Raw genomic sequence first — 240,974 nt, forward strand, 5'->3', positions numbered from 1 at the left:
CAAGAGAACTTACAGATGCTAAAAAAATCAGAAACATAAATAGAAATTGCTGGAAATAATCTCAGCAGGTCTGACAGCATGAATGGAGAGAAATCAGAGTTAACTCTTCGGATCCAGTGACCTTTGCCCAGAACGTTCATTTCTCAGCTCCAAACGCAGACCCAGAGGGTTCTGTAAATCAGCTCCGCCTGCTGGTTTCTGGTGGCCACTGCGCTTCCCGGTTTGTTTACCGTCACGCTCCCCCTGGTGGGGGCTGGAGGTGCTGCTGGCAGCTGGCACGGTGCCGTGGCTCAGCAGCGCTCGCACTCGTTCCCAAGTTGTTCCCTTTTCAGTTCCGATGTAGCCGGATTCTGCTGAGATCTCAGCACCATGTCCTTCCTGAGTAGCTCCCCCTCCTACAGCTCGCTCACCGGCTTCGAGGAAGAACTCCCAGCCGACAACCTTGTCCTGTTCGAGGTGGCCTGGGAGGTGGCGAATAAAGGTAAGGGCTGCAGTTCGGACTGCGGCGGCTGCAGGAAGCTCCGGGGGCGGCCGGCTCAACATACTCGGCCGGGACAGGCAAACTAACAGCAAGCCCCACTCACTGGGCGACTCTGTCACTAGCTGTGTCTCTATCGGAGCAGCTCCTCATCTACCCTTCGTGCAATGCAGCAACACGCACGCTGCGTATGGTTTTTATTTTTTTTAAAAAAACGCGTTGATCTATTTGTAAAGTGAGCTTTGCTGATCTGACATTTCAAATGTCATATTACCATAGCACCACATTTCAATATTGTTGAGGTTCGGTACAGGCGCATTATAGTTTTAAGAGAAAAAAACAACCGTTTTCAATTCTGCATATTTCCCCAAGATAAGAATGTAAAGGTCAAGGACAAGAAAAAGGTCATCCTCGCCACATCTAAACTCATCCTGCACATAATGTTGAAGGAATCCCAGGCAATGCTCAGGTTTCCTGCTTGCTTGGGTCTTGGCGTCAGATCAGCTGTGAGCAGTCTCTCGTAATATTATGTATAGTAACAATTATTTTACCTGTTTTGCTGACTCACTAACAGGACATTTGTGATGTTTTGCCTGAATACAATTGTTCTCTGAAGCTGTACCACTGTTCATCTTCAAGTAGCAGACGTTCTGCTTAAAATGTGTACTTCAATATGGATTTACTCAAGAAAGTTTCAAAACTACTGCAACCATGTATCTAGTTTTCCCATCATTACATCTTGAATATATTTTGTTTTAGCCACTATTCAAACCAGATTATTATTCTAAATGTGTTATTCTTCTGAGTTTAAAACGTGTATATGTTTTTAAACTCATTTTATGTGTCCTTGTCGTTTTTACTGGCATATTTTGAAGTAATGATCTGGGTTGCCCATATATGGACCATTTGTGATGTTGTAACCTTGATCCATGTTCACCTTGACTCTCTTTATATCTGGTAATATCAAGTATAATCTATTACTGTGAAAGATTGTATTAGGTAGTTTTTTTTTAACAAAGAAAAATATGTAGAATATCCCTACTTTCAATCTGTTGAGGCTTGGGCCTGTTTCTGAAAGGTCATGTGAATAGCCTGCTCCCAGCCACTGTTCATATTGCTAGATCTCTTCCTTGCTGGAAGGTGTCCAGTTTCCAACTTGGCGTTTTCCCATTTTGACACAATGAAACAAGAGAGAACTCTGAGTGCCACTGTACAGGCTGCTTGTATATATGATTTTGGCTTAATTGTCAAAATGAAGGTAGGTGACAACACATTTAAGACTGAAGCATGTAGTGGGTGCTAATGAACTTATTTTATCTTGTAAGGAGATCTTCCTTTTTCTTCTGCTGCCCACCAGGGATTGTTAGCCACACTGGAATTTAGTTCCATTAATGCTAACTATCTTCTAACCTCTTATCCCAATGGCTGTTCTTGATGTGTGACTTGAAACAGTGAGTGTTGGCAGATTGATTAATTAAACAGGCTGAGCAGAAATTCAGAATTCAACCTGAGGCTTCTTTGGTTTGTGGAGTCATTCCACATTGAGCATTACGTTTACCAATTAAATTTGTAATAAAATTATTTCACCACATAATAACTCTTTACGTAAAGCCAGAGCATTTAAATATGAATGGCCAGAACAATGACTCTGACTTAGTTAGGTGTACTGTTGCATATTAAACTTGTGCTGTTGCATATTAAACATGCGCTGGTGTCTGAGGTTTGTGTATTTTTGGGTTGGGAAGATGAGGGAATTGTGGGTCTGGATCTCTGGTCTGTCCATTGATGAGTTACTCACCCAATTTATAAGGCAAATGATGTTTACACAATCACTAGTTTTACAAGAATAAAGTTAGTGCCTTCAGGAGAATAGATCAAAGAAATAAAGAAGAAATATAACCAGCAAAATTAGTGAGCATGCCGACACGTATGTCTTGTTTGTACTATTGTCCATATTTGATCTAGCAAAGGGTTCAGTGTCTTGGACAATAGATCACTTGGGCATTTCTTTCAGTTTGGGGAAGTGATAGCCTAGTGGTGTTATCTTTAGACTGTTAATCCAGAAACTCAGCTAATGTTCTGGGGACCCATCTGCCATGGCAGATGGTGGAATTTGAATCTGGAATTGAGTCTAATGATGACCATGAAACCATTGTTATTTGGAAAAAACCCATCTCGTTCACTAATATCCTTTAGGGAAGGAAATCTGTCATTCTTACCTGGTCTGGCCTACATGTGACTCCAGACCAACAGCAATGTGGTTGACTCCTAACTGCCCTCTGGGCAATTAGGGATGGACAATAAATGCTGGTCTAGCAAGAGATGCCCACATCCCATGAACAAATTCAAAAAAGAACAGACCTCATTATGAAAGGAACCACCAATGAATGCCAGGTGCATTTGGGCTGAGGATTCTAGTAATATTGACTATAAATGAACACTCCTTTTTGAAGAAGAGCCTTCCATTTTCCTTTCCACCCTCTCCATTCCATAGGACTATCTCGTACATTTTAAAAATACATTCATAGGATGAGGGTATTGCTGGCTAAAACAGCATTTATTGCCCATCCCTAATTGTTAAGAGTCAACCAGACTGTTGTGGGCCTGGAGTCATGTGTAGGTCAATCCCGTTCCCTAAAGGACATTGGTGAACCAAGTGGGTTGTTCCTGACAATTGGTTCATGGTCATCACTAGAGTCTTAATTCCAGATACTTTTGTTGAAATCAGATTTCACCATCTGCTATGTTGAGATTAAAACCCAGGTTCCCAGAATGTTATCTGTGTCTCTGGATTAACAGTCCAGTGATAATACCACTAAGTCATTGACTCCCCTTAAAAATCTGTGTAGATGTTACATACAGTAAAATAGAAACTAAGATAAATTAGGAATAGTGAATGGGTGACAGCAAGTAGTAACTTTGAACATCTGTAGATTGAGGTGGGAAAGGAATGTAATAAGTTTTACAGTTTTCAGTTCCTGGAATTTGGGTAAATGATGATTCAGTGAAATGTGATTGCAAGATTGAGAGCGATAATGTTGAACATGTAATTTAGATCAATTTCATTGCAATTCACTAATTCTGAATGGGCAGCAGTGGGGAGAGTGTCAGACTTCATCCTGATCAGCATTTCTGATTAGTCATAAGACACATACATCTAATTTAGCAACAGATGATATTGCAGACCGAATACTAACTTGAAATAGGAGGAGTGTTTTGCTCCAAGCATCAGTTTATGGGTACAGATCAGCCACGAAGCTGCAGTGATAATTCTAAAACTCCTTTAAACCACATAAAGATTGATCAGATTAATAAAACCTAATTTTCATTTTGTATTTTGACTTCCAAAATGTTGCAAAATACATGTTTTGGTGTTTTGTATTTTTAAAATAAATGCAGGAGGTTAAAAAGACTTTTAGCAAGAACCAAACCGAAATCAGTGCAAAGACTGCAGTGGATCAGCAGCTGATGCATAAATGCCCCCACTGAAGTTGTTTTCCCCTCTCCCTCTCCCTGACAGTATTACTGAGAACATGGCAGTGTCACTATTGGTACATTTCAGAATAGAGTTGCCCAGACATGATGGACTCAAACTGAAAGTGATTAATCATCTCCACAAATTACAGTATTTTCAGCAACAAATTGGAACAATAAAAATAAATTGGTTGTCTTCTGTTAATAAGTATAGCAGCTATGCTACTATTTTCAACAATGTTTCACATCATTGCAAAGATATACTCTTGTATTGTACTACTTGCGTTCAAGTTTAAAATTCAATGTTAATTGTTTCTTGGAGATTGTTTTGCTGCTCTCAGCTGTGTAGGGGTTTAACAACTCTGAGATATGAATATTAGAGCAGATCTAAAGTTTGCATCTTTCGAAAGGCACAACAACACATTTGTTTGAAGAAATTGCTGGGGGAACTCAGTTGATCTAGCAGCATCTGTGGAGAAAAAGCAGAGTTAATGTTTCGAAGAAGGGTCGCTGGACTCCAAACATTAACTTTATTTGCTCTCCACAGACGCTGCCAGACCTGTTGAATTCCTTAAGCAAATTCTGTTTTTGTTTCAGATTTCCAGTATCATAGTTATTTGTTTTATTCTACTTTTGTTTAGAAATTATTTGAAGAATATCATTCCAAAATGTAGCTCAACATCAACATTTTTAAAATCTTTTGTGAATGTCCTCAACCCCGGATTCCACTAAGCGCCAAGAATTAAAACATGCTTAGAGTACAGAACCACCCTGATTATCTGAACTTCAATTATCCAAATTTCGGATTATCCGAACAAGATCTCATGGTCCTGGAACAACATTATCCAAACAAAAGACTCCTTGCCCGTGGCGTTCAGATAATCGAGGTTGTTCTGTATACCTATGATTTCACCCCATTTTGACTCACCTCTGTTTTAGGGAGAGCTTTGTTTTGAAATAATCATATTGCAAAGTCATACAGCAGATTGTTCAGTGAAGGTCTTTTAAATATATAATTTAAAAGTGTTATTTTACAGTAGATTTTGTGTTTTGTCCTAACTTTGAGGAAATAACAATATTGAACCTGAGTTCGCAAAATCTCATATAATTTATTTTGAAACCCCACAATCTATCAGAGAATAGACAAATGTATAGATACATAGCACCACTCACTACCTCAGGGCAATCCAAAGTGCCTTAGAGTCAATGCAATTTTTTTTTTGAAGAGTAGTCATTGTTGTTAGGAGTGTTACTTTGAAAGTTAAAATTCCCTGATCTTGGCTGTAGTAAAGGTTTCTGTCATCAGTTTGCTTCTGTTAGACTCTCTACTTGTTGCTGTTCCCTCTATTGAAGTCTAGTCAACTTCCTGTCTTACTTGTAAACTTCACTGTCCAAAACTCTACATACAAATAAAATGGCACTTCGCACTTGGAGTTGAACACACAACTGCTGTACTCATCCTGACACCGAGCCAAACGCCATCAAATCATTTTTGAAATGTCAGTACCATATCAGATCAACAGAAGAGCCACATGCTACTTGGCATTGCTGGGTCTGGAATATAAATGTAATATTCGTAAAGTAGGTGAATGTAAAATTAATTCACAACAAAGTTTACTCATCCTATCTTTACTGTCTCCAACAATTAATTAATTTTCACCGTCTCTAATCCTGCATGGACTATAAACAGACTTTGGGCTGAATGAGTGTAATCATGTATATGCTTGTCATTTTATTATCCTGCTATAAATGACTGTCCCATGTAACCCTGGCAACTGAAATCTGAGCTGAAAATGTGTTGCTGGAAAAGCGCAGCAGGTCAGGCAGCATCCAAGGAGCAGGAGAATCGACGTTTCAGGCATGAGCCCTTCTTCGGGAATGAGGAAAGTGTGCCAAGCAGGCTAAGATAAAAGGTAGGGAGGAGGGACTTGGGGGAGAGGTGTTGGAAATGCGATAGGTGGAAGGAGGTCAAGGTGAGGGTGTTAGGCCGGAGTGGGGGTGGGCGCGGAGTGGTCAGGATGAAGATTGCAGGTTAGGAAGGCGGTGCTGAGTTCGAGGGTTGGGACTGAGACAAGGTGGGGGGAGGGGAAATGAGGAAACTGGAGAAATCTGAGTTCATCCCTTGTGGTTGGAGGGTTCCTAGGTGGAAGATGAGGTGCTCTTCCTCCAGCTGTCGTGTTGCTGTGGTCTGGCGATGGAGGAGTCCAAGGACCTGCATGTTCTTGGTGGAGTGGGAGGGGGAGTTGAAGTGTTGAGCCATGGGGTGGTTGGGTTGGTTGGTCCGGGTGTCCCAGAGGTGTTCTCTGAAACGTTCCGCAAGTAGGCGGCCTGTCTCCCCAATATAGAGGAGGCCACATCAGGTGCAGCGGATGCAGTAAATGATGTGTGTGGAGGTGCAGGTGAACTTGTGGCGGATATGGAAGGATCCCTTGGGGCCTTGGAGGGAAGTAAGGGGGTAGGCATGGGCGCAAGTTTTACATTTCGTGCGGTTGCAGGGGAAGGTGCCGGGAGTGGAGGTTGGGTTGGTGGGGAGTGTGGACCTGACGAGGGAGTCACGGAGGGAGTTGTCTTTTTGGAACGCTGATAGGGGAGGGGAGGGAAATATATTCCGGTGGTGGGGATCGTTTGGAGGTGGCGGAAATGACGATGGATGATACGATGTATATGGAGGTTGGTGGGGTGGTAGGTGAGGACCAGTGGGGTTCTGTCCTGGTGGCGGTTGGAGGGGCAGGGCTCAAGGGCGGAGGAGCGGGAAGTGGAAGAGATACGGTGGAGGGCATCGTCGACCACATCTGGGGGGAAATTGCGGTCTTTGAAGAAGGAGGCCATCTGGGTTGTTCGGTATTGGAACTAGTCCTCATGGGAGCAGATGCGGCGGAGACGAAGGAATTGAGAATATGGGATGGCGTGTTTACAGGGGGCAGGGTGGGAGGAGGTGTAGTCTAGGTAGCTGTGGGAGTCAGTCGGTTTATAGTAAATGTCCGTGTTGATTCGGTCGCCCGAGATAGAAATGGAGTGGTCGAGGAAGGGGAGGGAGGAATCTAAGACTGTCCAGGTAAATTTGAGGTTGGGGTGGAAGGTGTTAGTAAAGTGGATGAACTGTTGAACCTCCTCGTGGGAGCACGAGGCAGCGCCGATACAGTCATTGATGTAGCGGAGGAAAAGGTGGGGGGTGGTGCCAGTGTAGCTGCGGAAGATGGACTGTTCCACATATCCTACAAAGAGGCAGGCATAGCTGGGGCCCATGTGGGTGCCCATGGCTACTCCTTTGGATTGGAGGAAGTGGGAGGATTGGAAAGAGAAGTTGTTCAAAGTGAGGACCAGTTCAGTCAGTCGAAGGAGGGTGTCAGTGGAAGGGTACTGGTTTGTACGGTGGGAAAGGAAGAAGTGGAGGGCTTGGAGGCCTTCGTGATGGGGGATAGAGATGTATAGGGACTGGATGTCCATGGTGAAGATAAGGCGTTGGGGACCGGGGAAGCGAAAATCATGGAGAAGGTGGAGGGCGTGGGTGGTGTCCCGAACGTAGGTGGGGAGTTCTTGGACTAAGGGGGACAGGACCGTGTCAAGGTATGCAGAGATGCATACTGAAACTGAAATATGAGACTGCTGCTGTCAAATGTTACTGACTACACACTGTAATCAACAAGCAATGTCTTCCTTGCTGTTGATTACAGTGATTACTAGTTTTTGATACATGCGTGGTTAATTATTGTTTGTCCAACTGACTCAATAGTTAGGGTATTTTCTGTGATGTCGCATACTTCTCAGTACAAAGCAACATATCCTCTAACTCGACATGAGCAGCACCACAGGGGCTCTGCTAGGTTTGAGAAAGAAGCTCTCGCACTTTTGAAAAAAAACGGGAGAGTTGAAAATGTTTTCAAAGGAAGTTGTAAATAATGTTAAAAAAATTAGCCCCGGAGATAAATACCTGAAATGGTAACTTATATTTTTGTGGTGTTTGGATTGAGGTGGATTTTTAGTTCAAAGAATTTAGCTTTCATGAGGACACTTCAGATCTTAACATTTTGTTTTTCAATTGAGCTTTTTCCCTTTCTTTCTCTTAAAAGCCTAATTCCTTCAGGTCAATACTTCCATTGATGATGGTTGCCTGACAACACCTCACCTTGCTGATTATTCTTCATATATGAAGTTAAGCATTGATAGTTGGTTAGATATTAACAGAAGGGGACATCAAAGCTTTACCTGATCATTTCTACCCAATTTCATTGATTGTCCATGCCTCAAGAAATGTCACTTAGTACTGAACAAGATTGGGAAACCTGACTCATTTAGCCTCTTCCTATCCCAGCAATGTTGTAATCCATTTTTGGCATCAGTCAGACTGAGACTTGCATAGGTTGGGGATAGGAGTCAGGGCTGCCAGGTCTATAAAGATTGATTTGCCTTTTTTAAGTGCTAGTTTTACTGAAATGATTCACTTAATGTAAAATAAAACTTGCTGATCTTTTTTCAAACCCAGGAGAGAGCTATATTTTTTAAAAATCTATAAAAGATACATTATCTGGTTTTAATGCTTCCGAAATCTTACAGTATGGTCCTTACAATATGAATAATTTCAACAAGTTGAATTAATGAAGTGCCTTTATTGTAGGAAGATTTACAAGGCACTTCACAGAAAGATAATTGAACAAAACTTGACATGATTCCAAAGACTTGAAGATCTCAGTGAGGATGGTTAAAAGCTTGGTCTGAAATAAAGTGGTAATAAGGAGGACATAGAGAAATGGAGAGACAGTGAAGATAATTGAAGGAACAATAGAATGCTGGGCAACCCCAATCTACCAATTACTGTCCCATCACCTTACTCACAATCATCAGTCGAATGAATGTGGAAGGGGTAATAAACAGTGCTGACTAGCAATGCTTGCTCAGCAACTGTCTGCTCACTGACACTCAGTTTGAGTTCTGCCAGTGTCACTTAGCTCCTGACGTCATTACAACCCCTTGGTCCAAGCTTGGACAAAAGATCTGCATTCGTGAGGTGAAAGTGTCTGCCGTTAACACAAAAGGCAACATTTGTCTGCCTGTGACATCAAGGATTAAAGTTGATAAGAATTAGAAGGAAAACTTTCCAGTAGTGGACACAGCCCAGCATGAAGGAAGTTTGTTATGGTTATTGGGGGCCAATTAGCTCAGTGCCAGGCCATTGTTGTAAAGGCATAGCAGTGCATTCGTGAGGCCAACCAACCGTCTGTTTCATCAGTGACCTTCCCTCCCTTATTTAGTCAGAAAGTGGGGATGTTTACTGATGGTCACTGATAATTGCACAATTTCCAGCACCCTTCATGACTCCTCAGGTTCTGAGGCAGACCATGTCCACATGTAGCAAGGCTTGGACAACATTCAGGCTTAGGCTGATGGGAAAAATGGAATTCACACCAATCAAAGGCGAGGCAATGACCATCTCTAATATCAGAGAATCTAGAATATCCTTGTAACATACAATAACATGACTGTCTCTGAATTCCCCCTTTATTAACATGCTGGTATTACCACCAACGAGAAACTGAGTAGGACCAGCATATAAACTTTTGGTTACAAGAGAAGGCTGGGAAATTTATGGTAAGAATTTTGTCACCTATCTCTCCAATGCACCATCTATAAGACAGGTGAGGAATGTGATGGAATATTCTAGACTTGCAGGTCTAAACAAAGCTAGAAGTTGATAACATCCAGGACAAAGCAGCTTCCTTGAATGGCATCTGATTTGCCACTTTAATCATTCAGTCATTCCACCACGGATGCACAATGGCAGCATGTTCATGATGCACTCTAGCAACTCATGGAGGCACTGCTGATAGTTGCCAAAATTAAGGACAGTGGCAGCAGATCAGAACACCACCATCTTCCAGATCTCCTTCAAGCCACAGTCCATCCTGACTTGGAACAATATTGCTGTTCCCTTGCTGTCGCTATGTCAAAATTTAAAAGCACCATGAGTTATACCTGCATAAGTACACTGTAGCAGTTCACCAATATAGCTCACCACCTTCCTCTCCAGGACAGTTAGAGATGGTCAACAATTGTTGGCCTTGCCATTGACAACCATATTCCGTGAAAGAATAATGAAAAGTTTGGGGACTACAGAATGGCATTAAAGTGAGGAGTAAATAATCTCTTCAGTGATCAGAGTCGGAATATCATGAAATTCAAACGTTTTTTACATCTAACTCAGGCCTATCATTGAAAGTTACTCTCAGTAGCCCACAATATGAAATATGGATCATTTCAATTGTTTATAAATTGGAAAAATATCAAAGCACAATCTGCACAGTTGGAAAAATGGGAAAATATCAAGAAATAGAAGCAAAGGTTGTAAGTTAAATATGTATTTGTTGTTAAAGTGATATTTTGCCATGACAAGGGGAAGAATTAAGTGTTGTATCATTACATAAGAAGTGTTGCAGGCTAGTGATGACATTCTGATCCATTCTCTGTGGAGATTTGCTAATCTTTTGTAGATATTTGATAAATATCAGTCCTGTAAAGAGTAACTAAATACAATTTAACTGAATCAGTTAAATTTTGAATTGTGAGACATTTGTGCCGCTGTCTATTATTTACACTGTTAAATATATTTGGAGATTTCCCTGTAGTGATTTGAATGGGTGGGGTCAGAATCCATGAGATGGTACTTGATGCCTGACCTTTGGAAGATGTAGTCAAATGAACTTATTTTTATTGCATTCGTTTGTGAGAATATATAGGTCTTGAAGTATAATTTCCCTTTGTTCAATTCTGACTTTTTTTTTTCTGTTCTAGTCGGTGGTATCTATACTGTCATCCAAACCAAAACTAAGTTGACAGTAGATCAGCTTGGAGAGAATTATATTCTGATTGGTCCCTACTTTGAGAACAGCGTCAAAACACAAGTGGAGCTGATTGAGCCACCAAACTTGGCCATTAAACGAACTATTGATTGCATGAGCTCCAGAGGCTGCAAGGTATTGTAAATTCTTCACATTCTGTTGAGTTGGGAATAACTTGGCTGTTTGACTGGTTACATGATTTGGAGATGCCGGTGTTGGACTGGGGCGTACAAAGTTAAAAATCACACAACACCAGGTTATAGTCCAACAGGTTTAGTTGGAAGCACTACCTTTTGGGGCTACCTGATGAAGGAGCAGCACTCCAAAAGCTAGTGCTTCCAATTAAACCTGTTGGGCTATAACCTGGTGTTGTGTGTTTTTTAACTTTGACTGGTTACATTGTGGCATTTTAAACAGCATAGGACGTCCCTTTATGTGGATATTATAAACAGCATATGATCTGGCTGTACTTCAATATTGTAAAGAGTTAGAAGTAGCTAAATATGACAGTCCATGACTTATCTGTATTCTTGAATGTTGAGATTTTTTAATTCTTCATTTTATTTGTACCATAGCTAAATATATTTTGGAACATACTGGTGAATTTTCCATTGAGTTGAAAGCTGTGTTTTTGAGCTTGTAAGTCTGCTAAATCTATAGATTAATCATTATTTCTGTTGTTGTATGTGAGACCTTGCCAGAAGGAAAGACTTCGAACAGGGTTGTGGATGCGCAAACCACCCTTCCAGAAAGGAAGTGAAGACAGTGAACGGAAGTGGGTTAAACTGTTAGAAAATATTCTCGAAATTATAGTGCTTGGTATCAGGGTGAGACATGCAGCAACCAGGAGACAAGCAGCAGATATTTCTGACTTGGGAAGTAATGGTTGTGGATGGCACCTTGTTATTGTAACTGTGAGATTGCCAAAAAAAAAAACAAAATATAGTTGGTTGGCTCATTATTCAGAGAAAAGTGCACCCAGATCTTCAGTGGCCCAGTATTGTTCACCGTGTCCCTTGTTGGAAAAGGAAATGGATGGTGGACATTTTTGAAGCCGGGTTACGATTATGATTGCGATTTGGTTTTTAGTTTGTCTTTAAGAGCTAATTACAGGGTGGCAATGGAATGTTCATAATGTCTATATTTTGCAGAATCCTGTAGAACTATTATCAACATATTCACAAATTGGTGCTAAGACATTCCATCCTCCCCTTTACCACAACTAGCATTTTCAATTCTACTGAATATGTTCAATTTGATGCAAAATTTTCTTTTTAAACGAAATGTAATTTGGGGACAAAATTGAAATTGAGAGAGAAAGTTTTGTCTCAAATGATTGTTCAGTAATGAAATTAGAAAAATAATTTAAATGGAAAATATTCTGGGATATATGCAAAACCATTGTCACAAAGGAACATTGATGATGACTAGATACTTAAATAAGATGAATGCAGTGTCCTTATAAGGATTTAAAGATTTAAAGTCTGGGTGGTTGAATGTACATATCCCTGGGGTCCAGTTGGCTCTGAAACAAGGAAACTCCCTTCTGGCTGTTTGCTATAATGTAAAATTAATTTGAGATATTGTCTGCTTGTACTTAACACCAAAGTCTGACACTAAATTAATAGTTTCACTCAGAGGCCACAAGATGGTTAATGTGGGAAAATGCTTAGTTTGAGGTAATTGTTTTGGCATGGAGCTGTGTAAAGGAAGTCAGGAGTAACATGATGATGCATAAAAAATAATTTAGGGAAAAAACAGAGTCCCAAGCTGATGAAAACAAATGGGCTCAAAGACTAAGGAGTTATTAGGAATGGTGAATAAATGTTTACTCAAGGAGGCTGGGGAAGGAGGGTGAGGTATGGGGGTGACTGGGAGGAGGGAGAGAATGCCAAAGGAGGTCTGATCATCAATGGAGGAGCACATTTGCTTGATGAGGGAGTGAGGATGGGTCCCCATGAGACCACAGCAGAGTTGAGGGGTCAAGTAATTTAGGAGAAGCATCCCCTGGAAACGAGTTGTTACTTAACCCCTTGGGAACAGAAAATGGATTACTGGGATGAACTGTTTGTGGAAGTAAGAGAAGTAGTGTACAATATGTCTCAAAGGAGTTTGACAGTAAAACATATTGTTTGACAATCTATATCTACATGCATTTAAACATGCAATTATTGACAAAGAACATTCAACATTAAAGTATTAGCATTAATTTTTGAATCAAGTAGGCCAATGTATAATATGCAACTCTCCAGTGTATAAAATATACATTTCACTTAACTCCGTTCTTGAATGCCTTGAATAATGCAGTAATTTGTATAACAAATAGGGTTTGGGCAAAAATATAATTCTGTTTATTGCTATTAGTTGTTGAAAATTGTGGTGATGTGAACTTTATTCCATTGTTTGTGTCATCATACCAATGTGTAATAGCAGGAAAATATTCACAAGTCTGCCAGCCATAAGACTCTAAAGAATCTCCCAAAGTGCATCATTATTCATAAATCAAGAAACCATGTAAATGTTCTGATGCATTAAGCACTCTCAGGTCAATCCATATTGATCTTGACACTGGATGTCTGAAATGGAAAATGCATTATTCCCCAACAATAATGTCAACCAAAGAGATGTGCATCAAAATCACAGAGAATCCTTCCAAAATGCTTTATGTATAATTCATTGTTTTGAAGTTTGAAAATGCAGCAGTCATTTGGTGCCCAGTTGTATCAAACAACCTGATGAAACTTTTTATTGTTTGATGCCAACAACATTGACCAGGACACCAAAAGAACTCCCTTTTCTTCATTGACATCATGTTAAGGATCCACTCAATTCACCCAAAAAGTACTAGGGATCATTCCTTCAGTACTGCATCAGAGTATCTGTCTATGCTCTGTGCTCAGAACAGAACTTGAGCCCACAATCTTAATTTTTTAGGATTGGGAATGCTACACACAGAGCCAAGCTTGGAGCCTGTATTTATTTAGTTTTGTTAACAACCTTTAACCATTAATAAGGTATAAAACAAATAGATTCCTGAACATTAAAAAGTTTTAAACCTAATTATCAAAAGAACAGTGCAATTGTTAAAATAATGTTTCTTTAGGTTGTATTCTGTCATGAAAATCTCTCCTGCATGATCAATGTGTTCTATTTTGCTAACATGTTCACAGCTGTGACATTGCCCTTTGCCTATTAATAACCTTATTCTAGCAAGTGTCGTCTGAAGAGAACTATATTTGTACATAGACATCAGAAATGTCAAGGACAAGATGAGGCCATTCAGCCAATTGAAGTTCACCTCTGTAACCCCCTTACTTTCCCATTATATACCCAGGCAGCAAACTAAATTCCCTAATGTCTTGCCCTCTACCACTTATTTTAAATATTTCACCATGTATTAAGTGAAGAATATTTTAATCTATTTCAAAGTTACCTTTTAACTTTTTACATTTTTCATGCCACCCTAGTTACATAATACTCTGGACTTATCTATACCATTTTATATTTTACATATATCATCAACAAGTACGTGCTTAACCATCATCTAAAGATACTCATTTCTTTGTCACTTGTAAATGTTTGTGTTGTTTCTCTTTATTTACATCAGTTCTGATGCACGCTTATTATGTTACTATGAGATACATCTCATGTAAAATTTCCTGTATATTCCAGCCAGTAAAAGGGATAATGTTAAATGATCCTTGTATAAAATATTGTTAGATACAACAGGTGTTCAATGAACAGACCTTTCTTTGTATTGATGTTATTGAGCACCATCAGAGAACCTGCTAGAGGGAGGTGAGCAGAAAATTGAGACCAAAAGAAAGAAAAGCGTTGGTAAGCTACAATAGATAGGAAATAGCATCAGTGGGTTGATTAGTGGGTTGATTCCTATGGGTGTAGCCTCTAAGTTCAGATACAGCACCATCTCCTAGAATGATTCATCAGAAGTGCCAGTGGACGATTTATCTCAGCCTCCTCCAGTGGTCCCCATTATCACAGATACCAGTCTTCTGCCAATTCAACACAATCCATGTGAGATCAAGAAATATTTGGAGGTATTGGATACTGAAAAGGTTATGGGCCCCGACACCATTCCAGCAATAGTACTGAAGACTTGAACTCCAGAATGTGCCAACCCCCTAGCCAAGCTGTCCCAGTACAGTTACAATACTGGCATTTACAATGTAGGAAATTGCCCAGATATGTCCTGTTCACAAAAGGCAGGACAAATTTAACCCAGTCAATTACAGCCCCATCAGTCTACTCTCGATCATTAGTAAAGTGATGGAAGGTGCCATTAACAGTGCTATCAAGCGGCACCTGCTCAGTGACGCCCAGTTTGGATTTCGCCAGGACCACTCAGCTCCTGACCTCATTACAGCCTTGGTCCAAACATGGACTAAAGCGCTGAATTGCAGAGGTCGGGTGAGAGTGACAGTCCTTGACCTTAAGGCCGCTTTTGAGTGTGGTATCATGGAGCCCTACCAAAACAGGAATCAGTGGGTATTGGAGAAAAACTCTCTGCTGGTTGGTGTCAAACCTGGCACAGAGGAAGATGGTTGTGATTGTTGGAGGTCAGTTATCTCAGCTCCAGGACATGTCTGCAGAGGTTGCTCAGGGTAGTGTCCTAGGCCCAACCATCAGCTGTTTCACTTAGTACCCTCCCTCCAATCATAAGGTTAGAAGTAGGGGTGTTTGCTGATGATTGTACAATATTCAGAACCATTTGTGACTTTTCAGATACTGAAGCAGTCCATGTCCAAATGCAACAAGATCTTGACATTATCCAGGCCTGGACTGACAAGTGGTAAATAACATTCACCACACACAAATTCCAGGCATAGACCATCTTCAATAAAAGACAATCTAATCACTGTCCTTTGACATTCAATGGTGTTACCATTATTGACTTTCCCACAATCAACATCCTGGGGGTTACCACTGACTAGAAACTTAAATGGACTTGCCACATTAACACAGTGGTTACAAGAGCAGGTTGGAGGCTAGAAATATTGTGGCACGTAACTCACTTCCTGACACCTCAAAGACTGTTCACAATATACAAGGTACAAGTCAGGAGTGAGATGAAGTACACCCCACTTGTCTTGATGGGTGCAACTCCAGCAGCCCTTAAGAAGGTTGACACCATCAAGGACAAAGTAACCAGCTTGATTGGCACCTCATTCACAAACATCCACCACTGATGCTAACTAGCAGCAATGTGCATTATCTGCAAGATGCACTGCAGGAATTCAGCAAAAATCCTTAGACAGAAGTATTTGTGGGTTTGTAAGGTACTATCTAGAAGGACAAGGGCAGCAGATACATGGGAATACTACCCCCTGCATGTTCCATTCCAAATTACTATTAAATCTGCTATTAAGTGTCAAGGGAGATACTTAGATTCTCTTCTGTTTGCATTGCTAATTATCTGGCACTTGTGTAGATAAATTTTACTTGCTGCCTGCTAGCGCAGATCTAAAGATGATGCAGATCTTGTTGCAGACAGAAATGGGCTGCTTCATTCCCTGAGGAATTATGAATGGAACTGAACACACTGATGAGAAGAAATTAGATCAACGGTAACTTTTTTTCAATCCATTGAGTTTTCCACCATTCAGTAAGATCATGGTTTATCTGATTTTGGCGTTCACACCATTTTCTTGTCTGACTCTTTCATAACCTTTGACACCTTTTGTAGATCAAAATCTATCAATCAATTAACATCCTCACTTCCAGCCTAATTTTAGCAGGCATCCAACAGCAGATAGAAATAGGTGAGGAAGAGTATACCAATTCTTTTGGGCGCCTTTCTACAGGGAAAGATGACTTTGGCAATCTGAGAGAGATGAAGACCATAGTCGTGAGCAAACGATAAAAAATGGAAGGGCAGAAAGCCTGAACTTGTGTAGGAGGCCTCATGGTGGCGAAAAAGCCAGGAAGAAGAATTGGAACAGGTACTGAAGACCAATAGACATGAATATTGAGGACTCTAGTCAATGACAGTGACTAGGAATCTGCGAAATGGCAATAAAGTGCACACAAAGTTGCAGGATGCCTACGTGGACTGCCTGAGCAAAGCCCCTTAATTTGAATAATAACAAAGAGGAAAAAGATCCCTTTTGTGTCTGGAAGGCAAGTAATTGATGTTACGTGGCCAAGGGAGGTTAGCAGGAGGAGTTTCTTGTACTTGACTCGTTACCAAGCTGACCAAGATCCGGATATAAGCTCTATGACAATATTCTGATGGTCAGCAACTTTGAGTGAATATTCAAGGTTGCTGCCTCTACATCACAGTTTGCCATTAATGTTTGTAAAAAATTGTTGCCAGTTAAGTAAAGAATCCCTCTTTTATAATACTGGTGCAGAGTATGTGTTTAAATTAGCTGTTATATAATGATATGATTAAGCAGCCAATGATTGTTGAGCCTTTGACACTACCCTGACAAGTTTCTACTGAGTCCTGGGGCTGAGATGATTGCCTTGTGCCAACCACAGTTATCTGACTTTGTGGGGGAATAATTCCAGACAGGGGACAGTTTTCTCTGTTTCGGTTGACTTCAATTTTGCCAGCCTCCATGATGCCTTGATTCCAGGGCAGTACTTTCATCTACCTCTGGAATTCAGCTCATTTGTCCATATTTGGATCATGGATGTGATGAGGTTCAAAGGCAAGAGGTCTTGGATGAAGCTAAATTGTCATGCTGAAGACCTCCTCTGAGTAGTTTATTTAGTGAATGAGTGCCACATGATCGTACAGTTAATTGTACCATCTGTACCATCTGATTTTTTGCACTGTCAGGTAGATTGCAACGAGCTAGAACAACTTGACATGATGCACGTTTTCAGCACTACAACTCAGGCAGTGTCAGTGCTGTTAGATATAGTATTGCCATTATTCACTGCTGCTGCTGTTCATTGTTAGCCACTTGTTCTGTTCCATTTGGCGGTCTTCATTGCCTGTTATTCACCAAGTTTTATACATTGCAGTGACCTACTACAGGTACTTTGAAATTCTTGATCCTTTTTTATGTAAATGGAAAAAGTGCAATAAGTGTTTCGAAGAATATACAGTTGCAAATCACAGAATAATATGGTTATATGTGTTTTAAATCAATGAACAGCCTAAGCCATTTCTTTTCAGCAACTTACCCTAACCACTCTACCAGAGCCCTTCATTACATTAAAACTCTCAATTACATTTTAATCATTCACCCTTCCTTTGGAAGTAATCCCAGCATCACAGTGTCTCTTCTCAAAATTATAGTTTATATTCTGAATATATGCTTTCCGCAGCTTTCATGTCCTTTCTATAATGGTGCACCAAAAACTGCAAACAGTATTTAACTGTGGCCTAACCAATATTTTGTACAAATTCATTGTTGTTCCTTTGGTTTAATTCACTAAAACAAGCTGTAATGTTGTTGGTGTTTTGCTAAGCAGCCCACTTTTCCAATTATTGAATTATACATTTTAAAGTTCTTGGAACTCTGTCTTCACCCACACCCTTCAATATTATTCCATTGAATCTACCCTCCCATTTCTTGTTTTTCTTCCTAAAATATATTAGTCATATCTCTCCACATTAGTGTTGTTATTGATGCATTCACACTCATCGTACTAATCCACATTTTGATGAAGTATTTCACACTCCCTTTGTTGTTTGGGTTAGGCTATGGCCATTGGCATTTCGCTGAATGCCCCGAGTGTCAGTGGAATATTCCTCTTTAGAATTAAATGCTTGAGTCTTCTCTTTTTACCTTCGTCATTATCAAGAGGGCTGCTGCAGTTGGAGTCAGTGGCAGAAAGTGAATTGTAAACACATTGCATCAGAATGAAATGACTCATGGCCCTGTATAATATGGATAATTCAATGTAATCTCTCCAATTGGCAATGAAAAAAATACCTAATTGTGTCGTCCACAATATTTGATTGATTCCATTGAATTATTTATAGTCTGTCAAGAACTTGAGAATATTTTCCTGTTTGTAGTTATGTGGCTGCCTTGTCAAATAAGTATCCATTTGTATTTGCTACTATTGTCCATGATCAGTTTGAATTTCATCACAACAGATGAAAAGTCACCAGCCTTGAAATCTTAACTCTGCTTTCTTCTCACAGATGCTGTCAGACCCAAGTTTCACCGGCAATTTCTGTTTTTGTTTCAGATCTCCAGCATCCATAGTTTTTTGTTTTACTTTAGTATTCAAATAACTGATTCACTTTCTGTTACTTTTACTGTGCTCTTTGTATTAACAGCTACAATGATGATCTGCTACTTTTGTACATGATGTGTTCACTGGTCATTTGTGACCTAAGCAAAGGTTCAAAATAACTGGGATCTAAGATGAGGATGTTTCCATTGTATATTTTCTCACGCAGTGCCACTGTTTAAGAAGGGTGATAAGGACAAGCCAGGGAACTATAGACCAGTGAGCCTGATGTTGGTGGTGGGCAAGTTGTTGGAGGGAATCCTGAGGGACAGGATGTACATGTATTTGGAAAGGCAAGGACTGATTAGGGATAGTCAACATGGCTTTATGCGTGGGAAATCATGTCTGGCAAACTTGATTGAGTTTTTTTTGAAGTAACAAAGAGGATTGATGAGGGTAGAACACTGGATGTGATCTATATGGACTTCAGTAAGGCATTCGACAAGGTTCCCCATGGGAGACTGATTAGCAAGGTTAGATCTCATGGAATACAGGGAGAACTAGCCATTTGGATACAGAACTGGCTCAAAGGTAGAAGCCAGAGGGTGGTGGTGGTGGGTTGTTTTTCAGACTGGAGGCCTGTGACCAGTGGAGTGCCACAAGGATCGGTGCTGGGTCCTCTACTTATTGTCATTTACATAAATGATTTGGATGCGAGCATAAGAGGTACAGTTAGTAAGTTTGCAGATGACACCAAAATTGGAGGGGGAGTGGACAGCAAAGAGGGTTACCTCAGATTACAACAGGATCTTGATCAGATGGGCCAATGGGCTGAGAAGTGGCAGATGGAGTTTAATTCAGATAAATGCGAGGTGCTGCATTATGGGAAAGCAAATCTTAGCAAGACTTATACACTTCTTGGTAAGGTCCTAGGGAGTGTTGCTGAACAAAGAGACCTGGGAGTGCAGGTTCATAGCTCCTTGAAAGTGGAGTTGCAGGTCGATAGAATAGTGAAGAAGGCATTTGGTATGCTTTCCTTCGTTGGTCAGAGTATTGAGTACAGGAGTTGGGAGGTCATGTTGCAGCTGTACAAGACATTGGTTAGGCCACTGTTGGAATATTGCGTGTAATTCTGGTCTCCTCGTTATCAGAAAGATGTTGTGAAACTTGAAAGGGTTCAGAAAAGATTTACAACGATGTAGCGGGGGTTGGAGGATTTGAGCTATTGGGAGAGGCTGAACAGGCTGGGGCTGTTTTCCCTGGAGCGTCAGAGGCTGAGGGGTGACCTTATAGAGGTTTACAAAATTATGAGGGGCATGTATAGGGTAAATAGGCAAAGTCTTTTCCCTGGGGTTGGGGAGTCCAGAACTAGAGGGCATAGGTTTAGGGTGATAGGGGAAAGATATAAAAGAGACCTAAGGGGCAACTTTTTCACGCAGAGGGTGGTGCGTGTATGGAATGAGCTGCCAGAGGAAATGATGGAGGCTGGTACAATTGCAACATTTAAGAGGCATTTGGATGGGTAAATGAATAGGAAAGGTTTGGAGGGATATGGGCCGGGTACTGGCAGGTGGGACTAGATTGGGTTGGGATATCTGGTTGGCATGGACGCTTGGACCAAAGGGTCTGTATCTGTGCTGTACGTATCTATGACGAGAAATAATTCAACGGGGTCGAGCAAGTATTGTGGACAGCACAATTAGGTATTTCTTTTCATTGGAGAGGTTACATTGAATTACTTGTATCATATAGGGCCAGGCATCATTTCATTCTGATGCAATGGGTTTATAATTCACATCCTGCCACTGACTCCAACTGCAGCAGCCCTCTTGATAACAATGAAAGTAAAAACAGAAGACTCAAGCATTTAATTCTAAATAGGAATATTCCTCTGACATTCTGGACACCTCCTCCACTTCCCGCACCTCCACCCTCGAACCCCACCCTTCCAATCGCAATAAAGACAGAACCCCCATGGTCCTTACCATCCACCCCATCAACCTCCAGATATAATGCATAATTTCCACCATTTCTGCCACTTACAATCAGACCCTACCAGCAGAGATATATTTCCCTCCCAATTCCTGTCTGCTTTCTGCAGAGACCATTCCCTCCGCGATTCCATCATTATATCCTCTAACTCACCCTCCACTCCCGGCACCTTCCCTTATCACTGCAGAAGTGTAAACTCTGTGCCCACACCTGCTTCCCGCCCCCCCCCCCCCCCCCCACCACCAACCTCTATTTAAGGCCCCAAAGGATCCTTCCACATCAGTCAGAGATTTGCCTGCACCCCCAACACCTCATCTACTGTGTCTGTTGCCCTCGATGTAGTTTCCTGTACATTGGGGATACATGATGCCAACTTGCAGAATGTTTCAGAAACCATCTCTAGGACACACACACAATCAACCCCACTACCCTGTGGCTGAACACTTCACCTCCCAATCCCACTATGCCAAGGACATGCAAGTCCTGGGCCTCTTCCACCACCAAATCCTAGCCACTTGACTCCTGGAGGAAGAACACCTCATCTTCTGCCTTAGGACTTTCCAACCCCACAGGATCAATGTTGACTTCACCAATTTCCCCATTTTTCCTCCCCCTGCCTTTTCCCAGATCCAACCCTCCAACTTGGCACTGCCCTCATGAACTGTCCTACCTGTCTATCTTCCTTTCCATCTATCCACTCCACCCTCCACTCTGCCCTATCACCATCTCCCCCACCTTCATCAACATGTAGCATTCCCAGATACCTTCCCTTCAGCCCCATTCTCCTCCTATTTATCTCTCAGGCTCCTTGGCCCTTTCCCACATTCCTGATGAAGGACTTATGCTCAAAACGTCAACACTCCTGCTCCTCGGATACTGCTTGACCAGCTGTGCTTTTCTAGCAGCACACATTTTGACTCTGATCTCCAGCATCTGCAGTCCTGGCTTTCTCCTATATTCTACATGCAATGATAGGTTACGTTCTGTGACTAAAGCCATGTACTGTCCACAAACTCAGATAATAATCACAAAGAAGGGTCCCATTATGTTGTATTAAGTATTTATTTATCTTCATGGAACTGAAGGTTCGAGCCGGGCTGTGGGGTCGTTCTTGCATTGGGGCTGGTCTGCTTCTTTTTGTGGGATGGTATATGGATCTTTACAAAATAACAAAGATCTTCATATCAACCTGCCTTGATCAGCTACTACCAGTCCATACCCCCTTTAAAAAGAGTGTTATGTTCCTCAGTTTATATTTCTGCTTTGCTGGGGCTAATTATCCTTCAGTTGTGATCAGTTATCTGCACCAGTTGAGCATGTTTGCTCATGTTATTGCTACACTTGGTTTGTGTGAGCAGCTGATTCAGAATGAGGGTAATCTGCAGTTGGCACTGACCTCCATCTGAATTGTATCTTCAAATACAGCAAGGACAATTGCACAGTTCAGAGGGAGCTGAGAGAGGAGTTTTACAAAGGTGAAGTCAGTTCAGCAATACTACTATCTCTAATTGAATTCCGACAGCTATCTGACATCTTACTTTTTTTTGGCTCAACTCCACTTTTATCTTTCAGACTTCCTCACTATGTAGCCTTGCACCATGATACTGGCAGAGTGTTGCAATACTGTGCTTAATGTTCACATTAACCTCTTGCTGTAACCTTGGTATCTCTTTTTTAAATATATTTGAGGATTCTTATTCTGCAGCAAAGATTTTCCATTTTCATTTAACCGTTTAATTCCCTTATTCAGTTTAGTTGTTGTATTTATTAATTTTAGGACCCGGACACTGAATTGAATCCCCTCTGTCTGGCATTAATAGGCAGGCGTGTGCTTAAAGTAGGGCAGCGCTTATAGCATTTATTATAGCATAGCTTATAGCATAGGGCCATCTATGTCTCTGCTACTCTGGTAGGAGCTTGACATGGGAAATCCTGGTTTCTGCAGGCCCAGAGCAATTTGAAGTACTGATTTGTGGATTGTATACTGTGAACAATAAGGCTATTGGTACTTGATGTTCAGTAACCTAATCAATGGCCACATAGGGACCACAGTACGCTGCTCAAAAAAGAACTTCCAAAAATAGTTTTGTAAATTCTATTGGCTCTGTAACCACCACCAGGAGTAGCATTCTACATCCTAACAACTTGTTACATGACAGCAAGTTACACATGTTACATCTGCTTCTTTTGACCCTCACCTTTAAACCTACAGCCTTTGATTACTGATTATTCAGCTATTGAAAATATTTTGTTCATCCTATCTGCAACCATTATGCTTTTAAGCACCGTTTATCAAATTTCTTCTTGACCTTCTTTACTCTTTCAGTAAATTGCGCTGCACCCTGTCACAAGTTTTCACATCCTAAAATGCAGTGCCCAGAATTGGACTCTCCACCAACAGGGTCTGAACGAGTGTTTTGTACAGTGTTGCATAATTTTCTGACGTTTTGAATCCTGTTACTCTTCTAAGCTTCGATCCTATATGCTTTATTATTTGTCGGTCTGTCTTGCTGCTTTTGAGGCACCCCAGGTTTTCCCCTTTACTATTTAGCTTTCTTCCTGCCAGATTTTATCATATCATACTTTTCTGCATTGAATTTTACCTGTTATGTGTCTGAATATGCTGTGAGTCTTCTTGAAGCTTTCTACTGTCTTTTTCACTGTTTACTGTACTTTAAAACTTCTCCAATTATGGTTGAAATAACCTCCTTTCAATGTCAGTTGAGCATACTCCTTGCTGTGCTTGTTGAGTTGTATGAACTTGATCCACAATTGTTATGCTGTTACATAGGTGAAGGTGTTCATTTACTGGTATGTTAATAATTATACCAGTGATCAGAGTCCTTTAGTGATAGCCATTATATTTAACAGCTTGATGCAGTTTAAATGAAGTTTTCATCTTTCTTCCTTGCAATATCTTTTAGAGACAATGCATAATTTGTAGACCATTATTGACCATACAACCCAGAGGTTTTTGACACAAAATCTGTTCTGTTTTACAGGTCTATTTTGGCAGATGGCTGATTGATGGAAGTCCTTATGTCGTGCTGTTAGACATTGGTGCTTCTAATTGGAGTCTCGACCAGTGGAAGACAGAGTTGTGGGACTCTTGCAATATTGGAATTCCCTGGTTTGACAAGGAAGCTAATGATGCAGTGCTCTTTGGGTTTCTCACCACATGGTTCTTGGGAGAAGTAAGTATTCAGATATCTTTTCAGTTCAATTTGAGAACATAATGGCCTGAAATGTCCTAGGAACTTGCTGCAGAAGGAATTTCCCAGGATGTTACATGGGGTTGGGACTCCAGATATATGTAGAAGCTGGGATTCTTCTTCGAGCAGAGGTTATTGAGGGGAGATTTATCAGAGGTGTTCCAAGCATATAGGTACAGAAGGAGAAAATGCTTCCAGTTGCAGAAGGGTCAGTAACCAGAGGACATGAATTGTAATCGACAAAAAGAACAAGAGGTGAAATGAGATAGAAAGTTCTGAAGCATTGACTTACAATGATCTGGAATGCACTACCTAATGGATGGTGGAAACAGATTTAATAATATGTTTCAAAAGAGAATTGAATGAATACTTGAGAATGGAATGCAGGATTCTGGGGAAAGGGCAGAAATGTGGAACAAATGGATAGACCTTTCCAAGGGTGGCCTCCTTCTGTGCTGTCTGGTTCTGTAATACTTTGTTTAAGTCTTTTATACAGTCTGTTCAAGTAGCAGTTTCATGGTAATTTATTTTACTATTTCATCCATCTTTGGATGAAACATTTTCACGCAACTTCCTTTTACACTTTGAGCATCAGTGAACAGTTGAAATATCAGAGGAGTGGATAACTTAAATCAAGAGTTTGTAAATTCCGTTACTTCATATGTTATTCCTGGCCACATCATCTGATTAAAGCAACAACCAGAAAGAGAAGCTGCTCAGCGTGGACAGCTTCAAAGGATGAGTTTCAAACAGTGCACATGAATACCATGTGCATTTAACAGACTGCTGTACAGAACCCTTAGCAGTATGTGATTGGCAATGCACAATATGATTAGATTTATTTACAAATTAACCATACAGTCACAGAGTTGGGATGAAGTACTTGCATTTTATTTACAACAGTATCCTTTTCCTTGATCCCTGCACAGAACTTCTGCTAAATAACATTAAAATTCAGACACATCTGCAATTATTGCAATACACTCCACGTGTAAAGATAAAGAATGATCATATTCAACGGGCATACAACCATCACACCTCATCATACTAGTACGTCCATTTGTCTCATTTATACTGTACGAATGCTATAATTTATAAGACAATAAACTTTGTAAGGAGCAATCACAAATGGGCACCAGATTTTTTTTTTTAAACCTTCTTCTTCATTGCTCCTCAAGATTCTCTGCAAACTTCCCAATCCACCTCTTTGAAAACATTGGATGCTGGGTTTGGCTCACTGTACTCACCTTCTGTCAACTGCACCAAATAATATTAACCAAGACACTACTAACAGAATTGCAAAACAAAGATACTAAGAGAATCAGCATGTTGCTTCTCACAAACATCAATCAGCAAGTCAATTTGTGAACAATCATGAACTAGTGGTGCAGAAATTCCAATGACTAGGTAGTCTTTGGAACAGAGCAGATTACAATTGTGCATTGGGACCGCGCTGAAATCTCGATGCAGATGCAGCTGACTCTGCAAGAATGTCCACATCTTTGGGACAATAACCTGACATCTGGCACACTGAATGAATTAGAGAGTTTCAACATACAAGCTAAATAATTACCCAGGAAAATTCAAATGTTTAACAATAGCTGTAACTCTTGGGTAAACTTGAACCCATCATTCACCACTCAGCCATGACATCCCGGATTTGATGTCCTGTCCAGAAGACCGTAAGATAAAGGACCAGAATTGGGCCATTTGGCCCATCAAACTCCTCCACCATTTGATCTTGGGTGATCTATTTCTCAACCTTATTCTCCTGCCCTTCCTCTATAACTCTTGATCTCCTTACTAATCATAAACCTATCTCTGTCACAATGACATTGAATGACTTGGCCTTATCTGAAACAACGAGTTCCCAGATTCATCAAGTTCTGGTTGAAGAAATTCCTCCTTCTCCTCAGTTCGAAAGGCTCATCCTTTCACACTGACGCTGTGTTCTCAGGTCCCAGTCTCTCCTACCAATGCTAACATCTTCTCCATGTCCACTGTATCCAGGCCTCCCAGTATCCTGTAAGTTTCAATGAGATCCCCCTTTATCCTTCTAAGCTCTATCAAGCACAGACCCAGAGTCCTCAATCACTCTTTATATGTAATGTCCTTCACCCCCAGGATTCCTCCTGAGAAACCTCCGCTGGACCCCCTCCAATGCCAGCACATCCTTCCTCAGATATGGAGCCCAAAACTGTTCAGAATATTGGAAATGTGTTCTATCCAGAGCCTTATACTGCCTCAGGAGTACATTAGAGCTCTTGTATTCCATCGCTCTTGAAATGAATGCTGCCAACTGAACCTGCAAGCTACCCGAAGAAAATCCTGAGCTAGGACTTCTATGCTTCAGATTTCCAAAGTCTTTCCTGATTTATAAAATAGTCAATGCCTCTATTCTTCCTTCCAAAGTGCATAACCTCCTACTTTACCCACATTGTATTCCATTTGCCACTTCTTTGCCCACTCACATAGCCTGTCCAAGTCCTTCTGGAGCCTCCCTGCTACCTCAACATTATCTGTCCCTCCATCTACCTTTGTGTCATCTTCAAACTTAGCAAAGATGTTGTCAGTTTCTTCATTTAGTTGTTAATTTATAACGTGAATATCTTGTGGTCCCGCACTGACCCCTGCGGAACTCCAGTAGTCACCAGCTGTCATCCTGAAAAAGACCCCTTCATCCCGACTCTCTGCCTTCTGCCAGACAGCCAGTCCTCTATCCATGCCAGTACCTTGCCTCCAAACAACATGGGCTCTTATTTTGTTCAGCAAAATGGAAGTTTCTTTTCTCATTTGATCAGTGTTGGAAATAGCATTTTATGGGAATAGGATATAGCAGCATGTTAACAATGTATTAAATAATTAAAATACTCTGAGTAGTTCAGCCTTGTGCATTTGGGATTCACTAACTGGGAAACTTTTGTCTCTCGTCGTGCCCTGAAATGTACAAAGGCGAAATATTGATGGCAGTGCTGACTATGACAGTACTTCATAACCACCAGCTCCATAAGGAAACAGAACATCTCATAGAACTACAGAACAAATAGATGGTGGACAAGGAAAGGGGGTGGGGAAGGGGGGTGATGATGATGATTAAAGTTCCAGGGATAAAATCTGACATCAGTGTCTACTTAAACATCTGATTTTATTTAAGACATTTTTTTGGGTGTCTGCATAATTCCTGCTGAGGTGGTGTGCTAACAGTTATAATATTAGGGTTGGCTTCTTTTAAAGAGATATTTGCCCTAATTTGAAGTTAATGCCTCCTGCATGAACATATGGTTTGTGAAGGCAATTCTAAAATGGAGATAACTGTTAAGGGGTTAGTTAAAGGGGAAGGGTCTGTAGATCGATGTAGATATGTAGCTCAGTGGTCAGAGCCGTTTCCTTCATTCCCTAATTCTCAAAGAAGACCTGCTCCCTGTCGCAGCTGGTGGTTACCTATTACCCATGGCTGTGGGAGATGCCACTGCCATCAAGGTGTTTGCCTCTGGTCCTTCTGAGGCACTATCAAAAACATGTTAAAACGTCTCCAAGTTGGTTGTTCCTCACACCATAGGCAGATGAGATTCCAGCTACAAGAAAAGGTCCATGTAGGTCTGCATTTGATCCCTTGGGAGTTTCCATGATGCTTTCACACTGCAATCGTCCTACATCCTCAATCCTTGATATCTGGAAATACTTTTGAGAATTAGGTGGCAAAAGCTGTTTAGTGAACTTATGAGCAGCCCCTGTGAGTGCTGCCCCTGACAGCGATATGACTATTGGATATGTTATTGAGCAAGGAATATGCTGAAACTGTGGTTGTATGCCTCAGGTCTGGAGGTCCCTTTCAGGACTCATCAGCGAGAGTCTTTAGCATAATTGTAGTGTGCTACATTCTGCAGAACATATCCTAACAGTAACGACTAAGATGGAAGATAAACTAGTAGCTCATCATCTAATGAGTTCATGAAACAAGAAAGAATTTGAAGATAAAGATATGGCACCCAGCATCAGACCATTTTATTCACATTGCTGTTTGAATTCCCCAATATTGAAGTTTCAGTTCATACTTGACCAAAGTAACTGTGATAGCTTCTGGCCACCCCAATAGAGTTGTCCTGTTACCAAACATCTGCCAATTACTCCTTCACAAATTTGTTTTTATCAATTCAGTTCTTCAATTCATTAACAACTAACTGATAAAGCACATTCACACCTACACCCAAAATTAAGCAACATGGGAAAGTGGTACAAATGATTATACCACTGATGAACCAAAAAACTTCTCCTTACCCTGCCTCTGACATAGTGCAACCCTTGTTACTTGAACTGAGTAAGTAACAGTCTGCTCTAAACACCACTCTGACACACATAATATTCTTGGCCAGCAACTCTGAGTGGTAAAGATCATGAGAAGCCAATCAAAGTCTGCTCCGGGGCAGCTACACAGTGTTAGAGTCTGTCTCCACTAGAAAATATATGTTTTATATCTTTAACAAATTAATCTGTCCAATCTAGCTGACCTACAACTCTTGGATATGCATAATACAAGAACTTGTGTCATCAGCTGGATTGTGGTATTTAACCATTTCCTTTCTTGGTACAAAATCCATAATGACAATGTACTAATATGGTCACTGTCCACCAAAGAGTGCTAATGAAATAGAATGCTTCCAAAAATAACAAAGGAAATAATTTGCTTTGTAGACAGAAGATCTAGCTTCAAGTATAATCTGTTGCCAGGAGTCATAGAATCACACATCAGTGTGAATACTTAAAAGATATAAAAACCTGCAGGTTTCCCTGTTGGATGCCCTGGTGATTTCCTACACTAAAGTGATGGAAGGCACCATCAGTGTTGTCAAGCAGCATTTGCCCAACAATAGCCTGCTCCCTTCTTAACATCTGGAGCAGTCAATTTAACTTGAATTGTAATTGATTTGATTTAATTTAATTTCAAAAGGATAACATGCGATCTCTACTTTTTTTTCAACAATTGTTTAAAAAGTTATGATGAGTAATTCATGAACTTCATGATAGGCATCTAAAAGTAAACATAATCCAGTCTAAAGCAATTTGTTCATGTGATGGTAATAACAAGACAGCTGAAAGGAAAGTGGAGATTAAGCAGCAATGTGCAGCAATATGTTTCACCAAGTCAATCCCATCTTGCTCCATATTTTTAACTGTCAGTTGCATTGTCTGAGCTCTTTATTTAGCCTGGGCCTTGTACCTTGAGGCTACTTGTGCACAATTCTGCACCACTACCACTGGCCTTTGGTCAATCTTTTGACTGCACATTGCTGCTTAATCTCCACTTTCCTTTCAGCTGTCTTGTTATTACCATCACATGAACAAATTGCTTTAGACTGGATTATGTTTACTTTTAGATGCCTATCATGAAGTTCATGAATTACTCATCATAACTTTTTAAACAATTGTTGAAAAAAAAGTAGAGATCGCATGTTATCCTTTTGAAAATCTGTTTTTGCTGTTGACTTGCTTTCTTCATAACACAGAACATAGTACTTGGAATGAGAGGCCATACATTTCTTTGGAAGAATTCTAAGGATCTGTCTAGCCCAGTGTGAAACATTCATCTGCCCCATGCATTCACCTTAATCTTGTCTCACATTCTTGGCTCAGGAATGTTAGTATAGTCTTGAATCATGGCAGTATTTGAGCTAACCATAGCATCAAAGCGAAGCTAAAGAAAAGGCAATGAGAAACTGTCCAATCAGACACGAGGATAAATGTTTTCTGAAAATCAGCAAGCTCAGAATAGGTTGAGGGAAAATGATGTAAACTGTGTTTAGATCACCTTTAGAAAAAAAAACTACATTGTAAGGATGTTTGGTCAATGCCACGTTATAAACACAGAAACTAACAGGAGGAACTGATGAAAAATTTTCTTCCTTTTTTTAAACCTGCAATTACGCCCAAGGGCACTCTGTTGTTTTAGCTCTGATCAAGAATATTTATTGTATTCCCCTACCACTGTTAGTATTTGTTAGGGAGTTGGCTCTTTAGAATAATCAATCTGAAGGATTGAATTTTGAAAGTATGCTGTATTCACTGAAATAAATGTTGGTCTTTATGGTTAAAACAAACTTTATTTTCCAGTTTGCAGCCCAGTCGAAAGGTGAGCACTTCATCCTTGCTCACTTCCATGAATGGCTGTCAGGGATTGGCCTGGTTATGACTCGCATTCGAAAACTACCCGTTGCAACAATTTTTACAACTCATGCAACATTGTTGGGACGCTACCTCTGTGCTGGCAATGTTGATTTTTACAATAGTCTGAAAAACGTAAGTGTGTCTTTGTAGCATCTATGTCCTTTCTATGGTTTATACGCTATTTATTTTGATAAGAATGTCATGATGTGCAGGTAATAAATGACACAAAGTAAAGTTTGTGGATCTACTTTGAGAACTGAATATTGCAAAGAACAGCAATGTTTATTGCCTCTGGGACTTGGCTATAAACCCATCCAAGAACAATTTAGCACATTATAAATTATCATAGGATGAGGAAAAGCTATTTTCTCCACTGTGACAGTGTAATAACAAGAAAGAAAAGAATGGAATAAAAAGCAGATACTGGAAATCTGAAACTGAAACAGAAATTACTGAAAATACTGAGCAGGGCCTGCAGCATCTGTACAGAGAAAGTGGAATCAACATTCTGGCTCCAGTGACTCTTCCTCAGAGCTAGATGATAGCATCTCGGGGGAAACAATACCATTAATCTTGATGAAGGAGGTTTGGGGTGGGAGGGGAGAAAAGGAGTGAGGTGGAGATGGAGACCAGGCAAAGAGAGAGAGAGGAATAAAGAATGGAAACCTGGCACAAAAGCACAAGATACTCGAAAAACAGAAAATCAGCAAATTTCTGTAATTGTAATGTGCAAAATTGTTTTGAGGGTTGTTTCAGTATCTAATTCACAAAGGCTGTTTCGCCTACTACATGTGGACGTGCCAGTTGTCACAGTGTAACAAACACAAGGGCACCTTCTGGTTAGTCAGTGTGATTGCAATCCTGATATCGAGCCCCAGTTTGGTGATGAATCACAGACCACAAACTCACTGGCTCCACCTCCCGCTGGGCACTTTACGAAATAGTGTATATTTTTAGAAGTAAAATTGCAAATTATTTCATTATTATTTCATATGATTTTGATGTGCTTAGACAAAGTAATGAATTTCCATGTGCTTGGTTAGAATTTGGTCTAACCTGTCACACAAAATGAGTGGTGTAATGCTGTTGGTGCTTATAAGCCCTGCTTAGCACTGGATGTTGCAAGCACAGACAATGTGTGTTCATTAAAAAGCTAGACAATTTAAAGACAAGGGTGTTGAGCCTTTTTAATACCACCCCAGTTCCCAAACTGTCCCCAGCTATCGATTAGGCTTTCATGTGGCACGCTACAGTAGTTGCTATTTATTTGCTTTTTCCAAAGCATTAACTAATGATAATAGGAGCCCCACAAGGTCACATCTCCAGAGGTTTTGAGAGTGGAGGAAGCAGTTTTATGTCAGGTTTAGGATATCTGAGATGAATACTCTTACCTGTACCCCATCACCTGCAAAATAGGAGACCCTCGCATTGGTACAGATTACAGTGGAAACTAGTCTTTCAGTGATTGCAGTGCCAACTGACGCCAGTAGCACTGCAATGAAAATGAATGTATGTCTAAGCCTTACATTAAAATGTCCTACAGAAATGTTCCACTCACAATATTCCATCCTGGATATGATGACAAATGCGGGAAGACATGTCATCATGTACAGGACCTAGCATTGCTTGTTAGGTTGCACCTTATGCTCAGATGTCACCAACCAATTCTGCAAATGTAGGCAAATATGAGTGTGATAACCTGTTTTTGCAGGGTCTGATACAGCAGAATGCAAGATAGCCAAGCTGTGTTATCTGCTTCAAGGATAACAATGACGTGATATGACATTGAGATTGCATACATTCAGAACAGTAGCAATCACTATGGCCTGAAACTTCATTGCATGTTTGTGCAATGGATCGTATATGTGTTAAGTTCTGGCATGCTTCTCTGGAGTGGTGCAAACAGTTTGGGCAGTACGAGAGTCATAGAGATGTACAGCATGGAAACAGACCCTTCGGTCCAACCCATCCATGCCGACCAAATATCCCAACCCAATATGGTCCCACCTGCCAGCACCCGGCCCATATCCCTCCAAACCTTTCCTATTTATATACCCATCCAAATGCCTTTTAAATGTTGCAATTGTACCAGCCTACACCACGTCCTCTGGCAGCTCATTCCATACACGTACCACCCTCTGCATGAAAAAGTTGCCCCTTAGGTCTCTTTTATATCTTTCCCCTCTCACCTTAAGCCTATGCCCTCCAGTTCTGGACTCCCCGACCCCAGGGAAAAGATGTTGTCTATTTACCCTATCCATGCTCCTCATAATTTTGTAAACCTCTATAAGGTCACAACTCAGCCTCCGACGCTCCAGGGAAAACAGCCCCAGCCTGTTCAGCCTCTCCCTGTAGGTCAGAATCCAACCCTGGCAACATCCTTGTAAATCTTTCTGAACCCTTTTAAGTATCACAACATCTTTCTGATAGGAAGGAGACCAGAATTGCATGCAATATTCCAACAGTGGCCTAACCAATGTTCTGTACAGCCGCAAAATGACTTCCCAAATCCTGCACTCAATACTCTGACCAATAAAGGAATGCATACCAAACGCCAAACACCTTCTTCACTATCCTATCTACCTGCGACTCCACTTTCAAGGAGCTATGAACCTGCACTCCAAGGTCTCTTTGTTCAGCAACACTCCCTAGAACCTTACCATTAAGTGTAAAAGTCCTGCTAAGATTTGCTTTCCCAAAATGCAGCACCTTGCATTTATCTGAATTAAACTCCATCTGTCACTTCTCAGGCCATTGGCCCATCTGGTCAACATCCTGTTGTAATCTGAGGTAACCCTCTTCGCTGTCCACTACACCTCCAATTTTGGTGTCATCTGCAAGCTTACTAACTTACTAACCATACCTCTTATGCTCGCATCCAAACCATTTATGTAAATGACAAAAAGTAGAGGACCCAGCACCGATCCTTGTGGCACTCCACTGGTCACAGGCCTCCAGTCTGAAAAACAACCCTCCACCACCACCCTCTGTCTTCTACCTTTGAGCCAGTTCTGTATCCAAATGGCTAGTTCTTCCTGTATTCCATGAGATCTAACCTTGCTAACCAGTCTCCCATGGGGAAACCTTGTCGAACGCCTTACTGAAGTCCATGTAGATCACATCTACTGCTCTGCCCTCATCAATCTTCTTTGTTACTTCTTCAAACAACTCAATCAAGTTTGTGAGACATGAAGCCATGTTGACTATCCCGAATCAGTCCTTGCCTTTCCAAATACATGTACATCCTGTCCCTCAGGATTCCCTCCAACAACTTGACCACCAACAAGGTCAGGCTCACCGGTCTGTAGTTCCCTGGCTTGTCTTTACCGCCCTTCTTAAACAGTGGCACCACGTTAGCCAACTTCCAGTCTTCCGGCACCTCATCTTTGACTATCGATGATACAAATATCTCAGCAAGAGGCCCAGCAATCACTTCTCTAGCTTCCCACAGAATTCTAGGGTACACGTGATCAGGTCCTGTGGATTTATCCACCTTTACACATTTCAAGACATCCATCACTTCCTCCTCTGTAATATGGACATTTTGCAAGGTGTCACCATTTATTTCCTTTCAGTTTATATCTTCCATATCCTTTTCCACAGTAAATACTGATGCAAAATACGGGTTTAGTATCTCCCCCATTTTCTGTGGTTGCCTTGCTTTTCTTTGAGGGGTCCTACTCTCTCCCTAGTTACCCTTTTGTCCTTCATGTATTTGTAAAAACCCTTTGGATTCTTCTTAATTCTACTTGTCAAAGCTACCTCACGTCCCCTTTTTGCCCTCCTGATTTCTCTCTTAAGTATACTCCTACTGCCTTTATACTCTTCTAAGGATTTGATCTACCCTGTCTATACCTTACATATGCTTCCTTCTTTTTCTTAACCAAACCCTCAATTTCTTTAGTCATTCAGCATTTTCTATACCTACCAGCTTTTCCTTTCACCCTGACAGGAATATACTTTCTCTGGATTCTCGTTATCTCATTTCTGAAGGTTTCCCATTTTCCAGCCGTCGCTTTACCTGCGAACATTTGCCCCCAATCAGTTTTTGAAAGTTCTTGCCTAATACCGTCAAAATTGGCCTTTCTCCAATTTAGAACTTCAACTTTTAGATCTGGTCTATCCATTTCCATCACTATTTTAAATATGATCGAATTATGGTTGCTGGCCCCAAAGTGCTCCCACACTGACACTTCAGTCACCTGCCCTGCCTTATTTCCCAAGAGTAGGTCAAGTTTTGCACCTTCTCTAGTACGTACATCCACATACTGAATCAGAACATTTTCTTGTACACATTTAACAAATTCCTCTCCATCTAAATCCTTAACACTATGGCAGTCCCAGTCTATGTTTGGAAAGTTAAAATCCCCTACCATAACTACCCTATTATTCTTACAGATACATGAGATCTCCTTACAAGTTTGTTTCTCAATTTCCCTCTGACTATTGGGGGGGGGGGGGGGATCTGTAATACCAATAAGGTGATCATCCCTTTCTTATTTCTCAGTTCCACCCAAATAATTTCCCTGGATGTATTTCCAGGAATATCCTCCCTCAGCACAGCTGTAATGCTATCCCTTATCAAAAATGCCACTCCCCCTCCTCTCTTGCCTCCCTTTCTATCCTTCCTGTAGCATTTGTATCCTGGAACATGAAGTTGCCAGTCCTGCCCATCCCTGAGCCATGTTTCCATAATTGCTATGATATCCCAGTCCCATGTTCCTAACCATGCCCTGAGTTCATCTGCCTTCCCTGTTAGGCCCCTTGCATTGAAATAAATGCAGTTTAATTTATTAGTCCTACCTTGTCCCTGCCTGCCCTGACTGTTTGACTCACTTCTGTTCTCAACTGTACCCGTCTCAGATCGATCTCTTTCCTCACTATCTCCCTGGGTCCCACCCCCCCCACCCCCCCCCCCACCTTGCTAGTTTAAATCCTCCCAAGCATTTCTAGCAAATTTCCCTGCCAGTAAATTAGTCCCCTTCCAATTTAGGTGCAATCTGTCCTTCTTGTACAGTCACTCAAAAGAGATTCCAATGATCCAAAAATGTGGATCCTTCTCCCATACACCAGCTTCTCAGCCATGCATTCATCTGCTCTATCCTCCTACTCTTGCTCTCACTAGCTCATAGCACTGGGAGTAATCCAGATACTGCTACCCTTGAGGACCTCCTTTTTAAATTTCTGCCTAACTTTCTGTGATCTCCCTTCAGAATCTCAACCTTTTCCCTTCCAATGTCATTGGTTCCAATGTGGACAATGACGTCTTGCTGGCCCCTCTCCCCCATGAGAACATGCTGCACCCTCTGAGACATCCTTGATCCTGGCACCAGGGAAAAGCACCATTCTGCTTTTTCTCTGCTGGCCACAGAAACGTCTGTCTGTATCTCCGACTACAGAATCCCCTAACACAATTGATCTCTTGGAAGCCGACATACCCCTCGTTACATTAGAGCCAGTCTCGATTCCAGAAACTTGGCTGTTCGTGCTACGTTCCCCTGAGAATCCATCACCCCCTACATTTTCCAAAACAGCATACCTGTTTGAAATGGGTATATCCACAAAAGACTCCTGCACTAGCTGCCTATCTCTCTTACCCTTCCTGGAGTTAACCCATCTATGTGACTGTATCTGAGACTTTTCCCCCTTTCTATAACTGCCATCCATCACATACTGTTGCTGTTGCATGGGATCTGTCTCTCCAACCAATTCACTCAATCTGATAAGATTCGCATCCAACAGCATTTATGGCAGATATAATCCACAATAACCCTTAAATCTGTTTAAACTCCCACATCTGTCAAGAAGTACATATCACTACAAAGGCCATTTTTGCTCCTTCACAATCTACAGACCCAGAAAATAACACCGTCTTATTCCTCTACAAACACTGCCCCAGGTTAAAATATAAGCCATAGCTATTAATTTCAAGTTTAATCAAGAGACTTATCTCCAAAAACATATAATCAAGAAAGAATCCACTATACTCACTACTGCAGCCTTTCTCTTGGACAGACTTAAAACAACAATGAACTTAGCTGATTCTGTGCTGTGAACTTCGCCCAACAGTTCCTCCAAGATTAGTTGTGAATTTCACTTTGTTAATTTTCCTACACGCACTCCGATGTCCAACGATACATGAATTCAAACAGCAAAGGCGGTAACTGCGCAGGTTTTCTCTCTCTCTCTCCCTCTCCCTCACCATGTGCTTCCTTTGTCTGCTCTTCTTCCTTTTAAACTGCTGTTGTTTTGACTTTTTTTCTCCAAAGTTCCAAAACAATGCAACAGCATATAAAACAGTAATTGCTGCTCCTTGAATTCAAGGAATTCAAATGAAGATCAGATGATCGGCTGCAAATTCAGGTTTGCATCCACGTGTCCTTGGCATAGAATCATATGATAAATGGAGGACCTTTGGCCTTTTGTTTCTTGACTGGTTCTTAGAAAGAGCTGTTACATTTATCAACATGTCCTGCCATTTTCAGTAATTTCTGTGTCAGCCCTTTTGACCTGGTCTATCTATCAATCTTCTGTCCTATCAGTATTGGCAATGGTTGTAGATAGCAACTTTCCGTCAATTGAATTGAAAACTGTTGTCAGTTTAGGAAACGCAATGACCATAGACATGGAATGACTGAAGAGTATAAAACAGTTAGTTAGTTTAACTGGCTTAGCCAGTTTCCCCCTCCTACCTGTTGTGTTGTCACTTAATGTATCCAAAGTTTGCACTTCGTCTTCCAACGGAGGTCAAACTCAAACTGAGTGTTAACAACACTGGACTACAAGTAGGTCTTAAATCAAGCAATGGATTGAGATGACATTGAGCTGAAACATTAACTCTGTCCCTCGCTCTGCAAGGTGCTGTCAGGTCTGCTGACTGTTTCAGGTTGGTTTTGTTTCAGATGTCTAATTTCTGCTATATTTTGCTTTTGTAATCCAGACTGGAACTGATTTACTACATAAGGAGCACAATCACCTGAAATAATATTTTGTTAAAACTATTAACTGCTTACGTATTTCAACTCCCAGTTTCCCTTTGGCTCTGTGCATACTGGCCTTTGTCCCTTTAATGCGTTGTTGGCTGGAGAATATATGAGACGTTCAAAGAGATTGGGAAGGGTTTTGTTTTCTGGGAATGCTAGCTTCGTGAAGCCTGGGATGGGGAGGTAAGGGAGCGATAGATGTTCCATATCGATGGACTGGCTGGTGAACTCCTTTCCTTTGTAGTATGCTTCATATATTCTACCCATTATTTCCTGTTTGTATTTCAAATTTCCTCAGTTCATGATTCCTCTTTTTATCTAAAATTGTGCGCTTTCCTCATAGCTTGTTTCCTCTCTTGAAACAGTTTGATGTTGATAAAGAGGCTGGTTCAAGGCAGATTTACCATCGATACTGCATGGAGCGAGCTGCTATTCACTGTGCCCATGTCTTCACCACAGTGTCAGAGATAACTGCCATGGAGGCAGAGCACCTGCTGAAACGCAAACCAGGTGAGTTCACCTGAATCAGTCCTGTGTTTAGGAGATCTTCTAATATTACTCTCTTGCTCTGTTTATTTATCCAATTATTTACTCCAGATCTGGGGAGCCAAATTACCACTTCCTTATTTGTTACGTTTAAGGGGTTTATTCTGCCATTTTGCTAAAGAGTATCTCCTAAACAGATAATATGCAGCATTGTTGGTGTCTCTGCCCAAGTTCATATGGCTCTTGCACTGAGTGATGCAGCTACACTGTGCACAGGCTCTGGCTTGTCCTGAACCTATTTAACAAAGGCCACTCCCTCCATGGTAGTTAAAAACGTGTCTTTTGATAGATGAGTCAAGTAAAAGCAAAATACTGGAAATTTGAAACAATAATAAAAATTGCTGGAGAAACTCAGCATCAGTGGAGAGAGAAACAGAGGTAATATTTTGACTCCAATATGACTCTTCTTAAAATAAGGTTAATGTGAATAAGGTTAATGATTCAGTTTGATGACCTTAAGTAAGATCATCGTCCTGAGAAATTGACTCTTTCTCTCACACCTACTTCCAGACATGCTGAATATTTCCACCCTTTTGTGTTTTTCTTTTAGCTTTACACTATCTGCAGTATTTTGATCCTACCAGACCAGCATAGTAGCATTGGAGTAATCACAAGGAAACATAAATATATCAAATTCTGGAATTACACAGAAAGTCAGTCATTCATTTCTTGCACAACTATGTGCTCTAACTCAACTGGAGATTTTTACTGTGTTTTTTATATCTGCATGTTTTGAAGTACTTTTTTTTTTCCTCTTAGATGTGGTCACTCCTAATGGACTCAACATAAAGAAGTTCTCTGCTATGCATGAATTCCAGAACCTACATGCACGCAGTAAAAGTCACATCCAGGAGTTTGTCCGGGGCCACTTCTATGGGTAAGCTCAAAACAAAGCGAGGACATGGTGTAAAGTAGGGAATTGGCCTTTTTCCTTTGATGTAGTTGGTTCACATTACGCTCCGTACTGGAAGGTGTTCCTGGGTGAAAATGTTATTTTAAGCATATGACCATAGAACAATGTCTCCTTCAGAACCCTTTCTTGAGTAGGAAGTGGGAAATAACATTGAAAGATATGAAGCAGTAGCTTTCAGATGTGTCAAAGATCTAAACTGGCATTTCTTTGTGGAATCGACTTGATTAGTGTGGTTTTGATGTAGTTATTTATGATATTGTATGGTAGCGGGACACCCCTTTATATGAATAGACATTTACCTCACTGCCTCCATTTGCTGTCATTTGGAATGGCCTCATGTAATCGAGTAAGCTTTATGCTCATTTTGTATTGAGCTCGATATTGTAAAGATGTATGATTTCGCAAGGAATACATATCTTTTCCTCTTTAAAATATAATGGACACTGAGAACAGTTACAACACATAGCTAAGTGAAATCATCTGAATATGGCAATGGCACCCTAAGATATAGAATCTCTACAGTGTGGAAACGAGCCCTTTGGCCCAACAAGTACACACTGACCCTCCGAAGAGTTACCCACCCAGTCCCCTAAATTTACCCCAGACTAATGCACCTAACCTATACATCTCTGAACACTATGGCCAATTCACCTGACCTGTACATCTTTGGATTGTGGGAGGAAACCGAAGCACCCAGAGAAAACCCACGCAGATACGGGGAGAATGTGCAAACTCCACACAGACGGTCGCCCGAGGCAGGAATCGAACCCGGATTCCTGGCGCTGTGAGGCAGCAGTGCTAACCACTGAGCCACTGTGCCACCCCGAAAGTGACTAATGTTGCAATTATTGCCTTTCCACATTTTGAAGAAGGCATAGTTGAATTTCCAATTGTAGCCCAGTTTTTAGCAAGTCTCATTGTGAGCAATGAGGTTGGAGATTGAAATCTTATTCAAGGACTTAAACACAAAACTTCAGTAATGCACTGGAGTGATGGCTTTGAGGTGGCATTCCCCTGTCAGAGTTGGTGCCTTTTGGATGAGGCCTTAACTTGAAGCCTTATCAATCTGCTAGATGTCAAGGATAGATAACTAGTGCTGAAAGGATATTTAGCCACCTTCCTCTATTGGGTGCTATTGATAGTTCTCTCTGCATCATATACAAAGCACAGCATTAATTTGGTTTGTTTTACTTTGAATTTAGAACTCCTTGATCTTGATTCTTCCCCAATGCACACACACAAGGGATCACAGATTTTGCCTTATCTGTTCATTATCTTTTCTCAGTGAGCACAGGATTATAAAATTATAAGTAACAACAACAACAAAACCAGCAATTGCTGGAAAATATGGAAACCCAGTTTTTAAGAAGGGTCACTGTACTTGACACGTTAACTCTGATTTCTCTCCACAGATGCTGCCAGACCTGCTGAGATTTTCCAGCAATTTCAATATTTATTTCTGATTTCCAGCATCCACAGGTCTTCTGGTTTTTAATTATAAAATCATAATTATTTTTTCCCAGATGCCTGAACTTTGACTTGGATAAGACCTTGTTTATTTTCATCGCAGGAAGATATGAGTTCTCAAATAAAGGTGCTGACATATTTCTGGAAGCTTTGGCTCGTCTAAATTATCTACTCAAGGTGAGAAGCAGAATCCAAACTGGATCATCCTTTGTTTGTTGTCAAGTGTGAGCCTAAAAGCAGAAAATGTATTCCACCGAGCCAATTCCAAAGTCTTAGGAAACATGTTCCCATAATATATGCTGCATTCTTCCATCAGCTTTTTTATGATGATCCTTGGCCAGCAATTGTCATACAGTGCTAAATAATCCAACGTTGAACAAAACGACACAAAAACAACTTGCACTACTGTTGTGTCTTTATCAGAAAGACCCAAGGCACCTAATAAGAGCACTATCTGTAAAGATTTGACATGGAGCCACAGCAGGAGATGTCAAAGCAGGGGACCAAAATCTTGGTCAAAAAGGAGCAGTTTAAAGGAGGAAAGTGAGGTAGAGTGGAGAAGTAGTTTAGGGAGGTTATTGCAGAGCTTAAAGTTTAGGTATCTCAAAAATAAGCTGCCAAAGGTGGTGCAAATAAAAACAGGGGATGCACAAGTTGCCAGACTTGGAGGAGGGCCAAAGACCTTGCAGACTTCTGGGGCTGAAGGGGTTCGCACAGATATGGTAAGTACCAAACTGACGGAAGGTTTTGAAAGCAAGAATGAGGATTCTAAAAGTTAGTGATTGCTAACAAGAATGGAAGTGGCAGATGAGCCTGATTGGAGTAAATCAAACCAAATTGTACAAAAAACAAGCATGATTTTTCAGTTGATAGCACATTCAAAGCTTTTGGAGAGCAATTTGAGGTTGGGTTGGTGTAGTGTCCTGGATGATGTTTGAGTCATGAACAGTTTTGAAAGAGAGCTGAGCCCTGTAATTCTTCATGTAGTCCAACCACATTCCACTGTGGTGATTAATCGAATTGTCTGCAATAGACATTCAATCTATTGCCTAACCCTATGGTGAGGAGATGAGGGGAGTAGGGAAGACTGACTGGGGTGAGAAGTAATGGTTTTAATGGGAGCAAGAATATCAAATATAAAAGGAGAGCATGTAATTCAGCAAATTGGTAGCTGCAGAACTAAGATGATGAATACTGGGCCAAACTATGGGTGTCTGAACTGGTAACTTAAATTTCACTGCTGTTACAAATTTTAAGAATTACTGTTGATCTTATTCATGATGTGGAGGAGCCGGTGTTGAATTGGGGTAGACAAAGTTAAAAATCAGAGTAGTGCTGGAAAAGCACAGCAGGTCAGGCAGCATCCAAGGAGCAGGAAAATCGACATTTCGGGCAAAAGCCCTTCATTAGGATTCCTGTGTTGAATAGCACTTGCTGTGCTATTCCAGCACTACTCTGATCTAAACTCTGGTTTCCAGCATCTGCAGTCCTCACTTTTGCAAAGTTAAAAATCACACAACATCAGGTCACAACACAGGTCTAACAGGTTCATTTGGAAGCACTAGCTTTTGGAGTGCTGCTCCTTCATCAGGTAGCTATTGGGGCAGAATCATACGACACAGAATTTATGTCAAAAAGATCAAAGTATTATACAGCTGATGCAATGTATTGAACAAACCTAGGTTGCTGTTAAGTCTTTAGTCACTTAGACTGTGGTTGCAGGTTTCAATTCATATTTGATTAACATATTCATGAATCAAAACCTGCAACCCATTCTTAGTGACTAAAGAATTAACAGCAATCTAGGTTTGATTAGATTAGATTCCCTACAGTGTGGAAACAGGCCCTTTGGCCCAACAAGTCCACAACCTCCCTCTGAAGATTATCCCACCCAGACCCATTTCCCTCTGACAAATGCACCTAATACAATGGGCAATTTAGCATGGCCAGTTCACCTGACCTGCACATCTTTGGATTGTGGGAGGAAACCGGAGCACCCGGAGGAAACCCACGCAGAATCGGTGAGAATGTGCAAACGCAGACAGTCACCCAAGGCTGGAATTGAACCTGGGTCGCTGGTGCTGTGAAGCAGCAGTGCTAACCACTGAGCCACCGTGCCACCTTTCAATATGTTTCATCAGTTGCATTTTACTTTGAACATTAACTATAAATTCAGTGTCCTATGAATCTGTCCAACTAGCTACCTGACAAAGGAGAAGTGCTCTGAAAGTTTAAACTTCCAAATAAACCTGTTGGACTATATGGTCTTGTGTGATTTTTAGTGTCATAGAGATGTACAACATGGAAACAGACCCTTTGGTCCAACTTGTCCATGCCGACCAGATACCCCAACCCAATCTAGTCCCACCTGCCAGCACCTGGCCCATATCCCTCCAAAACCTTGCTATTCAAATACCCATCCAAATGCCTTTTAAATGTTGCAATTGTACTAGCCTCTAACACTTCCTCTGGCAGCTGATTCAATACACATCCCACCCTCTGTGTGAAAACGTTGCCCCTTAGGTCTCTTTTATATCTTTCCCCTCTCACCCTAAACCTATGCTGTCCAGTTCTGGACTTCCCCACCCCAGGGAAAAGACTTTGTCTATTTATCCTATACATGCCCCTCATGATTTTATAGACCTCTATAAGGTCACCCCTCAGCCTCCAACACTCCAGAAGAAACAGCCCAAGCCTATTCAACCTCTCCCTATAGCTCAAATCCGCTGACCCTGGCAACGTCCTTGTAAATCTTTTCTCAATGCTTTCAAGTTTCACATCATCTTTCCAATAGGAAGGAGACCAGAATTGCATGCAATATTCCAACAGTGGCCTAACCAATGTCCTGTACAGCCGCAACATGACCTCCCAACTCCTGTACTCAATACTCTGACCAATAAAAGAAAGCATACCAAACGCCTCCTCCACTATCCTATCTACTGCAACTCCACTTTCAAGGAACTATGAACCTACACTCCAAGGTCTCTTTGTTCAGCAACAATCCCTAGGACCTTACCATTAAGTGTATAAGTCCTGCTAAGATTTGCTTTCCCAAAATGTAGCTCCTCACATTTATCTAAATTAAACTCCATCTGCCAATTGTCAGCCCATTGGCCCATCTGATCAAAATCCCCTTGTAATCTGAGGTAACCTTCTTCACTGTCCACTACACCTCCAATTTTGGTGTCATTCGCAAACTTACTAACTATACCTCTTATGCTCACATCCAAATCATTTATATAAATGATGAAATATAGTGGACCCAGCACCGATCCTTGTGGCACTCCATTGGTCACAGGTCTCCAGTCTGAAAAACAACCCTCCTCCACCACTCTCTCTCTTCTACCTTTGAGCCAGTTCTGTATCCAAATGGCTAGTTCTCCCTGTATTTCCTGTGAGATCTAACCTTGCTAACCAGTCTCCCATGGGGAACCCTGTTGAACGCCTTACTGAAGTCCATATAGAACACGTCTACCACTCTCTGCCTTCATCAATCCTGTTCGTTACTTCTTCAAAAAACTCAATCAAGATTGTGAGACACTATTTCCCACACACAAAGCCATGTTGACTATCCCTAATCAGTCCTTGCCTTTCCAAATACATGTACATCCTGTCCCTCAGTATTCCCTCCAACAACTTGCCCACCACCGCATCAGGCTCACTGGTCTATAGTTCCCTGGCTTGTCCTTCCCACTCTTCTTAAGCGGTAGCACCACGTTAGCCAACTTCCAGTCTTCCGGCACTTCACCTGTGACTATCGATGATGCAAATATCTCAACAAGAGGCCCAGCAATCACTTCTCTAGTTTCCCCACAGAGTTCTAGGGTACACCTGATCAGGTCCTGTGGATTTATCTATTTTTATGCGTTTCAAGACATTCAGCACTTCCTCCTCTGTAATATGAACATTTTTCAAGATATCACCATCTATTTCCCAACATTCTATATCTTCCATGTCATTTTCCACAGTAAAAACAGATGCAAAATACTCATTTAGTATCGCCCCCATCTGCGGCTCCACACAAAGACTGACTTGCTGATCTTTGAGGGCCATAATGTATTTGTAAAAACCCTTTGGATTCTCCTTAACTCTATTTGCCAAAGCTCTCTCATTTTGCCCTCCTGATTTCTCTCTTCAGTACACTCCTACTTCCTTTATACTCTTCTAAGAATGCACTTGATCTATCCTGTCTATACCTTACATATGCTTCCTTCTTTTTCTTAACCAAACCCTCAATTTCTTTAGTCATCCAGAATTCCCTATACCTACCAGCATTCCCTTTCATCCTGACAGGAATATACTTTCTCTGGATTCTCGTCATCTCATTTCTAGACTTCACATTTTCCAGTCGTCCCTCTACCTGCGAACATCTGCCCCCAATCAGCTTTTGAACATTCTTGCCTAATACTGTCAAAATTGGCCTTTCTCCAATTTAGAACTTCAACTTTTAGATCTGGTCTATCCTTCTCCATCACTATTTTAAAACTAAGAGAATTATGGTTGCTGGCCCCAAAGTGCTCCCCCACTCAATCACCTGCCCTGCCTTATTTCCCAAGAATAGGTCAAGTTTTGCACCTTCTCTAGTACGTACATCCACATACAGAATCGGAACATTTTCTTGTATACACTTAACAAATTCCTCCCCATCTAAATCCTTAACAATATGGCAGTCCCAGTCTATGTTTGGAAAGTTAAAATCCCCTACCATAACCACCCTATTATTCTTACAGATAATTGAGATCCCCCCACACATTTGTTTCTCAATTTCCCTCTGACTATTAGGGGGTCTATAATGCAATCCCAATAAGGTAATAATTCCTTTCTTATTTCTCAGTTCCACCCAAATAACTTCCCTGGATGTACTTCTGGGAATATCCTCCCTCAGTATAGCTGTAATGTTATCCCTTATCAAAAACACGACTCCGCTTCCTCTCTTGCCTCCCTTTCTGTTCTTCCTGTAGCACTTGTATCCAGGAACATTATGCTGCCAGTACTGTCCATCCCTGAGCCATGTTTCTGTAATTGCTATTATATCCCAGTCCCATGTTCCTAACCATGCCCTGAGTTCATCTGCCTTCCCTGTTAAACCACTTGTATTGAAATAAATACAGTTTAATTTATCAGTCCTACCTTGTTCTCTGCTTTGATCCTGCCTGCCCTGACTGTTTGACTCACCTTTGTCCTCAACTGTACCAGTCTCAGATTGATCTCTTTCCTCACTATCCCACCCCTTCATCCCCACCTTACTAGCTTAAATCCTCCCAAGCAGCTCTAGCAAATCTCCCTGCCAATATATAGGTCCCCTTCCAATTTAGGTGCAATCTGTCCTTTTGGTACAGGTCACTTCTACCCCAAAAGAGCTTCCAACGATCCAAAAATGTGAATCCTTCTCCCATACACCAGCTCCTCAGCCATGCATTCACCTGCTCTATCCTCCTATTCCTGCCTCATTTTAACTAAGTAGATCTTATTGGCAGGAATAGGCATATGTGTATCTGTCCACTGAATTTCCTATCAGACTACAGATGACTTAATAAAAATATGGAGAAAACTGACCGAGGAAGATACAACAAGATAAAAGAACATTTTATAAAGAAGTGTTCAGCTGATTTTTGCTGTTTTGACAAGTACCTTGCTGTTAGTGTTTGGCCACAAGATGGCAGGACTGAAAATGTGTTGCTGGAAAAGCGCAGCAGGTCAGGCAGCATCCAAGGAACAGGAGAATCGACGTTTCGGGCATGAGCCCTTCTTCAGAAATGAGGAAAGTGTGTCCAGCAGGCTAAGATAAAAGGTAGGGAGGAGGGACTTCGGGGAGGGGTGTTGGAAATGCGATAGGTGGAAAGAGGTTAAGGTGAGGGTGATAGGCCGGAGTGGGGGTGGGGGTGGGGGTGGAGAAGTCAGGAAGAAGCATTTCCAACGCCCCTCCCCCAAGTCCCTCCTCCCTACCTTTTATCTTAGCCTGCTGGACACCCTTTTCTCATTCCTGAAGAAGGGTTCATTCCCGAAACATCGATTCTCCTGCTCCATGGATGCTGCCTGACCTGCTGCGCTTTTCCAGCAACACATTTTCAGCTCTGATCTCCAGTATCTGCAGTCCTCACTTTCTCCACAAGATGGCAGGAAACAACATCTTTTTACTTAGTTGGCAATATAACTACTAATGGGCTGTCCCTTCAAGATTTGGTTTGACTACATATTTAATTTCTCTCTTCTGACCTAACTTGAAGCCATTGATACTTGCTGAGATCAGTCCTGAAATGATAAGCTCCACCTTGAACAGTCAGCAGCATAGAGCAAAGGAAATGGGACGAATTGGATAGCTCTTTCAAGGAGCTGCTGCAGCTACAATGATCCAGATGTTCTCCTCCTGTGATCTATCATCCTGTAAATTCAGATTTGCTCCATCAGTTGCTACCCTTGATGTCTTATTCTATATGCTTCATAAACTTCTTCTTATGAAATTTCCAACAAATCTTATGAAACATTTGAATTTTATTACCAGCAATTATTTTTCTCCATCATTTCCCTGTGGAAATTTTGGAAGTTGCCTTCAGTCTTTTCCCTTTCAAGCAAGGAACTTTTGGGTTATTGGCCTCCCTCCCATTTATCTCTCAGCCCTCTTGCCATCACCGCCCCACCCCGCATTCCTGATGAAGAGCGTCTGCTCGAAACGTCGACTCTCCTGCTCCTCTGATGCTGCCTGACCGACTGTGCTTTTCCAGCACCACACTTTTTGACTATAGATTATATGAGGTGTACCATTCTGAAAGTGTGGGATAAGGTGAGGAGGCAAACCTCCTTGAAGAACAGGGTAAATCTCCCAAGCCCGGCTGGATCATAACCTCAACTCCAGAAACTGATACTATATTAGTTGCATTCTTCCAATTGATTAGTGACTGGTCCAGCATTCCTGACTGAGAGTCTGCTGTGCCTGAAGCAGCAAAAGCTACTTCTGCTTTGTACTCCATCTTTCTGCTAACCATGCAGATATCAGATATCAGACCAGATATTATGCGCCGTTCCTCATGTGATTTTAGCATTGGTGGACAGAAAATTGTCCAAGAGGTAAGTGGTCTACCACCTATCCAGTCCCCCATCTCGAGCTTATCCCATAATATGGAAGGTGGGCTGGTTATTGAGATCAGCACAAGTCCTTCATCGGGAATGAGGCTTGTGGGCCAGGGCTGAGAGATAAATGGGAGGGGGTGGGGTTGGGGGGAAGGTAGCTGGGAATGCGATTGGTAGATGAAGATGGGGGCGAAGGTGATAGGTTGGAGAGGAGAGTGGAGCGGATAGATGGAAAAGGTAATGGACAGGTCAGGAGGGTGGTGCCAAGTTGGAGGCTTGGGACTAGGATAGGTGAGGACCAGGGATTGGGGGGGTGGGGGAGGAGGAAAGAGTTCTGTCTTTGTTGCATTGGAAGGAGTGGAGTTCGAGGCCGAATGTGTGGGAAGTGTAGGAGATGCACTGGAGGGCATCATCAACCACGTGGGAGGGGAAATTGTGATCTTTGGAGAAGGAGGCCATCTGGGATTTTCTAAGGTGGAGTTGGTCATCCTGGGAACAGATGCGGTGGAGGTGGAGGAATTGGGAATAAGGGATGGTGTTTTTACAGGAGGTAGGGTGGGAGGAAGGGTTGTCTAGGTAGCTGTGGCTGACAGTGGGCTTGTCATAGATGTCTGTGGTTAGTCGGTCGTTGGAGATGGAGAGGTCCAGGATCTCCCTCCCAAATAGTACTGTGGGGATACTAGAGACACTAGATGAACAGCTAACAACATCTTACATGTATAACGTGCCTTTTTCCCATCTCTTTAGAGGTAATGACTTTAGTTCCTTGTACATGATATCCTCTGCAGTGATCACTTTATCTCTGTATATCTAATATGCTCTTACAGCAACCATGTGTTCTTATTGGTTTCAGGCCATCCTTTCATCTCAACTTCCTGGAGTACTTGATATGTTGCATCTCATTTTGTAGTTTTATTTTATCTTAGCAAAACGCTTATCTGTCAGTTTTAATGTTTCCGCAGAGTTGATAAAATCCAGAACGTGTTATGCTGTTGCTTTACCTTGCATCTAAAGTTTTCACACACTGCACTGGCATCATCAACATCTCTTTTTTTGGTTTCTTTTATTGTGACTGCACAGCTATGGACAAGCAGATTTTTTTTAACAATTGCTTCCATTCCTGGAGTATCTTTCACTACATTTTGCTATATACATTGATGCTCTTCTAGCACAATAGAATACCAAACAGAATGCGCACTCATGTACCTTCCAGATTGGATCAAGATATAACAAACAACTGCTTCTTTCATCCAACCTTTGTTGCCAGTATCAGTTCTTTGCACCAAAGGTAGAATTTATTTACTGTAGAGGTGTTTAGTAATTTCAACCCATGAAAACCTAGCTTTAATTTTTAACCTATATCCACTTGTTCTAGACTTGTCAATCAGTGAAAGCTATTTCTTCAACTACCCTGTCAGGTTCCTGTCTAATATCTTGTGATATTAATAAAAATGTGAGAAAATCTCCAGTAAACTGAAGTTTCACGAATATGACCCCAAATTGTGTCATCTTCATTCCAAATTTAATGTTAAGGGTTTAGGTATCATTTCTGGTAACTTTACACTGCACTCCCTGAAAGGTCAATATATTCTTCCTAAAATATCGTGCTTGGAGCTGTTAATAGTCCTGAATAAATGGTTGATACTTCCATGAGTAAAGTGTAACTTTTAGCCCATTATATTTAATTAAGATTTGTAAATATAAAGGCCAGCATTATCGTAGATGTTTTAATTTTTTTCTACGTCTTCTACAGTTTACCAGATCATGCATATAAATCCCTGACTTGGCTTGGACCTCCTGTGGTCCCAGGTTTTCACTGTTTAGTTGTCTCGAGCATAGAGGTGCTCAGAACTATTTTTCTGACTAAAATAAATTGACTCCAAAATGAAACAGAATCACTTGTCCTGAGATGCAGACTTCAGTTTGTAAAAATGGCATACGTGATATTCTCATTAAATATGGGTCTAGATTAGAGTGGCGCTGGAAGTGCACAACAGGTCAGGCAGCATCCGAGGAGCAGGAAGATCGATGTTTCGGCAAAAACCCTTCATCAGGAATGAGGCAGTGGACCTCTGGAGTGGAGAGATAAATGGGAGCGGGTGGGGCTTGGGAGAAGGTAGCCAAGAATACAATAGGTCAATGGAGGTGGGGATGAAGGTGATAGGTCAGAGAGGAGCGTGGAGCGGGAAGGAAGATTGGCAGGTAGGATATGTCCATGCCCCCCAACAACCCACCGCCCCCTCCTGGCACCTTCCCCTGCCACCGCAGGAATTGCAAAACCTGCACTCACACCTCCCCCTCACCACCATCCAAGGCATCAAAGGAGCCTTCCACATCCATCAAAGTTTCACCTGCACATCCACCAATGTCATTTATTGTATCCGTTGCTCCCGATGCGGTCTCCTTTACACTGGGGAGACTGGATGTCTCCTAGCAGAGCACTTTAGGGAACATATCCAGGACACCCGCACCAATCAATCCCACTGCCCCTTGACCAAACATTTTAACTCTCCCTCCCACTCTGCTGAGGAATGCAGGTCCTGGGCCTCCTCCACCACCACTTCCTCACTACCTGACGCCTGGAGGAAGAACACTCATTTTCCGCCTTAGAACACTTCAACCCCAGGACACCAATGTGGACTTCACAATTTCCTCATTTCCCCATCCTCCACCTTACCCCAGTTCCAACATTCCAGCTCAGCACCGTCCTCATGACCTGTCCTACCTGCCAATCTTCCTTCCCACCTATCCGCTCCACCCTCCCCTCTGACCTATCGCCTTCATCCCTACCTCCATCCATCTGTTGTACTCTTGGCTACCTTCTCCCCAGCCCACCCCCTCCAATTTATCTCTCCACCTGGAAGTACCCTGCCTCATTCGTGATGATGGGCTTTTGCCCGAAACGTCGATTTTCCTGTCCCTCAGATGCTGCCTGACCTGCTGTGCTTTTCCAGCACCACTGTAATCTAAAATGATTTCCAGCATCTGTAGTCCTCACTTTTGCCTTTCACATTAAATATGCCATTTGGCTTCTGTGGCTGAGTATAGGCATCTACATAATCCTAACATTTCACTGGGGGACATCCATTAAACCATTACAGTAGGAATCATCTTGTAGGTCTCTTGGGAGCAATGTTCTATTGGGCCAACAAACCCTCTCATCGTTTGCAGTAATAGCTGAAAATGCAAGGAATAGAGCAATTTCACAAATGTGAAGAAATCTTTTTATTCATCACTCAGCAGGACTGCCAGCCAAGGTTAGCATTACACTCTTAAAGCAGCCTGCAACTTAAAAATGAATCAGGTCATTAATAATTCCATCGAGTGCAGAATTCATTTATTTATTGGCAGAAGTTGCATTTTTCTGCACCTTCAGTTTTCTTCTGAAGACTGTCCGTTGCAGGAGTTTAACTCCACAGATGCCAGCAAGAATCCAGTATATTACCCTTGTGGGCATTCTTAATGCCATTTATTTGCACTTTATATTTGTCCCGGTGTACTGAGGGCAATGGGACGTTGTGAAATAAGAAAAATAATATGCGCAGGTTAGAGCTGCAAGTTAACATTCACTAACGTACTATTACTTTTGAACAGTTCATTCAGCCTGAAAAGTAAGACCTCACTTAATGTTTCTGTTCTGAAACAGGCAAACCGAAGTGAAGTAACGGTGGTTGCATTTTTCATCATGCCTGCAAGGACCAATAACTTCAATGTGGAAACACTTAAGGGGCAAGCAGTACGAAAACAACTTTGGTAAGGAAAGCACGCACTGAAAGTAGTCCCCAAGAAGTGTTGCAGTTATGTGTAAAAGTCACTGAAATGATGATTTAAAAGAATACTAGATTACAGTAGAACCTGTGGGTAACACATACAAGTACAACTTGTATTTGTAATGATATTGGAGCCTAGTCATCTGAAGGTGAAAATTCTAACAAACTCTGAATGAGAACGTGAAACCCAACTGCTCATCTTTAGTAATCTTAAGAGAAGGAAGAGCAATGTTAGTGAAATTGCTTGGATGGCTATGGAACCATTTGGACCTTTGAATGTTTTGATTTGGATTCACAGCAGATTTACTCCAAAAATAGACGGAGGGGAGGTCTTCACTTTGTAATGGTGTAAGATAGGGCAGCAGCCTGTCTTGTGGTTTCCCCCAATTTTCTTTTTCATTACCATCCGCAAAAACAAACCCTGCCAGATTAAAAAAAGGGTCTGCCTATTTGCTATCATCACCAAATTAACATTATTGTGAAATCTCAAGACTTACCCCCAACATCTTAATAAAAATCGAAAGTTGTGTTCCAGTGCCCGCTATGGATGGGATCATTTGCCACTGGTCTCATGGTTACCGTCCAATTACCGAGGAAGGGAACAGGGCCAGTTTCACTTTCCAGGCGGGAATTGGACAGTTGAGAGCAGCAGCCACTTAAAGAAAACAACAGAGAACCCATCATAATTTCTGAGTCGCCCCGAGATTTCAATAAGTGAGGCAAACTGCTTGCACCCACTTTCTGCTACTTGGCCTTAATTATGCTGCTATCTGTCATTGTGTGCACAGTGGTAAGCTGCTAGATCCTTGTACATCATAAGGATTCAAAACTGTTACCCACTTCCACTCTTGAAGGAGAATTGTATGCAGGAAATCAGCCTAGAAAAGTTCTGCTACTTTAAACCCTGTGTCCTAAGAAACTAACTGTCACTGAAATCATAGGAAGATGATTAGTGGGTAGCATTGAAATAGAAAGGCTGGGGACTTGGCACGCCTGGATTTGCTAGTATTTCCTCTTTGTCCTTTCTTTACTCTCTCGGTAATGTACCTCTACCTTCTGAATGTGACATGGGGCACTGAATCATTGCATTGTTAAAACTGCCAGTGCTTCCCTTTGCAGTTACATTCTAATGGTTGCCCCACTCCTTTTTTCAGCTCATCAGCACTCTACCTCCCCATTTTCTTAACTGGCTGCCTTGTCTCAGCACATCATATACCTGAATGAAACAAAATGCTGCAACTTACATGCTAATCTACATTTTGTCCCTGAGTCCAAATATTTCTGAACTTTGAAGGCTTTACTCAGTTTCTCTGCCTCAGGAAGTTAATTTCAAATTGCATTTTTAGTTTCAAACACCTTCAAGACCTCAATCCAACCAGCTTTATCATCACCTACCACTTTGTCTCCCCCATGTCTCCAGTCCTCAAACACCACAGTTCTCCATATTTCTCCACACACTCTTTGTCCCATCACTGGTTGTTCAACAACTCTGTTCTCCTACAGTTAGTACGCCTTTACCTTGTCAAATCTCAAACTGCTTTAACAAATCCTATTAAAACTCTTCTCATAGACTGAGCCATTGATTCCTTCCAATGCATTTCCATTTCCACTCCACTCTGCATCCTTTTTTTTATTTCTCTTCCAAAATGCAAATCACTAAGATAGCTTTCATATGTGTGGATTGCTATAAAACTTACTTGTTGCGTATTTAATTTACAAGAAATTTTGCTAAGATTTGATTTTAAAAAGCAACATAGTTTCTCTTCCTGTTGGCTATCGTATTCTACTAGAGCTAGTGATCCCTTTATCTCAACTTGCTGTAGACGCCAGATTTGACTAGTATTTAAAGATCTGTATTCATTTAAACAAGAAACTGCATTGAAGTCTATGACCGTTTGCACTTTTTCAGCTCTAGTTTGTTCTTCTCTAATTTGAATGGCAGTTTTCATACAAACAGCTGCGATGTCAACTAGAGTATTTATGAAGGCTGGTGAACAATACCACCTCATGCATGGCCTTACAAAAAAAATGCGCACTTTGCAATACATCAATAACATGCTGATAACTTCCCTCCTCTACTTTCTGTACCTCAAATTTCTTGCTGTTCTCTTTCAGTTGGTCTTGAAAAGCTCAAGTATTTCAAGTTCTGACTACATTTGCAACACAAAGGCTGTTTTTGTATGAAAGATCTCATTGTTATTATTTAATAAGCACCTTCACTCAGAGTAACTACATTAAGATGAGTGAGAGTTTTAGCACCTGCTTGTGGGCATTGGAACAAAGAAGCGTTGTTTTCTGTCACAATGTACGTTATCCATCATTTGTATTCATCTTGTATAGGTGTATTTCTTGTTTCTGAATCAGATAGTCTGGTATTTGATTTACATGAAGTATCAAAGCCCAGGTTTTGTTGTTGATTCTGAACAATAGTGGGGATGGGCTTTATGCTGCCTTGGTTCTCAATGCTGACTCAGGTAACTTTGTTGTTTTTGTTGAATCCCAAAAAAGATTTTGGTTTTGTTAGGAGGCTCATTCTGTGGAGGGAGGGAGTTGACTGGTACAGGGATGTTAGGACTGTTTTCAGTAGCAAAACATAGTCAGATATCTCTGGACAAGAAAGGTGTGTTTGAGATTTGTTAAAATGCTACAATTTTGCATATTGTGTCTTAGTCAAGTGACTTGCCTGAATTCACTGAACTCATTAAACTTTTGAATCTTTTTGCCTTTTTATGCAATCCTGAACATGGCATATTCCTTTTATCTCCTTTCTTCTCACCATTTAAAGTTCCAAACATCCTTCCATATGAAATTACTTGTGATAAAAGTGCACTTCTTTTAAGTATATTCTTGGACTCCCCTCTATTGTGGGGAGTCCAAGGACAGATTGCGTGACCACTTTGAAGAATAACACCATTCAGTTGACTTCATGTCACTTTTATTTAATTTCCACTGCACTCTTAATCTGGCTTTTCTGTTCTTGGTCTCCTGTGTCACTCCAGTGAAGCTCAATGTAGGTTTGACAAACAGCAGTTTCCTTTGTGATGATGCTGCTCCTTTATCAAGGTTATGTTGTCCTTTTTTTCAAAAGGGGTTGTAAAAGGCAGAGGTGTCGACATGGCCACCAGGTGCTGCTCCTTTATCAAGGTTATGTTGTCCTTTTTTTCAAAAGGGGTTGTAAAAGGCAGAGGTGTCGACATGGCCACCAGGCTCTGCCTAAGTCAACAATCAGGGGAGGCCATTAGGTTTTTTTTAAACACTTGTACAAAGAAAGGGGAGAAGCCAGTTCTCCCAGTTCAGGGATTTTTATAGTTTAGTTTTGGTTTAGAAACTGATGGGGACAGAGAAGCAGCTACAATGGAAAGAGGTTCCATGCTTCAGAAAATGATCCCAGGCTGATCCGCTCTCTCTCCTTCCCTCTGACATCTCTCCTGTAAGAATCTGTGTTTGAATTTACTTTCTTTTCACAAAGGGTGAATGGAGATGTTGCAGGAAATTGGAACAGCTTCTTTGTTAAATTGCAGGGTTATCATGTCTGTTGGGTTTTCAAATAAGTGTTAATCTAAATTCTGTTTTCTTTTGCTTGTGTTTCATTCGATGGTGTGTAATTAAATTTTGTATTAATTGAAGCCAAGTGGCTTAACCGGCTGCATCACTCCTGGAATATCCACCTTTTATCTGCCTAAATCAACTAGAAAAGTTAGAGTCTGGGCTACCTTCCTGAAATGTTCTGAGAGGGTCTGGTCTGGTCCATAACACCTTTGAGTTAAGCACTTCACAGCCTTCTGGACTCAACAATGAATTCCATTATTCAGGCTATGACCTATCCCCTCACTTTGTCTCATTTAACTTCGTTTTTTGGACAGCAGCTGTTGACAGTGATAAAGTTTTCAGATTCACATCCTCTCAAGCCCCAATTTTATTTCTTTGTTTGTCCAATTTCCATCCTTCTTCATGTTTATGTTGTACTATCATGCCTTTTGTCCTTTTAGCTTGTATTTCTGTCACCTTATGACAGAGTTAATAAAATAAAATAATGGAATCTATAATACCTTCACTTTGGCACAGCTGGTTTTGAGAACACATCTTCAGATAATCTGAATGATGACCCCAAAGAGTTGGGACCAATAGGAAGCTAATTTCCCAATCTCCATTTGACGCAGTATCTCTGCAAATCAGAGACATCGAGAATGAAACTTAGCCCCAGTAGAGTTCCTTAAAATTGAAGCCCATTTGTTCCACTTCTCTCCAACCTCATAAAACATGGACTAATAATTAAGTACTTCAAAGTAAGTCAAACCAGAAGGACAAAAAGGAAAACTTAAATAGCTGAAAATAAATTCTAAAAAAAAAATCAATTGTTTTTTTTAAAAAAGTGCTGACAAAAGATTCAAGTGCTCCCAATATTATTTATTATTATTAAATTAGGTGAGACAGAAGTATGGAAGTTCAGGATCGATTAGGGTTAGATATTACTTCTTTTGGTTTTTATCTATTTTTATTTGTGTTATTTAGATTTAAATATATTTAACCCTGCCTCACCTGTCTTCTGCACCCCCTCACCCTGAAACATCTAGTTTTGGGCTTGGAGAAAAGTGGCAATAAGAGATAACAACAGTTCTGTTAAAAAGTTTAGAAGGCAGGTTCCTGCCATTGCTACATTGATTAGATTACTTACAGTGTGGAAACAGGCCCTTCGGCCCAACAAGTCCACACCGACCCTCCGAAGAGCAACCCACCCAGACCCATTCCCCTACATTTACCCCTTCACCTAACACTACGGGCAATTTAGCATGGCCAATTCACCTAACCTGCGCATCCTTAGACTGTGGGAGGAAACTGGAGCACCCGGAGGAAACCCACGCAGACACGGGGAGAATGTGCAAACTCCACACAGACAGTTGCCCGAGGCGGGATTAGATTAAGAATTCCATTATGCAAGAGGTCTATGGTTCTGTCCACATAGGGGATGTCTGAGATGATTACCGTGGTCTTTTAATTATGATTCATAGGTATACATGCTTAGATTTCTGTTCTGACTATATACTTACAAAATTCATCTGCTTAAGAATGTAAAGCTCCTTTTCATAAGCAACAGTTAAAGGATCCAGGTGAATGTCTGTATTTTGATCTGATGAAATATGTTTCAATTCGACTTTGTAGCATGTAGTTTGGAAACAAATGTTTGAGTGCCCAAAGTAAATGAATAACCTAGTCTGAGTCTGAAGTGAGTATCCTTTGAACAGAATGTTAAACCAAGAACCTGTTTGTCTTGTTAAATATCGCTTGACAATTTTTGAAGAATAGGGAATCTTTCCTGAACCAATATAACCAAAAGGTTCAATCGACTAATCGTTGTTTGCTAAATGATCCTGGTTGAAATGCCTGACTCATTTGTTTGCTTAATAGTAGTCAATACACTTTGAGAGTGATTTGTTGTGTGAATTGATAGGTGATGCTGGTTTATTTTGTTTACTAAATTTATGAAGGTAACTAGTGACATCTGGCTGGTATTTTTGTGACATATAATTGACAACATTTAGACAAAATGCACAACAGATTATAAGGATACAATCACTTTGTCCCTTTCCTCTCACCCAGAGGGTGAAATAACCTGTTCATGAATGCAATAGAAGGTGGGCTGTTCTACCCCTTCATGACACATTCAACAAATGTGTAGATTTGCAACTTCACAATATGTTCATTTGATAGCAGCAGTAGCTTGTGCTCAGGGTTTTAGAACCTGAGCAATCATTGGCGTCACGGTGGCACATCCAAGAAAATGAGATTGCACATTTATTGTGGGCGGCATGGTGGCACAGTGGTTAGCACTGTTGCCTCACAGCGCCAGAGACCCGGGTTCAATTCCCGCCTCAGGCGACTGACTGTGTGGAGTTTGCACGTTCTCCCCGTGTCTGCGTGGGTTTCCTCCGGGTGCTCCGGTTTCCTTCCACAGTCCAAAGATGTGCAGGTCAGGTGAATTGGCCATGCTAAATTGCCCGTAGTGTTAGGTAAGGGGTAAATGTAGGGATATGGGTGGGTTGCGCTTCGGCGGGTCAGTGTGGACTTGTTGGGCCGAAGGGCCTGTTTCCACACTGTAATGTAATCTAATTTATAGATGTAGTCACCCACAATTTTAATTCTATGCAAGCAGAAAGGGAAAGGGAGGCTGACAGTTAACAAGGAGTCATCTGGTCATTCAAAGGAGTCTCCTGAGTGAATTTCATTCTCCAATTAGTATGCTATTCTGTATATTAATGGGGTTAATGGCTCAACTGAGGAGTACAGTCATAGACAAGTTACAGCAAGATAGGTGACTCAACTGTATTGAGGAACTCAAGAGAATTTTGAAAAATAAATAATGGGGATCAGACAGGTATTTCTGCAATAGCAGATGTAATCCCAGGATGGTGGAGGATGAATAGCCAGTGGTCAGATGGTAATGAGGTCAGGTGAATTGAGGGATGTGACCTCTCCTAGTTTAGAGAGCTAGGAGGGAAACAAGCAAGAAAGACCTTAAAGACAGTAATCTCCAGACCACTCCCAGTACAGCGCACATCCCAGTACAGGATGGAACAGATGAATACATGCCCGGAGAGGTGGTGCAGGAGAAAGAGCTTTTGATTGCTAGGATGTTGGGACCAATTCTTGGGGGCCAGGCTGATTGGGTTGCACTTTCATAGAGCTGGGAGCAATGTCTTTGCCAGATGATTTGCTGGTGCTGTTTGTGAGGATGTGAACCAAATTAGCAGAGATGTGCGAACCAGGAACTAACAGTGAAGAGGATAACCAAGATGTACCAAGAATTGGCAGAGGCATAGAAATAGAATTGGAAGTAATCAGAGATTATGTGAAGTCAGAGTGAGAAGAAATGTTATAAGATCCAAATTAGGTTCACTCTGCATATATGTGAATGCGCAGAGTTTGGTAATTAAGGACTTCCTTTAAGGTCAGACCTACTACTATGTCTTCCTACATAGCATTGTTGAACCTCAAATGATTCAAACTACTTCTTGGGTGCATTTTAACATGTTCTTCTCATTTCATGAGGTTGAAAAAGAAAATTTATGCCACTTGCAATATTTCTAAACTGGGCTCCACCCTAACATCTAAGCACCACCTTTGCCAAGTTTAAAAAAAAATTCATTCCCAGGATGAGGGTGTCACTGGCTAGAGCAGTATTTATTGCCCATCCCTAATCATCCAGAGGGCAGTTAAGAGTCAACCACATTCTGTGGCTCTGGATTTACATGTAGGCCAGATCAGGTAAGGATGGCAATTACCGTCCCTAAAGGACATAAGTGAACCTGGTAATCAACAATGGATTTATGTTCATCATTAGACTCTTAATTCCAGATTGTATTTATTGAATTCAAGTTCCACCATTTGCCGTAGTTGGATTTGAACATTAGCTGGGTCTTTGGCTTAATAGTCCAGTGATAATATCATGAGGGTGTCGCCTCTTCACAATAGCACATAGGTTAGCGTTATTGAATTTGAGTTTTTACTGGGTGAATCATACAGCAAAAGCAGTGAGGGAAAGTATTTGCATAAATGTAACACCCCTTATTTCCTCAGGACATCCTGCTAATGAAGTACTTCTGAAATGCTGATTTGAAAGCAAAGTATGAAAGCTCATTTGTTCATGAAAGGCCATATAAACAGTAAGGTGATGAATGAATGACAAAACTGTTCTTAATTTTTAAAATTAAGAAATAAATGTTGGTCAAGGCACCAGAAGAACTTGCTGACTATTCTTCAAATGGTAATATAAGATTTATTATGAGGGCAGGTGGAGTTTTCATTTAATATCATTCAAAACAAGGCATTTCCTACATCCAGTACTATTCTGCAGTGTTGGCCTGGATTGCGTGCTGTTTTAGGGCTTGAATGTACATTTTTCTAGCTTGGCTAATTGACACAAGTCTGAGGACTAAGATGGAGTATAGATACTGACTGGAGTACAAGCACTGTTATTCCCTTTCATTAGACCTCACTGGGGTCTGCTTATAAATAGGATTGCTATTTAAACAAGATTATTTGTGAAAGTCACCTAAGGCTGTACACAATACTTGTCAAGGTCTGGTGAAGGCAACTACTGAATTTTTACAGCAATGAATGAACAGCTGTCTGCATTGCTGTCTCCATTAGAGTGCTTGGAAACTCAATGGAAACAGCATAGACTGTATCAGTATTTGTCATCTGTGGTGGCATTGTTCATACAGACTCAAAAATACAAGAGGATCTTTTACCCAGTTTCAAAAGCTTTTCTTAATATTTCTTGTAAGCGCCCCAGTATATATCAGTCTTTCTAGTTCCACTGATGTGTCTAGAGCTGCCACTGCATGGCCTCTATCTGCCTTTTGCCTGAGCATGATTTCTGATTTTTGATTTCTGCCTCAATCAGGGTTTGACCTCTTATTTTCAGTCATTGAACGTGAAGCAAGCAGTTATCATCACAGAGATCCTGGGGACTGTACTTCAGTGTGCCTTTTGATTCGAGGAGCTGCTTGAAGATATTAATGGCATATGTATTATTGACTCTGGTCCTTTCAGAAGCTACCCTTTGCCCTTTTCAATTGCCCACTACTTTCCTTATCTTCAATGGATAGAATCTAGAAAAATAATTGCATAAGGAGTGTTGATACATTCTGAGAAACTGGGGAGAGTTTTCTAGACACATGCTAATTATAGTTTGCAACTTCAGCTCATTATGTCATTGTTTCAACTTAAAATATGAAGTCCAAGACCAGTTAAAAGGAGCTAAATTCTTCAAATGAAAGCTTTATTAGGAGAAACAGGACAATTCAGGGGAGTAATTATAATCAAGTAATTGTAAACTGCATGACTTTTTTTTAAATAAACCAACCATTATTTTGGATATTACGAGTTTCAATTGCTGGGGGAATCCTTTTTAAATAAAAACAAATTTAGAGTATGTTTTGAATGATTTGTGGTAATCCATTGTCCGGTTACACAATCATAGGGCGATATGCTCATGCCATGAAATAGCAAACATTGTGTATAATAGAATCTGACATTTTAAAAATTAAAATAGTTATCACAATTCCTTGCGCAGGTATAATGGATATTGCAAACACTGAGCGACGTGTACAAAACTTGATATATAGTGGAAAGGGTACTTCAGCTGATTGATATAAGCTTCAAAACTTGTAACTGCTAACTTTGAATAGCCTTTATCATGTTCATAGGCAATGTGGGTGTTGTAAATTTGAGTCAATCAAAAGGAGGAGTTATATTATCAGCAAGTTAATATTTTATTTCAGTTAAATAAAGCCTTCTGTGCTTTCTTATTGATGATCAAACGTCATCTGGTGCAAAAAGGAAGATCATTAAATTCTGTCTCCAGGTTCAGATGAGATTGTGACAGAGAGAGATTCCTATTATCTGAACTCTCATTTTATTTTTGTCTCAGGGACACCGCCAATGTGATCAAAGAAAAATTTGGCAAAAAGCTTTATGAGTCTCTTTTGGAGTAAGTACCTCTGCAGAAAATGCAAGCACAGTCATTTAATAACAACAAATGCTGCATTGCAAGACATTGTTTGAACAATTTGGACACTTGTTTGTTATTTTCTTGATGTTAAATATTTTTGTCTCTTTGGAGTTCTGCCTTTCTTTACAATACTGTGACAATTGTAAAACTGCATCAGCTCAGTTCTGTTACTTTCTGACTCTTGAGTTGGTAACTTTCAAGTTCAACATGAGTCTGAACACTCCAATGAAGGAATAAAAAAGTGCAATATTATTGAAGTTGCTGTCTGTTGGTGGGAAAATCTCTTCTTTTTCAGGTATATATTAAAGTTTCCAAAACACTATTCAGAATAGAACAGTGAGTCTAGTGTCCTGATCAATATTCCTCCCCAGCTCAATTGCAATGAGAAAATTATTGATTTTATACCTGATTACATAAGATTAGATTAGATTACATTACATTACAGCGTGGAAACAGGCCCTTCGGCCCAACAAGTCCACGCCGAAGCGCAACCCACCCATGCCCCTACATTTACCCCTTACCTAACACTACGGGCAATTTAGCATGGCCAATTCACCTGACCTGCACATCTTTGGACTGTGGGAGGAAACCGAAGCACCCGGAGGAAACCCACGCAGACACGGGGAGAACGTGCAAACTCCACACAGTCAGTCGCCTGAGGCGGGAATTGAACCCAGGTCTCAGGCGCTGTGAGGCAGCAGTGCTAACCACTGTGCCACCGTGCCGCCCACTATGTTGCTAACACAGAATGCTGCCTGTATTTTCTTACAGGACTTTAGCATGAGAAAAAGGTTGTTTATTGTGTGAGGTTCTTTGAGATTTGATGAAGTGAAATATAAGTGTGCATTATTATAAGTTTACTTTCTGCATTAAAAATGATTAGTGCTGGAATGTTGTATCCCAAGTAATGCTTAAAACCATCATAAAGAAGGTATCATGGGTGTAAACCGGAGTGTAGCATTGTTTGCAATATATGATGAACCAAGGCTGTCCATTCTGGAACCTGGCATTGAAACAAGCTCAGAACGATGGCAGTAAAATAAAGAATCAAAGAAACAAGCAAAATTTACCCAAATGGGTCATAAAACTAATTAGTGTAGGACATGATAAATTTAATAGTGATGGAAAAGGAATGCTTTGCAGTAAATTAAATTATATCATATTGTTTTGAGGAGAATTTTGTGTGTCCATGCCATGCTATGTTTGACCTGAAGTGCTGACAGTAGATAATAAATAGAAGAAAATCTGTTGCTGGAGAAAAAGCAACCAAAAATGTTCTACCTACTACACAAATGAGTAACATGGAACATTAATGTTAGTACTGGAGTGATGCCTAGTTTGGTAGGCTTTACATCCCAGTGACAGGTGGATCATAACAGGCAACACGCCCCTTTGGCTGTTTGTAACAGGCAGAATACTGACTGCAGCCAATCAGCCATGCTTATCAAGCTTAGAACTTAGTGGCTAACATGATTGGACAATATTGCCTGAAAAATCCAGGTGTGCAAAGAATTAAATTAACAACCAATTTAAGACCTGTCAGGCTCACAATGTGGCTCGCTTATGTTCGCAAGTGGCGTGTATTCATATGCAGGGCCCTGTTCTCTATAAAGAAACAGAGTGTGTGGTATGTTTTGCCTTTCTTAATCAAACGAAAGCTTGAGGGACAACTATTCCCTGATCCATTCCCCATGGCAATACCTCAGCCAACTGGTCAACTTGACAAACTATCATCTTTCTCTCGTTTAGCATAAATTATTTATTTTTTAATTTTCCTATTTACTTAGGGGAAGGTGATGGCTCAATTATTAATCCAGGGATCCACAATGTTCTGGGGACTTGGGTGCAAATCCCACCATAGCAGATGGAAATTAAATTCAGTTCAAAGTATCTGAAATTTAGGGTCTAATGGTGACTATAAAACCATAGTCAAATGTTGTAAAAATCTTTGCCTGCCCTACATTTGACTCCAGATCCACAGAAATGGCTCTAACTACCCTCTGGCAATGAGGGAGGGGCAATAAATATTAGCATGGTGAGAAGTGCCCACATTCCTTTGAATATTTTTTTTAAATAGCATGCTTGCATAGCCTCATGAATGCAGAATGAAAAGCTCTGACAGCATGCCTCTTTACTCAGCAAGAGGAGATTTTTTTTCTGATTCATTGTCCATGTAGTCATATCCTGAATACGCACTTAAAAAAAATGTGAAAAAAAGTTAAATAATTGTGGGAAGGTGAAATGTTAAAACTGTAGCTTTGATGCTGTTTTTAAAAAGTCTTTATTTGGTTTCAGAGGGGAGATGCCCAATATAAACTCAATTTTGGATCAGGAGGACTTCACTATGATGAAGAGAGCCATATATGCTACTCAGGTAAGTATTTAACAGAGAAATCTCCGGTTTCTTTTCTGGAGTCCCCATTGTCAGGCTTTACCTAATGTAAACGATATCACAATAAAGAAAAATGCAAAAGAAATTAAATAAACTTAAAACACACTGATAACCATTGTTAAGGTTTGGAAATAAATAATTAGGTAATGAGTAAATCGAAAAGAACGTGAAATATAGTTCTAAACCTTGGTCAGTAGTAGGACAGTCACAGTTGGCCTCCGTATTCCTGGTTCCAATGTTCTGAAGAGATAATGTCGGACTCAAAATGTTAACTCTCTTTCTCTCTTCACAAATCGAACATCACTGACTGAGTTTCTCAAACATTTTCTGTTTTCATTTCAGATTTCCAGCCTCTGTAGCATTCGTTTTATTTAAGTTTCTGTGCCTCTCCCCCTTGTTTATCTAGAAACCGGAGGTTAAAAAAAATCAAGTTTAAAATTTAGCCACGTGATAATTTTCGACAAACCCACGTTTGTGAGGTGTGTTTTGCTGCCCAGAACAGGTCTACTTCACTACATCCCCTTCACAAACAATGACTTTACCATCGCTGAATCCTCAACTATCAATGTACTGGCTGTTACCAATCACCAAAAATCTGAAGTGGACCAGCCATGTAAATAAATTCTGTGGCTACATACGCAGGTCACAGCCTAGGAATTCTAAAGTGAGTAACTCACCTCCTGACTCCATCATCTACAAGGCAACGTTAGGAATGTGATGGAATAGTCTGCATTTGCCTGAATGACTGCAACTTTAACAACACTCAAGAAGCTTGACACTGTCCAAGACAAAGTAAATCAGTTAACTGGCACCTGTCCATCATCTTTAGATACCACTCTCTTTACCACCAATACAGTGTGTACCATCTGCAATATGTACTGCTGCAACTCATTATTACCATAACCATTATCATCTAGAAGGACAAGGGTAGCCGACAGGCATGGGAACACCACTTGCAAGTTCATCTCAAAGCCATACTGTCCTCATTTGGAACTATATGTTATCATTACTTCACTGCTGTTGGATCAAAATTCTGGAACAGCACTGCAGGTGCACCCCCACCCTAAGGACAGTGGCAATTCAAAAAGCCGCCACCTTCTTGAGGGATGGCACATGAATACTAGCCCAGTCAATGATGCCCACACAACATGATCAAGCGAAAGAAAGTATACAAAACAGGAACCTTGCGATGATGTGGGGTCCATTTACAATTTGCAGCAGCAGTGATTGGGATGTGAAGTAGGGTAAGCTACCTACCTGACAGTTCTTGGACTGCTTACAAGCTGATCACAAATACTTGTGTTCATCTGTGAGTCTGAGAGTAACAGGAATACTTCTTTGCCTTATTTAGTATTCTTTGCCACCACTGCTGCCATGAGATTTCCCAGAGTGACAAGCCATTCTCATTAAGTACTACCTGCGACTAATACAAATGGATCCTAACTTGAAAATAGTTGGGACTTTTCACAACTAGTACCAGGACAGCAGGATGATCATTCCTAGCATCTGCCTGACTCAGGCAAATGTTGAAAATCATTCACAGGTTCACTGAAAACTCTGTGCGTGCGTGTGTATGTGTGTATGCGGAAGTTAGGTAAGAATGCTGTCAAACTCAGATGGGAATCACAGATGTCCTACACTGCTGCTCTGCAAACTGCTAGCCTGTTGATTAAAATGGGTTTAATTTCAGAGCAGACCATAGATACATAACCAGCACAAACAAGAAAAAAAAACTGGTGACTGTCAATTCTGGAAGGGGAAGTCATGATTTGGAGACGTCAGTATTGGACTGGGGTGTACCAAGTTAAAAGTCACACAACATCAGGTTATAGACAAACAACCAGTTGATGAAGGAGCAGCGCTCCGAAAGCTAGTGCCTCCAATTAAACCTGTTGGACTATAACCTGGTGTTGTGAGATTTTTAACTCTGGAAAGGGAAAATTGTGTTAAAAATAATTACCATTCTTTGACCAAGTTCTTACCCTTTTCACTTCTCTGAAATGTGTATCATGTTGTTAAACAGCGGCGTTCGTTACCTCCTATTTGTACACACAACATGCTGGATGATGCCAATGATCTCATTCTCAAGGCAGTCCGAAGGATTGGGTTGTTTAATAGCATGAGTGACAGAATTAAGGTAAGCAAGCTACTTTTATTAGCTGCTATGAAAATTTTTTAATGAATCTGAATGGGTCATATGAGCAGAGACTGACAATTTTCAATTAGATAAAGCTGTGCTAATAGTCTAAGAATGGTTATTATATACATGAATCTCTAGTAAATGGAGAAATTACACTCTGTAACAATGTATTGTTTTTGACTTTTTCGTATGATTGTCATCAACAAAGGAATAAATTGTAGCATGTATATATGTGCTTTTCTATAGAAATTCATACAAAGAAATAACAGCAAAGAAATGTCATCACCTGATGTGTTCATTTGGGTCACTAGATGCTAGAATTATAGAGTCATCGAGTCATAGAGATGTACAGCATTGAAACAGACCCTTCAGTCCAACTCATCCATGCCAACCTGAAATCCCAACCCAATCTAGTCCCACTTTCCAGCACCCAGCCCATATCCCTCCAAACCCTTTCTATTCAAATACTCATCCAGATACCTTTTAAATGTTGCAATTGTACTAGCTGCTACCACTTCCCCTGGCAGCTCATTCCACACAAGCACCACCTTCTGCATGGAAAAAGTAGACATTAATGCGTAATGAGGCAGGTGTAATAAGTTATCTCAGAGTCAAAGATCCCCTAGGATACAATGACAGTAAATAGTGTAATTTAGTATTCAGTTTGAGCGGGAGAAATTTTGGTCAGAAACAATTGTGCTAAACTTAAATAAAGGTAATTAAGTAACAATGATGGCAAAGTTAGATGGAGTGGATTACCATTCTTTGACCAAGTTCTTACCCTTTTCACTTCTCTGAAATGTGTATCATGTTGTTAAACAGCAGCGTTCGTTACCTCCTATTTGTACACACAACATGCTGGATGATGCCAATGATCTCATTCTCAAGGCAGTCCGAAGGATTGGGTTGTTTAGGCAAGAGAATTAGCAGCAATGGAACAAAACAGATTTTTAAAAAGTAGTCCATGACTTACAACAAAGACATATCCAGAGAGAAAGAAGAATTCTATGAAAGGGATGAGCCAATTGTAGTTAACAGGATAGCATCAAATTGAAAGATAAAACATACAATATGGCAAAGATTAGTTTCAAACCAGTGGATTGGGTAAGTTTTATATTTTCTAATTAGCAATCCAGAGTGGAAATCTTATTAATTATCCATGCCTTTATGCTAGTTGTATTTTCCCACTGCAGTCCTGGGTAACACAAAGCAATGATTATACCTTGAACCTAATTGGCCAGTGCCACATGGCTTTCCCACTTGCAGCTTCAGGTGGGGTTTATAACGGCATCCTTATCTCTGCTTTCTTCTAAATAGCTTATGTTCGTTCTCCAGGTCATCTTTCACCCTGAGTTCCTGTCTTCCACCAGCCCATTGCTTCCTTTGGATTATGAGGAGTTTGTACGTGGCTGCCATTTGGGTGTGTTTCCTTCTTACTATGAGCCATGGGGATATACTCCTGGTGAGTTGCAACCAATATTGAAGCTTTTCACTATATTTTACCAAGTTGTTCATTGTAGAGTACGTAACAATAAATCATCATTCATATTAAAATTCACCTGCAAAGAAGTCCAAACAATCCCTGAACATCTAATTGTATGTTTGTGGAAGGTCAAATATCTCTAATAACAATTCACATCGTGAAATAAATAAAAAGCAAAGAATATTGACTTCCTGGTTTGATGTATGGGAATACTTCAATTTGATTGGCTGTTTACAAGCTTGCTGATGCCACTTGTGTCTACAGAACCCCTTGATTTGACACCAGATTCAAACTCGTCAGGAAAGAGGAAAATCTTGCTACTGGGATTACTATGCTTTAGTGAGCAATTTAACTTCAAAGTTGACACAATGTGCTCTTGCTTATACTGACCACAAAATCCTCAGTTTCAATTTGAAATCTAGTTTTATCTTAAACTTGACTAACAGCCATTTCCTCTGTGTTTGGTGTGACACCAAGCCAGAAAGAGCAGGAAAATGCTAGCATTGACTGATCTCCAAACTCTACTAAGCTAACTGGTCTCAGGCAGAATAGTGGAGATGGTCTTCATGCTGTTAAGCTCTACAGGAGAAAAACAACCAGGATTCGGCTTCCTGTTTACTATCTCCTGACACCTTGCAAGTCTTTCAGTAGGTAATACTTGCTCAAAATACTTGCCATCTAAGCTGCCATGGGAACATTGGCCACCTGGTGGAGATATTAAAAAATTGCCAATGGAATTGCAGCTGCACTGCAAATCCTGCTTATTTCGATAGAATGACTGTTGACCATTAAGTTTGAGTTCGAAATAATTTAGTTCTCCAGCAATGCACAGTGTTATACTGAAAGGTCAACTTCATAACATTATTTAATAGTTAATCACTTTGCTGTCAGGACTAAGTGGTTTCTAATGGGATTGACCATTTATTTCCTTCCCCCAGCGGAGTGCACAGTGATGGGAATCCCTAGCATCACCACCAACTTATCTGGCTTTGGGTGCTTTATGCAGCAACACATTGCTGATCCAGCAGCATACGGTAGGTATTGCGCTTACTTTGCATACCCCCTAGAAATTGATGGCGTGCTACCTTTTAACCATATTCATTAGTAATAATGTTACTCAGGTAAAAGGCAGTTCTGGAGAAAATTGGTGAGGAAAATTTAAAAGAAAATCAGGGTATATTATTACTAAATCCAGGGCAGAGACAGGGAGAGCATTATAGAAATGTAACTTTTCAAAGGTTTTGGGACTACAACTTAAGGGGTTTCTGCTAGTCCCTCTCTAGATTTGACCAGATCTTGGTAAAAACAATGACTGCAGATGCTGGAAACCAGATTCTGGATTAGTGGTGCTAGAAGAGCACAGACTGATATCAGGCACAGACTGTTCCCATTTGTGCATGAGTTTGCATCCTGCAACCAACATTTGGATCCTTATATAAATGTGCAATTGCCTATTACAAGCTAATCCTATTGGGCCTGTTGAAAAGCATCCAATATAGCACATGGCTTATTCGCAGGGTAGATCAGGTAAATGAGATGTGACAGAAATCCCATATACCATCACCCTGATTCTCTTTCCACATCCCAAACTCCTAGCACCTTCATCAGCATAAGGTGATTGAAATCTCCAAGCCTGAGTTTCAACAGCCAAGTTCAATCCTGACCTCCAACATCTGCCCTAACTGGCAGTGGTTAGTGGCTCATGTTCCACAGCACAATTCTTCCAGGTACCAGCCCCGGAATGCTGGCAGTAAAACTGTAGTGCTGGGCAGCTGACCTATATTTATTTACATACTGTCCATTAGCTAATTTGAGTGATTTTTAATTTTGGTTCTTTTTAAAATTCAGTGTTTGAAAATGCGGAGTAACTTAGAAAAGTTTGAGGAAGTGGAAAAGCAATTTATTTTCCCCTACACCAGCCTTAAAAAGCCTTAATTGAAATGGACTTTCTCTTCATAATTTGCATTCTTTCAGCTGTAGGTAAATACAGAGGAGTTATCTGACAAGTATGATACATTTAAAATTTAATTACAGTGAGCAGTTAGTACAATGAGATTGATGTATTTTACCTTAGCGCACCTGACTAATTCAATAACACAGAAATGAGCTTGGACCGGCCCTTTGCTAATAATGTGGCCTCCATCTCACCTTTTATCTGATGCTTTTATCTGATACAGTAATTATTACTGATCACTGCATGGGGCCACAGTCTTGCGTAGTTTTCGGTAATATAATCACTGTAGCTGGAAACAGCTCTCTCCTCTACTGCCTGCTGTGCGCCTTCAAATTGGCCTGGCTTAAAGGCGAGCTGTGCCGTGAGGGATGTGTTCCTTGTGTAATGACATTAGAGAAAGGACCAGTCAGAGCCCAGTTCTTTGTTAATAAAATTACCCTCAATGGTACTAATGCCACAAGCAAATTGGATAATACCCTACATTTCCTTCCAAGTAAATAATTGTTCAGCCTCACGGAAACTGATTGGATTCAGAAATAACTAAATCTAGTTGCAATGAAGGGTGCGTTGGAGCTCTGATACAAATAGTATCATTAAAACCCTTATGGGCACAATAGCAGACGTGGTTATATAAAGAACTGCAGGCAAAACGCACTTTGGAGAATGATATGTGACAGGCAAAGAACATCTGGTCCTTTATGCAGACACGTGCATCAGGTACCCACTCTTTGGTATGTTATTGATAAAACAGACATTGTGGTGTACAGAAAATACTTAAGGAGAACAATATAGGTGCAGTAACATTCATAAGAATAATATAGATTAAATATGTTAGTAAAATAACATGGGCAAGTATATTAGTGAGAATTAAATGGGTACAGCATATTTGTGCAAGTGACATGGGTAGAGTATATCAGTGACAATAAAAGAACACATTACATTTCACGTGATTTCTAACAGCATGTTTTTGGTTTAATGTGTTTGATAAATTAGCACTGCTGTCATGTTTAATTAAACTCATAAGTTGAGCAAGCGCAACCTATTTTTCTAAACAAATTATCACTTTGCAGTCCCTACCCAACCCTTTCCTCCCATTCTGCATGTTCCTTCACCAACCCCCCCCCCCCCCCAACACCACCAGCGCTATCTCCCAACTCCTCTCACTGCTTACTCTGTCAGTCTCACTGCCCCTGTCTCATGCTCTTGCTCAAAGTGTTAGTGAGAGGGAGAATTATAAGGAAGTAGTGAACAGAAGAGCTAGTGAGCAGGAGACGAGACAAACAGTAGGGTCAGGGAGGAGGTGGAGAATGGGACTGTCAGGGTGAGGTAGTGAGAGTGGAGAATGGGACTGTCAGGGTGAGGTAGTGAGAGTGGAGAATGGGACTGTCAGGGTGAGGTCGTGAGTGTGAAGAATGGGACTGTCAGGGTGAGGTAGTGAGTGTAGAGAATGGGAATATGGGAGGGTCAGGGAATGGGAGAGCTGGAACTGGAAAGCAACAAGCAGGAGTAAGTTGGAAGAATTAGCCAGTTACTGAGAAATTTGAAGCTATTAAAAGTTAGTAGGAGGTTAGTTGGGCCAGTTAAATTCACGACAGCCAATAGGTTGCTAATTTAATTTAAACATTACAGGTCAGAAACATGATCCCCTTTTATTACTTGTTTGCTTACAGGAAAGTGATTTTTGATAACACTCTGTAAGGAGCACATTAAAAATGTTAACTGAGGGATAACTGTAATACACCTAAAGTGTATTAGAGTGATACAAGTATAGTATACTATTGCAAATATACAGGCTGAGTGTATTGGTGAGAATTACATTGCTGCAGTATTTGGCTAGCATAGTACAGGCATAGTATGTATTTTGGTCAGCGTAGTATGTTAATAAGAAATATGGAGCAATAAATCAGTCAGAATAACAGAATGCCATATATTAGTGAGAATGACAAGATTACAGTCCATCAGAAAAGATAATACAGGCACAGCATTATTAGCAAGAATATTATAAGTGCAGTAGATTAGAGAATAATGCAACCACATTTTTGTGAAAATTGTGCGAGTGCAGTTCATTTACAAAAATACATTTTGAAATTAAAACGAATGGAATGGGGACAATATATTAGATACTATAATAAACATGCAGTACATAAGTTCAAATTGTTTGAATATGGTATGTTAAAATAATATAGAAGGAATGTATTCAGAATAATATGGGTTTGATGTAATAACAAAGCACATTGGTGATACATTTGCAGTATGACAACAATAATAACATGGGCACTGTGCAATGTCAAGAGTGAGATGGGCACAGTGCATTAGTGAGAACAAAGTTTTCTCACTTTGTTTCAGTAAACCACGAAGTGTCTAATACTCACCACAAGCTCTGCTTCCAGCCTTTGTATGGTGACGTCTAAAGTGACAGTTTAGTCTTAGAAAAAGGCAGTGTGATGTATTCAACTATAGCCCTTCACTTCCGTTGAGCACATCTGGAAATGAACTAGTCAGTCCAGTTTCAGATTTTAAATGGAATACAAGATTTGAATGTGAATATTTTGGAAAAGACTGTGCACGTGTGGCAGAATATATAGAATGAAGCCAATTAGCTGATTTGATTTCAAACTGAAGGGGAGGTCATACTTTGTATAGGGTTCAGTCTTAGAGATCTTCAGTATGATTTGACCTTGCTGGCAGGAAACGGCTTGACCAACACAGGTTTTCGGTGAAAATGATGTAAACACAGAAAATGAGGAAGAGTCATATTGGACTCAATGTTAACTCTGTTTCTCTTTAGGTGAATGGTGCCAGACTTGCTGAATTTCTCCAGCTTTTTGCGTGTTTATTTCAGATATCCAACTTCCGTAATATTTTGGTTTTATTCAAAGAAAAGAAACTAATCAAACTAAAGTAATAAAAAGTGATAATGATCACTCAGTGACCAATGTACAGGCAGCCTCCCTAACTTTGACTATATGGCTCATGAGAATTAAAACCTGCTTACGTTTTCAGTCCCACTGTAATTTTTAAGTGAGAACCTGCCCAAAACTGTCTTTTTGGCCAGTAATTGCCTTATGCATTAGATGACTCAGTTTAGGCTTGCTTTTCCTTCAGGGATTTACATCCTTGATCGTCGTTTTAGATCTCTGGATGACTCATGCAATCAACTGACCTCGTTCATCTACAGCTTCTGTCAACAGACTCGTCGGCAGCGTATCATTCAAAGGAATCGCACAGAGCGCCTCTCTGATCTGCTGGACTGGAAGTATCTAGGAAGGGTAATACTCAACAAACCTTCTCAGTTTTAAAAAAGAATTTAATCGATATTCAACTCTGACTAAGTATTAGTTTTGTGCAGTTACCTATTGCATGGTTTTAAAAGCTGGAATGGCTTGATCACTTTCACACTTTGCTTTCTTTGTTATATTCTGATTTCACTGCTCCCTATCTTTGCTTTCCCGTTTCTTAATTTTCTCTAAGTAGGCTCTTGCTATTTATTTCATCAGGAGTTCTCTTGATTATCTATGCTGACTGTGTCAGAAGATCTATAGAAACATCTACAGAGGAACCTCAGTTATCTGGCATTCAATTATCTGAATATCAGGTTATCTGGCAAAATTCCAAGGTCCCGATGTTTGGCTAAACTATGTTATCTGGCATTCAATTATCCAGAATTCACTTAACTGTACGAAATACTCCCTACTCGTGTCCTTCGGATAATTGAGGTTCCTCTGTAATCCTTCTGTCTCAAAACCATCATTTATTTTCTGTCCACGTTACCACCTCTGAATCAACTTATGTCTAACAAATTTATTGGAGTTCTTTGTGGACTAACATGCTGAGGATAAAGGAGAACCAATTGATGTACTGTATTTGGATTTCCAGAAGGCATTTGATAAGGGGTCACATCAAGGGTCTTTGTGGAAAGTAAAAGCTGACATTGTGGGAAGCAACACTTTGTTGTAAATAGGAGATTGGCTGCCGAACAGGAAACAGAAAAATGGGTCATTTTCTAGTTGACGAGGAATCAATGTTAGAACCTCAATATTTACCAGTTTATATAAATGACTTGGATACAGGGACAGAAGATAAAGTTGCTATGTTTGCTGATGACACAAAGATAGATAGGAAAGTAAATCATGAAGAGGATGTAAAGTTAAATGAGTGAGTAGAAGTTTGGCAAATGGAGTATACTGTGGGAAAATGTGAAATTGTTCATTTTGGTAGCAAGAATGGGAAAAAGCATGTTATCTAAATGGTGAGAGATGTTCTAGAACTGAGACTCAGAGGTCTGGCTGCCATCATGCACGAATGACAAAAGGTTAGTCTGCAGGTGCAACAACAATAGAATGTTTTTGTTTACTATGAAGGAGGGACAGTGAACTGCTGCAGACTTACATGTTCAAGAAGGCAGCTCTTTACCACTTTCTCGAGGGCAGCTAGAGACAGGCAACAAATGCTAGCCAGCCAGTGACCACCATGTTTTGTGAATGAATTAAAAAGAAAATGGAGGTGATATTTCAGTTATTGGTGGGGCCACATCTTGAATACTGTGTACAATATTCGTCTCCTTATTTAAGGAAGGATGTCATCGCATTAGAAGAAAGCCAGAGAAGATTTACCAGCCTAATACCTGAAATGGATATGTTGCCTTGTTCGGGTTGGTTAGACAGCTAGACATGTGCATACCAGAGCTTATTAGGGTAGCGAATGATTTGGTTCAAGCATGTAAGATCCTGAGAGATCTCCACAAGGTGGATGTAGGAAGACTGTTCCTTATTGTCTCGGAGAATCTCGAACTAGAGCTCAATGTTTAAAAATAAATGGTCACCCACTTAAGGCCGAGATTAGGAATTTTCTTTCTCTCTGAGTGGTAAATCTTTGGGAATTTCTTCCTCAAAAGCTGGCTAAAAGAAAGTCTTTAAATATTTTTACACCAGTGATAGATCGATCCTTCGTAAAGTAAAGGGGTGAGAGATTATCAGGATTAAACAAGAGTGTGGAGTCATCAAACCAACAATGATTTATTGAATGGCCTAAGGGATCACAGATGCTATTTGTGCTCCTAGTTCATATGTACACAAATGCTGAGCTGTATGCTTCTCCATGCTTCAGTCCAGTTATACTGTAATTTACATTCGTGAAATTTAGATATGAATGAGTTGAAAATGCCTTGTCATTTCACATTGGTAAAACGGATGCTATCTTCTCTAACCTCTGCCAACAAACCATCCAAATCTGTGTACCCTTTGCAGACTGTTCATAGAACTGTACTGCTCAGTACAGACCCTTTGGCCCTCTATGTTGTGCCGGACCTCTATCCTGCTCTATGTTCACACTCACCTACATACCCTTCACTGTATTAACTTCCATGTCCTATCCAAGAGTTGCTTAAATGTCCCTAATGTATCCGACACTACTACCACTGCTGGCAGTCCATTCCACATTCACGCCACTCTGTGTAAAGAACCTACCTCTGACATCTCCCCTAAAACATCCTCTAGTTACCTTAAAATTATGCCCCTTGTGATAGATATTTCTGCCATGGGAAAAAGTCTCTGGCTGTCCACTCTGTGCCTCTCAACATCTTTTGGAAATGCCAGTGTTAGGCTGGGGTGTACAAAGTTAAAAATCGCACAACACCAGGTTATAGTCCAATAGGTTTAATTGGAAGCACTAGCTTTCGGCGCGCTGCTCCTTCATCAGGTGTTTGAAGGAGCAGCGCTCTGAAAGCTAGTGCTTCCAATTAAACCTGTTGGACTATAACCTGGTGTTGTGTGATTTTTAACTCTCAACATCTTGTACACCTCAACCAAGTCATCTTTCATCCTTCTTTATCCACTGAGAAAAGCCCTTGATCCCTCAACCATTATTCATAAGGCCCGCCCTCCAGTCCAGGCAGCATCCTCATCAATCTCCTCTGCACCCTCTCTAAAGCTTCCACATCTTTCCTATAATGAGGCGACCAGAATGGAACACAATATTCCAAATGTGGTCTAACCAGGATGCCTATAGAGCTACAGCATAACCTCGCGGCTCTTAAACTCAATCTCCCTGCTAATGAAAGACAACACACCATAAACATTCTTAACAACCCTATCAACCTGGGTGGCAACTTTGAGGGATCTGTGGGTGTGGACCTCAAGATCCCTCTGTTCCTCCACACTTCCAAGAATCCTGCCTTTAAACCTGTATTCTGCATTCAAGTTCGACCTTCCAAAGTGAATGACTTTACATTTTTCCAGATTGAACTCCATCTGCCACTTATCAGCCCAGTTCTGCATCCTGTCAATGTCTCATTGCAACCTACAACAACCGTCCACACTATCCACAACTCCACCAAACTTCATGTCATCCGCAAACTTACTAACCCACCCTTCCACTTCCTCATCCAAGTAATTTATCTTTTTCACAACTTGCTTTGCTACCTATCTTTGTATCATCTGCTAAATTAGCTATAATGTAGTTGATGTCTTCATCCAAGTCATTGATATAGATTGTATATGGTTAAGCCCCCAGCAGCAACCAATGTAATACCAGTGATAATGTAACCATAGTTCCAGGTTCACAACATGAAAATGACCTATTTATCCTGATGTCCAAGTACTACATCTTGCTCTTTGCAAATCTCTGTTGAGATCCTGTCACATTGACACCTTCTCCCTATGTTTAAATGCTACTTCCTTCAAAACCTTCAGGTTGACCATTGCATCATGAGCTTTGCTTTTCCCATTACTCTCACTGCTTGTTCTCTTTGTTTGTAAATGTAAAGTACTTTCAGAGGTCATTCTGCACATGAAGAGCAGTACAGAATTGTTTGCGTTTTGTGTTCTCACTATACATGAGTACTCTCTAAATGAGAGCAATGTTATTTCTTTGCGCAAACTATGTGGAGAGATTGCTTCTTTGTTAATAGAGTGCATTCTTGATTATGTTTTCAGTATTACATACATGCAAGACAGATGGCGTTAGCAAAGGCTTTTCCGGATTCCTTTACATCTTCACTCTGGGAACCTGAAGTAGTAAGTGAAATTTTTGTTAATGTGGGTGTTTGTTTGTAATGCTAATTATTAGCACTGCTTTAGGAGTTGCCTAAAAGGAAATGTTCATTCTTGTTGTTCAGACTACTTACTATCTGTCTATGATTACTTCAAGCAAAATAAGATCAAATTGTAATATCTTGGAATTTCAAGCTAAAATTTCTTTACAATTCCATCAATGACATTGTGTCACACCTGTGCTTTGATGTGACCCTTTTTTGCTCCAGCCTTTGGACTATATTACATTACATCCCTCTCAGTTCATAATGGAGCTCTCTGTAATGTTGGGGAATTGAGTCCTTATACAGGGGAACCTCAATTATCCGAATACCAATTATCTGAAAATTGGATTATCTGAAGGCGATCTCGAGGTCCCGGTAGAAACGTTACATCAAAGATGTGTTTCCAGCAGTGATGCATCTTTTGTTTACAGTGATTAAAGAGGCACCATCTCCAAATGCCTGACTGCCTGCCCTCTCTCTCTCCCCACACTTTCCCTGGAGTTCTACAGAAGGGTGTACCCTAAACACACACACACACACAACTTTGCCTCCCAGGAATAATCTCTCCAACACTGTCCTGTGCAGGGCAAATGTGGAACCTCTCAAAAACTTGCAGTATAAAAGTTGTATGTGTGGCTGTGGTTGTGTCTGCGCGCTATTTGGAGACTTATCCCACAGAGGCAGCTGCACCAGCATCAGTCTTATTGGTGTACAGCCCGGATGCCCCGGAGAGGGGCCGAAGGTGGTTGGCGGGGGGCTGTGTTGGGGCGGGGAATCGCACGATTTGTGCTGGTGTTCGGGGGCGGGGTTGGGCCAGGTTGCGGGTGAGGGGTGGGTTTGGACCAGCTTGGGTGCAGGTTTGGACCGGGTAGGGAGCGGGGCGGGGGCGGGTTTGGACCGGGTTAGGGGTGGGGTTGGCCAGGGGCCATGTTGGGGTGGGGTCTCGTGCACTGTGTGCTGCTGCAGTCTCCTGAACGGGGAACAAACTTTAAAAACTCCGAGCTCCAGAGGAAAGGCATTTAATGAATTTTCCAAATAATCAATTATCCAAACGAAAAATTGGCTGCCCATCATGTTCGGATCATCGAGTTTCCACTGTATTGATATTCTTGCCCTTCAGCATTATATCCTCTATATCGTGGTTTGCATACTAAGGCTGTTCATTCTGCACTTAGTTGGTATTTGATTATTTCCTTTTCTCAATTGCACACCTGTTTTCCTGTGTGGAATTGATATATTTCTGTTTACTTTTTGGAAAAAGGGACTACTGAATATCTGAAAAAGTGTGATGTGTATTAATTAAGTGGTATGAATGGTTGTATGGAGAGCCACAGTGTAGAAAAATCCCTAAGCATTTAATCCAAGCATGGGAACTGTGACTTGGCAGAGTATCAAAAAACAATTTGGCTTTTCATGGTGTTCATACCTTAAATGTTAGACGTTAACCACAAAAGTTACAAAGTTATTGTAATGTCATAATATTAAGAGATTTCATACTGAGTATTTACTTTTGGACCTTGGAAATTTTCTAGTGTTTAGCTTAGGGATTATCAAGGGACTTTGAGACCATATCAAGCAAGTTAAATAGAGGAGAACCAGTGGATGTGATCTATTCAGATTTCCAAAAGGCCTTTGACAAGGTGCCGCATTGGAGGCTGCTAAATGAGTTAAGAGGCCATGGTGTTATGGGCAAGGTATGGACATGGGTAGAGAATTGGGTGACTGGCAGAAGGCAGAGAGTAGTAATAAGGGGTCATTTTCAGGATGGCAGCTGATAGCTACTGGAGTTCACAGGTGTCAGTGTTGGGACCACAACTATTCATGTTATACATTAATGCTGTGGACAATAGAACTGAAGTTATTGTTGCTCAGTTGGAAGATAACACTAAGATACATGGAGGAAATAGTAGTATTGAGGCAAATGTAATGCCAGCATTTGTTCCAAAGGGTGAGGGAGGGCGATGGACTGCTGAGGCTGTATACGGCTTTGGTCAGACCACATTTAGAATATTGTGAACATATCTGAGGAAGGATGTGCTGATGTTGGAGGGGGTCCAGAGGAGGTTTACAACAACTGATCCTGGGGATGAAGGGCTTGTAATACAAGGAACAATTGAGGACGCTGGGTCTGTATTAGATGGAGTTTAGTAGGATGCGGCGTAATCTAATTGAGACTTACAGAATACTGAGAGCCCTGGATAGAGTGAACATGGAGAAGATGTTTCCACAATTAGGAGAGACTGGGACCTGAGGGCAGATCCTCAGAGTGAAGGGGGCAACCCTTTTGAACTGAGATGAGGAATTTCTCAACTGAGTGTGGTGAATGTGTAGAACTCATTTTCACAGAAGGCTGTAGAGGCCAAGTCATTGAGTGTCTTTAAAACAGAGAGTGATATGTTCTTTATTAAAGGGAATAAGGGTTATAGGGAGAAGGCAGGACAATGGGGTTAAGAAACATATCAACCATGATCTAATTATGGAGCAGACTTGAAAGGCTGAATGGCTGATATATCTTATATCATATATCTTATATCTGATATATCATGTAAATATATCATGTTTCATTTTCCTTTGTGTTGTGAATGACTAAGCTTTGTTTTAAATTGTAGAGTGAAGGTTTCTGCTATCCAAGGCCTGCTTCCAAACCACCATCCCCTGCTACCTCCCTTCATTCCAGTCCCTACCACAGTGAAACCGAGGAAGATGAAGAACGATATAATGAAGAGGAAGAAGCAGAAAAAGACCGAATGAACATAAAACCAATTGCTATGATCAATTCAAAATTAGAGAAGAGAAGGGTGAGGAAAAAGAGCCAGACCAGTGAGCCTACATCACCGGGAAGCCTTAACCACAGCTCTAGTGACCCTGAAAACCATAGTGACTTGGGGATAGATGAAAGGAACTAGAGCCATGTGAGAAATTATTAATGATAACCACTGGGCTGCCATATTTTACCAACTCCAAAACTGGTTGTGATGATTGGCAAGGTTAAGAATTTAGACAGAGGATGGGATCATGACTTGAGTTTTAATGTTTACGTTTGACTAGTATGGAAGAATTACTTAAAATGATAGCCTCAATGCTTAATGCTTCCAAATGATGAGACATAGAAGTAATGACAGACAAACTGCACTTCTGAAGTCTGGCCTTAGGTTTTGAATAGATTGTCCAGACATTTCTTACTGTCTGTTCAAAACAGGATGGGTGGCAACCTAAAATAGTCAGATTGCTTTAGAGATTGTATACCCAGAGTGACATAGTTACACTGAACAAAATCTGCACGAATGCCTTTGTTGCACATTTTTCTGTATAAATTAACGTGTCATTACCTGTTCACAGTCGATGGTATTTTTGAAATAGGTATTTCAGCAAGTAGAACAGAATCCTTGGAAAACTAATAGATGCTTTTGTTGCACGGTTGTATTGAAGGACTTCAAAATATTGCACGTTACTTAAAATTGTACTCTTGAATGACCAATCATCATCTGAACTCTAAATTGAAACACGCCAACTCAAAAACCTCCCAGTTACTAGCTCTCTTTCCTCACTACCCTCACTATAAGGCTGTGATTTATATGTTATCACAATCAGATGGAAAATTTTGCAAAATAACTTTGATTGCTATGTGTATCTTTTAAGATTTTTAAAGGAATGGAGCTCCTTTCATATTTTAATATTGGAAATAACTGAAAAATACTCAAGGTACTTCCTTTGTTCCATTTTATTCAGGTACAAAATTAATTCACAAAGAAATTGTGCTTTTTTTTAATGAGCCAAGTGAGCTTGGCCTTGCTTCCCTGTTAGACTCCTCTTAAGACACCAGCAACCTGGAGCAACACCACCAAAATTATTTGGGGCTTGTAACATTGGACAGTCCTGAGAGTCTATCTGGTGATGCCCAATCTTGAAACATTTTCTTCTTCCTGTCATCCACACTGTAAGTAATCTAATCTAATCTAATCTAATCTAATCTAATCTAAAAAAAACATAAAACAACCAACCAACAAATGTGGATGTAAATGTGTGTAATTTTCCCTTGCTACGATCTGAGGAAAGTACCAAGGTTTGCAGGACAATACAGAGAATTGGAGGATGGAAAGTCTTTTCGGATAGGACACAGCACTTTAATCAAGAAATTTTGGACCTTTAGTTTCTTTTACTCTCTAAAGAGAGGCAAGAATTGTTGTTCTCCAAATGTCAGAATTCTAAAATTTGCGAGTTATGAAATATACTGTTTCAGTGATATTTTTCCATTGTGGGCACCTTGATGACAGCTTTCAGACCTCCCTGCATCTGCAGTTTCTCCTAACTCCTGATGTTCAGTTTGTGTGTATTTTCTCTGTTGAAAGTAAACTTGGAAAATTGTAATGCATTAGCATATTCTAAGTGACAGTGAAAAGTGAAACTGTGTGCAAATAGTTATTTTAAAAGCATGCAAATAAAACAAAGTACTTTTTTAGTTTGGAGGTGAATCTTTTTTCTTGCCTCATTCGAAAGCGCTGGCTGGGCTAAAGCACATTGCCATAGAAGCATCATGCCACTTGTCCAGCTTTGTGTATGAGCAAAGTTTTGCCATGGTATCATCTGTTTATGTGTACAATTGCAATTTTCACTGCTAATGCGCAAGCATGCAAGAAGTAGGCGCAGGAGATCATTTGTTCCATCAAATCAGCTCCACCTGACTTTTAAAATTCCATAATTATAAAATTGAGAGGTAAGAAATTCCATGTTTTATATTCTGACAAAATTATTTAAATTGTAAACAGTAAAATTAATCTTGGTTTCAATGTAAGTGCAAGTTTGTGGAGGAGGGAAACTGTAAATGACAACATATTTGTAGCTTAATTGAACCAAGAAAGGAGGAACATGCATTCTATGTGAGGAGAGAAATTTCAACTGGGAATTTAGGTTATAAAAGAAACCACACTTCACACAGTAACTTATATCCTGTTCAACAGTGAAAAACTGCTTTTCAACATCTTTATCAAATTTTAATAAATACATCAAGGAATTTCTTTATATTAGCGTTATGTGCAAGTATAAGGTCTTTAACTGTGAAACTCAGTGTACAAGCAGATTTGGTATAATAGAGACAAAATGCCTACATCATCTGAATCGGTTAATACCATAATATGCACTTGGGTAAAGGCAGCATCAAGCATGTGCAACCTTCAGATTTGTATTCGGGGTGCCCATTGGTAAAAGGATTTGGTTGTCACAGTGTATGGTGTTGGTATAGAGTTTAAAAGGCCACAGTTACCACTATAGGCAGAGACAAGTGGTGGTGATTTATTACAGAATTTATTATTAATGGAAGTGTCATGCTGTGTTCGGGGTGGTAGCCCATTCAATCAAGGAAGAGTAAGAGACATATATACAGGTTCTATAAGCAGAGTACTAGTTAGATATTCAAAAAGCCTGAGTGACAGGACATATTAAGTGCACAAGAGGCACATACTGTAATTAGCAGGATAGGGCAAGTGATGGCCTTAAAAGACATGTGTTGAGGCCTCATCTGTTTACTGTACTTATTGCCAACTTGGATGATGAGATAACAAAGCACATTTCAAATTTACCAATAACACAGAGAGGCACTATTGTAAGTGTTGATGGGAGCATAAAATCATAGCATAAAACTAATTAAAAGACCAATGGATTGCTGGCCTTTATAGCCAAAGGACTAAAATACATGGGGATAGAAATACAAAGTTGCTTCCCTTAGTTTTGACTTCTGAATCTTGGCAAGTATGCTGGCTATGAACTTGTCATGTGTGATATGCCTCTCATGCAATAAAACATTTATATACTAGATTGCTTGAAATAAATATATGCTTCAGCCATCTCTCTTCAACCCAAACATCAAAAATAGTCTGTAAATCTTGCACAAGCGATCGTATTTATTTCTTCAAGCTTTTATTAATCCTAAGCTGCTCCACTTTCAAAGGTACAGATTCCTGCTAAGGTACTGTGGTATTTTCCCAGGTGACTATTCTTGGTACTTGGTGGTATACAACCTCTAACAATATGTGGTAGTGGGTAAGGCCTGTTTGAGGTAGTTCCATGCCACCAAACAAGCCTTTGCCTTAGATCTATATAGTTAGCAAAAGAGGATGCATTAAAGTAGGCTTTTTGCATGATAGTAATATTCATCGCTATTGGTCAGGCATAATTATTTGGATCTCAGGGAGCTGATAGAGAGACATTTGCTCCCTCCAAAAGTTGAAGTAGAACTCTTTTGTCTCCACCCACAGGTCGTGTATGACAGCAGATGAATGAGTGGAGACAATGTCACAGTAACTCTGTCAGAACCATTCTCTCACAATGGCAATCCTTAATTGCAACATACGAGAGGTTATCAGATATCATAGGCTAATCACAGCACCATTAACATTTCTCCACTGAGGTACCTTGAAAAGTCAACCTGAACCTGGGGAGTCTTGGTAAAATGATATAGTATAATCTTAATCTGCTGAGTTACCAGGGCATCTAATTGTGCTGATTATTAAAACTCCAGTCATAAAGTGCTGCAAATATGCTAATTTATTATCATTAAATTTGTACTATCACACAACTCATGAGACTCTTTATTAAAATGTAATACAATGGCATTAAAATTCCCCACTTCCACAAGTAAATTTGTAATATTCTGAACCTATAATAAACCAGTCAAATTGAATACTGCAGCGGCAAGTGTGGTGAAATCTCAAAACTCTTGGAAATTCATTGACAATCTTGGAATCTTTTTTGGAAGGAAAAGCAGCAGCAAATACATTTTGAGAAACAATTTGCAATGATCCATAAGTAATGGACAACACAATGATGTAAAAACCAAGTGGGTTAATCAACACCCGCAATCAATCATATCCCAGTGAGACACACTGAGAGCTGGAGTTTTCAACTGCTCAAAAAAAGAACAAGTCTTCAGATTCGGTGCATGATAATAAACATTGTGAACATATCAAGTAATGCTATTCAGTGGTCACATATATGATTTTTATGAAAGTAGTGTTCAAGAGGTAAAGTTTAATGAAATTGTTAAAACATTCCAGTTGTCTGCTAGTTCTGAAATGAAACGGGCCAGAGCTTTGGTGGTAAGATAGAGGAGATACACTATTGCCAGATTTGGTCTAACATCAGAATGAAATCATAGAATAATACAGATGAGCAAAGTCATTAGTTTATTATAGGTCATCTATTGGGAAATAGGGTTTCATTCTACATTCCTGCATCCATTTCATTCTTAATGCCGAGAATTTCTTGCCGATTGGACTCTATCCGAAATCTATGCAATATGTTGATCACCCAAGATTAGGTCAAACTTCACTTTATTCTGTGCGGACCTTGCCCTCTTATAATTTACATTGAAACAGTGTTTTTGGATGTATGTATTTTGCACTGTTAAGTGTCTTTTATTCCTAAATATAACTTTTTAGGTAGCTTTAAAGGTTGAAGAACATAAGCTTGACCACTCTTGTAAGTTCTACAGGGAGACTGAGTGTAGCCTTCCGAGATGAAACACCTGCAAATGTATTCTATTTGTAATACAATTTACTACTGAAAAAAGGCAAGGAAAACAAGGTAGAGTGCATTATTGCGCCCAAGAAGTGTCAGAGTTTTGTTTCTTAGAAATTGGAATTTTAATTCCATAGTTATGTTCTACATAAGGTTAAATATTGAGGATTCTGATACAGATAGCCTTTGGGCCCTACTTTACTCCTACCCACCTCTTACAGGTCACTATAAGACCTGGAGCTTAAATAAAGTAACAGTATGAATGGTTTCCACATATTGAATTTGTTGATGACTGTGCTACTTCATATTCACAAACTTCATATTTTTCGCACTTGCTTGCTTCCAGTAATCCTGGTCCAAAAGTGCTCGTACGCGTTTGTAATCTGGAAGAAAAGGGGAAGTATCAAAACCAACCTAAATGAATTCACTGTACTTCTTTTAAAAAGAATATAAATAAATTGTCTACAGAGTTCAAACCAGTATCAAAAATCCAAAACATGCACTTCAGAACGGCAAGAAATCTTTGCTGTAAAAGATTACATTAGGGAGAAGAACATATCGTGGAGCGGTGTAGCGTAATAGAAATGGCATAAGATCAGAGGACCCTGCAACTCCAGTTTTCAAAATTTACTCTGTACATGCTCTGTATTAAATAGTCAGGTTTTAATGATTTGAAGACAGATCTAAAGATGTAAAGTTGAGGGAATCTAGTATTTCCACAATCCTCTTATTATCAATAACGATGAACACAGTAACAGGAGAGAAGATTGGATAACTCATGTACAATTGCCACTGATTGCTGCAGTATCCATCAAGAACAAAATCAGGGACACCTACCAGTAATCAATCTTACGGCTCTTACTTGCACTGTATCCAGCATTAGAATGAGTCCTTTGCTCATTTGTGACTAGAACAACACAATATTTAAGGTATGTTCTGATCACAAAATCATATAAAATGCATTGATCCCAATAAAAATGACTCAATTTTATATTTTGCCTCCAGGACAAGTTTTAGGGTAATGAAGAAAAGCTGGACAAGACCATAGAGGTACGGATATTCAGGAAGACGTTATTGATATAGGTCAATAGTTGAACTAATAACTATGGATGATATTTCTGTGGAACTATCTAGGTTGCTGGAACATTTTACTGGAACACTCAAACATGAAACTAAAATTACAAGCCTTTAGCCAAATCTAGAATACTGTGTGCTATCTTATTCCATTTACAAGACGGGCAATATCCTAATATTCTCAGTTACAGAGCTGGTACTTTTACTTGCAAAAGCATTGAATTTTAAGAGGTGTTTATTATTATTGAGATGTTTAAAGTCATGAAGAAAAGATGAAACAACTTGTACTGACATAATACCTTTGACAATGTCTTTCAAGACATCCCAAAATGCTTCCCATTCAATGATGTACTTTAGAGTTATAGTCAATATTTTGAAATAGGGATGTAAAATTCTACTCAAAGATTATCAATCGAAATGCTGACTTTGCTTCTCAATCAACAGATATTACCTGACTTGCTGAGTATTTGTTGCATTTTTCATTTGCATTTTCAATGTAGGAAGCATGGCAGGTCCCATAAATAGCAGAGGTTAATGGCTTGAATTATTTTTAAATAATACTGATGATATATAATATTACTCAGCTCATTGACTTTCACACTTGGGTATATTTTTCTTGTACTAAACTTCAATTTGTAGCCTATTTGCAATATTTATGCTTTCATCGGTACAGTTTTTTTAAGGTCTCCTTTAGGATCCTCTTCGCTTTCCCTCTTTTGATATACTCATTCTCCCCCCAAATCAGAAGATTTTCTGTCAAACCCGACTCCAGAAACAAAAAAAAAGTACTGCAAATACTGGAAATCAGGAACAAAAACAATTGCGTTCCTTTCTGTCTGGGCCCCATCTTCACCTATTGTGTACTTCACTCCCTCCTCCATCTTCAGTATATATACCAACGTTTTCCTAGCCACAATCAGCTCTGAAGATGGGTCATTGGACCTGAAATATTAACTCTGCTTTCTCTCCACAGATGCTACCAGACTAGCTGAGTTTTTCCAGCAAGTTTCGTTTTTGTTCCCAATTCAGAACCTTGAGCTTAAACTCTAGACTGGCATTACAGTGAAGTGCTGAGAAAGTGCAGGTAAGAGATTTACCTGAGGCCACATCTGACCTCTCAGATGTAAATAATCCCAATCTATAATTCAAAGAAGATCAAGGAACATCTTCACTGTCATGGCCAGTTTTACTCCCTCATCCAACATTTAGAGGCCTACTTTCTGATCATGATCTCATTGCCAGCTGTGGAACTTCTTTGTGTAAAAATTCACTGTCCATGTTCCCTGTGCAGCAAGAGGTGCTAATCTTAAGAAAGTACCTCATTAGCTGTAAAGTATGTTGGAACATCTGGAAGTGACGAAATGCATTATATAAATGTATCTTTCTTTATGTCACAATGGGGTCCAATATCTGCCCCAGTTAAGCTGTCATGTTTTGTTCCTGCATGATTTAGAGAACTTTTTTTAAAATTAGACTTTCTATTTATTCATTAATAGAAATGTTCTTAGGTCTCATACAAAACCATGACGGAACAGTCACCTCTCCAAAGCGTGACTCACACTAGTATCAGAATGTTTTTCACGACAAATCTACCCAAGTGGAAAATGTGTTATGTGGTTCAGCAGTCCTGACTATACTGATTCACCTACAATGCACTTCAAGGTTATAACAGCATTAAATTAAACCACAATTGTTGTTAATGTTTAAGATGGTTCTAAGGGTCTCAGATTCTGGAGGTTCTGCTCCATTGTTTTGAATAAAGCAGAATCCCTGTTGTCACCATTGTTCCAAATTACAGGATCAAGGTGCTGTGAATAGCTACTTATGCACTTTATTGGCATTCAATCTTATCTGTCCTCAGCCTTTTCTGAGTCAAAGAAACAACTAAAGATAAAAAAATTACCCCATTAAATGCCAGGATTCCCTTAGAGTAAACAATTCAATCTTACCTGGATTCCATCACCTTTTTAATAGTTTGAAGATTTCAAAGAAGGTTTGAGGGGTATTCATCTGAGCTGCAATAATTTCTGTTGAGGAACTCCAAGAGTAAGAAGCAGGTCTTCTTGGACGGCCTAGCAATTTCTTCAGATATGTGTGTCAGGGGATTGGAGGACTGCTAACATTGCCCCATTATTTAAAAAGTAAGGCAAGTATAGACCAGGAAATTGCAAGTCAATGTAACAGTGGATAAGTTAATTATGGCTAGTCAGCATGGATTTGTTAAGCAAAAGTCCTGTTTGACAAATTTTATCAAATGTTTTGAAGTAACCATATGTATTGACGAGGGTAATGTATACTATATGGTTCATATGGACTTTAGCCAGGCTTCCTTAAAAATTCATTCATTGGATGTGGGCATTGCTTTATTGCTAATCCCTATTTACTTCGCTTGACAAGATTATGGTGAACTGTGTTCTTGAGCTGCTGCAGTGCATTTGCAATAGATACATATAATGCTGTTAGAGATGAAGTTCGAGAATTTTGACCCAGCAACAGTGAATGAATGGCGATATATTTCTGAGTCAGGATGGCGAGCTTGGAGCAGAACTTTCATATGTTGGTGTTTCCATATACCTACTGCCCTTCTCTTCGTAGCTATGAGGAGAAAGTGAGGTCTGCAGATGCTGGAGATCAGAGCTGAAAATGTGTTGCTGGAACAGCGCAGCAGGTCAGGCAGCATCCAGGGAACAGGAGAATCGACGTTTCGGGCATAAGCCCTTCTTCAGGAATGCTCTGATAATTTCAGGTTTTAATGTTATTCTATTCAGCGCTTTACTATTTTAAAAAATATTGTCTTGGATCCTAATCTGGTCCATTCAAAGACTACAATATTGTGGGAAAATATTTCTTTATTAAAAGAATGGTACCTGAAATATATATTTTCTAATAAGCCATTCCATGCCAGTAACTTTTTTTGTTTTTGTTTACCACCATCATTCATCTAGTTTAGCAAGCAAATCTGAGTTGGACCAAAGGGTCTGTTACCGTGCTGTACATCTCTATGACTCTATGACAATAATAAGTTGAAATGGTCAACTACCTCCAAGGAGAAGATTCCAGGTGTTTATGTCATAGTGATAATAATCATTGCCTTCAGCAGATCTTCTTCCATCTGGAAGAAGAACACAGTTATTCTGGATTTTAGTAATGAAGCGTTATTCTCTTCATAGGATTGTTAGTCAGTAGAGAACTACTTAGGTTCATGTTTCAAGTTTCTGTGAGACCATAGGTAAGATAATGATGAGATTGTTGACAGGTTAAAGTAAATGTCATTTTGGAGGATCAAAACACTCTCCCATTTTGGTACAAAATATATACTTAAGTATATTGAAGCTTCTTTCATAAGGCCATCACAGTTCAAGTATGTTATGGATTAGATGTATTATAAAACTCTCCATTCTCGGTCTACTCAAATAATATTGTTTATAGTGTGGCCAGATTACCCTGCCCATGACTGAGTCAATTGTCAGATCAGCATGGTGTAGAAACAGAGCAAATCACCTTTGTTTTATGTTGGAATCCAGCCTCGTGCCTCAGAATTGAGGAATAACAAAGAGCCCTGACACCCACATAATTATTCTTCAGTGTAAGTTGCTGCCTCCCATAGCAGAGGAAAGAAAATTGTAGGACATGTTCTTTTCTTAAAGAAATATTCATTTTCTTCTATTTAACTGTAGTCTTGCTTATCCTTAGCAAACCAAGTTTAATTAGATACTATGTGACTTAAATAAGTTGTTATTGGAATTTTGTAGCATTATAGAATTTTAGGTTTTGCTGTAAATAAGAATGATCCTGTACATCATAAAATTAGTTCATCTCTGGGCAGCAAATGAGGTGCCCCAACCATTCAGTTGTGATTTCCGTTCTTACTGACTGCACAGTGACCCACTTGGTCACTACGGAAAGTGCAATGAATGGGCATTGATCAAAGACTGTGACAGCTAGTGCAACTGTTCCAGAGTCAATTCCTTCAGTAGAATATAAGCCATTAGGAGAGAAAAATTAACAAATAAAATAATGGTTCTCCTTCAGCAAGAGAAGAAACACATCACTTTGCTTCTAATGTGTTTATCAATGAATATATGTAATGTCTGCAAAAGAGCCAAGATCGTACAAACAATTTGCAAGTACCCTCTGGACCTTAATACAAAACTTGCATGGAGTGGATTGGCATTGATGCTGTAATGCTCTGATCTATTAAAATAATACACTGCACTGACACTTACAACCTTATTCCCTTTCTATGTCCTGCTCAGCCAACCATGAACTACCTCCTTTGGTCAATAATTGGTGTGATGCCTTATCAGTGGTAATTGATTTTTTTTATCTGAAGCTGGGGACTTTAATACCAGTGTTACTGCGGTCATTACTCAATGGCAAAAGGTAATTTAACTGTCCAAATGCTACTGAAACAATTAATACAGAAGAAGGCTGTGATCAGCTTTGGTTTGCCTTGCAATAAAAGTGGTTTGATTAGATGAATTACAAGATTGTTAGGAGAAGCAGCCATGACTATAGAAAATGGTTGCAGTATAGCATTTAACTGATGCTTTTTTGTTTATCTATTGCTATCATAGTCTGACCTCTGCAGAATGGGTTTTGCCCTTCTCTCAGATTTCTCATTCTATCCATGCCACTTACAACTCAACAATTACATGAATAAGTTTTACTTACACCTTCCTTTAAGGTACAGCATGGACTGTGGACCCCAGTTTTTTGGAATAACTTTACTCTAGGGAAGAGAAAAAAGAAATGTAAACAAGTATAAACGAATATGGCAAGAATTAAGTTCCCAAGAATTAAGCATTTATTTGAGAACTTTACCTTTGGTGTGCAGCAGGATTCGACGACGAGAAAGATCATTAAAAAAGCACAAGTGCAGATTACTGCCATTTTAACTTTCTATAGAGAAAGAATTGAAAAGAAATAGGATAAGATAGTCTGTGTACATCGTCAGATACATTGTTCTGCATTGTAGAGATTGCTAACCTGATGTAGAAAATGGTACTCATCAAAAATAGCAAGTGCTGCAAATACACAATGGGTGAAACAACTTCAAAGAGAAAAAATTAAGTTAGTGCTTTGGGTAGGACTATTGATCAAAACTGCTCACTGCTATTTCACCAGCCCACTACCTCTGATACTATTGTTTCTAGTAATGCAACAGGCCAGTGATATTTGCCTTAAGTGACCACTTTTCCAAAGTCAGTCATGGCAGTGACTATCAGCTTGTTGTTTGACAGTGGGGTGGTTATCCTGCTGAACTTGACTCTCTCCTTACCCAACATCCATGCACATGCACATTGTACAAAATCTTGAATTAAAACTTTGGTAATTTGCTCATCCCTTCCCCCCCCCCCCCCCCCCTCCAACACCCCCCCCCCCCCCCCCCAACACACACACACACACACTCACGCACACAACAGGTCATCCGATAGCTGTCCCAACTCAGGTTAACCAACTCAAGATAAACCTAGATTAAAGAATACCCCAAAAACCTTAAATATGTACAGCATTGCTGAAAAGGGTTAATGAGAGATTTCAGTATAATAAACAGCTTAGATAAACTAAATTTGAACAAATTAAATTTTCGGAGTCCGAGGCAGTTCGACGTTACGCAGCACTCAAGCATTACAAAATGCAAGTTCCAATTTTTGTACTGCCCCTAAATGCAAGGCGAAAACTGCTTTGGGTACGTGCACCATTGTGTAGCAGCGATGTACTGAAGACATCAAAGCAACTCCCCCCAAACATCCAACCCATTCACTGTTACTTTCAGCAACATTAGCAAGAGTTTGCAAACTTCCTGTTTTGGGAAGAGAAAAGACAGCGTGTGAGTTGGTCACAACCTTACATGAAAATACAAAGTTGGTACTAATTCACACAATTCATTTGTAAATAGAAAAAGGAAAGCGCTTTTGAAAATTTAAAAAAAACACAACAAATCGAGCGCCTTATCAAGCCTCTCAATGTCAGTTTAAAATGCTAGTGTGATATGAATTACTTTGACATGTAAAGCCTGCTATGATATGACCTTTTTATTCATTGTAATACCCACTAACCGTTAACATTTCACCACGGGCTTAGTATGTCCTTGCTCCCACATAGGCAGCCTGCTCTGTGGAGCTCCAGCATATCTGGTGTCAGCTTCTGCACATATACAGGTACAACATACACCTGATGCTCGGTGGCTCACATCTGGCACAATACTGTAGAACATAACGCCAAGTCAATTTTATATTGATGCTGTAAGTGGAATGTTTTCTATAGCCTTCACAGCAGGGGGAATGATAACTGACAGGCATATAGGAACAAGGTTTCTATGGAAAAATTGCATTTATAAAGTAACCAGTTATTTCAAAAGTCTTCACACAAGGAAAGTAATACCAAGTGCAGTTAAGTGTTGCTCTGAAGAAAGCAGAACATTCTGTACTGCTTGAGTGCAGAGTAACATCAAGTTTGAGAATTCTGAACATTTAATTTATCAGAATTTGGTTTATCTAAGCCGTTTACTTCTTTATATTGAAATCAATCCAGAACAATGTATCTGACGAGGTTGAAATCATTCATCAACCTTTTTCTGAAATGCTGTACATATTGAAGGTTTTGGACTATTCTTCCATAAATACAGGAATAACTTGCTCTTTCTGATCTTAATTGCGAGATGTTTGCCAAGAGCTGTCTCTGTTCCTGAAGGCCCGGTTTTGACAATCCATCAACCTGCCATTCCGTACAATGGCTCTTCAGTATTTAAGAAATATCATTTCTCCCCAATTTTACGACTTAGCATGCTCCTCATTCTCAGGCATTCTGCGACTGTCAGCGTCACTTTACACTAAGTTCACAGCCCTCCTGTATTACTATACATTTCTTTCTCAAAATAATTAATTCAAAATAAATCTCCCGTTTCCTTACCATCATAATATGTTTTCTTCTTCTGAGCAGCGGCCCTCACAAGTTCTCAGTTGCTCTCTCAATGTGATTTCATTCAGACTGCTCACACACAGACATGCCCTGCTCAAGTCTGAACTCTGTTGGAAAATACAGAACGCCGGCAAGGTTCCTGAAGACACAGGTATCCCGGCCTCCCCTCCCTCCGACTCCAGTGTATGGACAGGGGGGCGACCTCTATAAACCATCTCAACTTCAATGCAAGGACGTCATCGCTAGCCCTGACACATGAGCAGAGCGAGTGCAAGAAGGACTTAATTCAATTTGTCAAAAGTTTGCCACAAATCTCGGAGACAAGTGAGACATGACCCTGTTAATGTCTATTTGTGTTCGGGGACATGGAGTGACGGATGAGCGAGCTCAAATCCATCGATAAACCAGCGAAGAGGCGGGTGCTGGCTGTGAATATTGGTAAAGCTCAATTTTAAATGAGCACGCCGAATTAAATAAATCATCAGCAAAATCTAAACTAAACATACTCAGTAATTAGATTTGACAATCCTAACACATTCGATGACAGCAACCGGTAAGTTTATTGATTTGAGTGTTGCACTCTTTGTAATCGTCTGTTGCGAGGAATTGAAACACCAGATTGACAGCACAAATAAAAGAACTGCATTACAGACATCGCTAAACAAAAAAGCTATAGACAAGTTGCTTGCCGATTCATGAAAGTTCATAGCAGATTAGTTTAAATGAGTAAAAGCATATAATGTGAGACTGAACACAATCATGCCATCAAATGTAGAGATTCGATAACATATCCATCTGTTAATCCAACGTCACTGCTACATCACTACACAAATTTACACAGAAACACAACTCACAGATTAGTCTGTACATAAAACTGGGCCCTCTCTTGTAGATTGTGACTATATTACATATTTTGTGAGATTGCTGAAAAGGGACATGAAGTGGAAGTATTTATCTTGCACTCAGCAGGACTGTGACATAAGAAACCAAAAGAGAAAATGCTGGAAAATCTCAGCAGGTCTGGCAGCATCTGTATGGAGAGAAAGGAGCCGACGTTTCGAGTCTAACTGACCCTTTGTCAAAGCTTTGACAAAAGGTCAGTTAGACTCAAAACGCCAGCTCCCTTCTCTCCTTACAGAGGCTGCCAGACCTGCTGAGATTTTCCACTATTTTCTCTTTTGATTTCAGATTCCAGCATCCGCAGTAATTTGCTTTTATCCTTTGACATAAGAAAACTAATTATGCAAATTGTCATTTGCTGTCCAGTATTGCTGAAAGAAACATTGAAGTTTTTGGCTTGCGCTCATCAGAACCATTTACAAGAATACCAAGTCAAGGGAGGAGCAATGTATCGGTTGGCTGAGAGGATAGGGCTGATTGGATGGCAAGTGGCCTCTGATTGCTGTGGGACGCTTGCTTCATGGCATTGCTTTTTCACATTTCAAACGTTATATTGGCTATCCTGCTCTGTTGAAAAGTGTGGTGCTGGAAAAGCACAGCAGGTCAGGCAGCTTCCAAGGAGCAGGAGAGTCGACATTTCGAGCATAAGCTCTTCATCAGAAATCAGCTCATTCCTGATGAAGAGCTTATGCTCAAAATGTCAACTTTCCTGCTCCTCGGATGCTGCCTGACCTGCTGTGCTTTTCCAGCACCACACTTTTCAAATCTGATCTTCAGCATTGGCAGTCCTCACTTTCTCCTATCCTGCTTTGTGTTGATGCATCTTCAAATTGTGGGGATAGTCATCAGTTTTATGTGGAGCCTCAATATTTCATTTGTGCATGTAAAATAACTTAATTCTACTTACAGTAGTTTCAGGGAGTGCAAGTGTTGCTGCTTTCCAGATCCCTGAAGAAGAGAAGAAGAAACAAAGGAATCACATGACTTATCAGCTTATAAGTCTTTGAAAATACAGATCCTAGTATTTACTGATAATGAGTGTCTCACTTCATACACTGACCAAAATACCCTTTCAAATATTCTCTCCAAGTACAAATCTTGTGGGAGTATCATTCCTGATGTTAGATCCCTAGTACCTCAACCAAGTATATGCACCCTATCATGAACCTTACCAGACTGTTGTGTTGCAAGACATCCTGCTTAACCTAATGAGAGACAGAATGTTCTGAAAAAGTGATGAATTCCAAATAAACACATTGCTCAAAGACGAGTCCATGTGATCCAATTTCCAGTGAATAGGAATCCAAAATCGAAATTAACTGAAATGTCAAACAACAGTTTTAATACTGTGACTCATAAAATAAAGGCAGCTGCTCTTTTAAGAAACAGGGAGACAAAGAAGATACTGCTACGGTGAAGTGGAGAAAGTCTGTTTTGTTAACAACTAAACAAAATGCTGTTGAGGGCTTGTTTCTGTCCAAGTGGAACAGGACAAAAAAAGTTCTTGGAAATTTAAGGAAGAGAGTCAGCAAGGCAAGTGTCACTGCTGAAAATTGTAACCAACATACTCACGCTCAGCAGAATATATTTCAAGGACACTGGAAATTTCAATCTACCATGACAGGAAGATGTGAAACTCCCAGAGAGCTGGACAATACTTCGAACTGTTGCGTATGAACTACACTTCTGCCAGGAATATACTGCATGGCAAAATGGAATGTAAAGCATATTTCCATTGTGTAAATTAGTGCAAAGGTATTTTTTTTCCTTTTTTATGGCATATTAAGTCTATTAATTGCCTGAAACTAATCTTTAATCTATGTTGATTTTAGTTTGTTACAGTAAAAGTCATTGAACTTGAAATCGTATCCTTTGGTTACTTCCATCGGACGCTCGGAAATACATTTATTTTTAAAGAGGATCAGTTTCTGTAAGGATTGCACAACATATACAGTGAAGAGAACTATCAAAACTGATTCTGATCCAATCCTCACCCAACATCCATCCATTTGCAGTTTCAGTTCAGATTTATTGGGAGTGGAGCTGCAGATAGAGTTTTCAATTCATGCAAATTCAGTTGTTGAGACCAACAGTAAAATTAATATAGTTGCTTCAAAATCAACTAACACATTGTAAACTTTGCTTGAAATCTGGGATCTTCTGGTCTGTGCAATACCAGCCAGTGATCTTTCCCACTGGATCATAAGAACAAACTTTAACCTTCACAGAATGGGTTTGTTCGAGTCTTGATAACAGCTGCTAATGTTTGCAAGTAGGAGCTCAGTTCACAGACCAAAGTTTTGTGGGTGTGCAATTATAGATCTTATAGATAGTTTTTAAAGATCACAAAGTTTGTTTGTTTGTTTTCCTTCTGGGTTTGTGACAGTGGAAATAGTGAGCATTTTATGAATCTGCAGGAAACTTTCAGAAGTTTAATTCACCAGAGCCTGTACGCCACATAAACCACACACAACTGTGGCCAAGAACTGAAGCAAGTGTCTGTGTTACAGCATGCAAGTCTTCACAAGTAAACATTTCTGAAGCTGGATGGAATCAGCCCTTTTAGTTTTCTATTATTCTAACTTCTAATAGTTTTTCACATCTGTTAGAATGTTGTTTGTTTATAAAGGATATTTGAATCATCCTTGCCTACTGTATCACTGTTCACATCTTTCTCTATGTCTGTGTCCTTGGTCAGCTTTGACTTATTTGCTCTTTCTTATCAGTGTCTTTCTGCATATTTCTCTTTAACTTCCTCTGAATGTCTATATCTTGAATCTTATATTTGTGTATGGTTCTCATACTTCTTGTGTCTGTTCATAAATGTTTGCAAATCTTCTTTACCCTGATTCTGTTTTTCCTTTCCATTCCATAGTTCCTCAATGATTGGTCCTTTTTTTCTATTGATGTTTCTCCTTCTCTGTCTCCTTCCCTATAAGGAGTAGTTTGAATGTGGATGAACAAGTGGGCTTTTGTACAGAGTGAGGTCATGGTAAATCATAGTAAAGCAAGTGTGTAATGAATCCTGACTCCAACCCACTGATTTCCATAAAATAAAGAACTGTGAATGCTGTAAATCTGAAACAAAAAAGGATTTCTGCTTAGGAATCTTGCAGCTTCTGGAATTGAATATTGAGTTTCACTAACTTGCGAGCCTGATTCCATCCCTCCCTGTTTTTACCCAGTCCCACACTCTGGTCCTGTCATGACATAGGTTGCTTTCAGGGATTTTGCCAGAAACAATGATTTTCCTGCTCCTCGGATGCTGCCTGATATGCCATGCTTTTCCAGCACCACACTCTTGAATCTAATCTCCAGCATCTGCAGTCCTCACTTTCGTCTTGCTTTCCCCACATCCAAACCATTCTCACCCACTCGTAGTCCGATTATCACATGACATGGGTTTCAGCACAGCCTTGCCACTCTTTCCTACTCTCAACTTTCATTATTATTTAGAGTCATAGAGATGTACAGCATGGAAACAGACCCTTCGGTCCAACCTATCCATGCCAACCAGATATCCCAACCCAATCTAGCCCCACCTGCCGGCACCCGGCCCATATCCCTCCAAATCTTTCCTATTCATATACCCATCCAAATGCCTCTTAAATGTTGCAATTATACCAGCCTCCACCACATCCTCTGGCAGCTCATTCCATACACACACCACCCTCTGCGTGAAAAAGTTTCCCCTTAGGTCTCTTTTATATCTTTACCCTCTCATCCTAAACCTATGCCCTCTAGTTCTGGACTGCTCTACCCCAGGGAAAAGACTTTGTCTATTTATCCTATCCATGCCCCTCATAATTTTGTAAACCTCTATAAGGTCACCCCTCGGCCTCCGACACTCCAGGGGAAACAGCCCAGCCTGCTTCGCCTCTCCCTATAGCTCAAATCCTCCAACCCTTTCAAGTTTCACAACATCTTTCCGATAGGAAGGAGACCAGAATTGCACGCAATATACCAACAGCGGCCTAACCAATGTCCTGTACAGCTGCAACATGACCTCCCAATCCCTATACTCAATACTCTGACCAATAAAGGAAAGCATACCAAACGCCTTCTTCACTATCCTATCTACCTGCGACTCCACTTTTAAGGAGCTATGAACCTGTACTCCAAGGTCTCTTTGTTTCCCAACACTCCCTAGGACCTTACCATTAAGTGTATAAGTCCTGCTAAGATTTGCTTTCCCAAAATGCAGCACCTTGCGTTTATCTGAATTAAACTCCATCTGCCACTTCTCAGCCCATTGGCCCATCTGGTCCAGATTTGAGGTAACTCTCTTCGCTGTCCAGTACACCTTCAATTTTGGTGTCATCTGCAAACTTGCTAACTCGCATCCAAATTATTTATGTAAATGACAAAAAGTAGAGGGCCCAGCACCGATGCTTGTGGCACTCCACTGGTCACAGGCCTCCAGTCTGAAAAACAACCCTCCTCACCACCCTCTGTCTTCTACCTTTGAGCCAGTTCTGTATCCAAATGGCTAGTTCTCCCTGTATTCCATGAGACCTAACCTTGCTAATCAGTCTCCCATGTGGAATCTTGTCGAACGCCTTACTGAAGTCCATATAGATCATATCTACTGCTCTGCCCTCATCAATCTTCTTTGTTACTTCTTCAAAAAACTCAATCAAGTTTGTGAGACATGATTTCCCACGCACAAAGCCATGTTGACTATCCCTAATCAGTCCTTGCCTTTCCAACTACATGTGCATCCTGTCCCTCAGGATTCCCTTCAACAACTTGCCCACCACCGATGTCAGGCTCACCGGTCTATAGTTCCCTGGCTTGTCTTTACCGCCCTTCTTAAACAGTGGCACCACGTTTGCCAACCTTCAGTCTTCGGCACCTCACCTGTGACTATCGATGATACAAATATCTCAGCAAGAGACCCAGCAATCAGTTCTCTGGCTTCCCACAGAGTTCTCGGGTACACCTGATCAGGTCCTGTGGATTTATCCATTTTTATGTGTTTCAAGACATCCAGCACTTCCTCCTCTGTAATCTGGACATTTTGTCACCATCTATTTCCCTACAGTCTATATCTTCCATATCCTTTTCCAGAGTAAATACTGATGCAAAATATTCATTTAGTATTTCTCCATTTTCTGTGGCTCCACACAAAGGCCGCCTTGCTGATCTTTGTGGGGCCCTGTTTTCTCCCTAGTTACCCTTTGGTCCTTAATATATTTGTAAAAACTCTTTGGATTCTCCTTAATTCTATTTGCCAAAGCTATCTCATGTCCCCGTTTTGCCCTCATGATTTCCCTCTTACTCCTACTTCCTTTATACTCTTCTAAGGATTCACTCGATCTATCCTGTCTATGCTTGACATATGCTTCCTTCTTTTTCTTAACCAAACCCTCAATTTCTTTAGTCATCCAGCATTCCCTATACCTACTAACCTTTTCTTTCACCCTGACAGGAATATACTTTCTTTGGATTCTTGTTATTTCATTTCTGAAGGCTTCCCATTTTCCAGCCATTCCTTTACCTGCAAACATCTGCCTCCAATCAGCTTTCGAAAGTTCTTGCCTAATACCGTCAAAATTGGCTTTTCTCCAATTTAGAACTTCAACTTTTAGATCTGGTCTATCCTTTTCCATCACTATTTTAAATCTGATAGAATTATGGTCGCTGGCCCCAAAGTGCTCCCACACTGACACCTCAGTCACCTGCCCTGCCTTATTTCCCAAGAGTAGGTCAAGTTTTGCACCTTCTCTAGTAGGTACATTCACATACTGAATCAGAAAATTGTCTTGTAAGCACTTAAGAAATTCCTCTCCATCTAAACCCTTAACACTATGGCAGTCCCAATTGATGTTTGGAAAGTTAAAATCCTCTACCATAACTACCCTGTTATTCTTGCAGATAACTGAGATCTCCTTACAAGTTTGTTTCTCAATTTCCCTCTGACTATTAGGGGGTCTATAATACAATCCCAATAAGGTGATCATCCCTTTCTTACTTCTCAGTTCCATCCAAATAACTTCCCTGGATGTATTTCCAAGAATATCCTCCCTCAGCACAGCTGTAATGCTGTCCCTTATCAAAAATGCCACTCCCCCTCCTCTCTTGCCTCCCTTTCTATCCTTCCTGTAGCATTTGTATCCTGGAACATGAAGCTGCCAGTCCTGCCCATCCCTGAGCCATGTTTCTGTAATTGCTATGATATCCCAGTCCCATGTTCCTAACCATGCCCTGAGTTCATCTGCCTTCCCTGTAAGGCCCCTTGCATTGAAATAAATGCAGTTTAATTTATTAGTCCTACCTTGTCCCTGTCTGCCCTGGCTGTTTGACTCACTTCTGTTCTCAGCTGTACCAGTCTGAGATTGATCTCTTTCCTCACTGTCTCCCTGGGTCCCACTCCCCTGCCTTACTAGTTTAAATCCTCCCAAACAGTTCTAGCAAATTTCCCTGCCAGTATATTAGTCCCCTTCCAATTTAGGTGCAATCCGTCCTTCTTGTACAGGTCACTTCTACCCCAAAAGAGATTCCAATGATCCAAAAATGTGAATCCTTCTCCCATTAACCAGCTCCTCAGCCATGCATTCATCTGCTCTATCCTCCTATTCCTACCCTCACTAGCTCATAGCACTGGGAGTAATCCAGATATTACTGCCCTTGAGGACCTCCTTTTTAAATTTATGCCAAACTCTCTGTAATCTCCCTTCAGAATCTCAACCTTTTCCCTTCCAATGTCGTTGGTTCCAATGTGGATAATGAACTCTTGCTGGCCCCTCTCCCCCATGAGAACATTCTGCACCCTCTCTGAGACATCCTTGATCCTGGCACCAGGGAAACAACACACCATTCTGCTTTTTTGCCGCTGGCCACAGAAACGTCTGTCTGTACCTCGGACTACAGAATCCCCTAACGCAATTGATCTCTTGGAAGCCGATGTACCCCTCGTTGCATTAGAGCCAGTCTCAATACCAGAAACTTGGCTGTTCGGTTCTGTCCTGCAATCATTAATCCCTTTGTCTGCCTATCCCGTTCATCTCTCTCTCTCTCTCTCTGTCACACACTCACACTCCAACCTTATCTTCAGCAGAAATACCACATATTCCTAGCTGCTATCAGTTCTGAGGAAGTGTCACTGGATTTGAAACATTAACTCTGTTTTATTCCCACACCTGCTGGGTTTCATCAGTAATTCCTGTTTTTGTTGCCACTGATTTTTGTGTACAATAACTTTGGAAAGGCAGATTGTCCACTTCAATACATTAACTGCCCAAATGCAACAACAACGGTTTTTACAATTTAACTGAAAGTGGTTTCCTGGGCTCATTGGAAATCACCAGTCTGAACAAAGTGAGAACACTGCAGTAACTGAGGCCCCTGAAGACATACCACATGAACATTTCTTAGTAAGTTCTGACACCTCAGCTGCTGCTATGCCTGATAGTGTGAAAGACCTTGTTCAATGTAACTGGCCAGTTACTTCAAAGTGTCATCTAAATTTCTGACATACCAGCCTGCAACCACCTGGAAGTGTAGTGAAGAAAGTTACCTCAGAGTACAATGGAGTCTTGATCAGATGGGCCAATGGGCTGAGAAGTGGCAGATGGAGCTTAATTCAGATAAATGCAAGGTGCTGCATTTTGGAAAAGCAAATCAGGGCAAGAATTGTAAACTTAATGGTAAGGTCCTGAGAAGTGTTGCTGAACAAAGGGACCTTAGGATGCAGGTTTATAGTTCCTTGAAAGTGGTAGGTAGATAGGATAGTGAAGAAGGAATTTGATATACTTGCCTTTATTTGTCAGTACATTGAATATAGGAGTCAGGAGACCATGTTGTGGCTGCACAGGACATTGGTTTGGCCACTTTTAAAATATTGTGTGCAATTCTGGTCTCCCTGCTACAGGAAGAATGTTATGAAACTTGAAAGAGTTCAGAAAATGTTACAAGGATGTTGCCCGGGTTGAGGGGTTTATGCTATAGGGAGAGGCAGAATAGGCTGAGGCTATTTTCCCTGGAACATCAGAGGCTGAGGGGTGACCTTATAGAGGTGTGTAAAATCATGAGGGGCATGGATTGGGTAAATAGACAAGGTAGTTTCACCATGAAGGGGTGTGGGGGAGGTCCAAAACTAGAGGACACAGGTTTTGGGTGAGGGGAAAAAATTTAAAAGGACCAAAGATGCAACTTTTTCACGCAGAGCGTAGTGCATGTATGGAATGAGCTGCCAGAGGAAGTGGTGGAAGCTGGTACAATTACAACATTTAAAAGTCATCTGGATGAGTATATGAATAGGAATGGTTTGGAGGGAAAAGGGTTAGATGCTGGCAAATGGGACTAGATTAGGTTAGAATATCTGGGCGACATGGATGAGTTGGACCAAATGGACTGTTTCCGTACTGTACATCTTTATGACTCTATGATTCATTGTCCTGCAATTCCACAGAAATAAGGAGATTACCAAAAAGGTACATCTTGCCAAAAGCCAAACGTACCACAGGGTGTAAAAGCAGATAGGATACCTCCACATGACAGAACACCAGTATTTTTGGGAAGCTTGGGGTCTCACCACATGCAGTGGCAGAGACACCAGACCTTCTGTTGAATAAATAAGGTAGCCATCATTTATCAATTACTGTTATGGTAGTATTCAACTCCCTTGTCTCTAGATCCTTCAGGGTCACTGCCCAGGATCAACACAGGATCTGACAGTTGGCAGGACACAAATGCACAAGATAGCTGTCTGCTGGTTTGCTGTGACAGGCAATTATGTCAACTTTCACACCAATAATTCCAGTCCATGTTCGCAGAGGCTTTGTTTTGCATCTCTTCCTGGTTTCCAACAGCTGTGTGGCATTATTGACTGCATATATTTGGTAATGAAAACATCCTCAGATCAGCCAGCAGAGTTCATCACCAAAAGGCCATGATGCTATTGGCCTGCAGCAAGTATACAACCACAAAAAGATGTTTATGAAGGTTTATGTAAGGTTCTCAGGCAGCTGCAATGATACTTCCATCTTCTAGTGGTTGCCCTCGCCTTGATTTCTTCGCAAATCAGATTGCTCAGAAACAAGAGGTACCCCTTTAAGTAATGGGTGCTGACATCCAGAGTCATAGAGACGTACGACATGGAAACAGACCCTTCAGTCCAACCCATCAAGGTCAACCAGATATCCCAACCCAACCTAGTCCCACCTATATTTGTGGAGAAAATATAGAGAATCACCAGGAGATGCAGAGCTTCTTCAAGAAGTGGGTCTTTTATTTGCAAACAAAAAACCGTGACACTGAGAAAGCAGATTCTCAAATGCCTCAGTGGCCATGGATTTTTATATCTATTTTTATCATGTTTCTGTTAGCTTATCAGAATGTCCAACTATATTAATCAAAGTACCTCACTCTAGTTACACAATAAACCAGTAATGTTAGTTCCCATTATCTCTTTAGTTGTACATTCTACTGAATGTTATTCTAATGTCATGGTTAGATATTTATTGCTAACACTGCTACAGTGATCTTCCATTCCAGACTAACCTGTCATGTTAGATATTTAGCTATTCTATTACAATAGGATTCGCTGCTTTTGAGGACTGATCTTTCATCTTCAGAGAGGGGTAGTTCTGGATGCTTTTGAGGACTGATCTTTCATCCTCAGAGAGGGGTAGTTCTGGATGCTTTTGAGAACTGATCTTTCATCCTCAGAGAGGGGTAGTTCTGGATGCTTTTGAGGACTGATCTTTTACAATATCTATTACAATAGTCTCCTGTCTCAAGCTGACTCTGCTAACTAGTAATTCGATATTTTAATGTCATGTCCCAAATATTTATGGTCGCAATCCTGTCATAATAACACTTAACAGAGAAACTTGCTTTATTACTTGTGTTATCTCACCTTGCTATAGTGACCTTTCAGCCTTAATCTTACTCTGCTAATTGGTGTAAGAGCATTCCACTATTCTTATCTCATCCTGCCTTCCACAGACCACACATTGCCAGTGGGCTTCATGCTTTAACCCTTCCTATGCTTTCATGTTCTTTATTTTCCATACACCCACCCCATTTCCCTCCAAACCCTTCCTATTCATATACCCACTCAAATGCCTTTTAAATATTGCAATTGTACCAGCCTCCACCACTTCCTCTGGCAGCTCATTCCATACACATACCACCCTCTGTGAAAACGTTGCGTCTTAGGTCTCTTTTATATCTTTCCCCTCAAAACCCAAAACTATGCCCTCTAGTTCTGGACTCCCCCACCCCGGGAAAGGATTTTATCTATTTATCCTATCCATGCCCCTCATAATTTTGTAAATCTCTATAAGGTCACCCCTCAGTCTCCAACTCTCCAGGGAAAATAGCCCCAGCCTGTTCAGCCTCTCCCTGTAGCTCAAATCCTCCAACCCTGGCAACATCCTTGTAAATGTTTTCTGAGCCCTTTCAAGTTTCACAACATCTTTCCGATAAGAAGGAGACCAGAATTGCACGCAATGTTCCAACAGTGGCCTAACCAATGTCCTGTACAGCCACAACATGACCTCCCAACTCCTGTAGGAGAAAGTGAGGACTGCAGATGCTGGAGATCAGAGCTGAAAATGTGTTGCTGGAAAAGCAGAGCAGGTCAGGCAGCATCCAAGGAGCAGGAGAATCGTCGATTCTCCTGCTCCTTGGATGCTGCCTGACCGGCTGCGCTTTTCCAGCAACACATTTTCAGCTCCCAACTCCTGTACTCAATACTCTGACCAATAAAGGAAAGCATACCAAATGCCTTCTTCACTATCCTATCTACGTGCGACTCCACTTTCAAGGAGCTATGAACCTGCACTCCAAGGTCTCTTTGTTCAGCAACACTCCCTAGGACCTTACCATTAAGTGTATAAGTCCTGCTAAGATTACTTTTCCAAAATACAGCACCTCACATTTATCTGAACTAAACTCCATCTGCCACTTCTCAGCCCATTGGCCTATCTGATCAAGATCCTGTTGTAATCTGAGGTAACCCTCTTCGCTGTCCACTACACCTCCAATTTTGGTGTCATCTGCAAACTTACTTACTGTACCTCTTATGCTCACATCAAAATCTTTTATGTAAATTACAAAAAGTAGAGGACCCAGCACCGATCCTTCTGGCACTCCACTGGTCACAGGCCTCCAGTCTGAAAAACAACCCTCCACCACCACCCTCTGTCTTCTACCTTTGAGCCAGTTCTGTATCCAAATGGCTAGTTCTCCCTGTATTCCGTGAGATCTAACTTTGCTAACCAGTCTCCCATGGGGAACCCTGTCGAACGCCTTACTGAAGTCCATATAGATCACATCTACCACTGTGCCCTCATGAATTCTCTTTGTTACTTCTTCAAAAAGCTCAATCAAGTTTGCCAGACATGATTTCCCATGCACAAATCCATGTTGACTTTCCCTAATCAGTCCTTGCCTTTCCAAATACATGTACATCCTGTCCCTCAAGATTCCCTCCAACAACTTGCCCACTATCAACGTCAGGCTCACTGGTCTATAGTTCCCCGGTTTGTCCTTACCACCCCTCTTCAACAGTAGCACCAAATTAGCACCTCCAGTCTTCCAGCACCTCACCTGTGACTATCGATGATACAAATATCTCAGCAAGATGCCCAGCAATCACTTCCTTAGCTTCCCACAGAGTTCAAGGTACACCTGATCAGGTCCTGGGGATTTATCCACCTTTATGCATTTCAAGACATCCAGCACTTCCTCCTCTGTAATCTGAACATTTTGCAAGATGTCACCATCTATTTCCCTACAGATATCTTCCATATCCTTTTCCACAGTAAATACTGATGCAAAATACTTGTTTAGTATCTCCTCCATTTTCTGCAGCTCCACACAAAGGCCGCCTTGCTGATCTTTGAGGGGCCCTATTCTCTCCCTAGTTACCCTTTTGTCTTTAATGTATTTGTAAAAACCCTTTGGATTCTCCTTAATTCTATTTGCCAAAGCTATCTCATGTACCATTTCTGCCCTCCAGTTTTCCCTCTTAAGTATACTCCTACTGCCTTCATACTCTTCTAAGGATTCATTCGATCTAACCTGGCTATACCTGACATATGCTTCTTTCTTTTTCTTAACCAAACTCTCAATTTCCTTAGTCATCCAGCATTCCCTATACCTACCAGCCTTTCCTTTCACCCTGACAGGAACATACTTTCTCTGGATTCTTGTTATCTCATTTCTGAAGGCTTCCCATTTACCAGCCGCCCCTTTACCTGCGAAAATCTGTCCCCAATCAGCTTTTGAAAGTTCTTGCCTAATACCGCCAAAATTGACCTTTCTCCAATTTAGAATTTCAAATCTGATAGAATTATGGTCCCTGGCCCCAAAGTGCTCCCCCACTGACACCTCAGTCATCTGCCATGCCTTATTTACCAAGAGTAGGTCAAGCTTTGCACTTTCTCTGGTAGCTACATCATCTCAATTATAGGTAAGGAATCAAACAGCTGTGACCCTAGATGTGATCCAGTAAAGACAATATTGCTTAATGATGGGATGACAACGTAGCAGAGGGGTTGCGGGACGAGCCACATGTTTCCTTGGATGAGTAAGAAAGGGAGACTGACAGAAATGCTTAGGGAGATGATGTTGCTGCTGAAGAAGCCATTGCAGTAATGAGATGAGGTAGATGGGCACAAGAGAACATAAAAGTGATCAGGTTTGAGACTGAACGATGTTAGACTTAAATACATTAATATACCCGAACTAGATGCTAACTGTGGTTGAAGCGTTCTGATCCTGAAAGGAATGTTGATTCATGACATTTAGACCTTATGCTCCTTCAATGCAAGTTATTTTTGATCAAATGGCCTCTTTGCTTAGTTTCTGAGCCCAGCATCAGCATGGATTTGTGCTGGCAAACATGAGAATCACAGAAACACTCTTCACACATCACCGAGTGAGGAGCATGCATCTGTCATAAAGATCCAGAAGTCTCTACAATGCTGAGTGATTATCCATAACCAGACATCTTAAGGTCATACTTCTCCAAGGTCATGCCTCAGAGGGAAAAAGAGAGCAGCAGCTATATATAGCTTGAGGGTAACTATCGCACCAGCATGAGGTGAAATGGGGAGGCAGGCCTTCACAAGGTATCACGTTGATTTTGGAATGAATCCTGTGCTATTGGCTTTATTCTGCACCACACTGTTGTCATCTAGCCCAGTGAGCTAAGCAACAACCCCGTCCTCCCCCACCCCACCCCCACCTCTGCAACCATAAATATAATTTGTAAACGTCAGCTGTCCCAGCACTGATCCTGTGGAACAGTTCACACATTCTGCAATCTGAATAACTCCCTGTTTACTACTACTTTGTGCTTTGTGTCTAGAAGTCAGCTGAAAATCCATCCTGCTGTATATCCCCATTCAGACGCATCTTATTCTTTTGAAAATCCTGGTAAATTATGTCCATAAAATTAACTTCTCAAAAAATGCCATAATGTAGGTGAAGCAGAATTTCTTCTTTCCTACTTCAAATCCATGCTGATTATTCATTAATTTCTGAGATTGCATTAAGTGATTCCTCATCAGGAGATTTGGGGGTAGAGAGAATTTAATTAAGGGGAGACTGTGGATTGGGCACCCTGTCTCCTTGCTGTGGGAGTGGGGACCCTGGGCCTTTGTTGCTGGTTGGGGACTGTCTCCTTGTTGTGGGGTGGGAGACCCTGTCACCTTGTTGTGGGTCCCTATTGCACCTATCACACTCTCAGCTACTTTCCCCCCAGCCCCAATCCCCACGCATTTATCTCTCAACCCCCTTGGCTCACAAGTCTCATTCCTGATGAAGGGCTCTTGCCCGAAACATCGATTCGCCTGCTCCTCAGATGCTGCCTGACCTGCTCAGCTTTACCAACATCGCACTCTCGACTCCGATCTCCAGAATCTGCAGTCCTCACTTTCTCGTAATAATTATGGACAACTAATGGCTGGAAGGGGAGTCACCATGCAAGGAGACCCAAAAATCTGTGCTTATTTCCAGATTCCAGGAGTGTCACATCCTCAATGATACTTACTCCTGATCATTGGAATCAGGAAGAGGGGATGCCTGCTAAGAATCACCGCAAAAGTTGCGATCCCTACCATCCCCAGCCACTAATGCCCTCAATGGACCCTCCATGATCACTGTCTCCTCCGCCTATGGCCCTGGGTTCCTCATTGATCCTAGGCCTCTGAGTGAGTGCAAGACCAGCAGCAGTCACTGCCCCAGTAGTGCTGACAGGAAATGGAAAGTTACTGACCTCCAATTGGCTGTTCGCTCTAAAGGACTAGATTTCCATCATGGTCAGGCAGCATCTGAGGAGCAGGAGAATCAATGTTTCAGACATAAACCCTTCATCAGGAATGTGACATTTCGGGTTTATGCCCAAAATGTTGATTCTCCTACTCCTTGGATGCTGCCTGACCTGCTGTGCTTTTCCAGCACCACACTTTTCAACACTGCAGTCCTCATGGAGTCCTCAACCCCAGTGAAAGCCTGACACTAGCCAATCCATGCTTGATTGGCCCTTAAGTTTGGCAGCAGAGGCATTGCCATACCCCCTCTGTTTTTCCAGCTGGCAGATGAGAGGCCAAGGTTAAATTAGACCCTAGATATTCTTCTACTTTCTCCTGTAGGAGGTGATATGGGTTTTGCTTTCTGCCACATATCTTACCTGATGTAGCAATGCTTATATAATACTTGTGACAGAAGAACTAGGCACAGATAATGTGATATTTAAGGATGCTTCAGAGATTTAATATAGTTACAATATTCACAGATGCATTCACAATGTCTGGACTAGTAATTGTTTAATCAGTTACAGAAGAACAGCATGCTTCTACTGGTATTCTATCTCCCTCTTTAATCTACTTTATCTTTCCTTAAACAGTTTTTTTTCAGTCAATGAAGAAATGCAACTAATATTACTTTGTCAGGGGGTTTGTGGGTTTAGAATCATATCCAGGCCTGTGTCTCTTTGTGTTGTGACCTACATCAGCTGCAAGGTATGGAGCACATGAGCTGCAAAGATTGAGATTACTGCACCGCGCTTCATTGCTTAGCTGGTGTGAAAACAGATGGTATGGGATTTCCACACGACCCGGATGTTGTGGTTACCACATCCAAGAACATTGCCGTGGATAAGACTTTGCTGAAGTCATTGCACCTCTACTCCTGTTTGTGATCCGTGGGACTTTCCTGTTCGACCTGCTGTAAAAGTCCATTACTTTCGCTGAGGATATTGTGGCGTTGAGTATTTTTTTCTGTGACTGTCTTAAGAGGTTACATTTCACACTACATTTCAGAAAGCCACTACATCCTGTGCAGGATACAGGAAAGAAGGTTGCTTAAGATATGACTCTTCTCCAGCCTCCATTCACTAAGTCCTCTATCACGGTTCAATGCTTCATTATTAATCAATAGTAGTCCTCTCAAATATTATTCCAGATTACTTCTGAGTTCAAAAAACTGCCTCACACACTTAAACTTCAAATAGCCTCTCTTCCAGGACTTGAAACATAAGCTTGGAGCTTCTAAATTGAGTGCAACTCAGGAGTGAAACCCAGAATTGCAGTAAATGTAATTGTCATTTTATCAGATGTCAAGTTACACCCAAGTGCCCACCCAATCTCATCAGAATTCACCCCAATTTAAGATGGGCATTATTCAGTATGGATAGTCGGGGTCCAAGGAAACATCAACCCCCCACACCAGTTTATTTCTTCCTTCAATCTAAAAGTCTAAAGTTTTATGAATGTAACCATTGATCATGCATATCAGGCACTGAGGGTAGAGTTTCCCAGCACATGAATGGCATGGAAGATGCTGAGCCGTTTGGGAAAATATGGTGAGATAAGCAGAAATGAGATTCATGATATTGAGGTAAAATGTCCGATTTTCTGACAGCATGTTGAATGGTAAAGCAAAAGATTTAATTAGTGAGTGGGGGTGGGATGCCTATTTGTAGCCAATAGTATCTCATCTCTCATCGTTGAAGTACAATTTCCAATTCTCCCACATGCAGTAAGAGAAACATGTCAGTGACAATTCCTGACGTGGAAGTCAGAGTGGGTACCTGGTGATTCCAGCTCACTGCCCACTCCTCTGCACTTTCATCTTGGACACCAGCCCCAAGTGGCCCAGATTACACTCCATGGGCAGTGACTGTCCACATTACTCACCCATGGAAAAAGGCATTGGATAGAGACCAGCCTCTCCACATTCTCATGGCCCATCTCCACATCCACTTAAAATATAGTCTGCACTTCAGTGCTGCACTTTGGAACATACTAGCAACTTTCATTGTAATACAGCTGCTAGGGCAGTTTGCACACTGGGACATGCACCAAAGTCATGGATTTGGTGTATGTCAAAGATTCCATGCTGGCTTCTTAGCACTCATTCACTTTACACCTACTCAGATGCTCACAGCATCTTGCCTTCATAGAGTCATAGTGTCTTAGAGTCCTACAGTATGGAGACAGGCCCTTTGGCCCAAACTGGTCCATGCTGATCGAAATGTCCATCCATGCTAACCCCATTTCCCTGTACTTGACCCATCCTCTTCTAAATCTTTCCTATCCATTTATTTGTTGAAATGCCTTTTAAATGTTGTTAATGTACCCACCTTAACCAATTCCACTTGCAGTTCATTCCATATTCGTACCACTCTCTGTGCGTTGCCCTATCTTGTCATTTTGTGCTTTACATTCTCATTCAGAACTTAAATGCTCACAGTGCTTCTATTATTGCCTTGTTGTTTAGCACAGGCACAAAGCCAGACAGCCTGACAGGGCTGTCAGCAAGGGAGTGGACATGTTGCTGCATGGCACCATGGTACATCAATGTGACCATGCACCACGTGCCAGCAGCTTATGTAGTAAACCCACTGCATATCCTTCAACCAAATGGCCATGTCTGTATGGCAAAGGGGTGTAGTCTTAGTCAAATCAAGGAAGACAGCCTTCACTCAGGAGGTCCCAGCACAGTAGATCAAGAGCAGTGTCTGATCTCAGGTCAGTGGCTTGAATAGGGTTATTCAGCTGTTCGGGGTGGTCAGGATCTGGGAGCCTGTATCACTGCTGTCCGGGCAGTGGGTCAAGATCAGTCCTGCAGACCTGGTGCACGAGTCCAGGGATTCGCAATTAGTTAGTCAGGGAGATGCACAGAGATAGTTCAGAGGCCCAGCCACCTATCAGGGTTGCCTGAATAACTTACTCAGAAGGGTGCACCATGGTCAGTTCTGATGATGAGCTCAATTACAGTCAAAAGAGGGTTATCAGGGCCACTGCTGTGGCAGGGACAGTTGGGGTGGTCAAATGTGGGGACGGTGAGGTGCAGAGAGGACGCTACTCAACAAATAAGAGGGAGGCAGTAGCGCATTGAATAAGGTGGGTTATTGAGGGTCAGTGGGGCTGGGTAATTCACAATCACAACCATCCTGGTTTTAATGGGGGACAGTCCAGCATGATGGTTGGCATGACTAAGGTCTGGGCCAGAACTCAGAGAGTAACATAGGGAGATGAAGCCATAATTTAAAGAGATGTGTGGGAACATGCTCAGTACTGATGGCTCAAAAAGGAATACAAGGAGAAAAGGAATTTGGAGGTTTACGGTGAGCAGGTCCTTTGATGACCAAGCTGACCCTGTGCCAAGCACAACTTGCATTGCCTTTCATACTCATGCTAATTGTAAATGTGAAATGGAAAATGGATCTCACCACACCCAGAGGGGGCTGAAGGAAAGAACTCATTCTGTCGGGGCTCTACTTCTGAGTGAAATTAGACCCTTCAAGGGGCAATTGCATTAATCAGTAATTTTCACAATACAGACTAAAGACATCTATAAACATAGTACTCTGCATGTGAAATACATACAGTGTCCAATAGTGTGGGATACTATCCTGTTCACAAGCAATCTTCACCATATCTGTAGACTACAGATAGTTATTTCCATGAAGCAGAATTAACCACAGGAGACAGTGCATGATCACATAGGCTGTACAGAGTCACAGATCTCTCACTTCAAACTGGAAGTATTCATGAACAAGCTCTTATATGCAGTGCTGCTTTTCTTGGGTGATGTTGGGGGATGAAGGTGGGAGTACAAGGTGTCAGTAATCCTACTGCATTTATAATCTCCTGCTGTATTTACACACTGTAGCTTTGTTGCATTCATTGGAATAAGGTTCCTCTGTCATTTAGAGGCATCCCATAGTCCTCTTTATGAGAGTCCACTGGCACCATTGTATAGAGAAGGATGCTAAACTGTTGTTTGTATGCAATTCGTCTGCTGATTGCTACATTATTAAGGAGCAGTTCTGTTCCTGACATTCCCTGCACAGAGTCATTAGAACCATGACCAATAGATCCAGCCACAGGATGGGTCACCATCGCTGTGACTATGGTGTAGTGGAGGTCCCAATTGTTTAATTGTCCACCATTGCTTCCCCAGCATTGCAAAATCTGCTGGCAGAGAAGTTATTGTTGCTTTTAAATAAATTTAGTTATCCTCTTGGTGAACTTTGCTGTGATTGTTTCCAGCTGAGCAGCGGGGTGGGCCATGTCAAAGAGCATCAAAGTCAACCACATCATGTAGGACTGAAGTTGAATGTTAACCAGACTGGGTCAGGGTAGAGATTTCTTTGCCTGAGACTTTACAAGAGTGATGTTCACCTAAGTTTAGTTGATTCAATTTCACTTCATTGTCAAAGTAGGATTAAAACACATAGTCTCCAGGTAACTAGCCCCATATCACAAACACTAGACCAACATAGAGACAATCATAATGATTGTCTGTAACATAACAATGGATAAAGCCATAAAATTAAAATAAAATTAATGATTTTTAGTCACAATTAATTTACTTCAGAGTTATTCAGTCTAAACTGGATCATTTATTAAAGAAGCACCACCATTTCTGATTTTTTTCTCTCCGCTATGTACTTCCTGTTTATGTTTAACCTAGTGAAACCTTTCTCTCTCTGTTTCCTGCGCATATCGGAACTATCTCCACCTTTTTTGAATACATATTCTATCTCTCAGTTAAAAATAGTTGCTGATGAAGGAGTGCAGATTGTAACAACTTATTTCCTGTCACAATCGTAGCATCACAACGTTCAGATATTGAAGAAGGCCCTTTTGAATTGCGAGGTGAACATTTGGACAGAAGGATTAAATCTTCCCATTCTCGGAGAAACCCTTCCTCATCTGTCAGGTACAGTTGTAATTTTCTATAGCCTGGGACAAGACTTGGTCCTTACCTCATTTGTGCACGTACACTTACAATTGGGAAAGCAGATCACTTTAGTAGATTTTTCTGCAGAGAAGTGTGCACCTACACTTACGATGTACAATTATACACATGAATGCTTTCATTTGTAACCACAGAATATATATAGAGACAACATTTTAAGCTTTTTTATATGGCTTCACTTGTGGAGAATGAGGTGGAAGCATTTTTATTAGAGAATGCTAAAACATAGGGAGGATGTTCGGGTAAGAAACCATGTACATGTTATGTGCCTTAACATTGTAATTGTGTTCATGCTGTTAACAACAATTTCTTTCAATACCATGTTAAGATATAGCTATACATTGAAAACTGTACCTAACAGGTTATAGATTCATACAGCAGATCCTTCGGTCCACCTGTCCATGTCGACCATAATCCCAAATTAAACTAGTCCCATCTGCCTGCATTTGCCCCATATCCCTTCAAACATTTCTTATTCGTGGACTTATCTAAATGTCTTTTAAGTGTTCTAACTGTACCCGCATCCAACACTTCCTCTGGAAGTTCATTCCACACATTTACACCTGTGTAAAAATAAATTGGCAAAATGTTAAAGAGTCATGCAGCACGGAAATAGACCCTTCAGTCCAATCAGTCCACGTTGACTATAATCCGAAACTAAACTCGTACCACCTGCCTGCACTTGGCCCATATCTCTCCAAACCTTTCCCATTCATGTACTTTTCCAAATGTCTTTTAAATATTGCAATTGTACCCACATCCACCACTTCCTCAGGAAGTTCATTCCACACACAAGTCACTCTGTGTAAGAAAGTTGTCCCTCATGTCTTTTTTAAATCTTTCTCCTCTGACCTTAAAAATATGCCACCTAATGTTGAAACTCCCCCATCCTAGGGAAAAGACAAATGGAGTTCTGTTAATGGACCTTTTGGAGAGGGACCCACACATAAATGGCTCAGTATTTTTTTGTTCTTGTTTATTTTTTGTCCTTATGGATTTCCTGTTAGCAAATAATTTTATTTAATCTATTCTTGAAAACTGGGTGTTGCAAACTAGGCATTGTGTAATGCCCACCCCTGGCATCCTGATCAGTTCTTACAAGTGAATGGGCTTGCTGCACTATTCACAAAAAACAGTTAAGAATTAATAATGTTGTTGTGTAAATGGAGGCACATATAGACCAAATAAGGATGTCTGGTTTACTTCCTGAATGAAATCAGTAAGCCAATTTTGACATGAAATTCTATCAACTTAACAACCAATTTTTCTTCTCATTTCTCAATGTGTTTAAACTGACCTCAAATCTCCAACTGCCATGGCATACTGTCCAGGTCTCTCATTATTGGGGCAGTAATATAACTACTGGAGATTTTGTGGTGCAGTGCAGAGGATGCCTGCCTTTGAGCTCAGGTTGGAAGATGTTTTTATAACGTGGCCGAACAGGGACATCCTTTTAACATATGCCAATGGCAACCCGTGAGAGCAGGAGAGAGGCCTGGTCAGCAACATGAAGGAAAGGATGTTGGAACCTCTGCCATAACTCCAGACTAGAACATGCTTGCCACAGCAACTCAAACTTCCTGAGGGCACTATAACCCATTATCACCAATACAGCAACTACACTATCTAACCTTAAATAACAAATCGTGGTAGGTGGTATTTTTCAATGAACAAGTTTGGGAGCAGAGTGTACTGTTTCATTGCTATTGGCTTACCGTTAAGATTGCATTCATCAGATGTCTCTTTGTGATTCCCAAGACTGGTCAGGCTGTTTGGCAAAAGTGGAAAATGTCAAGAGTCATCTCATCTTTGCATCAATAGCCCCATCAATGATCAACGGCTAGTTTCACAGAAAGAAGAAGAAACTAGCAGTCAGAGTTCAAGGATTATTAATTCAGAACTATAATTCACAAAGCATACAGCATTAAAAATGTGTCCAGTATTATAGAGGGTGCATTTTTTTAAAATCTGTTTTATATTAGAAATTATGGGATGACCAACATACAGTCATATTTGTAGTTTTAGGATTAAGGATTACTTTAGAGTATTACAGTATGAAGAGGATTGTCATTCAATGGCTTCTGCAACATAGTTTATACCAAACAATCAAGCTCCAATTAGGTTTCTATATATTGGTTGGGTCCTGAGCATTAATGCCTGATATATTTAAACAATCCCAGCCTACTTTAGAATAATAAGGGCAATGCATTTTTTAAGATCAAAAATTTAGCTGTAGGCTCAACAATCAGATCGCTTTGTGACAGTTCAAGTCAACATGCCCCTTCGCATCATATCTTTAACTTATTTAATCTTGACAAAGTTAATTTACCTCATGAACCTATTTATGCTTCAATGACTTTCCAACGTATTGCACAATTTTGTTTTGGTCAAAATGTTCCACAGTATTTTCCTTTTTACACCTAACTTCCTAATTTCTATTGAAAATGAAAGGTCATTTGCGTCCTTCATTATAATAGGTGTATAGGTGCAGAAATTTTCCATATAGCCCTCAAGCTTGCTCCACCACTCAAAAAGATCATAGGTGATCTTCGATAAAATCTTCACTTCTTCTGCGTTAATTGTGATGGCATCATAGACTAATACACGGAGTAATTTGGCCAACATTTATATGGGTAACACTAGCTATATTCGCTATTATCTGTTAAGATGGTAGTCCTAATAATGAAAACTTGTAAATGAAGACTTGTAAATGAAGATAAACTTTCCAAATTTTTTTCCTGCATCTCTCAATTCACTTTGTGCCCAAAAACTATTGATTATAGCCTTAAATATACTCATTAACTGAGTGTACAGAGTCAGGTAGAAAATTCCAAAGATTCACAGCCCTCTGAGTGCAAATAAAATCTATCATCTTAGTAGTAATTGGTTGATTGCTTAATCCTGAGATTTTGACCCGCTACCTTCAGATTCTCGAGCCAACGTAAAAAGCATCTTAGTAACATCTCCTAAATATTTTATACATTCCAATTAGATCAAGTCTCAGTCTTCTAAACTCTAGAGAACATAGGCCAATTTATGTTCTTAGGCATCAATCCAGTAAGCTCTTGTTGCACCCCCACAATATCTTTCTTTAGGTAAAGAAGCCAATACTCCAGGCTCCCCACACATTAGCAGCAATATTTCCTTAATCTTACACTCCAACCCCTTCAGATTTACTTGAGAGTAAACCTGTTGACTATAACCTGGTATTGTGTGATTTTTTTTAAACTTTGTCCACCTCAGTCCAACACCAGCAACTGCACATCTCAGAAAAAGAGTGACATATTATTTGTCTTACTAATTGTTTGCTATGCCTGCATATTAGCTTTCTTGTATATGGATGTCCAATTGCCTCTGAAAACCAACATTTGGTATAGTTTTGCCCTTAGAAAATAGTTATTTTTTCTATTAATCATAACTTCTGAATAAATTCTCGTCTCCCCCATTATTCTTCATCTGTTCCCTTATTTTCACTCATTTAGCCCAGTATAAGCTCCTGAGCCATGCTTCTTTCCCATCTGTTTTTGCTGTCAGCAAAAATAATAACTTACATTCATTGATATAGGTTGTAAATTGAGGAGCATGGATAGGATAAATAGACAAAGTCTTTTCCCTGGGGTAAGGGAGTCCAGAACTACAGGGCATAGGCTTAGGGTGAGAGGGGAAAAATATAAAAGAAACTTACGGGGCAACTTTTTCATGCAGAGGGTGGTACGTGTATGGAATGAGCTGCCAGAGGAAGTGGTGGAGGCTGATATAATTACAACATTTAAAAGGCATCTGGATGGGTATATGAAAAGGAATGGTTTGGAGGGATAGAGGCCAGGTGCTGGCAGGTGGGACTGGATTGGGTTGGGATATCTGGTCAGCATGGACAGGTTGGATCGAAGGGTCTGTTTCTGTGCTGTACATCTCTATGACTCTATGACTCTACTGATCCTTACACCACTCCAGTAGTTACACCCTGACATTTGAAAATGATCATTTACTTCTACTCCCTATTTTCTGTACATTATCAAACAATTTAGTCAGATTAATATTTTGCCCCCTATCATGTATTAATTCCCTTATATAAAATCATAGCAAATAATCATCTGAAAATCTTCACTCTCAAGCTCAATGCGATATTGCATCAAATTATGATCACTCTTCTCAAGACTGGTTTTAAACATGTGTGGTGTGGTGATTCAAACATCTACTAGCAAATTACTAAATAATCATGATTCAACATGCAATACAAAGCTGAAATATACTGTTCCCTATTAAGGGATTATTTTATTATCATTGTGGTAATTTTTAAAAATATATATAATGACATTTTCTGTTCTGCCAGAAGGTCGCAAACAATAAACTTTAACTCTGAATATCTTACTTGACAATGCTAATTGAAGACTGGTTTATTTACAACCTAAATTTAACTAGATTTACTATGACAAATAACTTAGAAAAATACAATCTTGCCACACACATTTTCTGATCTGCAGGTGTTATGGGGGTGGAGTTATTTTTAACATTTAATTTCTTCCTTGTAAAAATCTGAAGCTGCTCTGTTATATCTCTGGTATTAGTCATATAAAGAAATGGCAATCATGTATCCCTCATCTGAGATAATAGGGGTAAATCCACTATTCCTCAGCATCAGTTCTGAGGAAGGGTCACTGGATACAAAACATTATCTCTGATTTCTCTCCACAGTTGCTGCCACACCTGCTGAGCCTTTCCACCAATTTCTATATTTGTTTCTGATTTCCACCATCGGCAATTCTTTTGGTTTTTAATCCAAAGCCATTTCCTCTCTATCACCAGCACATAGTGATAACATTGTGTACCACATAAAAGATGCACTGAAGCAACTCACCTAGGGTCCTTCCACACCTAGAAGGACAAGGCAGAGCAAACATGGGAACACCCATCACCTGCAAGTTTCCATCCAAGTTACACACCATGCTGACTTGGAATTATACTGGCATTTCTTCACTGTTGCTGGATCAAAATCCTGGTACTCCCCCCTAACACTGTATCTACATCATATGGACTTCACCAGTTCAAGAAGGTGGTTCAAGGGCAACAAATACTGGCCTTGCCAGCAACACTGACATCTCATGAAATGATATAAAAACAATAGCTTATAGTTCTCACAAACAATGTAACTTGAGAGCTCATAGGTATGCCTGTGATTTCCTGACAGGCACTAATTGTGAGTGCTGCTTCCAACTGGAAACTCCAGATCACAGAACCTGTCCAGTCAGAGGGAACTGTAAGTGCTGGAAATCTACAGTTTTAAAATACAAGAGGTCAGAAATGCACAAAGGGACTGATTTCACAAATACCCATTACTGGCAGAAAGGTTTGAATCCCCACAGCACATATGTTCAAAACTGGTTCTTGGAGTGCAAGCAGCAATTAAGAAGTAGTTAACATTTCACATTGTGTGAGATGAGATACTGTAATGTTGCATACTGTCAGTATTGCTGTGCACAATTGGATGCTGCCATTCTAACTGTTGTTTAAAGTTGAGCCAGTATGTCCGTACCTTCAATACCCTGTTTGGCCCCATGTCCCATATACTGTCCTTCACAAAGGCTGCTTTCTCTATCAGCACAAAGTCAGTCAGCCAACTTAACTGCTACTTAGCTTGGTGTAAACTGTCCAGCTAAGACAGAGACTAGATAATTCTGGTGATCAGCTTATGATGGAAGATACAGGAGAGAAGGAAATTTACAGAAGTCAAAAAACACAAAGGCTGAGAAACATTGATTCCTTGCATGAAAATGTACATTCTGGTTAACAGATACTTTCAAAAGAAACAAGATAAAACTGTTGTTCATGATGGCATCTCAAACTGAATCCTAATATTTCATCATAAACTTTAAACAGTGTGTGCAATGAGATCTTCAGCTATACCCTTCTGTCCTCCAGCCTTAATTATTCCATTGTTCTCCTCGTTTGTCTACCATTTTTCATACTCCAAATCCTCAGCTCATCCTACACACTTCTTTCCGTATCCTGTATCAAGTCCTGTTTGCTTCTGGCCTGTTGTCTTATTTAGGCACTTTCTCAAAAGCCTCAACCACACTGATGCATCCTAACACCAATGACATATTTCTTTATCTCTAAAAGCCAGTTACCAACTTGCCTCCTTCACTACCTCTAATTCTATCACTCTGCAGTTTACATCACATCTACCCATTCTGTCTCCAAGGTCATCTCTGCCATGAAGCCAATCTCCTGCTCCTGCTGTCTCATTTTCAGCCTCCATTGTAACAAAATAAGACAGCCTTGGCAATTTCTGAAGCAGAATGGAAAACCATATCATATTCGTCATCAAAGCTGTTTGCATCGATCTCTGCATTGTTATCAGCTTCACCATACCATGATCAACCCTTTATTCCTCCCTTTTTCATTGGTATTTCTCCAATGTCCTCATTGTTAGCCTTTTGTTTCTCACCTTTAAAAATTCCATTTCCAACATCTTGTCCCATGTAAAGTCCTATTTTTCCATTGCTCTTGATGAAGTACATTAGTTTCCTAGTTCCATTCATGTCCTTACATTTTTCTATATCCTTTCCCATCTTCTATAATGTTTTCAAGCATTGGAACTCCTCCTAGATTCTATGGGTCTCAGACTCTGATCTCTTGTCCATCTCTGCTTCTCATTGGTTGCAGAGCTTCTGCCCTCCCAAGACCTATTTTCCAGAATTCCCTGCTAAAAACCCATAAATTCTCCACCTCTCTCTTTACTTTCAAAATCTTGTCAGAATCCATCAAATATGGTTCCCATCAACTCTCCTAAATGTCATGCCATAGTTTGGTATCTTTTCCTATTGTTTCTCCTCTCCTCCATCCTCTACTCAACCATGTAAAACATCTAATGGTGCTTTTTAGTGTAAACATACAATGATGATACTACTCGAGACATCATGTAGCATCTATGGAAAGAGGGCAATAATATTTTTGTCTGTGAACCTCCATCAGATGTAAACTTTAATTGTATTTTCGTTGTTGAAATAATTGTTGCATACTATTGGGTGCTGCACCACACTATTAAGTACTATCACTTTTGCATATTGTTGTCTGCCATCTGTATTTTGTACAGCACTTTTGCTGCTATTGGAGTTGCTTATATTTTACCCTGTTAAGATACCATTTTGTATTTCTGTATATGGCTTTGCACTGTTGGACATTGTTGTATAACTTAAGTTATTTGGCCACTGCTGCATGCCGCTGCCTGTTGTTGAACATTAGCGTGCCCTGCTGAGTGGTGGTCTGTACTATTGGATACTGTTGCATAATGTTGGATATCACTAAATACTGTTGAGTGTTTTGTGCACTGTCAGTAATCATACTTACAACAGAATAATGTTGGGTACTTTAGCTAATTTGGATGTTTTTATACTATTGTGCACTATTGGTGCTGTTGAGATCTATTGGATAGTGTTCTAACTGCATTTTTCCCTACTAATCTAGTCTGCCTTTATATAGTAGAGGGTCATTACTATCCCAATTGAGCTTAAATATAATCTGAATGAAATACAGCTTTATCTGCAAATAATTATTTCATACACACAATGTACTGAAGTGAAGCCATTTGGTTCTGTTTTCAATTATGCATCGAGTACAAACCGATTCATTTGATTGTGTCCTCGCTCACCTTTGTCTGTCGGGAAAATACCACCTGCAAGATCACATTTGAAATGACTTCCAGTTGTCTACAACAAATAAATAATGAATGAGAGCATGTGAAGAGATGGGGTTGGTGAGGCAGTGGATGAGAGGGATCCTGTTAATTGTCTTTCCTTAATCTCATCATGAGTTACTTCTTCAGAAATTTGGATACCCTGATTTCTGCATCCAAGAGTTAAATGAAACATAGAATTAAGAATTATTTCCAAGGTCATAACCAAATCAATATATCACAACATTGAAAATTGCAAAACAAATCATCAACCTCCCTCTATAATCCCAAATTCTCCATGATGTGGTCATCTCTTACCATATAAATGGGAAAATGACAGATTAATGTAGGAAAATAAAATGCCCAGTTAATGTCAAAAAGAGGGACAGGTTTGATCCATAGGTGAAAGGCAAGACATCTGTGAAAAACCTTTCTTTTTCTCTCCCTTAAGTGACCTGTTATATTTATCTAGAATTTATTGTTTACATTTTTGAGTTCACGCAATGTGTATTACTTTTTTTAACCTGATGATCTGTTTTTCAAATATAATCATATATCATCAAACCATGAATCAGCCCGTTGTCTAAAGATTGGCAGATCTAACCATGCAATACTCCCTCAGTACGGCGTCAAAGAATCAGACAGTTATGTGCTCATGATAATCTGGAGGAAAGTTTGAACCAACAACCTCTGCCTTCAGGAAAGAAAGTCTTACCACCTGAACCAAACTTTTCCTTGATACAATGATTTACTTTCATGACATATTTTAAATAAATATCTATTCCGTGGTGCTTTGGTTATATTTAGCTTAGAGCTGCTTCATTTTTTGGTGACATTTTGGTTAACTTCTCAACAACAACTTTATATATCTCTATAAAACCATGGGTGAGGTGTCAGAAGACTGGAGGTTGGCTAACGTGGTGCTATTATTTAAGAAAGGTCGTAAGGAAAAGCCAGGGAACTATAGACCGGTGAGCCTGATGTCAATGGTAAGTAAGTTGTTGGAGAGGATTCTGAGGGACAGGATTTACGTGCATTTACAAAGGCAAGGACTGATTAGAAATAGTCAACGTGGTTTTGAGATTGAGTTTTACAGTATCAAAGAAGACTGATGAAAGCAGAGCAGTGGATGTTCCATATGAAGTTAGCAAGATGTTCGACAAGGTTCCGCATGGTAGACTAGTTAGCAAGGTTAAATCACATGGAATCTAGGGAGAGCTAGCTATTTGAATACAGAATAGGCTTGAAGGTAGGAGACAGAGAGTGGCGGTGGAGGGTTGTTGTTTGGACTGGAGGCCTTCAACCAATGGTGTGCCACAAGGATCGATGCTGCCACTGCTTTTGTCATTTATATAAATGATTTGGATGTGAACATAGGAGACATATTTAGTAAGTTTGCAGATGATGCTATAATTGATGGTGTAGTGTATAGTGAAAAAGGTTATCTCAAAGTACCACAGGACCCTGATCCTATGGGCCAATGGACCAAGGAGTGGCAAGTGGAGTTTAATTTAGATAAATATGACATGTTGTATTTTAATAAGGCAAATCAGAGCAGGACTTGTACAGTAATGGTAAGGTCCTGGGAGTGTTGCTGAACAAAGAGACCTTGGAATACAGTTCATAGTCCCTTGAAGTTAGCGTCATAAGTAGATAGGGTAGTGAAGAAGGCATTTGGTACAGTTGCCTTTACTGGTCACTGCATTGAGTATAGGAGTTAGGATGTCATGTTGCGGCTATACAGGCCTCTTCTGGAATACTGCATTCATTTCTGGTTCCCTTGCTATAGGAAAGATCTTCATAGAATCCCTACAGTGTGGAAACAGGCCCTTCGACTCAACAAGTCCATATTGACCCTCCAAAGAATAACCCACCTAGACCCATTCCCTACCCTACTCTATAACTCTACATTTACCCCTGACTAATGTACCCTACACATCCCTGAACACTACGGATATATAGCATAGCCAATCCACCTAACCTGCACATCTTTGTCTGTGGTAGGAAACCGGAGGACCCAGAGGAAACCTATGCAGACACAGGGAAAATGTGCAATCTCCACACAGTTGCCCGAGGCTGGAATCAAACCTAGGTCCCTGGCGCTGTGAGACAGCAGTTCTAACCACTGAGTCACCATGCCACTCCAAAGGGTGCACAAAATATTGACAAGGATGCTGCCATGTTTGGAGGTTTTGAGCTATAGGCAGAGGCTGAAAGGCTGAGGCTGTTTGCCCTGGAGCATCGGAGGCTGCAGGGTTGCCTTATGGAAATTTATAAAATCATGAGGGGCATGGATAGGGTGAATAGCCAACATCTTTTTCCCAGGGCAGGGAAGCCCATAACTGGAGGGCATAGGTTTAAGGTGAAGGGAAAGATATAAAAGGAACCTAAGGGGCAATCTTTCACACAGAGGGTGGTATGTGTACAGGATGAGCTGCCAGAGGAAGTGGTGGAGAAAGGTACAACCACAACAGTTAAAAGGTATCTGGATGGGAACATGAACAGGAAGGGTTTAGAGGGAAATGGGCCAAATACTGACAAATGGGACTGGATTAATTTAGTATATCTGGTTAGCGGGGACGAGTTGGATCGAAAGGTCTGTTCCATACTGTACAGTACTATGACTCCATGACTCATCAAATAACCACGCAAGAAGTGTTTGCATATGACATTTTAAGAAAGATTTTTAGTGTGTTTTTTTAAACTGAGAACATCTAGGAAACTTTGGCATTAAAAATTGCATGGAACAGTAGTTCAGTCCCTGAGGGATTAAGTGATAAAAAGATATGATGTTTCAAAGCAAAACTGAGTGGCAATGGAACAAGCAAAGAAATAAAGATGTGTCTACAACTGCAGAGAATGAGATCTGAAATAGTTGAATTTGATGTCGAGTTTGTAAGACTGTAAAGTGTGTAACTGAATGAAAAGGTGGTACTGTGTCCCATGCTTAAGTTAAACTTATTTAAAACATTTGTAACAGGTTGACAACAGAGAGACCAGAGTGGGGGTGAGATAGAAAGTTTAACGTCAGTCAGATAAGATGGAGGTCCAGAAATAGTCTTGCAAACTGAACGGAGGCATTTTGATAAGTGATCACCCAACTTGCGCATAGACTGTGTGGAGGAGACAATGTTGTAAGCATGAATTACAGGTTACTAATTAAAAGAAGTACAAAGTAAATAATCCTTTCACCTGGAAGGAGTTTGGGTCTTGGACAACTAGTGACTCAAATTAAACTTGCTGCTGATAGCAAACGCTGATACTCAACAGAGCAAGTATGCTTTTTAATGACATGCTAATGGAATGTCCCAGGAAACAACTTTATCTATTCCTGCATATTGTCAATTATTCTTTCAGATTTAAACATTTTAAGCTTTAAAATGTTTCTTTTCCTTTATATATTTTTCTCTCTCTCTTAAGCCAATCTTTTTTATTCACCCTTATTTATCTTCCCACACCTGGTTTTGTTTTGAACTACTCCCTCTAATCCGCGATCTTTGTCAATTCTTCTGTTCATTTCTTAGTCCTTTAGTCCACTACTTATGGAGAAATACTGTCAGTCCCATTATTTATCAAGATCACCGAGATGCCCTGTGGCCATCACCAATTTTTTGCCACCTCATACTTCCATTAGCTTTGGAGGTAATTATTTAAAAGACAGAACCTTTTTGCTAAAAGCTAATATCTCCCATTCCAGCAAAATCTGCCCCAATATATATTGCCCCTAAAGAAGTACAGATTTTTCAGAATTCTCTTAGAAAAGGAGGAATGGCACTTGAAATGCAATATTGTCAAATTATTCAGCAGACACAAAGGATCTTTGCCTGTGATCCACGAACAAAGTACAGTAATCTATTAATGACAGTTCATTCATACTTTTTCCAGTCACCAGCACAGTAAACAACTGAACGGGACTCAAAAGATTAAGCACAGTACGATGTTTCACATCCGTCTGTCAGAAGTCTGATGAAAAGTCGTTATTTCTTAGGGATCAAATGGAAATCCTATTAATTTACGAAATGAAACAACAAACTGCAGGTGCTGGAAATCTGAAACAACAGCAATTGTGGGAGAAACTCAACAACTCTGGCAGAATCAGTGAAGAGAAAGCAGAGTTAACATTTTGAGTCTTGTGATCCTTCTTCAGAGCATAATGAATGAATCCCATTAATCCACTCATTTGAAAATTTTACAAGCCAGGTCAGATCTATCAATTACAGATTCAATGATAGCTATTGAGTCTCCTCAGGGAAATTTCCTGATAAGCATTCCCAGATTCTACTGATAATGAAACAAATTACAAGCACAGGCAATCCTAGGTTGCGAACAGGTTCCTTTGTTGAGTCGATTTGTATTCAAGTTGGAACACAATACAGAACAATCTAAAACAGCCATTCATAAGCACAGGAAATGTTTGCATATCAGGTTTTTAAAATTAGATCCCTGTAAAGGATCAACTTCATAAGTACAAGTGTTCGTAAGTCAGGGGCTTTGTAATTCAGGGATCCTCTGTATTCACCAATTCTCAAAAACCAATTATCTTACTCTGCTGGAATTCTGTACCCCAAAAAATGTAATCCTGCATCGTTCACCTCAAAAAGAATTCATGTTAGCTTTTGCATCAGTCAACAAACAACGTTTTTTCATTACAAGTGGTCAATCTGTACATTAGTAATGGCATTCAGAAGCTGTTATTTTATCAGCCAAACCTGGTCTACCATATTTCACAACATCCTTGACAAATCAGGGACTTTGGAATGAGAGGAAATTTGACAATTAAGTGCTTGAACTTACCAAGTTGGAAGTCCAAATTTTTCAAGTACTTAAATCTGAATTTTAACCTGTTAAACTATTAAAATATATTGGAAACCAGGCAGGAGAATCGGTCTGAGTGCTAAATGAATGAAATGGATAAATCAGATTTAGTGCACATACGTGACTTCCATTGATCATATTGATGAGGTGTACCTGCTCCAGTGCAAACTGTTAAGCAGCATTAAATATTGTTATTTACTAGATTTATTATATGCTATCATCTCAACCCAGTAGTGGAAGGAATCAAGTTGATTGCATGGCATTTATTTTATTCAATTTAAATTGATTAGATACTGTAAAAATGAACTATCAAACTGATTTTTATTGTCTCATTTTAATACCTGGGATTTTCCCTGGATCAAAATGGCTTTAAAAAAGAAAATACATCTAAATATGTTGACTGCAGTGCCCCCTGACCGTAGGTTGGGCCCGTTCATGGAACTATCAATAAACAAGACCCAGTCTGAACTGAAATTAATATGCCATCAAAATGACTGAAACCAGGCACACAGATATATATTCCTGAAGAAGGGCTTATGCCCGAAACGTCGATTCTCCTGTTCCTTGGATGCTGCCTGACCTGCTGCGCTTTTCCAGCAACACATTTTCAACACAGATATATATCTCCTGTTTGATTTTCATCTTTGTGAAGTTTCACACATTGACATGGAAGTTATCTGTAGATTATCCAGCTTGTAAAAAAAAACAAAGCCAGACATGGGAATAAACAAATGAACTGTATTTCAGGCAACATCTTTAGAGCACAGCAGAGACAATGGTGGATTCGGGACAACAGGAGTGGAAAACATGCCTAATGTCTCCCTGTTTTGTATCAGCTGTTGGAAGTCAACTCCCAGTGAAAAGCAAATCAGAAAAACATTCATTCTTGAAGAACAAAATTGTAGTCTTATGTTGGAAACGTAGAATATAGGAGCAGGAATAGCACATTTAGCTCTTTGAGCCTGTTCTGCCATTCAGTATGATTACAACCAATTGCCAACTCAGAATCCTTCCCTACTTTCTCACTGTATCATTTGATCCCTTTAGTCCAAAGAAGTATATCTACATCTTTTGTAAAAGCCTTTGATGTTTTGGCCTCAACCATTTCCTATAGTAGATAGTTTAACAGGCTTATTACTTTTTGAGAGAAACAATTTCTCCCCATCTCTGTCCTAAAAGGTCTACCCCTAATCATTATACTGTGACCATTGGTTCTACATTGCCTGGTCAACAAGAACATCATCCCTACATCTACCCTGACTATTCCTGTGAGAACTTTATAGGTTTCTATGAAAGTCCTTTAACCCTAACTTTAACCATAACTCCCTCATTTTTCAGAACTCGAGAATATATTCCTAACTTATCCAGTCTTTCCCTGTATGTCAGTTCTGGCAAGAATTAGTGTAGCAACCCTTTTTCACATTCACTCAATAGCCAAAGCATCTTTCCTCAGATAAGGAAGTCAAAACTAAATACCGTCAGTACTTCAGGTGTGGTTTTACCAATCTCCTCTATAGTGCAGCAAGACATCCTTACTCTTGTGCTCAGAACCTCTGGTTATGAAGGCCAATATACCATTTAGCTTCTTCATCATGTACTGGACCTGTATACTTATTATCAGTGACTGGTGTACAAGAATACTGAGATCTTGTTTCACCTCCTGCTTTCCCAATCTATTCCCATTCAGATAATAATCTGCTGGCCTATATATTTTTGTTATCAAAGTGGATAAGCTCACATTTATCCATATTATACTCCACTTGCCATTTATTTGCCCACTTTCTTAACTTGTTGAAATCACACTGAGGCACCCCTGCATCCTCTCCACAAGTCCCACTCGGTTTCACGTCATTTGCAAATTTTGAGACATAATATATACTTTCATCATCTAATAATTGATATTTATTGTGAGTAACAGTGTCTACACACCGATCCCTACAGTACCCTGCTAGTCACTGACAATAATTTAGAGAAAGACCTCATTATTGTATTCTTTGTTGCCTACCTAACAACTAACCTCAATCCATTTCAGCTCAGGATCTTCAATCACATGTTACATGTTAATCTCTTATATGGGACCTTATTGAAAGCCTTCTGAAATTCTAAGTAAACCACATCCACTGCGCCCCTCCCCCACCCCCCGCCTTATCCATTCCAATAGTTAGATCATCAAAATTCCAGCAGATTTGTTAAGTCTGACTTCCTCTTCATAAATCGATGTTGACGCTGTTTGATCCTGTCATTATCTTCCAAGTGCTCTGCTATTACACCTTTTATAATGGACTCTAACATTTTTTTCCACTACCAATGTCAAGCTAACTGGGCTATAATTGGCTCTTTTCTGTCTGCCACTCTTGTTAAATATTGGGGTTACATTAGCTATCTGCCTTTAATTGTGTTCGTTTCCTCAGGGCCATTTCCTTTTCAATACTAATTTATGTCAATTCCTTCTTCACACTTAACCCTGCGTTCTCTCATATTTTTGGGATATTTTTTGAGTCTACATATTTGAAGACAGAACTAAAATAGGTATTTAATTGGTCTGGCACCACTTTATTCCCCATTATAAGTTTTGTTTCTGCCTGTAAGGGACCTATAGTTGTCTTTACTATTCAGGTTTCTCTTCACATACCTAGAAAAGCTTTTACGATCATTTTGTACTTTCCTTTAAGCTTATTCTGACACTCTATTTCCCCCCTTTTAATCAGTGTCCTTGTCTCCCTTTGCTGGAATTTAAACTGTTTCCAATCCTCAGGTCTGTTGCTTTCTTTGGCCAATTTGTTTGCCTCTTCCTTGGATTCAATACTATCCCTAATTTTCATTGTTAGCCATTGTTTGACAGGAACGAATAACGCTTACAGTTTGTCCATGCACTTTTCAAATGTTTGCCATTACCTATCTACTGTCATTTCTTTAAATAATAATCCCCATTATATCATAGTCAGCTCACATCTCATGCCATCGTAATTTCCTTTATTTAAACTCAGGATCCTAATCTCAGATACTTTCATCTGAGTGAAAATTTCTGGCCTATTGTGGTCACTCTTCCCAAAGAGACTTTGCACAATGAGATCATGAATTATTCCTTCCTTGTTACAAAATACCCAGTCAAAGATGGTCTTTTCTCTAATTTGATTGTCCACCTACCGATCCATAAAAATATCCTGTACCCACTCCTAGAATTCCTCCTTTATGGTATTGCTACTGACCTGATTTGTCCAATCCATATGCAGATTAAAGTCGCCCATAATTACAGCCATACCTCTATTACTTGCATCTCTAATTTCCTTTTCAATGTCTTCTCTAGCATTGCTACTGCAGCTTGGGTATTGATATATAACCTCTAATACCATTTTCTGCCCCTTGATGTTTCAATCCATATAAACTCTACTTCATCAGACCTAATACCCTTCCTCAAATCTTTAAACCAAATACCTCAAGTACTTTTAAATTGCATATTCTTGATCTTCCATTTTTTACGAGAAATATTCCCCTTTTTTACAGCTAATTCAAGTTTGTATGTGTTTGTTGAATTGAAAGTGTTTGATGTCATATTTTATTGTTTTTCTCAAGCATCAAAACTCCTCTTCCTTTCACCTAGGAAAACCTTGTAATCAGCCTGTCATTTTTGAACCAGCAAACTAGCAAATTGGAGGGTGATAAATGTGTGCTACAAAGAATTGAACATCTTTCTTACAGCCAACTGAGGAGGTTATAAAGAGGGGAACCTATTCGCTCTGCTTCACCTGATTGTAACAAGATTTGGAAGTAAAGTATAAATTTGCCATATAAATAGATAGTTTGTGGATCATAAATGTGGTACTAATAGCTGAGGTTACCATTGAAGGACTCTACATCTCAACCTCTCCCTTTGCTTGGTGACCCTCAAGTTAAACCACTATCAGTCGCCTCTGTCTAATGAGAGGTCAGCTCTATGGTCTTGTACGAATATGGCCACATTACTTACTTGACTTCTTTGCTAATGGAATGTGGATTAAATATCTAAGCATATATTGTTTATACATTAACAGAGTAGGGTGAATGCTCATTTCTCATTTCTCAAATTCGATACATGTGCAGAGCTCTTTGCAGGGTGTAGCGACTCAGAATACATGTGCTGGGGCCAGATAGTCACTGGTGCGTGGCACGTAAAGATCACTGTTGTAAATCATGAAGGCAGTTAACTCTTGCATGAAGTTGTAAACATTCTGTTCTTTGAGATGCTAGAGATCAGAGTCAAAAAGTGGGAGAACTGATGTTTTGGGCCTAAGCCCTTCATCAAGAATGTGATGATGAAGGGCTTATGCCCAAAAAGTCTATTCTTCTACTGCTCAGATACTGCCTGACTTGGTGTGCTTTTCCAGCATCACACTTTTCAACATTCAGTTCTTTGTTAACTGATACAGTAGAGTTGTTCAAAAATATCCACATGACAATAAAAGTACACATTCAGTTCTCCCCGCCTTCTCATTCTCATACCACTCAATCTTTTCCTTCCAAATTGTCTCTTCTACCCATTTAGATGGTCCACCTCAGTAACATCTCTTGTTAACTGAACAAATAAGTCCAATGCTCAGTCAATGCTAAATTTCTACATGACCTCCCATCTTTGGATTATTTTTCTCAATCATTATAAAAATCACTGAAGAATTCACCAGTATTAATGCCCTAATTTTCCATTCATTTTTCTACCTCTTCTGTAGATGACTCCTTTCCAGTTTGGATGTTCAGCTGAAGTCATGGAATTTGCTTACAGCCACATTGTGTACAATTCGCAAAACATACCTTCCCCAAATCCCAGAAACAGAGAACACGGTAAGTACCAATTTCTTCAATCTCAACAAATGTTAATCCATTCTTTTTTTGACATGGCCTTGTTAATTGAAGTATATTCAATCTGTTCTCCCAATTGCTTTTTGGCTAAATATCTCACCTGTAGTAATGAATGACACAGATACTAGAAAACCATAGGTTTGATTCTCATTGAGGAGAATGTAGCTCATGTGCTGGTTAAGTGTTACAGTTGTCTTCAGTGTCTCTGGGTGAGTGAGGAAACTGATGGGCTCCCAATGCTCTGCCCTCTTATCTGTCAGTCCATCATCAATGACTGGTCCTACCTAGTCTATTCCCTGTTAATAACTTACTGCCCTAGTCAGTAGGTTTATGGACTGGATTTCATGCATAAAGATTTTAAACAATCACAGACTTAAATTCTGACTGTAAATTTAGTTGATATTAGTAATGCAAAATTACCTAGTTAGAAACTAGATTATAATCTTCGATCACACTGATATGCATTCAGTGCACTTTAATACCCAACTTGTTTGAATTATCAGGCCCATTTATATATATATATATAGGGTAGTGATCTGAAAACAGTGGTACCTTCATTGGAAAACAATTGAAAAGCTAGCCACTTGCCAAATTAGTGCAAGCACAGCAGATTATAAGGTTACAAATTTTTCTTCCCATCTGTAGGAGAGACTGAAAGTGTCACCAACCAACACATGACATTATCGACGTGTAGGCTCGACTTGTGAAAGCGATGTGGGTATCATTACTTGGTGATAAGATATGGGATGGTTTTAGGTCTGCGGAGGTAGTGTCTCTTAGATTCTCATCTGCCCTGAATCTTAAGAGAACAAGGGAAATTACAATGAAATTTTTTGTAGTGTAAATCTAATTTATTCAACAAGCTGAGAGGCACTAATGCTATGGAAAGAACAGTTTTTAATTTTTTGCTCTTTGTTGTTAATGTCTAGAAACCCCAGCATTACACCGCTATAACTACTATAAAAATCTATTGGAAAGTAGTTTGGAATAATCAGAACTAAGTAATCAGTATAATCAGCTGATGGACTGATAGCTTTTTAGTTAGCCACTTGACAACTAGTTGTTTCTCATTCTGATCATGGGAGAGCAGTAGGTGAGCTCATAGTGGGGAACAGTTCAAAGCGGGCTTTTTGCTGCTATGTCCTCTGTCTGAAATGAGATCAATAACCTGAACAATACACATCTGAGACTTTGGTGCTGATTATTGAGACATGCAAGGCCTTTTTACGAATTACCTAGTATACTTTGTGGAAACTTGTCTTCTCAAGTATTTCTGAGGCCCTGGTGTAATCACTTTGAAACCACCCTTCCAATGTGGGAGTCTCATCTGTGAGAAACTCATTTTGCTGCTTAGAGATTGAAATCATATACCTTCACTATGCAGGTTACTCTACTCTGTCCATCACTCTCAGTATCATTGTTAATTTAAACTGCCAACATTAACCTTCAGGACTCAGACATTGTAATTGAGACAGTGTCATCTGTGGAGCCATAAAACCGGCAACAGTCAATGCCACCAGGCAAAGAGTTGAGAAAGTGATATGAAAAGAGGATAGATTAACTGGGAAGTTAAGGGACCCACTTGACAAGTGGAACATTCCAACTGTTGCCACTCTGCCAATAATGCACAGGATATACTATTTCAGTATAATATTTTCAGATAAAAATATATTTCTTTCTAAAGAACTTTTTAAACTTTTTGAGGTTGTGTTAGCAGGTGGTAATGTACTGGTTTCCTGTTTCACCCCCATTCTGAAGCTTTCAGAGCAAGATGTGTGATAATATTCAGTCAGAAATTAGAAACCAATGATAGGAGGTGAGGTTTCTCTGTCAGTGACTCTAGAGCCCAATGCATGTGGGCTTGTTTCCACTACACTAAGCAGGAGTAGAAAGTTTGTGATGCACTTTGCAACGTGGCAGTATGTTGGCGAAATTAGCAACACGTGAACACTGTTATATTTCCATTGTTAAGCTTTCCTGAGCTTACTATGTCAGAGCCGTGTTGTGAATACTTGGATTTCAGCAGAAACAATTTAGTCTTTGAGTACCAGGTACAAAAACTTCAGACAATAGACCATGGAAACTAATTGTTTGGAAACATCCTTGTAAATGCTGTTCTGCCCCGGGCTTTCTGATACCTCATTCTTTCATTATTAGACAAGATTTGTATTATCCACTCACTTAGTCATCGTAACCAGATGCTACTGCTATATTCAGCTCTATATCCATTATGACTTGTCTATTCATTTGTTCCACCGCCTCAGCCCTTAAAAAATAACCTTCTTTCAATTTATACCCATTCCATCTCCTTATAAAGGCAGCAAGCAAATTATCATTCCTTTAGAATGTTGTTTAAAAATCAAGGCAAGAGGAGTGCACTATTGTACTCGCAGTTATTCCTGAAGGTAAAGGATGCTCCAGTGTTTGTTGTTTTGGTGTTCTAGCATGAGTGGTCAAGTCATTAATCATGCGTGGTTGCCTTTAAAGTCTTCTAGACACAGCTTACTCAGGACATACAATTTTGAGATAATTGTTCAATCACTTTCTAAAGAACAAATAGGTTTCACCTTGAACTCAGCAAGAGGATTTTCTTTCCAGAAATGGTAGTGATCAGCTGGGTAGCTTGTTTTTAGCTGGCTTTTCACTAAGGCAGCAGTTTCTCATTCAACTCAACCAATAGAGACCAAACACCTCTTCAACCCTTTCACTGTTCAAAACATACCCATCAGGAGCCTGCGGCAAAGTCAGCAGTTATCCCCCGTCATGTACTTTCTAAGAAGCTTCCTTAAAAAATAAATTCTAATGACCACAGTGAACATTCAACGACTACATTTAAAGAAACAACTCCAGGTATTTCTACAAAACTTAAAATAAATCAATTTTTCTGCAATCCTTCAAAATTTAAGTCCACCAAATAACATTGCTAGTAGGCCATTCAGTTCAAGAGGCAATTCAGGATGGGTAACAAATGCTGGCCTTATCAGCCATGTCAACTGTCAAATTGAAAAAAATAAGCATTTTTGTTACAGTTGTAACTTGTGTTGTCTTACTATCCACTGGCTACTTCATTCCATGACTAGTATTAGTTATTCTGATAATCACCTCACCCATTACTGCAATTTTAGCCCTGTCCTTTCAGCTGGCACAATGCACCTCATTGTTTTGAAAGCATAACGATGTTAGTGAGAATATAGTGCCTGACTGAATATCAGCACCAATTACCATCCAGTTCTGTTTAAAATAGGTGTTAAGTTCTGTTGTGTCTCTGGGGTGAACAGTGCAAATTATAGGCCAGTCAGACCTAGCTTGATTTTGAACAAGATAAAAAGGAAGCTTTCACTTTCAAGTTCTATGCAAATTCATCCTTAATAATGGACTGTAAAATCTCACCAACGACTGAGGTCAGGTTAACTGGCCTATAGTTTCCTGTCTTCTACCTCCATTCCTTCTTGAACATGCATATTACAGTCCTCTGGGACCCTCCCTGACTCCAGTGGTTCCCGAAAGATCACCACTAATGCCTTCACAATCTTCTTAGCTATCTCCTTCAAAGCTTCGGTTTGTAGTCCATCTGGTTACAGTGATTTATCCATCTTCAGACCTTTCAGCTTCCCTTGTACCTTTTCCATTACACTCACCTCTTTCCCTGAATCTCTAAAAGTTCTGATATGAAACTTGTGTCTTCCACCATGAAGACTGATGCAAAGTACCTATTCAGTTCCTTTACCATCTCTCCAGCCTCACTACTTCCCCAGCCTCATTTTCCAGCAGACCAATATCCACTCTTGTCTGCCTCTTACCTTTTATGTATCTAAAACAGCTCTTGCATTCCTCTTTTATATTACTAGCTAGCTTACCCTCATATTTCATCTTCTCCTCACCCTACCATTACTTTTCTAATTTTCCTCTGCTGGTTTTTTAAGGCTTTCTAATTCTCTAGCTTCTGGCTAATCTTTTCCACATTATATGTTTTTTCTTTTCTTTTTATGTTGTCCCTGACTTCTCTTGTCAGCCATGGTTGCCTCATTTTCCCCATAGTATGTTTCTTCTTTGTTGGGATGAATTTCTGCTGTGTCTCCTGAATATCCTCCAGATATTGCTGCCATTGCTGCTCCACTGTCTTCCCCGTTGGGCTCCGTCTCCAATCAACTCTGGCCAGCTCCTCCTTCATGTCTTTGTAATTGCCTTTTTTCGATTGGAGTACCATTACATCTGATTCCAGCTTCTCCTTCTCAAACCACAGGGTGAACTCCCCGAGGAGTACCATCATCTTATGCTCCCTAATCAAATCTACCTCATTATACATCACCTGAATTATCTGTTCCCTAGTGGACTCTACCACAAACTGCTACAAATTTTCACCTCATATACATTCCACAAATTCCTTTTCTTAGGATCTGCTATGAACCTAATTTTCCCAGTCTACCAGCATATAGAAGTCCCCCATGATTGTTATAACAGTACCTTTCTTACATGTCTTTTCTATCTCCTGATCTATTTTTTTCCCATGTTCTGATTACTGCTAGAAGGCCTGTACATAATTCCCATCAGAATCTTTATCCTTTGCAGTTCCTCCACTCCATCCGCACAGATTTTATACATTCCGTAAATATATCTCTATTTTCTATCGATTTAATTTTGTTTCTTACTAACAAGGCTGTTACGACACAAGGTAAACCTCCTTGCTTGATTTAAACCAGCATTACAAAAAAGATTTATCCCGTGCAGTAATCTGTGAAAATACGGGAGGCCAAGAACTAGTTAAAGTAAAAAGTAACAATTTTGTTTCTTAAACTATAACAGAGAATAATTAACTAACAACTATTTACAACTCCTTTCTCTAACCTACCTTTTACTTTCCCCTTCTATAATACTAGTCCGATAAAACCCCTGATTAAGATTTACCAAAACATTCAAATTTTAAAACCAGCCAGCTGTCAAATCTTCTCTTGTTATTTCCTCTGAAGGTTTGCTCTCCAGGTCAGTGTCAATGTTTTTTCTCTGCGCAACCTCCTTTTCTAGACAGGTACCTCTCAGAGAGGTCTTACTAGCAGCCTACATCTGTTGGTCTTTTGGCAGTTCTCCCCCAGCTGTTCAATTTTTCCTGGTCTTTTACCACGAAGCATCAGATTGTTTCATTGGTTTTTAATATTGTCAGTATACTAAATTCAAACTTGATTGGAGGTTGGTATTTTGGGGTATAATTTAAACTGATTGGTCAACTTCGAACTTGTTTTGTCGCCTCCAGGCAACCCAACTAATCTAGCTGTTCAACCAAATGTTACATTGTTACCTTATTCAGAACACTTGGGGTTGTGTCAGATAGTTCTGCTAGCTTTTAATTCACTTAAAGGTACAGTACCCTTTATTGGGGTTTGGGGTATTTGGGGTTACAAATGCAGAAATGTCTTTTGTCGTCTCTGATAAAGGTACCTGCCAGTAACCACGCATAAAGTCCAACTTGGTGAAGTAACTGGCTTGTCCAACTTTCTCGATACTGTTCTCTAATCTAGGAATTGGATATGAGTCCGATTTTGTAACGGCATTGACCTTCCAATAATCTACGCAGAATCGTTGAGTCTGTCCGGTTTGGGAACTAGGATGATTGGCAAACTCCATTCGCTCTGACTTGGTTCGATGATACCCTTGTCAAACATGGCCTCTACCTCCTTCTGGACCTGTCTGGCTTTAAAAGGATTAAGCCAATAGGGGTGTTGTTTTATCGGAGCAGTACTCCTTATATCTACTTCATGTACAATAGCATTAGTCTTCCCCATCTGATTCTTACATATGTCCTGATACTGTAGTAACAAATCTTTCAACTGTGTTCTATGCACCTGAGACAGATGGCTTACTAACCTATCCCACTCCTCCAAGACTTCTTCATTTTTAATCTATTTTGAGGTACATCAAAATCCACATCATCTGCCTTTGATTCCTCACTCTACCTGGCAGTAACTAACATCTGTTTATCTTTTTCTTTCTCTCTAGTATAATACGGTTTCAACATGTCCACATGACATACTCGATACCTTTTCTTTCTATCCGGCAACTTTACTAGATGAGTTCACTCAACTCAACTTTTTCTCAATTTGATAGGGACCACTAAACCTGGCTTTGAAAGGATCTCCAATCACTGGTGACAGTACTAACATGTCATCCCCTCGGGAAAACGTCCGAGTCTCAGAGCTTCATTCTATACTGCCACCTGCTTCATTCTATACTGTGCCCTCTTTAGGTGCTGTTTAGCTTACTCACTTTCTCTATTTAATCTCTCCCTCACCTCTGATACATAATCTAAGTGTGAGATCTCTGACTTTTGTCCTGTCAATTTTTCTTCAATTAATTTCAAAGGACCTCTCACTTCATGCTCAAATATTAACTCAAAGGGAGTGAACTGAGTCGATTTATTTGCAGCATCACTAATGGCAAAAAATATGAATGGGATGCCTTTATCCCAATCATTCGGGTAATCCTGACAGTATACTCTCAACATGACTTTCAGGGTCTGATGCCACCTTTCTAAAGCTCCCTGGGATTCAGGATGATACGCACTGGATTTAAAGTGCTGTATACCTAAGCTATCCGTAACCTCCTTAAACAGAGTAGCAGTAAAATTAGATCCTTGGTCCGACTGAGGCTGTCTGGGTAGCCCATACCGTGTGAATAAAGCTACTAACTCCTCTACTTGATACTCCAAAATGAAATTGCCTCCGGAAATCTTGTAGACACAACCATTATGGTTAACAAGTACTGATTCCCACTTTTAATTCTTGGGAAAGGACCTACACAATAAATTATAATCTGCGAGAAATGTTCTTCAAATGTGGGAATTGGCAACAAAAGTGCTGATGTTATTACCGCCTGTGGCTTACCAACCATTTGGCATGTATGACATGCACAGCAAAAGTTAACCACATTTTTGTGCATTCTGGGTCAATAAAATGTTTTTGTATCTTAGCCTGAATCTTTCATACTCCGAGGTGACCTCCTACAGGTAGTTCATGTGCTACGTGTAACACTTTCTGTCTGTATGCTATCGGCAATGAAGTCTGGTGCACTTCAGCCCATTTCTCCTCTGCACGAATCTGCCGTGGTCTCCATTTCTGTCTTAGGATTCTATCTTTCAGAATATTCTCCAGAATATTCTTTGCCTCCTTTTCGGAGTACGCATCCACATACATATCTTTGATCATCTTGTATTGCTGTTGCAAGTCTCTTAACCTTTCAGAACTAAACACTTCTCTCTGACCCTCTGCCTGTTCAGGTTTTTCCTGCACTATTATATCAAACAGGGTGTTCACTAACTGAACCTCAACTTCTTCATCTTTCTCTTCTTGCTGTGACTTATGATGGTGTCATCTGGTTACCAGGATATTTCTGTTTTAACTCCTCAGTTTCTTGGTCTTCCTTGGGCTTCTCCACAATAAGGGGTGTCACTCCCACCTTGTATCCTGCCCAATCATTCCCAAGAACAAACTGAATTTCTGGAACTGACACTCTGTCAATCACACCCACTGTAACTTCCCCAGTCTTAAGTTGGCACTTCAACCTGATCTTACATAGGGGAATGCTAAATTTCTGTCCATCTATCCCACAGATCAGCACACTCTCGAGTAATAGATCAGAAAAGAGTGCATATTCACTCATCTCTTACTATCAGCGACTGGTTAGATCCGGTATTTATCAAAATTATAACTTCTTGTCCTTCTCCCCCTGTTCTTTCTGAGTAAACTTTACCCACAGAGTCGAATTCTTTGTAGAGATGAGGTACTAATTCCATACCCAGCCCCTGTCTAGGCTGTGCACTCTCCTGCAGCTCCTCGGCTCTTCTTGGGGTCTCCTTTACTATCTTCACTAATGCTACTGACTGAGCTTCTTTACCACATCTTTTCCCACAATGCCTTTCTTTAATGACCAGCACTGTGACTTTACGTGTCCCACCTTCTGGCAGTGAAAACCCCTTTTCCCAGTGCCCTTCTGAAACCACTGGCACTGTAATTTTCTGTGTCCCACTCCATTACAGTGAAAACACCTGAAGCCGTTCACCTCCTTTTCACCCCCTTGGGCTTCTTTAACATGTGGTAAATTCTTACCAGTGTTCTCTACTCTTGTTTTGGTAGTGTAGGATCTCCCCTTCTCCCAACTTCTATCACTCACAGGACCAAATTCTGGCTGGAAGCTTGTCTTATGCACCAACATGTATTCATCTGCTAATTGTGCTGCCTTTCTCTCTTCCTGGACTTTCTGTTCCTCAATGTGAATTCTTACCATCTCTGGAAGTGAGTTTTTAAGCTCCTCCAGCAGAATAATCTCTCTTGGAGCCTCAGATGTCCTATCTGTCTATAAAGCATGCACCCATCGAACAAAATGACTATGTTTAAATCTTTCGAACTCAATATGAGTCTGATCTGGTTCCTTCTTTGTGTTTCTGAACCACTGTCTACATGCTTCTGGTACCAATTCATAAGCACCTAAAATAGCCTGTTTAACCTCTTCATAATCTGTTGACACCTCATCTGACACTGCGGCAATACCTCACTAGCTCTGCCTACTAGTTTAGTCTGAACTAGCATCACCCATAAATCCTTGGACCACTCCATCTACCTAGCCAATTTTTCAAATGAAATAAAGAAGGCTTCTACATCTTTCTCATCAAAATGTGGCAGAGTTTTGATATATTTGTATATATTACTACTTTCTCCTTTAATCTCCATCCTGTTAACTTGACTTTGCTGACTAATTCGCAATTCTCAAGTTCAAATTCACCCTTTTTTTGTCTCTTCCTTTCTTCTCTGTCTCTTTCTCTCTCCCTTTCTTCTCTCTCTATTTGCTCAGCTAAGAACCTTCTCTCTCTCTTTCCTCTCTCACTCTTCTCTCTCTTTTTCTCTCCCTCTCTCTTCTTCTCTTTCTCTCTCCCTTTGTTTATCTTCTAACCCCATTTTCCTCAATTGTAATTTAAGTTTTTTTCTACCTCTACTGCACATGTCTGTTTTTCTGACACACCTAAGTGTTTGAGTAATTCTCTTACAATTTCAGCTTTACTTTTGTCCTTGGTTAAACCCAAATCTAACATATTTGGCAAATCTGAGAAGCATCTTCAAATCCCAGAACCTTTATAACAATTTTAAGAGCCATTTCTCTCACTTTTAATTTAACCAACCACAAGTCACCAAAATTAAACAGATTGTCTCACCTATGTTTTATTTAAAGATCTAGGACACTAACCTTCAAGCGTTTAAATCTGCTGGGATTTTTCGTATCCCCAAATCCATTAAAATCTGTCTAAACCAAGTCAAATCACAAATCCAAGACCCAAACTGTTTAAATCGTGCACAAAAGCCTCCTAAACCATTCAAATCCTAACAACGAGCCCCCAAACTGTTATGACACGGGGTAAATCCCCCCCTGCTTGATTTAAACTAGCAACACAGAAATGATTAATCCCGTGCAGTAATCTGTGAAAATTTGAGATGCTAAGAACTAGTTAAAGTAAAAAGTAACAATTTTATTTCTTAAACTATAACAGAGAATAATTAACTAACAACTATTTACAACTCCTTTCTCTAATTTATCTTTTACATTCCTCTTCTATAATACTAGTCCGACAAAACCCCCAATTATGATTTACCAAAAAATTCAAATTTCAAACCAGCCAGCTGTCAAATCTTGTCTTCTTATCTTGCTCTGTAGATTTGCTCTCCAGGTTGGTGTCAATGTTTTTTTCTCTGTGCAAACTCCTTCTCCAGACAGGTAGCTCTTAGAGAGGTCTGAGTAGCAGCCTACATCTGTTGGTCTTTTGGCAGTTCTCCCCCAACTGTTCAATTTTTCCCAGTCTTATACCCCAAAGCATCAGATTGTTTCATTGGTTTTTAATATTGTCAATATACTAAATTCAAACTTGATAGGAAGTTGGTACTTTGGGGTACAATTTAAACTGATTGGCTGAATTTGAATTTGTTTCGTCATCTCCAGGCAACCCGGCTAATCGAGCTGTTCGACCAAATGTTACATTGTTACCTTATTCAGAACACTTGGTGCTATATCAGGTAGTTCTTTTAACTCTCTTATAGGTACAGTACCCCTTACACCTTCATAACAAGGAAACCCTGCCCCCTCTGCCCATTTCCTGTGCTTTTGATAAAACGTGTATCTTTGGATATTTAGTTTTTAGCCCTGATCCCCTTGCAGCTGTGTCTCTGTGATATCCACAACATCCAATTTCAATCTGTGATATAAGCTCTTTTATCTTGTTTCACATAATGTATGTATTTAAGTACAATACCTCTCAGTCCTGAGTTGACCAGCCCCTTCTCATAGTTGTCCCCTTATCTGCTGTGCTTGACGTTCCTGACCCTTTCCATACTTTCTGTCCTATAACTTGTTCTGGAAACTTTAAAAACCTCTCCTGAACCCTCCCCAACTTTAACTAGCTTGAAGTCCTTGTGACCACCTTATATAGCCTGTCCTCTGCCTGTCCATTAGGATTCTGTTCCGATTGGTTCATATGGAGCCTCTTCCAATGGTACAGTTCCCTCCTGTCCCAATACTGATGCCAGTGCCCAATGAAATGGAAACCTTCTTTCCCGCATCATTCATTTTGCCATGTATTTACTTGACTAATCTTACTTTTGCCAATTTTCAAGTGGCTCAGGTAATAACCCAGAATTTACAACCTTTGATGCCCTTCTTTTTCTAATTTGTGTTCCTAATTCCTGATATTCCCAAAACAGGACCTCTTACCTACTCTTGCCTAGTTGTTGGTACCAATATGGACCACACAACTGGATCCTCCCACTCCCCCTCAAGTTCAAACCGAATTGAGATGTCCCTCACTTGGTGCCAGGTGGAATTCTCGATCCTGTTCACAAAGGATGCTAACTGCACCTCTACTTATAGAAACCCCTAGCACTATCATTTTTCTTTGTTCTCCCTCCATTTAAATAGCTTCCTGGATCATAGTGCACTGGTCAATTGGACTATCCCCCCGTAGTCCTTCTCCTCATTCATACAGGGAGCACGTACCTCATACCTGTTGGACAAGCTCAAGAGCTGTGGCTCCTCAAGTGCTTTGTTCTTGATCTTTCTACCTGCTTCACCTATTGTCATACCCTCCTGTTCCTGACCACTGGCCAAATTTGAAATATTTAAGCTACATGGGTGATCTATCTGGAACACAGAGTTAAGGCAGCTCACCCCCTCCTGGATGTGCTACAGGTTCCAGCTCACCAACTCTGAACCAAAATTGCTTGAGCTACAGACGTTCATTGCAGGTGTGGTCACTGTGGCTCATAATGGGATCTACCAGCTTCCAAATCATGCAAGAAAAGATCTGTACTGCCATTCCTAATATAATTAATTAGTTTTAATTATTGTTAAAAATATTATTTCCAGATAGTCCCTAAATTATTATACTCCTTTCTGAATCTATCTAAGTCTAGTCCCTAATGTAGGTCTCTTACCAGTCAATGAGGACATATAATTAACCACAGGTGACCAAGTAGAGGTATATGATCATTTATTCAACTGAATGCAGGAGAGCATCACTCAGTCAAACTGTAGTAAGACTTTTGGAAATGCAGAGAAATTCCAGGTTCTTATACAATTTTGGTCATACACACCATTGTCATTGTCTGAATTCCAGTCTTGGCTCATAAAAACAGAAGAAATAAATATCCATTCTTGATCACAGATTAATGTTATTCATGTCTTCTTCATCCACTCAGGGATCATTGAATCTTATTGTAGCCTGGCATTAATTTTGATCAATTTCTTATCGGTATCTGTCACCTCCTCTCTGGACTATTTTGCAAACATCAACTTCTTGTTTGTACAAGGTTCACCTATAGATTCTTGCTTACACTAACCTCAAGAATGTGCAAGAGTCATTTGACGTAAGGTTCATGTGATGAAGTCTGCTTGTTACTTCTTCTCACAAACTTTGTTACTTTTTACTGTGAATATAAAAATCATGATTTAACACTTAAGTGGAAGCAAAGTCACCATAGTCCCTGACAGCTGCTCTCTCTCTGTCTCATTAGAGAGAGACAGAGACAACTGGTGGTGGTTTACTCTGACGGTCACCATGCCTCAGACAAAGTGAGAGGTTGAGAAGCAGAACCTTTCATGGAAACCTCAGCTTGTGTAGGAACTCAACCCACCACTGTTAGCATTACTCTGTTTTCACAAACTAGTTGTGCAATCAACTGAACTAACCAACCCCCCTATAAAAGCCTTGCAGTCTAATTCACTCTTACTATCTGCAGCAGTCAGCATGCTTAACCAAACACTGCTTGCTAAACTCAGAATGTAGTGTACAACAACATTTACTAAAAATGCTGACTGAATTAGGAATTGCACAGGAAACCAAACAAAGATTATCAGTCAGGCTCACAGTGTAATTTAACTGTATGTCATAAAAGCTACATTTAATCCCACATGGGCCTATGACTACGCATTAAAAACCAAAAGAACTGCGGACACTGTAAATAAGAAACAAAAACAGAAGTTGCTGGAAAAGCTCAGCAAGTCTGGTAGCATCTGTGAAGGGAAATCAGAGTTAATGTTTCGGGTCTGGTGACACTTTCTCAAACCACACGTTGCACCTTTTTTGCTGAGAAAAGTGCTAAGAAAACAGGTCCACCCTGCTGCATCCCTTTGGCAATGCCCTGATCATCAATGGATTTGCCCGGTTTGAATGAACTGACAATTAACAGTTCTTCTGCATCTCTAAGCTATCTGTAGTCCAACCAGTCAACACGCTCTTCTCATGCTGTGTACTCTTCTCATGTTGTTTCTTTTTAAAAATTGTTTTCTTGTGTTTCAGTCCTGATGAGTGTAAAACAAAAAGCTTCAACGTCATATCTTTTTTTAGCAAACCTCAAAAAGTGCGATCAGATTTATCAGCCATGAGCTATCATTTACAAAACCAAGTCTCTTGCTGAGTGTTTGAAACATTTCCAGATACTCAGTCACGTTGTTCTTTAATAAAGACACTAAAACATTTCCAACAATAGATGTTAGGCTAACTGGTCTATAATTCCCCTTAGTTTTCCTTTGTTGCCTTTTTTAAACAGTGAATGACATATTCACTTTTCAAACCTAAAGTAGGATCCCCAAATCATGAGAACTTTGGAAAATAATAATTAGAGCATCTGCAATATTCTCACCTATTTTCTTTGTAATATTGGAATAGAAAACCATCCTTAGGAATGGGATCCAATAGTGAACTATCCTTGGAAACTTTGAGATTTATCATTCTCTAGTACCCCCTTTTCCTCATTACTGATGGTATTTAATGATATTAATTCTGTTGAATACTATGGACAAGAGGTAAGATCCTCTGATGTTGGATATGCTCATTGTCTGGTACTCATCTGGCATTATCTAACCTGAGCATCAGTGAATAGGTTATAAATGAGTAAGTGCCACTTAATATCACTGTTGGCAACAGCTTGCATTATTTTGCATGTGTAGTCATTGGTCATAGTGGATCAATCCTCCTTTTGTGGACAGGACATACCTGGACAATCTTCCATACTGTCTGAAGATATTCTCTTGTTCTAATTTGTCTTGTTATTTTAACCACCAGAAAAAAAACCATACATTCAGTGCAGGGTCAAGTTTTATTGAGATATCAGATTCTGACATTGGTTTTCTACACAATGATTTTTTTCACATGCAAATACCATGCTTTCTTCGGTTATTACATTTCATCAATACTATCAATAAATAACAGTGAGGCAAAGACACAATGAAGTAAAAGCATGAGCATATACACAAAGGTAGATGGAAAAACCAATGAATTATAATTAAGATGCTGGTACATAATTAAAGTACATTTTATCATTCTCAATCCCTTCCAATTGTCCCATGAGTATGGTTATGTTATCTTACTTAGCCTAGTAATCTTTTTCATAAGCCCCAATGATCACATCAGTATATTCCCCATCGTCACAGACATTGCAGAATGCTTACTTTCAGATATTGCATCAATATCTTTGAAAATGCTGTTCTTGCATCTTTTACACAATAGGCAGTCTATAGTCCCAGATTAAATAGAAGGCTGCTTTAATCTATTTTGCACTGATCTGAATTTAATGCACCCTTATCTCTCAGGCTGACTAGGCATTGAGGTCTTCAGAGAGTGTCAACTCTCAATCCCACAGATGGTAGTATTGTGAATTTCTGGAACAGTTTTGTTTGAAGGGTGGTTAGATCTGAGCCCAAATTTTCAGCAGTACAGCCAAGATCTTATCAGGACTCACAGCCTCTACTGTGCCCAGTGCACTCAGCTGCTAATTGATATCAAGTGGAATCATTAAAACTGGCTGAAGTATAACAAATGAATACTGTTTGTAGGTGTTGACCAGTTTTCTCTTTGTATTCAATTGCAGAACATAGGCATGATAGATCAGCTTCTGTTCCAGATCTTGTTGAAAATCAAACATATTCAAGCACAAGCTTCAGACCTCTATCATTACCGGCCAGTCACAGTTTTCATCAATATGACAACCGATTCCTGAAATCATCTGGAGATGAGGATAACTGCGTATATGCAACTGTTCCAAAATCTTCACATGGGAACCGAGCAAAACGTCCGATACCTCCTGCCAGAAGCAAAAAATCAACACCAATAGGTAAAGACATTTTGTTGCCCTGATCCATTCAGGTAGATCACCTGGATTTGTGATTCAAGTCTAAAACAGTCAGGAGGGACCACAGGAGTCAGCCAGTAAGATTGAGCACTTTAGATAAGATACGTTTTGTCACATGGGGAGCTGTATTCTGTTTTTATCTATAGGATATGGGAACTACTGACCACATCAGTATTTATTGTCTATCTATAATTTCCCTTGAGTTAGTGGAGGCAAGCAAGTTTTTTTGAACCACTGAAGTTTATGTGGCATCGACAGAGCTGTTAGGGATGGAGTTCCAGGATTTTGACACATTGACTATAATAGAGTGACAGGATGGTGCGTGAGTTAGAAGGGAACTTGGTAGCAATGGTGTTCCTATGCACCCCCTGCCCTTGCCCTTGCAGGTGTAGAGGTCATGATTTGGATAATGTCACCAAATGCTCACAACTAGAATGCATATCCTAGTCATAGAGTCATAGAGATGTACAGGATGGAAATAGACCCTTCGGTCCAACCTGTCCATGCCGACCAGATATCCCAATCCAATCTAGTCCCACCTGCCAGCACCCATCCCATATCCCTCCAAACCCTTCCTATTCATATACCCATCCAAATGCCTCTTAAATGTTGCAATTGTACCAGCCTCCACCACATCCTCTGGCAGCTCATTCCATATACGTACCACCCTCTGCGTGAAAAAGTTACTCCTTACGTCTCTTTTGCCAATCATTGTGAAGCAGGGAAGATACAATATGGCAAAGAGGATTGGGAATTTTTTTAACCCCAACAAAAGATAACCAAAAAAGAATAAACTTGCAAATGATATCAAAAACAAAAGAGATGATAGTGAACAAAAAGACATGTTTATACATTCTCAATGTTTTCTGTTATGTTCTGTGCTGTGATATCAGATGAGGAAGACAACCAGGCTCCACCTCTGCCTCCACGTCTTAATTCTTTCACCACACATCAGCTCTCTGCAACGCTGCCATGTTCACTAAACCCACCCCAACGGGTCCCACCACCAAGGCCCAAACGAAGTAAGTTGGCTCATAATAAATAAAATTATTTTTGTTTCTTGAATTGTGCAACTTGAGTGCCCATGTAATAAGAGTAACTAAAGTTTAAAAATAATTAATTAAAATGCTGGGAGTGATCTGGAGGACACGTAACATGTACATTAATTACTCTTATTACATGTAACTTACTCTTGGTCATTTCTGACATGCACTCTTGCTCCACTGTTTCATTATTGAGTTGATTGACATTGTTGCTGGCCTGTTTGTAAGTTGATGATTAATATATTAATAATTAATAGAGTATAAGACGGGGTTTTAATATTGCAATGTCGCTGCATTCTTCTAGCTTTTCCAGCCCCTAAGAACACTGGTTCTCAGCCAAGTAAGAAAGCCAATGTGAACGTGGTCTCTGTTAACCTGGGAAAATTGGTAGACGTCAGTAATTGTAAGTGCATGACTGGGTTCATTGTTCTTTTGTATAGAAAGTTAAAGGGATCCAAATGCTTATTATAGGCTTAATCCTTTGATCTTTTACACTAAAATGGAAAACAGATATACAGCTAGTTTTCTCACAATGCTGGTTTTCTACTTTAACCATCCCATAAATCGCATTACATAATTCTTCCCCTCTGTTGCTGTGAATCACTAGGTCATATGAAGAAGGTTTGTATATATAGTGCCTGAACACATTTCACAGTAAAACCTTCCATATAAAATTACTTACTAGTGTTGTTAGACCTGTCTGGTGAATTTGCTTTCATGCATTGCTAACAGCTTTTTTCTCGCTGATGGTCAGCATTTTAACCCGTGCATCACTTAATGTTTCACTTAATTATGCATTGTCAATTTCAAAGAGGTCAGTTGAATGGTTGGGTTGAAGGATGTTGTAATGAATCCTGATCAGTTCCGCGGGTCGGAAGCCAGTCTGAGCAAATCTGATGGAATTGAAGGTTGTTGGAACCGACTGTTAAATCTGATGTGAGTGTTGTACCAACTGAGTCAGACTGAACTTGAACACTTTCTTTCTGCTGTGTTACAGTGCAAACCCAGGCTGTGAAAGCTATCTACTGCCAAAGATGTTCAGCAGCTTTGTCCAGCATTAGTCGGATTTACCAGAAATATGCAGATATTGTGAGTTCCACAGCAGTACTATAATGGTGAATGTTGGGCATAATTGAGAATCTAAATCCTTTTTAAAAGCATCGTTCAATGCATTGAATCTATAAATTCAAAGATTATGATATATAACAGTCTTCATTGCTGTGGTTCCCCAGTTACTAATGTTGGATTATCCTTGTTGCATGATTACTGAGAATTGTGAACTTGTAATGGAAAACTTCATAACACTTTCAATTGAGAAGGAAGCTAATGCCATTTTAATTTACTTCATGATCATGCACCACCCTCAAATGAAAAAATAACCAAATGATTTTACTTTTAGTAACTATTACTTTAACATGAATCAGAAGCAATATTAATTAAACACAAATTAAAAGGGCAGATGAACAGCTGTCATGATGCAGTGGTAGTGTCCCTAACTCTGAGCCAGGAGACCTGGTCTCAAATCCCACTTTACTTAGAATCTCTACAGTATGGAAACTAACAAGTCCACACCGACCCTCCAAAGAGTAACCCACTTACTTCAGAGAGGTATATTAACATCTCTTAAAAAGTTGATTAAGAAATATCTTAAAAGACAAATGGCACAAGCATTAGCTTCTGCATTCTAAAGTTCTCTAACTGAGCCTCTGATACATAGGATTGATCATTTACCCACCCAATCGATTCAGCCCTTGCATTGTGTTCACTGGCAGTTGTATGAATGTCCTGGATACAGTTGACACTGACAACATGTCTACAAACTTGGTCATGTCAGTCCTGGTAGGCATACAATCAACCAACCGACAGTACTCAGTTCACAATCTGGCCCTTTTATATAAACATTCAGTTTTTTTTGCATGTCTGAACTACTTAAACTCCTTTTAGGATTCAGTCCCATTTAGGACATTCATAAAACTTCTCCTAGAACTTCTGGAATTCTATTTTTCTTCTTACTGTGAAAATGAAAACTGACCTATTCATAATTTTCTATCTGATTTTGCCTCACACACATCCTGTGTTCCTCCTTCAGTCTTCATCATCTGTCACTTTCTGCCTACCTCTAGTTCCCCTTTGTCTTTGGCTGAAAGGTTTCCACAACATAGCCTCCTTCCTCTTGGTACTGTATCCATGTCAAGAATCACCAGTTGACAGGTATTTTCTTCATATCCAAGAAAATCACCATTTATCCCCTTACAATTAATACTAACATATAAATATCCTTTTCAAATACAAAAACAGAAATTACTGGAAAAGCTTAGTATATCTGGCAGGATCTATGGAGAGAAATCAGAGTTAATCTTTTGGGTCTGAAACATTAACACTGTTTTCTCTCCACAGATGCTGCCAGACCAGCTGAACACTTCCAGCAATTTCTGTTTTTTTTCTGATTTCCAGCATCCACAGTCCTCCTGGTTCTTTTCAAATAGTTTTGAAACAATTACAGATTATCCATGAATTTTAAAGAAATTAAAATTTTCCCTATTTCATATTTGAAGATCATCACATATGACAAAGGGCAAAATAAAACAAAAATGTTAAATAGTTGTGATTAAATGGCGTGCCCATTTTAATATTAGTCTGGTAACAGGTTACACCTGTCAGTCCTACTCCAGAACTCCATACTCTAACTTGATATTATGAGTTATCAGTAGATTAGATTACTTTAGAGTGTGGAAACAGGCCCTTCGGCCCAACAAGTCCACACCGACCCACCGAAGCGCAACCCACCCATACATTTGCCCCTTACCTAACACTACGGGCAATTTAGCATGGCCAATTCACCTAACCTGCACATTTTTGGACTGTGGGAGGAAACCGGAGCACCCGGAGGAAACCCACGCAGACACGGGGAGAACGTGCAAACTCCACACAGAGTCGCCGGAGGCGGGAACCGAACCCGGGTCTCTGGCGCTGTGAGGCAGCAGTGCTAACCACTGTGCCACCGTGCCACCCACTGTAATTGTTTATCCACTTTACTTTTCCATTAAATCTCTAACTGTTGGTCTTTTCCCTTTCTTATCCAGATATGGCCTTGCGAATTCTGTAGTAAGCAGAATGTGATCACTCGATCCTTCAGTACAATACCCAAAAGTCAAGATGTCATATATCTCTCAGGGTCTACCAATGAAGATTACATAAATGTGGACGACTCCTTGGTTGTTTTTTGCATTGATGTCTCTGGAAGCATGTGTGCAACCAATGAGGTAAGGAGAGCTCCTGTGGTATATCAGAGATACCCACACACAGAAAATTCATTTGACTCTTGGAAGTAACTTCATATGTCAAGAGCAACATCACATTGTATGCTAATGCCTACTATCAACCAATGTCTTTAGAAAACTCTCCATCAGGGAGGACAAACTTGTTTACTTATTTACACCACTAAAAATAGTTTTACACAGATAATCATTATAGGTACAATAATAAAGCTACTCAAAATTTGGGGAAAGCCTTATTATTGTAACCCTAACCCTACAGAATATAAAATACATAATTATGACTGGCCTTAGCCAATTCACCTAACCTGAATTCTATTTCTCTGGTGAACCAGCATCATGTTATTTCAGGAAATCAGGGAAATTTTCTGAAAACATAGGGACAAATATTTTAATTCTGCAAATCTGACTCCTCAGGTCAATTATATTTTTCTTGGTACCATTATGTTTGAAATTTTCTGCTTGGCTCTTTTTTTCTGTCTCCCATCATCCATTTTGGAGTCAAAGTGGGTTTTAAAACTGTGGATTTTTTACTGGATGCAAACTGTCTTCAAGAGCCCATCCAAAACCTTAAGTAGGAAGATTGACGTGACTGTATCTGCAACATAATGTGATTAGCTTTTGGTGTGTACCCATGTTGGTTCAGAAATGTTTTGGTTAGTGAACACAGTTATTAAGAACTATGTGCTGTGGTGCCTGGACAATTAAATTATCCAGCACCACTCTAATCTTGACTCTGAATTAAATTATCCATGCCATTCATTAGGCTGCAGTTGAACAACATAGACATCGAGCTCGGAAACAAACAAAACATACGTGACATGTACATTTTAGATTATCTTGCACCCTTTGAAGTGAAATTAATACCGATAGGAGTAGCAGCTTGGTCCAATTGATAGTATTCTTTTTCTGAGTCAGAAAGTCATACTTTGGGCTAACAAACTATTCTGGATCAGTTTAAAAATTGCCCACTTATGTTTCAATCCTATCTGCACTGAGCACTCCTGGATGGGGGCATCCTGCAATGTTGTTGGATACAAAGGATGGGTATGGGAAGTAAGCCAGTGGGGGCAGGTATTGTCTGGCTGGCTGGAGGGGAGTGTCATCTCAGGTGGGGGATTGGTCCTATGTGTATTGGTGTGTATGTGGATGTGTTGTATTTGTGTTTGTGTGTGTGTTTGTGAGTGTGTGAGTATGTGCTTTGGTGTGCATGTGTTGGGGTGTATGTCAATGTGTATGTGGTGTGTGTTAGTGTGGCTGTATGTGTGTTCATGCTTGTGTGTGTTGGTGTATGGGGGCGTGTATGTGTTGGTGGGTGTGTTGGTGTGTATGTATGGTGGTGTCTGTGTGCATGTGCCTATGTTGGGTGTGTGTTGGTGTGTGTTCGTGATGCATGTCTGTGTGAGAAAATGTATTGGTGTATGTATGTATTGGTGTGTGGATGTGTGTTTGTATTGGTGTGTGTGTGTATTAGCATGTGTTTATTAGCATGCGGTGTGTATAGGCGGGTGCTTGTGTGTACTGATGGGTGTGTGTGTATTAGTGTGTGTCTATGTATTGATGCATGTGTCTGTGTCTTTGGATATGTGCATGTGTAGGAATTCAGGGAAGGGTAGTTGGTGGTGTTAGGCAGGAGTTAGAGGTTCTGTTGCATTATTATCCAGAGGTTAGAGTTTATAATTTTCTAACTTCTCATGGGTAACTATTAAACTTAACTGAATCAGAACATTTGAATTTCCATCTTTATGGGGCATTTGTTAGAAGGTTCCACACACAGAATAATTGCCCTACCAGAAGTTTCAATTTTCTGAGCAATTCTTATCCCTGGCATGGATTCTGCTGGGTCCCGATGAGTAAGTCCCATCAAAGCTGCTCCATTGTATCCATTTGAAAATCCATGCCCTTGACAAGATAATAAACTGAGGTCCAATCTGACTGCTTTACTGATTCAGTGGATGTTAGTAATCTCATGACACTTTTTTAAAGGATAGCAAAGAGTTTCCTTTTATGACTGTCAAGCATTGCTCCTTGAATCAACATCAATAAAAGTAGATGAAATGGCATCTTGAAGGTGTACAGTGGTTGTTGGGTTTAGCAAAGTAACTGTCTCTACTATCCAAAGGCATTTATTGCTTGAAGAGCTTAGAGATAATTTGACAAAATTAAGTGTTAGTGAGATGCTGAACTTTACAGAGTTTGTAATATGTGAAATATTAAGAGATTTCAAAAATAGAAAACAGAGTGGGAAACGTGGGCGTAGTATAAGAAGAGCAAGAATTATGATGTTAGTGATAGAAAAGGTCCATTAAATACATCATGATATTTATCCTTCAGATGTCTTGTTTTCAGAGGGTATATTTCATTATTTATACATGGCTTCCTTAATAGTTTCCAATACAAAGACCCAATACTTTTGGATGCTTGAAATGCAGCATAATGGTCAACATGGGGCCATTAGAATTGTTTACACCTAATGCAGAAGCCATATCTAAAATAACTCAAGATCCTCTGTTCTGTTTTATAGATTGAAGTTTCTGATGACAGTTCCAGAACAGTTCATGTATCAAGATTGCAGGTAAATGTTTGCTTCGTTGCTTCGGAGTGAGGTGTGGAGACCTGAAGGGTAATGTACTGAATGTTGAGTTGCATGGCACACTGGGTCTTCTGTAGCTCCACTGAATACCTTGCCTCAAAACCCTGGTTTGGAAATAGGCACAAGAAAATCCATCTATGTGACAGAACTACAGTTTGTTACCTCATAACTTCTTCACCTTTAACAGTTGTTCTCTTATTTCCAATATTGTTTGATATCAGCTTATAACTAACGGTTGCCAGTCACAGTAGCACATCACTGGACAAACCTCCCGCTCATAAAAAGACTGATGGGCGGCACGGTGGCACAGTGGTTAGCACTGCTGCCTCACTGCACCAGAGACCCGGGTTCAATTCCTGCCTCAGACGACTGACTGTGTGGAGTTTGCACATTCTCCCCGTGTCTCCGGGTGCTCTGGTTTCCTCCCACAGTCCAAAAATGTGCAGGTTAGGTGAATTGGCCATGCTAAATTGCCCGCAGTGTTAGGTGAAGGGATAAACGTAGGGGAATGGGTCTGGGTGGGTTGCGTTTCGGTGGGTTGGTATGGACTTGTTGGGCCGAAGGGCCAGTTTCCACACTGTAAGTAATCTAAAAAAAAACTGAATATTCTCCTCCCTCCCCCGATCCCACTACACTCCTCACCCATTTTCTCAAGAGGAAGATGCCTGTCACAGTGACAAAGGAAAGAGACATTGAATGGAGATCTGATTAGGGAAATAAATCTGAGAAGACGCCATACTTTGCTCCTGCTTCTCTCAATTTTAGTTTTTCATGGAGCTGCAGGTTTAGAAGTGGGCCTCCAAGGAGTTTTGCAGTACCAGTTGTGGCTGGCTTGTTTGTGCAGATACACTTGTATCAGTTTAGTTGGAAGTGATTCAATAGTGGAGAATAAGTAGCAAACTAAAGAAAAAGGAAACAATTTAGAAAACTAGTCACTTCTTTCATTCTAGCAAGATGCATATGTTTTAAATTCAACCCTATATGTGTAAATCTCTGAAATAAATTATAAATATTATCAATTATTCAACAACCATTTTGTTGCTAAGCTGATTGCTTATTTTCCATTCTTCACCTTCCTTACTTTAATTAATAGGTTCCTGAAAATGTTTATTAAGCTCTCTGTTTGATTCACCACCTTGTTTCAATATGGTCCTACTTGGAAGATCCCTTTTCTCAGAATTTCATCATCATGTTTTAAAGAATATATCGCTTTAAAGAGTAATTTTGCATAGCATCTCTTGAAAAGGCAGCATTATTATTACTAATCTTTCAAAAGTGTTTTCATTAATATCTCTCTAAAGAAGGAGCACTGCAATTAGGAATCATTTTCTACATTGAGTCCCTGAAATTCTACTGTAGTTGGTAAATCTTAACACACTTGTACAGAGTGTGGTCTCACATTTGTTGGATGCTGTGTGTTACACATCAAGTGAAATTGGATTTTGGATCCAACACCACTGAGGTTCTGCCCATCTCCTGCTGAAATTCTAGTGGGGTCTGATGGAGCACTATGGGAAATGGCATAGCCGCTTGGTGTTAATGTTATTCTAGTTCTCTGCAGGTTCTGCAGAGGGACACAGAGGCAGAATGTGAGAATGCTCACTAAAGCTCAAGAGCCCAAATTGTGCCACTGGGATTCTGCATTCAGAGATCCTTTTGTAACACAAAGATCCTGTTCAAAGTTTCATAATCAGGAACATTTTTTTTTGAACAGAGGTGAATATCTCACCACCATAAACTCATTTAAAAACAAAAGTTTGGACATCTGTGAATCCATAATTTTGGTGTAAATGTCAGGATGTGTCCATCTGGAACCTCCATCATTAACCTCGATAAACTTTCCTAAACCTGCCATTTCTCAGTAAGTGGGCACCACTGGAAAGAGGTTAGAAGACCTGCCACAGGAAAATCACTCCAGAAAATGCTGGTGTGGACTACCCATTTTATAAACAAGATCAAAATAAGAGAGAATGTTTCTGAGAAATTGTTGAAGGGTAGGCCCAAACCTATGACCTCCAGGTGAACACTCCTGCTGTCATTCAGCTGGCTGCTATGTGTCTGAGTACCTGTTAATATCAGCCTCTAGCAGATCCCAATCCCAGGGTAAGACAACTCTGGGTAGTGATTGTAACTCATAGAATATGAGTTCCCTGTTTGGGGCTGTTAATCTGGTCCAACCAGAGAGCCCTGTTGGTGGTATACCAGCATCTACAGAGTTATTTCACTCTGGACTGTTGAAAATACCTCTGTGGTCACAGGTAAATCTTTACATGGGCAGAGTTTCCAACCCAATTTAGGGCCTCTCAGAGAGTGAACGGGAACCTTTGGACTTTATTTTATCTGGGGTCAGACCTCTTTCCTGTGCATTTTGCTGTAGCCATGGCAACATACAGCAGGGAGAAACTGAAAACAACACAGAAACTTTGAAACCGCTTTCTCACCATTAGGTACTATCTGAAAGAAATAATGCTGAAAGTGAAACATAAAGCAGGGGCTAAAAGCAAGTTTCATTGCACAAACTGGCATATTTCAAAATAATATTGTGTTGGCTGCACAGGTACTTGAAAATTGTTTCTGATAACCACACGTACATGAGAGTGTGTAAAAGAACTATTTTTGTCATAGGAGAGCCAGGAGATCTCAGATACTTCTGAAGAACTAAACTGTCATTTCAATTACGGAAATTGAACTGGAAGTTTTCTGGGTTTTGGTTTCAATCAAAAAAGGCTTTCCCCATAGCTGTGCCAATTTGTGCTGTGATACCAAAAGCTGCTGGATTCAAGCCTGGTTCCCTACTGCATTGTCTGATGTCCATGAGTTAGCAGGGTACGAGGTGAATCAGGTAGGGCACGTGCTGGTTCTAATTGTATGATTGGATTTTGGTTAATGATACAGTAACACAAGAAAGCTCACTAGTAATTCCTTCTATTATCAAATCCCATTGACCCTGATTTGGAGATGCTGGTTTTGGACTGGCGTGTACAAAGTTACAAATCACACATCACCAGGTTATAGTCCAACAGGTTTAATTGGAAGCACTAGCTTTCAGAGCGCCGCTCTGAAAGCTAGTGCTTCCAATTAAACCTGTTGGACTATAACCCATTGACCCTGTACTCATTGTCCAAGCTTCTATGTTATAAAATTGTTGCTGACAACACTGGGCAGAATTTAATCCAGGAAATGGAGATTTCACCTGCCAGTGGAGAATGGCAAGAGCGATATATTGTCTTCATTGGGAAACTCCTGTCTGTTTTCAGGCAGGAGATTCTGTCCACCCCAGAGAGCTCCCGGTCAATTGGAGGCAAGCAAATCTCAATTGCAGAGAGTGTAACCAGGATTGGAGGCAACTGCCCTATTATTGATTGGAACCTCCTTGGTGCAAATAGTTTGGATGGAGCAGATTTTGTCAGGTGTGTCCAGGAAGGATTCCTGATTCAGTATGTAGATAGGCCAACTAGAGGGGAAGCCATATTTGATTTGGTTCTTGGCAACAAACCAAGTCAGGTGTCAGATCTCTCGGTGGGAGAGCATTTCGGTGATAATGATCACAACTCCCTGACCTTCATTATAGTCATGGAGAGGGATAGGAGCAGACAGTTGGGAAAGTACTTAATTCTGGGAAGGGGAATTATAATGCTATTAGGCAAGAACTGTGGAGCATAAATTGGGAGCAGATATTCTCAGGGAAATGCACGACAGAAATGTGGAGGCTGTTTAGGGAGCACTTGCTGTGAGTGCTGGATAGGCTTGTCTCATTGAGGTAAGGAAGGGATGGTGGGAAGAAACCTTGGATGGCAAGAGATGTGGAACATCTAGTCAAGAGGAAGAAGAAAGTTTACTTAAGGTTGTGGAAGCAAGGATCAGATAGGGCTCTAGAGGGTTACAAGGTAGCCAGGAAGGAACTGAAGAATGCACTTAGGAGAGCATGAAAAAGCTTTGGTGGAAAAGATTAAGAAAAAAACCCAAGGAATTCTACAACTTATGTCAGGAACAAGAGGATGGCCAGAGTGAAGATAGGGCTGATCAGGGATAGTGAAGGGAACTTGTGCCTGGAGTCAGAGGAGTGAGGGGTGGTCCTTAATGAATACTTGCTTCAGTGAGAGAGTAGTGAGAGAGAGCTTGTCATTCATGAAACAGGCTGATACGCTCAAACAGTTTAATGTTAGGAAGGAGGATATGCCGGTAAGTTTGAAAAGCATAAGGATAGATAAATCCTCTGGGCCAGATGGGATATACCCAAAGTTACTACAGGAAACAAGGGAAGAGATTGCTGTGCCTTTGGCGATGATCTTTGCATCCTCACGGTCCATTGGAGTACTATCAGATGATTGGAGGGTGGCAAATGTTATTCTCTATATTGGGAAGACAAGACGCCTACTTGCAGTACGCTTAAGGGAACAGCTTTGGGACACATGCATGAAGCAACCTCACCACCTCGTGGCTGAACATGTCAACTCCCCCTCCAATTCCACCAAGGACATGTAGGTGCTGGGCCTTCTCCACTGCCAAACCCTAACCACCTGACACCTGGAGAAAGAACGCCTCATCTTCTGTCTTGGGACCCTCCAACCACACAGAATTAATGTGGATTTCACCAGTTTCCTCATTTCTCCTCCCCCCCACCTTATCGCAAATCCAACCGTCTAACTCAGCACTGCTCTCTTGAACTGTCCTACCTGTCCATCTTCTTTCACCTATCTGCTACATCCTCCTGTCTGACTTATCACCATTACCCCCACTTTCATCTACCTATTGCACTCTCAGCTAACGTCTTCCCCAGCCTCCCCCCTCCTATTTATCTCTCTACCCCTTTGGCTCACAAGCCTCATTCCTGATGAAGGGCTTATGGCTGAGACATCAATTTTCCTGCTCCTCGGTTGCTGCCTGATGTGCTGTGCTTTTCCAGCAACACATTCTCAACTCTGATCTCCAGCATCTCAGTCCTCACTTTCTCCTGACAAATGTTATTCCCTTTTTCAAGAAAGGGGAGAGGGATAACTCTGGGAATTATAGACCAGTCAGTCTTACGTCAGTGGTGGGCAAATTATTGGAGAGGATTCTGAGAGACAGGATTTATGATTATTTGGAAAAGGATAGCTTGATTAGAGGTAGTCATCATGGCTTTGTAAGAGGCCGTTCATACCTCACAAGCCTTACTGAAGTATTTGAGGATGTGACAAAACACATTGAGGATGTGATGTATATGGATTTTAGCAAGGTGTTTGATTAGGTTCCTCACGATAGGCTCATTGAGAAGGCATGGGATACAGGGAAATTTGGCTGTCTAGATTCGGAATTGGTTGACCTATAGAGGACAGAAGATGTTAGTAGATGGAAAGCATTCAGCCTGGAGCTCAGTGACTAGTAGTGTTGTGCAGAAATCTGTTCTGGGACCTCTCCTCTTTGTGATTTTTACAAATGACTTGAATAAGGAAATGGAAGGGTGAGTTAGTAATTTTGCCAATGACATGAAGGTTGGTAGAATTGTAGATATTGTGGATGGCTGTTGTTGGTTGGATTGACAGGATGCAGAGCTGAGCTGAGAAGTGGTAGATGGAGTTCAAACTGGAAAAGTGTGAAGTGATTTGTTTTGGAAGGTCGAATTTGAATACAGATTACGGGGTTAAAGGCAAGATTCTTGGCAATGTGGAGGAACAGGGCAATCTTGGTGTCTACCATAGATTCCTCAAAGTTGCCACCCAAGTTGATAGGGTTGTTAAGAAAGCATATGGTGTGTTAGCAGGGAGGTCGAATTTAAGAGCCGCGAGGTTATGCTGCAGCTCTATAAAGCCTTGGTGACACCACACTTAGAATATTGTGTTCAGTTCTGATCGCCTCAATATAGGAAGGATGTGGAAGCTTTGAAGATGGTGCAGAGGAGATTTACCAGGATGCTGCCTGGACTGGAGGGCATGTCTTATGAAAAAAGGTTGAGGGAGCTAGGGCTTTTCACATTGCAGTGAAGAAGGATGAGAGGTGACTTGATAGAGATGTACTAGATGATGAGAGGCATAGATAGAGTGGATAGCTAGAGACTTTTTCCCATGGCGGAAATGTCTATCACAAAGGGCATAATTTTAAGGTGATTGGAGGAAGATTTTTGGGAGATATCAGAGGTAAGTTCTTTACACAAAGAGTGGTGGGTGCGTGGAATGTACTGCCAGCAGTGGTAGTAGAGGCAGTTACATTAGGGACATTTCAGTGACTCTTGGATAAGCACGTGGATGATAGTAAAATGCAGGGTAGATTGTTTACATTAATCTTAGAATAGGATAAAGGATCAACACAACATTGAGGGCTGTCCTGTGCTATCCTATTCTATGTTCCATATTCTATGCAGGCAATGCACTCACAAGAGACTCTGAATTGCCAAGGAACCCAACGCCAAAGTTAAAAGGGATCCAATGGATGGGAACTGATGGGGGAGAGGGGGATTGGAGGAAAGGTGCAGATGGTTCTCAGCACTCCACTGATGCTATCCCCCAGTATAACGTGCTGGTCCCTCAATCAGGAACTCATAGAGTCATAGAGATGTACAGCACGGAAACAGACGCTTTGGTCCAATTTGTCCATGCCGACCAGATATCCCAAAACAATCTAGTCCCACCTGCCAGCACCCAGACCATATCCCTCCAAACCCTTCCTATTCATATACCCATCCAAATGCTTTTTGCATGTTGCAATTGTACTCACCTCCACCACTTCCTCTGGCAGCCAATTCCACACATGCACCACCCTCTATGTGAAAAAGTTGGCCCTTAGGTCTCTTTTATATCTCTCCCCTCTCACTCTAAACCTCCACCCTCTAGTTCTGGACTCCCCCAACCCAGGGAAAAGACATTTTCTATTTACCCTATCCATGCCCCTCATGATTTTATAAACCTCTATAAGGTCACCCCTCAGCGTCCGACGCTCCAGGGAAATAGCCTATTCAAACTCCCCTATAGCTCAAATCCTCCAACCCTAGGAAGAAGAGCAGAATTGCATGCAATACTCCAAAAATCGTCTAACCAATGTCCTGTACAGCTGCAACATGACCTCCCAACTCCTGTACTCAATACTCTGACCAATAAAGGAAAGCATACCAAACACCTTCTTCACTATTCTATCTACCTGCTAATCTACTTTCAAGGCACTATGAACCTGCACTCCAAGATCTCTTTGTTCAGCGACACTCCCTAGGACCTTACCATGCTAATATTTGTTTTCCCAAAATGCAGCACCTCACATTTATCTGAATTAAACTCCATTTGTCACTTCTCAGCCCATTGGCCCATCTGGTCAAGATCCTGTTATAATCTGAGGTAACCCTCTTCACTGTCCACTACACCTCCAATTTTGGTGTCATCTGCAAACTTACTAGCTATACCTCATAAGCTCACATCCAAATCATTTATATAAATGATGAAAAGTAGTGGACCCAGCACCAATCTATGAGTGATTAAATTAGATTCCCTACAGTGTGGAAACAGGCCCTTCAGCCCAACAAGTCCACACTGACCCTCCGAAGAGCAACCCACCCAGACCCATTCCCCTAACACTACTGGCAATTTAGAATGGCCAATTCACCTGACTTGCACATCTTTGGACTGTGGGAGGAAACCCATGCAGACACAGGGAGAATGTGCAAACTCCACATAGAAGGCTGCCCGAGGCAGGAATTGAACCTGGGTCCCTGCCACTGTGAGGCAGCAGTGCTAACCACTGAGCCACCATGCCACCCATCCACTGTGCCTTTGAAAGAGTAGACCCTCTCAAAAGCTCGCAACCAAACCCAACAGCAATTTGCTTTTCAAACTGCCCTTGAAGTGTTTTCCCCACCTGCTGCTGTCTGAATTCAAATGGTGACAGAAGCTTAATTGGCTGGAGATGGTAAGGATCTTCACATGCTACCCTCCCAATTAAAAGCCACCTTCACCCTCAAACCCACATCAGGAAGGTGCTAAATTCATTATAATTAAATTGTTCCCAGTAAAGTTTTCAGAAGAATTGAAGAAACAATTAAAAAACAAAGTGGAACAGTCTTTGGATCTTTAAAACGTGTTTATGCTCAATTCTCTCATTGACATCCTTTACATATATTTTACAAACTGTTTAGTGATCCATGTGTGTCTAATCAGAGACAGTTCCTTTCCACAATCAAAACAAAGTAATGGCAACAACAAGATTCACCATCAGGACTCTTCACAGCCAAGTCCAGACTCCAGTTGGGTCTTTATATAAAAGTCAGGTCGGGGAGGAAGTAAAGCAATGGGAGAGCTAGGCATCTTCTTTCTTACAATCCACATGAAAATAAGTATAAAAAACCAAATTTGACCACCTACTTTCTTGTTTGTGGCAGGTTTTAGTTCTCTATACAAGCAGTATTTACATGTGGGCCCCAACAAGTCCATGAGGTTCATGTTACTTTTGCATATTGCTATATAACAGACAAGATTGCTACTGCTGCTGCTGTATCTTGGGGGGTGGAGTCTCCAAATGCCGTGCGCACATGCGCGCGTGCACACAGACACAGACACACACTCACACACATAACTTTTTACTGCAACTTTTTGACAGGTTTCACTTTTGCTCTGTACAAAAGATTGTTGGAGAGATCATCTGGGGAAGGAGAATTTAGGGTACCCCCCTGTGTAAAACACCAAGGAAAGTGTGTGGGGAGAGAGAGAGTACAGGAGGTCAGTCATTTGGAGATGGTGCCTGGGCTCCCATCATTCCAGGACTGTCCTTGGCAGCATTTCAGTAAGCTGAGTTCACTTTTATTCACTGTAAACAAATGGCGCGATCAGTGTTGGAAACACATCTTTGATGTAATGTTTCTATCGGGACCTCGAGATCTCCTTCAGATAATCTGATATTCGGATAATCGAGGTTCCTCTGTACTGTGCAGGAAATGTGTTTGCAAATCTCAAGCCAGACTTTAGAATAAAACACAGGTGACCAAAAGACAATTCAGCACCACAACACTGGCAGCAATCAAAGTGTTAAGAAGGTCCAAAAAACACTAACACATCAAAGGTCAGAGTTAACTAAATGAGAGACAAATTGATTGATCATTTTGGCCATTGAGAGGTGACCTCAGTATATCATGACGTGCCATCTTGAAAATAAAACAAGTTCTAATACTGAAAGCCTCCTGCCAACATACCATGTCTATGTCACATTTGGAATACATGAGTATTGAATAAATAAGACACCTAGCATTCTATATCGGCCAGGGATAAATCAGGATACCTAATGATTGATGAATGCATGTCAGGTACGGTCATTGTATTAATCCCAGTAGCACAGGGGGCTTCGACATCCTTACAATGTTCTATTCACTCCTTGGAAGAAAGCAGCAACAGATCTTTTCAAAATGCCCAGGTAGGATTACACTCCTATAATGGATTAGTTTGCTAAATTTCCTGTTGTTCGACAACTTAGCAACTGAATGAGTGTGACCATCACTGACTCATATTTTCTGTTTATTGACTAACCCAGGATGAATAGAGTCCGACAATGGCTTGCAGTTTACTGGCAAACCCTTTTAAGGCATATGTCCTGAATGGAGAATATCCCATATCATGTCGTCACCCCACTGTCCACACTGAAACAGCCAGCAAAATGTGATCATTGAGTGTTAAGGAGTAAAGCAATATTTTCATATTGCATTCCTGTACTGTTGTGCAACACATGTGGAGAAGGGTTTACCAAACACAACATAACTTATGCTCAGAAGTCAAGTGCAAACAATCTTGTCTAGTAACCAATTGTCTAACCTTTGTAAGATATAGGACATTTTTCTTCAAAGATTAAAAGAGGTACATGATGAGTGAGGAGGTAGTGAAATACTGGTCCAGAGAAAGGGCGGCACGGTGGCACAGTGGTTAGCACTACTGCCTCACAGCGCCAGCGACCTGGGTTCAATTCCCACCTTGGGCAACTATCTGTGTGGAGTTTGCACATTCTCCCTGTGTCTGTGTGGGTTTCCTCCAGGTACTCCGGTTTCCTCCCACAGCCCAAAGATGTGCAGGTTAGGTGAATTGGCCATGTTAAATTGCCCGTAGTGTTAGATGAAGGGGTAAATGTCGGGGAATAGGTCTGGGTGTGTTGCTCTTCAGAGGGTCGGTGTGGACTTGTTGGGCTGAAGGGCCTGTTTTCATACTGGAAGTGATCTAATCTAATCAAAAGGATTGGGTGGATGGATCCATTGGCAGAGTGTGGTCAGGCCTGGTCCGGTTGAGTCCAACAACCAGATCATTGAGTCCGATGGTGATGGAAAGGGGTTTTGGGGTTGGGGTTGGGGTAGGTGGGAGGTAGGGGACCCAGAAAGGTATCAGGTCCTGAGGATTGTTGGGTGTCAGGGAGCAAAAGAGGTCTGGGGTGGTGTAGTAATGGGTGTATGAGGTAAGTATGACGTCAGATGATTAGTTACTCAAAGTTAGACTTTGTATTTAATAGTCTAACTTTTCCTGGGTAGCTATTTCACTTAACCTTATTGAAATCTGTCAAAGTCTCCAATTTAAAGTGAGACTTTTGGAGGGAACCAGGTATAGGGAATTACCCAGTGGAAAATTCAATTTCCTGAGCAGTTCTTTTGGGGCCAACTACAATGGGGATTCCACAGGCTCTCCCTGCATAACTCCCATCTACACTGAACTAACTACTGTCTGACCAGCAAACACTCTGGCCCAAAGTTTGTACATAATTACCAGTTGTAGTAAATGTCTGTCAGATTCTTCAGTTGCATATTATCCACATCCAGATTCTTTTGTTACAGGAGATAAAATAAAGATTGTTTAACCATGTAAAATGTTCGGTTGAAGGCAAAATCACGTCAGGAGCATTATATACCTTGAACTAGTCATTCAGCTCAGTACTTATTTGTCTTATTTGTGTTTTATGATGATAAGTGATGTTTAGAAATACAGTGATGTCATCATGCCGTGATGTCATCAATTTTGAAATGATGCCTTTCATCAGTAAAGAGAATTTGGGGTATAATTCATCCCGAAATAAACCTAATGGAGAACTCTCTCTGGGACACTTGATATACATCGTGATGGTCATGAATTCTCATTGTGGCTTCATTTTGATAGTGGAGAATTATAATTGGACATGGTCTAATGTAGAGCATGTCATACTTGATCAATTAAACTAACTGCAATTGTCTTTGCTACAGAGTGTTCAAGAAGCCATCTTGAGATCTTTGAGTCTCATGACTCAGACCTGCCCTCAAAAGCGAGTTGCCTTGGTTACGTTTAATGATGAGGTACAATGCTATTTAGAAAATACTGTAGATGGTACAATGGGTGGATAAACTGATATGTGGGCATGTTAGATTGATGGCTGGCATACTTAGTAGTCTATCGTTTGGCTGAGGGGGTATACCAGAACACCTCTCCATAACAGTTTAAAAATCTATCTCCTTCCTCCATCTTCAACAATTATTAGTCTTATTAACAGTTCTTCCGAGAGATCAAAGTACAATTAAAGGTTGTGCCACGACATGGAAAAGATATCAGGTCAGATCTACTTTTCAAGTACTTTAAAAAAAGAGATTTGCAATGCTTTGAAAGCCGAGGCTGCAATTTGAATAAAGAATTGTCAACTTTATGCCTATCTTTTGGCCTACGCAATGTCTATAATTTCAATCTAATAGTCTAATATTAACAGGGTGACAAGAAATACTGTAATTGAGGCAGTTGTCCTACATCCCAAGCTGGTTGTTGCTGGGATGCCCTTTAATGTTCTGATTGATCTCCATGCACCCAATGATCCTGCTTAATTGTTAAACCTTCCTCAAAAGTCTATGTTAAGAGGTCAATTGGCAGAAACCCCCAGTGATGATTAATTCATTCTGGGTGCATGAACAGTTTTCAGTTGGGTTCAAACAATTCAGCAAAAACCTTGTTTCTTACTGGGACTTTTTCCCTTCCTCTCTGCAGGTAACAGTCTATGGAGATGGTCTGGGTGAGCCTATAAGACTGAGTGATTATCAGCTATTGGATTCTGACTATCTGAAGGAAAGAGGGAGAGAGTTTCCTGCCCCACGATGCATTGCAGAAAGTCTACAGGCACTAAATTATAGGGTCCATGAGTAAGTAATGAATGTTAAACCATTGTTCCATGGACATAAAACATATTGCTGTTTTATTAGAGTTAGGTTAGGCAACATAAACAGCGCACAACATCCTGCTAGACACAGCTACACTGAAATATTTCCCTTTAACCAGAACTGAATATGATGTCCAGGTTTCACCACTCACATCCTCAGGAAGCATATTACCTAATTCATTTTCAAGAAAATTCAAGCAAGGAAAGAATATGCAAAATGCTTTATCACTCACCTTTCTCAGGACTCAGTCTCAAGCCACTTCATTCCTTTCCTTGCTCTCTGTTTCAAAATCAGGCATACCGGCAGCACTGGAGCTCATTCGTTACTAAGAAGTAGAAAAAGTGCAAAAAGATCATATTCATACAAAGGCATATCAGTATCTGGAATAATTTATCAGACTGACTTGTACAGGCGCAAATGTTAAGAACACTCATTTATAGCTGGGTACTAGACTAACAGTGTTTAAATACCAGAGCTGGAACTTTGATGAGCTAAACAGACAGTTCTTGCTCCTATGCCCTCACTAATCTCATTCCTTTCACATTACTTTGTTTTGTTTGATTTCAATCAATTGCTCTCCTTTGCTCAAGTGACTGATCCTCCTGGGATCCAGCTCCATGAACAGACCAGTTGATGAACTGAGAATGCCCGCACAACACTTCTCTTTTCTTATCCCCAAGATTAGACAGTTACACTGACTCCATTTTAGTCCCAGTCCCTCAGTGTTCACAACGAATTTCAAATTTAACCAGGGTACTTAGATGGCTATTTACATAAGTTTTACACTGTATCTGGCTTAGTACTAAAATCAAATCAGCCATGTTTCTTCTGTCAATAAAGAAGAAACGTTTAGTACAAATAAAACTTGCTTAAAGAAACATACTAATATTATTGACAAAGGATGGTTTAGACTGTACAAAGATAGATATGACTTATATTCTAACATTCAATCTTAACATGAGGTAAAAATGGTTAACATATGGTTGAACACCCCATAGAATACATCAAATCACACATTAAGACAAATCTGACTGATTCCTCAGCATTTATCTGCAGACATTAGTGAACTGTGGGTTACGATATCTGGTTTAAAAGTCACAAGAGATTACAATGTTTCACTTTTGATAACCTGGTCTTGAACCTCCATCAAACACCATTCTGTCATAGGATGTCTCATAACTGCTCAACTTCTGGCAAAGAACCTTCCTTTTCTCAGACTCTGCTCCCCTCGATTCTTGAAAACTGGACTTCAGTACTTATTCCCAGACACAACTCCAGTTCTTCACAGGGACGTGCACCCAATCAGTACTTGCCCTAAGTTTGTTTCCTGTGATCTAATCTGGCTCAGTCGCACAAAGCAGATACTGCTTGTGGGTTTCCATTACATTTGTTCACAGATTCACTGAACTATTAATGGCACATGGCTTTTCCTAAGTCTCCCCAGGACTTTTCTGGAGTCTTGAGGTGAACGCTCAGCAATTCATTAAATCCTAGAACTTCAAATGAGTTCTAAGAAGACAGGGCTATTCATCTACTCTTAACTTCTGACAGAGTCCCCAAATCCATGTAGTTCAGTTGCCTTTTCAGCAAGGCAAAAGTGAGGACTGCAGATACTGGAAACCAGAGTTTCCAGAGTGGTGCTGGAAAAGCACAGCAGGTCAGGCAGCATCCGAGGAGCAGGAAAATCGACGTTTCGGGCAAAAGCCCTTCATCAGGGCAGTTTCCTGATGAAGGGCTTTTGCCCGAAACATCGATTTTCCTGCTCCTTGAATGCTGCTTGACCTGCTGTGCTTTTCCAGCACCACTCTGATCTAAACTCTGCCTTTTCAGCAGTCCAGCTAAACAGATCTTTTCTGCATGTAGCTTGCTTCTGATTGGAAATGTCTTCTTCTTCAATTAACTGTCACCCAGGACTATCTTCAGTAAACCCTGAAGTGTTTCGAGTGACCTATTGAAAACCTTACAATAAGCCACATCCTTACTCCTAGACGAAACTAAATGTATCAAATCTTTTGGAAAGCTCAATATATCAATCAGCAGTGGGACTCAAATATAGCAAATCCTTGGAATTGTCTGTTCTTGAGTATTACAATGTTCACAATGCATATGCTCCAACAGCTCAAAACTACAAACAGGAAAATGAATACATCATTCTTGCCTTCAATTAATGTGCATACAGTGTCCAACAGTGGTCTCTTGGGTGAACAGCAACATACAAACTCTTTTTGATCTGCCTAGACAAACATAGTTTCAGCACTTGCACCAATGTAAGTTTAGATAATCCAGCACAGTCCAGGACAGAATTGTGCCTCACCTTGATACCTTTTCTTGACAGAATGCGAGAGCAAGGAGCAACTGCCCTCGGACCAGCTGCGTTGATATCAGTATCAATAGCATCAAAGAAACCTGGGTCAAAAGTGAGTGATGTAACATTTCAAAATTAAAGTAAATGTGGATCAGAAGCAGGGCTAAAGGAAAGAGCTGGGAAATGGGATTCGTTTTTCCAAGATGTTAGCGCAAACACTGTGACCTCAATTTTCACTCCTGGGTTGGGAGAAGTGAGTCGGAACAATTCTACCCTCCACAGACCCAATCTTTAAAATCCTGTTCTGGAACCATGGATATTAGTTCCAAGAGCATTGGTGTGGCTGCCGCCGAGTACATGTTTGAAGAATTGCTGGATGTGGAAGAAGGTCTGCCTCAGTGCTGTCAGTTCATCACAGCTTTGGAAAAATGATCAAAACACAGCCCTCATCTTTCTCACCTACTACCAATGTCAACACATACTGCACTCTCACCCAATCTCTGTGGCTCCTCGTACACTTCATACCAACTCATGCTCCTTTGTGTACCCCTCATCCATGCAAACCAATGTCCATATAAATACCCCATGACTCCTGACACCCATCATGCCTATCTATCCCTCTTCAACATAGATAGCACATAATAGATTCCCTTCAACTCTGTAGTCTGTTACAGCCCTCATGCCAATGTAATGCAAACTCCTGCTTCCACATATCACTTTTGCCCTTAGATCTTTCATATCAATTCATTGAGTACCCACAACGGACAGATTTCAGGACACATAATGAGAAATAATAAATTTGTCAAGAGTCTGTTAATGAAATTTTTGTTCTAAGTAAATTGACTCATTTATTTTAAAAATCATTCACTACATTAACCTTTCGAAATCATTTTTAAAAATAAGCATTTGTTGGTGCCTCTTCAGATACTTTATAAGCACTAGAAGCTGCAAATTACAAACCTAAAGTCATCCCTCAGCAATTATGACAAATTAAAATTCAGTACCTCCTAATCCCATTCCAATCCAGCCAATCTCTGATTACAACAGTACTGTTTCTGATGGCAGAGGAAGTGACGGAGACTGGTACAATTGCAACATTTAAGATGCATTTGGATGGATATATGAATAGGAAGGGTTTGGAGGGATATGGGCCGGGTGCTGGCAGGTGGGACTAGGTTGGGTTGGGATATCTGGTCGGCGTGGACAGGTTGGACCGAAGGGTTTGTTTCCATACTGTACATCTCTATGACTCTATGCAGATAAGGTGCTCACTGGACTTAGTTGAAAACTTGAGTAAAACTGGGGATCTTGGACACCAACAAGACTACATTAAAACCTTGACAGGATCCTTCTTACCTGGAAAACAGTGGAATATTTGCCCCAGAAAGAAGATGAGGTTTTCCACTCTCACTGACATTAACAAAACTGATAACGTTAACTTAATCAATACTGGTTCTAGTTTAAGCAATTATCAACCTGCACTCAGAGAATTATAATATTTTTAAATTGGGAGGAACAGGAGGAACACAGCTTGTTACACAGCAATGCATCATGGGCTCATTCTTGTGATGGCTCTGCATTCTGAATTCTTGGTACCACTCTTACAATTAAGCGAGGTGCAAATCAAAATCTAATGCTTTTGTATGCAGTGCCCCCCCACCCCCCAACAATCTGTTCAAATGTGGTAAAAGCACTATAGGAGTAACAATGGAATGGAAAGTAAGTAGAGGCAACCAATGAAAAGGTCTATTTAAAAATAAGTTTTTCACTTCCTTTCTTTAAGACACTGAAGTCCATGGGTGCTGAGTACTCCCTGGCACTTTGCCCAAATGAACATATTTTGTTGTTTGAAGTTGGGCAGATTATTCAATAGTGTGTTTACCTGAATTATGTTGTCACTCAACATTAAGTATCATTGGCCTTCCAACTAGAATTGCATGTTACCAATATGGAGCAGGAGAAATGAGGCAATTACAATGACTTGATTGCAGTCTGAAATTGGCCATCTCAGCATATCGTACAAGGCAGTTAGGACCTGAAAGGATTAACTGATTTCACAAGGTCAACTCTGCACACCAGGAATATAAAGGATAAAACAAAGACCTGTAGATGCTGAAAATATGAAACAAAATCAGAAATTGCTGGAGAAATTAAGCAAGTCTGACAGCATCTGTAGAAAGAATACAGATGTAATGTTTTGAGTCCAGTGACCCTTCTTTAGAACTAATAGTAGCTAGGAAAAGGTGGTTGTTAATGCTGATGGCAGGCAGCTGGGGGCTGGGAGTGAGTGGAAAAGGTGGAGATGGAGCCCAGAGAGAGAAAGAAAGTTAGCCAGGGAAGAAGAAAAGCTGATAATGGGGACAGCGAATAGGTGAAATGGGTTGGCTGTGCTGAAAGCTGTCCTTGTCATGAAAAGGGCTGGGTTTGGGGATTGAAAGGCTTGTTCTTGAGGAGCTAAGCAGTCCTCTAAGTATCCTACTTGGTTCGTGAGTTGTTATTTTAAGTGATAACAGTAAATAGTAATGTGTACTTATTCTTAAATTGAACCCGATGGGTCACAAGAGACAACCATGTATCAGAGACCCTATATAACTAGCCATCAGGTATATCTCAGTGTAATTCATTAGTATGGAAGAGACCAATTTACTGTTTCAGAAGACTGAGCCTGTCTTCTGCCTAAATTGTTATGTGGGCATCCTTTCCCACATGGTATCTAAAGGCTAGATTACTACCAGTATGAAAGGTTGATGTTGTCAAGTCTACTAAAGGTATGCCAGATAGTTCTAGATCATATCTGACATTAAAACACAATACAGATCTGGAATTCAATTGTGGGGTCCTCTGGCCTTACTACAAAGCTCACAATGATTCATTCATCAAGTCTTCATGGTACTGAGGAATGATGAGGAGCTAAACCTCCTCATTCACATCAAGTTGCTACACCAGGTTTATCAATGTGCCTTCAAGTACTATGGGGATATTGAATACAGTGATCTGTACTGTGTCTCCAATAGAAAGGTAGGTTCTCAACTAACATGTTGCGTCTGTGAGGAGACTGTCAATAACCACAGTGAATTCTATGTAACTTAGGTAATCATCTGCACAGATGGGAGGGCAAATACAGGCCTAGGATACTTGGAGAGTGTGGAGGAAGATATCTACGAGTGTTCCAGACAGTTTTACACTGATGTAGGAGAGCAAGCCACTTTAAGTGGGTAAGCATTGTTCTTTTACAATCCTTAATTTTTAAATATTGTTAAACATTTTAATTTAAAATACAAAAATGCTATTTTGTAGGTAAATGCAGTAGTAATTCTGCACTTTAAATGCCTCATAGAGGCAAAAAAAGCTGCTGATACTGGAAACCAAAGTAGACATGCAGAAGGCCAGGCAGCATCAGGAGGAGGAAAAGTCAATGTTACTGAAGAAGTATTATACCTGAAACGTTGACTTCTCCACCTCCTGATGCTGCCTGGCTTGCTGCGTCCTTCCAGCTTCCAGTATGTCTACTTTACATGCCTCACAAGCAACCTAGAGATAATTAGCACAAATACAGAAATTGCTGGAGAAACTCATCAGGTTTAGCAGCATCCCTGGAGAGACAAACAGAGTTAATATTTCGAGTTTGGTATGACTTTGTTTCTTTCACAACAGATGCTGCCAGACCTGATGAGTTTCTCCAGCACTTCTTTTGTTTCAAATTTTCAGCATTTACAATACTTTGCCTTCTTAAGAAATATTTGGCATTAACTTCAGGTTTGTATAGAAGGCAAGTGAATATGAATCAGCTGATCCATGTGTTACTCTAAGTATGAATCAAGCTACCCACCGAAAATCTACCTAGACTTGAAAATTCCCATATCTCTCCATTAACAAGCTTTTGTCAGGAGCTGTACTCCATGGTATTTGTCCTCCTTACTTTGAGGGATTGCTGCTGATGATGATGATGATGGTGATTTCCGTATCTGAATATTTTTCTCTCACTCTCAAAACAGCTTGTTGTCTGATCCTTACCTTTAGCCTGCTTCAGCTTTCATCTGAATTGAAATACTTCTGAAATTTGCTCTGAACCTCTGATTTTTGTCCTTTCAGTGCTTGAAGTAAACTCTTCAACAGATTCCTTCTCCTACCTGTACCCATACTACATTAAAGTAACTATAGTGTTCTGTTGTATACATTCAAAGGTATCAAATCTGTGGAATTCCTGATCTCCATCACTATTTGCTCCTTCCCAGAATATTTATGTTTTCAAAATCTAATCTTGGAGTTACGTAACCACTATATCCTGCTTTGACTTAGCTTCTCTCCTTCTTTCTGATTGCAATATATTACTAATAGTATTCCATTTCCAAATATAAATGTATACATTTACTGATTATGGAGCAAACTGGGATCCCATCTATAACTCAGTAAAACTCTTATTGTAAAGTTGTGGTAACAGAGAGATAAAACACAGAATCGTTCTGTTCTGCAGTGCCATAATTTCTGGTTTTGCTCTAGGGTGATTGTATCGGTTCTGACAATAGAAGGCACGGACTGTCGACTGGCAGAACTCGGCAAACTGGCAGATCAGTCAGGAGGAAGGGTAAGATCCCAGAGAAATGAGGGGAAGTCATAATGTTGTCAATTACTTCACTTTAAAATGGAGGGTGTGTCCCAAAAGTTAAATAAATAACTCATGCAGGAATTTCTTGAAAGCAGTGAAAAAAGTCAACTGCTGAATCATTTTTATGCAATAATTTCAGGCAAAAGCAGCCTCAGCATTCTAAACTTTGGTCTTGGTCCTGTGGGGAAATGATCAATGTAATTATAGTACATCATTGAATCATAAACTAGAAAATGTCAGGTTCAATTCCTAGCTTATGTTGAATTAACTGACTTCAATTGCGGCAGTAATTGGGATGCGACATGATACCTTGTCAAGGGAAGGAGAAACGTTTAACCAGGTTTCCTCCTCCAGAAAGCCTTTTCCTATTTATTCATAGGATGTAAGTATCAATTACTAGCCAGTATTTATCGTCCATCTCAAATTGCCCTGGAGAAAGTGGTGGTGAATTGCCTCTTGAGCACTGCAGTTCTTGTGTGAAACACCCATAGCACTCTTGAGGAGGAAGTCCCAGGATTTTGACGCAGCAACACTGAATGGAACTGTGATATAGGTGCAAGTCAGAATGGTGTATAACTTGGAAAAAGAACTGGTAGGTGGCTGTTCCTGTGCATCTGCTGCCTTTGTCCTAGGAGTTAGAGGTCACGGGTTTGGAAGGCAATGTCGGGTTACTGTATCTTGTGGATGGTACACACTGCTGCCAGTGTGCTTGGCTGGTGAAGAGACTGAATGTTGAAGGTGTAAGTGTGATGCCAATCAAGTGAACTGTTTTGTCCTTGATCATGGAGAAAGTGAGGACTGCAGATGCTAGAGATTCCTGATGAAGGGCTTATGCCCAAAACAGCGACTCTCCTGCTCCTTGGATGCTGCCTGATCTGCTGTGCTTTTCCAGCGCCACACTCTTTGACCCTTGTCCTTGATGGTGTTGAGCTTCTTGAGTGCTGTTGGAGCTGCACTCATCCATGAAAGTGGAGAATAGTCCATTATACCCTTAACTTGTGTCATGTAGATAGTAGACAGGACCTGCAAGTTGTCACATATCCAGAGTTAGGGAGACAACCTATAGCACCTCTTTGTTGAATCTCTTCTTCACCTTATGCACCAGATAGAAATATACAACATTTCTGGCAATGGGAAGCTTGTACCATGTCAATGAATCATTCAATGCATGACTCTTTCTGATTCCCACATATACCTTTGGATATAGCAAGAAAAAGGACTTTGTTCCAGTATGTTAATACTGCAGTCACCTGACGTATGTCATTCGATTGTTCGAATTGTACATCTCTGCTGTTCATGGATGGGCAGAGCATGGAGCTGCTTAATGAGCCAGCATTATAACCTTTTCTTTATTCAGTCTGGAGGGCTGGCTAAAAGAAAGCTAAAAATTCTTAAATTACTTCAGTGACAAGTGAATAATTTGGCACTACCAGAATGGAGGGTATGGTTTTACTCAGTGCGAGAAACACATAGACATGAAATCTGACTAACAGTCATCAGCAGTTCATTCAGTTCCATGGGAGGCCCTACTTTTTCAAGCTCCCAATCTTTAGGCAAAATTCTCCCAATGGAGATCAGATAAGGACAAGAAAAGCTGGAAAAGCCTAGCAGGTCCAGTAGCTTCTCTGGAAAGGAAGAGTTAACATTTCAGGTCAATGAAGATGCACTATTGTCAGCACCTCCAGGGGCAACACCATTAGTCTTCTCTTCAGTCATGTGCCCCTCCACAGGACAGAAGAGATTCAGCGAGACGATGACAGGAGCCTGGAGGTAGAGACAGTGGAGCCTGAGATGTGTTATCCTGAGGCAATCAGTGCAGGAGAATACAGGGCAATTCAGAGTCTGGGGCTTGACATCTTGAAAGTGTCCATGCCACTCGCTTTTGCTGTCCTCCTACAGTTCTGGATCTCCAATCCAAAAACTGTCCAACATTCAGCAGAAACTAATGAAGGAAGTGCCACTGTTTGTTAGATGTTATGGAGTGAAGTGGCTATTTGATGGTTTTGAACAAAAGCTAATGGATCAACATTATGTTTGTTAATTCTAAATTTGTAGATGAAATTAACTTTGTCTATAAATCTAATGGAATATCTATCTGTCAATCAAACGTATACATTGTACGAATAGTTCTCCAGGAGGTATGATCCTAGAACCGAAGAACCCTGTCTGATGGCCAATCTTAATCACATTTAAAAAGTGCTTATAGATAATTTCTGACAAGTCGGTTTTGCCAACATCTGTCTAGAGATGTTCAATCTTCTTGGACATGCATACACCCATCAAACTTAACTGCTTCCTCCATGAATAGACAAACGTGACTTCCTGAATTGCACCACATTGTGCTCCATTGTCTTTACAGGTCCTCACAACTAAAATTGGCCAATCAAATTTTCCAGCTACACAGAGTTCCAACTGATTCCTGTGCCTCTCCTGGCAGTGTTAGGACACTCTTGTGTCCTGTATTAAATGTCCTGCATCATTGCACTCCAGGATCTTTCTGGGATCATTCCACAACACTTGGTTTGTGAAGTCAGGCCCTTTATCCCTCAGAATTTTAGTGAAGTATGAATATGAAAGAATCAATCAAACCGTAACTTAATTCTCCTAAACTATGTTATGAACTTAAGATTTGGTACCCTGGCTGTTGCTTGCTTTTTTTAAAGGAACATACATCATTGATTATAAGATTATAAAATATTCAATGAAGTGCACCTAGGCTGAAGCTCTCATTCCTCTGTTTTTTTTTTCTTCTTCCTGTGTTACATTGTTATCATTTCTCATTTCAGATTAATATTGTTGATCCAACTAATTTATCAAAAGAGATTCAGGCCACTTTGGAAGATGATGTAATTGCCACCAATGCAACTGTCACCTTTGTGGTCCCTGAACAGATGTGAGTAAAACCTTCTCAGACATTAATGCACAGAGATATCAAATCATTGCCCTAGAATAGATAAATGCCTGTAATTCACTGAAAGTCATAGGTAATACAATGCCATTAATTCAGCAATCTATTGCACGGCATTTCACAAAAGGGAGAGCATAAAACTAAGAAAGAATGAGGAAGAGTAAGGGATGTGAACCCACAGTAGATGATAGAGATTTTGAAAAGACTATTGATGATGGAATGAGCTATTGTACAGCAGGCAGAGGACAGAGATTTAGCAAAGAATCTGGGTGCATAATGGCTGTACTATTTGGTACAAAAGGTCACAAATAGATTCCGATTTCCATGACCTGGCGAGCACCCTTTCATTTTAACACCATTCTGGCAATCACCAATAAACACCCAAGGCTCTGACACTCTCTCTGTTCCTTGCCAACAATATATCAGTCTATATAAAATGATCCACTGGACCCAATTGATTTCATCTTTCTTTTTGCTGAAGAGGTTATGGCATTTGTTACACCCATGAACTAATGTTGAGATTATAAAGTCAAAATACTTCAGATGGTGTAAATCTGAAACAAAAACAGAAAATGCTGGAAATATTCAGCAGGTCAAGCAACATCCATGGAGAACGAAACAGAGTTCCCAGTTAATAACCTGTTAATGTTGAGACAATAATTTCCACATTTTCTGTTCATTATGCAGGAAAATACTTTGATTTTTTAAAAATTATTCCCTTGTTTATATTTTCATGTGCGTATTTCTGTAAAACCTGAGCTACAAACTTCAGCACTCCACTTTAAGGCTCCAACATTTCTCACAGTATTGACTCAAGAGACACTGATTCATACAAACTCTCCTGTAATGGGGCCATTACTTGCCTTAAGTGATAACATACCTTATAAATCCAATTTCTTGGACTGAGTCCCCAAGTTTAGATCATAAAATTCCATAAAAGCTCTCAACAGTACCTAGTCCAATGTTTCCCTGATTGGCATGCATCTTCCACAGTAGTCAAAACATTTTTGCCTATGTCATAATGCTTCAGTCCAGTTTGATTTTATACTACAATGGCTCCCAATTCCTGAACCCCTCAAATATTTTAACATTTCATGTCAGTCCCTCTATGACTTACCCCTCCCTAGCTTTGTAATCTCTTCCAGCCCTCCATGAACTCTGTCTCTTGTGCACCCAGTTTCCTTTGTCGTAAGTTGGCATTTGTATATTAAAAGGTAGAAACATAGAAATTCGGAGCAGGGATAGGCTATTTAGCCCTTCAAGCCAGCTCTGCTATCTTATGCTGCCCCTTTTTATATTCATTTGTGGGATATTGGCTGGCCAGCATTTCTTACTCATCCCTAATTGTTCTTGAGAAGGTGGTGGTGAGCTGACTTCTTAAACTGCTGCAGTCTATGTGCTGTGGGTTGACCCACAATGCCATTAGGGAGGGAATTCCAGGATCTAAGTCCATGTCCTAAACTCCCAAATTCCCTTTGTAAACTTCTCCACCTCACTTTCCTTCTTTAAGATACTGCTTAAAATCCAGCTTAAGCCTTTGCTCACTTACCTGATGCCTCTTCATTAGGCTGTGTTACATTTTTTTTTCCTTGTCTGATATGACCTTGTAAAATCCCTTAAGATTGTCTATTGAATTAAACATGTTAAATAAATACAAGTTGTTGTTTCCATCCATTTTACTGGCAAGAGATGATTAATCTTTTCATTTGTCTTTTTATCGTTAGGTATTTTGGATATGAGGAAGAAACAGGGAACAAATATGTCAAACGGATTGGGAATGTGACTAAAGATACAGAACTGACATTTGAATTTGGAATAAAGGAAGGTCATGTCCAAGGTAAATGGCTGGATGAAATGCCATTTCTGCTTTACTAATGTGTTGGATAGCTTTCGTTCCAATTGAGAGGTACCTTGTACCCTAGGAAGATGGCTGCCATCTGTGACTAGAGAGAGGGAATCTAATCTAAGTATGCATTAATTGATTTTATAGCATTCTGCTTAGATATAGCCAATGTGGTTCCTGACATTCTAACATCATGTGAGTTTACTTCGCTTTGTTTGACAAAATAATGCACCATGGGATTGTGAACAAGGAGAAGGGAACATAGCAAAACTTTCATTTGTTTGACTTTCACCAGGGCCAATATTGTGATTCAAATTAAATAAATAAGAAAAATATTAAATCTGGGAGTACTTAACATATAAATGAAGGGATTGCGGGTTTTGCAACTTAGGTAAGCATTTACTTTGTCTCCCTAATTGCTCTTGAGAAAATGGTAGTGAGCTACTTTCTTGAAACGCTGAGTCCATTTGGTGTAAGTGGAGATGCATAATGTCATTCAGAAGGGCATTCCAGGATTTTGGCCCAGTGACGCTGAAGGGACGTTGTGTGGTTTACAGGGGAACTTGCAGATAATGGTACTCCCATGTGTCTGCTGCTTTTTTCCTTCTAGATATTATTGTAAATTCTTGGACATCTAATACTCAAATCCCAATGTATCTCTCTCAGGCCTTCTTCTGCAAATTCAAAACAGGATAGCCTTGATCATCAAAAGCTGCTGCTTATTAACTCTTCCCAAGCTATAACTTGCAGCATAATAAATCACAAGTGTGACTTGTTGCTAATTGTTTAAAAGGACACATGATCAAACTCTAATTGGCCATAGAAGGTGATGGAGATTGACTGATGTCATCTCCCACTATTTCCTGATTGGTTCCTACTGTTGTCCATAGTCTCTCTTTAGTCAGAGACTAGCCTATGGTCCCCTATTACTATATCAACTCTTACCATCCTCTTCATTAAGTTTATTATTGGTGTTTGACTAAGATAAGTATTGTTTACTTTTTTATTAAAAGGAAAAGGGAGATATATGTAATTCGACTCAATAATTGATGTCTTGAGCCCATACCTCACTTAATTGGTGAAGTTCCCATTCAATCAGATACTTAATTATCACTATGTTTATTAGCTTTGTAACAAATGCTACATTTAATCAATTACTCTTTGATGTACTAATACAAGAGCATAGATATAGTTATAATTCATTGATGAAGGCTAACATTTCTGTTTTGTTTGACTTTGGAAGTCTGGATTGTAAATTAAACAGATATCTCTCAGCCTTGGAGTTGTAAGTCTGGGTACTGAAATTAACCTGTTCAAGTGTGTAATAACACACCTCTATGTGGTGGAGACTCACCTAGATACACATTGAGGGTAGGTAGGACTCGAACCCAGATATCTTGGCCTACAGCTAGGAATATGACTATTGCACCACAAGAACCCACAGTGTTAGTCTAAAACATTAGGCTAGATTCCGTTCTCCATGTTCACAATCCCATGGTGCATTACTTTGTCAAATGAAGCTACATAAACTCACATGATGTTAGAATATCAGGAACCACATTGGCTATATCTAAGCATGCTATAAAATTAATTAATGCATACTTAGATGGAAGCAGGCCCTTTGGCCCAACAAGTCCACACCGACCCTCCAAAGAATAACCCACCCAGACCCATTCCTCTACCCTATATTTACCCCTGACTAATGCACCTAGCACTATGGGCAATTTAGCATGGTCAGTTCACCTGACCTGCATATCTTTGGATTGTGAGAGGAAACCCACCCAGACACAGGGAGAATGTGCACACTCCACACAGACAGTCGTTTGAGGCAGGAATCGAAGCCAGGTCCTTGGTGCAGAGAGGCAGCAGTACTAACCACTGACTCTATAACATAAAATGTTTGCTTTAAGTGTTAATTTCCTTACTACTCCTAGGTAGTAGTGATCTTGGATTTGGTAGGTGCCAGCAAAAGAGCCTTAGTGAATTTCTGCCTTGTATTTTGTAGATGGTACACAGTACTGCTACTGTGTGTCAGTGCTGGTGGGAGTGAATGTTTGTAGAACTGTGAATGCTGAAATCAGAAACAAATATAGAAATTGCTGGAAAAGCTCAGCAGATTTGGCAGCATCTGTGGAGAGAAATCAGAGTTAACATTTTGGGTCCAGTGACCATCCTTCAGAACTGGACCTGAAACATTAACTCTGATTTCTCTCCACAGATGCTGTCAGATCTGCTGATTTTTACCAGCAATTCCTGTTTTTGTTTGTGAATGTTTGTAGATACAGCTTTGGGCTGTGGCCCTTGCAACCTAACTGACCCATATGAAGTACACTTGCAGGATGTCCCTCTAACCCTTTCAGTTTACCACCAGCAGCCTATATAATGCCATGCATGAGGGGGCTTATTTCCTACAATTGTCATTGTAATTGGTTAAATTGCCAGTTGTAGACTAGCTGTTATCCAACCAGAGACACTTTCTTGAAAAGAGGTGGGAACACAGGGGATTTGATACAAATCTTTTAATTCATTTCTTCCTATAGATGAAGTGCCAGAGGACAGAAGGATGGCTAATGAGATTCCACTTTTCAGGAAGGGCAGTAGAGATGAACCAGGAATTATAGACTGGTGAATCTCACATCAGTGGTAGGGAATCTGTTGGAGAAAATTCTGAAGGATAAAATTATTTCACACTTGAAAAGGCATGGATTAATTAGGGATAGTCAGCAAGGCTTTGTCAGAGGTCTTACCTAACAAATTTGTTAGTTTTTTTTGAAGATGTGATCAAGTGTGTGGATGAGGGAAGTTCACTTGATGTAGTTTATATGACAAGGTCCCACATGGGAGACTGATTGAGAAGGTTAAAGCAGATGGAATTCATGGAAACATGGCGAGATGGATCAGAAACTGGTTTAGTAATAGGGCAAAAAGGGTAGTGGCAGAAGGCTGTTCAGGTGACTGGGGGCTGGTGTCCAGTGGCGTGCCACAGGATCATTATTGGGACTCTTACTATTTATTATAAAAGTAAATGATACAGATGAGAATGTGGGGAGAGTGTTCAGCAAATTTGCAAACGACACCAAGATTAGTCGAGTGGTTAATGACAAAGAAGATGGTTGTAGGTTGCAGGAAAATATAGATGGGTTGGTCACACGGGCAGATCAGTGTCAGATGGTATTTAACCCTAATAACTGTGAGATAATGCACTTTGAACAAAGAAATGAGATGAGGAAGTATTTAACGAATGGCAGGCCACTGGGTGGCTTACAGAAGCAGAGAGATCTTGGGGTAATGATTCACAGATCCCTGAAGTCAGCAAATTACATGAATAGGATAATTAAGAAGGCATGTGGCATAGAGTAATGGATCAAGAAGGTAATGTTGGAGTTGTATAGAGTATTGATTAGGCCACAGCTGGAGTACTGTGTGCAATTCTGGTCACTTCACTACAGGAAGGATGTGAAAGCACTCAAGGGGGTATGGGGAAAGCTCACCAGGATGATGCCTGGGATGAAGAAATTGAGCTATAAGGAGAGACTAGATAGGATTGGATTGCTTTCTTTAGAGCAGAGAAGACCAAGGAGGGACATGATTGAGGTGTGTAAGATTACAAGTGGAATGGCTAGGGTTAATAGAGAGCAGCTGTACCTATTGGTTGCGATGTCAATCATGAGAAGGCATAGTTTTATGGTAAGGGGCAGGAGATTCAGAAGGGATTTGGGAAAAAGACTTCTTCACTCAGTGGGTGGGGGAAGTCTGGAATGCACAGCCTGAGAAAGTAGTGGAGGCCAGAAATCTTATAACCTTTTAAAAAATATTTGGAAGAGCACTTCAAACATCATAATATTCAATGATATGGGACAACTGCAGGAAATTGGGGTTAGCGCACTTTTGGTGCAGACTCGATGGGCTGCCTTTTCTGTGCTGTACGAATCTACGAATATACTGTCTTTGTTGCAAAAGCTGTGTTTATTGTCAACTGAAAACAAAAAATGCTGGAGATCACAGCGGGTCAGGCAGCATCCATGGAGAGAGAGCAAGCTAACATTTTGAGTTGAGATGACTCTTCAGCAGAGTTGAAATGAAGTGTGGAGGGGGCAACATTTAAGCAATTGTGGGGGCTTGGGAGGCAATTGGAGTGCTAGGAAAGATGTACGTGGTGAAAGAGACAACCAGAATTCCTGTCGGAGGAAAGAAGATTACTACTACTAGGTGGCAGTGCAAACATACCCAGAAACACAGCTTTATGATCAAAATCAATGGCCATTACAGTGTGGTGGAGTTGACTTGGCACTGCAGAGTTTTACCACAGCAATGGCCCTTAGTGCCTCACCTGCCACCTCTCATGTTGCCTCACTCCATGACTGAAGTGGTGAACTGTGACTCATGAGTGCAGCAAGCCATAGGATTGGGAGAACGTGTGGCAGCAACCAGAAGGATGGCCAGAGGGACCACCAGGCCAGCTAACAGGCTCTTTTGCAATGTCATGATACATCATCACTATCTGTGCATGTGGCCAGTAGCCATGTCTGTGGACAGGTTGGTATTGGCAACATACATGCTGCTTGCAAAATCGCCAGACCACTTACTTCCAAACATGCCTCTGATTCAGAATGAAATTCCTGCCACAGGAGTCCTTTAGATCCTTAGCCACTTGTCATTGACACCAAAGTTAAAAGCTTTGAGTAGGTACAATATTTGAGCAGCTATCAACATAGCTGAATCGATACAGCACAAGTTGGAGTACGGCAGAAACAGAGAGTCAGAAACAGGAGTCAGAAACAAAGGACTAACAAGGGACCCAGGCCTCAGTGAATGACAGTAGGATAGGGATCAGTTAAGGTGTAAGTCAAGAAGGTCAGGGGGCTGGTTTACTCCAATGCTGGGTTTGATGAACACTTGAGTGCCTATGAAGAGGGAGTCCCCTGAAAGCCTGCAATGGATTTGCTTATTGGGCTTCCCACATCACGGGTACCCTGCCCACCACAGAGTTAATGCCAACAGTGACTAAATAAAGCCCATAAGTTAGCATTAACTGTCCACTTCAAAGCCTTCATGAATGGTGGGGCAGAAAGACCTTCCACAAGTTTTTTTTATTATAGACATATTAGAAACAGAGGCAACAAAGTGGCAAGATGGCAGATCCACTTAGCACCTACCTGACTGATTAAATGCCCCCATCTCAAAATTCATCTCAAGGAAGGACATTAAGAGTCATCCTTTGTACATGAAACCACCTCAGGCTTAAGCAACGTCCACCACCTTGTGGCTAGCAGATGCATTACATACAAAAGTGTAAATGGTTCATTAAATACATGCAAAAAAAACTTAACACTTAAAGTGTTTATTTCTGAAGAAGCTACCACTTAATCTTCTGCAATAATTCAGTAATCTAAATATCGAATACTGGTATTAATAAAACACAAATATTAGTTTCATCCTGAACTCTTGCTGCGGATTTGTTTCAATACTAAAAAGACATTTTATTTTTGTTCCAACTTGAAGACTGAAAGCTTTACTGACCTATGTTTGCAGAGTTATCAGCAAGACCTCAGGCATCTCATATATCTGACCCTCTGTCACCTTGATTGTTACAGATTATTCAACTGTTGAAGGGCTCATAATTGTGAGAATCTTGTTTTTACTTGATACCCACATGCACACAATGCTGTATAACAATTGGTCATTCTAAGGTCTAACATACGTCTAATGACGGGTTATCTGATATCAGCTGAGGTTTATCACAAGCTAATTATCAAGAGCTCTTGTGCAGTGGTGGTGTCCCTACCTCTGAGCCAGGAGGCCTGGGTTCAACTCTCACCTGCTCCAGAGGTGGATAATAATATCTATGAACAGGTTGGTTAGAAAACCTCTAAACCACTGTCATTTTTAATGTATCAATTTGAACTCAGCAAAATAAAGATCAAACTGAGGACCTTAAGGTTTGTGAGAGAAGCACCAATGGTACTTAGCCTAACTTGTGCCAACAGAGGCACTGCCTTTAACTGCAATTGGTCATAAAATCACATCACTATCCCTTCTCTGTCTCTGTCTTTGTATCTGTTTCTCTCTCTCTGTCTCTCTCTGTCTCGCTGGGCCATAAATTTCAGGAGTCCTCTGATACTCCACCTATTCTTAACTTTATTATGGTACACAGGGTATGGGCAGGCAATTCAACCGGGTATTCATAATGAGGCCTTCAGTTTTTCCCGGTCTGAAGTGTGAATTCCTAGCTGAACTCCAACTATAGCTAATACAATTAGATCTCAGCTAGTGATGGTTATACACAAGCAGAGGGAAAGAAAGCTTTGCTTGTTTGACATCTCCATTACGTTGTAATAACCTGCTGTTTTGTGCATGTGTATTTGCCTACACAAGATTCAAAAGTCTAGACTGGATGAAAACGTTTGATATTTATAGCACAAATGGCTGATTGATGGACACTTTCATGAAGCCGTGAACTGAAACACAAAGTAGCTGTTCAAAACCTGTTTGCTAATTGTGAAATAATCCTGAAGTTGATACAAACTTGTCAATGACTCATTGGATTTTGTGCATGGCTGGTACATGGAAGATGGGTATGAAGGATTTGTGGGAGACATGTAAGCGGCATAGCATAAGGGGGCAAGAAAGGGGCATGTGGAATATGGGGGCTCATGGGAGAATCAAGGTTTGAGGCAGTGGTACAATTCCATTCTATTCCTGCTTCCCTGAAACTATGAGGACGGGGTCCTTCTCACTACTATCAGCAGCATCCCTTGGGGCAGGGGTTGCTAACACACTTGGATCTTAAGCAGGTTCATCATGTGATCACTGGATTGTGGGCTTCCCCCTCCCCCTTCCTCATATCAGGTCCCATGATCGGAAAATTAGTGCATACTAAAATTGGAACTCCACCATCTTTCCGCTTACCACCACCACCACTTGAGTCAAGTGAATTCCCTATACACCACTGGTTGAATCCCAATAGTTGCAGAGCAAAGGGTTAACATTGGCCTTTGAAGCTTGGATTTATAGGAGAAAGGTAGGCGATTTCTAACCTACAAACTCCCACCTGATCAAGCAATATCCACTCCAGACATGCAACTCACCTCCAGGAGCAGAGGGGAAATTAAGTTCTGTCCATTGTGTTTGATGTGATGTTCCAGTTACTTGGCCTCTGTGACTCAGACTTTGTGAATCTCTCTTAATTCCTTTAGCTGTCCAGGTGATCGAGAAGTTGCCTTTTCAGCTACAAGTCAGCTTCACTACTCAGGATAACAGACAGGCCTGTCGAGTCATCAGTCAGGAGCGACATATCACAAGCAACAGGTACTACAGGCTGTGCTTTGTACACTAACCCTCAGAACAATCTCACCAGCCCTCCACCACCAGCTGATATTTATCCGAGTTATAAAGCAAGCTCATTCCAATACATTTTCAAATTCAAGTGTGTTTGCTCACATTAATTTCCCAAATAATATCAGCCTTGTAAAATAAGCAGAATCTAGTTCTTCAACAGGTAAGATGGTGTACTTGATGTCAAAAGTGACAATATTAGAACATAGAACATAGAACAATACAGCACAGAACAGGCCCTTCGGCCCACGATGTTGTGCCGAACATTTGTCCTAGCTTAAGCACCCATCCATGTACCTATCCAATTGCCGCTTAAAGGTCACCAAAGATTCTGACTCTACCACCCCCACAGGCAGCGCATTCCATGCCCCCACCATTCTCTGGGTAAAGAACCCACCCCTGACATCTCCCCTATACCTTCCACCCTTCACCTTAAATTTATGTCCCCTTGTAACACTCTGTTGCACCCGGGGAAAAAGTTTCTGACTGTCTACTCTATCTATTCCTCTGATCATCTTATAAACCTCTATCAAGTCACCCCTCATCCTTCGCCGTTCCAATGAGAAAAGGCCTAGCACTCTCAACCTATCCTCGTACGACCTATTCTCCATTCCAGGCAACATCCTGGTAAATCTTCTCTGCACCCTCTCCAAAGCTTCCATATCTTTCCTAAAGTGAGGCGACCAGAACTGCACACAGTACTCCAAATGTGGCCTAACCAAAGTCCTGTACAGTTGCAACATCACTTCACGACTCTTGAATTCAATCCCTCTGCTAATGAACGCTAATACACCATAGGCCTTCTTACAAGCTCTATCCACCTGAGTGGCAACTTTCAAAGACCTATGAACATAGACCCCAAGATCCCTCTGTTCCTCCACCTCACTAAGAACCCTACTGTTAACCCTGTATTCTGCATTCTTATTTGTCTTTCCAAAATGGACAACCTCACACTTGGCAGGATTGAACTCCATCTGCCACTCCTCAGCCCAGCTCTGCATCATATCCAAGTCCCTTTGCAGCCGACAAGAGCCCTCCTCACTATCCACAACTCCACCAATCTTCGTATCATCTGCAAATTTACTGACCCACCCTTCGACTCCCTCATCCAAGTCATTAATAAAAATTACGAACAGCAGAGGACCCAGAACTGATCCCTGCGGAACTCCACTTGTAACTGGGCTCCAGGCTGAATATTTACCATCTACCACCACTCTCTGACTTCGACCGGTTAGCCAGTTTTCTATCCAATTGGCCAAATTTCCCTCTATCCCATGCCTCCTGACTTTCCGCATAAGCCTACCATGGGGAACCTTATCAAATGCCTTACTAAAATCCATGTATACTACATCCACTGCTCTACCCTCATCCACATGCTTGGTCACCTCCTCAAAGAATTCAATCAGACTTGTAAGGCAAGACCTACCCTTCACAAATCCGTGCTGGCTGTCCCTAATCAAGCAGTGCCTTTCCAGATACTCATAAATCCTATCCCTCAGTACCCTTTCCATTACTTTACCTACCACCGAAGTAAGACTAACTGGCCTGTAATTCCCGGGGTCATCCCTATTCCCTTTTTTGAACAGGGGCACAACATTCGCCACTCTCCAGTCCCCTGGTACCACCCCCGTTGACAGTGAAGATGAAAAGATCATTGCCAACGGTACTGCAATTTCCTCTCTTGCTTCCCACATAATCCTAGGATATATCCCATCAGGTCCGGGGGACTTGTCTATCCTCAAGTTGTTCAAAATGTCCAACACATCTTCCTTCCTAACATGTATCTCCTCTAGCTTACCAGTCCGTTTCACACTCTCCTCTTCAACAATACGGTTCCTCTCATTCGTAAATATTGTGGCTTTATGAATGAACAGACACAGTTATGAGGGCCAGTGAGATTATCTGATTAAGGGATGGAGAATAGGCCTGACTATGAGAAGAAGAATGATTATCAGGAGGGAATTGATCTGAAAATAGGAGTCTGATCATTTGGATTCTCTTCCTTATTTATAAAAGCTGATTTTAAGTGCTGGAGGCAGATATGTCTTGGAATTGTTATTCTTCAAAACATTAGAAATTCCGCATGAAGCATTACCTCCAGTCATACATCTAAATCTTATGTGTAAGGACTTTTATGAGGAGAGATCCGTTTTCAAAAATGTTGATAATATCTCTTCTTGAATGCAATCGAAATTTTGAAAAACAAAACTTTGTATCTGTCTTATAAAGTTTGTTGGCTTCGACTTTATCAGGCACTTAACAACTCCAGATCATTGAACAAATATCTGTACATTTTTGGGGTCCTGTCTCCTGTAACATTATCCCTTTGCTTTTGATATTTGCTTTTCCTTAATTGTATTCTTTGTTGCACAAGTATTTAATGTCTTACCTCGTGTAATCATTTACGTAAAAGATTTTCATAACCTGGCTATTTCCTTCTCCAATGCTTCTTGATGTTGGAATAAAAGGCTGTCTTTTAAAGGTATTTGTGTTTTAACCTAGCAACCCTGTTCATGGCAAGTTGCATCATTAACACCAACGAGCATTATTTCCTAATCTATCCATGCTCATCCCTAAATGAGTATTCACAGCTTACAGTTCATATTTCTGCAAAGTTATCAATGATATGGAGAGGAATAGATAGTTTAAAGAAATTTTGTCTGCATTACTTCTTCAGTCAATGTTTTGTATTACAATAATATGAAGAAAGATCGAGTATCACTGGTTTATTTTAGATGTTTCGTCTTGTTTTTCAGCTCCTTGGTTGAGGACAATGTGAACATAACTGTATTGGGAATACATGCAGCACAACTTAGTGGTCGATTGACAATGGAGGGTAAAGTGAAAGAAGCTCGTAGGGAGGTGGAAGCACAGAAAGAGCTCATCCAAAAGATTGTGTAATAGAACTTTCTTCCATATTAAATAAATGATTGTTATATAGAGTGATTGGTCTTTCCAAGAGGGAAAGAGTTCAGTGAATGATGTGAAAAGATAGCTTAAATAATGTGAAATGTTACAAAGTCAGGTACCTTGTTGTGTGAGAGAATTGATACACCAGGGCTCAGTGGTAAAATCAAACCAAAACAAGAAATAGCCCTCAATTTCAGTAGCCGCATTATCAGATACAGTTGAAAGAGACGAGGAGCTCCATAGTTTTCTGGGGCAGATGATGGGTGCAGTATACTCTGATTTCAATGCAGATGTGACAGAAAGATATTTAACATGTACTGTGTAGGCCTGTCCATAAACTGAGTAGCTGAACCTCCCAATATTTGAACATTAAATTTATACCCCTTTATTCATCTGTCCTCACTCAACAGAATTCTTACACTCTGATTCTACACCTAGCATCAAATGCTGTGTGGTCAGAGAGGGAAAAATAGGAATCGGGTTGGTTCTTAACACTGGTTACTCTACCATAGCTCTTCTGTACATTTATGGGACGTCACATTCTTACTGAGCTGTGATGCCCTACAAGCAAATAAACTGTCAACATTTCCTTCTGAACCTTACATGTGAAGAGTTGTCAATGCCCATGAGCTGCTCTCCAGCCATGTTTAACATTTTCAATGAGAGGAAGAGGAATGCAGGCTGAAATAGTTTGTTATAATCCTTAGCCAGTGCCAATTAAACTGAGTTCAGGTAGGACCCTATCAGTGGTCCATCAGTGGGAAACATTTCCCACAATCCCCTACCTCCAACCACCCCCCTCCCCCACAACAGTACCCCCACTAAAACCCAAGCCCAAAATTGATTTGAACCCAAATTCAAAATAGTAAAGCACAATACGTGAACATAACATTCTTCTAACCATGTCCACTATATTAACCCAGCATTAACCCATTTAAACCAAATGGTTTCACATGGTTGCATATTCAAAATGTGGGCAGGATAACCATGCAAGAGTTCCATTCCCAGAATCTGAAACAAATTTAAAAAGCCAATTACAAAATTCCACAGTGATTAGAAAAAGCTACTAATTACATTAATCAGGAATGAAACTTCTAATGAAAAGGAAACTTTCTATTTTGGATGACTTTTGTGCATGTTTTTCACAACAAAGTGAGAGGTTTTCATACTGAGATTGCATTCCCAAGCTGGTTATAACACAGTAAGTTGCGATATAAGGTTTTTTTGCTCTAACCCAGCAATGTGCCTTCTCCCCAATCTTACAGTCAAGAGTGGAAGACTTTATTGCTCTATTTACCCTATAGCAGCAACATAACCTTCATTCAATAGAAGCACTACGTGGTAGGGAAGGGTGGGAAGAGGTTGTCATTGAGGTCATGCCTCAGTGTCCATAACTGTAAATGAATGTGGTCAACTGTTTAGTTTTCTGTCTGTGTTTGGTGAATGTTTAGCCTGCACATGCTGGTTGGAGAAGTAATATAAACAGAGTGGAACCTAATATCAAACTCACACTCTCTCTCTCCTTCTGTTGAATTTTATAAATAAAGCATTACACATATAAAGTAGTTTTGGTTTGAAGTGTTACTGACTGACTCTGTCTACTTTCAGTGAAAAAAAACAGAACCAAAAGGAGGAAGACATTTATCAGAACTGGCTGTGTTCTGTGGCAGTTGTGTGTGAAGACCTGACAAACCCTCAGCAGGTGAATATTAAGTTTAGATAATTCCCAGTGAGTAATAACATGATGCTTTGGTAAATGTAGGACACATGTATTTTCCCTGTGGCTCTTTATGCAGCATCAAATATAATTCAACAGCTTTGGTCCAAAGAAAGTAAGAGGTGCTGTCCTTACACATGAATGAGCTTATCCAATGCATTGAGCTATGGAAAATCACAGAAGATCACAGATGTAAACTCTATTGAGTTAAATGCATAGGGATGTTGTGGGTCTTTGAAATTTTCAAATTCAGCTCTGATGTTCCTACTAGTCAAGTTAAAACTCACCATCAAGTCTATTTGGATCTCTCGCATTTGTGTGAATCAGTTGTTTGGAAACTGAAAGAGAAGGAATAATGACAAATATTACTCCTTTCAAAAATGCTACATCTTTGACACACTGTACCTTCAAAGTGTGATTTATTTTACATTTTGCCTCACACAAAACTGTTTTTATTTACAATTATCTTCTTTCAGGTGGAAAGCATAGCACAAGGAAAGAACATAACAGAAAACAGTGATTCTGTTTTTAAGGTACATTTCTACATCAAAAAGTTTATTTTCAGGCATTAGTTTGAAACCATTGGTGGCAGCCAGGAGAGGTATTTGAAGTATTACAATTGACTAATTTCTCTGGTTTAGTGCAGGGTGGAAGGGGAGGGGTGGTGGTGAAGCAAACAGGATTGCCAACAAGACAAATTTAGCCAGAATGCTTCCTACTGTAGAATAGCCTCACAGCTATTCAGGTTCACACAAGAATTAGACAGATTACATTGATATGATAAACATTGTTACAGGGACTCCTCCTTGAGGAGGACCAGATGTTAGGTCTTACTCCTTTGAAATCCTAAACCATTCTACCCATAGTCCATATGATATCAACATAGTGGGTGGTGCTTAAGGCACTCCTTAGTATTAACCTGGCATGGGGCTCAGTGGTTAGCACTGCTGCCTCACAGCGCCAGGTCCTGGGTTTGATTCCAACCTCCGACAGCTGTATGTGTGGAGTTTGCACATTCTCTCTGTGTCTGTGTGGGTTTCCTCCCATAGTCCAAAAATGTTCAGGTCAGGTGACTTGGCAATGAGGATTTGCTCATACTGTTAGGTGCATTAGTTAGGGGAATGGGTCTGGGTGGTTACTCTTTGGAGGGTCGGTGTGGACTTGTTGGGCCAAATGCCCTCCATATTGTAGGGAATCTAATCAATCAAACCGTAAGTAACCCTTTCACTGTCATAGATAACATCTTCCTGCAAGCTTTTTTTCCAATATTAATATCATATTTTTTATGGATATATCATTATATTTATCACTATCCCGTCTTACCCAAGTCTCTAAATTTGCAAATTTAGGCAAAATGGAGGCTTCACTATCTTTTCAGATTTAGAAGACTGGTAGTTTTCATATTCTTTTCAGATTTAGAAGACTGGTAGTTTGCTGGTTACCTTTGTTTCTCTTCCTGACAGTCTGAGGTCTGTAGGTTCCTCTAACCTGGAAGCCATTTCCATCCTTCTGCATGGAGGTAGGAAATCTGTTGAATCAGACAATTTATGCTTTGCAACAGTCTAAATCTCTGAACCAGACAATTTCTTTCTTGCAATACACTTAACAATTGGGCATGAATTGGTCCCTTCTTGAAAGTATATGCACCACATCTTCAATCATTGTCAGCATATTGTTATTCTTAATGTGTTTGTAGATTTATGCTGAAGCACACAAGCTTTTTATTTCAGCATGTTAATTTCTTCAGACTCTCTTGTTCACGCTCAGTGACTCCATTATTGGCAAAAGCAACATATTAAATTACTCAGTTCTAATTGAGGATTGTTTCTGGCTTAGCATGATATCTATCTCAGTTACTTAGGATCCTTCTTGGGAAGATGAAGAGGTCAGATATTTTGCTTGAATGTCCCTCTTCCCAATCTCCTTAGCATCAAAATCAGACTTGAATTTTTCTTAGCTATTTGTTAACCAATCTGTGTTGCACTCTGAGCTATATCAGCTTTGGATTCATCTATGGGCTAAAGTTCATTGGCTATCTGATTGTTGATTGTTCTCATAAACCTTGCTGTTTCTTGCAGTCTGAGTGTGCTTCGGTGTTAACAGCAGCAGAAAACATTTGTGCCAATATAGTGCACTCATATGTGTCCATTTTGTTGAAATGATGAAACAAATGTCTCACATGAACACAACAAATCTTGATAGATTCTGTTTTTTGTTTAGGTTCTACCAATAAGTCTAGGATGTACTTTAAAATCTTCTACCAGCTGTCCTTTGTCTGACTGGCCCTTCTTTGGTTATTGCTTGCCCTTCTCTTCTTTGAATTTATATCATTTAACTTATTTTGCCATTTGAAGAAGACTGAGGTCAAGATATGCCTTTCTATTGAAGAGTAAGTATTTGTGATGATGAAGTATATACTAGTTTTCTAGTATTATATATCCTCTATATTGAAGAATTGCCTGTAGCATACTTTTAGTCTTAAGTGCAATGCCTTCTAGACCATGTAACTGCACTCTTGTCAGCCGCAGACAATATTTTCTTATGCATGACTTATTGTCTGATAATATAGTGCACTCACCCTATGTCTAACTTGATACATGTGACTTGACATGTAGTGTCTGGATCACCTATTCATCCAGGAACACTTTAGGTTTTTTTGTCTGTTGTAGATTAGCCTACTTATTAAGCTCTTTATGTGGATAGATATTTGATTTCTTGCTTTCTGAAACGTGTCTGACTTCTACACATTTTCTGAAAGTGGTCCATTGTGTGACAGATAAAGCATTCAGTTTTAATAGCTGGTCACTGCCTGTGTCCTTGAGGCTATTTGTTTTATATCATTGACAATACTTTTCATGTTTCATGTGTGTCCTACTCACTGACCTAGTTTCTCACAAATATTATTTGTAGTTTTATATATTAAAAACTGAATGGACACTGCTGATTATCTGCCCCAACATTGATCTTCTCCTCTTAGGATTGATCTGTGCTCCTTCTAGATTTCTGCATGACTGACCATCTGAATGGCTTTTCCTGTAGTCAGATCTTCTTTTGACTGTAATGAAGCTGACAAAGACATGTCAGCAATTCCTACAGTAATCCTATATCTTAGAATCATAGAATCATAAAATCTCTACAGTGTGCAAACAGGCCGTTCGGCCCAACAAGTCCACACCAACCCTCCGAAAAGTAACTCACCCAGATCCATTCCCCTACTCTTTTATGAATTCTGACTTGAAATCACCATTGTTACATTTCTCCCCTAATCTGTGGATATCATTAATGAAATCATCTTTGGATCCCATTGATTTTTGAACTCTTGTATTAAATTGTGCTCTTTCAAGAATTTTACTTGCTCTCATGTTAAACTAATTGTCAAAGGCTTCCATTACCCCTTCAAAAGTATCTGGTCTTTCTTTTGCACCATGGCAAGCTATGAGATCATCAACTTTATTCCCAATGTATATAGAGCATAGTTGATTGTTCAGCTTCTGTTCTGTTCTCTAATTTGGAAGCTAATGTGTATCTCTGAAACTGTTTTCTCCAAGATATCCAATTCTGTGTTCTATTTGGCCCATCTTTGAGATAAAGCCTTCCTGGTAATATTCTCATTCCATGTCTTCCTAATCTAATGATATATTTTTTCTTGCTTAAGTGTTCAATTTGCAGTAATAAGTTTTTTGTTTGCACTTTGCTGCTTTACTAGATGGTTTTCCCACATTCTGCAATAGAGGATTCCAGCCTTTTTCATTGTTTCAGTGTTTGGCATAATAAATCATTCCTATTTCTCTAGTGGTTTTGTTGGAAGACACCAGGCTTCGATACATGATTCCCACTTTACTCAGATTTTGCTGAATGATTCATACTTCTTGCAGTTTAAATAAATGATTCCTATCTTTATCATGGCTTGAATTTCTTGAATTAATCTCTTGAATTTCCCATGGCCTAAATAAAGTCTCCTAAACTTCTTTTCTCTGTTAGACCAGGCCAACCTTTGATCTGGCCGACATTATCACTTTAATTACTGGCACCAGGTCTACTAGTTTGGATATATTTTTCTATTATGGCCATTTATTTCCATTTCCATAGCCTTGCCTCATTGTGCCTGATCACTGTGGTGACAATGCTCAATCTGATCTGTATTTTTTTTAACTTCTTAATTTTCCAACCTGGATTACTAGGTCATTTAAAAATTTCTTTTTCACCAGGGAGGTGCTAACTCTCAGTAGCCACACATCTCTTAACCAGCTCTGTGATGTTTTCACTACTCATTAAAGTATTCCCCAATGTTGGGGATTGCCAGAAAGGTTTCTTCAGTCACTTCTTAAAGTTGCAGCTCTTCCCTGCTGCTTACTGTGCTGAACAACTTAAACCGGAGTGTGAAGATCATGCACTGCTGCTCATCCTATGTGATACAAGAAGTCAAATTAAATCCACACTGCTGCATACCACGTTGTTTAGGAGACAGGAAGCAGGAAACTATAGACCCATTAGCCTACCATTTGTCATTGGGAAAATGTCCATTATTAAGGAAGAAATAACAGGACATTTAGAAAAGCTTAACACAGACAAACATTGGTTTTCTGAAATGGAAATCATGTTTGGCAAATTTGAGGAAATAACAAGCAGATAAGGGGGAATCAGAAGATGTAGTTTATTTCAATTTTCAGAAGGCATTCAATAAGATGCCACATAAAAGGTTATTGCACAAGATAGGAGCTCACAGTATTTAGGGCAATGGATTGAGGATTGGTTAAAACACAAAGACAGAGAATCAGGACTAATGAGTCTTTTTTCAGAGTGGCACAGTCCTAGGGTCTCAGTTATTTACCATCTACAGTAAACTCTGCTCCCTCTAAGCCAGTAACGTACTAAAATTTGCTGCTAATACAAAAATCGGTGGGAGGCATTTTGTGATGAGGACATGAGAAATCTGTAAGGAAATACAGATTGGCTGAGTGAAAACCTGGCAGATGGAATTCAATGAAGGTCATCTAATGAAAGTGTGAGATCATGTGCTCTGGTAGGAAGAATCAAAGGCAAACTATTACTTAAATGGATAGAGATTTCAGAGAGATCCAAGTGTCCTTGTGCATGAAACAAAAATTTAGTATGCAGGTGCAACAAATAATTAAGGAGGCAACTTTATTACTAGGGGATTGGATTAAGTACAGGGAAGTCTTGTTACAACTGTACAAGGTGTTTGTGAGGCCACACCTGGAGTATTATGTACAGTTTTGGTCCCCAAATTGAAAGGCATATTGGAAGCAGTTCAAAAGAGATCCATGAGGCTGATTCCTGATATGAAAGGTTAAACAGGTTAGGACTTTGTCATTAGAGCTTAGAACACTGAAGATTCCTATTGAAACATGCAAGATTTTGATGGGGCATGAAAGAGGAGTTGTGGGCTGAAAAAGATCCACCATGATCTTGTAGAATGGCAAGGTGGGTTTGAGGGACAGAATGGGCTACTTCAATCTCTCATGATTTTATGCCAGCTCACTCCACTGTATGAGACATTGCCTCATCCCCTTGAGTAAGAATTGCACAATTTACTTGATTCAGTGTGGTGGAGGAAACCCACTTCCTGCTGTAACCAGAAGACTCTCTTGTTAAGAGTTTATTATAGCAACTAGTTACAGATCATATTCAGTGGTCAGAATAATTTTGCTTTCCCAAAGGTTCATTTTAAGATTTCGCAAGGACTGCTTTTTGATTTGAGAGCTTCTCGTTCATTTTCTGTGGCTACATTTCATTCTAACTAACCTTTTCATCAGATTAGATGCAATCATGCAGTAATTTTAACATCTGCATTTGTGTTGACATATGGCTACTTTTACTTAGGGCGGGATGAAAATAAGTCGTCATGAACCTCAAGGATTATTTACAGTCCACTAAACTTAAAGCCACAGCCTACAAGGAAAGCTTAAATTTCCCAAACAATGAAGTATCTAAATTGGCACAACAGCTACAAGTTAGCAACCAAAGGTTTTATTACAAATAACCGATAGACATTTCATAAAAAAGAACATGAATTTGCATGGAATTCTTTATCTGTGAATTCAAGTGTTCCCATTCCCAGTTAGCCAACTTTATTGACAGTCTTCCCTTGACATCCTCCCTCTCCCCTTTGCAGCCACTGTCTTCTCTCCTCTACAGTCACTGGCTTCTCTCCCATCCCAATTCTAGCCTCTTATTTCTGTCAGCCTTGAAATTCAAACTGGCTGCTGCCTTTCACACAAGTCACACTCCAACCCAGCTTTGCCCAGCAGACCTACTCCATACCCATTACCTCTGGTCCCTGCCTCACCCAACAGTCTCCCTCCACCATCCCCCAACCCAGGCCTGGCCCATCACATGCATTCCAACTCCTGACCTGGCCCAGCAATCTCACTACACCAGCGCCAACCCAGGCCTAGCCTAGCAGCCTCACTCCACCTCCTGACCTGGCCCAGCAGCCTCACTCCACCATCCCCAAATCTGGGCCTGGCCCGACAAACTCACTCCACCATCCCCAAGCCTGGCCTCATCCAGCAAGCTTGCTCCTGTCCTGGGACCCCAGCTTCACCAGTCTTGTTCTTCACCACTACATTCAGAGGTTAGCTCTCTCTCTGACACTTGCTGCTGATAGGTTTATTATTGAGCCTATCATCAGCAAAGACAGGAGAGAAGCTGCCTGTGTTGAAAGAGCAGCTCCTTTCAAAATTTCTCAGTTCCACATACAGGGACAACTTTTTTTTCTGATTGAACACCCCAAAAAATAAGATTTCTCAGGTGATTTGACAACTTTTGGTGGCTGTTTTGCTTGCTCCCCCCATATTTTTGAACACTGATTCTATGAATATCACAGACAGTGTTACAGAGACTTTGAAGAGGATCAGATGTTCAGTCACTTGCCTTTGAGATCCTAAACTGTTCTATATACACATTAATATAACATCTCCATAGTTTGTGGTACCTATGGTACTCGTCAGTATTAACCCTTTCAGATCCAAACACATCAAGTATCAGGTCAACTACAGGTGCTCATTCCATGGTCTGTCTGTCTTTCTCTCACTCTCTTTCTCAGTCTCTGTGTTTAAAAAAACACAATCTTTATTCACCATTCCACATCTGCTCCTTTGTGGACAGTTCCAACTAACTACACCACCCTAGTTGCTACCATCAATTCTCTTCAATATGGGAAATATCCACAGTAAATTAATGTGATTCCATCTTACATTCCCAACAGGTTTTATCCGATGAGGTTGCAAACATGGTTTATCGCCTGAAAAACGCAAAGAGCAAAATGCTGAAGAAGCCAGTTTCTAAACCAAAATCTACTCTGGTGCCAATGCTTTGAATATAAATCGTGGGAGATCACCTAAGTATTTGTAATGTAAACTATGCAATATTTTCATTCATTTGTATTTTACAAAATATAGCCATAATGAAAATAAATTATATTTCAAAACAAACTGTTTAAGTCCTTGCAGCGAAGTGCTAAGACCAAATGCTTGAGATCACATTCTAGGAGTCCATTGGGCTAATTTCCTCTTTCCTTTCTTTTCTTGTGGCCTCAGCTGAACCACATGAGCTTTTCAGGATTACCTAAGCAACAGGTTTTGTACCTGTAAATTGGAGGTTAAATCTCTAAATTTATAGGTAAAGTTATGGCGTATTAACAGTTTCCCTAGCATTTGATAAGTGCCACGTGACAAGGTTAATTGGTACACTCTGGTACACTAAAGGCCCGAGCCAAGAGTGGGGTGCTAACTGAAGACTTTGACATATTTTCATTAAAGAGAGAAGACTTCAAAACTAAAATCAAAGATTCCCAGATTTATGATGAGAATTTTCAAAGTTGATCAAAGTAAATGGTTGCATAGTATTGAAGGGTTGATTCAACTACAGCTTAATATGAAGAGTACAAAACAAAATTAGAATGGAACTTTTCTCATCCAAAGATCAATACTGATGTCAATTGGTTACTCAGGAAGAACAACTAAAATCAATTGGGGTGGTGGTGGCTGAGTGCTAATGTCACTGACCTGGTGCTCCAAGCTAATATCCTGAGGACAGTGATTTAAATCCCACCAGGTGAATGGCAATATTTGAATTCAATTAATATCTGGGATCAAAAGCTAGTCTAATTGTAACCATTGTCATTTCAAAACAAAAACTGGTTCACAAATGCCCCTTTTGAGGTGGAAATGTACCATACTTGTCTGGTCTACGCATGACTCCTGACCCACAGCAATGTGGTGAAAGTGATTGCTGGAGATTAGAGCCAAAAGTGTGGTCTGGAAAAGTACAGCAGGTCAAGTAGCATCCGAGGAGCAGGAAAATCAGCGTTTCGGGCAAAAGCCCTGATTCCTGATGAAGGGCTTTTGCCCAAAACATTGATTTTCCTGCTCCTCTGATGCTGCCTGACCTGCTGTGCTTTTCCAGCACTACACACTTGGCCCACAGCAATATGGTCAACTCTCAAATTGCATGGAGAGCTGATTAATACAGGGGCAATTAAGGATGGGAAACAAATGTCAGTCATACAGGTGATACCCCCAACTAAGAATTTTAAAAAGTACACAACTCTTCTCAGTTGGAGAGAAACAATTGATGTATATGCTGAGAAGGCAGGTAAGTGAAAAAATTTAAAGCCTAGGTTTTAATAGATCAATAGTATTTTACGTACCTCTAACAATTCATGTAATTTAAAAGCATCAGATATTAATTTTGACTAATTTTTCTCTTTGTTTACACATTTTCTTTACCTGATCAATCCAGAGTATGTGATACATGATCGAAAAATGGAGGTTCCATTTCACATAATTCATGAATTGAGCCATATGGACCAGGCAGCCACAGGGCCAAACCTCAGTCTATTTTTAAGCATCTTGGCTGAGGTGACACTGGTGATGTTCCTGTTGCTTCAGGATTTGAGTTTGAGCAAGAATGTACCAAATTATGAACACTACTGTACAAGGATCAAACACTTCTGTCTTTGGAACTCTAGCTGAGATTTTCTCAAGGCATAAAGTTTGTTTTCTTGGGGGCTACTTCTTCATTTTCACTAAGTCTCTTAAGAGGTATTGGAATCAAATAGTATTTTATGTGGTTTGTAAAAAGTTTTACTTCTTTAGATAGATGAGATACATACAGCAGCAAGTTTGTTCCCCTATCATCTGTGCTTGCCGACCTATATTAGCTCCCAGACAAGCAACATCAATTTTAAAATTCTCGTTCATGTTTTAAAATCCCTTCGCAGCCTCCCTCCCTAGCTCTACAATTTCTTCCGGTTTCCTAACTCTCCAAGATATCAAACTATGACTGCTGGTGCAATGTCCTTTTGGACAAGACATTAAACTGGCCTCATCTAAACGTTCAAGTGACTACAAAATATCTTTTAGTACTCTCAGTGTCTTAGAGTGTCTTGGAGGGTGCCTTTGATGGGAGGAGACTGATGGGATAGACAAAGGAAGTCCTCAACTCAGTGTAAACCACATGATCATTCCATGTACATAGTGTAAATGGTTCCTTTTTTATCTTTAGGCTTCAGTTTGTAATTGTGATTCGCTGGAAAAAAAATGCCTGCTTCATGATCTCTAGGCCATCTGCATGTTTAAATCTCATGTTACAGTTGCAACATGAAAATAGAGAATCTAGCTCTTTGCATTCATACTCACCAATACTGTTCCCTAAATCTTTAACTTCTCTTTCATCATTCATTTGTCCACAATTTTTATTGTCAACAATCATTCAAATGAAATCTCAGCTTCACAACTGAATGGGTAGAAGTTTATTTTATTCTCTATTCTTATTTTGTTTTGGCCCTGTGAAGATCAGGTTGAAGAATCAGTACAGACATCTAAGAGAGAAGAATTAACTTAATGTGAAAAATGTCACATTAAAGGATATTTTAACTTGCTGATTGAAGATTTTCCTTGCAATGTTTTTGGATAAGTTCTCCCCATCAATGTTGAGTCCCCACGGTGCTAATTCTCTAATCACATATTCTGTCTTTGGAGGATTGGCGAGATCCAAGAACCACAGAACATTCGCAGGGACAGCACCTCAAAAAATGTTTCTACTATTTTGAGGTGATTGTTCTTTAACTGGTCATCCCCATAATTGAATCTTTGCATGCATTTTTGATAGCTTTTGAGAGCAAGTTTGGGTACTGCCCTCCCCCTCTTCCCAACCCAGTAATTTAAGCCCTTCTCCTCTAAGTACTTTGAATCAGTCTTTACCAAGAAAGAAGATCTGGCACACTCGTTGTGCATAAGAAGATCTTTGAAATGCTGAATAGGTTTAAAATAGGAGCAAGAAGAGGTTGAGGAAAGGCTTCCGGAGTCTGGGTTGATAGGATACTAAGATGATCGGGATACATCCAAGGACACTTAGGGAGGCAAGTGTGGAAATTCCAGACATAACCTTCCAATTTTCTTAGCTACAGATGTTGGTACCACAGTACTGGAGGAGAAGAAATGCTACAGTCTTGTTCAAAAAGGTGTGTAAAGTTAAATCTAGCTGCTGCAGGCCAGTCAGTTTAGCTTTGGTGGTCAGAAAGCTTTTAGAAACGATAATCTGGGACAAAATTATTGATCACTTGATTGTTTGTGTTTTAATTAATTAAAAGCAAATTGTGTTAACCAACTTAATTGAGCTTCTTGAGGAAGCCACAGAGAATTCATGAGGTCTACAAAGGCTATTTTATTAAATACCTTTTTGAAGTCTATGACATAAAAGGGACAATAGCAGTCTGGATTAGTTGGTTTGAGTGACAGAAAAAAAAGAGAATAGTGACCAATCATTTTTATTTTCCTACTGACTAGTCAAAGGCAATATAAAGAAAAGCCTTTCTAATGCAATGAGAAGTTATGATCCAGAATGCATTTGCTTGACAATATAGAGGAGGCAAATTCAATTATTGCTTTCAAAAGAGAATTGGATAAGTATCTGAAGAGAAGAAAAGAAATCACAAGGGAGGGTTAGCTAAATTGGTGTTGTTGACAGGTGGTTCAGACCTAATAAGTCAGATGGCTTCTTTCTTTGGTGTAACCATTCTATGATTCTATGCTTGATGATTGGCAGAGCATACAGCTGCTCAGTCAATGTTCACAGCTGACATTCACATGAATTAGAAACACCCAGGTGTAGTGCCAGGAGCACAGAACAGTAGCTCACTGAGGATTCAACAATTTAAAAGAATGGTATGAGATCATATTGACTGGTTAGGAGGGCCATTTAAGTAACAAGTGAAAAATACCAACTTGTTTTGTACGATTTATTAATAGATATTAGACAACCCATTGACATCAATGGAATACAGAATCATATATGGATGTAAAATGAGCTGCCATTCACTGCCATCCATTTTACACTATAGGTGAAGAACAATTTCACGGCATTACCTTTTACAATTAAAATAAACACTTTACAACAAAAGCAAAGACAAAAGCAAACTAGGATACAGAACATAAAATATACAAACCAAAAGGTAACTACCATCTGAATATTAAGATACAGATTATTCAATGCATGCACGGTGGTAATGTTGACAGGATATTTATATACAAGTTCAGTAACACTGTGTGCTAGTTGATCTATGGAATTATAGGATAGACAATATTGGTCAACTAATCATGAAATGGTCTATCATTGGCTGTTGTGCCCCAAAGTGAAATAATTGATACAGCAGTGGTTATTGCATGGTAGATGCATAGAGCTGTGTACAGATCCAGCAATTATAAAACTGAAAAGAATTATTAAAAGAAATAACTAACTATCTGAAGTAAGGTTATTACATTTTGCCGCAACTGTTTCCAGTCTAAACTGGGATGAATAGCAACCAGGCTTAAAGGAAACTGTACAGTAAAATGCAACATATCTTAAGATTGTTGACTGAGTTGATACTTTCCATTCTATTATACTGACGCTACAGCTAGATTCTCTTATTAATTATCAAAGGGCAGAAAGTCCAGTTCTTGTGTATTAGTGAAAACCCGGTATAAACTGTGCTTGCACTGTCCCTGCAATTAAGATTCACATTTAATTAAGATTCTACTTTAGCATACCAAAATAAAACACTTCAACCAACAGTCATTCAGCTAAGAAATTGAGTATTGGTACTGAATAGCAGCCATATTCCTCCAACTTTAAAGAAAAACTTTTAAAATTAAAAATGAAAAATCCACAAATACAATCATAACCCATTTAAGTATGCAAAACAGTTTCAAATCTTTATGTTTTGCTGCATTATATCTAAAAAGTTTTTTAGTTTTATCATAGGTACAGATTATGTTATTAAGATGGAAGGTCCTAACAGAGCATGCTTTGAAAGACAGTCAGCTTGCAATCTGCAGTTTTCTTGTATTAACATATGTGCTTCATACAAAAGTGTCGATCCTTAACCTTTTCAGGAAAGCCACACAACCCCCATTAAATACAAGTGAACACTCATCAGCGTAATGAAACAATCTAGGAATACCACTATAGTTTTTCACAAGGAAAGAAAGAGGACGTTACCATGCAAGTGCTTTTTGTACCAATTCGTAAAATTACTGAATAAGAACATGTTAAAACTTTTACCAATGATGCAGAGATCTAAAATAAACAAATATTTCCCCTCTTTTCTCATCTGTCCAGAGCCAGAGAAAAGCTGATTCCTCAAAATGGAAAACAGAAACTGTTCCTTTTTACCAAAATATTACTCTCCAATGTAACATATACTTTTCCTTTACTCGCTCTTCTAATACTGCACTGTACATATTTATATATAATTTATATATAAAATAAGCTCGGTTTTGGATTACAACGTCCCTGGGTATTAAAAAACTGGGATTAAAACATGAAAAATACTTCTGAGAAATATCACACTTCAGGCACTTAACACTAATCAAATTCTTCTGTCTGCTATTTTAACAAAGATTTGTTTCATTTAACCAGTTAATCATTTTGTTTAGATTGCAAATATATTAGACTTTCATATAATATGGAGCTGAAAATGTGTTGCTGGAAAAGCGCAGCAGGTCAAGCAGCATCCAAGGAACAGGAGAATCGACTTTTCGGGCATAAGCCCTTCTTCGGGAATCAGGCTTATGCCCGAAACGTCGATTCTCCTGTTCCTTGGATGCTGCCTGACCTGCTGCGTTTTTCCAGCAACACATTTTCAGCTCTGATCTCCAGCATCTGCAGTCCTCACTTTCTCCTTTCATATAATATAGTACATGTAGCAATAAGGTAGTAGTACATCTCAATACCAAGTATTTCAGCAAAGGTGGTGAAACCTTAGAGTACACGAATGCTAACAATGGTGAATCCAGCTATGTTTGGCCTCATTATCTTTCTTGTTATCTTCTCTTCAACAAAGTCAGTCAGGTTCCTGCATCTGAAATAAGGTGATGTTAGGTGAGAGCAGACAAGTGTTCTCAGCTGTGAAGTTCCTTATGACTGAGCAATCTGACGTTTATCTAGATCCACACTTGTGGAATGAGTAAATATAGAAGGATAGCTGGAGTCCACCTAACACTCCTTCAGCAACAATCCTCAATTCTAGACAAGTCAAACTCAAATGAAATAAAAAGGTGACGTTTGGTTCCCATGCACTTATGGAAATGTTTTATACTGAAAAAAGTAAATTATAAGACTAGAGAAGTTTAAAAAAGGACACTGTTTATCTTTGATTGTTTTGTGAGTCTATGAAATAAAGCACTAACCTATGTAAAAGAAAAATTGAAGATACAGAAAACCATTATGCAAGACTCTGTTGCTAATAGATGCAAACAATGAAGTGGAGTTCTGTACTCATCTGATCTGCCAGCTGTATACTACAAAACCTATTCTCAGAAAGCATCTCTTCTGCTACCAAACAAGGTGTATATAATGTATATATACAGTATATATAAAATAGTTGCTAGATTTGAAACTGAGACAGAGAGCTGAACAGTACCAGACAGCAGTTAAACATTCCCTTTTGCTCGAGTAAACTGTAAACATACACTGACACACAACTGTACACACATGCCAGACTATAGTGATTATTTCCCTTTAATCCAGAGTGCATTATTGATGCACAGCAGTTAATTGCACTCCTGCCATGTGCACATGCCATACATTATGCTGAGTGAATTGCATCTTTAAATTGGTACACTTTGTGCACATTAGGGCACTTCAAGACTATGTACACCACATTTTAGGTTTCTCATTGTTTGTTTCAAAGACTTGAAAAAGAAATAAAACAAATTAAGAGTATCACACACAGGGAGCACAAATACTTGTCCTACGTCTAACGAACAGATCAGAAGTATACCGCCATCAGCATACTGCAGTTCAGCTACGAAAGAACACACACTCCAACCTCTCGCAAAGCGCACTCAGCTGCCTACGTATGGAAGTGTAAGAAATTACATGTAAGAGTAGTCCCTAAAATAATACAGAAAAACATATTTAAATGATTAGAAGTCTAAACTAAACTGATTTATACTTGAAAGCAAGTGTTTACAACTGGCCTTAACCTTAGTAAGTTTATTCAGAGCTCCCATTCCGAATCAGAGTTAGTGGACTTTGAATGAAAAAGAAATAGACCGACTTCCTAGCTAGGTTAATGCATAAAGCATGACAAATTGACAGCATTTCCAATATGATCTTGTGGCTTCAAGAAAGGAGAGAGAAATTTAACAGAATGTTCCCACATAGTTGGGAAAATGTTTCATCTTTAATTTCTAAAATTCAATATAGCTTTTCTTTTTAAATACTGACTGTTTTCTGTATCATATGCTTACCTCTATTATAGAATATTGCCATTTTTCTCTCTTGACTTTGAATATTTGGCTTATTTCTTTCTGACCAGTGCACCAAAAACAGATTTAATTGGAAAAATATATCAACCTGATCTCCAAGATTTTTCTAAAATTCTCCACTTGAATAAAAATCAACTTCTAGTCTTAAGTTTTATGATTTACAAGGTTATTGGATTGGGAAACCTGCTTTACGCATGCCCCCTGAATTTTAGTTCCACTTAAGTTTGAAATTAAAACAAATTTCTGGAAGCAATTACTCTGTCTGGCAGCTTCTCTGCAGAAATAAACAGAATTAGCATTTCAGGTTAACCATTCTGATTAATGGTCAGCATCTAAAATATTAACCTGGAGTCAATAATGTTGGCCTATGTTGCTCTGACAAGGAAAATCAGGGGTGTGTGCACATACTTGTTTCATATTGATCTGAATGTTAGCTTGAAGCTAACATTAAAGAGATCTCACATTTCATTTCTAAACTTCCAAGTTTTTTTTGCCTCTCTCTTGCGTACATGGATATGATACAAGAAAATACTTTATTTAATAAGAGATATTTGTCTTATCTCTAATCTGACTTTTTTTTAAATCCATTGCAACCGTTCTTCCTCCCCTTACATTTGCAATATTATTGAGATCATGGCTCCTCTATATTTCCTTTCATCTTTCTCCCCCATTCTATGTTGAAATGAAAATTCATCAATCTCTCAGACTCTCATTCTTCCACATGAACACCAAGTTTTGGGTCTTTCAGAGCTCCCTCTCCCTCTGCCTTCCATCTCCCTGAAACAGAGTTTTCAGAAACTTAATGTTCATCTACTTTGCTTTTTTTTGTACTATTTTAAACTTTGGTGATGTCCTGCACTAGTTCTCCACCTAGGTTGGTATAATATTGTAGACTTAATACACAACAGTCCTATTCTACATACAAAATCTACATTATTAGTACCTTATTGTGTCTATTATTGTGTCCTCAACAGCTGAAATGTGCATGTCTTAATAGATTAAGTCTTTGTTTCTGGAGAAATGTCTTTATTATGTCATCTTGTGAATTGAAAAAGACAGTTTTGTTTATTATTATATTCAGAAAGATTATGGATATTATTGCTACAATACTTTCTACTGTGCTTTTACTGTCAGCACCAAGTACTCAGTTAATCCACACTCCCCTCAATAATATGCTTCAGTTCCAAAGTCACTAGAGCACTCAAATTATAGTGCACATCCTTTTTAATTCTCACCCTTCAGTTCTCTCTGCAAATTTGTCAATTTAATGCCAGCCACAATCACAATGGGAGTAGTTTTGTGCCATGTATCCCTGATTACTAGAGACTGAATTGAGACCTCCATTGTCCAGTACTCTTCCAGGCAGCAGACAACATGTAGTTTTTTGATACTCTTACACAAGATTCCATCCAGTGAATTTCAATTCAAATTCCAGAGTGAAAGACCAGTCCCTAACTTACTGCACCATTTACTTTCACATTGTTCATTGAATTTTACGATTTAATTAATGATTATAACCATTAATTTTTAATCAAATGAAGTGAATTATTTAACACATTGGGGTAAATCATGTTAACCAATACACTGCAATATTGTGCGCTACACATTTTGTGCAAAAAACTTCATTAGAACCTCAAAATATTCTTCTCTATTTTCTTCTCTGATGGAAGGACAGAACTTATAACTGCACCACCACAGCTTCTCTAACTGACACACTGCAAAGATTTCACACCCTTTCTGAAAACGAAAATCATAAGAGGTTTAATTTAAATGGTACTGTTTAAACTGTCATTAGTGTGCCTCTCACCAAAACTGATGAAAGCAAGATGCTTTTGTGGCTTATAACTCTATCTAAATCAGTTAATAGAGCTTATATTATCATTGCTTAATTTTAACCACCCATAATTCTAAAGATCAGTACCTCTGACTATTTCTAAAGAACATAGCCTACATATCATAGAGAGCTCACTACAGAATTTACAAGCTAACTATTCTTGATGCTTCAGCTAGATAATTTACTGAATCGCTCAGTAATGCAGAAAAGGAAATTTCCATGCTTGATATTGGCCTGTTGTGAGTTAACGTATCTCAGCTACAGCACTGTTAAATGCGTTACAATCAGTTTCAGCATACAGTCTGTAGAGATAGGAGACAATCACATACAGCTGTCTATATACTGCAGACACACAGTAGTTACACAGCAGTCTAAATACTGTAGGTACAACAGACAGTTACTAATGACTGTTTATATACTGTGGGTACATATACAGTAGTTCTATGACAATCTAAATACTGCAGGTAGAGGAGACAGCTATACACAGCAGTCTATATATTACAGGGACAGGAAATAGTTACATCTATCAATAGATCTAGTTCAGGAAATGTTTATATATGTAGATCTCTGTAATTCTCCTGTACCTACATGTTTCTGTGTGCATAGCTCTCTCCAATGAGCACAAACTGTCTTATCGATCTAATAGAGTCCTCAGTTTAGTAACACTTATGTTCTTAATGCACTGAAACCAATGGATGATATTTAGTTATAATGCCTATTATTCTTCCTTGGTGCTGCAACTTTACTCCACTCTCATGTGTAAGAAGGAAGCATTTTGGCTGAATAACTGAGAAAGGAGTAGGAAATAAAATTGTAAAATGGAAAACTGGGCTCTGACACACACCAATTAAAAATAAAAGCAAGTTCAGGGGCAATATCTTTTGTTCAGAATACTCCACTATCTCTAAGAGACACGTCCTAAAATTTCTGCGGTTCTTCAGCTCTGCAGCTTCTCTGGAGAGAAATGGCATTTTAAAAAAAAGAGTACTTGGAACAAAGAGCTCCCAGTGGCCTTTGCATAATTTCTTACAAATCCTTACAGTCATTCCTCAACCAAGAGTGCAAGTTATAAATGGCGTGGTACTGAATAAGCAACCAAGTACATTCAATTGGAGAAATGGTAATAGAGGAGTGACACTTTCAGATTCTCTGACAGTTTCTTCTTGATACAAGGAAAACCTATTGAATTTAAACACAAGCAGAAAAAATATGAAGTTTCAAATTAACTGTGAACAGCAAGTGGCTTTAACTTGTTAAGGTAATGAATAGCTAAAATGCACAAACCATGAAGGATTCAGATTTGATCCTCAGTCTGTTTGGAATTACCAGGAGTTCCAGAGTTCCTGAGCATCTCTGGATGGAGATGGAGATATACAAAAAAGAAAATATCACTGATTGCTATTCAGCAATGTCTGTTGGAAAGACTGCATGTGAGGCCACAAGTTGAGAGCAAGAATAAGATCAGCTGTGATACCACTGTAGTCAAGTGTCTTTTTATCACCCAATGTAACAGATAACACTCACTACACCAGCTTACTCATGGCTGCTTGATAAGGACTAGACTGTTACAAGTCTTTGAACCATACCCCAGCTTGAGTCAACACCTTCAAAAACTGGGAAGAAAAAATTCAGAGGACAATTACAATACATAAGTTTGCAATTTTAAAGTAAAGTATTTGATCTTTATATTTTGGTACTCTTTCATTCTGAACTTCAATTCTGTGGAATGCTGCAGGGCAAAAGTAGAGTGTGGAAGTGACTTTCTGAATACATGATACTAGCAGCCTCAACCATCAGTTACTTGTTTCTGAATTTAAGTGCTCTACTTCCCTCAATCTTCTCTCGTTTGGCAATGGTCGCCATCACAAATACTTATTTATGAAATTATTCTCTACACAGACACTGCAGTGTGGGTTAGCACCAGAACATATGGAATGCCAGCACGGCCATGTTGAACTTCCCCCTAAGTCACATTACAGTAAAGGGTAGATTTTCCCACAGCACCTGGTCTATGACACTGAAAATAGGTTATTATTTAAAAGGATTGAAATGTACCACATTTTATAAAGGAAAAATGTGCCATCACAATTTAAAATTAGGTCCCTCTAGTCACTGCAAGCATTACCCAGGGTATGAGCAATACATGCATGAATCAGTATATAGCAATTTGTACATCAAAAACAAAACATTACAGAAATTACAACACAGAAAATCATCACTTGGCCATCAAACTTGTGTCTGTTCTTCAACTGGCGGTGCCTATTTTAATCCCATTTCCCTAATATTTCCCTGAAGCGAAGAATACTTTGTACAAGAGGTAGGTTCTGTATCATGTGAATCAGGGCCAGAATGATCTCTTGGACAATTCTGATTACCTCAGGAGGTCACAAAGGAATTTTTCCTATTGCCCCTACCACTCCCATTATCTGGCCTGGATTTCTCTCTGGTTTCTCGCCTCTCCCAGAAAGATGGGATGGGAATGTGCTCACTGTGTTGTGCAAGACATCATATCTATTTGGGAATGGACCAAGAGACCTTTTCTGGTTTGTCATTTTCCAAAATGTTCATTCATCCTTTCTTTTACATTTTTCCCTTTCAAATATCTTCCAATTCCCTTTAAATGTCATTATAGTTTCAACCAACTGATATCAGTCATAACTCCTCCAAATATTACAAGGGCATTTCATAACATTGTTAATAAGAATGACTCTGAAATTAACAATGTCATAGAATTCAATGCAAAATCTGCTCATTCTCTGATTCTAGGGATAATAACTGAAATAAATTTGGACCATTTCTATCTCCTTACTCATGGGAAAGAAGTTCACAACAAAACAAAGAGTGCAGTATGATGAGAACATCTAGCCAGAGTTCAGTTGGAGTGTTGTCTGCCCTGGTTTTAACTACAGCACTTACACCTTTCTTACTGCAGAGGTAACAATAAACTAACATAGAAGCAAACCAATGAAAATAAATCTTGTGGTTCGAAACCAGATCACACCATAATTTCCAGGTTTCTGTGCCCATGGAACTCAGGAATACTTTGTTACATTATTGACAGAGCAGGTTTGTCCCTCAGTTCATCTCCCTGATATTCCTATCATTATCGTCCTTGCATTCCACAACTGACAGGGAAATAAGCATCTGGGCAGCATAGTAAGTGGCCATGATGATGGCCCGGGAGTAAGGCACAGGAAAGCAAAACTTATTGACAGCGATGGTGAGGTCAGATACCATGAAGAGTACGGCTCCAAGGCAGGCACAGAGTTTGGTCCATGTCCAGAGGTCGTTGAAAAGCTGCACCCCTGCAATGGCTCGCCAGCCCATGAATCCAATCAGAGCGATGTAAACTGCCACCAGGTAGGTGAAGGGACCGGAAAGATATGGGTAGAGCAAGCAGTAAGATATTCCACAAATAACCACCACCCCACAGCCAGGTTCAGGATTCAGTGGCTTCATTCCAAAGGCTGAGGTGTAGAGAATGTGCGTAATTGCAAACATGAGCAGGCCTGAGGAGTCAAAAACAAAGCAGAGTGAATAAAACAACTTTTGGATTAAAAATATAAAGATCAGAATTAAATAAAAAATTTCAACACTGGAATTTAAAATAAAGATAGGAGATTTTAAATGTTTTTCAAAATTCCTCTGTTGATAAATAAACTTTTTGGAATGGGACAGTCAGTCATTTCGGTTCAAAAAGGTTCCTGGTTTGATTTACAAACTGCTGTAAGTTGGCTAACCAAACGCTGGCAATATGACTAGTTTCAACACTTATTGGTTCGAGGGACAAAATTGAAAATTCAACCATGGTTCCCACGACACTGAGCCCTGCTCATAAACAGAGTGCCATAAGCTCGGGTCAAGAAAAAGGAGGCATATTTCAGGTAGAGACAGCTGGGATCAAGTGAATTCCTAGAGGAGTATAAGGGCAGTCGGAGTATAATTAAGAGGGAAATTAGGAGGGCAAAAGGGGAACATGAGATAGCTTTGGTAAATACAGTTAAGGAGAATCCAAAAGATATCCTATAAGTACATGAAGGGAAAAGAATAACTTGGGAAAGAACAGGGCCACTTAAAGATCAACGTGGCCATATATGTGAAATCACTGGAAATGTGTGATTCTAAACGAATACTTCACATCAGTATTTACTGAGGAAAGGGATATGGAAGCTAGGGAAATAAATAGTGATATCTTGAAAGGAGTTCATATTACAGAAGAGGAGGTGTTGAAGGTCTTAAAACATGAAGGTACATAAATCCCTAGGACCTGCTCAGGAGTTTTGCAGAACTTTGTGGGAAGCTAGGGAAGAGGCTATTGAGCCCTTTGCTGAGTTAATTAGAATCATCGACAATCAGGGGTGAAGTGCCGGAAAACTGGACGTTGGCTAATCTCGTACCATTATTTAAGAAAGGCTGTAAGGCAAAGCCAGGGAACTACAGACTGTCGAGCTTTACGTCTGTGCTGGGTAAGTTTTTGGAGGTGGTTCTGACGGACATGATTTACATGCATTTGGAAAGGCAAGGACTGATTAGAGATAATCAACATGGCTTTGTGCATGGGGAATCATGCCGCACTAACTTGATTGAGATTTTTTTAAAAGAGGTGACAAAGAGGTGATAAAGGCAGAGCAGTAGCCGTTGCCTATATAGACTTCAACATTCGTTAAAGTTCTGCATGGTACAGAACACCTCCGGAATACTCGCACGAAGCAATCAGTCAACCTGTGGCTGAACACTAACTCCCCTCCCACTCCCCCAAGAACATGCAGGTCCTGGGCTTACTCCATCGCCAAACCCTTACCATTCGCCTCATCTTCCACCTTGTGACCCTCCAACTACATGGGATCAATGTGAATTTCATCAGTTTCCTTATTTCCCCTTCCTCCATCTTATCCCAGATCCAACCTTCCAACTCCATACTGCCTCTTGACCTGTCCTGGCCGCTGTCCTTTTCCAATACATACTCTCGACTCTGATCTCCAGCATCTGCAGTCCTGACTTTCTCTAAAGGGAGGAGTGCTGGGTCCACTGTTTTTCATCAGTTATATAAATGATTTAGATGTGAATATAGGAGGCATGATTAGTTCGTTTGCAGATGATACTAAACTAGGTGGTGCAGTGGATAGTGAAGAAGATTATCTGAGAGTACAAGGGGACCTTGTTCAGATGGTCAATGGGCCAAGGAATGGCAGAAGGAGTTTAATTTAGATAAATGTGAGGGCTGCATTTTATATGGCAAACAAGGGCAGGACTTATACAGTAAATGGCAGGGTCATGGGAAATGTTGCTGAACAAAGACCTAGGCATGCAGATGTATAGTTCCTTGAAAGTTGAGTCACAGGTAGACAGGTGGTGAAGAAGGTTTTTGGTGTGCCTTCATTGGTCAGAATACAGAGTAAAAGACTGGCGAGTCATGTTGCAGCTACTTTTGTGAGGTCATTTGTGAGGCTACTTTTAGAATACTGCATATGATTCTGGTTGTCCTTTGATAGGAAAGATGTTGTTAAATTCGAAAAGGTTCAAAAAACTTTACAAGTATATTGCTGCGACTGGAAGGTTTGAATTATACAGAGAGGCTGAATAGGTTGGGTTTTTTTTCCCTGGAGCGTCAGAGGCTGAAGGGTTACCTTATAGAAGTTTATAAAATCATAAGAGCCATGAATAGGGTGAATAGCCACGGTATTCTTCCTAGGGTGGGGGGAGTCTAAAACGAGAGGACAAAGGTTTAAGGTGAGAAGAAAAAATTTAAAAAGGACCTCAGGGGTAACTTTTTCACATGGAGGGTGGAGTGTGTATGGAATGAGCAGCCAAGGGAAGCGATGGAGGTGAGTACAATTACAACATTTAAAAAGCAACTGGTATATGAATAGGAAGGGTTTAGAGAGGTATGGGTCAAATGCTGGGACTAGATCAAACTGGGATGTCTGGTCAGCCTGGACGATTTGGAACAAAGGGTCTGCTTCCGTGTTGTATGAATCTATAAGTTTATAAATGGGATTACTGTGATATTGAATAACTAAGCAATACACGCAGTCCATAGTTGCAACTTAGGCATTTGCAAGATGTACCAAGAGGGTGTAACATATTAGCATGTTAGCTAACAAGCAGATGGGAGCAAGGATAAATGGATCATTTTTGGGCTGGCAAATATTTAGATTAAATGCCACAGAGATCAGTGCTGCAGCCTCAACCAGTTCAAATTTACATTAATGACTTGGATGAAGGGACCAAATGTATGGTAGGTAAATTTGCAGATGACACAAAGATAAGTGAAATGAACATACAGACACTACAAAGGGATATACACTGGTTTAGTGTGCGGGGCAGGAATTTGGCAGTTGAGATATAAGATGGGAAAATGTGTACTTGTCCATTTTGGTAGGAGAAATTGAAAAGCATTATATAATCTGAATGGGGAAACACTACAAAACTCTGTGCACAGAGTTTGTAGCAGGTGCAGCAAGTGATTAGGAAGGGAAATGCAACGTTGTTTTTATTTAAAAGGATTTCAATAATAAAAAATAGGGATGTGTTGATGTAACTGTACACTGCCTTTTGATAGAGCATATCTGGAGTACAGTTTGGTTTCCTTACTCTTAAAAAGATACAATAGCATTAGAAACTGTTCAGAAGAGACTGACTTGACTGAATCCTGAACTGAAGGAGTTATCTCATAAAAGGAAAATCTGTGCAGGTTAGACTTATACCCATTAGAGCACAGAAGAATGATCTTATTTAAATATACAAGCTCCTGAAGGAACTTGACAAGGTGGTTGCTAAGAGGCTGTTTCCCTTCATGAATTGAGGCTAAACAAGCAGAGGCATTTTAAAAATTAGGGGCCATCCATTTAAAATTAAGATGAGGAAAAAGACGGAGAAAATTTATGATGAAACAAGAAAGGAAGGTGTAAGGTTGAAAAGCTGTAACCAGTGGGGTTCCACAGTGATCAGTGCTGGGAGCACAACTGTTTTCAATACATATTAATGATTTGGGAGGAAGGAAGCAAATGTAACAAAGCCAAGTTTGCAGAAGACATAAAAATAGGTGGAAAGGCAAGTTGTGAGAGGGATACAAAGAGACATTGATAGGTTAAATGAGGTGGCAAAATGTTTGGAAATGGAGTATAATGTGGGAAAATATGAAGTTGTTTGTTTTGGAAGAGGGAACAAAAGAACAGAGTATTACCCAAATGGAGAAAAACATCATAAAGTTGCAACACAGAGGGACTTCAGGGTACTGAAACAGAAAGATAAAATACAGGTGCAGCAGGTAATCAGGATGGCTAATGGAATGGTGGCCTCTATTTCAAGCAGATTGGAGAAGAAAAGGGAAGTCTTTCTACAAGAGAAGGTGGTACTCAAACTACTGGACCTATGCCTCACAACACACTTCACATTCAACAACCAAATATATGAACAAATCAACGGTACACCCATGGGCTCACCCATCTCTGGACTCATAGCAGAAGCGGTAATGCAAAAATTAGAACAAACAGTCTTACCACAAATTCAACCCCAACTCTGGGTCAGGATATGTGGATGACACCTTTGTAATAATTAAAAACACAGAAATAGAGAACACACACTGGATCATCAACGCCACGCTCACAGGAATCCGATTCACTAGAGAGGAAGAAAAGGACAACCAACTCCCATTCCTAGACGTGATAGTACAGAGAACACCGAACGGAGAATTCATCACAAAGGTATACAGGAAAGCCACATACACAGACCAAGTCCTGAACTACGAAAGCAACCACCCCAACACATACAAAAGAAGTTGCATCAAGACACTGTTCAAAAGGGCCACAACACACTGCAGTACACCAGAACTGCAAAAAGAGGAAGAAGAACACCTATACAATGTATTCGCCAAAAACGGATACCCCCGCAATTTCATCAACAGATGCCGAAGGGAAAGACAACGGAATGAGGACATGCCAAAACCCAAAGGTCTAGCCATACTATCATACATCAAGAGCATTTCCGAACTGACAGCCAGACTACTGCGACCACAAACCAACAGCCACTCTCAGACAACAACTCACCAGCACAAAGGACCCGATACCCAGCATGAGCAAAACCAATGTAGTGTACAAAATCCCATGCAAGGACTGCACAAAACACTACATAGGACAAACAGGAAGACAGCTAACGATCCGCATCCATGAACACCAACTAGCCACGAAAAGACACGACCAGCTATCCTTAGTAGCCATACACGCAGATGACAAGCAACATGAATTCGACTGGGACAACACTACTATTATAGGACAAGCCAAACAGAGAACAGCCAGGGAATTCCTAGAGGCATGGCACTCATCCACAGATTCAATCAATAAGCACATCGACCTGGACCCAATATATTGACCACTGTAGCGGACAGCTGGAACTGACAACCGGAAGCGGCAGATTCAAACCACTACAAATGCCGGAGGAAAGATCACAGAAGCGCTTCACAGGAGGCTCCCAAGCACTGAGGATGTCACCTAGACAGGGGATGAAACGTCTGCAACACAAATTCCCAGCTCGGCGAACAGAACCACAAAAACGAGCACCCGAGCTACAAATCTTCTCACAAACTTTGAAGTAGAAGGTACTAGTAAAACCAAGTCTGGAGTACTGTGAGCAGTTTTGATTTCCCTTATTTAAGGAACAATGTTATTTCATCGGAGGTATTTCAGAGAGCGTTCAGTAGGATGATCTCTGGTATGCAGAGATGTCTATGAGCAAAGGCGAGAAAGTTTGGGACTCTACGTATTGGGAATTGAGAGAGTGAAAGGTGAGTTCGTTGAAACATTAAGGTGCTTGACAGAGTAAATGCTGAGAAGATGTGGAAAGGAGGTTTCTTCTTGAGGGAGAACTTAAAACTAGGGACCATTGTTGAAAAGGAAGAGCAATTCGTTTATGAGAAACGAGAGCACAAGTTCTTTCTCGGAAGGTATGAATCTTTGGAAATCTCTGTCAAAAGTCAGTGGGAGTCAGAGTCATAGAGATGTACAGCATGGAAACAGACCTGTCCATGCCGACCAGACATCCCAACCCAATCTAGTCCCACCTGCCAGCATCCGGCCCATATCTCTCCAAACCCTTCCTATTCCTATACCCATCCAAATGCCTTTTAAATGTTGCAATTGTACCAGCCTCCACCACATTCTCTGGCAGCTCATTCCATACAAATACCACCCTCTGTGTGAAAAAGTTGCCCCTTAGGTCTCTTTTATATCTTTCCCCTCTCACCCTAAACCTATGTCCTCTAGTTCTGGACTCCCTGACTCTCGGGAAAAGACTTTGTCTATTTATCCTATCCATGCCCCTCATAATTTTGTAAACCTCTATAAGGTCACCCCTCAGCCTCTGGCACTCCAGGGAAAACAGCCCCAGCCTGTTCAGCCTTTCCTTACTGCTCAAATCCTCCAACCCTGGCAACATCCTAGTAAATCTTTTCTGAACCCTTTCAAGTTTCACAACATCTTCCCGATATTGATCCGTCCTGAAAGTCCCATCTAGCCTGGCTGCAAAGGTTGCCCATTCTGGTTTCGGGCCTAAATATTCAGGCTATCTGGCAACAGATGGTCCACTTAATCCAAAAGTGTGTAATAAAATAGACTCACGCAACTCTGGTCTTGCTCTACTACTGAGGGACACCTAGGTTCTGGGCTGAAAGCTTCAACTATTTAACTCCATAAACTATAGAGTAACATAATATACAAATGTAAATTTGAACAAATGAATACATTGTCAGTAAATGTATGATTAGCATGTGCTGGTTGGCAAATGGCCAGCACATACTTTAGGTCTGTGAGCAGTCTCCTTTTTTCTCTCCTACTTAATAAGTTGTGACATTCAGTTGTTGGGAGAGTTTATTGGAGAATCCCCATCAATCATCACTGGGTTCCACACTTTGATAACAATAGTTCAAATTGCCATTTGTCCTTTTGTACCCCACCTGCTAACTGCCACACTTGAATGTCATGGTTTTATTGGGTTATATGGGCAGAACACCATCCTCACACTTGCCAGGTCTGGTGGGAGAATCACACATATCCTGGGTAAACAAGCGCTTTCAAAAGTTGAATGGTGATCGTTACAATGCCCCTTGCATGTGCTTACATTCCAGATAAAAAAAGATCAAGTTGGCATGTATTTCTGATACAATTCAATATCTGGTATCCCAGATGTGCTCTCTTCCTCAATTCTCTTCTGTTATTAATAGTTGATTATTTTTTCAATTATGAATCCTAGACTGAACTTTGACTAACCTGGAATATTTTTAAAGCAGAGGTAGATAGATTCTTGGTGAGCAAGGGGTAAAAGGTTATCAGGAGGTAGATGGGAACATGGAATGAACATTGGAATAATCAGATCAGCTATGATCTTACTGAATGAGGGAAGCAGGGAATGAGTGGCCTATTGTTGCTCCCAACTCCCACATGCCTTGTTGCCTTGGAAGTTGACTTCTTTAAAGTGATCATTCAATTTCCTTTTGATATTCTCCACTGTTTACAGTTGCACCACTGCTGACATCACACAGGCTGAAAAACAACACCATCGCCATGACTTACTGCCTTCTGTCCTTAAGCTAATTCTTTTTTTCGAATTGAATACTGACCGTCCAAAGTCTCAATTTTGTAAATCACTTTAATTTTCTGATTTAACTGCATCAATATCATAGATATCCATATTTTGCCAACATTTATATGGATAGAGCTAACTAACCAAGTATGATCAGCTGAGATGCTAATCCTAATAATGTAAATGTAAACGATCTAAACATAAATCTTGTTAGGTCTTTTTGTGATACTTGTCAAATGATTTCTTAAAATCCATATACACAACATCCACAACATTCCCTTCACCAACCTTTTCTGTTATTTTGGCAAAAATAAACAAAGTTATTTATTAGATAGAGCCTAGCCTGTCCAATCCTCTCATAAAACGACCCACCCATTCTAGATATCACTCCAGTAAACCTTCTCTGAATTGCTTTGAATGCAATGGCATCTTTCCTTAAATAAAGACACCAATGCTGTGCACAGTACTTCAGAGGTAGTCTCAATCATACCCTGTATGACTAAAGCATAACTTCACTAATTTGTATTCAATTCCCAACTGAATTTCAATCTATGCACTAGAACATAGTCTCAAATGTTTGCAATCTCTCTCCTTAACTAAGTGTTTTCCTATTTTTCCTGCTAGAATGGACAATTTACATTTTCCCATTTTATTCTCAATTTGCTAGATCTTTGCTGATGCAATTAACCTATCTATATCCCAATTTAGTCTTGTTATGTCCCCTTTACAACTTACTTTCCTACCTATCTTTATAGGCAAATCATCAGTAAATACTGAAAAATACATTCAGTATTTTCAAATCATTAATATAAATTCTAAATGATTGAGGGCACAGCACTGATCCTTGTGGTATACCACTCGTTATAACTTGCCAACCAGAAAATCATCATTTTATTCCTGTGCTCTGTTTCTTGTTACCAGCCAATCTTCTATTTATGCAATATACACCATAAGCTCTTATTTTCATAATAATCTTTGACATGCATGTTATCAAATTCCTCCTGGAAATACAAGTACATAAATTCCATTTATGTATAGCAGCTGTTATTTTCTTAAGGAACTCCAATAAATTGGTTGTAAAAGAGAAATCATGATTAACCAAGTTGTCAATGCCTGATTACCTTGAAATTTCTCAGCACCCTACTATAACATCGTTAATAATAACTTCTAATGTTTCGCCTAAGGTAGATGTTAAGTTAACTGATCTGTAATTTCTCACCTCCTATCTCTCTCCTTTTTTGAATACAGGAGTTCCTTTCACTATTTTTCAAATTACTGAAACCTTCCCCAAATCTAGGGAATTTTGGAATATTAAATCCTATGCATCAACTGACTCAATACAATGTTTTTATTGAAGACTCTAGGGTGAAGTCCATCAGAACCCAGAGATGTATCAACCTGAAAGTCCAATACTTTGATCAGCGCTTCCCTAGTGATTTTGATCATCTTGAGTACCTCCTACCTTTACATTGCTTCATTTATAGCATTTTCTGTTCTAATTTGTTATTTGCAATGTGTAGAATGGAAACTGATGCAAAATACCTGGTAATGGATTAGCCATTTCCTTAATTTTCCTTTCTAATTTCCCAGGCTCACTTTCTATAGGACAGGTTCTCACTAACTTTTTAAAAAAATATTTATAGAAATACATAAAACCTCTTTTTATGTTTCTAGCTAGCTTTCACTCATTTTAATTTTTGTCTTTTTTTGTTTATTCTTTACTTTTTTTTAAAAATATCGTGTCCAATCTTCTGACCTACCACCCATCCTTGCACAATTATATGCTTTCTCTTTCAGTTGAATACTACCTTTAACTTTTAATTAAGCACAGTCCTCTCACTGGATTTTTTCTTTCTTGTTAGAATTTTCCCATTCTGTACTTTCTGAAGCATCCCCATAAACGTCTGCCCTTGAATCTCAATTGACCTATCCTTTAATTAAATTTGCCTGCTCACTTTAACTAGCTCTGCGTTTACGCACTCATAGTTGACATTATCTAAGTTTAAAATACTAAGCTTTGACCCTTTTTTTCTCTCCCTCTAACCAAATGTAAAAGTCAATCATATTATGGTCCCTGTTCCCTGCAAAGTAATTAATTAAACCTGTCACAATGTACAATATCAGGTTAGTATAGTCTGCTGTCTGGTTGCCTCCAAAATACATTCGCTAACTTCCTCATTCTACTTTTGTCCACCTGATTTTTCAAGTCTACTTGTAGATTAAAATCCTCATGCTGTACCTTTGTCACTTTCACATAATTTCCTCCTTTGTACTCCATCTTACCATGTCATTATTACTAAAGGAACCTGAACATCTTCCCCACGTGACTTCTTGCTTACATGGTTTCTCATCTCCATCCAAACTACTTCTCATAGAAGTGTCCTGAATTTATGTCACCCCTCTCGATTATGTAAACCATAATTAACAGATCCACACCTCCACCTTTTCCAGCTTCCTAAATGTCATTAACCCTTCAACATTCATCTCTTAACCTACGTCATCCTGCCACTACATCTCTGTAAAGGCTATTTGAATCATACTTCTTTATTGTCAACTGGACTATCAATTCATATGTTTTAAGTGATACATGTATTTAGATGCAGAAACTTTACTTTTGTCCTTTTACTACTTTTGTAGCCTCTTGCCTTATCTGTTGCCTTTATACTCTTTATGTCTTATTGTCACATACTTTGTGATTTCCCAATTGCCCTCTTATTTTTTGATTTATCACATTGTCCAAAATGTGATCCCTTGCCCCCACTATTTAGTTTAAAATCCTCCCTACTTATTTCCAAGTGAGAGACTATATACAGAAGAAAACCATGCTCTTGACCCTGCCCTACAAATCTGATATAGAACGAAGAGTACTCTGATGTGGGGCACTCTCTCAGTTAGCATCTTGTATCATCTGCAAAGAGGGAATGCCTAAGGGGATATGGAGAGACTCTATGAGATTTGGAATCTGGAGTTAGAGGAAGAAATCACGTCAGAAATGTGGGAGGATATATGGGGGAAATGTAAAGAAGATTTCAATATGCAATAGGGCACAAGCAATGCAATTGGAGATCCTCCATAGGGCCCATATAGTGCTAGAGAGACGAGCAAAGTTTAAGAAAGAATCTTCCCCAAAATGTCCCAAATGTAAAAACAGTGTTGGCACCCTTACACATTGCCTCTGGTCCTGTTACAAGATCAGTGGGTATTGGGGGACTATAGTGAGTGAACTGGAGGGGATTTTGGGAATGAAAGCTCGGGAGGATCAGTGTCCCTCCTCTTAGGACTACTGAATCTTCCCTCTTTGGACGAGCTTAGGAGGAGATTATTCAATATTCTGACATACTGTTCGAGGAAATACATCCTAATGAATTGGTTAGCAGAAAAGTCACCAGGTCTTGTACGATGGGTGCAGACTTGTGATAGAGCATGAGCCTCAGGATTACCTGACAAGTATGGTGCACCATGGAATGGAGAAATTTTAGAAGAAATGGCGGCCCTTTCTAAATTACATAGACATGGATTTGTCGGCGGTATTGATAAGGGCCTTTGTATAGCTACGAGGGCCGTATGTGGCGGTCCAGGGCCCCGGGGCAGGGGGTTGGGGAGGCCCAGTAAATACGGGTATAATCACTGTTGCCCCCATGGATGGCAGCCTTGGTGGAAGTGTGGCGAGTGGAGTAAATGTAATATAGTACAATGTCGTGTAATTTAATTTCGGTGGATTGAAATTTAATTTAATGCTATTCTATTTAATTTAAGTTTGTGTTAGTTTAGTTTAAGTTAAGTAAATAAGAGTCGACTACAACCAGGAGAATAGTAGGCAGTTTATTGTTAACGTTATTGTAATATAACACAATAGTGCGATATTCCCACTTTTCTCTATCTTCGTAGTTTAATACCTTTGTTTTTTTTTGGTTTGTGTTTTTTTCCGTATAAAAAAGAAAAGATTTTTTTCAATAAATACAAGAAAAATAAATCCACCCTACTTGAGTCATAATGAGAGTCACTAAAACATTAGTGGAAGTATTGTTTCGGAGTAAACCATCCCAAACATACAGCCCTCAATTCCCCTCAGAATTGGTGCTAATGCCCCAGAAACCAGAACCCATTTTTCCCCACATCAGTCTTTGAGCATCATATTCATTTTTCTAATCTCGTTTGCCCTGCATCAATTTCAAGATATAACTACTTTTGAGGTCCCCTTAATGTAGTGCCTTGCTCCTCATAATAACTACATTGTAATCTTTCCTCGTCAAGCCTGCTATTGGTTCATGACCAGGATGACTGTATTCTCTCTGTCCCAAAACAAGTTCCTCTTCAGCCTGGAATTTGGCACCAGGCAGCAACATAGCCTTCTGAACTTTCACTCTTCCCTGTATTGTCAACCCCCCATCATGATACTGTCCTTACTACCAATACATTCACCTTTGTTTACCCCCACTTGAATGGTTTCCTATATTACGGTGCCACAGTCAGTTAGCTAATCCACCCTGTGACCCTCATTTCCATTCAAACAACTGAAAGAACCTCAAACCTGTTGAACAATTACAAAAGCTGACACTTCTGCAAGCCTGTCCTCCTATATGCCTCACACACAGTCACACCCTCAGGGAACAAAGACCCTAACGATTGTGACCACTTCTTGGAATAAAGTAGTTTTCTCCTACCGTGCTGTACAATATCTATAGTTTGGCGCCCAAATCAAACTCTGAGCCAAAGCTGAGGTCCATGAGTTCCTAAACGTTGCAATTACAATGCACTACTTGCCCTGTTAACTTTGGGCCTTAAATAAGTAATTAATTATTAAATACATTAATGTCTCTTTTCACTACCATTTACAGTACTAACTTAAACCTCAGAATCTAACAAATTTTATCACTTCTGAATAAAATAAATAATAAAATTGCTAAATTCACACTTCTATTCTAGAGTCTCTTAAATAACCACAAACTAGATAACTACATGTTGTTTAAAAAAAATTAAGTTTTTCTCCATTTCAGCATTTAAACACAATTACTCAACAATCAATCAGCAATATCGTAGTTTGATATGTTTATTCAAACCAGGCATATTTATCCTCCACTCTACTGTTTTCCCATGGGTCTATTCTTCCAGAGAAAGGTTAATTATTATTTTTTAATTTTATTTGTAAAACATTTAATACATTTAATGTTATTTACCTTACCACTTACTGTAAAAATGTAATTTAGTAATAAAACAGATCTTTACTTCTTAGTAATTTTGTTAAAAACATGGAATTATATCATGTCCAGCTACTTACACACTCTCCTACTTACACAATCACTCACTAGCCAATCACCCTACAGGTTTCATGTGATGCCATTGCTCAGTAATTCTTTCAAAATGTCTGTTTTGTTCTACGGGGTCACCTGCTTCACTAGGTGCTACTGACTGTCAGGGTCCTCTGCTCACCCACTCCTTAGTGCTGCTGATTGCTTACCTCAGGATCTTCCACCTGGCTATCCAGAGAAATGCGATCAACTAAATGGGGAGCTAACAGTAACCTGGTGGGTGAAATGGCTTCTATCTATGCCATAAATGAATCTATAACATCAGTACGGGAACCTCAAGGCAAATATGATTATAATAAAATTTCACATTGCTTTTGATGGAGAGAATCTTGGTTCTGAAACTAATGTCTTAAATATATAAAGAAGAGGTAATTAGCAAAAGGTATGAAGACAGATGTGGTTAGAATAGACGGAACATATAGTAAGACAAAGAAGCAGTAGAAGGCATTTTAGGAGACATTTCATAAATCTTAACAAAGATAAATTCCATTGAAAAAAAGACTTCATGTAAAAGATGAGCAATATAAAAAACATTAAAGCATATAAAATTGGAAGAAAAGGCATACAATAGTGTGAACATTAGAATATTACAGCCAGCTAAGAATAAAGTAAAAAACTGAATAAAAGAGTGAGTGATGACTAGCAAGAAATACAAAACCAGATGGTAGAAATTTCTACAAGTATATACGAGGGCTCGTGCAGCACAAAGGTAGTGTTCCTATCACTGAGCCAGAAGGCCCAGGTTCAAGTCCAACTTGTTCTAAAGTTGCGTTGATTAGAAAATATCTATAAAAAAAAAAAGGAAAGCTAAATTTATGAGAATTTGACCAAGTACTTGCACTTGGTTTGACAGTGAAAGACACAAAAATCATCTCAAGAGTAGAAAACCAACAGTGCAATCTTAAAACATTCATCATTTGAGAAAGAAATACAGGAAGAAGTTGTGAGACAAAATGTTATCCTGTCCCTTAGACCTCATAGCCTGCATTCTTCAATTTTAAAAAAAGCATCTGCTGAGAGAGTAGAAGAATACAACCATTATATCCAGCACATTTAAACATTGCAAATGTAACATTTGTATTGAGGGAAGGATGGAAACAGCTTGGTATACAGCAAACTAAAGGTCAGTTAGTCCAAAATATGATTTTGGAAAATGCTGGAATCCATTTCTAAGAAATTAGTAGGAAATCTGAACCATCATTATATTATCAGGCTGAGTCATAATGGCTTTGTGAAAGAAAAATTATGGTTAAGAAATTGGATTCTAAAAGTTGGTAAGTCTTGCTAGAACGACGCATGGCACATTTAGAGCACTTGTACAGTTTTCCTCTCCTAACTTAATGAGAGATATGCTTGCATTGAAAGACATTCAAAAAAGGTTCACTAGACTAATTCCCGGGATGAAGGCGTAGTTTTATGAGGAAAGGTTAAGTCGTTTGAGTCTATTTTCATTGGAGTTTAGAAAGGTAACATCTCGTTTTATTGAAATATTCAAGATACTGAGGAGGTTTGATAGACAAAATCTAGAATTAGGAATGAGAGGTGTGTGTAAAGATTTGTAGCGCAGGTGCTAGTTGCAGTTGTTGTGAATATGTTCGCAGAGCTGTGAATCTGGTTTGTAGGCGTTTTGTTCCCTTTCTAGGTGACATCCTCAGTGCTTGGAGCCTCCTGTGAAGTGCTGCTGTACTATGTCGGTTGGAACTTATTTGGTTTCATTCCCGCTGCTTCTGATTGCTCATTGCAGTAGTCGGCATCTTGGGTCCAGGTCAATGTGTTTACTGATGGAGTCTGTAGATCAGCACTAAGCTTCTACGCACAACACAATAATAATGGGACAAGCGAAACAGAGGACAGCCAGAGAATTCCAAGAAGTTGGCACTCATCGACAGAGTCCATCAATAAACATATTGGCCTAGAGCCAATATTCCATTCACTGCAATGAACAACTGGAACCAGCAACCGGAAGCACTGGGAACGAAACCAAATAAATTCCAACCGACAGTACAGCAGCACTTCACAGGAGGTTCCACAGCACTGAGGTTGTCACCTAGGTTAGAGACGAGACATCTGCAGACTAAATTCACAGCTCGGCGAACATACAGACAACTGCATTAGGGAATACAGTTTAGAAACATCAAGTCTCTATTTAAGACTGAGATAACAATAAATTTCTTCTCTCAGATGATCATTAAATTTTTAAATTATCTTTCCCAGACAGCAATGGAGGTAGTATCATTGGATAAATTCAAAACCCAGTTGAAAAGAATCAAGATTATAAGGGCAGGAAAATTATAAGATTATGCAGGCAGGAAAGTGGAGTTAGGGTTACAATAGCACAAGCCATTATTTTGCTGAAAGCTACAAGTGCTGAATGACCTAGTCCTATTCTAATTATCTTATCTTGAGAGATCATATCATTAGTACTGGAACCAGGACTTCACCCCACCAATATAGTAGCACCAGCATCTCACAGCATCAGTACAGAGATACTAGGATCTCAGAATCTGTATACTGTAGATGCTAGGACCTCACATCTTCAGTACCAGCACAGGGGAATCTCATACCACCAATGCAAGCATGGAGATATTACCCTTGACACAGTACCACAAATTCTAGAAAATAGCCAAGGAGAAAAAGTTTCATTGATTCAATACTCAACTGCAGCACGTGTGGCACGGATTATAACAATGCACATCAGATCCACTCACCATGAACAAAATATCCTTGTTCTTGCCATATAAGAAAAGCATCTCCCAGAGCAGAAAAAATCAGGCCTGCCAAGATCTTCCTTGCATTGGAGCGTGTCCCCAGAAAGTTGATTCCATGTGCCAGCAAGAATACCCAGAGACAGAAGATTGGCAGGCATTTAATCAGTGCACTGAACCACGATGGGCTCGAGGTTGGCAGCCAGAGGACAAAATATACACATGTGGCCTTAAAGAAAGGCACTAACTTGGGTCCCTCGTTTTTAACCTAAAGATGATAAGAAAAAGAGAGAGAAAGACACAGTCAGTCAGTCAGTCGTGATATTGAAATCTGTATAGTTAAATACTAGCCTTTTTTTTGGCTAATGCTAAGAACATTTTCTGCAACCTATCTAGTCTTTACCTTGTAGGTACTACTATGGTCATTACCACATTAAACTCCCTGCTTGTGTTCTTCCTGAGCTGCAAATATACCATCCAATTCACCCCTCTTCCTTGTTGTGCTGAAAATAGAGAGTTATCACTCTGTCTCCTTTTAGAATTCATTCATTGCTAGGTCCTCAGATTGTGGAACATCTTACCCCATCAATCTTCCCTCCATCTGAACTCTGTAGATTTGTAAAGCCCATACTTTGTGATACTTAACAACTCCTTTCTGACTTACTAGCATTTTTTTCTGACTTTGCGCCTCCATCGGAGAGTCTTGAGAAAGCACAACCAAAATTGTTCACAATCTAACACTTCCAATCCAATCTTAAGGTGTGCTGATCTCAACCTGGGCAGTGGTTAGAGCTCTATAAACTCCTCACTATTGGGCTAAGAGGAAAGAAATGCCAAAATAACTACAGTTTGTGATCACGATCCAGTCACCCTGTCAAGGATGAGATATGACCCATCTTGATCTTGACAATAGTCAATTCTGCCATTAAACATATATGGGGTCATTATCGCAAAGTGGTCACATCTGTGTAACTGTAATCCAATAATTCAATGTTCTGAGGCACTTTCAAGATTTAAGGAGGCGGTGGTGGTGGGGGGGGTAGGGGGGGGTGCGGGTGCGGGGAGGGTGGGAGGAACAATACAAAGCTCTCCAGCATTGCCTATTAGGAGCCATCATTTAATAATAATGCTGCAGGCTGACACAGAACACAAGTCCTCAGAACAGTAAATATTCACCATTTCAGTCTTTCTTCAGCTCCCTTCAGCTGTTTTTTTTTCCAGGGATATCATTGTCCTTCACCTCAATGAGAAATTGCTGACTGCTCAAGTCCTCTATGTACCAAGATTACCTTCACAGGAAGCACAAGGCAGCCTGCTGCTTGTCAGCTGTCTGTGCAATCTAAAGTTTCAGTACCGGCTTGGGGGAACGTCATATGATTTCATGCACTTACAAAACCATGGAACCAAACAAAAACATCATTTAACCTTCTTCCACTCAGAATGGTTAACACACAGATTCACTGGCTACTTAAAGAGGTTTTTGCCAACAGTTTGTGTTGATGTTTTATTTTTTCTATCCAAAAATTTACATAGTAGTGCAAAGCTTTCGACTGTCAAGTTGTTTAAGTTAATTGCTCCCACAGCTTTCATGCCTGAGGCGTATAAATAAAAACTTGGAGTAATGCCAGTCCATAGAGGCTCTTATTTTCCCTTTGCATTCAACTCATTCATATTTCACAGTGACACCTAAACCTGAGAGTTCCAATCAGTTTTAATTTCTCACAAGCTAAATTAAATTGGCTGCCAATGCCAATTTTGATGGCCATCATTTTATGCCACTCTCCCACACTGTCTTAATACCAGTCTCAAGTGATACCTGTTTTTGTACTCCTCTAGTATTCAGTCTCTAAAATGAGTGAGAAAAGAGATGTCTCCTTTCTTCAATGGTCATTTTTTCATCTACTGCCCTACTGAAGTTGAAGTTCTAGTTCACTGAGAATCGAGTCCTTCTCATATGAAATCTGTTCTGGCTGTTGAGTGTGAAATCAAAGAAAAAAATGTCTAGTGCACATCAGAATTACTTTAAATAGCAAAATCATCAAGAAGATGAAAGAAAGAAGGCTTGTTACGAAGCATAGCTTTGAATGGATTCCAGAGTGGATAATTTCAGCAACTTTTTTTCTGAAAACAACATAGAGTTTTCACCAATGTTTGCACTTCAATCTCAGAATGAAAGTTGAATATTTAATTCAATATACTGGAACATGCAGAACATGCCTACAGCAAACTAGAACAACATTTGGTTCTCTTATAGGCTGTGCTATTTATACAAAGGAGAGTCACGATGGATGGAAAGGAGAATTTCTGCCACTCACTGCATTGCTACGAAGTTGCATTGCTCCATTGTCCTTTTTTTCATTATCATATTCATTCTGTCTCAGGGCAGATACAGCATGATTAGATGCAGAGTAAGGTTCCCTTTATGTTGTACCACCAAGATTCCACAATTACAAGACATAATACATGCAAAGTAAAGCTCCATTTCCTTTACCTCAAAAATAGATCTAATCTCAACTTCAGAGTAGCATTTCATCTCCCATACCAGCCATTGTTGCAGCTTCTTTCAATAAAATAAAATGTCACACCTCAATGCCAATTTATGCTAAAGTTTACATATGCATAATGAATAGAATTAAGATTTACAGATTCAAATAAGCATGATCTTTTATAGTAAGAAAGGATACTTATATCCAATAAATATATGCTTATATTAAATATTCATCAAATAAATGATAATGCAATGTATCACTCAATCTACTAACTCATTCATTATCCTGCTTAGTAATAAGCAGTATAATGATATTGCTTATTACTGAGCAGTAAGAAACTGCTCAAAAGAGAGATAGGGTGACAAAATGTTTCCAATAGGGCTTGGAGATTTTGCATTACATGGTATAGCTGAATTCATCCTGAAAACAACAAATTGCCTTTAACATAAAGTTCCCAAGCAACTTTACAAGAATATTATAAAGCAAACTCAAACGCTAAACCACATGAGCTGATTTTAGGTCAGGTGGCCAAGTTTGGATGAAGAGGTAGGCTTAAAGAAAAAGTGTCTTAAGAGAAAAGAGAGCCAGACAAATAGCGATGTCACGAAGGAGAAATAGGTGGGCTCAGAGATGGCAAAATTAGTGGATAAAATCTCACCTAGGGCGAAATATGCAACCAAGGTTACAAACAGTCTGATTTAACCTTAGACCATTGCCAGAAAGCAGGATGGAGTCGGTAGGAAGGGAATGGAATTTAGTGGGGGGACCCAAAGTCAATGGATTTGTTCATCTCAATGTCTAATCGGAGGAAATTTCTGTTAATCCAGTACTGTTGGATAGGCAGTCCTGCAAATTAACAACAAGAATCCATGGAATATCCCGAGTTAAAGTTCTCAGATATTTCACATGTCCCTTGTTAATATCCTTGACTCCATAGGGTGTACATGTTGCAGACATTATATATATGTTGTGGTTCTGTTCGCCGAGCTGGGAATTTGTCTTGCAGCTCGGCGAACAGAACCACAACAATGAGCACCCGAGCTACAAATCTTCTCCCAAACTTTGAACATTATATATATATTGTTAGAGTTTTGGGACACCACACAATTTACAACCTACAATTCACCGCAGCACTGTGGACTATATGGACTATACACCTGTTAAAAGAGCAAGAGTCAGCAAAAGAGAGGTGACCCTGTGATCCTCTTTAGCACATTCTAATAGCTGGTTTCCAAAAAAAAGAGTACTGGGGGAAGATTACCAATCTCATCCTCCTGATTGTGTGCAATGGAGAGACCAGAATGATCTGTTTGAAAAGCCTTCCACAGTAAAGAATTATAACTTGGGAGTGGGTGCTAATGGAATAAATTATTGTCTACTTCTGGAAACTGGGCCTAGATCAAGACCAGACTGGTCAGATGGAAATCTGTCTCTCGGTTGGCTGTAAGGAACTGATTTTACTTTATAGCTAATTGCTCTATTAAACCACTTAATTTTTCGCCAACGGGGAAAATTCTGCCTCACAAGTTTCTGCAAGAGAACAAGAGAGGGAACAAGCCTTAATTTCACCTGAATATGCCAAGAACTGAAATGCAAAGCTGTGGCTGAGGGATGAAGGTAGACCTCAAATAAAACCTGAACTTTAATGGAGTGCCACAGATGCAGGCTATAACAGAGTTACTTACCTCCTCTCAGTGAATGTACCATAAACAGCCAGTTTCAAATCTCTGATTACAGGCAGTAACAGCGATAAGGGACATGAATCCAAATGTTTGTCTTCAAATGCTGCTGTCTCAAACTAAACAGTTCCTAGTCTGCTGCAGTCATATCACAAATCCAAGGAGAGCAATCCAAATAGCTTTTGAGAAGTACAAATAGGTTAGGACTCGTGGAAAAGAACTGGGGAGCCTTCCCTTTCAGAAATAAGAAGGCTGGCAAGTAATCAATTACCTGAACTCTGCCAAAGATCGTTTGAATCAATCACTGTGAACTAAACAATAGCAACATGAGAATGACTCATTCTATAATACAATGATTACAAGAGAGTCTGAATGTTCCTCCATTCCAGTTATTAAGCTCAAGTTGTTTTGTAGATGAAAAACACAACTCCACTTAAGAATTAAACAATGATCTGAAATACTTTCACTTATTTTTAACTACCCAAGTATGACACAGAGACTGACAGATCAGGAACATATCAAATGCAATTCCTAGTATGTGGGGAATTAATCAAACCGAAATGGTGGTATTGCTGCTGCAAATGGTCTCAGCACTCTTGAGATAGGGATCAGAAACAAAACTAGTCTTTCAGGTTTGCTGCACAGAGCAAGGCTGCAATAGTCTGCTTGAAGACATCGTTTTCCACACAAAGACACACACAGGAAGAACAGGCGTTTTACTAAAATACTGAAGAGCCGCTGGTGCCCCAAGCCCCTCTTTTCCTGTTTCCCCCTCCCTTGTCAATTGGATAGCAGCTGAGGAAAGAATATTAGGTCGAACAATCCGACGGTATAATTTCAAAAGATGTTATTTCTCAAATTATAGTTGTAATGCAGCCATTAAGACAGAAAACTGCTTAATGATGTAAATAGTTGACACAGAAGAATAGCTATCCTCTCGCTGACTGAACTGTACAATACTTCAGCTCACCGCAATGTAAAAAACCTCTAAAAAAAAATGAGAAGTAAAGATAACCAGAAAGAAAAGGATTAGAAAAAAAACTGAAGAACTCTACAGATGCTGGAAATCAGAAACAAAAACAGAAATTGCTGGAAAAACTCAGTAGATCTGGCAGCATCTGTGGAGAGAAATCAAGATTTAACGTTTCGGGTCCAATGGCCCTTGGACCTGAAATGTTAATTTTATTTTCTCTCCAAAGAAAAGGCTACAATTGTTCACTGAAGTTTCGGAACTAGAAGGTTTGTCTATCTGTTTACTTTCTGAGGCGACCTTACCAGGAAGGTCAGAAAACAGTGTTCATCCTGAATTGTACTTGAGGTGGTGGTACTGGGAATTCTTCTTGACCTGCAGCTAACTTTGTTTGGTGTCTCATACTGCTATCAGGTTGGACGTTCAGAAATTTGACACAGGGATGAAGAAAAACCAACTGCACATCTTCAAGTCAGGATAGTCAAATGTGGTAGTGTTCCCATGCACCTACCGGTTTTATCCTTTCAGATGGTGAAGATCAATGTATCTGCAAAACATGATTGAAAATTGATGGGATATTCACCAATTACTTGGATGAGTGCAGCTACAATTATGTTCAAGAAGCTCAACACAGAACAAAAGTGCAGGTGATTCAGTATCCAATAATGGTGTAGTATAGTATTCTCATATACGGTCTATAAAATGCATTCCACCAACGTGCCAAGCTTTCCTTACTGGACATTTCTATAAAGGCAAGGCTAATCCAACATTGTCAACTATCACTTTATCACAATACTCTTAATCATCAGTGCAAAATTTCATTCAACTTGTCCAAACATGGCACTAACCTCATTTGTCATGTTGCATCTGCATTTGATATCAGGACAGCAGTCAACCTAGTGTGTGACGAGCAGCTCTAACAATACTAAATAAAATGGGGTCGAGGAAATCAATTCAGTTGCTGCAGTCATGGCAGGCACTAAGGAAAAGGGTGTTCTCGTTGAAGCTCAATCACTACAGGCCCAGGACTGTTGAAGAAGTTCCTCATTGCTAAATCATCTTTCAATGCCTTCAAAGATCATCAGCTAGAGCAAAGCACCCTACTAGAAGCGTACAGCTTTTGAAACATCCACCCCTCTACAATTGGTATATCATAACTATGGTGTATCCTATCTATAGGAATAGACTGCCATAACATGCTAAGGATTTAGAGGTGCCGGTATTGGACTCGGGTGTAGAAAGTTAAAATGACACAACACGTTATGGTCCAACAGATTGATTTGGAAGCCCTAGCTTTCGGAGCGTGGCTAAGGCTGCTTTGATAGTTCCTCCCAAATCTGCAAACTACACAAAAATGGCAGTTGCATGGTAACACCACCATCTTTGAGCTGTCACCTAAGGCGTACATTATCCTAATATGGAAATGTATCACCGTCCCTTCATTATCACCCAGATTAAAATCCTAGATTACTTACCCAACATGCTCCATGTGTGTATTTTAGCCATAACACCTGCAGCTGTTCAGGAGGAAACTCACTGCCATTTTCTCAAGGGTTGTTGGTGATGGACAAATGTCAATATATTTCAAGCCCAGAGATTGAAAAAAAAACAATTTCTTTGGCATTCAACTCTTATGTTACTGTCTGAGTTAAAAGGGCTGTGACAAGAGAAGCAAGCAAGAGAAGGGGAACAATTCAAACAGAATGTTAGTGAGTACATGTCACTCAATGGCAGTGTTAATGGCCACTCTCAATGTCATTTTAGACAGACAATTTGCAGCAAGAAGGCTGCCGAAGATTTAGTGACATTGTTTGAAGGCCTTGATATTTACAATAAAGGCTCAGCAGAATATTTCCTGAATTATACATTGAACTAATATTACTTCAGTATTATTTCTCCCCAATTTGAAATTACATCAATTTATCTCTTGGTTTATTAATCTGTTAGTAACCCAAGTACATGATGCCAAATATAATACCACTGGTTACTATCTCTGTCAGCAACAAACACTGGGGTCATTGGAACTGTAAGCATATTAAGAGATACAATGCTATCATTTTGATCTCTAACTTAAATCGTTTTTAACAATTCTTTTCACAATTACTTCACTATACAATGACTTACTTACATTGTTGTAAATGTTAATACTAAAATGAAAGAATATTGTATTATCTAACTACATGAAATAAAACAGGAAAAAAAAGTGTTCAGCTCAGCAGATCAGGCAGCTTCTGTGAAGAGAAACAGAGTTGTTGTCACAATGTAAATGCTGTTTTGCTTTCTACAGATGCTGCCAGAACTGCTGAATATTTCCACCATTTTTTGTTTTTAGATTTCCAGCATCCAAAGCATTATGCATTGGTTGACACCAGCTGTGCCACTGGCTTAAGTTAAGAATCAGGCAAGAGAACTTTGAGTTCATTAAGTGTTAGATCTTAGATGCCTGAGCAATTGAGAACAGACACAGCAAACAGCTGTGAAACTGATTCAAATATCTAATTTGTTTTGAATTAAAAAGCATTAATTCATGAAAAACTCATTTTTATACCATTTTTTATAAGTTTGCCTCCAACCTGACTTAGAAATATATCACCATTCCTTTTCTGTCACTGGGTCAAAATCCTGGAAATCACTCCTTAACAGCATTGTGGGTCCAGCTACAGCATGTGGATGTAGAGATCAAAAAGGGAGCTCACCACCACTATTTCAAGGGCAACTGGGAATGAACAATAAGTGCTGATCCAGGCCAGTGATGCCAACATCATATGAATTAAATATAAAGACTTGTATTATATTGTCTTACAAGGAGCTGCCATCTTGGACAGAAGCAGAACTTTTAACCTAATATTACAGAATTTAGTTGCTTGCCACATAAATTGACTTTGAAGTATCACAAATTCAAGGGTTTTTGACAGAATTAAGTTTATTTGAGCCTTCCCCATTATTAACATCGCTCATCTTGATAAACATATATCGTCACTAAAACAGTGTGGAAATCGAAGGCACAGATATGGAGGAAGTATCTCAGGAATAAATTAGTATTTTTGAAAAAAAGCTAAATATAATTGTGTTGATTTTTCCTTCTTCACTTTCCCTCCCACTGCCATCCTTTCCTATATTTCTCTACAGTACCTTCAGCAGCACAGGGAAGTATGCATATCTGACTTTCTCTGTTATGTAACACCCTGTTATTAGGAAAGAATGATCCAAAAGCATGCTTGTAAAAATACAGCAGCCTGTGAAGAGGATCCATCCCTAACTCTACAGCAAAAGCACTCTGAAAAAGTGCTGTCATTGAACCTGACTCCAGGTCCTTGACAGATTCGGCAGCACAAAAACCCCAAAGAAGTATCCATTGTAAGATAATTATAATCACAAGTAAATTATTGTTGTATTGTACATTTGTACCAGCAGGAGCCCATGAAGATGATGGTTGAGGGGACACAAGACCACACAAGTCTATGTGTGGGTTGGAAGGACATGGTGACAGGCTGAGGCATTATGTCAGGCTGGGCTCAGTGGAAACTTGTGGAGACAAAAGGTGAGGCGATGGGGTGATCTGGAGGATGGGGGCTGCTTCAGGGATACACAGTATTTGGGATGGGGTATAGAGATAGGGATGTGGGATGGGGATGTGAGATAGGGGACAGGGGACGAAGATGGGTGCATGGATGTAGTGCAGGGATGTAGGATACAGATTGGGATTGGGAATGGGTGATGGGGACAGGGACTAGGGAATGGGGATGGGGATGAGGATGAGCATGGGGTGCATGGAAGTGGGATCGGGGTCGGGGATGTAGGACGGAGATGAGGATTGGGAATAGGGTTTGTGGGATGAGGAATAAGGGTGGGAATGGGAACAGGCATATGGGATGGGGAACAGGGGATGGGGAACAGGGGCGAGGATGGGGAACAGGGGCGAGAATGGGGAACAGGGGCGAGGATGGGGAACAGGGGCGAGGATGGGGAACAGGGGCGAGGATGGGGAACAGGGATATGGGATGGGGAATAGAGGATGGGGTTGTGGGACAGGGGATGGGGATTGGGAGGGCGGGGGGAAAAGGGGCCGGGGGGGAAAAGGGGCCGGGGGGGAAAGAAGGGGCCGGGGGGGAAAGAAGGGGCCGGGGGGGAAAGAAGGGGCCGGGGGGGAAAGAAGGGGCCGGGGAATAGGGGCTGGGGAATAGGGGAATTGGGGAACAGGGGTGGGTATGGGGAACAGGGGATGGGTAATAGGGCATAGGGGATGTGGAACAGGGGACAGGGAATAGGGGCAGGGATGGGGGACATGGATATGGGATGGGGAATGGCGGGGTGGGGTTGTGGGACAGGGATGGGGGAAAGGGGATGTGGGACAGGGATGGGGGATAGAGGATGGAGATGTGGGATGGGGAATAGGAGTCAAGGAGAATGATGTGGGATGGAGAATAGGGGACAGGAACAGGGATAGGAATGTTGGGCAGGGAATAGGAACAGGGAATGGGGGACCAGGATGTGGGACAGGGAATAGGGGATGGGGAATAGGGGACAAGGATGGGATGTGGGATGGGGATGGGGGACCAGGATGCTGGACAGGAAATAGGGGATGGGGGACAAGGATGTGGGATGGGGAATAGTGGATTGGGGACAGGGATTGGGGATGGGGATGCGGGACACAGAATAGGTGATTGGGGATGGGGGACAGGGAATAGGGGGCAGCGGACAGAAAATAGGGAATTGGGAACAAGGAATGAGGGACGGGGGATTGGGGGACTGTGGGACACAGAACAGATGATTGGGGATGGGGATCAGGGAATAGGGAATGGGGGACAGCGGACGGAAAATAGGGAATTGGGGACTAGGGATGGGGGACGGGCGATTGGGGATGGGGGACAGGGGACTGGGGGACGGAGGACTGGGGATTGGAGATGGGGGTATGGGGGAATGGGGGAAATTGGGGAATGGGGTGGATGGGGTGGATGGGAGATGGGGAATGACCCCTCCTCCACTCGGCCTGCTGAGAAATAAACAGCAAACTCCAACCGTAAGCTCGCGCTCACCACGGTGACGGGTGACACCATCCTCTCTCCGTCCTGCGTGCCTGGCCGCCGGGCTCGGCTCCTCTTGGCCACCTCCTGGATGTCGATCGCGAGCCCGCTCCGCTTCTGTCGCTGCCCCCGGAGCCGATTTGCTTCTGTTTTTGTTTTGATTCCTCCTCCCTGTAGCCCCGCCCTCTCAGGTCCCGTGACGTCACCTGGATGTGGGGGTGGGTACCTGCGGGAGTCACGTGACTGCAGGTTGACCGCTGGTAACCCCAGGGGTCCTAGGGGGAGAGAGGACGTAAGGTTTGGGGTCGCTAGGTATAATTAACGCTATAACCAATAGCTGGTTAAACCTACTGCTTGCAGAAATATTCTGCAGCAAAAATAACCCTTCAGATGTCTGCTTCAGATGATTGCTTTCAGAAGAAAATTCACATTTCCATTTAATTAGATATAACAAAACCGGTAGGAGGTCTCCTGATGCATAGGATAGTCTCCCTGCCTTTAAGATGTTTTTGGTTTCCACTCCCACCTCACGACTTGGTGGCCAAGAAAGGTGTATTCCTTAAGCAGCCAAAAACGTTTGAGTAAAACTTTCCAATGCACAACAGTGGTGAGGGGATAAATTCCTTTTTAACCATGGTGATGAATCTTAGAACCTTTGCCATTGTTGTCCATAGCTTCGGACTACTACATAAATATAAAAGTCATGTTGCTACAAGAAAGTTGAACTCCCTCAGTACAACACACCACAAAATAGTCAAATTAGCAAAACCAGCTTTTGGATCATCATTTATTTTAGCTGAGCAGCGCAGATATGATTTGATTTGATATGATTTATTGTAGTCACGTGTCTAAGTACAGTGAAAACTTTTGTTTTGCAAGCAGTACAGTAGATCATAGCAAAAAGGGACAGATCTTAGGGTGCTGAGAGCAAGACATACAAGGTTACGGCTGCATCGGAGGTGAACAAAGCAAGATCAACATTACTTGAAGTTCGAGAGGTCCATTCAGCAGTCTAATAACAGCACAGAATAAGCTGTTCTTGAACCATTTGCTGAGTGTGATGATGTACCCTGAGTAAAATGTGATTGCTTCTTGACTTATGAACAAATGAACGTTCTGAGTTGCAAGTCATCAGAGAATTTTGAGATCTGAGCTGAGCTGCTACTGGTGAACCTTTATGTTGGCTTCAGTCTGATGCCAATTCAACTAACCAGAGATTTAGCATCTGCAAGCACCAAAGTCCCAGACCAGGCTGTCTGGAACTCAGGGTGACTGTGAAGAAAGTGAAGGAAGGAACGCTAGTTGATTGAATCTTATTCATGAAGAAGGTCTTCCTAGAATGCTGTGGGTTCCAAGCAGCAGATATCTACCATCTGCAGCACTTCTCCAGCAGGAGATACTTTGATGTGACCTTCCAGAGCATGAAACAATGCGAGCATCTCCTGAGAGTATTTGAGGAGAAAGGAGATGAGGGACTTCTCTCTTTCCTGACTGCAACACCACTGTTTGTTCTCCATGCTTAGAGGAGCCGAGTTGTTACAATCCGTATGTACAACTCCTACGTCCAGCAGCAAATATTCTAACCTTCTGGAAAGGTACATCCAGTTTGAAGGAGATAGCACTGATGTAGTGGACCTGTTCAGAATCTGGACCAGCAAAAAGTCAATCAAAGTGGATGCCAGTGGGTACATCATCCAACCTCCAGCTTTGCAATCAGTGGATTGTCACTTGAGCTGACCTGCTATGGTGGAATGTTTATGTTGGTTTCAGCCTAATGGCAATCCAGTGTCCAGCCAACCAGAGCTATGGCCTCTGCATGCACCCACGGCCAGTGTGTGTGAAACAGAGGGTAATTGTAAAGAAGGTGGGAGCTGCCTGATATATGTGGGGCAGCCTCGAGTGTGCTGAACCTGTGGAAGGCCAGGGACCATGGCAGCGGACTGCAAAGTAACCCTCTGCAGCAGCTGCAAACAGGAGGGTCAGCTGAATAAAGACAGGTGCATGAATAGGAAAGGTTTAGAGGGATGTAGGCCAAACACAGGTAAACAGGACTAGTTTAGTTTGGGAAACTTGGTTGGCATGTTGGACGAGTTGGTCTGAAGGATCTGTTTCCATGCTGTATGCTCTATGACTCCATGACTGTAAAGAGATCAAGAATTGCAACCAGTGGGAAACATGGTACAAAAGGTGGCTACAAACAAAAACAAGAGACCAGGTACCAATGGGGACAAGGAGATGACCACTTCCCAGCCCATAAATGCCAGACATCACAAGGATTCCAGTGCAACCCCACCTGCTGTCATCAGGAACCAGGGGTTACTCATTCCACCAAAGTTCTGGGTAACCGGGAGCAGTGACATTCTGAACCAGGAGCAGAGCATGACAGCAGCTCTGTCTGATTCAGAACTGGACCTTCCCAGCCTCGTCCTTCAATACCAGATTGGGTCAATGTTCCCAGAACAGCTACCTCAGCCCTGTGAGGGTGCAGCAAGTTCGCCCACACCACAGGGTTGCAGGGTCTCTCCTAGTGACAACACCAGATGGAAACAGTATTAAACTAATGGTAACCTAAAAAAAACCTCTAAATGTGTTTGAAAATTGCCACTGTAAATGTGCTTAGTATAAAAACCATTACACCATGTTTTTCCAGCTTGACATCAAAGTGGACCTCCTGTTTCTGCAGGAGTGCGGGATACCACACCTCAGCAGCTACAGGAAAGTATTGAGATTGTTGGCCCCACAGGCTTTCAATTTGGTCCGGGATGGGTAACGATTACCCATAGATATTCAGCTGTGAGGAGGCAACTTCAGCATCTCCGAGGTTAAGGCAGGCACCTCCTCATAGCATACGTTATGTACAGAAATGCTGCCCTGAGATGAATGAACTTGTATGCCCTGATGGTAAAGAGTGAGCGGCTGGCTGTCCTGCAACAGCTCCCACTGTTGCTGGTGATGTCCAGGCTGGTCATTTGGCTGGAGACTTCAACTGCATCATTGATGCAGCTGGATGATACAGAAGGGCTAATAGAAAACTGGGCACCACATCCAAGGACCTGATGGATTTTGCCAAGCTGTATGATAACTTCAGTACCCCTACTGACACAGCACAACATAGATGTACCTGGAAGTGGCCATATTGGTCTATCCATTCAAAAGAGAGAGTCAGGGAAATCTGTCCAAATTCCAGAAAAGCATGCAGAACCTGTTGCAAATGATGGGAACAAATGTCAATGAGAATCTCCAGGAGGTGAAAAGCCAGCATGCCTTGACCTTTGTCTTGGAGGCTTCCAAGATAATCTTTGGTCCAGAGTCCACTCCATGGAGCTGCTGAGATGTGCTCAGGTTTCTTCTTCTAGAAGGTCCATAAGGAGACCTCTATGCTTAGCAGCCTAATGGAAAGCAATGGCTCAGCAACGTCATCTCAGTCTGACATCCTGAGGATTAGCTACTCCTTTTACGCCAGACTGTTTGACACAAAGCTCACAGATGGTGCAACCTCCCAGTTGTTCCTGTTCCCTATCACCAAGACCGGAGATGACAGCACACGGGAGAGGCTGGATCAGCCGCTATCTCTGGATGAGCTGACCAAAGCCCTTGAGTCCTTTGAGAAGAATAAAACTCCCAGAAGTGGCAACTTGCCGGCCAGGTTGTATTCAGCTCTGTGGGACTCTATTGGCCAAGACCTGCTGGAGGTGTCCAACAGTATGCTTCCAGCCGGTAGCACGTGTAAAGATGGAAAGATATCATCACCCTCATCTACAAATAGAAGGGGGGAACAGAGGAAATTTGAAATTGGCGACCAATTTCACTGTTGAATGTGGATTTCAAATACTGTCTAAGGCCATCGCCAACTTGATCAGGTCTGCTCTGGGCTCAGTGGTTCACCCTGACAAAATCTAAGCTATACCGGGCAGGACAATATGATCTAGGAGCAAGTGAGGACTGCAGATACTGGAGATCAGAGTTGAGAATGTGGTGCTGGAAAAGCACAGCAGGTCAGGCAGCATCCGAGGAGCAGGCGAGTCGACGTTTTGGGCAAAAGCCCTTCATCAGAAATTAGACTTGTGAGCCAAAGGGATGGAGAGATAAAGGTGAGAATTCTCCTGCTACTCGGATGCTGCCTGACCAGCTATTTTTTTCCAGCACCACACTCTCAAGGACGATATGATCGCTTACATGCAGGACAGGGGGGGTGGAGGTTTCATCAGCTTGGACCAGGAGAAGGCCTTCACAGGAAGTTGCACACCTACACATCTATACAGTCAACACAGGAATTCTTGGACATCATCAGAAATATACATATAGACAAGGAAGAAACTATGGTCTCATTCGATGTAACGGCACTGTTCACCTCTATTGACAAAACCCTAGCCAGAGAAACAATAGCCAACCTGCTGGACATACAGAACAGACAACAAGACGGGGAACCTATCAACAAAGACGGCATACTCAAACTGTGCCTCACAACACATTTCACATTCAACAACCAAATATATGAATAAATTAACGGCACACCCATGGGCTCATCCATCTCTGGTCTCATAGCAGAAGCTGTAATGCAAAGGTTAGAACAAACAGTCTTACCGCAAATTCAACCCAAACTCTGGGTCAGATATGTAGATGACACCTTTGTAATCATTAAAAACACAGAAATAGAAAACACACACCGGATCATCAATGCCACACTCACAGGAATCCGATTCACTAGAGAGGAAGAAAAGGTCAACCAACTCCCATTCCTAGACGTGATGGTACAGAGAACACCGAACGGAGAATTCACCACAAAGGTATACAGGAAAGCCACACACACAGACCAAGTCCTGAACTACGAAAGTCATCACCCCAACACACACAAAAGAAGTTGCATCAAAACACTGTTCAAAAGGGCCACAACACACTGCAGTACACCAGAACTGCAAAAAGAGGAAGAAGAACACCTATACAATGTATTCGCCAAAAACGGATACCCGCGCAATTTCATCAACAGATGCCGAAGGGAAAGACAACGGAATGAGGACATGCCAAAACCCAAAGGACTAGCCACGTTACCATCAAGAACATTTCTGAACTGATAGCCAGACTACTACGACCACTAGGACTCATAATAGCACACAAACCAACAGCCACTCTCAGACAACAACTCACCAGCACAAAGGACCCGATACCCAGCATGAGCAAAACCAATGTAGTGTACAAAATCCCATGCAAGGACTGCACAAAACACTACATAGGACAAACAGGAAGACAGCTAACAATCCGTATCCATGAACACCAACTAGCCACGAAACGACACGACCAGCTATCCTTAGTAGCCACACACGCAGAGGACAAGCAACATGAGTTTGACTGGGACAATACTATTATAATAGGACAAGCCAAACAGAGAACAGCCAGGGAATTCCTAGAGGCATGGCACTCATCCACAGATTCAATCAATAAGCACATCGGCCTGGACCCAATATACCGGCCACTGCAGCGGACAGCTGGAACTGACAACCGGAAGCGGCAGAGACAAACCACTACAAATGCCGGAGGGAACATCACAGAAGCGCTTCAGAGGAGGCTCCCAAGCACTGAGGATGTCACCTAGGCAGGGGACGAAACGTTTGTAACACAAATTCCCAGCTCAGCGAACAGAACCACAACACCTACACGTGGAACATTGCCTCCAAAATGGGCTATAGGGAGGGAGTCTGCAATTGGATCCAACTGGTCTACACTAACATCAGTGGGTCTCAATCAGTGGGTGTAAATCAAAGTTTCCCAGTCAGATCTGGAGTCAGGCAGGGCTGCCCTCTCTCTCCTGCCTTGTTTGTGTGTTTGCCAGGTCCATCAGGAAGGATGCAAGCCTGAGAGGGGTGACTTTTCCAGGCAGCAGACGTCTGTAGTTCAAAGCCTTCCTGTACATGGATGTTGCTGTTTTCTGCTCAGATCCACTGTCAGTGCACAAATTTATGAGCATCTGCGACCAGTCTGAACTGGCCTCAGGAGCCAAAATTGAAGCAAGAGTGAGACCATGTTCTTTGGAAACTGAGCCAACTGATCTTTTAGCCCCTTTACTGACAGGACAGATTACCTGAAGGTACTGGGAAAATGGTTTGGAGGCATCGGGACATGTGCAAAAACTTGGAGGATTGACTTGCCAAGGTGAGACAGAAATGGGCAGATGGGAGCACTGATCCCTCTCCATTGCAGGTAAAAACCTGGTCATCAGGTGTATGATCTTATCGCGGTTGTTGTATGTAGCATGGGTCTGACCTATTATCCTTGCGTGCACCACTGCAGTCATCCAAACCATCTTCCACTTCACCTGGAGGTCAAAGATGAACCATGTCTGCAGGGCCACCATGTATAAAGCTCTGGAGAAGGGGGTGAAGGACATCTCCTGATGCCCACCACTGACTATGGCTGCATCAAACTGCATAGACCCTTGGTATACAAATATCAACCATCATTATGTACTGAGGTTCTACCTGTTCCCAGTGTTGTGAAAGATGTAACTGGCCTCATTGCTGTGGAATTCTCCATGTAGTTGGATCATTCTGTATCACCTATCCGTTGTGGAAAAATTTGCGAAAACAAAAGATTTTGACCACAAGTCCATCAGAAAGAGGTCAGCAATAGTGTCCTCAAGACCCTGAGGGAAAAGAGAGGGTGGATCCTGTTGAGTGGTTCCCCTGAATAAGCTGTCAAAGCCACTTGGCAGACTTTTCAAAAAACATGAAGATGTAGCTTGGCTGGTGGTGAGAAGGGCGCTACCCATCAGATCCTTCATGTCACTATCACAGGGATTGCATGCTCCATGTTACTGCCATTGCTGGACTCCCTAGGTCATTGTTTACTTCAAATGGCCATCAAGGCTCTAGCAACTTCTCACTCAGATTTATTAAGAGGAGGAACAGCCACTCAATCAATGTTGAACTGATGTGGGACCACAACCAAAGCACAACTATGTGCCTGCTTATGTCCTTGGCAGCGGCTGTTAATCCTTCATCATTCAGCAGTCCAGATTGCCTCAGATCTTCACAGAATCCTCAAAGTATGCAGGTGGAACTGTGGAGAAAAGAGCTAACCCTTGGAGATGGCTACTTATCCCTGGATAGGACCCTAGATAGAGGCACAGAAGTAATACGACCATTGCTACTTGCTTAATATAACAACCATATCTGAGTTGTGGCACCAGTTGGGTGGTGCCCTTTAATACTATCCTACAAGGAACTTGACCATTGTGGTGGTCTACTGCTCGCTCCATACCATGGCTTTTTAGAATGGACGGAACCCAGAGGATAGTGAGTCTCAGGAAGGAAACAGTTCGTCAAGGAAGAAACAGGAGCAGGAGGTGAGAGAGAAAATTTAGATGATGCTGAATATAATGGGATTTATGATTTGCTGGCCCCCTCTTGCCACGCTCCTCGAAGGAAATATCCTGTAATCCCTCATTGTCTCCAGCATTAGATCTAGGTCAATATTGTTGAACTGAAGGGCAATCCTACCCCAGCCCACCAGTGCTCCTGCTTTTCTGTGACATCTCACTTCCTTTTCTGCTGTGGAGGTTTTTGACACAATCAGCAGATTTCTCAAACTCCAATGTATTGAAGGTTTTATATCATCTGTAACACAGACACAATGGTTTATGTGATCGATACCAGTGCTATATTGACACAAGATGACCTTTCTCCTCTTCTATATATTTATTGTGAAGAACACACATGAGTTTCCATGAAAGGGATAAGATGCTTCATTATGTTTCCTACTTATCATTCCATCTTACAACAATTGTCATCTGTAGGATTTCTAAAGCGAGCCTATATAACAAGTTTCTATAAGTGCAATACAGTGGAAGAAAGATCAGAAAATGTTCAAAAGATTTCACAAATCTACCAGGTCAATGACCTATCCTCAGAGATAATTTGAAATGTAAGCTGTTTCTAACAAAATTCCCTTCCTTCCTCTAAAGTATGACTCAACATGTAGCGGTCAATGCAGATCAACGAGAGTTTAAAACAAAATCTCATTTTTATATCAAAAGATAAAACAAATTTAAGGAAACACCTTTCCATTTATCTTAGATCCCTTCATATATTCCAGGTTGTGGAAAGAGAATGTCTTAACACTATTTCTTACAATAGTTTTGACTGACTAGTCAGGGATGGGATATTATTTATGATGCTATGTCAGCTAAAAGACAGCTGTTAAAAAAGCTATTGACTCAGGAAACAAGTCCCTGTACTCTAGGTGACAATATGCAGTAACTGATCAGCCAAGTGTCTGGTGACAGCCACTTGCTAATCTGTGCGGAACCATTCCAAACGAACAGCTGAAACCTTCAGTTGGCATGTTAACATTTTAATTGCAATCTAAATTAGAATAATATGAATTTCACTTCAGAAGAAGCAGGAGAAATTGTGCTCAGTTGCAACTGTTTCTTTGTGGCCTCTGAAAACACTGAAATATGTTGTGATATGCGTGCACACACTTCCGGTGGCAGCTGCACCAGATGTCACCTTAGTAAAGAGATTTGCAAACATTTCCTAATGACCTGGAGCAGTATGCAGAACAGATAGACCATGACATCAATCTGCATGTAGTGCAGATTTAATGACAACACTGCCACTTCTAAAAACCACCTACAACAGCATACTCATTTACTTATTGTCAAACATCTCAACAAGACAACATGGAGAATAGCCGCCATTATGACTTAAAAGGGATTATAAACTGCTTACAGGTTATTTGACACATGTCTGTTTACAGCTGGAGAAATCATATATATTTTGACACTTATACTTGCCTAAAGTTTCAATTCTCTACATAGAGAGAGGTCTGACTGACACTGAATTATTTTTCTGTCCATTTATAATGAAATTAAAATCTTCTGCTGAAACAAATTGCTTCAAAACATGGGTGATCTGATATGGCTTCCTCTGTGAACTGAGCACAACAAAGGGAATGCAGTGAGGTCATGCAGAACATGACTAGATGAAAGAAAAACGAGGTGGAGAGGGGAAAGGACTCGCAAAATCCACAGAGGGTCTTTAAAGGCAATTCCTTTATCTTGAATGACAACCACTGGTAAGCACGTCTTCACTACACTAAAAATTGTGAGTAAACTGCTGCAACCATAACTGCAGCCTCAAAGCAGGGCAAGGAATGCATTGTCGAATTTGTCATGGTTTTATTTTTTTTTACACAAAGTGCACGAATCTTTATTCAAATTCCACCACCAACACTCTTGTTTCTTTGTTTTTTTTAATTTTTTTATTTTTTTTAATTTAACCCCCGCACTACCACCTAAGTGCGGTAGTCCTTATTTTTTTTCCCCCAGCACCCATGGTGTGTGTGTGCAGGTGTGAGACACAGTGAAAGACACAAAGTGCACGAATCTTTATTCAAATTCCACCACCAGGAAGACAGGAAAACACCCGGGTGGCCAGTGACAAACACTGCCCTTCACATCAAAGGGCAGTGCTGTGTGATGAAAACAGTGAGGGGGAGGGTAGGGACTAAATCAAAATAGAGTTCGAGGGAGAGACCATGGTTTTATTATGCATCAAAAATACAACACAAATAAAAATAGTATCTAGACCAATGAGGAAGCATTCCGAGCTTCCACTGCAGACCTTTACTAGCCATGATATTAGGTATCAAATGGTTCATCGTAGTTCCTTTCAGGAGTTGGCTAGCCCATATTCCATGAATGAATAAAAAACAAAGCCCCATTACTCCATTAGATGCACCATTAACGTAACATTGTTGATTCAATAATGGATATGGCCATTTCCACTG

At 40.3% G+C, this 240,974-nt stretch overlaps 4 protein-coding genes and 1 long non-coding RNA gene across 7 annotated transcripts; 2 read left to right on the forward strand and 3 right to left on the reverse strand.

The window, feature by feature from the left end:
- The first annotated feature begins 257 nt into the window (after positions 1–257).
- On the forward strand, positions 258–80,035 carry LOC122558096 (glycogen [starch] synthase, muscle-like). 2 transcript variants are annotated; one of them, XM_087996620.1, is made up of 16 exons: positions 258–481; positions 10,739–10,920; positions 23,937–24,128; positions 30,255–30,440; positions 37,657–37,801; positions 38,597–38,714; positions 40,274–40,394; positions 50,932–51,038; positions 60,489–60,548; positions 62,865–62,943; positions 64,985–65,098; positions 66,437–66,563; positions 67,523–67,618; positions 71,644–71,807; positions 75,471–75,551; positions 78,181–80,035. In XM_087996620.1, the coding sequence occupies exons 1-16, from the start codon at positions 370–372 to the stop codon at positions 78,475–78,477; spliced, it is 2,181 nt and encodes a 726-aa protein (XP_087852746.1). In that variant the 5' UTR covers positions 258–369; the 3' UTR covers positions 78,478–80,035. The 2 variants fall into 2 exon arrangements, with proteins under 2 accessions (XP_087852746.1, XP_087852747.1); XM_087996621.1 differs by having other exon boundaries at positions 261–481; positions 75,471–75,548.
- A 1,347-nt stretch (positions 80,036–81,382) lies between these two features.
- LOC148146980 (uncharacterized) lies at positions 81,383–91,417 on the reverse strand. Its single transcript, XM_087996164.1, has 5 exons — positions 91,073–91,417; positions 88,982–89,059; positions 88,832–88,889; positions 87,198–87,269; positions 81,383–83,466 (listed from the first exon to the last, which is right to left on the reverse strand). Exons 1-5 carry the CDS (start codon positions 91,076–91,078, stop codon positions 83,381–83,383), a joined length of 300 nt encoding a protein of 99 aa, XP_087852290.1. The 5' UTR covers positions 91,079–91,417; the 3' UTR covers positions 81,383–83,380.
- A 19,546-nt stretch (positions 91,418–110,963) lies between these two features.
- On the forward strand, positions 110,964–193,280 carry LOC122557869 (circularly permutated Ras protein 1). Of its 2 annotated transcripts, XM_043706013.2 has the most exons (20): positions 110,964–111,169; positions 128,402–128,513; positions 142,928–143,170; positions 144,082–144,210; positions 144,536–144,634; positions 145,229–145,320; positions 147,315–147,494; positions 150,031–150,081; positions 161,264–161,353; positions 162,030–162,181; positions 164,535–164,616; positions 167,595–167,719; positions 169,005–169,089; positions 171,897–172,003; positions 173,743–173,855; positions 181,058–181,169; positions 183,953–184,093; positions 185,715–185,808; positions 186,300–186,356; positions 193,055–193,280. In XM_043706013.2, the coding sequence occupies exons 2-20, from the start codon at positions 128,402–128,404 to the stop codon at positions 193,163–193,165; spliced, it is 2,175 nt and encodes a 724-aa protein (XP_043561948.2). In that variant the 5' UTR covers positions 110,964–111,169; the 3' UTR covers positions 193,166–193,280. The 2 variants fall into 2 exon arrangements, with proteins under 2 accessions (XP_043561948.2, XP_087852748.1); XM_087996622.1 differs by lacking the exon at positions 161,264–161,353.
- On the reverse strand, positions 142,138–187,390 carry LOC122557870 (uncharacterized). The gene is made up of 4 exons (XR_006313967.2): positions 187,266–187,390; positions 186,111–186,161; positions 162,432–162,524; positions 142,138–143,140 (listed from the first exon to the last, which is right to left on the reverse strand). It is a non-coding gene; the product is annotated as an uncharacterized LOC122557870 (long non-coding RNA).
- A 3,795-nt stretch (positions 193,281–197,075) lies between the features above and the next one.
- Positions 197,076–231,337, reverse strand: tmem86a (transmembrane protein 86A). Its single transcript, XM_043706015.2, has 3 exons — positions 231,201–231,337; positions 221,030–221,294; positions 197,076–205,946 (listed from the first exon to the last, which is right to left on the reverse strand). The coding sequence occupies exons 1-3, from the start codon at positions 231,219–231,221 to the stop codon at positions 205,513–205,515; spliced, it is 720 nt and encodes a 239-aa protein (XP_043561950.1). The 5' UTR covers positions 231,222–231,337; the 3' UTR covers positions 197,076–205,512.
- Between the last annotated feature and the right edge of the window lie 9,637 nt (positions 231,338–240,974).

The sequence above is a fragment of the Chiloscyllium plagiosum genome, unplaced genomic scaffold (genome assembly GCF_037043375.1).
Source record: "Chiloscyllium plagiosum isolate Xiang-an unplaced genomic scaffold, Cpla_swu_hap1 HiC_scaffold_18, whole genome shotgun sequence".
Lineage (NCBI taxonomy): Eukaryota > Metazoa > Chordata > Chondrichthyes > Orectolobiformes > Hemiscylliidae > Chiloscyllium > Chiloscyllium plagiosum.

Bases quoted from the DNA above. Each gene is read 5' to 3' on its own strand.
- tmem86a (XM_043706015.2), bottom strand. From the start codon at position 231,221: ATGGTGTCACCCGTCACCGTG. The intron at 221,295-231,200 runs GTGAGCGCGAGC...TATCATCTTTAG, and splicing joins TGGTGTCACCCGTCACCGTG to GTTAAAAACGAGGGACCCAA. The intron at 205,947-221,029 runs GTGAGTGGATCT...TTGACTCCTCAG, and splicing joins ACAAGGATATTTTGTTCATG to GCCTGCTCATGTTTGCAATT.
- LOC122557869 (XM_043706013.2), top strand. From the start codon at position 128,402: ATGACTCCTTTCCAGTTTGGATGTTCAGCTGAAGTCATGGAATTTGCT. The intron at 162,182-164,534 runs GTAAGTAATGAA...TTTTCTTGACAG, and splicing joins CTAAATTATAGGGTCCATGA to AATGCGAGAGCAAGGAGCAA. The intron at 169,090-171,896 runs GTAAGATCCCAG...TTCTCATTTCAG, and splicing joins CAGATCAGTCAGGAGGAAGG to ATTAATATTGTTGATCCAAC.
- LOC122558096 (XM_087996620.1), top strand. From the start codon at position 370: ATGTCCTTCCTGAGTAGCTCCCCCTCCTACAGCTCGCTCACCGGCTTC. The intron at 66,564-67,522 runs GTGAGTTGCAAC...TCCTTCCCCCAG, and splicing joins GCCATGGGGATATACTCCTG to CGGAGTGCACAGTGATGGGA. The intron at 71,808-75,470 runs GTAATACTCAAC...TTATGTTTTCAG, and splicing joins ACTGGAAGTATCTAGGAAGG to TATTACATACATGCAAGACA.
- LOC148146980 (XM_087996164.1), bottom strand. The intron at 87,270-88,831 runs GTAAGTAAAACT...TTCTTCTTCCAG, and splicing joins GCTGTACCTTAAAGGAAGGT to ATGGAAGAAGATCTGCTGAA. The intron at 83,467-87,197 runs GTAGTTGACCAT...CTTTTCTTCCAG, and splicing joins CTGGAATCTTCTCCTTGGAG to ATTACAAACGCGTACGAGCA.